The 280005-nt window shown below is 45.5% G+C and overlaps 2 protein-coding genes across 3 annotated transcripts; both read left to right on the top strand.

The window, feature by feature from the left end:
- Positions 1–42604: 42604 nt before the first annotated feature.
- ATCAY (ATCAY kinesin light chain interacting caytaxin) lies at positions 42605–204229 on the top strand. Its single transcript, XM_082257121.1, has 12 exons — positions 42605–42648; positions 46133–46197; positions 46279–46491; positions 51114–51299; positions 51390–51492; positions 63583–63714; positions 98765–98851; positions 125527–125625; positions 147606–147641; positions 168357–168422; positions 169660–169695; positions 203464–204229. The coding sequence occupies exons 2-12, from the start codon at positions 46155–46157 to the stop codon at positions 203495–203497; spliced, it is 1035 nt and encodes a 344-aa protein (XP_082113247.1). The 5' UTR covers positions 42605–42648; positions 46133–46154; the 3' UTR covers positions 203498–204229.
- A 44728-nt stretch (positions 204230–248957) lies between these two features.
- NMRK2 (nicotinamide riboside kinase 2) lies at positions 248958–268767 on the top strand (the record flags this gene model as incomplete). Of its 2 annotated transcripts, XM_082274043.1 has the most annotated exons (8): positions 248958–248986; positions 256557–256647; positions 256960–257008; positions 257140–257299; positions 259767–259838; positions 266507–266613; positions 268251–268336; positions 268438–268767. In XM_082274043.1, the coding sequence occupies 7 exons, from the start codon at positions 248958–248960 to the stop codon at positions 268334–268336; spliced, it is 594 nt and encodes a 197-aa protein (XP_082130169.1). In that variant the 3' UTR covers positions 268438–268767. The 2 variants fall into 2 exon arrangements, with proteins under 2 accessions (XP_082130169.1, XP_082130168.1); XM_082274042.1 differs by lacking the exon at positions 268438–268767 and having other exon boundaries at positions 268251–268385.
- Between the last annotated feature and the right edge of the window lie 11238 nt (positions 268768–280005).

Genomic DNA, 280005 nt, shown 5'->3' with positions numbered 1-280005 from the left:
TTCTTCATTGCAGCCGCAAGGTCTGTGGTGGTCTCTGGCACCCCCGCACCCGGAGGTTATTTCTACGATTGCCTGTTGTCCAGATCTTCCAGGTGTGATTGAAGCTGGACAACCGTATCAGAGAGAGTCTCATGATCCTTCCTTAGGTCTGTGTGCGCCAGGGCTAGCTCATCATGCCTAGTCTCCAACATGTCCGTCCTGCCTCCCAAAGCCGCTATCTCCGCGGTGAGGGTGTTCGTGGACTTGTGGAGTTCGGCCTGAAATTTTTGAGCAATGCGATCATACATGATGGCAAGACTGTCCTCCAGATCCGCTTTCGTAAGTTGTGGAGTGTGCTCACTGCGGTCCACGGAGACAGGAACAGGGGCGGCCTGGTTTGTAGTCTCCGCCGGAGCCTGCGGGCGCCATCTTGGGACATGGTCTTCTCCCTGACTCGGAGAAGATAGGTCGTCAGGGACCGCTGGACGGTCTTCTTCTTGCGTTTCTTGGGGGTAGGCATACACTAGAAGTCCCACGGGGGTGATCGGGTAGGAGAGGAATAGAATCTTCCAGCAGGAAAGCCCCGGGGAGTGATAAAAGGCTCAATCTAGCTCAGAGCGTCTCCTACATGCGACCGTCCGGATCCGCGGCTTGGACACGCCCCCCAAAATATATATATTTTTTATTATTGCAGTTGCCTGGCCTGCCAGTGAGTGTCAGGTCCACAGAGTGTACTGTGCCCACTGCAGTGCCCACCACTCATATATACGGTGGCACAGCACCTTGCAAATTAAAAAAAACATTTACTTTTTATAATTGCAGTTGCCTGGCCTGCCAGTGAGTGTCAGGTCCACAGAGTGTACTGTGCCCACCACTCATATATACGGTGGCAAAGCACCTTGCATATTAAAAAAATATATATTTTTTATAATTGCAGTTGCCTGGCCTGCCAGTGAGTGTCAGGTCCACAGAGTGTACTGTGCCCACTGCAGTGCCCACCACTCATATATACGGTGGCACAGCACCTTGCAAATTAAAAAAAAATAATTTTTATAATTGCAGTTGCCTGCCAGTGAGTGTCAGGTCCACAGACTGTACTGTACCCACTGCCCAACACTCAAATAGGGTGGCACAGCACCTTGCACGCATAATACCACTAATCTAAAAAAAAAAAATGACAAGCAGCGGCAGGCCATCCCACAGGGGCCGTAGTGGTCGTGGTGTTGTGATTTCCTTTGGCCCTAGAATAATGCCCAGTGTTCAGAAGCCACGTACCCTGAACTCGAAAAATTCTGAGGACATAGTTGACTGGCTTACATAGGACACCCAATCTTCTACAGCTTCCGCTCGGAACCTTGATGCACCATCCTCCTCCAGCTCAGCTTCGGGCACCTCTCAATTTACCACTCGCCCGCCCGCCGGCACCACCACCAACACTAGCACCACAGCCGCTTCACTTGATCTGTCAGAGGAGTTATTTACACATCAGTTATAAGAAATAAGTGATGCGCAACCATTAGTGCCAGAGGATGTAGATAACGGGGATATGTCTCAGTCAGGCAGCATTATACACATGGACGTACATTGTGATGATGATGATGTTGTACCCGCTGCTGCTGCCTTTGCTGAGTTGTCAAGTGAAGCGGCTGATGATGACGATGTGTCCGTGGATGTCACCTGGGTGTCTGCTCGAAGAGAAGAAGAAGAGGGGGAAAGTTCAGATGGGGAGACAGAGAGGAGGAGGAGATGAGTTGGAAGCAGGGGAAGGTCATCGCAAGGAGCTAGTGGCACAGTCAGACAGCATGTATCGGCACCCGTGGTCAGCCAGACAGCACGCCAATCAACGCAAGCTGTTGCCACCACCAGAATGCCGTCATTGCAAAGCTTAGCAGTGTGGCATTTTTTTGTGTGTCTGCCTCTGATAACAGCGATGCCATTTGCAACCTGTGCCAAAAGAAACTGAGTCGTGGGAAGTCCAACACCCACCTAGGTACAACTGCTTTGTGAAGGCACATGATCTCACATCACAAACGCCTATGGGATCAACACATGAGTACAAGCAGCACACAAACTCAAAGCCACCATCCTCCTCCTGGTCCAGCATCTTCAGCCACATCAACCACTGCTGTCCTCCTTGCCCCCTATCAACAACCCGCCACTCCGCCTCTCACCTTCAGCAGTTCCTGCTCATCTGCCCACAGTCAGGTGTCTGTCAAGGAAATGTTTGAGCGTAAGAAGCCAATGTCACAGAGTCACCCCCTTGCCCGGCGTCTGACAGCTGGCTTGACGGAACTCTTAGCCCGCCAGCTTTTACCATACAAGCTGGTGGAGTCTGAGGACTTCAAAAAATTTGTAGCTATTGGGACACCGCAGTGGAAGGTACCCGGCCAAAATTTTTTTTCACAAAAGGCAATCCCCAACCTGTACTTTATTGTGGAAAAGGAAGTCATGTCATGTCTGGCACACAGTGTTGGGGCAAGGGTCCATCTGACCACAGATACCTGGTCTGTAAAGCACGGTCAGGGCAGGTATATCACTTACACTGCGCATTGGGTAAACCTGCTGGCAGCTGCCAAGCATGGAATGCGTTGCTCTGCAGAGGAGTTGGTGACACCGCCACGACTTGCAGACAGGCCTGCTGCCACCTCCTCTACTCCTCCTACTCCATCCTCTTTGCTAACCTCCTCGGCTGAATCCTCTTCTGCTGTTGCATCTTGCTCCACACCAACTGCACCCCCCCCAGCTCCCCAGGGGCTATTCCACATGCCAGATACGACAGTGTCACGCTGTCTTGGGGTTGACTTGCCTGAAAGCAGAGAGTCACACCGGACCAGCACTCCTGTCTGCCCTGAACACACAGGTGGATCAGTGGCTGACCCCGCACCAACTGGAGATCGGCAAAGCGGTGTGTGACAACGGAAGCAATTTGTTGGCGGCATTGAATTTGGGCAATTTGACACATGTGCCGTGCATGGCACATGTGTTGAATCTGATTGTACAACGCTTTGTGCATAAGTACCCAGGCTTACAGGACGTCCTCAAGCAGGCCAGGAAGGTGTGTGGCCATTTCAGGCATTCCTACACGGCCATAGCGCACTTTTCAGATATTCAGCGGTGAAACAACATGCCAGTGAGGCGCTTGATTTGCGACAGCCCGACACGTTGGAATTCAACACTCCTAATGTTCGACCGACTGCTCCAACAAGAAAAAGCCGTCAACGAGTATTTGTATGACCAGGGTGCTAGGACAGCCTCTGCGGAGCTGGGTATTTTTTTGCCACGTTACTGGAAGCTCATGCGCAATGCCTGTAGGCTCATGCGTCCTTTTGAGGAGGTGACAAACCTAGTCAGTCGCACCGAAGGCACCATCAGCGACATCCCATTTGTTTTCTTCCTGGAGCGTGCCCTGCAAAGAGTGCTGGATTAGGCCATAGATGAGCGTGAAGAGGAAGAGTTGTGGTCACCATCACCACCAGAAACAGCCTTATCATCACTTGCTGGACCTGCGGCAATGCTGGAAGAGGAGTCTGAGGAAGAGGAGTCAGAGGAGGAATGTGGCTTTGAGGAGGAGGAACACCAACCACAGCAGGCATCACAGGGTGCTCATTGTCACCTATCTGGTACCCGTGGTGTTGTACGTGGCTGGGGGGAAGAACAGACCTTCAATGAGATCAGTGAGGACGAGGAATTGGACATGAATAGCTCGGCATCCAACCGGAAAGGATGCAGCAGTTACAAAAAAAGCTAAAAAGTATGCTTTACACAGCGTATAAGGGTGATGTCACAGCACAACGGAAATCTAACAGGGGAAGAGGTGAAAGTAAGTCTCCTCCTACCACGACCACGCCGGCAAGGACAGGACCCTTTACAGACGTGTTGTTGATGGAGGACATGTGGAGCTTTTTAAGTCCTACGCATCGCCACAGCCCTTCGGGGTCCACCCTCAGAGAACGACTCGACCGACAGGTAGCAGACTACCTTGCCTTAACTGCAGATATCGACACTCTGAGGAGCGATGAACCCCTTGACTACTGGGTGTGCAGGCTTGACCTGTGGCCTGAGCTATCCCAATTTGCGATAGAACTTCTGGCCTGCCCCGCTTCAAGTGTCCTGTCAGAAAGGACCTTCAGCGCAGCAGGAGGTATTGTCATTGAGAAGAGAAGTCGCCTAGGTCAAAAAAGTCTAGATTACCTCACCTTTATTAAGATTAATGAGGCATGGATCCCGAAGGGACTGACAGTGGGGGATGCATTTGACTAAAATAGGCCTGATGAGGTGCCTTGGGCTAAAAATGGTCCACAGGCTGCTGTATTTAATCTCTGCATGGCGGATGACTTACGTGACTTCTCCGCCACCAACTAGGGTTCAAGCCGCAATGTTTTAGTGCACTTTCTGCCTGGAAAACCTCAATTGTTCCGGCCTCTGGTGCCTAACTGTGGCTGCAAAAAACAAAACACAAAAAAAAGGCACATACATGTGTCAATTCCCCTTCGTGATCGTTACCTTGTTGTGGTGAAGGGGCTTGCGTATCACAATGAAGCGATCACCTCTAGGAGTGTGTTGGCAATGTTGGCACACCCCAGATGATAAGGTCGTTGCTTCATTGTGAACAGACCAAAAGCGATCGGCTGGATAATTTTTCATAGAAAAAACATTAATTTTCTTTATGATCATCTTAGGTGATCATTTAAGCCTACTAGGCCAACAATGGGCCCACACTGCAGAATCATTGTTTTCTGGGTCACTTAATTGTCACTGAACTACCTCAGCACGACCATAGGTTTTGAAAAACCGCCATCGCCTGCAATCTCCCAAATGTGCGCATGAGCACAGTCATCACTACAGCAAGATTGACCCATAGAGGAATAAAATTTATGTCATGAGTGTGTCAACTATTGGCAACTCTTTGCGGTTGTCTAAAATCTATTCGATACACGTCCCCTGATAGGGGACGTAACAGGGATTAAACTGATAAGAATAGTACTACTTAACACACCACTCATATAGGATGGCACAGTACATTGCACGGCGCACGCGCAGTGCCCAAAATTGGAAGTAAGAGGACAGACCAAACATCTTTTTCCATCTCCCGGTTCCTAAAATCTATTCCATACTCCGGCCCCTGATAGGGGACGTAACGTAACAGGGATTAAACTGATAAGAATAGTACTACTTAACACACCACTCATATAGGATGGCACAGTACATTGCACGGCGCACGCGCAGTGCCCAAAATTGGAAGTAAGAGGACAGACCAACCATCTTTTTCCATCTCCCGGTTCCTAAAATCTATTCAATACACGTCCCCTGATAGGGGACATAACAGGGATTAAACTGATAAGAATAGTACTACTTAACACACCACTCATATAGGATGGCACAGTACATTGCACGGTGCACGCGCAGTACCCAAAATTGGAAGTAAGAGGACAGACCAACCATCTTTTTCCATCTCCCGGTTCCTAAAATTTACTCCATACAGCGGCCCCTGATAAGGGACGTAACGTAACAGGGATTAAACTGATAAGAACAGATTTTTTTAATTTAAAAAAAAGAGGACAGCCTCTGCGGAGCTGGGTATTTTTTGGCCACGTTACTGAATGCTCATGCACAATGGCTGTAGGCTCATGCGTCCTTTTGTGGAGGTGACAAACCTGGTCAGTCAAACCCAAGGCAACATCATCGACCTCATCCCATATGCGTTTTTTCTGGAGCGTGCGAAGAGTGCTGGATCTGGCCGTAGATGAGCATGAAGAGGAAGAGTTGTGGTCCCCATCACCACCAGAAGCAGCCTTGTCGTTGTCGATTGCTGGATCTGTGGCAACGCAGAGAGAGGAGTCTGAAGAAGAGAAGTCAGAGGAGGAAGGTGGCTTTGAGGAGGTGGAAGACCAACCACAGCAGGCGTCCCAGGGGGCTTCTTGTCACCTTTCGGGGACCCTTGGTGTTGTACGTGGCTGGGTGGAGGAAGAGACCTTCAATGACGTCAGTGAGGACAAGGAACGGGACATGGCTAGCTTGGTATCCAACCTTGTGCAAATGGGGAGTTTGCGGTTGTGCAAATGGACTGACTGACTGTTAAACGGGGAGTTTGGTCTGTCAGAGTTTGGTCTGTCACTGTGAAGCAGGCATAACCTTTACACTACCTGATCGATACAACATCATACCTGATCGTATACACACACTGGATGTTTTAAAGCACGTTATTCCAAACAATTTAGGAATGTTAGGTGATTTATTCCCTTTATGGATTAAAACCAGACTCTGCGTCAACTACGTAATTTTCCATGGGAGTTTTGCCATGGATCCCCCTCCGGCATGCCACAGTCCAGGTGTTAGTCCCCTTGAAACAACTTTTCCATCACTATTGTGGCCAGAAAGAGTCCCTGTACGTTTTAAAATTCGCCTGCCTATTGAAGTCTATGGCGGTTCGCCCGTTCGCGAACATTTGCCGAGGTTCGCGAACGGCAAATTTTAGGTTTGCGACATCTCAAATTACTATCATCGAAGGAAAAATGAATTCCCAAGTTTATCAAGACATTTTGCATTAGAACTTAAGGCCATCTGTCTACCAGCTGGTAAATATGAGGGATGATATTAATAATGGAGCTATGGATGAGGCAGAATCCCTATGGGTAGAGCTTCAAAGGTAAGGCACGGTGGGGAAGGTAATATTGGGCGTATGCTATAGGCCCCCCAACCAGAGGGAGGAGGGCGAGGCGGACCTCATGTTACAGATAGGATTGGCAGCAAGGATGGGAAATGTCATTATAATGGGGGACTTTAATTATCCAGATATAGACTGGGCAGAAGGAACCGTGCACTCAGCCAAGGCTAGGCAGTTCCTAAATGTTTTGCAGGACAATTTCATGGGTCAGATGGTGAATGCACCGACAAGAAACAATGCGGTACTTGACCTACTGATTACCAACCATACAGACCTGCTCACGGATATAGAAATACGGGACAACTTAGGGAACAGTGACCATAGGTCAATTGGTTTCAGGATTAATTACAGTAATAGGAAACACAAGGGTAATATAAAGACACTGAATTTCAAAAGAGCCAATTTCCCTAAACTGCGCTCGCTGCTAGAAAATATCAAATGGGATAGAACCCTGGGAACAAAGAACACGGAGGAAAAATGGGAGTGCTTCAAGAGCATACTTAACAAGGGGATTGGCCAGTACATTCCAAAGGGAAATAAATTTAAAAGAGCAAAACTAAACCCTGGGTGGCTAAACTCCAACATAAAAATGTATATTAGTGCTAAAGAAAAGGCCTTCAAAAAATACTGAGAGAAAAAGACTGAGGGGTCATTGGCAGCATTTAAGCATTACAAAGAGTGTAATAAGAAATGTAAAGATGAAATCAGGGCGGCTAAAATAGAACACGAGAGACATATAGCGGAGGAGAGTAAAAAGAACCCCAAGAAGTTCTTTAAGTATATAAATAGTAGGAAAGCGAGGCCAGGACACATTGGCCCCATAAAAGATGATAAAGGAAATATGGCCACTGAGGACAGAGAAAAGGCAGAAGTGTTAAATAATTTCTTCTCTTCAGTCTTCACAAAAGAATCGGGGGGCTACACGAACCCAGCTTGTAAGGCCGAACTAAATGATACACCTCAGGAAGTGCCGCCATGGCTAACAGAAGATAGACTTAGAGCTTAACTAGAGAAACTTAACATAAATAAATCCCCAGGACCGGATGGCTTGCACCCGAGGGTTCTTAATGAGCTCAGCCTGGGATTGCCAGACCATTATTCTTGATCTTTAACCGCTTCCATACAGAGCAGTTTGACACCCTTCCTGCCCAGACCAATTTTCAGCTTTCAGCACTCTCACACTTTGAATGACAATTGCTCAGTCATGCTACACTATAACCAAACAAAATTTTTATCATTTTTTTCACACAAATAGAGCTTTCTTTTGGTGGTATTTGATCACAACTGGGGTTTTTTTTTTTCGTGATATATGCAAAAAAAGAGCAAAAATTTTGAAAAAAAAACACTTTTTTTTAGTTTCAATTATGAAATTTTGCAAAAAATAAATTTTTCTTCATACATTTGGGCCAAAATGTATACTGCTACATGTCTCTGGTAAAATTAACCCAAATTAGTGTATATTATTTAGTCTGTGTGAAAGTTATTGAGTCTAGAAGCTATGGTACCAATTACTGAAAATTGATCACACCAGATGTACTGACTGCCTATCTCCTTTCTTGAGGCCCTGAAATGTCAGGACAGTACAAATACCGACCAAATGACCCCTTTTTGTAAAGTAGACAGTCCAAGGTATTTAGTAAGAGGCATGGTGAGTTTTTTGAAGTTGTAATTTTTTCCCACAATTCTTGGGAAAATGAAGAAAAAAATTTTTTTTTCTTTTTTTTCCCACAAAGTTGTCAATTTATAAGCTATTTCTAACACATAGCATGTACACAGCAAAAATTACACCCAAAAATACATTCTGCTACTCCTTCCGAGTATGGCGATACCACATGTGTGAGACTTTTACACAGCCTGGCCACAAAAAGAGACTCCACGTCCAAGAAGCACATTCAGGCGTTCTAGGAGCATAAATACACATAAAACTTTCTTACTACCTATCACACTTTTCAAGGCCCTAGAGCACCAATACAATGGAAAAGTCCACAAAATGACCCCATTTTGGAAAGCAAACACTCCAACGTATATTCTATGAGGCATTATGGGTCGTTTGAACATATCATTTTTTTCCACAGGTTTTTGGAAAATGTGGGAAAAAAATGAAAACTTTTTTTTTTTACACAAAGTTGTCAATTTATAGGATATTCCTAACACATAGCATGTACACAGCAAAAATGACACCCCAAAATACATTCTGCCACTCCTCCTGAGTATGGCAATACCACATGTGTGAGACTTTTTCACAGCCTAGCCATATAGAGGGGCCGAACATCCAAGGAGCATCATCATGCATCCTAGCCACTTGCCTAGGCCTATTTTTGACATTTGGTGTTTACAAGCTAAAATCAGTTGTTTTGCTAGAAAACTGCTTAGAACCCCCAAACATTATATATTTTTTTTTAGCAGAGACCCTAGAGAATAAAATGGAGATTATTGCACTATTTTTTATCACACCGTATTTGCGTAGCGGTCTTCCAAACGCAATTTTTTTGGGAAAAATTCACTTTTTTTAATTAAAAAATAAGAAACCAGTAAAGTTAGCCCAATTTTTTTCCATAATGTGAAAGATAATGTTACGCCGAGTAAATAGATACCCAACATGTCATGTTTCAAAATTGCGCACGCTCACGGAATGGTGACAAACTTTGGTACTTAAAAATCCCCATAGGCGACAATTTAAAAATTTCTACAGGTTGCCATCTTTGAGTTACAGAGGAGGTCTAGGGCTCAAATTATTCCCCTTGCTCTAACGATCGCGGCGATACCTCACATGTGTGGTTTGAACACCGTTTACATATGTGGGTGGGGTTTCTGTATGCATTCGCTTCTGCGCGCGAGCTAACGGGGACAGGGCGCTTTAATTTTTTTTTTTTTTTTTTTACTATTTATTTTATTTATTATTTTTTATTTTTACACCGTTTAAAAAAAAAAAAAAAATTGATCATTTTTATTTCTATTAAAAGAAATGTAAATATTCCTCGTAATAGAAATAGGCACGACAGGACCTCTTTTTTGTGAGATCTGGGGTCAAAAAGTCCTCAGATCTCACAAGTACACTAAAAGATAGAAAAAAAAAAAAAAAAATAATAATTATAATATAAAATGAAAAAAAAAAAAAAAAGGACCTTTAAACCGGTTGCTAGGCAACAACATTTTCCGTAGCTCCGGTCCTCCAAGACCATAGAGTCAAGTGAGGGCAAGCTTGCCCTCACTCGACATCCTGTCTGTGAGGATTCGGGACCGGATCGTTTTCCCCGCTGCCGGCGGGTCCGGTAAGCGGGGAAAGGGACCGGAACGCGTCGGGAGGGGGGGGGGGCGCCTATTCCGCCATCCCGGAAGGGTGATCCCACGGCGAATCCGCCGCTGGGACCACCCTTATCGGAAAGCCAACCGTCCACCGTTTAAAAAAATACCAGGGTTATGGCAGCTATCTGCTACCATAACACCGGTATTTAGGTTTAAACGGACGACGTATATAAACCTTTTTGGACTTGGACATGGTGGCTGTATGAAGGGTGACAGGTACTCGGGTACTTTGTTGGGCAGGTGACAGGTACTCTGGTACTGATGAGCAGGTGGCAGGTACTCGGGTACTCCGATAGGCAGGTGACAGGTACTCGGGTACTCTGATGGGCAGGTGACAGGCAGGTGATAGGTACTGATGAGTAGTACTGATAGGTGATACTGTACTGATGGGTACTGATGATCAGTACTGATACGTGATAGGTACTGATGAGTACTGATGAGTAGTGATGGGTACTGATGAGCAGGCGGCAAGTACTTGGGTACTTCAGGCGTCAGGTACTCTGATGAGCAGGTGGAAGGTACTCGGGTACTCTGATGGGTAGGTGACAGGTACTCAGGTACTCTGATGACGGGTACTCCGTTGACAGGTACTCAAAGTACCCGAGTACCTGTCATCAGAGTACCCGAGTACCTGTCATCAGAGTACCCGAGTACCTGTCAGAGTACCCGAGTACCCGTCATCAGAGTACTCGAGTACCTGTCATCAGAGTTCCCGAGTACCTGTCATCAGAGTACCCGAGTACCCGTCATCAGAGTACCCGAGTACCCGTCATCAGAGTACCCGAGTACCTGTCATCAGAGTACCCGGGTACCTGTCATCAGAGTACCCGAGTACCTGTCATCAGAGTACCCGAGTACCCGTCATCAGAGTACCCGAGTACCCGTCAGAGTACCCGAGTACCTGTCATCAGAGTATCCGTCATCAGAGTACCCGAGTACCTGTCATCAGAGTACCCGAATACCTGTCACCAGCCCATCAGAGTACCCGAGTACCTGTCATCTGAGTACCTGATGACAGGTACTCGGGTACTTTGATGGGCTAGTGACAGGTGCTCTTTATTGGGGGGGGGGGCAATCAGTGTGTTTGGGGTGCACTGTACTTGGTAACTAGCTGTTACCACAATCTCCTCCTCACACAGGATCAGTGTGTGAGGAGGAGAACACGGTGACAGCTAGTTACCGTGTTCTCTGTTGACATTTGTGACCGGCTGTGATTCGACACAGCCGGTCACGTGGTAAAGAGCCAATTTCATTGGCTCTTTACCTAGATCGGGGATCGACTCTGTCCGAGGGACGAGCCTCGTCCCCGATCGCTGCTCTGCGCGCCCCCGGGGGCGCGCATTGCAGAGAGAACGAGCGGCTCGTGCTGGAGCCGCTCATGTGATCGGCTGTGATTGACACAGCCGATCACGTGGTAAACAGCCAATTTCTATTGGCTGTTTACCTTGATCAGTGATGGGCTATGTCCGAGGGACGAGCCTCATCCCTGATCGCGCCGCTGCGCGCCGCCGGGGGCGCGCAGTAGCAGCTAGAACGGGCCGACGTCATATGACGGCGGCCCGGATCTAGACAACCACTTTGCCGACGTCATTTTACATGACTCGGTAAGGAAGTGGTTAAGGATAGTTTACAGACGGGTATGGTGCCAGCTGATTGGAAAAAAGCCAACGTTGTACCAATATTTAAAAAGGGGCCGAGATATATCCCGGGTAACTATAGGCCGGTCAGCCTAACATCAGTAGTCTGCAAAATTTTGGAGGGGATGTTAAGGGACCACATACAAGACTTTAGTAATGAAAACGGTATTATAAGTAGTAATCAGCATGGATTCATGAAAAATCGTTCGTGCCAAACCAATCTATTAACCTTCTACGATGAAGTGAGCTGCCACCTAGATAAAGGTAAGCCTGTGGATGTGGTGTATCTGGACTTTGCAAAGGCCTTTGACACCGTTCCCCACAAACGATTACTGTACAAACTAAGGAAGGTAGGTATGGACCATAAGGTGAGTACCTGGATAGAGAACTGGCTCCAGGGGAGAGTACAGAGGGTGGTGATTAATGGGGAGTACTCAGATTGGGCGGGTGTGGAAAGTGGGGTCCCCCAGGGTTCTGTCCTGGGACCAATCCTGTTTAATTTATTCATAAATGATCTAGAGGAGGGGATATCTAGTACAATCTCAGTTTTTGCAGATGATACTAAACTAGGCATGCCAATATCTTCTATGCAGGATGTGGAAACCTTGCAAGCAGACCTGAACAAAATAACGGGGTGGGCAACTACATGGCAGATGAGGTTTAATGTTGAAAAATGTAAAGTAATGCACTTGGGGGCCAGAAACCAGAAAGCAAGCTACTCACTAGGGGGGGAACCTCTGGGTGAGTCTAGGATGGAAAAGGACTTGGGGGTACTGGTAGACAACAAGCTTGACAGTGGCATGCAATGCCAAGCTGCCGCAAGCAAAGCCAACAGAATACTGGGATGTATAAAAAAGAGGATTCACTCCAGAAATAAAGAGATTATTCTCCCACTCTACAAGACTCTGGTCTGGCCACATCTGGAGTATGCTGTCCAGTTCTGGGCACCGGTCCTCAGGAAGGATGTGCTGGAACTGGAGAAAGTCCAGAGAAGGGCAACAAAAATAATTAGGGGAATGGAGGACATCAGCTATGAGGAAAGACTACAAGCACTGAACCTTTTCTCTCTGGAGAAAAGACGATTGAGGGGGGATATGATATCAATGTACAAATACTGTACTGGTGACCCGAGCATAAGGAACAAACTATCCAGAGAGAGGAGATACAATAAGACACGTGGCCACTCACTAAAACTAGAGGAAAGGCGGTTTAACCTTAAAGTGCGTAAGGGGTTCTTCACTGTAAGAGCGGTAAGGATGTGGAATTCTCTTCCACAAGCAGTCGTATCAGCAGGGAGCATTGATAGTTTCAAAAAACTATTAGATGGACACCTTAAAGACCACAACATACAGGGGTATACAATGTACGGTTAAAAGCAAACACACACACGCATCATAGGTTGAACTGGATGGACTGATGTCTTTTTTCAACCTCACTAACTATGTAACTATGTAAAGCTGAAGCTCAACAGAAGATGAGTGTTGCAACAGGAAAATGACCCAAAGCATAGAAGTAAATCAACAACAGAATGGCTTAAACAGAAGAAAATATGCCTTCTGAAGTGGCCCAGTCAGAGTCCTGACCTCAACCTGATTGAGATGCTGTGGCATGACCTCAAGAAAGCGATTCACACCAGACATCACAAGAATATTGCTGAACTGAAACAGTTCTGTAAAGAGGAATGGTCAAGAATTACTCCAACCGTTGTGCAAGTCTGATTTGCAACTACAGGAAACGTTTGGTTGAAGTTATTGCTGCCAAAGGAGGTTCAACCAGTTATTAAATGTAAGGGTTCACATACTTTTTCCACCTGCACTGTGGTGTGTTCAATAAAAACATGCCAACATTTCATTCTTTGTGTGTTATTATTTTAAGCAGACTGTGATTGTCTATTGTTGTGACTTAGATGATGATCAGATCACATTTTATGACCAGTTTGTGCAGAAATCCATATCATTCCAAAGGGTTCACATACTTTTTCTTGCAGCTGTATGTTAATAATCTTAATTTAACCTTAATCAGCCTGGTTCCCTTAAGGCAGTGGTCCTCAACTCCGGTCCTCAGGGCCCACTAACAGGCCAGATTTTAAGTATTACCTTGGGGAGATGCAGACTAGAGTACTGCAATCACTGAGCAGCAAATTATATCACCTGGGATGTATTTCAGTTATCTTGCAAACCTGGCCTGTTAGTGGGCCCTGTAGGCCAGGGTTGAGGACCACTGCCTTAAGGTACAAGCCACTGATCTGGTCATGCTTGCTGGATACCGCCATGTGGTTTCCCTTACATAACACTGCAGCCACTAACAATCAGATTGGCTGCACCTGGGAATCAGGAAGCAACTGGTCTCACCATTTGCTAATCGCTGCAAGATGCACTCAGAGGAGGTTTTGTATTATGCACTATTTGTGACAGAAGACAGGGAATATTGCTGACAAGTAATGGAGAGAGTAAACATGAGGAGGGCAAGGTCAGGATTGAGACAGGAAACAAGGGGAGCAGGGTACAAGGATCAGGTACAAGAACAGGATCGGGCAGGGACATGGCTCACAGGAAGGACACTTAAGCACTGAACATCAGTTAAGGGCGGGATTATATATCTCCCAGCAGAGGCCTAACTAGAACCTTCAGGGCCCCAGAGCAAGAAACCATGACCCAGTCCCTGGGCTCTTGCCACTTGTCTCGGGGCCCTTCTCAGTGATCCAGGGCCCTTTACTCCCATCGCTGGGCCCTTTATTGTGGTCCCACAGCAGGACCCTTTCACATATCCTGCAGCGGGACCCCTTCCTGCATAGTTGCCAACCTTTCCCCAACATTTTCAGGGACACCTTTTTTTTGGTATATGTGCTCAGCCAGCCATTGTAGGCAGAAAATGTATCTTAAATAGGCCATTTAAAATGGTCGTGGTTCCCTTACATACCCTTACCTTACACATCTCTACACCCCCTGGAATGCCTCTTTACCCCTCAGCACGCCTCTATACCCCTACACATCCCTGTACCTCCCAAATAACCCCTGTACCCCTAGCACACCTCTGTACCCCCCCCCCCCACCACACATCACGCACCCCCCTCCACCCTACATACACACACATTTGCAGCTCCCAGCATCCTCTGTATTCCCCAGCACACCTCAACACCCCCCAGCACATGTATGTACTCTCCTTCACATCTCTGCGCCCCCCACACCTCGGTAAACAACCCCCCCGACAGACAGACACACCTCTGCACCCCCCAGCATTCTCTGTATCCCTCCAGCATACCATTGTATACCGCAGTAAGTGGACTTGGCAACCCGCACACCCCTATGGCCCCTTTCAAACGGGGCAGACCTGGCAGCAGGATCCGCTTGCTAGCAGGGGATCTCTCTGATGAACCCAACTGAGCAAACGGATTACAGGTCCATCTCCACTCCGCTGACGCAGAGCAGACACAACCTGCTGCTCTCTATGGGGTCCATTTCCTTCTGACTGTCACGGAACCCCATCCGTCTGTATTTAGTAGACCGCAGCATCTCCCCCTGCACCTCAGTTTACTTTAGCTGCAGTTCACTATGCAGTGGAGGGGGGCTATCAGCAGCTACACTCTCTTGTACACTGAAGCTTATACCTGCCTGGGTCAGAGGCCCCTCCCCTCTCCGCCGTATAGCGCAGTGATGGCGAACCTTGGTAATCCAGATGTTTTGGAACTACATTTCCCATGATGCTCAACTACACTGCAGAGTGCATGAGCATCATGGGAAATGTAGTTTCAAAACATCTATGGCCCCCTCTACAGTGGCAGAACACCAGGGCCCAGTCACAAGTGTGACTGCTGCAACCCTGGTAGTTCTGCCACTGCCTGCCAGCAGCCTAATTACTCAGAGAAGGTGGTGTAACAGATCCCCAATACTTGGACCAAGTATTTCTGTCTTAGGTCTCCAGAATCTCACATGATGCAGTGACCTGGCCCCTCAATCCCCCCCCCCCAAACATCAGCCTAAGCTTGAAGAAGGGTAAAACAAAAAGACACTTTATTCAACAACTCGCTTCCAATATATACAATCTCATGTGTTTGATTTCATTATCATATGCAAATGCAATTGCGTACAGAACATAGTCAACATACATTGGTCATCTGGAAAGAGACAATAGGTGAATGAGACTGCAACATTATCATAATTACTTCAACAAACAACAAGCCCCCAAAACAAAGCCAAATACGTTTTCCTAGAGGTGTACAGACAAAACCACCTCTAAACAGATGACAGCAGAAGACGTAGGCTCGCAGACTGCCTGTCTTCGTTTTCAAAACACCTTACTATAAATGTCAATACACATCCCCACAGTAGACAATAGCTGAGGTTGACGTCATTAGCATCTCTTTAGTCTCTCAATGTGTGGAGAAGTCCTCTGCTGCAACAGGCAGCTTTAGGCCTGTAACATTGATCCCAGTCTGAGTCTGTATCTTGGGGTGACATGGATTTGAGTCCAAAGCACCACTACTCCCATGGTCCTCCAGCATATACCCCCACACAGAGGTGCACTCCCCTATAAGCCAGGGCCCATAGTCCATGGGCAGGAGGCTGGCCTCCACACTCCTCCAGTAACCCGTGACGAACGTCCCAGCAAATGGGCGTTCTTCACATATCTCCCTCCTCCTGGGGAGACTATCCAGACCCGAGACCTCCAACTGTTTTGGGTCTGTGTTAGTCTGGTGTCTTTTGCCACGCTGTGCCATGCTCCAGAGGGCTTCCTGCCCTACGTCCCAATTAAAATATCTGGGTTCTGGGGGGGCGTGGCTTGCCGGCACCAGAGATGGCCGCTTAAGCCTTTTCTCTGTGAGGACAGCGGAGGATTATCAACGACGACGGACCCGCCAGCGCTCGTTCCACCGCTCAAACCGGCTCCAGAGCTTCCCGTGGTCTGCCTGCACATTATGTCCCGCAAGAGGAAGGATAACCATCGGCCGCAAAAGCTTACGGCCTTCTTCTCCAGGCCCCCGCAGCGAGCCGCTTCCCGCCAAGATGGCGCCGGCACTCCCGCGGCCTTCATCTCCTCACAACAATTGGAGGACATCCGGGATCCCTCAGAGGTAATGCCGCCCCAGACCTCCCCATCTTCCCCTACTGGACCTGGAGCATACTCCCCAGCCTCTTCCAGCCCTGCGAAAGCCCGCATGAGGCTGGAGCTGCAGCCCTCATGTCTCCCTCATAGCAGCCAGGACACTAACCTCCTCTCAGCCCCCTCCTTGCAGGCTTCATTTGCAGACTTCCCAACTACTGGCCAGCCTGTGGTAGACACTACTTTGAAGGACATGTTGCTATCCTTCCAATCTTCCCTATTTCAAAATCTGACCTCCCTGTTTGGCAAAATTGCATCTGATGTGCAGGGGATGGATCGCAGACTTACTTCTGTGGAATCACAGATGGCTGATTGTACTGATACCATTAATGACATCATAGACACCTGCGATGACAATAGGGATGAACAACAGTGGATTAAAGCTAAATTGGCTGACTTAGAGGACCGATCTAGACGCAACAATGTCAAGCTGCGCGGCATCCCTGAGTCTGTCCCTCAAAGTGAACTTCACAAATATGCTAGCTCCCTCATGGCGGCCATGTGTAACGATCCTGCGTTTTATGTATGATGTGGATTTTCAGCTGCAGAAATATTCCACTTCAGTAGTCATGTAGAGAAACGCTGAGACACCAATCCCAACTCCCAATGACTCATCATGTGTGGATGATCTCAATTCAGCAAGTAAATACACACACTCAATAAGATGTTTCCTAGAGTGACTTATGTATATAGTAACACAGTGATGATAGGCTGAAGAGATAGGTTGGGTAGAGATGGTAGATGACAGACACTTGAAAGGAAATGTTCTTGAAAGTAAGATAGTAGCAGATGGGATGCAGATAGGTTTAGCAATCATGTATGGTAGCAGATGACAGAGTAGCAGGTGGACATACAAGAGAGATCAACCCAGTGCAAGAACAGGTGGTAGTAGGCTCAAGAGCTAGCAATCTTAGATAATGCAGATGTAGTAATAGTCCTTAGTATGCAGAGCTAGATAGTGTAAGCTTTAGTATGAAGGTTATAGAGGTTTCCCCTGTGGGGTACTTATCACTAATAGCAATGTAGCAGAGGAGAGGTTCGGCAAGAGCGGATGATCCGGTAGCGGGATACAGGGATCAGCGCAGCGTGGTTCCGACAGCGAGGTATGCTTGCAAGCATGAGAGCTTCAAGACAGGTTAGCATCATGTGAGTGAGAGCCGGCGATCTAAATAGCCATCCAGTCCGGCGCTCAGTGATGACAGCATCAGTCTTAAAGGTGTATGCGCACCTTACCAAAAGAGAATGGTGGGGCGCATACACTTATGAAAGAGTAATTAGGGTACCCAAAGGTACCAGAACATTACAGTACCCCCCCTTAAGGCCGGCTCCTGAAGGCCTCTGGAGCTGGTTTGTCTGGGTACTTCGCATGAAAATTGCGGATTAATCTAGAGGCACGTATGTCAGAGGTGTTTAGCCAGGTGTCGTCTTGGGGCCCATAGTTCTTCCATCGAACCAAGTACTGAAGTCTTCCTCTGTGGATACGAGAATCCAGAATCTCTTTTATCTCATATTCTTCTCCACCTTCAACTTGTACAGGAGGAGGAGGTGGGATAGTAGGCCTTATTCCTTGGTCAGGAACATGGGGCTTCAGTAGCGACACATGAAAAATGGGATGTATTTTGAGGTCTATTGGCAATGTAAGCTGTACTGCAGCTTTTCCAATAAGTTTCTTGATTGGGAAAGGTCCCAAGAACAGAGGTCCAAGCTTTTTGCTAGGGATTTTCAGTCTTAAATTTTTTGTTGAGAGCCAAACGAGGTCCCCGATAGCGTACTGAGGAGAAGGTCTTCTGCGAAGATCATAGTACTTCTTTTGTTGACTATGAGCGTGTGCAATGGTAGTATTAAGCAAACCCAGAGAGTCCTTTATTTGGGTAAGATAGTCTGAGGCTACTGGGTTATTTGAAGGAAGGATGTGTGGTGGAAGAATAGAGGGATGAAACCCATAGTTCAAGTAGAACGGACTCTGCTTGGTTGTACTGTGGGTTGCGTTGTTGTAGGCAAATTCTGCCGTTTGTTTGGACGAAGGTAGTCTGCGAATAGCAATGAAATGTGCCATTTTTGTCAGATGGTCCACTGACACTAAGATGGTATTAAATCCTTTGGAAGGAGGCAATTCCACTATAAAGTCCAAGGACACAACTTCCCATGGAGTTTGGGGTATTGGTAGACTGCATAGTAGACCGGATGGTCTCGTAGTGTCAATTTTGGACCTGGCACAGACATTGCATGAAGAGACAAATTTTTGTATAGATGTTTTCATGTCAGGCCACCAGAATTGCCTGGTAATCAGATTAAGAATCTTTTTTTATACCCATATGTCCTGCCATAGGCACATCATGCGATAATTCCAAGATCTTGGTGCGTATGGTAGGTGGTATGTAAAGTTTGTCGTTGTAGTAGAGGAAGCCTTCTGCATCAGTATTTAGTTGTGGTGGGGGTGAATCCAAACTTATACCATGCAAAACCTCTTCCTTCAAGGAACGGACAACTCCAATAATGCGTTTGTGAGGTATTATAGGAACGGAAGGGATTTCAAAGTAGTTTTCTTCAGTTAAGGCCCGTACACACGTACCGATCGTCGGCATACAAACGTCGGTGGACGAAGGATCTGCCGATTGTACGCGTGTTAGTATGGTGCCTCCGACAGATGTCTGCGCACAATCCGCGGACAAAAGTCTTTCGTGCAAACATGAAAATATTTGTATGCCGACACCAGAACGGACGATTGTTCGCCTGTCAGTACACAATTCGGCCGACAGACCGCAGATTTGCAAGACTGGGCATGCTCAGAAAATAGAAAACACAGGGAAAGTTAACCATTACATGACATCACTTCTGCAGTCGGCGGACAAAATTCTTGTGCTGTCCTTGTGCTGTCTTTGCACTTTTCAGCAGACACCGACATCCCGGGGAGAAAAGAGGAACATTTGTAAGCCGACCATCGGTACGTGTGTACGGGGCTTCAGTCGTGATAGTGCATCCGCCTTTTTGTTCTTATCTGCAGGTGTGTAGGTCACTAGGAAGTTAAACCTTAGAAAGAATAGTGACCATCGTACCTGTCGGTGAGAGAGAGTTTTGTTAGTCTGAAGATATTGGAGATTTTTATGGTCCGTGTATATAAGTATTGGTAATTGGGTGCCTTCGAGTAGATGTCGCCAATTCTCCAGAGCCAATTTTATAGCAAGCAGTTCCTTTTCACCCACGGGGTAATTTATCTCTGGACTGCTTAGGGATTTAGAAAAAAAGGCGACTGGATGAAGTGGTGAAGTGTGAGTTGGTCGTTGGGAGAGTATTGCTCCTACTGCCATGTTTGACGCATCTACTTCCAGAATGTATTGGAGGGATGGGTCTGGATGGCGTAGTATGGGAGCAGAAGTAAACCTTGTCTTTAACAGGTGAAAAGCTTTATTTGCTTCATCTGACCATTTGAATGTTTTTTTAATGCTAGTGAGCTGTGTGAGGGGTCTCACAATGGCAGAGAAGTTTCTGATGAACTTCCTGTAGAAATTCGAAAATCCAAGGAATCGCTGTAGCGCCTTGCGTGTGGTTGGTGTAGGCCAATCCTGAATGCAGGATATCTTACTCATGTCCATCTCGATTCCTGTTTTGGATATGATGTAGCCTAGAAACAGTACCTCTTCTTTATGAAACAAGCATTTTTTCAGTTTCACATAAAGGTTGTGTGCAAGCAATCTCGATAATACTAGTCTTACATGTCTTATGTGTTCAGACAGGGATCGTGAATATATAAGTATATCGTCCAGATATACCACAACACAGACATCTAGTAAGTCTCTGAAAATATTGTTTATAAATCGTTGAAAAACTGCAGGGGCGTTGCATAGCCCGAATGGCATTACAAGATATTCGAACAATCCGTATCTGGTTCTGAATGCAGTCTTCCACTCGTGTCCATCACGGATTCGAATGAGATTGTTTGCTCCTTTCAGGTCCAATTTTGAAAAATAGGTAGCTCCACGCACCTGCTCAATGAGCTCAGGGATAAGCGGTAGAGGATAGCGATCTTTTATTGTAATAGCATTCAATTGCCTATAGTCGATGATAGGCCTGAGACTTGAGTCCTTATTGCGGAAAAAAGAGTCCTGCTGCTGTGGAAGAAGTGGAAGGTCTAATAAAACCTTTCTTCAAATTCTCATCCAAATAGTCTTTGAGATGGGAAAGTTCATCCTGTGAAAGAGGATAAACATGACCGAACGGCAATTTGCTATTTGGGAGTAGATCAATGCTACAATCATAGTCTCGATGGGGAGGTAGTGCTTGAGCATTTTTCTCAAGAAAAACCTCAGAGAGATCCTGATAACATAGTGGTGCAATCTCATCTGTCACCACAGACAGGATCTTCCCGAAAGACGGGAGGTTACACGTACCCTCGCAATAGCAAGAGAGGAAGGCCAGGGTCCGTTCCTTCCAATCTATGGTTGGTTGATGTGTGTGCAACCAGGGAAGTCCCAACACAATGGGAAAGTGGGGTGAAGGTATTAGATCGAAGGTAGTGGTCTCCATATGAGACCCGTTAGTAGTGACTAGGAGTGCCTGTGTCTGATCAGTGATCGGACCAGAGGATAAAGGAACACCGTTAATAAGACTCATTGAGACAGGTTTAAGTTAAGAAATAATAGGAACTTTATTTAAAGCAGCAAAACGTATGTCAATATAATTTCCACAAGATCCTGTGTTAATCATGGCCTTAGTAGTAATCCTGTTCTGGTCCCACTGTAATGTCAAGCAAACAGAAAGGTAAGGGTTAGTGATTGAAGTTGTCAATCCCCCTAGGAGGACATGTGAACACTCACCCTTCTTTTTGTAGACTAGGGGACAGACGTTTATCTTGTGATCCGGGGATGCACAGTACAAGCAGAGATTACCAGATCGTCTTTTGGCTCTTTCCATAGTTGATAGAGGTGGGCGTATGGTTCCTACCTCCATAGGAACGGGGTCAACGGCCGAAATCCGAGAAGAACTGGATAATGGCATTCCCATTTTCTCAGCCTTTCTTTCTCGTAGTCTTCTATCTATGGTGATACTGAGTTGTATCAATGCATCCAGGGTTTTTGGCAGATCCGCTCGGGCGAGCTCGTCTTTAACGGCCTCTGATAGGCCAAGCCTAAATTGGGTTTTCAGAGATGCATCATTCCATTCTGAATCAAGGGTCCATCTCTTGAATTCTGCGACAAAGTCTTCTACAGGTCTCCTACCTTGTTTCAAGGATCTTAGTTGAAGATCGGCAGTACTCTGCCTATTGGGATCATCATATAGGCTAGTGAGTTCTGCTAGGAACAAGGCATAGGAGTTGAGAAGCTGGTCGCTTTTCTCAAAAAGAGAGTCTGCCCAGGCCCGAGGATAGCCTGTTAGGTAAGAAATAATAGTACAAACCTTAATGTGATCAGTAAGGTAGGTACGGGGTTTTAGCAAGAAAAGTAACTCACATGCGTTTTTAAATTCGCGAAATCTTTTGCGATCGCCTGTAAATACCAAAGGAGGATTTATTTTGGGTTCAGGGGACTGAGCAGTGGTAAGTTGTGTCAGTCTAATTACCTGCTGCGACAGAGCCTGATTGTCTTCTTTTAATTCAGCAAGTGCGTGTATTAACGCAGTTACTTGCTGTTTTAATTGTGTCATCTGTGTTATTTCTGCTGAATCCATTTGTGGTTCATTCAATCTGTAACGCTCCTGCGTTTTATGTATGATGTGGATTTTCAGCTGCAGAAATATTCCACTTCAGTAGTCATGTAGAGAAACGCTGAGACACCAATCCCAACTCCCAATGACTCATCATGTGTGGATGATCTCAATTCAGCAAGTAAATACACACACTCAATAAGATGTTTCCTAGAGTGACTTATGTATATAGTAACACAGTGGTGATAGGCTGAAGAGATAGGTTGGGTAGAGATGGTAGATGACAGACACTTGAAAGGAAATGTTCTTGAAAGTAAGATAGTAGCAGATGGGATGCAGATAGGTTTAGCAATCATGTATGGTAGCAGATGACAGAGTAGCAGGTGGACATACAAGAGAGATCAACCCAGTGCAAGAACAGGTGGTAGTAGGCTCAAGAGCTAGCAATCTTAGATAATGCAGATGTAGTAATAGTCCTTAGTATGCAGAGCTAGATAGTGTAAGCTTTAGTATGAAGGTTATAGAGGTTTCCCCTGTGGGGTACTTATCACTAATAGCAATGTAGCAGAGGAGAGGTTCGGCAAGAGCGGATGATCCGGTAGCGGGATACAGGGATCAGCGCAGCGTGGTTCCGACAGCGAGGTATGCTTGCAAGCATGAGAGCTTCAAGACAGGTTAGCATCAAGGCACAAAGCAGTTTGAACGAACACATGTGAGTGAGAGCCGGCGATCTAAATAGCCATCCAGTCCGGCGCTCAGTGATGACAGCATCAGTCTTAAAGGTGTATGCGCACCTTACCAAAAGAGAATGGTGGGGCGCATACACTTATGAAAGAGTAATTAGGGTACCCAAAGGTACCAGAACATTACACCATGCTCCCTGACTGCTCTGCTATGGATCTCACTATAGATCGTATTCACAGGCTACTTAAGGCTTCTCATCTTGCTGACTCAGTACCACGAGACACGCTTATGAGGGTACATTTTTACCAAACTAAGGACCATCTCCTGGCTGCCTCACGACTTCAATGCACGCTCCCAGCTCCTTATGAGGGTATACAGTTATTTGCGGATCTTTCTAAATACACGCTCCAACTGAGGAGACAACTTAGCTCCATCACTAAAGCCTTGATGAATCACAACATCCCATATAAATGGCGGTATCCGGCAACTATTTTAGTCACAAAAAATGGGTCCCCCACACTATTTCCTCTATGCACAATGGCATGCGGCTGCTCAACTCATGGGGAATTATACCCACCCCTCCCAGGGATGAACCGATGCAGACTATGGCCGCGGGAACCAGGCAGTCCAGGTACCACCAAACTGGGAACTCTCACCAGCGCCCGTGAATGCCGTGCGCAGCGGGCCCCACAATGCATCGACTCTCTCCTCTGTTCTCCTCTCAGAGCTCTGCTGTAAGACTCTTTCCCCCAATTCACTGGTAGCACACCACGTCTGTGTCCCCTACCGGTGCCTTCCATTCTTCAGGTGGACTTTCAAACCTTGCAGCACCTCTGCCACCTTTCCACCTAACAGCAGCGGATACACGAGCGCCTGCTCTGTACCACATTTTTCTTCTCGTTTGAATTGCAGCTACAATTTTTCTTTTTGTTGTTTGTTTGTAGTTGTGGATACTGGTGTTCATTTTATTGTTCCAGATCTTCAGTTGACGACGCTTCTCCAGCCACTCAGGCCCTTGTCAGACCCGCAGCCATACGTACACTGCCTGCTCGTTTGGTGTCAAATCGTCTAAAGTGTGAGTACCTCTGCCACTAATCCCAGCTCCTCATATCCAGAACATGCCGCTCACAGTAATGTCCATTAACGCAAGGGGGTTAAACCACCCGGCCAAGCGGAAATCATTATGGTCTACTGCCAATGTCCACAAGAGTGACATTATATGTGTACAAGAGACCCATTTCTCTCAAACACCGCTACCTTACTGTCGACATAAAAGCTTTCCCTGTGTATTTCATTCATGCTACATGGCCAAAAAATGAGGTGTGATTATAGCCGTTAGGGACTCTGTCTCTTTCCACCAACTCGACTCACGGATGTAGAAGGCCGTTACCTTATCCTTGTTTGTTCCATAAACAATGTGCACTATACAATTCTCGATTTATTTGCGCCCAACCAGCGACAGATGCCTTTCATCTCCAAAGTCCTCAAAACTGCCACCAAGATTCAAAAAGGACATCTTATCGTGTGTGGTGACTTTAACACCATTCCTGACGCCTCTTTAGACTCCACTGCCCCTTCCAAACGCCATGGCTCCCGCTTGAAAACATTGATCCACTCCTATGACCTTCACGATGCGTGGAGATGTCAACATGCTGAAGAACGTGATTTCACATACTTCTCACCAAGCCATAACACATACGATAGCCTGGTCGGACCATGCCCCACTGACACTCACCCTGTCAGACAAATCACCCCAACAGTCTCACTTTGTGTGGCGTACTAATAACTTCCTGTTACAACATTCCCAAGTTGTAAAACACATCTCCGACCAACTCCGACAATTTTTTGTCACCAATCAGAATTTGGTGTCCGACCCGGCTGTGGTGTGGAATGCTCACAAAGCGTTTGTAAGAGTATTGTTGATTCAGGCGGGTTCTAGGGAGAAGAGAAAGAGATCTACCCGCATGGACTCTCTCCTTTCTTCTATAGCTGACCTAGATATGAAGAATGTGATATGAAGCTAATCCTGATCATGACAGTAAGATAAAACTCACTGCAATGAGACAGGAGCTGCGGTCTTTATTGTTGGTGGACTTTGAGCGGTTCCACCGCTGGTGTAAAGCTGTTTCTTACGCCACCTCCAATAAAACCTGGAAGAGCATGGCACAAAAAATTAAGGGACAAAGAGTAAAATCCAGAATCGAATATCTACACAACCCTTCCACCTCTAGGAAGGAATACAACCCACAAGACATAGCCGACGCATTTAGTGCCTATTATGAGAATCTATATAACATAAAATGCGACCAGGGGACGCACCAACCCTCTCCAGAGGAAATTGATGCGTTCCTGGCTGCTGTTTCTCTCCCCACCCTTTCCAGGGACCAATTGGACATCCTAAATGCCCCGTTTATGGAACAAGAAATTGTGGACATCATCTCCACTCTGGCTTCGAACAAGTCACCTGGGCCTGATGGATTGTCAGGTGAGTACTTCAAATGCTTCCAAACAATACTGGCACCTCATCTGTTACCTGTCTTCCTCCAAGCGGCCTCCTCCTCTAAATTTCCAACAGAAATGCTCCAAGCTTTGATCATCACGCTTCCAAAACCAGGGAAATCGCCCACCCTTCCACAAAATTTTAGGCTGATATTCCTCCTAAATCTTGACACCAAAAAATATACACCAAATTGGTTGCTAACAGAATCAAAAAAATTCTCCCCTCCATTGTCCACTTGGACCAATCTGGTTTTACTCCATTCCGCCAAGCCTCGGATGCTACCAGAAGGTTGATAGATATTATCCATCATGCTGAGGTCTCTCGAACGCCTTCTCTGCTTCTTTCCTTGGATGCAGAGAAGGCGTTTGACAGGATCTATTGGGACTATCTCAAAGCTGTTCTACTTAAGTTCGGGTTCCAAGGTAATATATTATCGGCGGTTCTTGCGCTTTATTCAACTCCCTCAGCTAAAGTATACACGTCCAGACCGTTTGGTATTACAAATGGCACTCGTCAGGGTTGTCCACTCTCCCCCTTGATCTTTAATCTCCTCATGGAACCTCTCGCAGCCCATATACTCTCCAATCCCCTCATCTCGGGTTTTCAACTCGGATCGGTAACCCACAAAATCAGTCTATTCGCGGACGACGTGATAGTGATGCTTACTAACCCCACATCTTCCCTACCTGAAATGTATCGAATATTGAAGTGGTTCAGCGACATATCATACTACAAAATGAACGTGACCAAATCCGTCATCCTTGACCTACATCTTGACTTGACGACTAAAACCATCCTCCAACAACAATTTCCCTTTTCATGGGCAGATCACTCCATACCGTACCTGGGTATACAGCTGACCAAATCGGTAAAATTCCTCTTCAAGACGAACTATGCCCCCTTCCTGTCTAAAATGCACTCTGACCTTCAAAAACTCCAAAGCCATGAATTCTCCTGGTCGGGTAGACTTGCGGCGTTTGAAATGATGATTCTTCCCCAACTCCTATATTTATTCCGCACGTTACCTATCCCTATCCCCAACTCATACTTCACATCCCTACAATCCACTCTACGAGCATATATGTGGCAGCATAAGAAGCCACATTTCGCACACTCGATCGTAACCAAAACATAGAATCGCGGGGGGGCGGGCTATGTAGATTTTCGCGATTATTACCTTGCCACGCTGACAACCCAACTTAAAGACTGGTACCGCTCTCCACACATCACTAGCTGGGGGCAGATCGAATCCTCTCAAACTCCTAACATACCCTTGCGGACCTGGATACTCAGCGCCCCCTATGGTCCAAAAATCCCAACATCCTTTTCTCCCCCGATGGTAGCATCATTAATAGCATGGCGTAAATTGCTGACTCTGACAGATACAACCCCTAACCTGATCTCACCACCGATACCTTTGGAAGCACTCACTCTACTGATCCCTGATATTTCCCTCACAGCTTGGACGACACGGGGCATACTGACAATACAACATCTATTCCATAATACGACGCTAAAACCCTTTCCGTCCCTTCAACAAACATACAATCTCCCTGCCTCTGAACTCTTTTCCTATATCAGACTTAAGCATCTTCTCTCTACAATCCCAATCCCATGTTACAGATTACCAAGCAATGTATGGTATTTCCTAATCAACCCCTCCGTTGCCTCAAGAGGCATATCACTGATATACCAGGCCATCCAAGACAAATCCACATTTACCAAGTTGCGTCCTCTTCTTCAATGGGAGGCGGATCTACACCACTCTTTCACTACAGCCCAATGGCAAACAGCACCGAGGCATGCATATAAACACACCAAATGCTCGGCTTTATGGGAATAAACAATTAAGATCACACTTCGCTGGCACCTGACGCCTACCAAATTAGCGAAGTTCTATAAGCTATCCTATCCACTATGTTGGAGGAACTGCGGACACCTAGGCGACATTTACCACATTTTATGGGACTGCCCGTTTCTCCGTACATACTGGCACGATGTCTTTCACACGATCACAGATATCACGAAATCCGTGGTAACACCTACCGCGGCTCTCGCCTTGCTTAATCTCACAATCAAAACGTTTCCACCAGCTCTTAGGCACACCGTCACCCACGTTCTCTTGGCAGCTAGACTGACCATTACAAGGAACTGGAAACAGACACAACCCCCCTCAATCCGAGAAGTTCTGGATATGGTGCACACTCACAGTATGTATGAACTGATGTTTGCCTCGAGTAGAGGGAACTATCAAAAGTCCCTCTCCTTGTGGCAACCCTGGTCACAATGGTACCACCCTTTCTCTACGCCTGTTCTACCCTGAATTTCAGTTTAGACCTTGTTGATGGCGAATTGACTCCTGCTGATGTTATTATGATGAACCCATGTTTTGCTGTGTATATCTTGTTGTTATTGACGCATATTCACTGCGGTTGGCTGTTCTGTATGTCATTCTTTACTTGGAACAATATTTTTTGCAATGTTTCTTGCAACCTTTTGTTTGTTGTACTTAAAATCTTCAATAAAAACCATTGAACAATAAAATATCTGGGTTCTTCCTGGGCAGGGCACCAGCTATAATCCACTCCAGAGGCATTCCATGGTTGCTGGAGGGGCAAAATCAGGGTGCAACAGAGGGGGCACCCAAGATATGAGACTACTATGTCCTGTATAAGCGGGACACAGAACCTTTAAGAGACTCGTTGGAAATCCAATGGGTCTCAAATGGTATGAAGGGAGCCACCACAGCCAAATACAATGCCAAAGAGTACAAGTGAAAGGGGTCATAGAAGACCTCTTAGAACGGCTGCAAAGAAGGGATGCTCAGACCAACTCAGTGAAATATAATGAAAAAACTTTATTATGGATCAGAATTGACACATGGTATAAAAATTACCCCATCTAGGGGAACATGTTGCAAAAATCAGCAGGTAAGTGAAAAAAATCAACAGAAAACATACATGACATAAAAACAAAGACACACACTAACAAGGCCGGCCTCACACACACTCCAGAAGGTCAAACCGGTGGGAACCTTGGCAAACCGCATATATTCCAATCGAAATTTGTGAACGCGGTGGGCTCAAGGATCCACTGGTTGGCAAGCCACAGTATAGAAATCAACAGATGTAATGATGAACCAGTATGGTGACATCAAATAACAAGGGAGCATGACCATCTAATATGTTACCGTTAGTGCAACTTGATTCTACACGGCTGATATGCTAATATCAAGAGAGTCCAATGCTGGACTGTGCAGTACATGGAAAATTCCAATGTTCGACTCAGTAGCAGGCTAGACCATGACACTATGGTGATGAATACCAATAACTCGGAATTTTCAAAGTAATTTTCACCATAAATGAGAGAGTGTCTAAAGGAGTGTCTGCATACCGGGTAGATAGGATTTGATATGGAAAGTCAGTCCTGTGGTGATCAAGAGCAAATATGCTTTTGGGGGGGATGGTACAAGTTCCTCTTGTATGTGGGGCAGCAATGTCAGGCCGACAATAGTTCCTCTGGGGCAGAACGTCACTTACAGTATATAAGGAATGGAGGTGCGGGAGCAGGGGAGAGACGCAGTGCAATCTGCATCCTGCGCAGGCTCACACCAAGGTTAGGCTGAATCTTATGGAAATAGCATTGACCATAGGCCAAATGATGGCCTTCTGCTGGTTGGTGTATATTTGCTGAGTGTCCACAGGCAACCTGGTGGTCACGGCCTTTTCTCTATCCCCAATTGGTATAAAATTTATGCTCACCGGGTTGTGCGGGGCCGGCGTGTGACGTCAACGCGTTTCGCGTGCGTGACGCACGCTTCGTCAGGACGTCCTGACGAAGCGTGCGTCACGCACGCGAAACGCGTTGTTGTTTTTAAGCGTTTCTCAATGGAAGAGCCACTGATGCGCTCCAGCGTCTATCCACGGTGCGGAAATCCTGTCTCCAATTTGGAACACGCTGTTTCCTCGTGGCTGGCCGGAGCAATACCTGCATGCCGGGCCCACATCTTAACGTTACTCGGGAAAACAAGCAGAAGTCCACCGATACAAGGTCCTAGTGCATGGTGAGCATAAATTTTATACCAATTGGGGATAGAGAAAAGGCCGTGACCACCAGGTTGCCTGTGGACACTCAGCAAATATACACCAACTAGCGGAAGGCCATCATTTGGCCTATGGTCAATGCTATTTCCATAAGATTCAGCCTAACCTTGGTGTGAGCCTGCGCAGGATGCACATTGCACTGCGTCTCTCCCCTGCTCCCGCACCTCCATTCCTTATATACTGTAAGTGACGTTCTGCCCCAGAGGAACTATTGTCGGCCTGACATTGCTGCCCCACATACAAGAGGAACTTGTACCATCCCCCCCAAAAGCATATTTGCTCTTGATCACCACAGGACTGACTTTCCATATCAAATCCCATCTACCCAGTATGCAGACACTCCTTTAGACACTCTCTCATTTATGGTGGAAATTACTTTGAAAATTCAGAGTTATTGGTATTCATCACCATAGTGTCATGGTCTAGCCTGCTACTGAGTCGAACATTGGAATTCTCCATGTACTGCACAGTCCAGCATTGGGCTCTCTTGATATTAGCATATCAGCCGTGTAGAATCAAGTTGCACTAACGGTAACATATTAGATGGTCATGCTCCCTTGTTATTTGATGTCACCATACTGGTTCATCATTACATCTGTTGATTTCTATACTGTGGCATGCCAACCAGTGGATCCTTGAGCCCACCGCGTTCACAAATTTCGATTGGAATATATGCGGTTTGCCAAGGTTCCCACCGGTTTGATCTTCTGGAGTGTGTGTGAGGCCGGCCTTGTGAGTGTGTGTCATTGTTTTTATGTCATGTATGTTTTCTGTTGATTTTTTTCACTTACCTGCTGATTTTTGCAACATGTTCCCCTAGATGGGGTAATTTTTATACCATGTGTCAATTCTGATCCATAATAAAGTTTTTTCATTATATTTCACTGAGTTGGTCTGAGCATCCCTTCTTTGCAGCCGTTCTAAGAGGTCTTCTATGACCCCTTTCACTTGTACTCTTTGGCAAAATCAGGGTGGCATGGGTGGGGATCTGGGCCGATTGCCCAGCATCTCTGTAATCCAGGGGTGGAGGCCACGGCCCCATCCACCTCTTCCATGCCAAAAGCTGCATGGACTGGTGGGCAGATACCAGTGGGGTCCTGCCCAGCTGCCAGCTCTTCTGCTGGGTAGGCAATCACCGCTCCGGCTAATGGTGGCTGGTCCTGGGTAGTGCTCACGACCATGCCCACCCCCAGTGCTGTTGGCTGCTTCTGGGACAACGAACCTACAATCGTCTCTCCTGCTAATGCTGGCTGGTCTTGGGTAGTGGGCACGACCATCTCCACCCCCAGTGCTGTTGTCTGCTGCTGGGACGAGGGACCTACAATCGCCTCTCCTGGTAACGCTGTGTCAGGACCCGGGCTTGAACCTGGGACTTCCATGGTGTCTGGCAATGAAGCTCCCTGGACAAATCCTTGAATGATCCTGCTGTGAATCTTTATTCACAAACACAAAAAATCCTGCGCTAATAGTGAATGAATGAATAATCAAATAGATTGATATTTGTGAAAGCAGCTGAAAACACTTCATCAATAGTAAAATCAATAGTATAAAGCAAAAAGTAGTGCAGCGCTATTAAATATGGTGTAACCCATATACTTAAAGGTGAAGTGTTAAATAAATGACATTAAGTACACGGTGAACAACAAAGTCCATAAGGTGATAAATTGTGATCCAAAAAATAAATAATAAAAGTCCCAGAGAGGTGATAATAGACCTGAAGACTTGAATCCAAAGATAAAGACAGGAGTGCACCCGTGGAATATAAATAGCAAAGTGGCAGCTTACCAGAAGCTTAGGCCTCCAACTTAATGGAACGGCCACATGCGCTAAATAATGAATCCAAATGGATCGCCTCCTTCAAAGAACAGGTATACAGATATATTCCTCTATATCATATAGGAACTCCAAACGTGATGTCCTGAGCATATAAAGGGAAATAAGCAGCACATAGCGTAATCCAGTTTGATTTCCACAAAGGTTTATTTAAATTGCACTTACATGGGTAACTTGTAAATAGGCACATGAGAATCATCCAAGGCCGATGCAAAGACCGTGGCGTCCCGCGTGTGTGTAAAGCCGGCGTCTAGGGGGCGTGACAGTTGTGCGTCCAGTACCGCCCTACTCAATGAGCTACCTGGAATGCTGGACAGCTCCCTGGACAAATCCTTGAATGATCCTGCTGTGAATCTTTATTGCCTTGAACCCTTTGATCCTCCCATGAACTTCCTGTTATAAGCCATGTCTTTGCAGTTCCTGGTTGCCAGAATATTGTGCCTTCAACAGCCGATATCTCGCTTGTCTCTCCTGCTACCGTCCTTATCTTTGCTATCATCCGTTATCGACACTTGGCTTGTTCCTCGACTACCCTTCTGCTTGATCCCAACCTGCAACTACTGGTTACGGACCTTTGGCTACTCCTTGACTACGCTTCAGCTTAATCCCTATCTGCTATTGGACTCTGAATTGCTCACCTCCTGGTGGGGCGATCTTGAGGACCGCGACCTGGTGCTAACACGCAGCAAAATCCATCTCCACCTTCAGGAGCGCTGGTGAAGACCGGTTAGTACTTAGACTCGGCACCTCAGGTAAGCCTGCGTCATCTGCCTGGGTGACCTGCCAGTGTTCCTATCCTGCTGGTTCCTGTGTGACCTGCGACTGCTATAGCTACTGGTCTTCGAGCCTAACCCCGGACCGTGACAAAATATTCTGGCCCAAAACATGGAGGCCGCTATAGCAAGCATCGGGACTCCTCTTAGGCAACAAATTGCTGAGCTGCAAGAATTTGGTGTTCCCTGCCAAGAAAAAGTTAATAAACTAGAAAGTCTATTGGAAAGACAACAGAAGGAGATTCATGCTCTGCAGAGACTACTACTGGACCGAGGTGATACCATCACACATATGCCTCAGTCTTTACCATCCAAGTTTAATGGAGACCACCATCATTACAGAGGTTTCCTAAATCAGTGTCGTTTATATTTCCAAACACACCCTGCTGCATTTCCTTCTGAGAAGAGGAAGGTAACCTTGATTCTCGAACTTCTGACTGGAGAAGCTCTAGCTTGGGCCTCCCCATATATTGAACAGGACAGTGCAATTTTAAAAAATCTGCAGACCTTTTTGACCGCAATGAATCAGGTTTTTGATGATCCCAACCGCTGTGCTACTGCTGAAGCAAAGCTGCATAGTCTGAGGCAGGGAAAAATGCTCTGTCGCTGAGTACACAGCAGAATTCAGATGTTGGGTTGCAGATACTACTTGGAACCCTGCTGCGCAAAAGAGTCAGTTCCGCCAAGGGCTTTCTGAACAGGTAAAGGATGAGCTCGCTAGAGTTGAGACTCCTGATGATCTTGATGCCTTCATCCAATTATGTATCAGAATTGATCAGAGACTTACAGAAAGGAGGAAGGAGAGGCTGGGAATGTTTTCAAGTAAGAGTGGAATGCGTTTCTCTGCTACTCCAATTGTTCAGCAGGATTTTAAAGTTGCTCCTAATTCTAACACTCCTGAGCCAATGCAGGTAGATGCAATTAAGAGATCCATTTCCATTTATGAGAAAGAAAGAAGACGTTCTGAGAACCTATGTCTTTACTGTGGAGATTCTGGTCATTATGCAATTAACTGCCCTAACAAGGTTAGAAGAACAATTGCATCGGTTGATGTGATCACGCCTGAACAAATAAACTCCATTAGCCAGTCCATCTCCCCATTGGTCCAGGAAGAAAATAAAGTAACTTCTTCACTACCTCATTTTGTCCTCCCTATTAAACTTATCTCTGAGGGCATTGAGATTCCTTGCTCTGCTATGCTGGACTCTGGTGCAGGGGGGAACTTTATGGACATAGACCTTGCCAAAAACAATAAGATTCAGACAAGAAATAAATTAACCCCAGTCGATATGGAGACAGTGGATGGTTCACCCTTAACTTCAGGACCTGTTACCCATGAAACAGTCCCTTTGGTTCTCCAATTTGATGCTGACCATCGTGAGACCATCAGTTTTCAGCTAATTATGTCACCTAAATTTCCTGTGATCTTGGGCATCCCTTGGTTTTCCAGCCATAATCCCTCAATCAATTAGGAAGCACGAGTTATAAATTTTACATCCCCCCTTGTGAGGAATACTGTAGAGAGCCTTGTCCAACTAGTTCTCCACAGATTAACGCAGTTGGATGTGGTTATAGCACAGTCATATCCAAAACTGCCTCCACAATACCATGAGTTTCAGGATGTCTGTGATAAGAAGAATGCCGACCATCGCCCATATGATTGCCCCATTGAGCTACTCCCAGGTGCAGAAATACCTTTCGGCCGCCTATTCAATTTATCAGAACCTAAATTAAAGGTGCTCAGGGAGTGGCTTGATGAGAATTTAGAGAAGGGGTTTATTAGACACTCAACATCCCCTGCTGGAGCAGCCTTGTTCTTTGTTGAAAAGAAAGACTCTACCTTACGTCCATACATTGATTACAGGCACATGAATAAAGTTACTATTAGAAACCGTTATCCTCTCCCGTTGATCTCTGAAATGTTGGAAAGACTTCGTTCTGACAAGATTTTCACAAAGCTTGACTTGCGGGGGGCTTATAACCTTGTTCGTATCCGCCAAGGAGATGAATGGAAAACCGCATTTAGAACCAGATACGGACATTTTGAGTCCTTGGTTATGCCTTTTGGTCTTTGTAATGCCCCTGCAACCTTTCAACACTTCATCAGCAATGTTTTTCGAGATCTGTTGGACCAATTTGTAGTTGCTTATTTGGATGACATCCTCATTTTTTCCAATAACCTAGAGGAGCATCGCAAGCATGTTTGCGCTGTCCTTGAAAGAATCGACTTTATATCAAATTGGAGAAATGTGAGTTTGAGCAAACCCAGATCCAGTTTCTGGGGTATATTATTTCACCAGATGGAGTAAGCATGGATCCTGAGAAGATTAGAGCAGTAGTAGATTGGCCTGTCCCTGGAAACGTTAAGGAAATTCAAAGATTCATCGGGTTTGCCAATTTCTACAGGAAATTCATAAGAAATTTCTCTAAGGTGCTAGCTCTGATTACACAGCTGACAAAGAAAGGGTGCCCTTTGTGTGGTCATCTAATGCTCAGGCTGCTTTTGCTAAGTTAAAGAATCTGTTCACTTCTGCACCAGTATTGGTACATCCAAATCCTGAGATACCTTTTGTAGTGGAAGTGGATGCTTCTGACTCTGCTGTGGCTGCTATCCTTTCTCAATGAAGCGGTGAAAAGATGCAGCTTCATCCTTGTGCTTGCTTTTCTCGTTTAATGTCTTCAGCCGAGAGGAATTATGACTTAGGTAATAAGGAGTTACTGGCAATTAAGGAAGCCTTTTCCGAATGGAGGCATTTCCTGGAAGGTACTAAGCATCCTGTGACTGTTCTCACTGATCACAGAAATCTAGAATTCATTTGTTCGGCCAAAAGATTGTCTTCTAGACAAGCACGTTGGTCGCTGTTCTTTTCTAGATTTAATTTTATTATCTCGTATAGACCTGGGTCAAGAAATGGTAAGGCTGATGCCTTATCACGGATGTTGTCGGGGCCTTCCCAGGAGAACTATGCTGAATGCACAATCCTGCCTCAAAAGAACTTCCTAGGTGTCACAAGTTCAAAGGCATTCTTGAGTCTTCTCAAAGAAGGTTACAAGAATGACTCACTCCTCAATAATCCTCCTATGGACATCAATCTTGAGTTCAAGAATGGCTTTTGCTTTAAAACGCATTGCCTCTATGTACCTGAGTCTGCTCGGGTTGAAGTCCCCCGGTTGAGTCATGACTCAAAACTTGCTGGACATTTTGGAGTTTCTAAAACAGAGGAACTTTTATCACGTTCCTTTTGGTGGCCTGGGTACAAGAAAGATGTTAAAAGGTCTGTAGCCTCGTGCCTGACCTGTGCACGCAATAAGACACCCCGAGCTTCTCCTTTGGGGTTGCTCCAACCACTCCCTATCCCATCAAGACCATGGGGGTCAATTTCTATGGACTTTGTGGTTGATTTACCCCCCTCAAAAGGAATGACCACTATCTTGGTGGTCGTTGACAGCCTCACCAAGATGGCTCACTTTATACCAGTTAAGGGGGTACCCTCTTCGGAACAGACTGCAGAGTTGATGGTTCGAGAAGTCTTCAGACTACATGGAATTCCTGAAGACGTTGTGTCAGATCGAGGAGTACAGTTTACTTCAAAGTTTTGGAAAAGCTTTTGCTCAGCTTTAGGAGTAGCAATCAACCTGTCTTCTGCTTTTCATCCTCAGTCTAATGGTTAGACTGAGAGGACCAATCAAACTTTAGAACAGTACCTTCAATGTTTTGTTAGTTATCTTCAGGATGACTGGGTGGACTATCTTCCCACAGCAGAGTTTTCTTATAACAATTCTAGACATAGCTCAACCTCTCAAAGCCCGTTTTTCTTAAACAATGGTTATCATCCAGTTTTTATTCCTGATCTCCCTATCTCAACTCCAATTCCTGCTGTAGCCAACAGATTAACTATGTTGCAATAGATTCAGGAGAAATTAATTGAGGCTTTGAAGGAGGCTCGAGAATGTTACAAGAAGGCTGCTGATAGACATCGCGGATCACTTCCTACCTTTCAAGTGGGTGACAAGGTTTGGTTATCAAACAAAAATTTGAAGGTCCATGTTCCATCTGCAAAGTTGGGACAAAAGTTTGTGGGACCTTTCCAGATTTCTGCTCAGGTCAACCCTGTCACTTTCCGTTTAAAACTTCCCGACAGTATGAGAATTCACCCGGTTTTTCACATATCACTGCTCAAGCCATTTAAGGAAAATCCCTTTCCTGGAAGAATTCTTCCGCCTCCTCCACCTGTTGAAGTACAGGGTGAAGAAGAATTTGTAGTGGAGAGAATTCTTGATTCCAGGATCTTTAGGAATAAATTACAGTATCTGGTTCAATGGGAAGGATATGGACCAGAAGAAAATTCCTGGGAGCCAGAAGAAAATGTTCACTCCCCTAGATTAACAAGGGAGTTCCACCAGAGGTTTCCTCTTAAACCTGGTCCTAAGACGTCCAGCGGATGTCCTGGGAGGAGGGGAGTACTGTCAGGAGGCGGGCTTGAACCTGGGACTTCCATGGTGTCTAGCAATGACTCTACTCACTGAGCTACCTGGAATGCTGGACAGCTCCCTGGACAAATCCTTGAATGATCCTGCTGTGAATCTTTATTGCTTTGAACTTTGAACCCTTTGCTCCTCCCATGAACTTCCTGTTATAAGCCATGTCTTTGCACTTCCTGGTTGCCAGAATATTGTGCCTTCAACAGCCGATATCTCGCTTGTCTCTCTTGCTACCGTCCGTATCTTTGCTACCATCCGTTATCGACACTTGGCTTGTTCCTCGACTACTCTTCTGCTTGATCCCAACCTGCAACTACTGGTTACCGACCTTTGGCTACTCCTTGACTACGCTTCAGCTTAATCCCTATCTGCTATTGGACTCTGACTCACCTCCTGGTGGGGCGATCTTGAGGACCGCGACCTGGTGCTAACACGCAGCAAAATCCATCTCCACCTTCAGGAGCGCTGGTGAAGACTGGTTAGTACTTTGGCTCCGCACCTCAGATGTGCCTGCGTCATCTGCCTGGGTGACCTGCCAGTGTTCCTATCCTGCTGGTTCCTGTGTGACCTGCGACTGCTATAGCTACTGGTCTTCGAGCCTGACCCCGGACCGTGACACGCTGGCTGGTGCTGGGTAGTGGCACCCCCAGTGATGTTGGCTGCTGCTGGGACGAGGGACCTACAATCGCCTCTCCCGCTATCGCTGGCTGGTCCTGGCTAGTGGGCACGACCATCTCCACCCCCAGTGCTGTTGGCTGCTGGTGGGACGAGGGACCTACAATCACCGCTCCAGCTAATGGTGGCTGGTCCTGTGTAGTGCGCACGACTATCTCCACCCCCAGTGCTGTTGGCTGCTGCTGGGACGAGGGACCTACAATCCCCTCTCCTGGTACCGCTAGCTGGTCCTGGGTAGTGGGCACGACCATCTCCACCCCCAGTGCTGTTGGCTGCTGGTTGGACGAGGGACCTACAATCGCCTCTGCCGCAGATGCTGGCTGGTCCTGGGTAGGTGGCACAACCATCTCCACCCCCAGTGCTGTTGGCTGCTGCTGGACCAAGTCTAGGAGGTGTTGGTAGCCCTGTTCCAACCCCCACTCGGTGATAACCAGGTAGATGAGGTCTAGTCTCAGCTCCAACAACAACTGGACTGGTAGCATCCTTCTCCGGTAATAATAAATAGCCCAGAACCGCGACATCGCAGGACTGCCAAAATCATCATCCTCCTCCATGGCCTTCCACAACAGGCCTGGGCCATCATAGCCCCCCCCCCCCCCCTGGTTGAATGCCTTCTGTCAACCAAGGGTCTCGTTGGACTGCGTACCACCATAGTGCCCGGTACGAGTCGCCCAGCATAATTTCTCTCTGGACCAGGCACTCAAGGTGCCTTTCCCACTGCATCAAGGGTTGTTCTCCCAGGATAAACATCCGTTGGCTCACTTGTTCCTGCCAGCGTTACACTGTACTTGGAAGCTTCTCTTTCTGCCAAAGCTGTGCTACCTTCATGGACTCCTCCCAGAGTTCTTGCATTACATATTTTCTCCAGTTCCCCTTGTCCTTGGCTGACATATGGCCCTGTTCCTTTGCCAGTATGTCTTGTAGTCTCCGCTGGAACTCCACCTCATATGGGGACACTGCCTGGGGGCTAGCTCACTCCATCTCCTGAGTTCCTCCTTAGACCAAGATGCTGCTGGGCTCCTCACTGCATTCCTGGTTTGGGATCTATTCAGAGAAGAATCCCACCGCTTGTCACCAGCGTAACAGATCCCCAATACTGGAACCAAGTATTTCTGTTTTAGGTCTCCAAAATCTCACGTGATGCAGTGACCTGGCCCCTCAATCCCCCCCCCCCCCCCAAACATCAGCCTAAGCTCGATGAAGGGTAAAACAAAAAGACACTTTATTCAACAACTCACTTCCAATATATACAGTCTCATGTGTTTGATTTCATTATCATATGCAAATGCAATTGCGTACAGAACATAGTCAACATACCTTGGTCATCTGGAAAGAGACAATAAGTGAATGAGACTGCAACATTATCATAATTAACTCAACAAACAACAAGCCCCCAAAACAAAGCCGAATACCTATTCCTAGAGGTGCAGTGGCGGCTGGTGCTCAAAATTTTTGGGGGGGCGCAAACAGAAAAATGTAATAGGCATTGCTTTGCGGCAAAAAACGCTGTAAAAAAATGCATGACTTTGAGGTCGCAAAAGTGTGAAAGGAGCCTTTAGTAATTAAGGTATAGTGTGCCCCCTTTCAATGCAGAGAGACCAGTGTGCCCCCTTTCAATGCAGAGAGACCAGTGTGCCCCCTTTCAATGCAGAGAGACCAGCGTGCCCCCTTTCAATGCAGAGAGACCAGCGTGCCGCCTTTCAATGCAGAGAGACCAGCGTGCCCCCTTCAATGCACAGTGACCAGCGTGCCCCCTTCAATGCACAGTGACCAGTGTGCCCCCTTCAAAACAGTGACCAGTGTACCCCCTTCAAAATAGTGACCAGCGTGCCCTCTTCAATGCAGTGACAAGCGTACCTGCCCCCTTTCAATGCAGTGACCAGCGTACATGCCCCCTTCAATGCAGTGACCAGCGTACATGCCCCCTTTCAATGTAGTGACCAGCGTACATGCCCCCTTTCAATGTAGTGACCAGCGTACATGCCCCCTTTCAATGTAGTGACCAGCGTACATGCCCCCTTTAATGCAGTGACCAGCGTACATGCCTCTTTCAATGCAGTGACCTGCGTACATGCCCCCTTCAATGCAGTGACCAGCGTACATGCCCCCTTTCAATGCAGTGACCAGCGTACATGCCCCCTTTCAATGCAGGGACCAGCGTACATGCCCCCTTTCAATGTAGTGACCAGCGTACATGCCCCCTTTCAATGCAGTGACCAGCGTACATGCCCCCTTTCAATGCAGTGACCAGCGTACATGCCCCCTTCAATGCAGAGACCAGCGTGCGTGCGTGCCCCCTTCAATGCATTGCCCCCCCCCAGACCAGTGCACTTACCTGGAGCCCTGGAGCAGCCGCGGCGGCGCCTTCTCCTCAGTGTCCCGGCGGCCGGCTTCTCTTCAATCCCCCAGCGTCTCCTCGAGTCCTCCTGCTCCCGCCTCCTCCTCGGCCAATGGCATGGGGTTTGCCTTGCGGCCAATCAGGAAGCGTGTATCGGACGCGCTCCCTGGTTGGCCAGGAGGAGGATCTGTGTGACAATTGCGAATTTTCATTCGCTATTGTCACACAATGGGTGGGCTCAGGACGCACTGCTCTGCGCCCCGGGTCCACCCTTTGCATCGCCCTATTAGAGCCTCTGGCTCTAATCAGGTGATGCAAAAAAAAAGCCCCATTGAACTCCATGCGTCCGGTGCCCCTGCATGCAGATTAGGGGGCCGGATGCATGGATGGGGGGGGGGCGGCGCCCCTGCGCCCCCAACGCACCGGCCGCCACTGTAGAGGTGTACAGACAAAACCACCTCTAAACAGATGACAGCAGAAGACGTAGGCTCGCAGAATGCCCGTCTTTGCTTTCAAAACACCTTACTATAAATGTCAATACACATCCCCACCGTAGACAATAGCTGAGGTTGACGTCATTAGCATCTCTTTAGTCTCTCAATGTGTGGAGAAGTCCTCTGCTGCAACAGGCACCTTTAGGCCTGTAACATTGATCCCAGTCTGAGTCTGTATCTTGGGGTGACATGGATTTGAGTCCAAAGCACCACTACTCCATGGTCCTCCAGCATATACCCCCACACAGAGGTGCACTCCCCTACAAGCCAGGGCCCATAGTCCGTGGGCAGGAGGCTGGCCTCCACACTCCTCCAGTAACCCATGACGAACATCCCAGCAAATGGGCGTTCGTCACAGTGGCTGCTGGGAGACTCTGGGAATAACAGTGCCACCAACAGTGACCCAGGTATTGACACAAGTGCTGACACTGCCATTGCTAACCTTCTAAAAATTCTGAATGCTTGGCTGTCCATTGCTTTAACCACTAGCCGACCGCCGCACAACTATTTACTGCGGCGGTCAGCCGCTCCTGGGCAAACCGACATAGGGCAACGTTGCTCGCCTAGGAGCCTGTAGGGGGCGAGTGCGCACCGCCGGACGCGCTCTTCTGCCACTGCTCGTTCACAGTGATCCCCGCGCTTGTGACCAGCGGCTCCGATGTCCGCCGGTCACTCGCGATCTTCCGTAGGAGAGGGAGAAAGGCAGACGGCTGATGTAAACACAGCCGTCTGTCATTCTCCCTGATGTAAGTGCAGAGACTATACAATCCTGCTATATAGGATTGTATGTCTCTGTGGTTACATCACAAGCCATGCCCCCCACACTTAAAATCACGCCCCTAGGGATACATTTAACCCACTGATCACCAATAAAGCTAACCCCTTCCCTGCCAGTGTCATTTTTACAGTAACAGTGCATATTTATAGCACTGCTTACTGTAGTAATGTCACTGGTACTCCCAAAAGTGTCAAAAATGTCAGTCAGGGGTCCGATCTGTCCGCTGCAATGTCGCAGTCCCGCAAAAAAAATCGCATTACTAGTTAAAAAAAACATTAAAAATGACATAAATCTTTCCCGTAGTTAGTAAACACAATAACTTTTGCGCCAAACCAATCCGAAAACACTTATTGCGATTTTTTTTTTACCAAAAATATGTAGCAAAAAACAAATTGGCCTAAAATGTTAAAAAATTTTGATTTTTACATTTTTTTGAGAATTTCATATAAAAAATGTGAAAAATATTGTTATTTTTTCAAAATTGTCGCTTTTTTTTTGTTTATAGCGCAAAAAATGAAAATCGCACAGGTGATCAAATACCACCAAAAGAAAGCTTTGTTTGTGGGAAGAAAAGGACGTCAATTTTATTTGGGTACAGCGTCGCACGTCCGCGCAATTGTCCGTTAAAGTCACGCAGTGCCGAATCGCAAAATAGGGCCTGGTCTTTGAGCAGCCAAATCCTACGGGGCTTAAGTGGTTAAAACATAGAAACATAGAAAAGTTAAAGCAGAAAAAAGACCAAGTGATCCATCAAATCTGCCCCCTTTTTTTTTTTTTAAGTACATTTTTTATTCTTTGGTGTTAACTTTTTAGTCAGAGTATGAATCTACGTTTGTCCAAGCATTCTGGCGTGTAACACATGCAGCAGCAAGTGAAGCCTCAACTCATGATCTGATGATTGGTTTCAGTTAGCTAACACAAACTGTTTTGAAGCAATTCGACCAGTTTGACCACCAGACAACTATCATTTTTAGGAGAAGCCTGCAATAGTAGCTTCCATGTTTTCTCAGTACAGGACTCATGTAAATACTCATTGATGTGTTGTATTTTATTCATGTACAACGGTCTTGGTAATATATTCTTTCAGATAAAATATTTGGGTTAAAAGAATGAAAATTATTGATTTAAAAAAAAAAAATCTTTTTAGTGTCTCAAAAGATTCTCAGCCATGTTAGGATTAATCCATATATATATTTTTTTTTTTTTCTTTAAGCCCTTTACTGCTTGATAGGAGCTATTCTATTTGCTATGATGCTGTCATCATAAGACCAATGGAGGCTGATCTGCTCCTGGAAAGGGAGGAGAGCGAGCTGATGTAGAATCTACCCCCTCCCCCTCCCGTTCTTTCTGTCTCCTCCATTGCACATCCACAATAGCTGATGTTTCAGCTTCTGAACCTGTATCAGTTGTGAGCTCTTTATTAACAATCTCCTACATCACTACAAGCATGACCACTGTATCTGGGATTACATCACACAGTACATTGCAGGAATGAAAAACCAAATCAACTTGACAAGCCTCTAAATGTGTAAAAATTTAGATTTTTCAAGGATTTAAACTAATGATTTTTAGTTATGTATACCAGGCAAAAGACGAGTGACCTAGAAGACCATTTTTCATTATAATTTCATTTCCACACTGCCGAATCTTCCCTTTGGAAAGGTATGTACATTAAAACGATGTTTCTCTAAATGTAGTGATTGAATGAATTATTGTTTGCAATCACCCTTTTAATTGTGTATTTGTGTTTATGTTTACAGTCATGCTTAATCACAGACCATCGGAGAATAACATTAGTTGTCTTATGCTACACATTCTACAATAAAACTGTATCAGTTACGTTTTTTTAATGTGCATTTTTGTGATTTTTTGAAGCTGACAAAAGATTGTCAGTGATTATTGTTCAGCAAAATGTTAATTGATATATTGTATGACAAGCCACACCTATATTTTTCTTTTTTAATATGCTTCATTATTTAAAAACATTGGTGAGCCCATTTTCTGTTTCTATCTTTCTGTCTCACTGGGGAATCATGTGACAACCTCTATCTCACTCTCGCTGATGGTGCGGTACCTACTCCCATTTTTCAGTGGCCACTGTCCACAATAGCTGAATATAAATTAGGACAGGGCCTTGTGTGTCAAACACCAGCCTGAGTGGCATCAAAAGTTTTGGATACACCAGGTTATCAAAATGGGAGGAAGACAGGGTCAAAATTAGCAATAATTATTCTCTAGCTGTTCTGTACTAGAACTACAAACATCAGCATGCAGCACTGAAAGCTGTTTTTTTTTTTCATAGACTTCTTCCCCCCACCCCCAAAAATGGCCTTTATGAGCAAATCACGTGCTGTATATATCTAGAGTATCAAAAATGATGGGTCCCTTTATATGTTATTGCAGTTATGTTAAAGGTATATGATACATTCGTCTTATCTAAAATGCTTTGCTGTTTTTAAAAAAATTGGGACACTTCCCAAAATGTAAGGAACGTATGTTCAGTTTGCATGTTAAAATTATATACAGTATGTAGTAATCTACAAAACTGGCACTGGTCCCCCCCCCCCCCCCCCACAATTTAGGCCCCATTATACAGCCAGATTTGGTGCTTCCTGATAGTACCAAGGCCAGGTTTGTTCCTTCCTGACAAGTGAATCTATCTATTGGGAAAAGCTGCAAAGTTGCAAGTGCAGAGGGCTTGAAATATCATCCTTATCTTTGCTGAATGCAAGCCGAAAAGAATGAAAATACTTTTTTAATTTTCCTATATACTGTCAGTGAATGTTTTACACTCCAGGGGAGGCATATTATCTGCCTTGCCTATGTGCAATGCAGTATCTGGCACTACTTGGCTACAACTCACAGACAACCAACTGTGTAATGTATGAAACAAGTGACAAAAACGTTATTATTTCTCACATTCCCCTTTTGTGTAATCTACACTCCACAAGACATATAAAGTTATCTTAGCCACACCAAAACAATGTTCTAGCTATGTGCTGACTTCATGCCACAGCCAGCAAACCATTTGATTTTTGGAACATGTAGCAGAAATATGCTACTGTCTTTTATATTTTCATGCATATTTTACCAGATATGAGAGGCATAAGACCTATTTTGGCTGCACAACATGGTTTATGACAAGTAGTAGGCATTGTTTCTATTACACACTGTTGTAAATATTTTGCAGGCCAAGAAGCTATCTTGGATACATGCAATTCACTTTTTGGCTATCTGGCTACAATCCAAAGACAAGTAGCAGGAAGTTGTGTCTTTCATCCTGTTGGAATAGACGCAGTGATGGTGAACCTTGGCACCCTAGATGTTTTGGGACTACATTTCCCATGATGCTCAACTACAGTGCAGAGTGCATGAGCATCATGTGAAATGTAGTTCCAAAACATCTGGGGTGCCAAGGTTGACCATCTACAGGCTAGGACAGTGATGGGAAACCTTGGCACTCCAGATGTTTTGGAACTACATTTTCCATGATGCTCCTCCACTCTGCAGTGTAGTTGAGCATCATGGGAAATGTAGTTCCAAAACATCTGGGGTGCCAAGGTTTGCCATCACTGTCCTAGCCTGTAGACGGTCAACCTTGGCACCCCAGATGTTTTGGAACTACATTTCACATGATGCTCATGCACTCTGCACTGTAGTTGAGCATCATGGGAAATGTAGTTCCAAAACATCTGGGGTGCCAAGGTTTGCCATCACTGGGCTAGGAGGACCATAAGACCTTTCACATGCAGTGCATTATACTGGCTACCTGGTATCAGGCACCAGGTAGTCAAAAGTGTATTTGGAAGCAGTAGCAAAGAGTTGCTTTTACTCTTCTTACCGCTGGAACATGCACTGCAGAACAAGAATAGAATACATTTCTTGTCTGCATCCAATGCATTATGATGGCTACTTAGCTACAGTCTACAGGGAGCAAACTATAGGTTTTAGAACAGGGAGCCTCTCTTTTCTCAGACTGTCAGAGCTTATTCTTCATGCCAGGAGGGAAAGAATACCTAATTTGTCAGCAAGCAATGCATTGTGCTGGCTATTTGGCCACAGCCTTAATACAGCTATGTGTCAGTTTTTAAACATGTTTTAGAAAATCACTTTCCTTTTTCATATTGTCAGAGCATAGTCTATACTTACTCATGACCTCTGCTGTCTGTGTTATTTACTCCTTACTTATTGCTGACCCCTGCACTTGGTCATACTTAGTTCTGACCTCTGCTCTGCTCTCTGTGCTTTACTGCTCTCTCAGTGTTACCCATTCCTGACCTCTGTTCTCTTTGCACTTCTTACACCTGATCCCTGCACTCTGTGCATTACTTACTTCTGATCTCTTTACTCTGTTAGTTACTAACTACAGACCACAAATCTCTGTGCTGCGCTTGTTTCCCTTCCGCATACCTGAGACATTATGTCTTAATGCCTTTTGTGGGGGTGGTTATAATGGGGTGTTATTTTGTGAGTGTAGTTAAAATCGGTGTGGACAGTCCCTGGATTTCATTTTTAAAATCTGGTAATCTCACTCCAGGCAGATTTCACCTCATTTGGGTTTCTTCGATTTGATAGTAAATGGGTACTATGCTCACTACCTTATTGCAACTCCTCATTCCTTGTACAACCAATGTTTGCAAGCATATTAAACAAAGAAAATTGGTCACTTTATACTAGAATATTCCTGTGAAAAACTTTTTTTCTCACAAAGCCATAGCTGATAAATGAATGAACCCATCCTTCACTACTGAGGCACCTAAGAAATCATTGGTTAACCAGATTGTCTTTTAATTAAGGAAAACTGAGAAACTATGAGAAAAGGAAGCATACCCTAAAATTGCATAATATTGGGGACCTATATGTAGTTCTACAGTTACGTTAAGGTTTGTCCCATCCATAAAGTTATAACTACTTCACTAAGTATATGGGAACTTCTTGGCAATATATTTTAGAATGTACAAATGTAACAAAAGCACACAGGAAACTGTCACTGTTCCAGTTCTTTATTTTACATATTTGTACTGTTATTTTTGTTTGAAACAATTTCTGTGACTGTGAACATATATGCACTTGTACACTTATGTACAATTGTTCAATAAACAGAGTTAGAAAAAGAAAAAAAAACAGAAATGTTCCTATTTACCAGGCCTCTTCCAGATGATACTGTAATGGACTCCTTTGGCGACACCATAGGGGAGGACATTAACTCTTGTAAGTATGAGTTAATATAAATGATTCCTCCCTTAAAAACTATATGAATATTTTATATCGATTTCTATATTTCTTGCTTAGCCACCTCAACTACGTGTGATTCCCATCACAAGAGAAAAACACTTGTGGCTCCAGACATTAACATCTCCTTGGATCAGAGCGAAGGTTCCTTGCATTCTGATGATTTCCTAGATGCACCTGATGACTTGGACATCAATATAGATGATATAGAGACCCCAGATGAAAGCGATTCTTTGGAGTATTTGGCCAATGGAAATGACTTGGAATGGGAAGGTAAATGCTGGACTATACACTATAATATATTTCATGCAATAAAGAGTAGAATTTTTCGTACAAATAACTTTAGTAACTCAGGTAAATAACTTTGATAGTTAAGTGTGGTGGAAGCTATAAAGTACTTTCAAGGCAGAAAAAACCTATCCTCAGGCTGTTTAAAAGTAGTGTAAAGTGAAGTATCTGTTAAAAATACATACTGTAGTTACATAGTTGGTAAGATTGAATAAGGACAATAGTCCATCCAGTTCAACCTATGCTTGTGTGTGTGTGTGTGTGTGTGTTCGTGTAGATAATTATTCCTCATATCCCTGTGTATTGTGTTCAATAAGATGCATGTCCAAGAGTCTTTTGAATCTATCAATACTTCCTGTTCACACTACTGATTGTGGAAGAGAGATCCACATCCTTACTGCCCTGACAGTGAAAAACCCCTTACGCAAATTAAGGTTAAACCACCTCTCTTCACTGTCACACAGTGTTGTTTGCATAACTCACCCTGTGATTCATGAAGATACCCAGTCAAGGTGATGTGACTGCTCTCTCCTCCCTTCTTTTTTGCATTTGTAACAAATTTGACTTTTCTTAGTTTCGAGCCACCACTTGGCCTGCACCTGGGACCTGAGTTCTTGTTCAGTGTGGTTCCTGTCCCACAGGTTTTCACATTATGGTAACGCATGGCAACATTTTGCTTGGGACCTTACATATGCACTTGGGAACTAGCGGACCTATTGATCCTAATGAAAAGGAAGATAATGAGATTTCCACGGCTTGTTTGAGACAGTCAGATGCTGCAGACCAGGATGGTGCTGTTGGCAGGGGACACAATAAAAAAAGCCATCACCACAGAGCTTTATAGCCTGGGGGTAGCAGCATGAGGCAGTGCCACCAGATATATTGGGATGGCTGCTTCCTGCTGTTCCCCCTAGCTGCTTCTTAGATTCTCCTCAACTTTTACTGGCACTTACTTCTCACTATGCTCCAGCTGTTGGAATTTAACTGCCTGTTTCACCCTGCAGCAAATTCAAAATAGTATGGTTAAATAATTCTCCTGGCTGATCATAGCCAGATTAGCAGAGGAGGATAAGGAAGAAGGCGCAGTAGCACTGGCAGACAACAGGCTGCTCGGCACCTAGGATGAGAAAGATAAGGAAGGCTTTGTCAACTGCTTTACTTCTTGTGTGCTGTGGCTGTATTGTGGACCAAGGCTTTGTCCTGTAGGACTTGCTTCCCCCATCTACCTCTACATGCAGCCCATCTGTATCTCACATTAGGCCTGCCTGCCATTTTGTTTTGAAGGTAATTGCATACTTTTATTGAAGCTGTGGTAATGTATGTTGCTTTGGTGCACAGCAGTGTACATGCGGCATACAAAGGAATGGTAAAAAAATGTTTTGTTGTTTTTTTTAAATCCTAGAACAAAAAAACAATGAACCACTAAGGCTCCATTCACACTACCGCAACTTGTCAGGCGACTTGTCAGCCTGACAAGTCGCGGTCCCTCGCGGTCCATTGACTGCTACAGGACCCATTCTAATAGGAGCGACACAAGTTGCTCCGACTTAGAAAAAGGGTCCTGTACTACTTCGGGGCGAAGTCGGAGCGACTTGCATAGACATTCATTATATGAAATCCGTGCAAGTCGCGCCAAAGTCGCGGTGCACGGGACTTCACAAGTCGCCCCTGAAGTAGTACAGAGTTGTGCCGCTGCAGTGTGAATGGGCTCTAAATGAAAGAAAAACAATTAAAAAAGTAAAACACACACACACAAAATGGGCTACAAGGAGTGGACCAGCAGCTAAACAGCAATAACAGTTGACAAAGCAAAAGGGTAGTCTTAAGAAGAACGATTGTCATACCTTCCAACTTATAATATATAAAGTGCCTTGCGAAAGTATTCGGCCCCCTTGAACTTTGCGACCTTTTGCCACATTTCAGGCTTCAAACATAAAGATATAAAACTGTAATTTCTTGTGAAGAATCAACAAGTGGGACACAATCATGAAGTGGAATGAAATGTATTGGATATTTCAAACTTTGTTAACAAATAAAAAACTGAAAAATTGGGCGTGCAAAATTATTCAGCCCCCTTAAGTTAATATTTTGTAGCGCCACCATTTGCTGCGATTACAGCTGTAAGTCGTTTAGGGTATGTCTCTATCAGTTTTGCACATCGAGAGACTGAAATTTTTGCCCATTCCTCCTTGCAAAACATCTTGAGCTCAGTGAGGTTGGATGGAGAGCGTTTGTGAACAGCAGTTTCTCGATTGGATTCAGGTCTGGACTTTGACTTGGCCATTCTAACACCTGGATATATTTATTTGTGAACCATTCCATTGTAGATTTTGCTTTATGTTTTGGTTCATTGTCTTGTTGGAAGACAAAGCTCCGTCCCAGTCTCAGGTCTTTTGCAGACTTCATCAGGTTTTCTTCCAGAATAGTCCTGTATTTGGCTCCATCCATCTTCCCATCAATTTTAACCATCTTCCCTGTCCCTGCTGAAGAAAAGCAGGCCCAAACCATGATGCTGCCACCACCATGTTTGACAGTGGGGATGGTGTGTTCAGGGTGATGAGCTGTTTTGCTTTTACGCCAAACATAACGTTTTGCATTGTTGCCAAAAAGTTTGATTTTGGTTTCATCTGACCAGAGCACCTTCTTCCACATGTTTGGTGTGTCTCCCAGGTAGCTTGTGGCAAACTTTAAATGACACTTTTTATGGATATCTTTAAGAAATGGCTTTCTTCTTGCCACTCTTCCATAAAGGCCAGATTTGTGCAGTATACGACTGATTGTTGTCCTATGGACAGAGTCTCCCACCTCAGCTGTAGATCTCTGCAGTTCATCCAGAGTGATCATGGGCCTCTTGGCTGCATCTCTGATCAGTCTTCTCCTTGTATGAGCTGAAAGTTTAGAGGGACGGCCAGGTCTTTGTAGATTTGCAGTGGTCTGATACTCCTTCCATTTCAATATTATCGCTTGCACAGTGCTCCTTGGGATGTTTAAAGCTTGGGAAATCTTTTTGTATCCAAATCCGGCTTTAAACTTCCCTACAACAGTATCTCAGACCTGCCTGGTGTGTTCCTTGTTCTTCATGATGCTCTCTGCGCTTTAAATGGACCTCTGAGACTATCACAGTGCAGGTGCATTTATACAGAGACCTGATTACACACAGGTGGATTCTATTTATCATCATTAGTCATTTAGGTCAACATTGGATCATTCAGAGATCCTCACTGAACTTCTGGAAAGAGTTTGCTGCACTGAAAGTAAAGGGGCTGAATAATTTTTCACGCCCAATTTTTCAGTTTTTTATTTGTTAACAAAGTTTGAAATATCCATACATTTCGTTCCACTTCATGATTTTGTCCCACTTGTTGTTGTACAGTTTTATATCTTTATGTTTGAAGCCTGAAATGTGGCAAAAAGTCGCAAAGTTCAAGGGGGCCGAATACTTTCGCAAGGCACTGTATATATTCCAAATAACACAACCATGCCACGGTCCTGGTTACAGGTACCACAAAAATTTAATTTGCAGAAAATGATTGGCTTATTTTAACTTCTATTGTTCATTTTGTTAATGGCTTTTCAAAATAACAAATGCAGTAATACAGAAATTGGATAAAGTTTAGTGCAGCATAACACTTGTGGTAGTAAAAAAAAAAAGCACATTTTGTTTGGAGATGTACACATGGACCAAACAAAAGGGGTTTGGGATCCAAAGAGGGACAGTCCCTCCAAGTGTGGGACTGTTGGGAGCTATGATGGTACTGTCCATAGTAATATGAACACAAGGGGACACAAAGATTTGAACTACTACACTCCAATCCACAGTAAATTAGTATAATATAGCACACAGTATAGCACAATATCTTTCCCTACACGGATTATTAAACTCTCACCAGCTCAAACCTACATACTGATTTGGCTGCTGGGTGAGCCCACCATTTTTTAGTAAGGAGGCTGGCACATACAAAATGATTGGCCATTCTAAGCCTGCTGACCCAAGTTTAAAGGCCAGGCTTTGCATTATGGATGTAAAAAATTTAGTCCACTGAATTTCTGCATAAATTCTCTGGTACCATTACCTGTAGAATTTGCTATGAACCACAGCATGTTCCTAGCTTTAGAGTGGAATATTTTTCTAGCTAGTTACCTAGCAATGCTGCATTGTGAAATGAAAGGCTAGTTTTGACAACATATTGGTGAGGGAATAATTGGTTATTTTGCTGTTAAATCAGGTTTTGGGAAATGATCCACTGATCCCCCTAGTTCGGATATGTCTTTAACCATTTTCTGAAAGAAAGTTTGGAGTTGCCACTGGTAAACGTTTTCTGAAATGGCTAGTAGCCTGGCTGTTATACTGACTCTCTGAGTCATTGTCCCTAAAGTCTAAACTAGTATGCAGATCAGGAAAATCGGAATGAAATCAAAACTTCTAATCATCATGCTTATTTTGGAAAGACGACCAGACTACTAGCATTTTCAGAAAGAAATCTCTCTCATTACAGGTTCATTGAAATCATTCCTGCTGCTACTACTACTAATAGTAACTATTTTTATTATTATTGCATTTGTGATGTTCACTAAAAATGACTATATTTATATATATATTTTTTCAGATGACACGCCTGTTGCAAGTGGCAAGAAAATACCCGGGTACAGCGCAGACCTGTTTGATGATGAAGAAGATGAAGGGGGGGAAGCTACAAATGGACGCTTGTGGAGAACAGTTGTTATTGGAGAGCAAGAGCATCGTATTGACCTACAAATGATAAAACCATATATGAAAGTGGTTACACATGGAGGTAAGGCTTTAACTGATAATACCAGTGTCTAATATTTGTACTATTTATAACCTTTTGTGGCTGAGTTTTTTTTTCCTCTCTTGTGTACAGGATACTATGGTGAAGGGCTAAATGCCATCATTGTATTTGCTGCTTGTTTTCTGCCAGACAGTGGCTGCCCTGATTACCATTATATCATGGAGAATCTATTTCTGTAAGTAAAGATTACATTTTCATAGTAACCACACTAAGACCTTCTTATAATGAACTATATATTATACATATTTGTCACTGCTTTTATATACCTGTATGTCTTAGATGTGGTGTTTGCATTTGTTTTCTTTTTCTAGGCTTTCATTTATTTACTTTAACCTGTTAATCCAACCAGTAAGTCTTTTATTTTTCAGTTACTTTAACAGACCAAGCTGTCTAGCAAAAGTGGAAGTTAGTGGGCTGAAACAAACAATTTATCACTTACAGGGGTGCTTACAATGGTCAGCTTTATTCATTTATGTAAAACGTTTACTCCTGATTCCAACCTCTATATAATTATTAAACAAATTGACTAGCATTGGCCCAAAGACAGAACCCATGGGCACACTACTGAAGAAGGGAGCTTGACTCCCGAAACGCGTTAGCGGTCATAATTTTCAGGACATGTTCTAACATACGTGTGACGGGAATTTGTAACACGATTTCCATTCTTCATGTTTGTGAGTATGCAGTCAGCATTTTATTAAATCATTTAAAACAGTACCACGGGTAATGCACTAGGTGTTTTTGCGTCTCCTTTTCCTTTCTTTAAAGTGGAGTTCCAACCAAAGGTGCAACTTCCGCTTTAAGCACTCCTCACCCATTACATGCCACATTTGGCATGCCATTTCTTTTGGGGGGGGGGGGGCAGGTATCTAGTTTTGACAGGTACCCAGCTCCCACTTCTGCTCGGGCCTCCTAGGCTACTCGAGCGAAAGTTGTCCTCTCCCTCCCTGCAATCTTCTGGGAAAGGTCACAGGTCCCAGAAGATTGCCACTGAGGAGGGGAGTGGCGAGAGAGAGGAGTGAGGCTTTGGGCAGCTGCATCGCTGAATCATGGGACAGGTGAGTGTGTGTTTATTAAAAGTCAGCAGCTACGCTTTTTGTAGCTGCTGACTTTAATAAACTTAAAAAATAGTGTAACTCCACTTTAAGTATCTCTAGTCTCTTTTTTATTTGGTTTTCAATCAACCACAAAGGTACCTTTGGTGAAACATCAATAATATTTCTGTTAAGACTATCAAATCTATTGTTTTCACCTGTAAAAACTGAATAGAAAAGATTTAAAACATCTGCCTTTTCCCTGTCATTTGTTACCAGCTTCCTGCGTTCATCCCTTATGGGGCTATCAGTTCTTTCATAACGTTTTTACTAGTGATCGACTGATATCGTTTTTTCGTTGCCGATACTGATATTTTGGTCATCGCATATCGGTATCAGCCAATATTGGCCGATATTTTAGTACATTTAAAATTTTGCAAAATAAGCACAAATTTCGACACAAATCTGTTACTGAACATTACAAACTTTATTGAATAACAAGTTTAACATTAAGGGCTCTTCTTCACACCTTAACTGCATGAGAACTGATAGGAAAACTTCAATTGCAGGGACATTTAGTTTCACATCATTCTGATTGTGCATTAATGCATAATAAACTGCTGCAGTAGTGCACTCAATCACTGCAATAATTTTAAATCACTACAGTCTGTTCAAAACTGCTAGAAAAAAAGCTAGGCAACACAACAGCTACACAGTGGATTGGACTGGAGTCAGTGGACTACCTCTGCAGCATGGCACTCACTGCAACTACTGCAGTCAGTGCTAAACTGCTAGAAAAAAAGCTAGACAACCGCAAGACAGTAGATTGGAGTCAGTGGACTACCTCTGCAGTAGGGCACTCACTGCAACTACTGCAGTCAGTGCAAAACTGCTAGAAAAAAGCTAGGCAACACAACACCTACACAGTGGATTGGACTGGAGTTAGTGGACTACCTCTGCAGTATGGCACTCACTGCAACAACTGCAGTCAGTGCTAAAGTGCTAGAAAAAAAAACTAGACAACAGCAAGACAGTGGATTGGAGTCAGTGGACTACCTCTGCAGCATGGCACTCACTGCAACTACTGCAGTCAGTGCAAAACTGCTAGAAAAAAAGCTAGGCAACACAACACCTACACAGTGGATTGGACTGGAGTTAGTGGACTACCTCTGCAGTATTGCACTCACTGAAACTACTGCAGTCAGTGCTAAACTGCTAGAAAAAAAACTAGACAACAGCAAGACAGTGGATTGGAGTCAGTGGACTACCTCTGCAGTAGGGCACTCACTGCAACTACTGCAGTCAGTGCAAAACTGCTAGAAAAAAAGCTAGACAACAGCAAGACAGTGGATTAGAGTCAGTGGACTACCTCTGCGGTAGGGCTCTCACTGCAACTACTGCAGTCAGTGCTAAACTGCTAGAAAAAAGCTAGGCAACAGCTACACAGTGGATTTGAGTGGACACTACTCTTTTTAATACTCCCAGTTAAGTAGAACCAGGGCTTTTTTTCAGCGGGAATGTGGGGGAACGCAGTTCCGGCACCTCCAGGACTGACTATATGTAATGGCAAAGGGTGCTGGGGTGTGCTGCAGGGTCTATTGATAATAACTGCTGGGGGATCTATTCTAACTGGAAGGGATATATTTTTGCAGGGGGGTCTGTTGTTACTGAGATCTATTGTTGCTGCTGTGGGGTCTATTGTTGCTGGGATGGGTCTTATGTTGCTGGGGGGTCAGTTGTTGCTGGGAGAGATCTACTGTTGAGGGAGGGGCCTATTGATGCTGACTGTAGGGAGATATGTTGTTGTTGCTGCTGGGAGTCTATTGTTGTTGAGGGGGAAATTTTGTTGCGGGTGGTCCATTGTTGTTAGAGGGATCTATTGTTGCTGGCTGCAGGGGATTTATTTTACTGCTTTTCTTGTTATCATTCCCAAATTCCATACACATTACTTAACACCACAAAATGATACTTGGTTCTGTATTGTCTTTAAGGGCAGTATTGGGAGGTGGGTAAGGGATGGAACCAAGGAACGGTGCTTGGAGGTGGGTAGAGGGTGGAGAAAAGAGGTACCTCTAAAAGAGGGAGTTCCTGCACCTATTCTCTGAGAAAAAAAGTGAGTAGAACAATATTATACTGCAGAAAGCAGAACATTTCAGCATGTTTGGGTGGCTGGCTAGCACCCTATTGTGGGTTGGTGGCTGACACCTGGCAGTGTAGGTTGCTTGCTGGCACTCTGTTGGGGGTTGGTGGCTGACGCCTGGCAGTGTGGGTTGCTTGCTGGCACCCTGTTGTGGGTTGGTGGCTGACACATGGCAGTGTGGGTGGCTTGCTTGCTGGCACCCTGTTGTGGGTGGCTGGCTTGCTGGAACACTGTGGTGGATGGCTGGCTTGCTGGAACACTGTGGTGGGTGGCTCAAGGGCTGGCTTGGGGTCACCCTGTTGTGTGGGTGACTGGCTTGGTGTCACTCACTCACCCTGGCCTGTTGTGGGTGGCTGCTGGCTTGCTAGAATACTATGTGGACACTGGTCACGGTGGCGGGTGGCTGGCTTGTGGCTGGATGCTGGCCGGCTGGTACCCTGTTCTGTTGTGGGTCGGCTGGCACCCTGTGGTGAATGGCAGAGGCCAGGGCCTCTGGGTGGATGGCTGGCACCGTGACCGGACGGGACTGTAGCTGGCTGCACACGAGGCTGTCCGAGGCATGGGAGGCGGTCTTAAGGCAGAGAATGCGTGCAGCTCCGGGTGAAATGGCGTCACGTATGGGCCGCGCAGGCGTGGGAAGCGGTGTTAGAAGGCAGAACGCGTGCGCGCAACGTATGCAATGACGTCACAAAAATATTGGCAATATCGGTAAATCCAAAGGCCGATTCTGATATATCGGGGAAAGTGCATATCGACCCTCGATATATCGGTGTTGCCGATAATCGGTCAATCTTTAGTTTTTACTATTGATAGATTTTAAAAATGTTAGAATTTGTTTTACTTGCTCTAGCAATGTGTTTATTTTTATTCTAATTTAGCCACCCTAATTGCTACCTTACATTTCTTGTTGCATTTCTTGTAAATCTGACCTCATGCACATTTTGCTAACTCTACTAGACTCCTTTCCTCCTGGCAGCAACATTTTGGCTGAAAAAATTCTTGATGCTTTTAATTGTGTGCAATGCATTTAGGCATGTCAATTGCTTGGGCATTAATTCATTTCATTGGCTAGAATAATTTGGCATTAATGAATTTCATTCTGGCCATTAAAATAAATTGGCACTCAAACGCTAAACACGCCTAGCTTCAATTTAGGCATGTTTAGGCGTGTTTACATGCATTTAACACGCACTGCTTCTGGACACAGTGGGTGTGGGATTTTTTTTCTGCCTCTACATGCCCCTGTCTCTGAATATAGGTTAACATGCAGGGGCGTTTAGCGGCATAAAAAAATGCCAGACCCCCCTGGGAGCAGCAGAAAAAATATCCAGTATCCACGAGACCCTAAAGGCCTGTTTTTTTTTATAAAATAGAATGTAACCCCAATTTTGCTCTTTTATGCTTGTTACCCAGCAGAATGCAATGGTTATTGCACTTGTTTATTTCATCTTTAAAATCCTCCAAATTTAATTGTGTGCTTTTATACAACTATTTGGTCCTATTTTTTGAAATTTAGAATTCTTGTCATACTAACATGCTTTGCTTTACTTAACTTAGGGCAAACGAGGTTACCCCATGGGGAGAGGCGGTATCTGGGGGCCCATTTTTAAAAAGGGCTTCCAGATTCTGATGAGTCACCCCCAGGGTTGTGGATAAGAGGTCCTTGTAATAATCAATATAGGGGCAAGGTACTTTTCTAAGGGGGCCCACCTGGGCACTTCCCAGCCACCCTCAGAGAGGAAGCCACATATTATTTCAGATGGCTTCAAGGTGGTGAGGTTCAAGACAGATGGTTTGAACAGAATCAGTGAAAGCTAGTGGCTGACTGGACACCAAGCTAGCAATCTGAGCTGGCAGCAAACAGTAACATAATCAGTTAATCAGGCAAGGGCAGTAGAATAATCAATTATCCAGGTAGGGGTCAGGACAGGAGGCAATTAGTTGTGTAGTACCTCTCCACTTTGTCCCCATTACCGTCAACCCACTGACTCTCTGCCCAAGAGATTGCCAATCACTTCAGAAACAGGATTTTTGAGGACATCCCCACTGTACAGATATCTTCCCCACTTGACATACCTTGTCTAACAGCACATTCAATACTTTCCTCTTTTGACCCTACTACTACTGAAGAGGTTACCAAACTTTGACCACATGGTGGTCCCTTTTTTTTTATTGCAAAGTTTGCTACAAATGTTTTACAGTATAGCGGTGTACAGAGAGTTAATCCCAAATTTCTAGTGTTAACATGTAGTCTCACCCCTTTGGCACCTCTTGGATTATATACATGTGAAAGCTATGGGGATTTAAACAGGAATAACTTATTTCTTATTGTGAGGGAACAACTTCTAACCTATGCTCTCTCGTTAATATATTCAATCTCTCCCTCTCCACTGGCACCTTTCCCTTACCTCTAAAAGCATGCACAGGTCACCCCTATACTTCAAAAGCCCACATTGGAACCCACCAACCTGAACAACCTAAAACTTGCACCCATTTACTTTGAGAATGCTTAGTCTACAACTGTCTGAGATTCTACCTCACTAAAAACAACCTTGTCTACCTCTTAAAATCTGGCTTTCGTTTGCAGCACTCCATGGAAATTACCCTACTAAAACTCACTAATGCATTACTAACACCAACTGTCACTACTTCATACTTTTACTACTCAACCTTTTTGTAGCCTTTGATACTGTTGACCACCTGCTCCTCCTCAATAAACTCCATTCCCTTGGCCTCCAAGATTCTGCTCTTGCCTGTTATCTACAACCCTGTCTCCTCCTCTCCACTTCTTCTTTCTATAGGGGTCCCCCAAGGCTCTGTTCTTGCACCCATTCTCTTCTGTATCTACACTTCCTCTCTTGGTCATGGCTCCTACTTCTTCCAATACTATCTTTACACCAATGACACCCAAATGTATCGCTCTACTCCTCACCTCACTCCTTAAGCCTCTTCTTGCATTACTAACTTACTAACTGACATATCAACATGGATGTCATAACACTTCCTCAAACTAAATCTTTCTAAAACCAAGCTTGTAATATTCCCAGGACAGGACTATTAAGTGTACTAATTAGTCCTTCTATGCAAGAAGATTAAGTGCATAGTGTCTCATAGTCTCATATTGTGATTGGTGCCAAAAGGCAAAAATACAAAGTGAAATAATGCACACTCTAAAATAAAAAAGTCCTAAATTCCAGTGTGAAAAAAAAAACAAAAAATGTTTGTGCTTCAATATAAAAGGCTAAAGATACACGTTACAAGGAGAAATAATTGTTGGAAACGTCACTTCATTGAGTAACCCTCCAATCCCAATACAATGAATAAATAAAATATAGGTAGAGTGAGGTCCAAACCATGAGGCTAGGGAAGCCTCAGCTCTTCCAGTAAAAGAGGGGTGGATTGTTAAGGAGGATCACTTAACTGGGTGAGTGTGAATTCAAATTGAAAAATACATATTAATTAATTTAATAACCATTTTATTAAACAGATAAAATTTGACACCATTAAAAAGCATTAGACTGGAGATAATACAGATCTCACGAAATACATAATGCAATCACTGTAGTCTCAACCAAGTAGGGACGGGTCTGACGCATTTCGCAATATAGCTTTTTCAAAGACCACTTGACATCCCAGGTGGACTATTACAAGGAAAAAATACAATAATTAGAACATAATAAATACAAAATTTATACATAATTTATAAACAGTGCATCATATTTATATTCACAACACATTTAAGAACAGTTTTCATGCTCACCAAGTTACATAGAATTATTTAGGGGAACTGTGAATTCTGGACACCGATCACCCAACCAATGCCGCAAGCAGCCCGAGAGAGCCACGTGAGGAGGCTAGAGCACCTGGATAGACCACAGGGGTCGATTGCCAGGGGCCAACCCTAGGAGGGGGTGTTGAATCCGGTACCCTCGGATTAGTCAATTGAGACTTGTAGGGAGCAGACAAAGAATATCAAGCAATACGCCCGGTACACCACATGATTTCCATAAAAGGCTAAAGATATGGAACCAAGAAATGCATTTATATTGTGTGTGCCTACTTGGGTTGTACCTACACAGAGGTGGTCCGACTCAGAGCACCCAGGGAGGCTTACAGGTAGTCTAGATAAGAATCTAAATCCGGCAAGCAGTATACCAGGTGTTCTTGCACAGCCTGCTGTGCTTCCAATTTGTTAGACAAGGCTTTCAGAGGTTTAGCAGTAGCTAAGAGGCACCAGGGAAGGGTGCAAACCGGCCACAAGCATCCTGCCACAGCCATGATGTAGACCATGCTCTCCTAGGTGGCTGTCAAAACTCCTTGGATTTTAGTCTAAAAGGTAGCTACTGGTTTTTTTTCAAGGATGTCCCCATAGGTGTTTAGGTTTGTCTGCAGGCTACCCCCAATCCATTCAATGGGTATTCACAGATGTGGAGGTAAATAGGTGCTGAGTAATGAGAAACTGGCAGGTGAGAGAGGCCAGGGGCACTGGGACAGCAGGGATGCAGCAGAGGCTGCAAGCACAGTGAGGTTGCGGCAGAACCTGAAGAGACTGCAAATGCAGGGGTGCTAGGCACAAGAGTCAGCAAAAGTCTTCTGTAGTTCAGGGAACAAAATAGAATCTATGCTTGATCGGTGACAGCGCATCCTGGAGGAGTTTAAAGGGTTAGTCCACTTTTACCAAAAACTGCCTATGCAGGTAGGGGCACCTGTAAATAAAATCAAACTGTGCAGCTTTGACCAAAGTTAAATAATTCCCTTGCTATAGGTGTAGGCTAGTCATGTACCACACGAAGGCTGACTGAAAATCACCCAGAGATATCATCATCCTATTGTGCCTAGTTGCTAGGATGTTGCTTAGACACTATATCAAACCCCTTTGCATGTGCTCTCTCTGAAACAGTGGAAATCGTGGCACGTGTGGAGGTCTGGAAGCTTGCTCCAGTAATGGTGGGGGCAGGGCTGCCAGAGGCGGCTCTAGGCTTTGTGAGGCTTTAGGCAGAATTTAGACACCCCCTTTGCAGAGGTTAAATAGGGTTGTAAACTCGTTTAACTTTTTTTTTTTTTTTTTACAACCTGAAAGACAAACCCATAATGAGCTAGTATGCATCGCATACTAGCTCATTATGAAATACTTACCTTACAACGAGCCCCCGCCGTGCTGCTCACTCACCTGTATGACGGGCGACATGTTCAGTCGCCCGTCTTCCGGGTTCGCGGCATCCGGCCATCGCGTGCGGGAGCCGACGGCCACGGCATGGGACTCTGAAGGAACGGCACCAGCGGCCGTTCCTTCAGAGCGCATGCGCCAGTGACGTCACTGGCTGCATGTAAGGTAAATATCTCCTAAACGGTACAAGTTTAGGAGATATTTACACTACCTATAGGTAAGCCTTATTATAGGCTTACCTATAGGGGAAAGAAGTTCTTCTTTAAGGAAGAACCCAGAGGCTGATTACTGCTGCTTGTGTGGGTGGGATGTGTACTGTGGCAATCACATGGGATGAATAGGAGAGGGATGGGACTGGGAACCATGGGGTTGGGGAGAAGGAGGAGGGAGTAAAAAGGGGGGAGTGTGAAGATGATGAGGGATGGGTAGAGGAAAACTAGAGTGAAACTGGGGGATCCTGGTCTGTATAGCAATAAAAAAGAAGGATTTGTACTCGCATGAGGGGGACGGACAGGGGGACAGACAGGGAGACAGGGTGACAGACAGGGGGACAGACGGGGGAAAGACAGGGGGACAGACAGACAGGGGGACAGACAGACAAACAGGGGGGGCAGACGGACAGGGGGGACAGACGGACAGGGGGGACAGACGGACAGGGGGGACAGACGGACAGGGGGGACAGACAGGGGGGACGGACAGACAGGGACAGGGGGACGGACGGACAGGGGGACGGCCAGTGGGACAGACAGACGGCCAGGGGGACAGAGAGGGAGACAGGGGGACAGACGGACAAGGGGACAGACAGACGGCCAGTGGGACAGACAGACGGCCAGGGGGACAGATAGGGAGACAGACGGACAAATAGGGGGACAGACGGACAGATAGGGGGACAGACGGACAGATAGGGGGACAGACGGACAGATAGGGAGACAGACGGACAGATAGGGAGACAGACGGACAGATAGGGGGACAGATGGACAGATAGGGGAACAGACTGACAAATAGGGGGACAGACTGACAGATAGGGAGACAGATGGACAGATAGGGGGACAGGCGAGACAGACGGACAAATAGGGGGACAGACGGACAAATAGGGGCACAGACGGACAGATAGGGGGACAGATGGACAGATAGGGGGACAGACGGACAGATAGGGGGACAGACGGACAGATAGGGAGACAGACGGACAAATAGGGAGACAGACGGACAAATAGGGGGACAGATGGACAGATCGGGAGACAGACAGACAAATAGGGGGACAGATGGACAGATAGGGGGACAGACGGACGGACAAATAGGGGGACAGACGGACAAATAGGGAGACAGACGGACAGATAGGGAGACAGACGGACAAATAGGGAGACAGACGGACAAATAGGAGGACAGACGGACAGATAGAGGGACAGACGGACAGATAGGGAGACAGACGGACAGATAGGGAGACAGATGGACAAATAGGGAGACAGACGGACAGATAGGGAGACAGACGGACAAATAGGGGGACAGATGGACAAATAGGGGGACAGACGGACAGATAGGGGGACAGACGGACAGATAGGGAGACAGACGGACAGATAGGGAGACAGACGGACAAATAGGGGGACAGACGGACAGATAGGGAGACAGACGGACAGATAGGGAGACAGACGGACAGATAGGGAGACAGACGGACAAATAGGGGGACAGACGGACAAATAGGGGGACAGACGGACAGATAGGGGAACAGACTGACAGATAGGGGGACAGACGGACAAATAGGGGGACAGACGGACAGATAGGGGGACAGATGGACAGATAGGGGGAGAGATGGACAGGGGGAGAGATGGACAAATAGGGGGACAGATGGACAGATATGGGGGACAGACGGACAGATAGGGGGACAGACGGACAGATAGGGGGACAGACGGACAGATAGGGGTACAGATGGATAGATAGGGGGACAGATGGATAGATAGGGGGACAGACGGAAAAGAGAAAGAAAGGAGGGGAGGGAGAAAGAAAGGAATGGAAAGAGATGGAGGAAGGGTGCCCCTTAGATCAGAGTACTCACTGGAAGGGATGGATGGATGGATGGATGAAAGGATCAGGTGCCAGCTTTCCTCTTCTTCTTCCTGGTTTTCAATCTTCCCGCCCACACATCATCTTCTGAGGAGAAAACTGTCGGGGAGTGTGGGGCAAGCACAGGTGGAGAGGTCGGGAGGAGGAGCAGAAGCAGGCAGCAGATCTCTCTCCTCCCCCGTCTGTGGTCTGTGAGGGAGGGGGAAGTGTCACCACCGCGACTTCAGTATTTGGCTGTGATCCGGAGATGTCAGTGAGCTCCCATTCATGAGCTGCTCCTGATCACAGCCCGGATTCTCCTGCTTACAGATCGGCCGGGACTCGGTCTCGGAGTCAGGATTGTGCTGATGGCAGGGAGATCCCTGCTGCCAGCCTCAGAGGCAACTCTTTAACTGGCAAATTAGGCGGCCGCGAGGCCCCTGTGAGTGCGAGGCCTGAGGCAACTGCCTAATTTGCCTAATTAGAGAGCCGCCTCTGCAGGGCAGTAATGGCTGGGAATATCTTAGGCTGGCCATACACTATACAATTTTCTTGTTCAACTTTCCTTTAGATTTACCAAAACCATGTAATATAGGGTCAAACCTAAACACTTTTAATTTGTATGCAGTCAGGCAGGCCCTTGCACTACATAGTTTAAGGTAAATCTAAAGGAAATTGAATAAGAAAATTGTATAGTGTATGGCCAGCCTTAGCAACAAGGCAGGATGAGATGTTATCATTTCTGGGAGTTTTTTGGTGAAGCTTCAGGTGGTACATAAAAGGCCTACACTTGTAATAGGTGTCCAATGTTAGTCAGATTTGCACAATTTGTTTTTATATACATGCACCCCCTCACCTGCATAGGCAGTTTTTGGTAAAGTTGAACTAACCCTTTAAATATAGAATTCATTTATATGACATGGCCAGGATACACTAGGTAAAACCAGAGATGTATAGTAACGAAGTAGAACTACTTAAGTACTGTACTTAAGTACCGAAATGCGGTATCTGTACTTTCCTAGAGTAGAATTTTTTTCTCCTACTTCTACTTTTACTTCACTACATTTTTTCGATGATTTCGATACTTCTACTCAAGTATTTTTTTTTTGTGCTGCATAGTTACTCGTTACTTTTAAAAAAATTACCACTGCCAGAACAGTAGATGGCAGGTTGCATAAAGCTCAAAAAAATGTGTATAATGTCATTTGTAAATCAGCGCATACGAAAATAAAGGCTGTGTATAATAAAAGCTGCTATACCAAATCTTTCCAATAAAAAGAAAATATGAAACAAACAAATAAATTGTGCTACAGCGCTTAAAGTGCATCAAGAAACTACTAACAAACACAGGTTAATCATTTGAATAAATCATTTGAAATAATAAAAACAATATGATGTTCAAACTTTTGACTTATTTCTTTAATAACTACATAACACAGTACTTGTACTTCTACTTTTAGTACTTGAGTAGAAATTTTTTTTCAAAACTACTGGTACTTTTTACTTTTAGTACTTAAGTAGCAAATTTTTTGAAAAAACTACTTGCAATACTTAAGTAAAAAAAAATGTTGAATACTTTAGTACTTCTACTTAAGTAACTTTTTCTGCGAGCACTTCCACTTCTACTCAAGTAATTTTTTGATCGAGCACTTGTACTTTTACTCAAGTAGAAATTTTGAGTACTTTATACAAGTCTGGGTAAAACCCAGAAGTTCTTGTGGCTGTGGGAAGTGGAAGAGGCACCTAAAAGTGAAAGGTAAGCATATGTTTTGTCCAAGGGTGCCAAAATTTTGTATTTATCCTTTCACATAACAAACGTGCAGTGGCAATAAAGTCAAAAGTCCTTTCTTCAGACTTTATCTAATTACATTTATTTGTTTTTGGCAGTTATGTTATTAGCAGTCTGGAGTTGCTGGTGGCAGAGGATTACATGATTATTTACTTAAATGGTGCCACACCTCGAAGAAGAATGCCTGGGTTAGGATGGCTGAAGAGATGCTACCAGATGATTGACAGGAGGTGAGTTGAGTTTGTAATTGAATTAAATGCATACATATATTGGAGCCATGCTTAGAGGGAACATAGATGATTTGTACATACAGTTTGTTCTTATTTACTATTGTTAAGAGTAAAAATAAATGTTAAAGTGGTTCTTAAAGCTAATTTTTTTTTTTTTGTTACCTTAATGCATTCTCTGTTCAGCATGGACTGGCTGAGATTTGAAACATCTATGGGCAGGCTGTTTGTTCCCAAGTTGATCCATTGATTGACTTGGGGACAACCAGCACGCCGGATTTTTACATGCGATAATTGCCATGAGCTATAGCCGCTAGCAATATTCACTGTGTTCTCCCGGCAGATACAGCTCCCCACATCCCCACTGCCTGTGGTTGCAGGAAATAAAACTGCATCATCTATTACCTGCCTTATACTTACCTGAACCTGATATTAATCCAATGCTGTGCCTGAGAACAGCAACTCTCTCCGCTCTCTCTCTCCTCTTTGGACAGAGGCAGCAGTGGAAGCCATTGGCTTCTGCTGCTGTCAATTACAGCCAGTGAGCAGAGTGCAGGGGATGGGGCCAATAGACACACAGAGCCTGGCTTGGGGTCGAGCCCGCATAGTACCTCCATAGCAGATGGCTTGCTATAGGGGCACTTGACAAGGGGGAGGAGCCCGGGGCGGGTCTCGAATGCAAACCCTATTAAAGTCAATGGTTTTTGGATGTTAAAAAACAACAAAGACCATGCTAAAATGCTAGCTCACCAAAAAAATAGTATGGGAGGCTGGGAACTGCCATGGGGGACATAATATATACCAAAGCAAAGCATTCTTTTTTAAATTCATTTAGCAGGGATTAGAGAATTTAGGAACACGTAAATTAATTGAAATTAAAATTGCAAAATTACATTAAATAACATGACTGGGTGATGCCTTTACTCTGCCTGTGAATTGGTACGTCCTACTGCAGCAACACTTTAAGACCCCATTCAGACTAGCGCGACTTGTCAGGCGACTTGTCAGCCTGACAAATCGTGCTCGGTCGCTCGCCATTGATTAGCACAGGACCCGTTCTAATTGGAGCGACACAAGTCGCTCCGACTTAGGAAAAGGGTCCTGTACTACTTTGGGGCGACCTGGGAGCGACTTGCATAGATTTCCATTATGTGAAGTCCCTGCAAGTTGCGCCGAAGTCGGATCGCGCCAGTCTGAATGGGCTGTAAAAAGAAAAAAGCGTGTTTACATTTCCAGGAAAATGACAGCTTCTGTTTGCATTGTTTGTAAACAAAGCAACTAGGGATCTCCTTTAGGCCCTTTTCACACTAGTGCGACTTGTCCCGCAATTTTGGACCTTCAAAATCCCATGACAAGTCGTTTTCCATTATTTTTAATGAGCCCCATTCATATCAGTGCGACTTGAAGTCGCACCGACTTCAAAGTAGTCCCTGCACTACTTTGGCACGATTTTGAGGCCAAAGACATTCAAGCCCAGCCAAAATCGCAGCAAAAGTTGTGGCAAAATCGCGGTAAATCGCGCGACTTTGAAGTCGCACAAGTGTGAAAGGGGCCTTATCTATACCAGAATCATATTCTAGAGGAGGGTCTGATATAGACGTCAATGGGGAACCCCCCCCCCCCCCCAAAAAATGTAAAAAAATGGTATCTCAGCTTCCCCTCCTTTCCAATTCATTTACCTAATTGGCATAAAAAATATAAGCACAGAGGCAATTAAAAGACTGGAGTACAATTTATTAACAATGTTTTAGAAGGCAGTTGCCACATTATTTTTGAGTTATGAGATAGCTAATGAATGCAACATTTTGTCAATAGCAAAGGTAAGTTCACCTATTTTTTAACTAGCTTTCCAGGCAAAGTAGCAGTGAGAGGGTTGAGACAAACCATTAAAAACTGACAGGGATGCTTGCAAGGATCAGCTTTTTTCATTTATGTAAAACCTTTATCCCAGAAGGAAAGCAAATGGTTGCTTTAACTGCTTATAAAGTGTTAGCTAAAATTTGACTTCAATTTGTTAGTCAGGCCCATCTAAATCTGCTAGTCTTCTACTACCCTCTCCGCAGACTGACAAAGCTGCTGTCTAAAGGTTTCTACTTTACTACTTCAGCCAGAATGCAGACACCCTAAGACAGGGAGTGTGTTACTGTCCAGATGACCAGGTAAATAAAAAGGGAAAAAACAAAAAAACGAATGCAGTGACCACTTTTATTTTTAATGATTTTTATTAAATAGTTTTCAACAATAATACAGTTTGCATTATAAAACATAGCTCACATATTGCCCTTGAGGCATTGATACATATACAGAGTGTAATCACACATAAAAAAGTTCTCTGAGGCTCATTATAACTTTCAACATTCAGAGCGTATAGAGCCAAAGCCTCAAGGTTCCTCAGGACAACCGTACCAAAGAGCCTAACTGTTAAAATGTCAGTAGTAATTCATATGACAGGGCAGAAGCACCTGAACTGTAAAAACTCACCTTCTATCACCCTGCCTTGCAGTCACCACTTTTAAAAGAGAAGTATGGCTTTGTTGTTTTTCCCCATTTATACTTACCTGGGTGGATGCAGCATCGGTCCATGCTGCATCTGTTCCCTGGCGCCACTACACTGAGAACCGAGCGATCGAAACACAGCCGATCGCTCGGTTCTGACAACTCCCCGAGCAGAGAGCTGCTGCCTGTCAGTCACAGCTCTCTGCTCTGCTTCCTCCTCACTCACTGGAGAGCTGGGCTGTGAAGGGGCGGGAAGCAGCCATATCAGGCTCTCAGCGGCTAGGGTGTCAGGTGTCGGTCCAGGCACCTGGTGGATCCTAACTTCCATTGTCGTGATGACGCGGTGCCTGGACTGACTTCTGTGACATCAGCAGAGAGCATACTTCATCCCGCTCTCTTCTGAAAACGGGTCACAGGAGTGCAAAGCGAATTGCACTCCTGTGATCCATAGGAGAAGTACAGCCAAAATAGCTTTGGCAATACTTCTCCTTTAAGGATTGTTTTTGGGCACAATACTGCTAAGTCCATCTTTTATCCTTGAAAAAACTGAGACAACAGAAAGATATAAAGTAGGCAACATATTTCCTGACAGACTCCATGGCAGCACACGTATGGGTAGGCTCCGCCTCCTCTCCTACCCTATAGGACCCCACTCCCATAAATCTTTGCTCCTTACCAGGAGCCGTGTTCCTTTTTCGTCCTCCTCCTGCGAGAAGGAAGTCTTACCTTATAGGACGTCTATCGGTTTCAGGCGAGCTGGTGGCGTGTGGACCTTGTTGATGTCAGATGCCTCCTGTTTTATGTCCAGCAATCTCGATATTTATCGGGTGGACCCGGGCAATATTATTTTAAAATGCTGAAGATGCCGTAAATCCTGAATGAGAGGTGGGCTGCATTGATGGCCAATACGTCCTTGCTATTGAGCGGATAGGCCCTGGTGCCCTGTCACACACGCATGAATTCATCCAGGCCTGAGACTGTTCGTTTATCGTCATGGTGGTAAAGTATAAAACTTTCTTTTGGTTTCATTGTATTTCCTGTTTGTGCGGTGGAGCGCTCCTGCGTTCCAGATCGTCGCTTAGGCTCCTCCCCCTGCCTCGCTGGACCTTCAATTGGTTGTCCAGGATGAGGCTTGGCCCTGGTATCGTCTGCGCATGCGCGCGCATCGCTCCCGATCTCCTATGACGATATTGCGTCGTTTGGGGCGTGGCTTTGCGGCGCCCGGGAGATTTAAGCAGCTGTCATTCCTGTTTACAATGGGATGTCTGCGGGCGTTGCGGTGGCTTCCCCGTGCTGTTTCTCTGCTCTTCAGCGGTGAGTCATGCTTTGATCCAGGTGCCATTTGGGGTAAAAGGGTTGGTGTGGAGACGAAAGTCAGTACATGTATGCTTACTTTCTTCCTGTGCAGGCTTTTGCTTCTATCTGCAAATGGATGCTTCACCACCCCCCGGTGGCCAGTCCCTGCGCAACAGGTGAGCTAGTTTTCTTAACCCTTACCTGCTTGCGTTGGCTGGTGGAATGGAGCCTAAGTGTGTTTTTCTTTCCCTATTTAGCCCTTTTAGGTCTGACCAACGCCCTATTTCTGGATCAAAGGATCGTTCTCCTTCAGCCCATCGGCATTCTTCATCAAAGTCTGGTCATAGGTCTAGCTCCAGGTCTAAACGACATGAGCACACTTCCAGTTCAGTCGCTCCGCGGCAATCCCGCCATTCTGACCGAAGTTCAGGGAAATCATGCTGGGGCTGTCGAGCCCATATCCCTGAGGATAGATCCCTATGTGATACCTGTTATTCCAGGGTTTTGAGGGAAAAGCAAGACACTGCACAACCAGTGGAGGCTATGGTCAGGCGGATTGTAAAAGAATCCCTTAGAGATTGGGATTCGAGCAGGCTTTCGGGTCACTCTTCAGAGGCTCCTGGTTTCCTCCCAAGGGATGAAGTGGAGCCAGGTACTTCACAACCAAGTCGTCTGTCAGAAGATTCTACAGACAGTGAAGATGATTTGGCAGACCAGAATGTAGGTTTTGAACTTGCTATGGTCCCACCGCTAGTTAAGGCGGTTAAGGAGGCATTAAAATGGGAAGATCCAGCTGAGTCCCCAGCTAAACAGAAGAAATACTTCAAACACCTCAAAAAAGAGCGTTCCCATTTTCCCCTCCTAGGGGAATTGGGAGAAATTATTACAGACGAGTGGCAGGGAGTTGAAAAGAGAAACTCTTTGTCATCTAAGGTCTCCAGAATGTATCCCTTTAAGGATGATAAGGTGAAACATCTAGACTCCGCTCCCACGGTGGATGCGGCCTTGATGAGGTTGGTGAAACACGTAACCTTACCATTGGAAGACTCAGTCTCATTCAAAGACGCTCTTGACAGGCGGATTGACACAGATCTTAAGAAGATTTATCTCTCCGCAGGTATGGCGTGTAAGCCGGCTCTGGCTTTGGCAGCCACATCCAAGGCAATGGAAGTCTGGGTAGACAGCGTGGAGGCTACACTTCAGACTGTCTCCGAAGAGGTGGCCAGGAGTTCAGCCATTCAGGAGTTGAGACTGGCAACGGCTTTCTTGGGTGAGGCATCCATTGATATAATCCGCTTGGCGGCGCGGGTCATGCTGTCCTCTGTCACGGCCAAACGCGCCTTGTGGTTGCGCCCCTGGTTGGCCGACCCTGCCTCTAAGCAGGCCTGGTGCAAAATTCCCTTTGAGGGTTCCTCCCTCTTTGGTAATAAACTGGACAGTGCTATTACCCGTGCCACTGGTGGTAAATCTGGTTTCCTTCCCCAGGATCGCCGGTTGATAGATCAGAGAAGACCTCAAAACAGACAAAATCCTGATCGTGCCAGAGAGGCCCGTTTTTACAGGCCCGGTCGTGAGTTCAGGAAGAACTGGAAGCGCCCTCAGTCTACAGGGCAGAAGTTCTCCAAAGGAAAATCTTCAGCAAGCCGAGAGGCGACGAAGTCTTTTTGACATCGAACCTGTCCAGACGGTGCGGGTAGGCGCACGCTTGCTTCAGTTTGCGCACGTCTGGGCAGCCTCGATCGAAGATCAATGGGCCGTCAGAACCGTATCACACGGACATGTGTGGATTTTCGACAGAAGCCCCATTCTTCGCTTCATTCCTACGGCCTTACCCCGTTCAGAAGAGAAGAAGTCAACTCTTCTTACATATGTAGAATCCCTGGTTGCCCAGGGTGCAGCAGTGCCTGTCCCAACCGAGGAACGGTTCCAAGGCATCTACTCTCCGCTCTTCATGGTCTTGAAGAAAAGCGGCTCTTGGAGGCCGGTTATAGACCTAACACACCTAAACACCTTCATCAAGAAAGAGAGGTTCAGGATGGAAACACTTTTTACAATTCGGCAAGTGGTACAGCCAGAGGATTGGATGATATCCATAGACTTGAAAGATGCCTACTTTCACGTCCCAGTCGCAGCAGAAATGCAAAAATTTCTCCGATTCGCAGTGGGTCAGGTGCATCTTCAATTTACCTGTCTCCCTTTCGGGCTTACCACATCACCTCGAATCTTTTCCAAAATCTTACTGGCTGTAGTAGCCCTGATCAGAGCAAAAGGGATTCGTCTTTACCATTACTTGGACGACTTGCTCCTTCTGTCAGAACATCAGGATCAAATTCTGCTTCACAGATCTCAAGTAATTTCCACCCTTCAAGAGTTCGGGTGGCTCCTGAATTTGGAAAAAAGTCATCTGGAACCCACGAAGTCGTTGGTCTTCCTAGGGGCCCTCTTCAACACTTCCAGAGGCACTATCTCCCTTCCATTAGAGAAGATTCCGACAATTCGCAACAGGATTCGTCCGGCGTTATCAGCCTCTCATCTCCGGGCATCCCAGTGCATGAAGATAATTGGGACCATGGTTTCCACGGCTCCCATGGTGAAGTGGGCACAGTGGAAGATGAGGCCCTTTCAGATGGGATTCCTCCAACAATGGAATTTCGAGAATCCAGAAGTCCTCATTCGGATAACTACGTCCATGAAGGACAGCCTAACCTGGTGGCTTCAGCGAAAGAATCTTTTAAACTGCCATTCAATCGTTCCAGCGTCCTGGTTGGTCATGACCTCGGACGCCAGCAGGACGGGATGGGGAGCGCATTGCCTGTCGGAGGTGGCCCAGGGCAGATGGGACTTCCCTACATACGGGGTGGTCTCGAATGTGCTGGAGCTTCGGGCAGCGTTCTGTGCTCTCCAGGCCTTTCAGCATCTGGCGACCGATGCCTCGGTCCTCCTAAGACTGGACAATACGACAGCCGTCGCCTACATCAAGAGACAAGGGGGCACCCGCAGTCCTTCTCTTCTGAAAGAAGTGAAACCTATTATGGATTGGGCTCAAAGACATCTGTCCAACTTGTCAGCCGCCTATCTTCCGGGTGCCCAGAACGTCCAGGCAGACTTCCTCTCGAGGTCTGCTCTGGACAACAACGAGTGGTCACTCCATCCAGAGACCTTCATATGGGTCATGTCTCTAGGTTACCATCCAGAGGTAGATCTGTTCGCATCTCCAAGCAATGCCAAACTGGAGAGATTCTACACGAGGTGGCGTTATCCCCAGGCCTACGGGGTAGACGCCCTGACGGATCATTGGAATTTTCAAACGGCCTATGCGTTTCCTCCAGTGCCAGTCATCTTCAAGTTTCTTCACAGACTCAGGACAGAGAGAGTGCAGATCATAGCGATTCTTCCCTTCTGGCCAAAGAGACCGTGGTTTCCTCTGTTGCTCCAGCTGAGCTGTCGGGACCCGATACCTCTGCCAGTCAGGCCGGACCTTCTGTCCCAAGGGCCTATTCTTCACCCCTGCCCAGCACAGCTTCATCTCATGGCATGGCTGTTGAGAGGGAAAGATTGAAAGCGCTCGGTTGTCCAAACGAGGCAATCGCTACAATGATGAGTGCCAGAAGACCCGGCACGAACAAGGTCTATGAAAAAATCTGGTCCAAGTTTAAGGATTATGTGGATAGCAGATCTAGCTCTGTCTCTGACCCAGGAATCCAGGATATTTTGGGCTTCCTCCAGTCCGGTCTGGACCTGTCATTGGCAGTAAGCTCCCTTCGGGTCCAAATTTCAGCCATTTCGGCCTTCACTGGGACTGCATGGGCGAAACACTCCCTGGTTCGCCAGTTCTTCAGAGGCGCTACTAGGTTAAGACCTCCTAGAAAGCCCAGGTTCCCTAAGTGGGATCTTCCTACGGTCTTGGAGTTTCTTTCCTCACTCACCTTGAATCAGAAGGATCCATTCTTCCTTAAAAACATCTCCATGAAAACAGCCTTTCTGGTGGCTATTACTTCGGCCAAACGGGTTTCTGAACTCGGTGCCTTGGGTTACAAGGAACCATTCCTTACGTTTTTCCCTGATCGGGTAGTATTGGTTCCGATGCTTGGCTCCAATCCGAAAGTAATGTCGGTATTCCATGTCAACCAGGAAATTGTCCTACCCACGTTCAAATCTCAAGATGAAAATTCTGTCCATCCTTTGGACGTGGGGGAAACTCTTCGGCTATATCTGGAGACTACAGCTCCTTTTCGCCAGTCAGACCATCTTTTTGTCCTCATCTGTGGAAAAAACAAGGGCAAACAAGCTTCCTCAAGATCTATAGCAAGTTGGATAGTTCAGACCATCCAGTGGGCATATAAAGCCAAGGGACTGGCTCCTCCAGAGGTGGTGACAGCTCATTCCACTAGAGGGATCTCTACGTCGTGGGCAGCTTCTCTTCATGTAGCTCCTGACGTGATTTGCAGAGCGGCTTCTTGGTCATCAATTCATACCTTTATGTCGCATTACTGTGTTGAACCGGCTTCTTTATCTTCGGTCAACTTTGGTTTAAAAGTCTTGTCTGTTGACGGTGCAAATTAAACCTTTTTCTGTTAAACCAGCAGTTACCCGCCCGGGTGTGTATGGCTAGTTATTTCCCATACGTGTGCTGCCATGGAGTCTGTCAGGAAAACGGAAAATTTATATCAATACTTACCGTAATTTTCCTTTCCTGATGGACTCCATGGCAGCAGGAGTCCCCTCCCATCTGCTGGAGTAGTTCTAGTTATGGAACACGGCTCCTGGTAAGGAGCAAAGATTTATGGGAGTGGGGTCCTATAGGGTAGGAGAGGAGGCGGAGCCTACCCATACGTGTGCTGCCATGGAGTCCATCAGGAAAGGAAAATTACGGTAAGTATTGATATAAATTTTCCGTTTTCCTGTATTGGCCAAACAATCCCCCTTCATCAGGCTGAAATGGGACACATTAAAAAACCATGATAAATATGGAAAGAATTAATCAAGAACATGATCCAAAAACATAAAATATTAAAAGAATTTAGGATTATGCAAAAAATAAAATAATAATAACAATAATGAATACATACTGTATGTATATAATTGAAATTAATAGGTATATATCACTACTGCATTTACAGTATACAGCATGAGTACAGAGAAATCCTCAGGATGTCCACCAGAGGGCACATGTAAGCCAAATATAAAGACACTGCCTATAATGGTTATTATGTAAAGCTGGATTAATTATTCAACGTAATACAAATGCATCTTAAAAAAAATAAAAAAGAAGTGCCATTACAATAAGCATGCCTGCTTCCTTAACCACTTTCATACAGAGCAGTTACACCCCCTTCCTGCCCAGACCAATTTTCAGCTTTCGGCGTTCTCACACTTTTTTTTTTTAATATCTTTTTTATTGGTATACTGAAAAACAAGAACAATAAAACAACAACAACAAGGTGGTGCAGAAGACTCAATGTACAGAGGCACATGTTGTTGCCCCCACAGGGCAAATGATAAAGCGGAAACAGGCACATTCGGTCCAAACATAATGGATAAGACCAACAGTACATACACAAAAAGGACAGCAAACCCCAGGCGACCAGGGCGACAGACTGGGGGCTACCAAACCACAATCATGCAAGCAAGGCAGCCGAGGAACCCTCCAGCCACCTCGTCCAAACTCGATCATGCTTTTTAGGGCAGCCTCTGTGAAAGTAGGTATCTCGGCGTTCTCACACATTGAATGATTATTACTCAGTCATACAACGCTGTACCCAATCAAATTTTTTATCTTTTTTTTTTTTTTACACAAATAGAGCTTTCTTTTGGTAGTATTTACTCACCACTGGGTTTTTTATTTTTTGCGATATAAGTGAAAAAAAGCGAAAATTTTGAAAAAAACACATTTTGTTTTAGTTTCTATTATAGAATTTTGCAAATAAGTATTTTTTTTTTCATAAATTTGGGCCAAAATTTATACTTCTACATATCTTTGGTAAAAATAATCCAAATTAGTGGTTATTATTTAGGCCCCTTTCACACATACGGTCCGTTCAGTTCATCAATTCAGTCACGTCAAATGTATCAGTTTTCCATCCGTTTTTCATCCATTTTTCATCCATTTTTCATCAGTTTTTCATCCTTTCTTTTCATCAGTTGTCATCCGTTTTTCGTCAGTTGTTAACCGTTTTTCATCCGTTGTCATCCGTTTTTCATCCGTTGTCATTCGTTTTTCATCCGTTGTCATCCGTTTTTCATCCGTTTTCATCTGTTGTCATCCGTTTCATCCGTTTTCATCCGTTGTCATCCATTTTTCATCCGTTGTCATCCGTTTTTCATCCGATTCGTTTTTTTTGACGAATGAAAAATAGGGCATTCATCCGTTCAAAAAAACAGACATTGACAGAAGCGGATGGAAACGGATGTTAACGGATGATCATCCATTGTCATTCGTTTTTACATAGAGATACATTGATGTCCGTTTTTCATCCGTCATCCGTCAACGGATGGATGAAAAACGGACAGCATGTGTGAAAGGGGCCTTATTCTGTGTGAAAGTTATAGAGTCTACAAGCTATGGTGCCAATCATTGAAAATTTATCACACCTGATGTACCGACGGCCTATCTCATTTCTTGAGGCCCTGAAATGTCAGGACAGTATAAATACCCCCCATTGGCTCTTTACCTAGATCGGGGATGGGCTCTGTCCATCGGATGAGCCTCGTCTCCAATCGCCGCGCGCATTGCAGAGAGAACGAGCGGCTCGTGCTGGAGCCGCTCATGTGATCGGCTGTGATTGACACAGCCGATCACATGGTAAATAGCCAATTTTCATTGGCTGTTTACCTTGATCGGGGATGGGCTATGTCCGGGGGACGAGCCTCATCCCTGATCACCGCGCTGCGCGCCCCCGGGGGCGTGCAGTAGCGGCGAGATCGGACCACCGTCATATGACGTCCACCCGGTTCGGCAAAAGCTTCCTGCCGCCGTCATTTTATAATGGCACGGTATGGAAGTGGTAAACCAAGAAAAAAATTAACTGAAAAAATCTCCCAGTTCACCTAATCCTTTGAAAGGGTTCCAACCTTCTTGTGCAGTGTTTCTTGTCTTAGCTTGAAGTTTTAATACCTCACTCCTATGCTTCTCAATCCCATCATAATATTCTGGAATGTCTACACTGGTATTGTGTATATAAGTACAACATTCATAATTCTCAGTGACCTCACATAAACCAGTAATCACAGATCCCATACTTTCAAGAGATTTTAAGACCAATTCCTTCCTAACTGCTCTCAACTCTGCATTCAATAGGCTGGAGCACCCCAATAGATACGCCCCGTTGTGTGATGTTGGGGAAACCAGTCAGGGACCAGCATTGCTGGAGCAGAGTGACGCCCCTAGCAGCCAGGGGAAGAACTCCTCCAGTGAGGCCGGGAGAAAGGGAAAGGAAAGACAGGTGCTGGTGGTAGGGGACTCAATTATTAGAAGGACAGACAGTGTAATCTGTGACAAAGACCGTGTGTGCCGAACAGTCTGTTGTTTGCCGGGCGCTCGGGTTCGGCACATTGCGGATCGGATGGACAGATTATTGGGTGGGGCTGGGGAAGACCCAGCTGTCATGGTACACGTGGGTACCAATGACATAGGCAGAGGAAGACGGAGAGTCCTAAACGATTTCAGGGACTTAGGCGCTAAGTTGAGGACTAGGACCTCCAAGGTAGTATTTTCCGAAATACTACCTGTACCTCGAGCCACACCAGAGAGGCAGAGGGAGATTAGGGAAGTTAACGAGTGGCTGAGGAGCTGGTGTAGTAAGGAGGGTTTCGGGTTCCTGGAGAACTGGGCCGACTTCTCAGTCGGTCACCGGCTCTTTGGTAGGGACGGATTGCACCTAAATGGGGTGGGTGCAGCCGTACTGGGTGCGAGGATGGCCAAAAAGTTAGAGGGGCTTTTAAACTAGGGAATGGGGGGGAGGGTACAGATGTAGAATTAGCCAGTGGAAAGCAAGTTTCAGAGGGCAGAAATGGGGGCATTAGCGGTAGGGTGTTCGGAGCTCCTATACCCAGGGTGGGTATGGGGAAAATTCAAGAGAGCAGCCTAAAAACATCAAATGAGGATATTTGTAACCGATCAAAATTAAGAGGTTTGTATACCAATGCCAGAAGCCTGGCCAACAAGATGGGAGAGCTGGAGCTACTGATGTTTGAGGAGGACTTAGATTTTGTGGGGATAACTGAGACTTGGTTTGACAGCTCTCATGACTGGATGGCGACCATTCAGGGGTATTCCCTTTATCGCAGAGATAGAGAGGGTAAAAAAGGGGGAGGGGTATGTCTGTATATTAAGAACAGCATACAGGTAAATATGAGGGATGATATTAATAATGGAGCTAAGGACGAGGCAGAATCCCTATGGGTAGAGCTTCAAAGGGATGGCACGGCGGGGAAGGTAATATTGGGCGTATGCTATAGGCCCCCCAACCAGAGGGAGGAGGGTGAGGCGGACCTCCTTTTACAGATAGGATTGGCAGCAAGGATGGGAAATGTCATTATAATGGGGGACTTTAATTATCCAGATATAGACTGGGCAGAAGGAACCGCGCACTCAGCCAAGGCTAGGCAGTTCCTAAATGTTTTGCAGGACAATTTCATGGGTCAGATGGTGAATGCACCGACAAGAAACAATGCGGTACTTGACCTACTGATTACCAACGATACAGACCTGATCACGGATATAGAAATACGGGACAACTTGGGAAACAGTGACCATAGGTCAATAAGTTTCAGTATTAATTACAGTAATAGGAAGCAGAGGGGTAATATAAGGACACTGAATTTCAAAAGAACCAATTTCCCTAAACTGCGCTCACTGCTAGAAAATATCAATTGGGATAGAACCCTGGGAACAAAGAACACGGAGGAAAAATGGGAGTGCTTCAAGAGTATACTAAACAGGGGGATTGACCAGTGCATTCCAAAGGGAAATAAATTTAAAAGAGCAAAAATAAACCCTGGATGGCTAAACTCCAACATAAAAATGCATATTAGTGCTAAGGAAAAGGCCTTCAAAAAATACAAGACTGAGGGCTCATTGGCAGCATTTAAGCACTACAAAGAGTGTAATAAGAAATGTAAAGACGAAATCAGGGCGGCTAAAATAGAACACGAGAGACATATAGCGGAGGAGAGCAAAAAGAACCCCAAGAAGTTTTTTAAGTATATAAACAGTAAGAAAGCGAGGCCAGAACACATTGGCCCCATAAAAGATGATAAAGGAAATATGGCCACTGAGGACAGAGAAAAGGCGGAAGTGTTAAATCATTTCTTCTCTTCAGTCTTCACAAAGGAATCGGGGGGCTACACAAACCCAGCTTGTAAGGCCGAACTAAATAATACACCTCAGGAAGTGCCACCATGGCTAACAGAAGATAGACTTAGAGCCAAACTAGAGAAACTTAACATAAATAAATCCCCGGGACCGGATGGCTTGCACCCGAGGGTTCTTAATGAGCTCAGCCAGGTGATCGCCAGACCATTATTCTTGATCTTTAAGGATAGTTTACAGACGGGTATGGTGCCAGCTGATTGGAAAAAAGCCAACGTGGTACCAATATTTAAGAAGGGGCCGAGATATATCCTAACATATAGCCTAACATCTGTAGTCTGCAAAATTTTGGAGGGGATGTTAAGGGACCACATACAAGACTTTAGTAATGAAAACGGTATTATAAGTAGTAATCAGCATGGATTCATGAAAAATCGTTCGTGCCAAACCAATCTATTAACCTTCTACGATGAAGTGAGCAGCCACCTAGATAAAGGTAAGCCTGTGGATGTGGTGTATCTGGACTTTGCAAAGGCCTTTGACACCGTTCCCCACAAACGATTACTGTACAAACTAAGGAAGGTAGGTATGGATCAGAAGGTGAGTAACTGGATAGAGAACTGGCTCCAGGGGAGAGTACAGAGGGTGGTGATTAATGGGGAGTACTCGGATTGGGCGGGTGTGGAAAGTGGGGTCCCCCAGGGTTCTGTCCTGGGACCAATCCTGTTTAATTTGTTCATAAATGATCTAGAGGAGGGGATATCTAGCACAATCTCAGTATTTGCAGATGATACTAAACTAGGCATGCCAATATCTTCTATGCAGGATGTGGAAACCTTGCAAGCAGACCTGAACAAAATAACGGGGTGGGCAACTACATGGCAGATGAGGTTTAATGTTGATAAATGTAAAGTAATGCACTTGGGGGCCAGAAACCAGAAAGCAAGCTACTCACTAGGGGGGGAACCTCTGGGTGAGTCTAGGATGGAAAAGGACTTGGGGGTACTGGTAGACAACAAGCTTCGCAGTGGCATGCAATGCCAAGCCGCCGCAAGCAAAGCCAACAGAATACTGGGATGTATAAAAAAGGGGATTCACTCCAGAAATAAAGAGATTATTCTCCCACTCTACAAGACTCTGGTCCGGCCACATCTGGAGTATGCTGTCCAGTTCTGGGCACCGGTCCTCAGGAAGGATGTGCTGGAACTGGAGAAAGTCCAGAGAAGGGCAACAAAAATAATTAGGGGAATGGAGGACATCAGCTATGAGGAAAGACTACAAGCCCTGAACCTTTTCTCTCTGGAGAAAAGACGATTGAGGGGGGATATGATATCAATGTACAAATACTGTACTGGTGACCCGAGCATAAGGAACAAACTATTCAGAGAAAGGAGATACAATAAGACACGTGGCCACTCACTAAAACTAGAGGAAAGGCGGTTTAACCTTAAAGTGCGTAAGGGGTTCTTCACTGTAAGAACGGTAAGGATGTGGAATTCTCTTCCACAAGCAGTCATATCAGCAGGGAGCATTGATAGTTTCAAAAAACTATTAGATGGACACCTTAAAGACCACAACATACAGGGGTATACAATGTACGGTTAAAAGCAAACACACACACGCATCATAGGTTGAACTGGATGGACTGATGTCTTTTTTCAACCTCACTAACTATGTAACTATGTAACTATATCTTTCTGTGTTTCATTTAAAATGTGATCCATAAGATTAGCAAAAGTGTTGAGGTGATTCATTACTCAGATTCCCCATCCGGTCCAAGCTGTAAACCATGACCAGGCTTTGTCAGAAGTGCTAAATAATTCTCTCCTTTCTCTATACTTCACAATATACTTTGGGTGCTTAGCAGTTTGGAGAGTATGTAGGGGGTCATCTATAGTTAATGCTTTTACCTTGGAGGCAATGTGGCCAAATAATACCATCCTCTCACCCCCTCAGGGACCCATGGCTAGCAAATGGTCCCACAACATAGAAAAAACAAGATCTTTGTAAGATCTTACTGTAAAATCTTTTTCTTTAAAGTCGATTAACAGACGCAGCCTCCATTTTCATTAGCCATTTGGTTATGCTGCCCCCTACAGGAGTAGTTCTAGGCAGGAAAAATATAAATCTCCATGCCCACGGGGCTGACCCACAGGCATAACCCACACACCCACTGCTCAGCAAACCAGTTTAGTTGTAAGCAGTGAATAATAGACAAAAAAACATCCCCATATCAGAGAGGCGGGTGCTGCGTCTGTCAATGGCCTTCAGAGAAACAGATTTTACGGTAAGTGTAGTAAATTTTATGGTCATCTATATATATATAGACATATATATAAGTACGGTGTGTGTATATATATATATATATATATATATATATATATATATATATGTGTGTATATATTGTATATATTATAATATGTGCATACATATAGTGTGTGATGGGTTCACATACTCAGGCATATGGGACAGGCTAGTGACAAGTTTATTTAACACATCAAAAAGTAAGTAAGGTAAGGCCACATTGGTATTTGGGAATAGATATTTATCTAATTAGGCATTTCAAAGGGGACTTGTTGACCAGAACAGAGACTGACCAAACCAGGTTGATCTTTACATATCAAAGGGGCAGATAATGACACTGTGCTATGTTAATTTTAATAAAAGACCACCTCAACCTTTGAGAGCCAACCTAATTAGTAGTCAAAGAATGCAAATTAGGAAATTTCCTGAAGGGCTTTATGACTGCAGTTGTCCATAGCCAAATGGGCATTATCCACCCAGAAAGACAAAAGCACATCAAAGGCCTAATACAACTGGCCAATCAAATTGCTTATCCTGGTCACCAATGAGGAAAAAAAGGTATATTAGAATTGGGTTGTTTTGGCTAAGTTATGACAGGAGAAGCTGGGTTCTCTGAAGGTGAAAGAAATGTACTGTCATCCATCTTGTATGTACCTCTGTTGACTTTTGTGAAGTCTTAATAAACGCATCTCTCTGGGAGAACTGGGTTGTTGCAAGAATAACTTGCATTATAGTAATAATTAATACTACCACTACTATTATATCACTACAGTAAGATCTTACAAAAATCTTGTTTTCTCTATCGCCCATTTACGGACGCAGCCTCCAACTTCATTAGCCATTGGGACGTCCCAAAGCAGTGTAGGCATGAGGGGTGGGAAGAATTCAACCAGATAGTAACGTAAACTCCAAAGGCTAAACTTAGCCAACTGGGTAATTTTAAGCTCAACCAAAACAACAGGATGTGAACTGAGGGACCCTGCGCTTATGGATTTAAGTGAAAGAGTGCTCACTCAGTGCTAAAAATAAATAAATAAATTAAGTGTTTTTAGTAAAGCTGCTAGCTGCAAAAAAAGTGCAAGTGCTCTTTGGAAATGTGGATATGTGAATGCAGCGCTGCTTAAAAATAACAATATGAATAAATAAAAATGTGTAAAAAACTGATGATCATATACTCATAATTATCATAAAATTATACAAACATATATTTCTAAAATCAAATGAATAGGATTAAATAAATATCTTTTGTGCTTGAAATAAAGTCCATTAATAAATCCTTCCGGAGTGGTGTGTCCTTCCCCAATAATTATAAAGTGCTTGAGTGCTTGATCTGTGCTTTACATGGGGTTTCCCCCTTCAGATGTCTACTTACCACTAAGTAGATATAAGCAGGCATGAATGATTAGACTTTGCACTCCGCATCTCCAATAAGAGAAGGAAAGAATGTTGCTGGAAGATCAAGGTTCATTCCCCGTGTCCTGTGGAAATATTCTGCTTAGCAGTAAAAATTGTGAAGCCAATCACATAGCATGTTTCTTGTTCAACGGATACCAAGTAGAACCTGAGTTCCGTGGGGAGCAGACCTTAACCAGGAGTGCGTGTGATCCTTTCCCTGTCAACCTTCTTGCTGTTCTCCTTCGTTTGACATGTGCTCACAACAGGTCTGCTCCCCACGGAACTCAGGTTCTACTTGGTATCCGTTGAACAAGAAACATGCTATGTGATTGGCTTCACAATTTTTACTGCTAAGCAGAATATTTCCACAGGACACGGGGAATGAACCTTGATCTTCCAGCAACATTCTTTCCTTCTCTTATTGGAGATGCGGAGTGCAAAGTCTAATCATTCATGCCTGCTTATATCTACTTAGTGGTAAGTAGACATCTGAAGGGGGAAACCCCATGTAAAGCACAGATCAAGCACTCAAGCACTTTATAATTATTGGGGAAGGACACACCACTCCGGAAGGATTTATTAATGGACTTTATTTCAAGCACAAAAGATATTTATTTAATCCTATTCATTTGATTTTAGAAATATATGTTTGTATAATTTTATGATAATTATGAGTATATGATCATCAGTTTTTTACACATTTTTATTTATTCATATTGTTATTTTTAAGCAGCGCTGCATTCACATATCCACATTTCCAAAACAACAGGAGCTCACCCAGGCAAAAAAAACCCCTAAGAGAAACAAAACATACTCTTATGAAACAGCAGCCTGCAAAACCTTGCGGCCAAAAGAGACATCCAAAGATGGCAACAAATCCAGCTTGTAGAATTTAGTATACACAGAGGACCAAGTCACTGGCTTACAAACTTGTGCAACAGAGGCCTGATGGCAAAAAGCCCAAGAGGCACTCAGCGTTCTAGTTGAATGCATCTTTACAGGGAAAGGAGGAACCTGACCCTTGATTGAATAAGCCTGAACAAACATCTGCCTGATCCATCAGACGCAGCAAAAACCTTTTTGAGGTCCATCCGTAAGGACAAAGAGAGAGTCCGACTTCCTAAAGGACTCAGTAACCATCAGATAAACCCTTATCGCCTGAACCACATCCAAAGAGTGCAAGGCAATCTCCTTGGGATGCGTAGGCTTAGGACATAAGGAAGGCAACACAATGTCTTCATTGAGATGAAAATCCGACACCACCTTAGGGAGCAAGGATGGATTAGGTCAGATAACCACTTTATCTCTGCGGACCGCCAAATAAGGCGAATGACAGGACAACGCCGCCAATTCAGATACTCTACGAGCAGAAGTAATAGCCACAAGAAAGGCAACCTTCTGTGACAAGGAAAGCAGAGAGATCTCCCTAATATTCTTAGAATGAGGTTTTTGAATAACAGACAAAACCAGATTGAGATCCCACAGAGGCAATGGGGATCTCCTTGGAGGAGCCAAATGACGCACCCCCTGAATAAAAGTGCGAATCAAGCTATTAGTAGCCAATGGATGTTGGAAGTAAATAGTCAAATCCGAGACTTGGCCCTTGATAGTGCCCAAAGCCAACCGCTACTCAACCCCTTTCTGCAAAAAGGCCAAAACCTGAGCTCTAGAAAACAAGCAAGGGTGCAGCTGCAGTGTTTCACACCATGAAATGTACGATTTCCACGTATGATGATAGATCTTCCTGGATATTGATTTTCTGGCCTTCAAAAGGGTAGGAATCATTGAGTCAGAAAGGCCTCTATCTGTCAACACCTTGCTTTCAACAGCCAAGCCGTTAAAGCCAGCGACTGTAAAGCAGGATGAAAGATCGGTCTCTGAGACAGCGGATCTTCCCGCAGAGGAAGTCTCCATGGAGGATCTACGACCATTTTTACCAGGTCTGCGTACCAAGACCGCCGAGGCCAGTCTGATACTACCAGAACGACCGGAATGCCTTCCACCGCCACCTGACGAAGAAACCTTGGCAGGAGCACGAGCGGAGGGAAGGCATAAATCAGCCGATACTGGCTCCAAGGAGCCACAAGAGTGTCTGTGGCATCAGGAGCCCGAGACCTGGCCACAAACTGCTGAACTTTTATTTTGAGGCAAGAAGCAAACAGATCCACTTCCGGAGTCCCCCACCGGACACACAGGAGATGAAACACCTCTGGATGAAGGGACCATTCCCCTTGATCCAGCACCTGGCAACTCAGGTAACCCGCTTGCCAATTCTCCACACCTGGGATGTGGACTGCGGAAAGAGCCTGGACATTGTCTTCTACCTATACCAGAATCTCGGCCACCTCCTCAGCCACCAGGACACTCTTGGTGCCCCCTTGATGATTGATGTATGCCACAGCCGTGACATTGTCTGACTGAAGCCGGCTCATCCAGTGGAACAGGCAAAGCTTGATTGCTCTTAGCTCCAGAATATTGATCGGCAAGGAAGACACTTCTGTTGCCCAAGTCCCCTGGGCACAGAGCTTCCCCAGCACTCAGCCACAGCCTGACAGGCTGGCATCTGTGGTGACCTCCGTCCAGACCAGTGGCAGGAAGGACTTGCCCTGACACAAAGCAGGAGACTGGATCCACCGGGATAGAGCTGACTTTGTGAGATGGCTCAAACAAATTTTTCTGGTTCAATGACCAAGGGTCCCTGTTCCATTTTGCCAGAATCTCTTTCTGCAGAGGCCTCGAGTGAGATTGAGCAAACGGGACTGCTTCAAAGGTTAATACCATCAGGCCCAGGGCCCTCATGCAAGCCTGCAGGGAGGACTGATTGGTTTCCATCAGCAACCTAATTGCCCCCTGCAACTTCTGAAGCTTTTCCAAGGGGAGAAAGACCCTCACTAGAGCAGAATTGAGAGTCAGCCCCAGATAAGTGACCCGTACGGATGGCGACAGAGCAGATTTCTTGAAATTGATCGTCCACACTAATTCTTGAAGGGTCTGAACTGTAATTGAGATGTTACCCAACAGATCTGAATGAGAGTCTGCTCGCAACAGGAGATCTTCCAGATATCCCACAATTGAGATTTCTCTCTGATGTAACAAGGCCAACACCGGGGCCACGACCTTGGTAAAAACTCTGGGAGCGGAGGCGAGACCAAAGGATAACGCCACAAATTGAAAATTCTCCTCTGCCACCGCAAAGCAGAGGAATCGCTGATGTCCCTCGAATGTGGGGACGTGTAGATACACATCTTTGATATCGATGGAGGCCAGAAAATCCCCCTGATCGAAGGATGCCACCAACGACCAAATGTACTCCATTCGAAACTTCTGCACCCGCACAAAGCGGTTCAGAGCCTTGAGCTCCAGGATCAGATGCACCTTGCCCTCCTTTCTGGGTACCGTGAACAGGTTTGAACAGAAACCTTGAGAGCATTGCTGCGGAGGAACCAGCACAATCACTCCTTGAGCCAGGAGATCCTGTACAGCTTCCGGAAGATCTTTCAAACGCTCTGAAGACAGGTGAAGATTTGACTGAAAAAACCTGTCCCCCGGCCGGGACCAAAATTCGATCTTGTACCCGAAATAAATCAATTTGTGAACCCATTTGTCTTGAATGACGGAAGTCCAGGGTTCCTTAAAGAAGCACAGATGTCCCCCCACCCCAGAACCGGTGAGGGCACCCCTTCATGCTAAAGAGGACTTGTCCGCAGAACCAGACTGACTGGTTTTGGACTTGCCCCAGTGCTTCTTAGTCCCTCCAAAACCTCTAAACGGCTTACCTTTCTCTTGCGCCCCGGAGGCACGAAAAAACCACCTATGAGCAGTAAAGGAAGGACCCCGCTTAGCAGGGGGTGTTTTACCTTTGGAGGATGGAGGAATAAGAGTACTCTTTCCCGCCAGTCAGACCCTTGATTTACTCATCCAGTGAGTCGCCAAACGCTCTCCCAGAAAAGGGAGATCTGTCAGGGCTTTTTTAGAAGCCTTGTTAGCCGACCAGCTCTTCAGCCAAACCATGCGCCTTAGGGCAATCCCCACAGCCGAAACTCTGGCCACCGACGGAGCTGCATTCAGGGACGCATCACACAGGAACACCAGGGCCTGGGCCATCTGGTCCAAAAGTTCCATCAGCTCTGGGGGAACTACATCAGGGTCCAAGCTCCCTTTCAGAACCTTATTCATTCCATAACTAAAAAGTGTGTAAAGGGTGCGCTGATAAATAAATGTAAGCTGCAACCAAAGATCCAAATATTGGAAATATGAAGTGTAAAATAAAAGTCTGGTGCGCTAAATAATGAAGTTTCACTCTCAAATGTGTGAAGATATGAACAATAGTAAACCAAATCACTAGACAATGTTAACAAAGTACTCAAATGTCTACAATGAATACCACCGGAGGTGAAAACTGTGTATATTAATATGCATTTACAGTACATAAATATCCCAGGACAATTGGAAATGTGCAAAATTTCCCAAAGGGGTGTGCAAAAGTTCCAGATGCAAATATCTAAAGTCCAAAACTTAAATGGTGACAAAAGCATGTGAAGAATCCAAATGATAGGGTGCAGATAAAATTAGGAGTGATGCTTCAAACGACAACCACATGTCAGATATTATTATCTGATATCCCACCACCTGTTCAGGTTTGCTTCTCACCAGCAGATAGTCAGGGCGGAAAGACAGTCACCTCAAGAGTAGACTCCTGGTGTCAGAAAGAGAGATATATAATATATCTTCCCACACCTCCTGAAGGAGGTAGATGGGCCTCTTACCAGATTGCGAAAGATCTTAGGCCTGTGTTAATTCCCATCCAGGGACTCTCTCCTTCCTTCACTTTGGGTCGCTGTTAGCTCAATTCTCGTCAGGAGGCAATCACGATGATATTACAGCCCTTCAGTTGCTAACCTCCCAATAGATAATGAATTTCCCCTCCATCCAGCTGGGAGTTATGACGACACACAGCACTCAAACTTCGTGCAGTCACAACTAATTTTATGGCACGTGAAGCTCATATTTAAGGCATATTTGTTGAGCAGGAAAGACTGCTCCAAACCGGTTTATAATTCATCAGTCAATAGCACATATCAGACAGAATAGTACATAAAAGGGCCTTTGCTTTCGCCATGCATTTGTGTCAATATGAGGTGTTTTGTGTCTGAGATGGTGTTTGTGGACAAGGGCTGTTCCTCCTCTACTCAGCTGTCAAGTGTTAATGCAAGCAATTGTCAAATGTGTTTAGGTGGTGTCCGTAATTTCCATGCGCAGACTTAACTTTGTCAAGTGTCCCAATGAATGAATGAACAGGTGTTTACATGTCGTCTAAATGCAAAACATAGCTGTCTGCTGACCAAGGTGGATGAATGGTTGTCAGTCTTAGCTCGTTAATATGTAAATGCAAGGGCCCACATTTCATCACAGGATGGGCATAAACTGAAATATATATCTGAAATATCAGGCATATTAATACAATCTTTCAACCCAACCTTTGATCCCAGCTTATTCATAACGGTGGGATCACTTAGAGTCTCTGAATAGCACAAAACAGGTGACATTATTCCAAGGTGTATGTAGGCTGGTGACTTGGTTGTGTGCACATAGGGATATAACTTCTTAGAATTCTATCAAATCAAAACAGACATGTTCAATGGGGAGGGCCATAGCTTGCAAGAGTCCATGGCCTGAAAAATCCAACTCCATTATTATGGCAATGAAGTCACTACAAAATAGACCATGGCAGCACATACCACCTGTTGACGATGGCATGTGATTTTTCAACATGTCCTAAGGCCTTTTCCAGGAAAGGGCAAAAAATAAACCTCCCGTTTTAATGAGAGGAAAAAAATTCCCTTTCAACCCTCGTTCAGAGCGGTTAGACCAAGTCCCTGGCGGCTATAACGAAAAAACAATGTCCTTTGTGTCCAATCGGCTTGACTTTGACTGTAAAGTGGAGACATGAATGTCTCGTGTCTCTCTCTTTTCCTGGGGTGAGCAAGGGCAAAATGAGGAGAGGTTCTCGGGTGGTGAGCACATGTTGCAAGTAACCAGACAGTGGCTACTAGTGCTCAGCTTGCTACAAAGCGTACCACTGTCGCACGAATGCGAAGTCTTCCAGGAGTAGGGGTGTCCGCTGGCATTGTACCAATGCGTCTGTCTAAATCCAGCTGGAATTCGTCTGGTGCTTGTCGTCACAATCTCCAATGATTCGGCTGGTGCTCGTCACAATCTCCGGTAAGTTGTCGTGGGGTCCAGGGGTGGGGCTTCCGTCTGTCGCGATGCGTGGATCCAAACCGGGGAGTCGTCTGTCAGTACCGCTGTTCTGGTCACTGCTTGAACCGTTGCAGGAGGTCCGTAGGGTCAGTCTAGCGACGTCAGCTTATGGAGGGGCCTTCACCAGGATTCTGTCACCAGGCTTGAATGGGTGGGTTGGTGCACCTGTTGGCAAAGGAAACGAGAGCGAGATATCATCATAATCACTGTTTAATTTTTCAATTACCACATATTCCTCTTGCAAAATCTCTAGATATGAGAATAAATGGACTCATGGGGTTGAGACGGGTCTGAAGTCATTCTGACTTTAGCAAGAATAGCAGGTAAGTACAGAGACAAAAATACAAGTTTTACAAGAATGGCAGGAGTATTTTTTCGCCACTGGGCTTCTGGCCTATAGACAGGCAGCAAAAATAAATGCTAGTGAAACTACTCGCAGCACTGAGGTTTAGGGCCTACAGGAAGGCAGGTAACAGGAAGGATACTTAATGGCACTGTTTTGGGAGAACACAGCATGTCTACACATGCAACAATGGTGAGGGCCCTTGGAGGGGTTGAACTGCCTTGTATTCCTCCAAAGGTGGAGATGGGTTAAATTGCAGTCCTCTGACTCACCCAAGCAGGCAGCTACCTAGAACTGAGTATCCCTTGCATGGCTAAGATGCTGTGATCACTGAACAACAGGGAGTGAAACTCAAGCTGTCTTGTGTACATGGACACATAGAGACACACAAAACAGCTAGAAGTCAGTACTCATGCAAACATAAATCCATACGGTTTTGCACAATTGCTTGGTGACACCTGAACAGGAAATTGAAACCAAATGGCCTTGGAGACACAAAATCTGACTTCAAGAGCCATTCATATGCAAAACCTGGGCAATGAGTCACTTTTTGGATGAAAAGAGATCAACTAATTGAATTCACCGCAGGAGGTTACCTTTAAAATTTTATCAAAGTAGTAACGCTGGCATAAATTCATTTTAATTCTTAGCATACTATCAACAAGCCAACCACTTCCATCCTATTTTTTTTTTTTTTTTGAATGACAGCTTTCTATTCTACTATTTAACAATACAGATTTCACATACTGCACATCTGATAACGTGCTGTGACATATAAATGACAATCAGCTCACTAGTTTCCAGAGTTACATATGGTATATGTACACAAATCTGTAAAATTTCATTTGTATCCAAGATTATAATATAAGAGTAGTACTACAGTATCTGCCTGAGCACATTATCCCATACCAATAATCTTGTCAAGAGAAAAGGTAGTAAAAGCATAAGTGCATAAATTCAAAAATTAGTGTTTAGCACCAGAATACAAAAGTATGTACCAATATACCAAAGGAAAACTCTAAAAAAAAAAGACCAGAGATGCTTAATTATCTAAAGTATAGCACCTCATTTATGCCAGAGCTCATATATGTCAAATTAGAACACATCAAATATCTGACACCCAATAAATAAAAACTTTCTAACACCCATAAAAACAGTCTAATCAATCAGAAAAAAATCTATTTGGAAACAATACTCCCATGAGGTTGGTTGTTGTTGAAGGCTGTGCTTGGTCGTTCTGAAAATCTCAAATTCCACTTATCTGAGGAATAAGCATCAGAAAGGTTTAGTAACAAAACATTTTACTTTTCCTCCTAAAAATAAACCAACGGTTAGAGGAATTGAGCATACAGTAAGCATATCAAACATTTCCCTTCCTAACAGTGCACTTCTCTAATACCAAAAATTGTTGACGTCAAAGTAATTATTACCACGTGGATTTCTATATTTTTTTGTTATTATTATGGTATACCATAAACTTAAAGAAAAAAATTATTATTGTTCACCATGGTTGAAAAAAAAATGAGCAGCTCAAAACATTAGTAATTTCTCATTTGAATATAAGAACCCATACGTCACCCATTCTTTAGCAATTCGGAACATTCCTTAAAACTTGTTTTCTCTACAAGGCAAAACTGATCGTTAATTTGTATGACAATACAGCTGTTTACAGTTCTTCTTGCTATTACCTGTGTCACAGACCGAAAGAGGTGGGGGAGAGGGGAGGGGGGGTTTGTTTGCTAAAAAAGGCACTAGAAAATATATTTTTGTGTTTTTTTTTTTTTTTGAAAGGTCAGTGATAAAGAAAGAAAGGTCGGTGACACAAAACCGTAATGATAAAAGTTCAAAATTGCTTATGATTTTTTTTCAGGATAGAAATACAATTTTTAGTCCTTAAGGTCACACTTTACACACCAAATATATATTTCCTTGCTTCTAAAAGCTGCCATGACAAGTGTAGTACGGATTTGTTACCTTTCCTGTGGCAAAATCACATCACTTTAAAACATAAACACAAAACAAATTATTATGCAACCAACATTCATTCAATGTTATGAAATGCTTTGCTGATACAGCACCTATAGGGACAGTGTTAAAACGAACACAACATAACGATTCATGGATCTAAGGTTGCCCATACACTATACAATTTTCATACAATCTTCCTAAACGTAAATTTCATCATTTTCTCTGAATTCTCCTTACCTTGAAAATTTCCCATTATCTTAAGCTCAGAATACAAAGTGAGATCAGCTGAGTTTGAAGGTTTATATATATCTATATAGGGGTAGTGACGTCAGTGTTTATACTTTATTGGAAAAACCTAGTTTCCCAACTTATGTGGTTTCCTGCGTCTAAATAATCAGATTTATATATATATATCCAATTTATGGTTTGGTGTTAACTATCCTTTGGTGGGCAAGTTCTATACCTTCAGGATCAGCTTAATAACACATACAATCTCCACATACATCTATACAATGGCATGCAATCTTATATAACGACTAACTACACTTAAGTGTCTATACAAATATATACAAGGTTTTGGAGGGGGAATTCACCATCACACACAGTACTGCTTTGTAACCGGGTTCCAAACCCCATTTTATCTTTGGCGCTTCAGGCGCTGGAGTATCAAACCCCATCTTTGGGAATTTCAGATTCCCGGGAGGTGCTAAAATTTGCGGTTAACTGGGTACCGTTTATCTGCTCTGACAGTATAGGGTAGTAATAATAATAATAGAAAATATAATCACTTACCCCATACTGTGTTTTTGGCAGATCCCACTTCTGACACCAAAACTGTTAGCTCAATTCTCGTCAGGAGGCAATCACGATGATATTACAGCCCTTCAGTTGCTAACCTCCCAATAGATAATGAATTTCCCCTCCATCCAGCTGGGAGTTATGACGACACACAGCACTCAAACTTCGTGCAGTCACAACTAATTTTATGGCACGTGAAGCTCATATTTAAGGCATATTTGTTGAGCAGGAAAGACTGCTCCAAACCGGTTTATAATTCATCAGTCAATAGCACATATCAGACAGAATAGTACATAAAAGGGCCTTTGCTTTCGCCATGCATTTGTGTCAATATGAGGTGTTTTGTGTCTGAGATGGTGTTTGTGGACAAGGGCTGTTCCTCCTCTACTCAGCTGTCAAGTGTTAATGCAAGCAATTGTCAAATGTGTTTAGGTGGTGTCCGTAATTTCCATGCGCAGACTTAACTTTGTCAAGTGTCCCAATGAATGAATGAACAGGTGTTTACATGTCGTCTAAATGCAAAACATAGCTGTCTGCTGACCAAGGTGGATGAATGGTTGTCAGTCTTAGCTCGTTAATATGTAAATGCAAGGGCCCACATTTCATCACAGGATGGGCATAAACTGAAATATATATCTGAAATATCATAAGGCATATTAATTCAATCTTTCAGTCGCCTCTTGGGTAAATATGCTGGAGATCTCCTGTGATCTTATGCCATTTCCTGGTCCCCAATGGTTCTCACATATATGGAACAGAAAGGTGGCCAATAGTGCGTTATCCCAAAAAAATTGTATTAAATAAAATGATTAGAGTATCCAGTGAGAAACCCCAGCTGGCATTGCTTGTAGATCACCAGGATAATCCCCCTGAACACTAGCTAGCAAAGTGAGTAAAGAGAAATAAAACAAAATATTCTGAAAAGAATAAAAAAATGTGACCGAAGTCCCAGCAGGAAACCTAGGTCCTACTCCTTCTCTAAGCAGAAACAAACTGGTTTGCTGAGCAGAGGTTGTGTGGGTTATGCCTGTGTGTACAGCCCCGTGGGTGTGGAGATTTAAATTTGGGAAGTGTTGCCAATACTCTAAATGTGGTATGATAAAGAGGATGGTTACCATTAGTCATTGAAAGAAGAGTTTTGAGAATGACAGCATTTGTATGAATAATAGGTGTTGCATCTGTAGCTAAACCAGTAAAATTACAAATTGACTTACTATACATATGTTGATTCTCATCTGAGCAATTTCCTATTTTAACATACCAATCAAGGTTGTATAGTTGTTTGATGACATGGAAAGGTACTGACTGACTTTTAGGATTTTCTGACACAGTGGTGACACTCACATATGGTGTTCCGTTTAGCATTTGGGTAATATTCAATGCAACTGCTATTAAGGGAATTCTAATTGCACCAGGATGCAACAAGCTACACACCCAAAATGTATCATAACCTGATGCTTGAGCATATTTGTATTTTAGTCGCAACAAGTACATTTTCTCATTCCCTCGTTCTCCTGGCGTATAAATCCTCTTTTTAAGTATATGATATGGATCCTGTTTCAGGGAACATATAAATGGAAGGTCCTCTGGATGATAATAGCATGTAGTTATTATCCATATTGGGAGAAACACAGTCAAACAAATTAATCCTATCAACAGGAAGAACTTCCAAGATGTCTGGGGGTTAATTATTGATATCTTGATCTGAGTCTATGTCTAAGTCAGTCACAGTTTGTTTCTTTTCCCTGGACTGTAGTTTGGGAGACTTTATCACCTGTTTTGCTCCCTACCTCTTGTTCAGTATCACCTGTGTCTTCTTCTATGCCTTTGGCCTTGTCTGTGTCTTTGTCCAGTGTCCTAGGATCCTCTGGAATCCTCCTCACTATTGATGCATGGATCCAGGCTTGAGAATAGGCTGTCAGCACCACTGTTCTGGTGACTGCTGTTACCATCATTGGCTCCCCGTATGGTGGATTAGTAGTTTTTATGCCTGTGGAGCTCCTTCACTACTACTCGAACCCCTGGTGCAAATCGATGTGTTGGCTCCTGGGAAAAGACAGAGACACATCACCGTAGATGCTATTCAATATCTTAATAAGGTTCATACTCCACCTGAATCAACTCTAAATCACCAGGCATTATGACAGTGGAACCAGTGGTCCATGGTGTGGGAAAAGGTCTTCCCATTAAAATTTTAATGGTGACAACCTGGATGTTTTATTAGGAGTCATCCTTATCTTAGCTAGTACAGCAGGTAAGTATGTCTCCCATTTTACAAATGTTCCACCTGTGGCTTTCCTCAAATTTTCTTTTATTGTCCTGTTCAATCTCTCTACCATCCCTGAACTCTGAGGAGGATAAGGGATGTGAAATTTCCACTCAATTGCCATCAGCCTTGAGACTGTCTGTGTTACCTTGAAGTGAAAGCTGGACCTTTGTCTGAATCTATGGTCCTAGTACAACACCATCTAGGAATAATTTCCTTATACATAAACTTGGCTACCGTTCTGGCGTCTTCCTTCTGTGTCACTGTTACTTGAAAATCTGTCTATGATGACTTACAAAAATGTATCTACCCTCCCTTTAGGCATGTGTGGGAAGTCTACCTATATGTTCTGGAATGGGCCCTGTGGAGGTGATAAATGTTCATGTTGACCATGTCTATTTCCAGTGGTGTTATTCCTAAGGTGATGCATCTTGCTAACTGATCACGAACTCTAGCATTAAGATTTTGTATGCAAAATCTCTTCTCGAGTTCCTGCAACGTAAACTAATATCCTCTTTGTCCTTTACCATGAAAATTAGCAATATATATAGCAATCAGTATTGGAGCACTATGTTGAGGTATGCCTATTATCTCCCCTTTTGGCATACGGCCTAGTGGGTCCAAACCTTCCTTTCTCCAATATTCAATATCAGCCTGTGTAGCAGCGATTTGAAGTTCCTGTAAGAGCTGATATTCTGGAATTGTGGGGGGAGGGGGGGAGGGGTATAACATAGCCATAGAAACACTTGCTTGGGGGTCCTGATGGCAGTTGAGCAGTTTTTTAGCTTCCCTGTCTGCCAACGCATTACCACCCTCAGAACGACAAAGCTTTGCATCAAAAATGTGACCATTAAGCCCCTTATAAATTTAAATCCAGCAGTCATTGGTAAGACAGATAGAAAGAGAGAATAGGGGGGTCTTGGAACCATGTGGACATTTGTAGAAGAAATGGGGTAACTCCTTCTTAGCAGCTCCATTGTGGCTTGTTGTGATCCCTTTTCAGTGGGTACTTAACCTGGTGCTCATGTGGTTCTTGTAGAGTGTTGTGTGAGTTTTACTGGTGTATAACCTGTCCCATGTACTGCAGCAACCTGCATGTCTCCCTGTTGTGTTGGCCGTTGAGCCCAATTTCTAACTTGATGCTGTACATTAGGGCAGTGACGACTCCATTGACCATACAATGCATGTGATATGCCTTTACCATCAGCAGTGAGTATAACGCCTGGGGCAAGTTTCCATGCATGGTGCAAAAATCTCTGTGTCAGCCTCCTTTACCCCTACCAAGTGTGTCTATTTTAACCACTTGCCGCCTGCCCTATAGCGTATTGACGGTTGTGGTTGTATTATCCTGACTGGCCGTCATATGACGTCAGGCAGGTTAAAGCGCTCTGCGCTCCCCCGGGGGGCGTGCAGAGCTGCAATCGGTGCTGCCGTTTGTCACTCTGACACACCACATCTCCGATCTCCCTAAAGAGCCTACTAACGTAGGCTCTTTACCATGTGGCCAGCTGTGTCCAATCACAGCATTGATTACCAGTGCAGACCCTTGGGGGTGCCACTAGGGCCACCAGGGATGTCCACCCATGGCCACCAGGGATGGCAATCAGGGCTCAGGGATCCTTTCAGTGCCCTCCCCATCAGAGCTGCCCATGATTGCCATATATCAGTTCCACCCACCAGTGCCCATCATTGCAATCTATCAGTGCTGCCCACCAGTGCCAATTATTGCCCACCAGTGCCGCCTATCAGTGCCCATCAGTGCCACCTATCAGTGCCCATCAGTGCTGCATATTAGTGCCACCCCATCAGTGCCACCTCATCAGTGCCTGTCAGTACAGCCTCATTAGTTCTCATCAATGCAGGAAAAAAAATTATCTATTTACAAAATTTTATAACATAAACAACATTTTTTTTTTTTTTCAAACTTTTCAGTCTTTTTTTTATTTGTATAGCAAAAAAGAAAAAAAACTCTTTTAATGGGAAAAAATGACATAAATCTGGTTTAGGTACAGTGTTGCATGACCGCACAATTGTCATTCAAAATGTAACAGCGCTAAAAGCCGAAAATGGGCCTGGGCAGGAAGGGGATGTAACTGCCCTGTATGGAAGTGGTTAAAATTGCCTCTCTGACCATTTCTCCACTGTCCCCCATACATGGCATCTGAAAGTTGGGAACCCTGGACTTTGTGTGGTTTTGGAAAGTTGAAGCAGCCAGCTGTGTCTTTTTCCATGATAAGTTTGTCAAGCTGATCAGCAGTTTTGTCACCCCAAGCATCAACAAGTTGTCTAATAGTAAGAGCAGTTTCAGGTCTTAAACTGTGCATGATCGTTTGAGTGTAAATCTGCTTTCAGGCGTGTGTATGGTGAGGCCAGCTTCCTCTTTACAAACTTTTCAAAAGCATCTTATAAATATTGAGCAATCTTACTTCTTTGTGTGCATTAAATTGCTCCAGATAACGACTTTTTATCTTTCCATAACCTTTTCATTAGTTTTTCTAATTCTTCCCACATAGCTTTAACTATTGCAAGATGAAGTAAGGGATAATTGGTTGCTTTAGCTGATGAGTCCTATGGTTTATCCACGGTTTTAATATTTTTCCAATCCCAGCCAACATCCAGATCATGTCAAAGTATGCCATTAATGATCAATGATAACAATATATGGGAATGAAGCATGGCGTGATCAGCCGTATCTGCAATGCTCTTCCTCCACCCTAAGACCCTAACACCCTCTCAGCTCTGTGAGACCTCTCTGACAGGACTGTACTTCAATTTTTTAAACTTTTTTAATGTCTGCGTGTTTTAGCTGCACTAACTGCTGTCCGCTGCTGAACTTTAGGTAACTCCTCAGTATAACTGATAGACACATCAGATTCACGTTCAACAGCAGCTACTTCACTATCGCTAATCTTGTCCTGACTTTGAACTTGGGTATGGTGCGTAGCACGTCTAGGAGTGTAACATGCTGTGATCTTATCCAAATCATTCCTCAATTCCTCTCTTAGTTGACTAAAAGCATTGGCTATTTTCTGCAACATAGGTGAATCCATAGTGCGCGGAGTAAGAGCTGGGGCTGTGGCAACCTCTGAATGCAACAGGGGACGTGGGGGGATGGGGGGGGGGGTTTAACATCCTTTTTCATTATTTCAGTGGTATCCATCACACGTTCAGAATTAACCTGGGAAGAGTCAGGTGACTGGACTGGATCTGGATAGGCTGTCTGTCTTATAGGTGCTACAGAAACCTCAGGCTGGACAGCTTGTGCCTCACTAGGGGCTGCCGGAGCTGGTTTTACTGTCGCTGATATACCTTATACGATCTCATGATTTCATCCAAATCATTTACCTTTGAAAGATTAGGATACACCGGGGTGTATGGGGGCGGCTGTTTAAAGGGGTTAGTGGGACTCAACATGGACATGGAAACTGGGGGAAACAGGAGGAGCACTCGGTGAAGGCTCATACCCTGGAGCATAGGTGAAACAATTCTCTCCTCACCCCTCTCATGTACTCCATATCCCAAGTTGGACCAGGCCCAAAGAAAGGAAATGCCTGCTTTTTCCCAAAACATAAACCTTTGATCATGTTCATGTGAAACTCGTCATTAGATCCATCATGGGGAAATAAGTTGGAAGACCCCCATACTCTCACTCCACCCCGCCAGCATGTCCGCCCACGGATTAATGTAATAATAATCATAGAGGGATACACGTACAACAAAGTCCTTGCATGTTTCATTTCTAGCGGGCAACACTGTTTGTGGTGATTTAGAGAGTGATGTTGCCTTAATCAATCTACTCAACAACTTATGCTCTTGTTTGTTCATTCTTAACATTACACACTGCATCTTGAGGGCCTCCAGAGACTTATAACATAACTACTTAGCAATTCTATGTGAATGCATAACATAAGCACTTATAACTGTAAAATATCAAAGCAAATCATGTACATGAAATTGCATTCTCTGAGCATGTTGAAGAGAGTTCCCTAACCTACACTGAAACTAAGTTTTATCCTCCCTTTTAGTCTTATTTCCTACCTACCAAAACCTGTACCCATGAGCTCCTTTGCTTCCAGTGGTACTACTTGTGTGCACAAATTTCCTGAATGTTCTGTCAGCTCTGTCAGTGGCCATGCCCCACCCCAAAATACTCCAGCAAAACTAACTTTAAGTAACAATTTTCTGAGCATTATTTACTTCTGACAGCTTGGAAGGATTTCCTCTCACTTCCTGTTTTGGTATGGGACAGAAAGTGAAGGAAAACCTCTTTAATGGGACACGGATGGTGTAAAAAAAAAAAAAAACTGACAGTGGTTAAGAGCCGGTTCACACTACTCCGACTTGTCAGGCGACTTTGAGTCGTGATAGTGTGAAGAGACTCTAAAAGTCTCTAAAAGTCTCACACTACTCCGACTTGTCGGGCGACTTTGAGTCGTGGTAGTGTGAACCGACTCTAAAAGTCTCCCTTACTTTATCCAAAATAAAATGTTTTGCCTTTTAGTTCTACTGTAATTATTTCTTTCATTTATTGTTATTCTTTTTTAAATAAACAGCTATTCTTTATGTTTCAATGTCTTTTTTTTATTTGATTTAGGCCCCTTTCACACAGGCGGACCGTTCAGAACCACCTGTTCGTTTTTTTTGGCAGATCTGAACGGTCCCCCCATGCATCCCTATTGGGCATCGGATGTCAGCGGAGACATGTCCGCTGACATCCAATCCGATTCGATCCGTCAAATCTGGACGGATGGAAACCCTATTTTCCATCCGTCCAGCGGATCGGTCCGTTCCCATCCGATTCCCCCATAGAGATGTATGGGGAACTGACAGCTGTGTCTCCGCACACAGTGCAGAGAACAGCTGTCATCCCCCTGCTCAGCGGGGATCAGCAGGGGATCAGTGGATTGATCCGCTGATCCCCCACTGAGATAAACCGAGTCCGTCCGACGGACGGGCTGTGTGAAAGACCCCTTATTCTTTCCATATATACTTATGTGTCTTGATTCAGCCCAGATGAAGTGGGGTTGTTTGGCCCCCAAAAAGTGTTGCCTACCCTATATCTTCCTGTTGTCTAAATGTTATCATCAGTAGCAGATGCTGGACTCTTAAAACAGAACTTTACCCATAACAACATGATAAAAAATAATGTTCTTTAGCAAGGAACATACATTCCACAATAATGATTATGCTACCAAAATTAGTGTGTGCTGTAAATTGCCTCCAACATTGCTCCTGTCTCTTCTTGCTGGAAGTTGCCATTTTGCTGAAGACCAGATCCCCTGAGCAGAAGTAAATGATAAAGTGGAACCAAACCCATCAATTTAATGGTTTCAAAAAATAGTTACATTCCTGGAATGCCAGGATTGCTAACTGTCACATTTGCTTGTTTCTTCAACCAAACTGTCAAACCATCAAATTGCTGGTGTCATAAATTATCACATGTGCAGCACCATGGCAGTTGCAGATCAAACCGAAGCAGCTTCCTTGGCTGTAAAGGATAGGCGGGTTTAGTTTCGCTTTAATGCTGTCAGCAAATTGGCCTCTACAGATTTGGCAGTGGCTAAAAATAGCGAGCAACTGAGCATGTGCAGAGCAGGATGAGACAGTGTAGGCACTTATTTTGATTGTTTTACATAGCTACACTTTGAAAAGGGGCCAACCTGAAGTAATTTAGCCTGATTTAAAGTAGAACTATTGGCAAAACCTTATTTTTGTTTTCATTTTGGATAGAGCAAAGGAGGGTTATAACCCCTATCAGATTTTTATTTTTTACCATCTGTGTCCCATTATAGAGATTTTCCTCCACTTCCTTTCCCATAGCCAAACAGAAAGTGAGAGGAAATCCCTGTAAATTAAGGAAATTCCTTGGGGACCCCCAGGTCAACTGAACTGGTGTCCCCATTGGAAGATTTCCCCTCTATTACTTTTCTGGGGACAACCCAAAATTTGGGATTTTCTTTTACTTTCGCTTTCAGTGCTAATGGTAAACAGGATAAATAGAGAGGGTGAGTTTACCTAACGGGGGGCACAGACACCAATACATACTGACAGGGGTTCTAATCCTTCTCCACTACATTCAAAACTTTTGCCTTTAGTCATACTTTAATTTTCTGACTAAAGTTAAACTTTAAGACAACTGGCCGGCCCTTTTTTTTTGTCTATCTTCATTATCATATGGAAGCTAATGTTTTTATGTCACTGGATCAAGCGCACCGCAGACATGTAGTCCTGCAAGCATGAACAGGGGCATTATATGTATCTCTTTTATGGCCCCTATGGGTACCTTTGCTGATGACCAAGAAGGATGGGGAAGGATATATTGTATGCAGTGGCAAAACACTGCCACGCTGTTTTGCAGCTGGTTGCCTGGGGGACAAGGTGTTGCAGCTACCCCAGGACCCTGACAAAGGTCACATAGTGAACATATTCACATTTATTGCTACAGTTTGCATAACTTGATTGGAGTCAGAGATGGCTCAAAGCAACATTTTAATTAAGTAAATGTTATAAATGACATAACAGGTAATACTGTATATGCATTTTGTTACTAAAACTCTTCAATTTTGATTTTGTGGATAACAAGCGGTCAGACTAAAACATTTTTTTTTCTTTACAGGCTGAGAAAAAATCTAAAATCTTTAATTATCGTCCACCCATCCTGGTTTATAAGGACAGTGTTGGCAATTTCCAGACCATTTATAAGGTTAGCAGCTCACAATGCCTTGCAGTGGTACTTTCTTGCTACCCATATAGATCTTGCTGTGCTTTATAACTGCCTAACCCATTTACAGATCTGTTAGACAAAGTGACAAAACTAATATTTTATTTTATAGGGTATGTGTGATTCCTTTGAAACCAAATAGCCATAAATATTTCCTTTAAGTCAATTGCTTTATTGTACAGTATGTATTTATTTAGAATTTGTTATACTTACATTCAAATATTTTCTATTAAATGTGGTTAAAGGAGATGTACAGACAAAGCTCATTTGGCTGTGCATCTCCTATGGTTCACAGGAGTGCAGTTTGTTCTGCACTCCTGTGATCCATTTTCATCGGAGAGCGGGCTGAAGCCTGCCCTCTGCTGATGTCACAGAAGTCGGTGCAGGCACTGCGTCATCATGACAATGGAAGTAGGGATCTGCCAGGTGCTTGGACTGACACCCGGCTCAGCCTCTCAGCAAACCACTGAGAGCCTGAGCCAGTTGCTTCCTGCCCCTCCACAGCCCAGCGCTCCAGTGAGCATGGAGGGGACAGACTTTGCTCGGGGAGCTGTCAGAACCGAGCAATCAGCGGTGTTTGATCGCTTGGTTCTCAGTGTAGAGGTGCCGGGGGACAGATGCAGCATGATGCCGATGCTGCATCCACCTAGGTAAGTATAAATCTAAAGAAAAAAAATAAACCCATACATCTCTTTTAAATATTGTTTCTTGGGCTATGGCTACACAGGTGTTTTAAATATCTTGCTACAGAGAAATTTAAGGTATACCTGTGTAGTAGTGCTGTTGTGTAACTCAAATAAATAAATAGAAAACCTTCATATACAGAATCCCACACCCACAGTTCATCCAAGGGAAAGCAAAAAAAAAAAAAACAAACCCTCCAGCAGAGGAAATATATTTTTTTTCCCAAACCCCCAAGAGGTGCCATTTCATGCCACACATGCATCTGGCCACCATGCTGGTAAAATGTTGTTTTAATCATATAGGACTTGTACCTTTCCCTTCTTTTTAATAGGAACCAGTGCTGGCTCACCTTGGTTTTTTCTTGGCCCAAAATTCCGGACTTCCATTTTACAGCACACACTCACTGTTTCTCTTTTGGACGATCTTACAGTGAGGGAAAAAAGTATTTTATCCCCTGCTGATTTTGTACGTGTACCAACGGACAAAGAAATGATCAGTGTATAATTTTAATGGTAAGTTTATTAGAACAGTGAGAGACAGAATAACAACAAAAAAAAATCCAGAATAATGCATTTCAAAAAATTTCTAAATTGATTTGCATTTTAACCACTTAAGCCTCGGAGGATTTGGCTGCTCAAAGACCAGAGAACTTTTTTCAACTTGCCACTGCGTGATTTTAACTGACAATTGCTTGGTCATGCAATGCTGTATCTAAACAAAATTTATGTCCTTTTTTTCCCACAAACAGAGCTTTCTTTTGGTGGTGTTTGATCACCTCCGCACATTTTATTTTTTGCGATATTAATAAAAAAAGAGCAAAAATTTTGAGAAAAAATTACATTTTCAACTTTGTCTTTTAAAAAACATCCAATATACTCAATTTATGTCATATATTTTGGCCAAAATGTATTTAGCTACATGTCTTTGACAAAAAAAATCTCAATGAGCATATTTTTATTGGTTTGCGCAAACGTTATAGCGTCTACAAACTATGGTGTAAATACTGGAATTTAGGCAGCTTTAATTTCTGACTGCCTATCTCATTTCATGAAGTGCTAAAATGGCAGGGCAGTACAAAACCCCCCAAAATTACCACTTTTTGGAAAGTAGGCATCCTAAGGAATGTCCTGAGAGGCATGTTGAGCTCATTGAATATTTAATTTTTTTGTCACAGGTGTTTGAAAAATGACTAAAAAAAAATTTTTTATTTTTTTTACACAAAGTTGTCATTGAAATGATATATTGCTCGCACATGCCATGGGTATATGTGTAATTACACCCCAAAATATATTCTGCTGCTTCTCCTGAGTACAGGAATACCACATATGAGAGACTTGTTGGGAGCCTAGCTGTGTACGGGACCCCGAAACCAATCCCCACCATCAGAATTTCAAAGGGCGTACATTTTTCATTGCATTTTCTCACTACCTATAACGATTTAGGAGGCCCTGAAATGTCAAGATACCACAAAACCCCCCAAATGACCCCATTTTGGAAAGTAGACACCCCAAGCTATTTGCTAAGAGGTATGGTGAGTCCATGGAATATTTTATATTTTGCCACAAGTTTTGGGAAAATTACAGTTTTTTTTTTTTTTTTTTTTTTAATTTTTTAACACAAAGTTGTCAGTAAAAGATAAATTTCTCACACATGACATGGGTATATGTGGAATGACACCTCAAAATACATTCTGCTGCTTTTCCTGAGTATGGGGATACCACATGTGTGAGACTTTTTGGGAGCCTAGCTGTGTACGGGACCCAGAAAATCAATCACCATCTTCAGGTTTTCTAATGGCGTAAATTTTTGATTTTATTCCTCACTACCCATCACAGATTCGGAGGCCCTGAAATTTAAGATAGCACAAACCCCCCCCCCCAAATGACCCCATTTTGGAAAGTAGACACCCCAAGCTATTTGCTGAGAGGCATGGTGAGTCCATGGAATATTTTATATTTTGCCACAAGTTTCGGGGAAATTAAATTTTTTTATTTATTTATTTTTAACACAAAGTTGTCACTAAAAGATAAATTGCTCAAACATGCCATGGGTATATGTGGAATGACACCCCAAAATACATTCTGCTGCTTCTCCTGAGTACAGGGATACCACATGTGTGAGACTTTTTGTGAGCCTAGCTGTGTACAGGACCCTGAAAAGCAATCACCACTTTCAGGTTTTCTAATGGTGTAAATTGTGCATTTCCCCTCCGCACTACCTGTCACAGTTTCGGAGGCCCTAAAATTCCAAGATAGCACAAAACCACCCCACATGACCCCATTTTGAAAAGTAGACACCCAAAGCTATTTGCTGAGAGGCATATTGAGTCCATGGAGTATTTTATATTTTGCCCTGAGTTTCGGGAAGGTGACAATTTGTTTTTTTTTTTTTTACACAAAGTTGTCACTAAATTATATATTGCTCACACATGCCATGGGTATATGTGAAATTACACCCCAAAATACATTCTGCTGCTTCTCTTGAGTACAGGGATACCCCATGTGTAAGACTTTTTTGCAGTCTAGCTGAGTACAGGACCCCGAAATTCAGTCACCACTTTCAGGCTTTCCAAGGGCGTAAATTGTTGATTTCACTCCTGACTACCTATCACAGTTTCGGAGGCCATGAAATGCCAAGACAGCACAAACCCCCCCCCCACCCCCAAATGACCCCTTTTCAGAAAGTAGACACCCTAAGCTATTTGCAGAGAGGCATGTTGAGTGTTTTGCAGATCTCACTTTCTGTCACAAAGTTTTGGAAATTGAAAAAAGAGGAAGAAAAAAGCATTTTCCTGTTTTTTCTTCATTTTCCCAAAAAAATGAGAGCTGCAAAATACTCACCATGCCTCTCAGCAAATAGCTTGGAGTGTCTACTTTGCAAAATGGGGTCATTTGTGAAATCAACAATTTACGCCCTTAGAAAACCTGAAGGTGGGGATTGGTTTTCGGGGTCCTGTACGCGGCTAGACTGCCAAAAAAGTCTCACACATGGGGCATTCCTGTACTCAGGAGAAGCAGCTGAATGTATTTTGGGGTGTCGGAACTGGCGGCGCTGTCCTGTCTTTCTCCCTATCTGGTGGTTCACAAGGACAAGGTGGTACTTCGGCTGGATCAGTCTTTCCTGCCGAAGGTGATTTCCAATTTTCACTTGAATGAGGACATCGTGTTACCTTCCTTGTGCTCTAAGCCTACACATCCTAAGGAATTTGCTCTGCATACCCTGGATGTTGTTCGGGCGATTAGGGTGTATTTGGCGTCTACCGAGTCTTTTCGCAATTCTGACTCTCTCTTTGTGCTCACGGAGGGCCCGAAGAAAGAGCTGCCTGCGTCTGCTGTGACTATTTCCAGATGGATCAGACAGACAGTGGTGCAGGCTTATTCCATTAATGGTCAGGATCCAACTTTGCCTGTCAAGGCGCACTCTACTTGGGCGCTTAGTGCTTCCTGGGCTTTTCGCCATCAGGCGTCTGTGCTTCAGGTGTGCAAGGCGGCGAAGGGGTCGTCTGTTCACACCTTTACCAAATTTTATAAGGTGGATGTGATGGCATCTGCGGTTGCCTACTTTGGCCGCAAGGTTTTGCAGGCTGTGGTTTAGGGGGCCCTTTGGCCTTTCTTGAGGGTGTTTTTTCTGTTTTATTTAGGCGGACCTCATCTGGCTGTTCTGATGAGTCCTGTGTTGCCTGGTTGGCCATGTTGGACTGTTTTTTCTTTCTTCTGCTGTTCCCACCCCTCATTTGGGTACTGCTTTGGGACATCCCTACTGATATGCATCAGAGGACTGCGTCCGTCAATGAACGATAGAGAAAACTGGAATTTTAACTTAAAGTAAATTCCTTTTCTCTTAGGTTCATTGACGGACGCAGTACCCGTCCCTCTAATTTTTTTGAGTGGGTTGGTGTACTTTTCTCTGAAACTGCTTTAATACAAAACTGACATCCTATGCAGGAAGAGAGAGGGTATACCCCCAGGGACTTGCCCATAGGGGTAGCCAGAAATTCTTCCTGCCTAGTGTCCTACTCCTGTAGGGGCGGTATTACCCTACTGATATGCGTCCGTCAATGAACCTAAGAGAAAAGGATTTTACGGTAAATCAAAAATCCAGTTTCCCTAATTACATGCTTTTTAAGTGTGCTAATGTCTTTAGCAAAATATCTGTGTTTTTGGGGATACCCAAATCATATTATATAATGGTGTCTCGCTTAACGTGTTTTCTACTTTTACCCAACTTTACCCCTGTGAATTAAATGTCCAGTTAGTGATTCTAGTTAGTAGGACTGCTTTATAATATCTTTTAAAATCTGGGAGCGCTAAAACGTATCTTTACTTATCACTGCATATTTTATTCTTGGTTTTTTATGGTGCCAAATAGTGATGGGCCGAACACTCCCCTGTTCGGTTCGTACCAGGACATCTCGAACAGGAAAAAAGTTCTGGCGAAAGTCTATTGGACATGAACATGAAAAATCAAAAGTCCTCATTTTAATGGCTTATTTGCAAATTATTGCCATAAAAAATTGTATGGGAACCCAGGTACTGCCCTGGGGGACATGTATCATGTTTTTTTTTTAAACAATTGTTTTTACAGGAGCAGTGATTTTAATAATGCTTAAAGTGAAACAAAAAGAAATAAAAAAATTCGTGCCTGGGGGGTCCCCTTAATGTGCCTGCAAAGTGGCACATTTGTACGATGTATGGATATTGCTGTAACTAGGGCTGCAACTAACGATTATTTTCATAATCGATAAGTTGCCGATTATTGTTTCGATTAATCGATTAATCAATCTTTTTACTTTCTGAATTTTTTTTTTCTAACAGGGAACATCACAACATAACTGCTAAAGTAAACTCCTCATTCATTACTGACAATGCAGTGAGGGGGCTGGCCCTAAATGTGAGAGGGGACCCTACTGGAGGGTGGGAGGGAGGGAGTTAGTTTGGAGACCAGGTGTTAGAGCAGGGATCCTCAAACTACGGCCCTCCAGCTGTTGCGGAACTACACATCCCATGAGGCATTGAAAGACTCTGACATTCACAGACATGACTAGGCATGATGGGAATTGTAGTTCCTGAAGAACTAGAGGGCCAAAGTTTGAAGACCCCCTGCGTTAGAGGGAGTAGGTTGGGAGGAAGGGAGTTTGGAAGAGGCATGTGGAAGAGGAACCAGACCAGAGGGGGTTGCGATAGAAAGGGAGTTTGTTTGGACAAGGGACCGGACCCAAAAGGGGGAAAGTGGGCTGGGGCAAAGGGCCGGACCAAAGTGGGCTGGAGGAGCCAGGCCGCAGTGTGAGAGGGAGAGGTGGCAGCTCTGGACCGGAGTTTGGAAGGAAGAGGTCTGTGTATTCCTCCCACTGACACCATTGATGGGGCACTGTTTCCCCCGGCAACACCAGTGATGGGTCACTGTTCCCCCCCAGGCAATACCAGTGATGGGGCACTGTTTACCCCCCCACATCAACACCGGTGATGGGGAACTGTCCCCCCCACGTCAACACCGATGATGGGGCACTGTTCCCCCCCCACGTCAACACCGGTGATGGGGCACTGTTCCCCCCCGCACGTCAACACTGGTGATGGGGCACTGTTCCCCCCCACGTCAACACTGGTGATGGGGCACTGTTCCCCCCCCCATGTCAACACCGGTGATGGGGCACTGTCCCCCCCATGTCAACACCAGTGATGGGGCACTGTTCCCCCCGCATGTCAACACTGGTGATGGGGCACTGTTCCCCCCCCCCCCACGTCAACACTGGTGATGGGGCACTGTTCCCTCCACGTCAACACCGGTGATGGGGCACTGTTATCCCCCCCCCCCCCGGCAACACCAGAGAGGGGCACTGTTTGGGAATAAAATCATTGAAAATAACAGGGCACATAATGCTCCCAGTACTTTTATACCAAAACTTTTTTTTTTTTTAATTAAATAATAAACGCTTATCCAGATAAAATAGTTAATATTCCTTATAAAGGGCAAAATTATAATAGAAAAACAAGTGAATAAAACCGTCCGTGTCAGCCAGAGATATAAAATAGGTAGCATAGCATGACCCACTATATGTGCTATGTGTTATACGGACGTTTTTATTCACTTATTTTTCTATTATAATATTGCACTTTATAAGGAATATTAACTATTTTATCGGGATAAGTACCGGTATATATTCTGTTTTTTGGCGCGCTGCATTGATTCTTGCATGGACACTGTACAGCTATAGCGCTGTAAGGGGCAGCTCGGCACTCACGTGATCGGCTGCTGCTTTTCTCCTCTCTCTCCTCCCTCGATCTGATGTCAGCAAGAAGACGGAGAGGAAAGGAGGAGAGAGGGGGCGGTCACGTAAGCGCCGAGCTCTGAGACACAGTGAGTGCAGCTGGCGGCTTTACAGAGGAGACGGCGCTGACAGGCGGGGAAAGTCCAGAACGCAGCGCAACTAATCAACGGAGCAACTAATCGATAATGACAATCGTTGACAATGACTTTCATTATCGATTATTATCGATTTCGTCGATTAGTTGTTACAGCCCTAGCTGTAACAATACTGACATTTCTAAAGGAAAAAATGTCATTTAAACTTTCTCGCCGCTTTAATGTATTGTTGGCTCCCGGCAATACAGATAAAAAAACATGAAAAAAATGGCGTATTGTCCCCCCCCCCAGTCCATACTAGGCCCTTCAAAAAAAAATTTGAAGTTCCCCCCAAAATCCGTACCAGACCCTTATTTGAGCATGCAGCCTGGCAGGCAGGGATAGATGGGGAACAAGCGAGCACCCCCCCCCCCCCTGAACCATACCAGGCTGCTTGCCCTCAACATGGGGAGGGAGCTTTAGGGTGCCCCCCAAAGCACCTTGCCCATATGTTGATAACCCTGGGCTGTGGTTGTGGGGGTCTGCGGGTGGGGCACTTATCAGAATCTGTAAGCCCCCTTTAACAAGGCCCCCAGATCCCACCCCCCCCATGTGAATGGGTATTGGGTACATCGTACCGCTACCCATTTACCAAAAAAGTGTAAAAAAAGTAATAAAACCACATAAGACAGTTTTTGACAAGTCCTTTTTAAAAAGAAAAAAAAATAGTGCCCCTCAATGTAAATCCATTGTCAATCACGATGCCCGCGGACCCGAAAAATAGAAAAAAAATTAAAAAACGCTTTGCCTCTTCTGAGGCTACCCGCCGTATGCCGCGCTTCAGCTTTGACAGCTGTTTTGTAGGCAAGGGGCGGGGCCACCCAGTTATGTCACTCGGTGGCACTCCCCCCTTCTGACTTCACATGACGTCATCACACTATCCACTAACTACCTGCCTAATCTCTATTGTCGCACACTATACACGGCTGCCGTGTAAGCAGCAGCCTTATATAGTGTGCGGGGTGGACTTAGCCCTTGAGCCATGATTGGCTAAAGGCACCCTGCAATCGCGCAGGGCATTATGGGGCGCTCATCGGCGGGAAAACTTGCCGCCGAGCGCCCCGGTTGTTCGTGCATTCGACGAACACCCGAAGTTCGAGTCAAACTTAAGTTTGATTCGAACATCAAGCCCATCCCTAGTGCCAAATGAACCCACATATCATCTTCTTCAATGTATTAAAATAACTCTTTGGTATGTGTATATATGTATCGGAAGCATTTGACATTTATAGAGTACTTTCGGTAGGATTCCCGTTTTAATCATATTAATACGCCCTATCCAGGAGAGTGGTCTATTGGGGATTTTCCTTAGTTCTTCTATAATTTAATTTATTAACAATAATTTGTTTGGTATAAATGCTTCCATTTTGCTGCTAATTTTATCCCTAGGTATCTTAATTTTTCCTGCCATTTAAATGAGAATTCTTCCTGTAGACCTTTCCTTCTTTCTTATTTATGTTTAGGATTTCTGATTTCAAGGGATTTATTTTAAAATGTGATAAGTCTCTGTAGTATTTCAGAAGTTTCATTATATTAGGTAAGGTTATTCTGGGGCTAGAAACATAAAACAAAATATCATCCGCACATGCTGCCACGTAATGTTCTACATCCCCAATTTTCAGTCCCTTTATATCTATGCAGTTCCTAATAGTAGCCAGTAGAGGTTCAAGTGTTAGAATGAACAATATGGGTGATAAAGGACAGCCCTGTCTCGTGCCATTTTTTAGCTCAAAAGCTTGGGACGGTGTCCCATTTATTGTGACTGATGCCCTTGGTTGTCTATATAGCAGTTTGATCCATTTAATCATTCTTGGTCCAATACCTAACTCATCCAGTGTTGCTAACATGAATACCCAGTCCACCCTGTTGAATGCTTTTTCTGCATCTACTGACAGGAGCAAGGCTGGGTACCCATCTTTTTAAATTTTTTTGTAGGAGTAACAATTTTCTTACCACAATGTCTCTTCCTTCCCTCCCTGGTACAAACTCTACTTGATCTGTATGTATCCATTCCGGCATTAAACCCTTCAGTCTAGTGGCTAATATTTTTGCGTATATTTTTATATCTATGTTTAATAGAGACATTTGGTCTACATCTAGAGCACTGCGTGATATCCTTATCTTCTTTTGGTATTACTGTAATATGAGTCAACAATGATTTTTTTTCTTATTTCACTTCCATAGTCCAGGGAGTTTCAATACTTACATAGTTTAGGAACTAGTATTTCTTTACATTTTTCATAATAGTCGAAAGGCCATCCAGCCCTGGGCTCTTTCCTATAGCCATCTCTTTTAAAGCCTCGAAAGTTTTTTCTTGGGTCATAGCTCTTTCTAGTTCTATCAATTTTCCATCCTTTAATTTGGGTAGCTTAGCTTCTTTTAAATATTTGTATCCTTTCCTTTCTCTCTAAATCATATAACTGTTTCCCAGGGGATCTTACTGCATACAATGCACTGTAAAACTTCTGAAATACATCTGCAATATCTTTTGTTGAATGTGCTAGTTCTCCTATCCTGTTTTATAATTCTTTCTATAAAACCCACAGATTTTTTCTTCCTTAATATGCTTGCCAAGTATTTCCCTGGTTTATTTCCCCAATTGGTATCTTACTCTACTTACTTTATTAAAAGTTATCCTTGTTTCCTGTTCCCTTAATGTAATTTGTCTCTTTTAACGCTAACTGGTGTTGTGTATCTTTTCCTTTTTTGTGCCTTTGTTCTAACTCATGTAGTTCCTTTAGTATTTTGTTAATGTTGTTCAGTCTCTTTCTTTTTTTGGGTCCCTATTGATAATAAAACACCCCTAATGTAGTCCTTATGGGCTTCCCATTCCGTAGCATGTGATACTTCCTGTGTCAAATTTATCCTAAAATAAAGCTCTAGTTCTGGGGTCCTCAAACTTTTTAAACAGGGGGCCAGTTCACTGTCCCTCAGACACTGTTGGGGGCCAGACTATAGTTTGAAAAAAAATATAAACAAATTCCTATGCACATATACCTACTCGCTATGTTATTTACACCAGATATGCACATTAAATACCTGCTTGCTCTGGTAAACAATTAATTTCCCCTGGGGGACTTGTACCTTCTTGGCCTCAGGAACTAAAGTGCAAGCAGTGCAGACAAGTCCCTGTATGAACCCCTCAGAGCTGAAGACCTGACCCCCCCAACTAGTGAATGACTACAAGTCCCAGCATGAACCCGTGAGATCTAAGGGGTCACATTCTTAGATCTCAGGGGCTCATGCTGGGACTTATAGTCCTTCACTAGTTGGGGGGGCTGTCATGTCCTCAGCTTTGAGGGGTTCATGTTCTTTGCACCTTCTGGCTCCTCCTTGTCCCCGGACTCCCGCTGGGGGTGAGTCACCGCAAAAGACCTCTGACACCGCCACTACACTGCGCCACTGCTCCCTCCTTCACATTCTCCACTGTTTACGGCCACTCGCCATGAGGGTATGCTGATCCTCCAACTGTTTCTGACGGGCACCTCCTGGAGCTACTAGCAGGTGCTTCCTGTAGGCACCATGTTCAGGCTCTGCTCCAGTGTCTACCCTATCCTAAGGTATTCCCAGAAGATCAGTATTCTGACAGAGTGGAAAGTGAAGTGAGACTATTCAAAATATATTGTAAGAATTTTAGGTCAGGCAAATAAATTAGTATATAGGAGAGGATCTAGAAGTATCTCTGGTGGTAAAAGCTCTTTGTGAAAATGCAAAGCATATAGTAGATTAAGCTGGCCATACATTTTTTTTATTTTGATTAGCCAGTAAGCTGATCGAAAAAACTGAACATCTACACAAGCAAGGTTGATAGAGGAAATCCTCCGCAATGTGTTATTGTATTCTGACAGTGGGGACAGCTGTCAGATTGCACTCATCAGCTCTGCCACTAATAGAAAAAAAAAGTTGCAACAAGTCCATTCATGTAAAGTTGATTATTAGTTTGATTTCTCATGAATAGGTACAGCCATAGATGGATCAAAAGTCGGCCAGTCCCTGCTTTTCTGGCTGAATTTTGATCCAACTATGTATATCCAGCTTTAGTTTGAGTTAACATATTTTGGTCAAGACATTAATCAGTATATACAAGATACAGTATATAGATATAGCGTAGCACAACTTTCACAGAATACCCCAAATCATAATAAGCCACATAATAAATGGTTATGATTATCCAAATTGATATATAGAGTCCACAGAAAATAGAGTGCTTCCAATCATCACTGACAAATGTGAAATTTGTCTTCTTCTATATATGGATCATCAACTGTGACATGTGTGCATTCCTAAACATGGTAAGATTGAATGCTCACCTCCTGCTTTCACCGCTAGATATAAAAAGAGGTCAAGTGTGATTTTATTCGCCCACCCTCTGGGCTGATGCGGGGAACTGGAAACTCAAACTCAACTTCTCTCCACCTCATACATCCCTCAAGTAAATGTAAGGCATATAAAAGTACTACTTTTCCCAGTTTGGCAGCTTCTGTGTTTGATTGCTGAAACCGGAAGCAGGAAGCAGGACTTGTGTGTGTGCGTGCGTGCGTGCAGAGAGAGGAGGAGGAGGAGAAGGTGCTGCGGGGGAGCCGGTGCGGGAGATCTTGGGGAACCGAGGGGTCCGATGACTGAAGGGGAGGATCATCTGAGCGGCGGCAGCAGCGGCAGAGGAGGACTAAGAGGGATTGAAGGACTGAGTACCCCCCCACCCCTCAGAAGAGCTGCGGCGTCCGGGCTAGAACCCCCCTCCCCCCCTGTAAGAAAGCGGGCGGCGAGCGGACCGATAACCCCCCCTCCCTTGTTGCGGCGGCGGCGGCGTCTGGTGCTAAGACCCCCCCCCCCTTGTTGCGGGCGGCGTGCGGGAACCCCCCCTCCCCACAGAGAGGAGCAGAGGTGACTAGCTGACAGGGATTGATCGAGGGAGGCGGGGTGCTGAGAGGAGACTGACCGACTCACCGTCAGGAACTGCTAGTGACAGGCTTAAAGGGACACACACTAGGTAAGTAAGACTGGTGACTTAGATTGAACAGTGACTGAGGGTGTAGTGTAGTACCTGAGTATCTGTGAGTACCTAGTGCTACCTGAGTATCTGTGAGTACCTAGTGCTACCTGAGTATCTGTGAGTACCTAGTGCTACCTGAGTATCTGTGAGTACCTAGTGCTACCTGAGTATCTGTGAGTACCTAGTGCTACCTGAGTATCTGTGAGTACCTAGTGCTACCGCTACCTGAGTATCTGTGAGTACCTAGTGCTACCTGAGTGTCTGTGAGTTCCTAGTGCTACCTGAGTGTCTGTGAGTACCTAGTGCTACCTGAGTGTACTGTGAGTGGGTGCGTCTGACCGGGCTGTGCGACTGAGGGTTGTGCGTCTGACCGGGCTGTGCGACTGAGGGTTGTGCGTCTGACCGGGCTGTGCGACTGAGTGTTGTGCGTCTGACCGGGCTGTGCAACTGAGGGTTGTGCGTCTGACCGGGCTGTGCGACTGAGTGTTGTGCGTCTGACCGGGCTGTGCGACTGAGTGTTGTGCGTCTGACCGGGCTGTGCGACTGAGTGTTGTGCGTCTGACCGGGCTGTGCGACTGAGGGTTGTGCGTCTGACCGGGCTGTGCGACTCAGTGTTGTGCGTCTGACCGGGCTGTGCGACTGAGTGTTGTGCGTCTGACCGGGCTGTGCGACTGAGTGTTGTGCGTCTGACCGGGCTGTGCGACTGAGTGTTGTGCGTCTGACCGGGCTGTGCGACTCAGTGTTGTGCGTCTGACCGGGCTGTGCGACTGAGTGTTGTGCGTCTGACCGGGCTGTGCGACTGAGTGTTGTGCGTCTGACCGGGCTGTGCGACTGAGTGTTGGGCGTCTGACCGGGCTGTGCGACTGAGTGTTGGGCGTCTGACCGGGCTGTGCGACTGAGTGTTGTGCGTCTGACCGGGCTGTGCGACTGAGTGTTGTGCGTCTGACCGGGCTGTGCGACTGAGTGTTGTGCGTCTGACCGGGCTGTGCGACTGAGTGTTGTGCGTCTGACCGGGCTGTGCGACTGAGTGTTGTGCGTCTGACCGGGCTGTGCGGCTGTGAGTGTTGTGCGACTGACCGGGCTGTGAGATTGTGAGTGTTGTGCAACTGAGTGTCAAGTGAGTGGAGCGGAATACCAGAGGGTGAGAAGGTAGCGTTAGGAAGCCAGGAAATAGCCACATAGGATAGACTTAAATCGCTGAATCCCCATTAGATTAGATTAGTAGGTACAATGCCCGGCGGGTGTGGAGATGCGACTCGGTGTACATCTTGTGATATGTATGCGTTCCTCAGACATGTGATCGAGGGCGAATACAAATGTGCAAAATGTAAGCACGTTGCTTCCCTGGAAGCTCAGGTCCTGAATCTAGGGAAGCAGCTGGCAACACTGAGACGAATGTCCATACCGGAGGAGAGCCAGGATCGTACCAGTCAGGTGCAGACAGGGGTCTGCACAGAGGTGGGCGGAGTACCGGAGGTGCAGGCATCAGAGCAGAGTAGAGGGGTGACAGATAGGAGGGGTAGAAGGGGACAAGGCAAGGAGGCTGATCCTGGGCTGGAGCACCCCAATAGATACGCCCCGTTGTGTGATGTTGGGGAAACCAGTCAGGGACCAGCATTGCTGGAGCAGAGTGACGCCCCTAGCTGCCAGGGGAAGAACTCCTCCAGTGAGGCCGGGAGAAAGGGAAAGGAAAGACAGGTGCTGGTGGTAGGGGACTCAATTATTAGAAGGACAGACAGTGTAATCTGTGACAAAGACCGTGTGCGCCGAACAGTCTGTTGTTTGCCGGGCGCTCGGGTTCGGCACATCGCGGATCGGGTGAACAGATTATTGGGTGGGGCTGGGGAAGACCCAGCTGTCATGGTACACGTGGGTACAAATGACATAGGCAGAGGAGGATGGAGAGTCCTAAACGATTTCAGGGACTTAGTTGAGGACTAGGACCTCCAACGTAGTATTTTCCGAAATACTACCTGTACCTCGAGCCACACCAGAGAGGCAGCGGGAGATTAGGGAAGTTAACGAGTGGCTGAGGAGCTGATGTAGTAAGGAGGGTTTCGGGTTCCTGGAGAACTGGGCCGACTTCTCAGTCGGCCACCGGCTCTTTGGTAGGGACGGATTGCACCTAAATGGGGAGGGTGCAGCCGTACTGGGTGCAAGGATGGCCAAAAAGTTAGAGGGGCTTTTAAACTAGGGAATGGGGGGGAGGGTACAGATGTAGAATTAGCCAGTGGAAAGCAAGTTTCAGAGGGCAGAAATGGGGGCATTAGCGGTAGGGTGTTCGGAGCTCCTAAACCCAGGGTGGGTACGGGGAAAAATCAAGAGAGCAGCCTAAAAACATCAAACGAGGATATATGTAACCGGTCAAAATTAAGAGGTTTGTATACCAATGCCAGAAGCTTGGCCAACAAGATGGGAGAGCTGGAGCTGCTGATGTTTGAGGAGGATTTTGTGGGGATAACTGAGACTTGGTTTGACAGCTCTCATGACTGGATGGCGACCATTCAGGGGTATTCCCTTTATCGCAGGGATAGAGAGGGTAAAAAAGGGGGAGGGGTATGTCTGCATATTAAGAACAGTATACAGGTAAATATGAGGGATGATATTAATAATGGAGCTATGGATGAGGCAGAATCCCTATGGGTAGAGCTTCAAAGGGAAGGCACGGTGGGGAAGGTAATATTGGGCGTATGCTATAGGCCCCCCAACCAGAGGGAGGAGGGTGAGGCGGACCTCATGTTACAGATAGGATTGGCAGCAAGGATGGGAAATGTCATTATAATGGGGGACTTTAATTATCCGGATATAGACTGGGCAGAAGGAACCGCGCACTCAGCCAAGGCTAGGCAGTTCCTAAATGTTTTGCAGGACAATTTCATGAGTCAGATGGTGAATGCACCGACAAGAAACAATGCGGTACTTGACCTACTGATTACCAACAATACAGACCTGCTCACGGATATAGAAATACAGGACAACTTAGGGAACAGTGACCATAGGTCAATTGGTTTTAGTATTAATTACAGTAATAGGAAACACAAGGGTAATATAAGGACACTGAATTTCAAAAGAGCAAATTTCCCTAAACTGCGCTCGCTGCTAGAAAATATCAAATGGGATAGAACCCTGGGAACAAAGAACACGGAGGAAAAATGGGAGTGCTTCAAGAGCATACTTAACAAGGGGGTGGGCCAGTGCATTCCACAGGGAAATAAATTTAAAAGAGCAAAACTAAACCCTGGGTGGCTAAACTCCAACATAAAAATGTATATTAGAGCTAAAGAAAAGGCCTTCAAAAAATACAAGACTGAGGGGTCATTGGCAGCATTTAAGCACTACAAAGAGTGTAATAAGAAATGTAAAGATGAAACCAAGGCGGCTAAAATAGAACACGAGAGACATATAACGGAGGAGAGTAAAAAGAACCCCAAGAAGTTCTTTAAGTATATAAACAGTAGGAAAGCGAGGCCAGAGCACATTGGCCCCATAAAAGATGATAAAGGAAAAATGGCCACTGAGGACAGAGAAAAGGCGGAAGTGTTAAATAATTTCTTCTCTTCAGTCTTCACAAAGGAATCGGGGGGCTACACGAACCTTGCTTGTAAGGCCGAACTAAATAATACACCTCAGGAAGTGCCGCCATGGCTAACAGAGGATAGACTTAGAGCTAAACTAGAGAAACTTAACATAAATAAATCCCCGGGACCGGATGGCTTTCACCCGAGGGTTCTTAATGAGCTCAGCCAGGTGATTGCAAGATCATTATTCTTGATCTTTAAGGATAGTTTACAGACGGGTATGGTGCCAGCTGATTGGAAAAAAGCCAACGTGGTACCAATATTTAAAAAGGGGCCGAAATATATCCCGGGTAACTATAGGCCGGTCAGCCTAACATCAGTAGTCTGCAAAATTTTGGAGGGGATGTTAAGGGACCACATACAAGATTTTAGTAATGAAAATGGTGTTATAAGTAGTAATCAGCACGGATTCATGAAATATCGTTCGTGCCAAACCAATCTATTAACCTTCTACGATGAAGTGAGCTGCCACCTAGATAAAGGAAAGCCTGTGGATGTGGTGTATCTGGACTTTGCAAAGGCCTTTGACACCGTTCCCCACAAACGCTTACTGTACAAACTAAGGAAGGTAGGTATGGACCATAAGGTGAGTACCTGGATAGAGAACTGGCTCCAGGGGAGAGTACAGAGGGTGGTGATTAATGGGGAGTACTCGGATTGGGCGGGTGTGGAAAGTGGGGTCCCCCAGGGTTCTGTCCTGGGACCAATCCTGTTTAATTTATTTATAAATGATCTGGAGGAGGGGATATCGAGTACAATCTCAGTATTTGCGGATGATACTAAATTAGGCATGCCAATATCTTCTATGCAGGATGTGGAAACCTTGCAAGCGGACCTGAACAAAATAACGGGGTGGGCAACTACATGGCAGATGAGATTTAATGTTGAAAAATGTAAAGTAATGCACTTGGGGGCCAGAAACCACAAAGCAAGCTACTCACTAGGGGGGAACCTCTGGGTGAGTCTAGGATGGAAAAGGACTTGGGGGTACTGGTAGACAACAGGCTTGGCAGTGGCATGCAATGCCAAGCCGCCGCAAGCAAAGCCAACAGAATACTGGGATGTATAAAAAAGGGGATTCACTCCAGAAATAAAGAGATTATTCTCCCGCTCTACAAGACTCCGGTCCGGCCACATCTGGAGTATGCTGTCCAGTTCTGGGCACCGGTCCTCAGGAAGGATGTGCTGGAACTGGAGAAAGTCCAGAGAAGGGCAACAAAAATAATTAGGGGAATGGAGGACATCAGCTATGAGGAAAGACTACAAGCACTGAACCTATTCTCTCTGGAGAAGAGACGATTGAGAGGGGATATGATATCAATGTACAAATACTGTACGGGCGACCCGAGCATAAGGAACAAACTATTCAGAGAAAGGAGATACAATAAGACACGTGGCCACTCACTAAAACTTGAGGAAAGGCGGTTTAACCTTAAAGTGCGTAAGGGGTTCTTCACTGTAAGACCGGTAAGGATGTGGAATTCTCTTCCACAAGCAGTCGTATCAGCAGGGAGCATTGACACCTTAAAGACCACAACATACAGGGGTATACAATGTACGGTTAAAAGCAAACACACACACACACATCATAGGTTGAACTGGATGGACTGATGTCTTTTTTCAACCTCACTAACTATGTAACTATACTTTACTAATACTAATAGTCCTCTTTTGTCTTTTATATGCATTACATTTTCCTGAGTGATGTATGAGGTGGATGAGTTTGAGTTTCCTTGTGGGATGCACTTTTACAACCACTATTAATCCAAATGCCAAACATCTATCAGCAGTGTCTCGGCACTTTAAAGATATACATTGGGGGAGACCTGAAAGGGTTCCGATTTTATGGAATAGAAGAAACCTGTTAGAGGTGGCAACCTTCAAAGAAAACTGATAAAAAGAGAGGCATGTTGGATTAGACACCTGTATGCTGCAGCTAATAAATCAGAGATGGGATATTAGTTTATTGCTGAGATAAATGGTATCCTTGTGCACACACCGTGTCTCTCTTTTAAGGTTAAAAATTGCTATGACCAGGAAACACATTGTACAGAAACATCTTAGCGTGGATTTCAAGACGTAATTTTTGTGAGTTTTGTGATTCCAAGGACGTTTGCTGATTTATGAAAATACGAGTATTGGTGCACGGCAATCAGGAGCCGCCGGTGAGCACCGTCCATTTGCACAGAAGATTAGGGATGCCGGGGGGTTGAGCAGCAGTGAGAGCATTTGGATAAGATCAGCCTTGATTTTCGGTAGGAGTTTAAAATCTGATTTATGTGGAGAGATGGGGCAGTTTGATTGTACATGATCAGGTTTTTTTCTCGATTTACGAATGAGGGTGGTATAGGCTTCATTAAAGTCAGGTAATGGAGTGTTATGAGTAAGAATAGTGTTATAAAGGTTAATGAGAATTGGGGATACTTCCGTAGATAAGAGTTAAGTTGTTCCCTCTGCTCAGAAGTGGTTGTAAAGTCAGAAGGTTTTTAATCTTAATACATTCTATCCATTAAGAAAAAACTGTGTGCAGCGGCTCGATGTCTGAATGGACACAGGGAGGTGTGGCTCAGCTCGGTGCCCCCATAGCAAGCTGCTTGCTGTGGGGACACTCAACAGGAGGGAGGGGCCAGGAGTACCAAATTGGCATACGAGAAGAGGAGGATCCTGGCTGCTTTGTGGAAAACCAACTACACAGGGCAGGTAACTATGACGTTTGTTATTTTTACCAAAAAAAAAAATGAAACATTACAATCACTTTTAATTAGGTAAAGTTAACTTGGTCCAACAAAAGTTGGTTGGGAAGGTTGAGCTAAGTAAAGTGTCTTATAACATTGTTTAAAGTGAAGATGGAGCTCATTTGTGTGGTGCTTATTTTAGGTCCCTGGATCTGTTAGTTTTAGAATATGGCCTTCCCAATCATGGGGTCTACTTTAGTTTGGCAAGATGAGGACCTACTTTGTTTCCCCATTTATAGAATTTATTGTTGGTGTATAGTAACTGTTTGTTTTGTTTGAATGGCCACAAAAGCATTCAAAGGACCACTGCCTCCTGCCACCATTTTTGTAGCAGGTGTATTTTTGAACAGGTGCTGTCTGTATGTTTTTGGGACATCAGCTTACAAACTGAAATATTTTATGCAAGTGTCCCTCTTGTAGTTAGTTGTTTAGGCCACAACATGGCCTCTAAGAAAAGGAAGGGCATGTCATGATGAAGTATATGGTCATTTAGATAGTTAACCCAATAAAGCTGGAGAGAAGGTTTAAAATGCTAAGATTTAGCAAGGTGTGAGGGGAACTTCTAGGGGTTGAGTTTGACTGTAGTGTGTTTATGGACAAGATAATTGAACAATGGTCAGAGAAGGGAATATGAGCCTTATTCATTTTAAGGAAATTAGGAAATTTTCGAGTCTGGAGAAAGTTGCATGAGCGTGGTGTGAAACAATCTTCAGACATCAACCAAAGTCACAAGGAGACATCAAAAGTCCTCATTAGAGTCAGTTTGGGTGGAATAATCAAATAAAGGGTAAAGCACAACACTGATATCTCCAGCTATCACCAAATTATTATATGCCTTATCCTGGGTACACATGGGCTGAAAATTGGGCAAAAACTGTAAGTTTGGCAGGTAACAGTCGATTTTTGGCCCGTGTGTAGAGATCCCTGTCCATCAGAAGCATCTGATCGACAATCCATCCAATCAGCGCTTTAGCTGAAGCAGATAAGTAAGATGGGTAAAAAAGGGAGAGGAAGCTGTGTTGGGTGTAAACATATTTCAAAGAGAAACAATATTGCTTCCAATCGAAGCAAAAGCTGTACCTACTTTCAGGATCGTGATTTAATAAGAGTGTAACAATCCTACAGGCTCACCTGAGTCAGAGGACTGCTGGCCGGAGGTATGATTGGAGCCCAGTGGCAAGGACCGCAGGCCGATAGTAGGTGCAGGAAGTCTGGCAGAGGCTTAGTCAGATAATTCGGGTTGGCTACGGTGGTAGCAGTGCTGGATGCCGGATGGACACCAGGTAGTACTCTGCTGAGGACACGGGTTCACCTGAGGTGCGGAAACTAAGTGATAGCTGGTTTTCACTAGAGCCCCTGATGGTGGGGATAGACTGCGCTGCAAGCTAACACCAGGACGCGGTCCTCAGGATCACCCAGCCAGGCAGAGTGCAGGTTTGGTCCGAAGGCGGAGGAGCAGACAAGGGATAACCAGAGAGAAGTCAGACGATCCAAAGGTCGGGGCGGGCAGCAGTAAGCGTGGTCAGACAATCCGGATCAGCAACAGAGGTAGCAGTTCAGTAGGTAGGGACAAAGCAGAAGAGTAGTCGGTAGTCAATTCCTGGTCAGCGTTGGATTTGTGGTAGTAGATAGAGCAGCAGATGAGGAGAAGCTTGATCAGGGCTCAGGAGCTCAATAATCAGCAAGCTTGAGTGCACGGGGCTGGACTTATATAGGGAAGTACCAGGTGTCAGGAATCAAGGGTGATGAGCAAGGCTTGGCAAGACTAAGGTTGAATAATAGGCTTCAGGGAGGAATGCTCAGGGAGGAAAGTCCAGAGAGGACGGTAGCCTAGTAAGCAGGGCTACCGCCTGGGATGTGGCTGGTCACGGGTTCGAATCCCGACAGTACTCCCCCCCCTTCCAAGGTGACCTCTGGGCACCGCAGGGGCAGGCTTACTGGGGTGCCGTTGGTGGAACTCTCTTACCAGTCTGGGGGCGTGGACGTTTTCTTCTGGTTCCCAGGAGTTATCCTTGGGAGGGTAGCCCTCCCAACCAATTAGATATTGCAGTCTTCCCCGGTGGATCCTGGAGTCGAGGATGTTTGCTACAGTGTATTCTTCTTCACCCTGTACCCTCATGGGTGGTGGAGGGGGCGAGTTGCGGCCTGTGAAGGTGTTCTCCATGTATGGCTTGAGGAGGGAGCAATGGAAGACAGGGTGCACCCAATAAAGTCCGGAAGATCGAGCCGGAACGTGACCTCATTAATTTGAGCGGGGATCCGGAACGGACCTTTGTATTTTTGGGCCAACTTTTTGGAGGGGATTTTCAATCTGAGGTTCCTGGTGGACAGCCACACCTTGTCTCCCACATGGAAACCCGGGGTGGGTTTGCGGCGTCTGTCTGCTCCCTGTTTAAAGCGCCTCTGGGCGAGCTGGAGGTTGTTTATAATGTTCTTTTGTGCCTCCTGTAGGGTTGTTAGGCGTTCTGCCACTGCTGGGAGGGTGGAGGCGACAGGTAGGTGCGGAATGAACACCGGGTGCGAGCCTGTGTTAGCAAAGAAGGGGCTGTGCTTGGTTGAGATGTGCTCAGCATTGTTGTAGGCAAACTCTGCCGTGGAGAGATGGTCAAGCCAGTCATCCTGCAGGTGGGAGCTGAAACAGCGTAGGTACTGCTCTAGGGTCTGATTAGTTCTCTCAGTCTGCCCGTTTGACTGGGGGTGGAAAGCGGAGGACAGGTTCACCTTAACCCCGAGCGCCAAGCAGAAGTTCTTCCAGAACTTAGAGGCAAATTGTACGCCTCGGTCGGAGACCACATTGTCCGGGATCCCATGCAGCCTGAAGACCTCTCTGAGAATAAGATCGGCCGTCTGTTTGGCGGTGGGTAGGCCTTTGTAGGGGATAAAATGGGCCATCTTGGTGAGGCGGTCGACTACGACCAGGATGGTGTTCATCCCTTTTGAAGGAGGAAGGTCTACCACAAAGTCCATGGAGATCGAGCCCCAGGGGCGGGAGGGAATGGGGAGAGGTTGTAACAGACCCACGGGAGAGGAACGAGGAGTCTTATTGCGGGCACAGACCGTGCACGAGGAGATGTACCTCTTTATGTCCTTCTTGTATGTTGGCCACCAGAAGGAGCGGGAGAGAAGCTCCTGGGTCTTTCTTGTGCCTAGATGACCGGCCAGTTTGGAGTCATGGTTGAGTCTGAGTACTTCGAGCCGTGCGATTTCTGGTACATATAACTGTAGGTCCTGATGAAACCAATTCTTATTCTCAAGGCAGACATTCCTTGTGGGGTGGGTGAGGAAAGGGTCATTTTCGTATCCTTCTTTGATTGTGCCCAGGAGTTCTTTAGAGTAGGTGGCCCCTACGACCCTTCTCTCAGGTAGGATGTTGTTTTGTCCCTTTTTACTCTGCGAGGGCTCGGAAAACATTCTGGAAAGGGCGTCAGCCTTACCGTTCTTTGATCCGGGGCGATAGGTGATGAGAAAGTTGAAGCGGGAAAAGAATAGGCTCCATCTGGCCTGTCTGGCTGAGAGTCTCTTAGCGCTGCGGATGAACTCGAGGTTCTTGTGGTCAGTTAGTACGATTATGGGGTTGGTGGCTCCCTCCAGCAGGTGGCTCCACTCGGAGAAGGCATCCTTGATTGCCAGTAGTTCCTTGTTCCCAATGTCATAATTCCTCTCGGAGGGGGACATCTGGCGGGAGAAATATGCGCACGGGTGTAGTAGCATCTTCTCCCCTGACCGTTGTGACAGAACAGCCCCCACCGCGGAGTCAGATGCATCCACTTCAACTGTAAATGGCAGCTCGGGGTTCGGGTGGATTAGGATTGGAGCAGAAGTGAAGAGGAGTTTCAACTTGGTGAAGGCCTCCTGTGCCTCGGGTGTCCAGGAGAAGGGGACTGCTTTCTTGGTGAGTTGGGTGATTGGTGCTATGACCTTGGAGAAGTTCCGGATAAACTTCCGATAAAAGTTGGCAAAGCCAATGAATCTTTGTATCTCCTTCTCGTTTCTCGGAATGGGCCAGTTCATCACGGCTTGGACCTTCCCCGGGTCCATGCTTAGGCCCTCTGGGGAGATGATGTATCCGAGGAACTGAGTGGTGGTTCGCTCAAACTCACATTTCTCTAGCTTGGTATAGAGAGAGTTCTGTCGGAGTCTCTGCAGTACCCTGCGGACGTGTTCGCGGTGCTGCTCGAGGTCTTCAGAGAAGATCAAGATGTCGTCCAGGTAAACGACTACAAACAGATCGAGCATGTCCCTGAGGACATCGTTAATGAAGTGCTGGAAGGTGGCGGGAGCATTGCAGAGTCCAAAAGGCATGACTAGGTACTCGAAGTGACCATAACGTGTCCGAAAGGCGGTCTTCCATTCATCCCAAGGGCGGATTCGGACGAGATTGTAGGCCCCTCGAAGGTCAAGTTTGGTGAAAATCTTCGCTGCCCGGAGTCTCTCGAGGAGTTCTGAAATCAGTGGGAGTGGGTACCAGTTCTTTACAGTTATGTCGTTAAGCTTCCTGTAGTCAATGCAGGGACGCAGGGAGGAGTCTTTTTTCTCTACGAAGAAAAAGGGGGCTCCCGCAGGGGAGGTGGAGGGCCGGATAAACCCCTTCCTTAGGTCCTCGTCCAGGTACTCTTTCAAGGCCCTGAGTTCAGGCTCCGAGAGGGGGTAGATACTGCCGAAGGGTATTTCGGCCCCGGGCAACAGTTCTATAGGGCAGTCATAGGGTCGGTGTGGTGGCAGCTTGTCTGCGTTTTTCTTGTCGCAGACATCCTGGAACTCGCGGTATTGAGGGGGTAGCAGATCCTTGACGGACAGTTCAGATATGGTGGTGTCTTCGGGTGGAAGGACAGGTTTGTGGGAGCAATTTAGCGAGCAGAACTCGGACGGGAACCGTATGCAGCGGGTTTCCCAGTCCACCGAGGGGTTGTGGGTGGCCAACCATGGGATGCCCAAGATCACCGGAAACTTCGGGGAGGCGATCAGCGAGAAGTGGATCTTCTCCTGGTGATCAGGTTCTATAAGGAGTTGTAGTTCCATGGTCTCATGAGTCGCCGGCCCCGAGGAGAGTGGGGATCCGTCAACGGTTTCCAGGTCAACAGGGGCTGCCTTGATTGTCAGTGGAATGTTCTTTTCGCGGGCGAAGGTTAGGTCCATGAAGTTGCCTCCCGCCCCGGAGTCTAACATCGCAGAACAGGGGAGTTGTCGCCCCTCAATGTCGATGAGGATGGGGACGATGAAATGGGATCCATGAGCCGCTGTGTTGTTATCTTCAGGGGCTGCTGCCGGGGTTGGAGTCTGTGATTGCTCCTTTAGCTCCGTGATGGCAATAGTTTTTCGGATCTTATTGGGACATTTGATGGCAAAATGACCCGGCTCTCCACAGTAGAGGCAGAGGTTTTCGGCCAGCCGTCTCTCCTTTTCAGCTGTGGATAGAGACCTCCGTAGTGCGTCGACCTGCATAGGTTCAGTTTCTGACTGAGGGTCGCGCTGGGCAGTAGAGGAGAAGGAGTAAGTGGGTCTGTGGTCCGAGGACCAGAGTCTTTCCTTCTTCCCCTCGGAGAGTCTTTGATCTATCCGGATGCATAACTGAATAAAGTCATCCAGATCGTCCAGGGCCTCAACTCTGGCGAGTTTGTCTTTTATTGCTTCAGAGAGGCCTCGCCGGAATTGGCTCCTTTGTGCTGCTGGGTTCCAGATGGTGTCCGTGACCCAACGGCGAAATTCGGCGGTATATTCGGCGACGGAGCGTCTCCCTTGTCGCAGACTATGTAGTCGCGCCTCGGCTGTCGCACAGCGGTTGGGATCATCGAAGACTAGGCTCATGGCGGTGATGAAGTTGTTTAGGTTGTCCAGGAGCAGATTGTTAGACTCCACGTATGGCGACGCCCATGCTAATGCTTCATCCGTCAAGAGATTGATCATGAATAACACCTTCTTTTTATCGGTGGTGAAGAGGGCCGGGTTCATCTGAAAATAGATGCGGCATTGGTTCAGAAATCCCCGATACTGGCGTCTGTCACCGCCAAATTTTGATGGGAGTGGCATGCGGGTGTCTGCGGCCGCGCCGCGGACGTCTAGGAGTTGCCTCTGTAGTTCAATAATCTCCCTCTGTTGGCTTTTGACTACGTCTTGGAGCTGGGCAAATTTCTCCTGATACGTAGTACCAAATTCTTGAAGTTCAGTGACCTGTTTACACAGAGTGGCCATTGCGGACTCCATAGTTAGGCTGATTATTCTGTAACAATCCTACAGGCTCACCTGAGTCAGAGAAATGCTGGCCGGAGGTATGATTGGAGCCCAGTGGCAAGGACCGCAGGCCGATAGTAGGTGCAGGAAGTCTGGCAGAGGCTTGGTCAGATAATCCGGGTTGGCTACGGTGGTAGCAGTGCTGGATGCCGGATGGACACCAGGTAGTACTCTGCTGAGGACACGGGTTCACCTGAGGTGCGGAAACTAAGTGATAGCTGGTTTTCACTAGAGCCCCTGATGGTGGGGATAGACTGCGCTGCAAGCTAACACCAGGACGCGGTCCTCAGGATCACCCAGCCAGGCAGAGTGCAGGTTTGGTCCGAAGGCGGAGGAGCAGACAAGGGATAACCAGAGAGAAGTCAGACGAGCCAAAGGTCGGGGCGGGCAGCAGTAAGCGTGGTCAGACAATCCGGATCAGCAACAGAGGTAGCAGTTCAGTAGGTAGGGACAAAGCAGAAGAGTAGTCGGTAGTCAATTCCTGGTCAGCGTTGGATTTGTGGTAGTAGACAGAGCAGCAGATGAGGAGAAGCTTGATCAGGGCTCATGAGCTCAATAATCAGCAAGCTTGAGTGCACGGGGCTGGACTTATATAGGGAAGTACCAGGTGTCAGGAATAAAGGGTGATGAGCAAGGCTTGGCAAGACTAAGGTTGAATAATAGGCTTCAGGGAGGAATGTTCAGGGAGGAAAGTCCAGAGAGGACGGTAGCCTAGTAAGCAGGGCTACCGCCTGGGATGTGGCTGGTCACGGGTTAGAATCCCGACAAAGAGATAACTAATGTGTTACCAATTATCCTTTAACTCATTTTTCCAATTTTCTTTTTTTTTTTTTTAACCTTTTGTATGCACTAATGTATGCACTAAGTATCTTGGGCATACCATGTACACCTTGTGCTGTCCCTGCTGTGTCACAGTGTGTATCTTAGCTTATAAATTATGTTACATTGTATTTTGCTTGTAATTTTTACCATCAATTGAAAAGAGAAGTTTGGCTTAAAAAAAAGCAAAACAATCATACTCACCTAGATGGCTGCAGCACCGATCCAAGCTGCAGCTGTCCCCCCGCTATAAGACTCAGAACTGAGTGATCAAAGACTCAGTTGTCTTCAGCCTGCTGGGAACCTGTCAGTCACCAACTCTCTGCTCCCCCAACAGCACACAATGGAGCACTGGGCTGTGAAGGGGGCGGGAGCAGCTGATTGAGAGGCTGAGTCAGCGGCCAGTTCAGGCATCTGGGTGGATCCTGGCTTTAAAGTCCGGATCTTTCCCAAACCTGGCCTGGCTAAGTTACATCAGCAAACAGTGGGATTTAGACCACTGTCAGCTGAAAATGGGTCACAGGAGTGCAGAACAAACAGCACTCCTGTGATCCATAGAAGCATAGCTAAAATAACTTTGGCTATACTTCTTCTTTAAGGACTTATCACAGTAAAATATTTTCTAAAACAATGAATTCACATCTGTATGAAACCGTAAAATAACTTTAAACTATGATAATGCTCAATACACCATGTAATGCCTTGATGTTCATTTTGAGTAGCACCCCAGTGCTGAGAACGTGAATCAGGCCTGAACCCCCCCAAATCCTTCCAAATCAGTTTTGTTGCTAATATTTGCAATACTGATATGCATGTATAGTCATTCAGAATTAAATAATATTTTTAGCCTCAATAATGACTAAATCAGCAGAAAGAGATGAGTGCATTTAAATGGTGGTTTCTTTACACTGTCTTATCTGATCTCAACCATTTTATCCTACAAGCTGTTGACCTTTTTCCGGTTACATAACATTAAACACATATCTGGAAAACAACTACTTTGTGCAGAGCTTTGAACATACAAGCATTAGATGAGACAATTGGACAAAGATACACCACTTTAAAACACATGTCTAAAAAAAATAATCCTTAGAAAGCATAAGCTTTTTTGCCACACTCTTTCTAGGAAAAAAATTCCTTTTGTGTTTATTTTTTTTTTTGTCTAGTTACTATGATTTATTATTGCTCATACATCTTTCTTTTCTTTTGCCACCTATTCAGTGTGAAATTTATCAACAAGATACAGTATGTGCATAGCCTAGAAGAACTGGAGCAAATCATCCCTATGGAAAATGTACATATTCCTGAATGCGTATTTCAGTAAGTTAAAAACAGATGATCGTTATCATAATTGTGTTGTCTATTTATTTGTAAATGCCATTAATTTTGTGACCTACATATTACAAGACTTCTAAAACATGAAGAGCAACCAAGCAACACTGTAGCTGCAATGACTCATCATTAACGCTTTTAAAATGTCCAGTCTAATGCCCATACTAAAGCTCATTAACGCCTATACTATCGCTATAGGAGCGTTTGTTAAATGTTAGAAATTTAGTCAAGTGTGAACAAGCCCTTAGAGGCTCCACTCACATACTGCATTAGAAGAAATAGTGGCGGTCAATTCTTTCATATGATGAATCTCTTTAACCTTGGCATACCACAGGGCAAGAGATTGTGGAAGAGTCTGCCTCCACAGCACGGATATACGGGCCTTAGCCGCATTAAGTAATTGTAGGGTCAGAGATTTTTTATACTTCCGCAAGGGTCTCCCCGTCAGGTGGAGCAGACATGCCGCAGGGTTGTTACGCATGTCTACAGCTGTCAATTGCTGAATAGTATCTGTCACCTCCCTCCAGAAGGACCAGAAAATATGAAACATGGTGCCCATGTCAGAATCACAGCGCCAGCACCTGTCCGAAACCGAAGCATCAAATTTATGTAGCAGATAGGGGACCCTGTACCAACTGGTGAGAATTTTATAGCCCACCTCCTGGTACTGATTGGCGATAGAGGATTTGTGAGCTATAAGGAGTATCTTTTCCAGCTGTGGAGCAGTGAAAGTCATGCCTAGATCAGATTCCCAACATTTTATTAATGGGAGGTCTTCATTCCTTGTCAAAGCTAGCAAGTAAGAGTACATGAGGGATAGCGTATGTCTAAGAGGCTCACCCATCAGGTAGAGTCCCTCAGGCGAGGAGCGTAGCCCAGTTTCAGGAAGGTCTAAAGAAAGTCGAAGTTGGTTTACTTGTAGTGGGTCGAGAGGAGGGTCCGAGAGTCGGGACAGATCTGTCGGAGAGGGTAAGTCCCCCCTCATCCAGAAGTCACCCAAGAGGGATCTCCCCTAAAGCCCAATCTCCGCAGGCCCCCACGTGGCAATGCCAATCAAGCACTCTGGAAAGGTGTACCGCATGGTAGTAACGAAGCAAGTCAGGAAGACCCACACCCCCCCTCGCTTTAGGCAGGGACAGAAGTTGCAGCTTTATACTCTGGACCTTATGGGACCAGACAAAGGCCCGAAATAGGGACTGTAGCTGCTTGAGAAATGGGAGCGGAAGACAGATCGGAATGGCCTGGAGGACATATAGCAACCTGGGCAGCACGTTCATTTTAAGGGCACTGCACCTCCCGAACCACAACAAGGTCAGTGAGTGCCACTTCTGCAGGTCCGATTTCAGAAACTGGAGGAGGGCAGGAAGTTTGCTTGATATAGGTTAGCCGTGTCGGGAGTGAGATGTACACCCAGGTATTTAATGGATGAGTCCGTCCACTGGAACGGGAAGGAGGCACATAGATGAGCGGCCGTCCGGGCTGGAAGCGAGACGTTAAGAGCCGACGACTTAGGAAAATTTATTTTGTAATTGGACAGCTCACCGTATGATTTAAGGGCACATAAAATGTTGGGAAGGGAGATTTGCGGATTAGTGACACTAAAAATCAAATTGTCGCGAAAGCTGCGACCTTATGGTGACCTGAGGATTTTTCAATGCCTGATATGTCCGGATCCCTTCTGATGGAGCAAAGAAAGGGTTCCAAGGTCAAAACAAAGATGAGGGGGGACAGAGGCCAGCCCTGTCACGTCCCGTTCAAAGGGGAAAGAAGTCCGACCTTCAGTCTTTGACCCGCATTGCCACCGTGGGTGTTAAATACAGGGCCATAATCTAACGGAGCATATGAGGGCCAAGACCTATGTGCGAGAGAGTGGCGCGCATGAAGTGCCAGGCCAACCTGTCAAAGGCCTTTTCAGCATCCGTGGAGAGTAGCAGTAAAGGGTGCCCTTTGGCGCGGGATGTATGGATCAGGTTGATAATCCGGATCGTATTGTCCCGGGCATCCCTCGATGGTATGAGTCCCGCCTGATCCAGGTGGCTCAAGCAGGTGAGGTGAGGTAAGAGCCTGTTCGCCAGGATGTTAGCATAAAGCTTCAAGTCCACATTCAACAACGCGAAAGGACGGTAGTTCCCACACTGTGCCGGGTCCTTCCCTTCTTTGTGGCTGAGTGTGATGTAGGCCCTAAGCGAGTCAACAGGTAAGCCACCACCTTCACGCAGGGCGTTATAAGTCGAGAGGAAGTGTGGGGCAAGAGTCGGGGCATAGGCCTTGTAATAGGCTACAGTGAACCCGTCAGGGCCCGGAGCTTTATGAGGTTTGGTCTGGGCCAGTGCTACGTCAAACTCTTCGGCAGTAAGGTCAGTCTCCAAAGATTGGCTCATTTCCACAGGAAGAGTGGGCATGCCAGATTCCCGGACGTAACCCTCGGTGGCCAAGAGTTGGGTCGCCAAAGACTCAGGGGACGCATCAGGGTGGAGATTATGCAGAGCCCTGTAAAACGCACTGAACTCCGATGCAATGGCCGCAGAGGTGTGAACTCTGTGCCCGCTCTGAGTGTCGATGTAGGGGACAAAGGTGCGTGTTCTCGGGCCCCGTAGAGCCCTGGTCAGCATGGACCCTGGCTTTTTGGAGAACTTATAGATGTGGCGTCTAGCCCATGCCAGTCTCTGTGAGGCCTTTCCAAAAGAGGAGGGCATTTAACTCCTCCTTAACTTTTTGCAGGGCTAACAGGTGAGTCTGCGCCAGGGATTGCTTATGTAAAGCGCTGAGGGAGTGCACCTGCTCTAAAAGGTCATCAACCTGTTTAATCCTGTCCCGTTTCAGCCAGGCTCCAGCCCGTATCAAGACGCCCCACACCTTGCACTTATGCGCCTCCCAGACTGACGCAGAGCTGGGGGTAGAATCTACATTTTCACTGAAAAATTCGGCCAGAGTCTGTGACAGCTCCGCCTGCACTTCCGGGTTCTGCAAAAGGGACTCGTTCAGCCTCCAGGTCGCAGGTTTGGAATGGAGAGTAGAACGTGTAGTCTCGGACTGTGGGGTGTGTGATTCTCCAATGGTTGACCAAGTTTAGAAGCAACAATTCCGCCTTCAGTTTCTTTAGGTATGAGTAAGAGATATGCAATCCACCGCGAGACACGGCCAACTCCGGTTCCGGGGCAAAATTGAAATCCCCCCTATTAGGAGGAGACCCTCACGGAATTCCAAGAGAACAGGGAACCAGTGACCTCAGGAAAGGCAACTGGTCCGAGTTCGGGAAATATGTATTAACCATCGTGACCGTTGTAGTGCCAAACTTCCCTTTCAGAAGGAGATATCTACCCATGGGGTCCACCTTTTCCCTTCAATGAAAGTCCATGGGACCTGTCTAGCCAGAATACTAACCCCTTTAGATTTCGATAGAGGCAAAGGGGCATGATAGGCCAAGGGGTAGTCTCGATTGCACAATTTAGGGACCTTGCCAAGTTTGAAGTGCATTCCTGAAGGAACACCACCTGTGACCGCAGGCGTTTGAGGTCAGATAGCAGTCTGGACTGCTTCTCAGGAGTTGCCAGGCCCCGCACGTTCAATGAAGTGACTTGGACCTTGGACCCAATCTGAAGGGCCATGGCCGCCATGGAAGCACGCAGCTCCCAGGCAGAGGGGGAGGTTGAGGGAGGGGGAGGAAATGAGGAGGAAAGTAAAACCTTGGACAGAGGGGTGGATGTAGTATACTTGGATTTTGCAAAAGCGTTTGACACAGTTCCCCACACACAGCTAATGTGTAAGGTAAAGTCTACTGGCTACTGGCTTGGAAAGATCAGTTTGTAAATGGATAGAAAATTGGCTAAAAGATAGAATTCAGAGAGTAGTGGTTAATGATTCTTACTCTGAATGGTCTAAGGTTATCAGTGGTGTACCCCAAGGTTCAGTGTTGGGACCCTTACTTTTTAATATCTTTATAAATTATAGAGGGTCTGGGATTAAAAGTACCATATATACAGTAAATAAAGAGGAAAAGCAAGCTTTACAGCAGACATTTAACTGTGATCACTTACCATCCTCCATGTTCTCCAACAACACCGTGGCTGAGTCCAGGGCACCCTCCCTTCCATTGCTCACCGGTCTACTGCCGTAGATAGCGTCCATTTGGTCGAACCACTTCCATCTTCTTCTGTTTGAACCACTCCGGCTGTTGTGGTCCTTTATGGTTCTGTAGTTGATTTTTTCATTTTTTTAATTTGTCCCTGCACTGCTTAGAGCTGCGGCGGTAGCCGTGTGTGGCCAGCAGCTGAGCGAGTTCCTGGAAAACCTTCTCATTGCTGGTCGCCCCATCCAGCTCTCGCTGTATCCGCTCCTCGGCTACCAATGAGAGGAACGTCTGCACCTCATCTACTGACTAATTTTCAGACATATTATGCAGCGATTCTCAAGCAGTCTGCAGTCTGTAAAAAAAATGTCCCACAATTCTGTCTCTTCACTGCAGCCTTGCTCCCCCACTGGGCTCAGTTCTGGTCTGGCAGCGAATCTGTTGGCAATCTGGAGGTTAGACACAAGCCATGGCAGCAGTGAACATTTTTATAAATGCAAATAGTTTTATCACAATCCTATAGGCTCTCTCACTACTCACAGGTTTAGCCCTCTTTAGCCCTGAAGACGACAGTACAGTGTGACAGTGGAGTACAGTAGAGTGTGACAGTGGAGTACAGTATGACAGTACAGTGTGACAGTGGAGTGTGACAGTGGAGTACAGTATGACAGTACAGTGTGACAGTGGAGTACAGTATGACAGTACAGTGTGACAGTAGAGTGTGACTGTGGAGTACAGTGTGACAGTACAGTGTGACAGTGGAGTACAGACAGTACAGTGTGACAGTGGAGTACAGACAGTACAGTGTAACAGTAGAGTGTGACAGTGGAGTACAGTGTGACAGTAGAGTGTGACAGTGGAGTACAGTAGAGTGTGACAGTGGAGTACAACAGTACAGTGTGACAGTAGAGTGTGACAGTCGAGTACAGACAGTACAGTGTGACAGTAGAGGGTGACAGTGGAGTACAGTAGAGTGTGACAGTGGAGTACAACAGTACAGTGTGACAGTAGAGTGTGACAGTGGAGTACAGTGTGACAGTAGAGTGGCGCTTTATTTTGAGTGTACATTCAACATCTAGCAGAAACAATCACTTCTATGGCATTGTGGAGAGCCTAAACTGGCTCTTCACAATGCAGCACCCGATAGCCGATTAAAAAATTGGCTCATGTGAGGACACCATTCCTGGGCAGTCAGCAGCTACAGTATTTTGTAGCTGCTGACTTTTAATTTTTCCGAATGAGCCTGGACCTCTTTAGCTGCACTACACTGCAGACAGGTCATTGGGGGGTTAACACATCCCTGCACATTTCTCACTGCAAAACTACTCATAATCCTATGGGCTCTCACTACTCACACTGGCGCTTCTCACTGCAGTGGTGTCGCATAAACAATGACAGTGATGATTATTGACCAATCACTGCCTTGTAGTGAGGACCAATCAGGCTGCATGGGAGGGATTGTGGAATTTGGTATCGGTACGGAACGCTTGGAACCACAATCGAGGTGGTACTGATTATGCGAGCCGTACTGTTCGGTTCCATGTAGTGGAAAAGCGCCGCCGCACCGTACCGAACCGTTCCAACACCATACCATGCGGTGCTAATACATACTAGGTGGAGTAGAACTGGGGGAATAGCGGAGAAGGATCTGGGTGTTCTGGTAGATCATAAACTTAATAATAGCATGCAATGCCAAGCTGTGGTTTCCAAAGCAAGCAAAGTCCTTTCTTGTATTAACAGAGGCATGGGCTCCAGAGAGATATCATTTTGCCCCTGTACAAATCATTAGTAAGACCTCATCTGGAATATGCAGTTCAGTTTTGGGCACCAGTTCTTAAAAAAGGATATCGGGGAACTGGAGAAAGTGCAGAGAAGGGCAACCAAACTGATAAGAGGCGTGGATGAGCTCAGCTATGAGAAAAGATTAGAGGAACTGAATTTATTCTTTCTTGAGAAGAGGAGATTAAGGGTGGGATATGATCAGCATGTATAAATACATAAGGGGTCCATATAGTGAACTTGGTGTTGAGTTGTTCACTTTAAGGTCAACACAGAGGAAAAAGGGGGCACTCTTTAGGTCTAGAGGAAAACAGATTTCGTCTCCAAATATGGAAAGGTTTCTTCATCATAAGAGCTGTGAAAATGTGGAATAGAGGTGGTTTTGGCCAGCTCACTAGATTGCTTTAAAAAAGGCCTGGATTCTTTCATGGGGTACAACATTTTTTTTAGGTAACGTTGATCCAGGGAATATCTGATTGCCTCTCGGGGAATCAGGAAGGAATTTTTCCCCCGGCTGTAGCAAATTGGATCATGCTTTGCTGGGTTTTTTTCGCCTTCCTCTGGATCAACTGCGGGTATAGGATTGTGTATATGGGATTGTATGGTTGGGTTTGCAATACTGTTTTTTTTTTTTTTGTTGAACCAGATGGGCTTGTGTCTTTTTTCAACCTGACTAACTATGTAACTATGAAAGGGTGGGGGGGGGGGGAATAAACTGAACTGAGAGAGGGTGGGTAGAGAAGGCACAGAGGAAACGGCAAAGAATAGGAGAACTGCAATGAGCGAATCAGGTCAGGGAGATAACAAGGTCAGCTACAAACGGTTATATGGAACCAAGCGCAACTAGGCGCAACCTACTTGGGGAAGAGGTAGGAGAGACTCTGCAAAAGCAGTGGGAGACACACCGCTGGGGTGCCAGCCCAAATGAAAATAAGTGCCTGCATGGGAAAATACATGGGGGGAACTCTGTCACAGTCGGTAGGGGATCGGTTACCAGAGACCAGGCGGTACGCGACCCTGAGACCCCACCACGGAAAAAGCCGCGGCATGGAGCCCGGCATGGCACCCCACCCCCACGGCCCCAGGGCACCCGGATGTACCCACCCAGTCCATCACTGTAACAAGAGGTCAACCCCCTTCAAAACTAGAACCCATTACTCACCGGGGGCGTTGAAGGGGAGATAAACACCTGCCCCCCCCCCGCCTTCCAAGATGCACCCTACTTAAATCAGAGGCATAACAAAATACAGAAGCAACATTTCCGTGAAGAGCAGATATGAACCATAACATGACCGATTATGAATAGCATGAGAGACATATAAAGGATATGGTGTGGTACCCGAGGGCACCTGCAAATATAGCCCCCCCCCAGATGCCGAATCAGTTGTGATGGTTCAGGAGAGGTCGGAGCTTCGCTGGTGGGTCTTCGCATGGCGGAGCGGCATCTGCGGCGTTTGGGACGTTGCAGTCTCGGTGAAGCTGGGCGAGAAGGAACAGTGGTCAATTGGAGATTCAGCCAGTCTGGCACGGAGACTGGGCGGACGCCCAAGAATGCAAATAGTTCAGGAAGCTGTTCAGGCCAGCGTAGGGTGAAAGAGTCCACAGTTTTCTGGACCACCAAATGGAAGGGGTGACCCCAGTGATACGTAGCTCCAATGCTCCTCACGACATGCAGAAGGGGTCGCAGAGAGGCCCGCATCCACAATGTCAAGCGGGAGAGGTCAGGGAACAGCCGGACAGTCACTCCGTCAAGGAGGTCCAACGGACCCCTGGACCAGGCCCTCCGCAAAATCTCCTCTTTGACTGTATAGAAGTGCACCCTGGCGAGGATGTCACGGGGGGAGTCAGGGTTCGCAGTGCGGGGTCCCTGTACCCGATGTACTCTGTCCAGCCCAATTTCTGCCGTCGGCGGTTTATCCAACAAGCGGTTGAAGATGGCCGTGACCGTGGCCTTTAAGTCGCCACTAGAGGTTGCCTCCGGGATCCCTCTCAACCTGATGTTGTTGCGACGGTTGCGGTTCTCACGATAATCTAGTTGGAGCTGGAGCAGGGCCATGCGGCAGTTGTGCAGTGCCTGGGAGTCCTCCAGGGCCCGTACTCGGGTATCTAGGGCATTGGTAACAGTTTCTACCTTAACCACCCTGACATCTACATAGTCTATCTGCTGCTTCAAATCATTAATTCCATTAGAAAGCGTACTCACAATTGACGCCGCCATTTCTGTTTTGTGGGGATGAGGGAGAGCAGGGTCCTTCAGTTTGAAGCTGTGGGCTGTTCCTGGCCAGAAGGGGGAGCCGACATGCCCTGGGAGTCAGCCAGCTGGACTTCTGGGGATGGGATAGGAGAGTCCAAATGCTCTGGATCTTGTGCTGTGGAGGGGACAGGAGCAGGCACCTGTCTGGCAGCTTTCTTAGAGGAGGCAGAGCTGGCCGAGGCCAGTTGGGTCAGCGCCATGTTGGATTCGGTGGCCGGGAGCGGAGTAGAGGAATTCCTCAAGAAATATGCGGCTATATCTTTACCTTGACTGGCCGCTGGAGTCCCCGGAGCCCTGCCGCTCAGTGGCATGTGAGGATGCGGCACTGTGAGCGACTTAGGCGACTGAATCACCCGGTGTCGGCGCAGAGCTCCCTGGAATGCGGCTTCACAGCGCCATAGCCAAACCATGCCCCCCCCCCCAGCAGATTTTTATCTTGAAAGAGGAATTAGAGTATATTATTTGAGAAACAATAGCCACAAATATTGTACAGTTTCTGGACAGTGTGTAAGCAGCTTGGTATGTTTGCAGTGTAGGAGAGAGACGTGGCAGAATAGAGCCACCATCAGTCCTCAAAGTGCTGTGCTTTGGGATCCCACTGCAATGTTGACAGTAGATCATAACCATGTTACCCTTGTATCAAAGTAGCCAACTAATAGTGGTCTCTCTTTGATGCCACAAATCCTGTGGTCTTTGTGCTAGCTTTTAAGCTTAAAGGACCCAATTCACCAAATTGCCAGAAGTAGAAAACACTGAGTCCTCAACACACCCATGTACAATTACCAGGGTTTTAGAGTTGTGAACTGTCTCTCTTGAAGACTGTTCCATTTTCTCCTTCTGCTTACTGCCAGCACCCGAATCCTTCTTCCTCTCATATTCCCCCTCTGCATTTCTGTTGCCTGTGTCTTACAAGGGTAGAGGCAAAAGGCATAAGATTGTGCTGGCTCTGAGACAGCAGCAACTTTTCCTCTCTCACTTGCTCATGTGCCTCTGGGGCCAGGTCTGTCAAGCCACTGTGTGTGTGTTCCAGCAGGAACATAGTTTTGTCACTAATCCACCTTGTTGTGGCCCACCATTTTGGTTGCCTTCTCAAAAGGTGACAAGAAATGCTGCACACATCCTGTATGATGAATCACTGACATGGTGAAAAGAACTCCAACTCCCTAGAAGCCTGTCCTCGAACCGTAATTGCACAGGTACTTATTGATGACATGCTGATGCTAGTGTAGTTTCTGCCAAATAACCAACATTGATTTCCAATGCATGGGGGTGTCACAGATGAGGCATTGGCAGTCAGTTTGTGTTGGCACTGCATTTCTGCAAGGGGTTGGAGTTGAGGTGTGATCACCTAAAGTGACCACAAATTCTTCTAGCCAGATGATGGATCTCCTAGGAACTAGGGATGATTATCGAGGAAGTGATTTATTACTAGGTTGAGGACATGTACCAGGCAAGTTATGTGTGTCAATTTTCCCTGGGGAAGGGTGAACAGCAGGTTAGTACCATTGTCACACATGACCTTGCTTGGCTGTAGATGGCCTGGGGTCAGCTACTTTTCAACCTGGGCCCGAGGAGCTGTCAGTATCTAGGCACACAAGATGCAAAATAGTGTTTCAGCATTGCATATGCTCTGGAATGCTCAAAAATGGACTACTGGTTTCAAGAAATCAAAGGATGAGGGTCTTTCAAGATGTCAAAGAGGAAGTGGTACAGGTGATTGCAGTCACCAATGTAGTGTGCTCTGTTTTGCATCTTTCACAACTGCCAGTAAATTGATCTAGAGTGCCATAAAGCTTATATAAGCATCCTTGCCTATGCTTGCTGGACCACACACTTGTTGGTGGAGTGTAGGAATGGCATTCTGGGCAAAATATTGGCAGCTAGTTACCTGCCACTGGGGTTCCTCAGAGAAGGAACAAGAGGAAGGCTTTTATAAGCCACTCAGCTACCTCCTGCACAACCGGTGCCTATGTAGCAGTCACTCTGAGAGGGAAAAGGCAGGCGTGCCTTGTTCCTGGGTGGCGTGGCCTGACTACTGCTTTGTTTCTGATTGCCCCCTACTACTGCATTCAGAAGTTCTACTTCTCTCTTTAGGCCTGCCTGACATTTTTCATAAAAGGGGTGTGCGTAAATTTTATGTCAGCAATTGGGGGAATAAATATGTGGTGCTTTACCACACAGGTAGAGGTGAAACAGAGGGAACTTTTGCCTTTGTCGCCAACATATGTACAGTATCTCACAAAAGTGAGTACACCCCTCACAGTTTTGTAAATATTTTATTATATCTTTTCATGTGACAACACTGAAGAAATTACACTTTGCTACAATGTAAAGTAGTGAGTGTACAGCTTGAATAACCATGTAAATTTGCTATCTCCTCAAAATAACTCAAAACACATTATTGTCTAAACCGCTGGCAACAAAAGTGAGTACACCCCTAAGTGGAAATGTTCGAATTGGGCCACCATTATTTTCCAGCACTGCCTTAACCCTCTTGGGGATGGAGTTCACTAGAGATTCATAAGTTGCCCCTGGAGTCCTCTTCCACTCCTCCATGATGACATCACAGAGCTGGTGGATGTTAGAAACCTTGTGCTCCCCCACCTTCAATTTGAGGATGCCCCACATATGGAGATATGCTTGGCCAGTCCATCACCTTTACCCTCAGCTTCTTTAGCAAGGCAGTGGTCGTCTTGGAGGTGTGTTTTGGGTCCTTATTATGTTGAAATACTGCCCTGCGGCCCAGTTTCCAAAGGGAGGGGATCTTGCTCTGCTTCAGAATATCACAGTACATGTTGGCATTCATGGTTCCCTCAATGAACTGTAGCTCCCCAGTGCCGGCAGCACTAATGCAGCCCCAGACCATGACACTCCCACCACCATGCTTGACTGTAGCCAAGACACACTTGTCTTTGTACTCCTCACCTGGTTGCCACCACACATGCTTGACACCATCTAAACAAAATAAGTTTATCTTGGTCTCATCAGAGCACAGGACATGGTTCCAGTAATCCATGCCCTTAGTTTGCTTGTCTTCAGCAAACTGTTTGGGGGCTTTCTTGTGCATCATCTTTAGAAGAGGCTTCCTTCTGGGACGACAGCCATGCAGATCAATTTGATGCAGTGTGCTGCATATGGTCTAAGCACTGACAGGATGACCCCCCACCCCTTCAACCTCTGCAGCAATGCTGGCAGCACTCATACATCTATTTTCCAAAGACAACCTCCGAATATGATGCTGAGCACATGCACGCAATTTCTTTGGTCGACCATGGTGAGGCCTGTGGAACCTCTCCTATTAAACCACTGTATGGTCTTGGCCACCATGCTGCAGCTCAGTTTCAGGGTCTTGGCAATCTTCTTATAGCCTAGGCCATCTTTATGTAGAGCAACAATTCTTTTTTTCAGATCCTCAGAGAGTTCTTTTTCCATAGGTGTCATGTTGAACTTCCAGTGACCAGTATGAGAGAGTGAGAGTGATAACACCAAATTTAACACACCCGCTTCCCATTCACACCTGAGACCTTGTAACACTAACGAGTCACATGACATCGGAGAGGGAAAATGGCTAATTGGGCCTAATTTGAACATTTTCACTTAGGGGTGCACTCAGTTTTGTTGCCAGTGGTTTAGACATTAATGGCTGTGTGTTGAGTTATTTTGAGGGGAAAGCAAATTTACACTATTATACAAGCTGTACACTCACTACTTTACATTGTAGCAAAGTGTCATTTCTTCAGTATTGTCACATGAAAAGATATAAAAAAATACTTACAAAAATGGGAGGGGTGTACTCACTTTTGTGAGATACTGTATGCTGCAGACCCAAAATAAAAGAAAAAGGCTCTAGCAGAAAAAAAAAAAACACCTAAACCTCAAATTTTGCAGAGAGACTGAAATTTTTGCCCATTCCTCCTTGCAAAACAGCTCAAGCTAAGTGAGGTTGGATGGAGAGCGTTTGTGAACAGCAGTTTTCAGTTCTTTCCACAGATTCTCGATTGGATTCAGGTCTGGACTTTGGCTTGGCCATTCTAACACCTGGATATATTTATTTGTGAACCATTCCATTGTAGATTTTGCTTTATGTTTTGGATCATTGTCTTGTTGGAAGACAAATCTCCGTCCCAGTCTCAGGTCTTTTGCAGACTCCATCAGGTTTTCTTCCAGAATGGTCCTGTATTTGGCTCCATCCATCTTCCCATCAATTTTAACCATCTTCCCTGTCCCTGCTGAAGAAAAGCAGGCCCAAACCATGATGCTGCCACCACCATGTTTGACAGTGGGGATGGTGTGTTCAGGGTGATGAGCTGTGTTTCTTTTACGCCAAACATAACGTTTTGCATTGTTGCCAAAAAGTTCTATTTTGGTTTCATCTGACCAGAGCACCTTCTTCCACATGTTTGGTGTGTCTCCCAGGTGGCTTGTGGCAAACTTTAAACAACACTTTTTATAGATATCTTTAAGAAATGGCTTTCTTCTTGCCACTCTTCCATAAAGGCCAGATTTGTGCAGTATACGACTGATTGTTGTCCTATGGACAGAGTCTCCCACCTCAGCTGTAGATCTCTGCAGTTCATCCAGAGTGATCATGGGCCTCTTGGCTGCATCTCTGATCAGTCTTCTCCTTGTATGAGCTGAAAGTTTAGAGGGACGGCCAGGTCTTCGTAGATTTGCAGTGGTCTGACACTCCTTCCATTTCAATATTATCGCTTGCACAGTGCTCCTTGGGATGTTTAAAGCTTGGGAAATATTTTTTTATCCAAATCCGGCTTTAAACTTCTTCACAAAAGTATCTCGGACCTGCCTGGTGTGTTCCTTGTTCTTCATGATGCTCTCTGCGCTTTAAACGGACCTCTGAGACTATCACAGTGCAGGTGCATTTATACGGAGACTTGATTACACACAGGTGGATTCTATTTATCATCATTAGTCATTTAGGTCAACATTGGATTATTCAGAGATCCTCACTGAACTTCTGGAGAGAGTTTGCTGAACTGAAAGTAAAGGGGCTGAATAATTTAGCATGCCCAATTTTTCAGTTTTTTATTTGTTAACAAAGTTTGAAATATCCAATAAATTTCGTTCCACTTCATGATTGTGTCCTACTTGTTGTTGATCCTTCACAAAAAATTACAGTTTTATATCTTTGTTTGAAGCCTGAAATGTGGCAAAAGGTCACAAAGTTCAAGGGTGCCGAATACTTTCGCAAGGCACTGTATATATGTAGGGGGGAAAAAAAGACTATGAAGAGGACAGCAGCTAAACAAAAGGATGTCCTTAGAAGTACTGTTGGGTCTTTATAACTGTAAACACAGGAAGCAGGGTAGGGGGGATTACATAATATGTAGCCCACCACACTGCGATCCAGCATAATTTAGCACAACATAGCAATGTATAGCAGAGACTATCAGCTCCCCTTTAATTACTCCAACATTCACTAACATATGGCTGCTGGAAATCCACCCTTTTATAGTAGGAAGGCTGGAACATTACAAAGTCTCCTATTATTGGCCCTTCTAAGCCAGCTGACATAAGTTCAGAGGCATTATGATCACAAAACTCAGAGTGCCAAATTCCTTAATTAAGACCAGCGATCATCAAACATGCAATATTCATTTTGAACTCATGGTGCCGCTAAACCCAAAGCGCATCCCTACCACTGACTAAAAGTAATCCCTTTTCTTTATCATATATTACGGGACACAGAGCAGCTATAATAATTACTATGTGGGTTATGCCCCACCTATATGGACACTGGCAGATCAATCAAAAAGGAAGTCCTCCCCTATATAACCCTTTCTACACAGGAAGTAGTTCAGTTTTTTGCCAGTGCCTGTAAGGTGTTGGTCAGTGTCACCGATGATACTTGTGCTCTTGGAGCATACTTAGAGGTCTGGACGGTCCTAAATCGTATCCATTTGAAAAAACTGTCAGCCAAAATGGATGGTACCTGAGTCGCATTGGATAGGAGAGAAGATTCCTCGAGGTTTGCCTGTAATGCAGCCTTACGGTGCTGGACCGTGCAAAATGGAACCCTGTGCAGTGTTTGTTCTGACCAAGCTGTTTTCCTGAAGGGTGCTATACAGGTCCAGGGGAGTCGACCTCAGATTAAGGGGGACCCAGTCCCTGAAGGTCTTTTATGACTGAGCCCGCCGTGATGGGTGAAGATTGGACTCCTATTAGCTCAGGGTCCTGCAGCAGAAAGGGTAAGTCTGCATTTTGCAGTTTCTCTAAGAAAAGAGGTCTGTCTGGTCTTTCTCCTAGTGCCTACTGGGGGCAGTGTAATGTTCATACCCTGTGCACTTCTCAGGAGTATTGGACTTCAGTGTCTCCTCCAGCCACTAGAGGGTGAAGGTTCCCATAGTATGGCTTACTCCTGTATAGAAAGGAAATAGAGGGGCGGCTATTCTTGGTGGACCATGTGGGCTGAAGGATCAGCAAGGCCTCTGAGATGTAACTTCAGCCCATGACTACATAATGAAATGTGGGTACTTTCTATTAAAGAGCTAGGTGACCAGACACGGCATGGTTATATACTGCAGAAAGGTATTTTTGTATAGTTAAAGCTCGATCCGGGAGGCTAGTACAACTGTTGATAAACCCCTGTATGGGTATCAGTGCACTTTAAGGAGTTGTGTCTCCAGAATAGTGTGCATTTGGTCTGCAGGTGCTTATTTTCAGGCTGTTTTGAAGCAGCATTGAGGCTGCATTGGATGGCTATGTTCTTGGCTAATCCTGCAAGATTAGTTGGGGCCAAGTTCAGTTGAGCAGGTGCAGCATAGTAAACATGTTTGCATAAACACATGCCTGTTTGCCTACATAAACACATGCTTGCATGGGCACGTTGCATAAATGCATGTTTTTCATAAACACAGGTTGCATAAGCGCTTGCTTGCATAAACGCATGCTTACTTACATGTTTGCTTTAACTCATATTGCATAAATGCATAAACACGTGTTTTCATGTTTGCGTGAACGCGTATTTGCATAAGTGCGTGTTTGCATAAATACATGTTTGGATAGACGCGTGTTTGCATGGGCATGTGTTTTCATGTTTGCATGAGCACGTGTTTGCATAAATGCATGCTTACATGCTTCCATAAATGCATGCTTTCATAAACGTATATTGCATAAACGCATGCCTGCATATTTTCATTTGAACTGCATACATGTATGCTTAATTGCCTTGAACTGCATACAAGTATCCATGAACAGTAAGAATACTTATATACCTCCATATTGGCATACCTAGGTGCCTACATAACGACATACCTGGGTACCTGCATACTTACATACCTATGGTGTTGCATAGCAGTAGACCAATGTTGTTTTAGGCCTGCATCCTTGGGAGACTGCATATTAGGTGTTGGGTAATATAGTTGCTACATTTTTTACCTTTTATACCAGCTAAAACTTCATTTGTGGCTTGGCCCTTCGAGCTAGCCACAGCTCCTGAGGGTTTGCAAAGCTCCAAGCCCCAGTACCTGACTTGCTAAAGTTGCAGGGGTGGTCAATCTCAGTATACCCTAATAATCCTTGCTCAGGAAGCAGTCAGTTTCAGGTTTTCTTTCTATACAATTTTCTCCTGCAGAAATGTATCTAGGTTAAAGCACGTTCCCTACAGACAGTCCTATTCCAAGTTTTTTTTTTTTTTTGTAGAGAATTATTCCCTCTATCTGGAACATGAAGGATCCAAGCATTGGATTGCCAGAGGGCTCTGTTCCCGAAGTGTTGTAGAGCTAAAATTGGTAGTTGATGGGTCAGAATCTGGAGAGGGGTTGGAAGATAACCAGTGAGGCAAGTTGCTCCAGTTGGTTTGAAGGTGGCTACAGTTCTGTGGACTTGGTTTCAGTAGATATCTTGAAACTTTTGGCCAGTACACCTTGCTCTGGATTATTGGACGAACCAGTTGTAGGTTCAACCTGACAATGCCTCTACAGTGGCATATAATCAACCACCAGGGCAGCACAAGGAGTTGTGCAACTGTGGAAGAGAGTGTATGTGAAATACCGCGCCTGCCCTTATGATTGTAAAAAAATGTTTTTTAAATTTTAAACTTCGGGTAATTTCCCCGTCAATTTAAGTGTATGCTTAAATTCGGAAATGAAGTGTAGTGAGGCGCTACTACCCTTGCTATGTACTAATTGATAAGTAATTTTTAGGTGTAACCCAGGGATAAAAATCAATATTCAATATTAAAACTCCAATCATGCCTTTTCAAGTGCAATCAAATATTTTTGTGTACACTGTATTCTGAGATGGAGTATAGTGTAGCACTATTATCCTTAATGAACACAAGTATAATGGGTATTGAACCATGGATATTAAAATAAATATTTTTTTATAGTGCAATTGTGCAATTCCAAGTGCAATCAAAAAAATGTGCAAATAATGCAAACTGTGTAAATCCCAAAATGCATATAGATGTACAACAGAATTATTTTGCTATTAATTTTGCTGTCAATTTAACCACTTGCCGACCGCCGCACAACTATCTACGTCGGCGGTCAGCCCCTCACAGGCAAACTAACGTAGGGCTACGTCGCTTGCTTGTGAGGGTCTAGGGAGCGAGCGCGCGCCCCCGGAGGCGCGCTCCCGGAGGCGCGCTCCCGCGTGGTCACGGACCCCCCCGCGCGTGTGACCAGCGGACCCGATGTCCGCCGGCCACTCGGCGATCGGCGGGGGAGAGGGAGAATGTCAGGCAGCTTGTGTAAACAAGCCACCTGTCATTCTCCTCGCTGTAAAGACACTGATCACATGGATCTACTATGTAGATCCATTGATCAGTGTCCTTACAGCTCAAGCCACAGCCAATCACAGTAGAAAGCACGCCCCTAGGGACACACACAGCCCCTCCCTCCCAAATAAAGTTAACCCCTTCACTACCAGTGTATTTTTACAGTAACAGTGCATATGTATAGCACTGATTACTGTAGAAATGTCACTGGTAACCCCAAAAGTGTCAAAAATGTCAGTCAAGGGTCTGATCTGTCCGCCGTAATGTCGCAGTACCGCAAAAAAAATCGCAGATCCCCCAGGGTTCTGTCCTGGGACCAATCCTGTTTAATTTATTCATAAATGATCTAGAGGAGGGGATATCTAGTACAATCTCAGTATTTGCAGATGATACTAAATTAGGCATGCCAATATCTTCTATGCAGGATGTGGAAATATTGCAAGCAGACCTGAACAAAATAACGGGGTGGGCAACTACATGGCAGATGAGATTTAATGTAGAAAAATGTAAAGTAATGCACTTGGGGGCCAGTAACCAGAAAGCAAGCTACTCACTTGGGGGGGAACCTCTGGGTGAGTCTAGGATGGAAAGGGACCTGGGGGTACTGGTAGACAACAGGCTTGGCAGTGGCATGCAATGCCAAGCCGCTGCAAGCAAAGCCAACAGAATACTGGGTTGTATAAAAAAGGGGATTCACTCCAGAAATAAAGAGATTATTCTTCCTCTCTACAAAACTCTGGTCCGGCCACATCTGGAGTATGCTGTCCAGTTCTGGGCACCGGTCCTCAGGAAGGATGTGCTGGAACTGGAGAAAGTCCAGAGAAGGGCAACAAAAATAATTAGGGGAATGGAGGACATCAGCTATGAGGAAAGACTACAAGCACTGAACTTATTCTCTCTGGAGAAGAGACGATTGAGGGGGGATATGATATCAATGTACAAATACTGTACTGGCGACCCTAGCATAAGGAACAAACTATTCAGAGTAAGGGAATACAATAAGACACGTGGCCACTCACTAAAACTTGAGGAAAGGCGGTTTAACCTTAAAGTGCGTAAGGGGTTCTTCACTGTAAGAGCGGTAAGGATGTGGAATTCTCTTCCGCAAGCAGTCGTATCAGCGGGGAGCCTTGATAGTTTCAAAAAACTATTGGATGGACACCTTAAAGACCACAACATACAGGGGTATACAATGTACGGTTAAAAGCAAACACACACACACATCATAGGTTGAACTGGATGGACTTGTGTCTTTTTTCAGCCTCACTAACTATGTAACTATGTAAGATCGCCGCCATTACGCGTTAAAAAAAAAAACAACAAAAATTACAAAAATCTTTCCCTTTGTTAGTAAACGCGATAACTTTTGCGCAAACCAATCAAAATACGCTTTTTGCGATTTTTTTTTACCAAACATAGGTAGCATAAAACAAATTGGCTGAAAATGTTAAAAAATTTAGATTTTTACATTTTTTTGGGGGGGAATTTCATATAAAAAATGTGAAAAATATTGCTATTTTTGCAAAATTGACGCTCTTTTTTTTGTTTATAGCGCGTAATCAAAAAATCGCACAGGTGATCAAATACCACCAAAAGAAAGCTCTGTTTGTGGGAAAAAAAGGATGCCAAATTCGTTTAGGTACGGCGTCGCACGACCGCGCAATTGTCCGTTAAAGTCACGCAGTGCCGAATCGCAAAATACCCCCTGGTCGGAATGGGGGTAAAATCTTCCGGGGCTTAAGTGGTTAAGTGTATGCTTAAATTCGGAAATTAAGTGTAGTGAGGCGCTACTACCCTTGCTATGTACTAATTGATAAATAATTTTTAGGTGTAACCCAGGGATAAAAATCAATATTCAATATTAAAACTGCAATTGTGCCTTTTCAAGTGCAATCAAATATATTTGTGTACACTGTATTCTGAGATGGAGCATAGTGTAGCACTATTATCCTTAATGAACACAAGTATAATGGGTATTAAACCATGGATATTAAAATAAATAATTTTTAATAGTGCAACGGTGCAATTCCAAGTGCAATCAAAAAAATGTGCAAATAATGCAAACTGTGTAAATCCCAAAATGCATATAGATGTACAACAGAATTATTTTGCTATATTCAACAACTGACAATGGATGTTATAATAAATAATTTCTAAAGTGCAATTGTGCAATTCCCAGTGCAATCAAAAAAATTGTGCAAATGATGCAAAATGTGTAGATCCCAAAGAGCATGTAGATGTGCAACAAAAATGTTTTGCTTTACTCAACAACTCATTTAAAGTGATTAAGTGCAAACAGGATTATAAAATATGGTGCGTGGTTCGTGAATATAAAATGACAATGTATTATGCTCGGGTGACAGAGTGCAATATATTTATGAGTAGATACTCAGTGGATTTAAATAGATATAATAAAAGAAAAAATTGAAAAAATAAAAGTAGATGGATAAGAATATTTTTACGAGTGCAATATGATGTAGCTCAAAAAGTCCATTAATGTGAGGACCAATATATGAAATGAATAAAACAAGTAAAAATGTAACCGCGCTTAGAACTAAAAAAGAGCAGCAGCTTTACAGTGAGACAACACCAAGCACAAATATATATAGAAAAAAAGCTGCGCTAATGAGAACCAATTGTAAATGATTGATAATGTGCAATACACCAATCTCAATAATGTTATTGTGAGTAATAAAAAATGCATAAAACACCTGAAATGCCAATATTGCATCAAATGATAAGTAAAAAAAACACCAAAAAATGCTTCTTGAATTACAAGGACACTACTTGTGACCACTAAAAATCACAAAAACATAAATATAAGCGAAAAATAGTCCATAAGTAAATATGACATGTAATAAAGTCCCAAAGATGAAAAATCCAAAATTAAGGAAGTACAGTGGGTACGGAAAGTATTCAGACCCCCTTACATTTTTCACTCTTTGTTATATTGCAGCCATTTGCTAAAATCATTTAAGTTCATTCTTCTTCCTCATGAATGTACACATAGCACCCCATACTGACAGAAAAACACAGAATTGTTGACATTGTTGCAGATTTATTAAAAAAGAAAAACTGAAATATCACATGGTCCTAAGTATTCAGACCCTTTGCTGTGACACTCATATATTTAACTCAGGTGCTTTCCATTTCTTCTGATCATCCTTGAGATGGTTCTACGCCTTCATTTGAGTCCAGCTGTGTTTGATTATACTGATTGGACTCCATTAGGAAAGCCACACACCTGTCTATATAAGACCTTCCAGATCACAATGCATGTCAGAGCAAATGAGAATCATGAGTTCAAAGGAACTGCCTGAAGAGCTCAGAGACAGAATTGTGGCAAGGCACAGATCTAGCCAAGGTTACAAAAAGATTTCTGCTGCACTTAAGGTTCCTAAGAGCACAGTGGCCTCCATAATCCTCAAATGGAAGACGTTTGGGACGACCAGAACCCTTCCTAGAGCTGGTCGTCTGGCCAAACTGAGCTATCGGGGGAGAAGAGCCTTGGTGAGAGAGGTAAAGAAGAACCCAAAGATCACTGTGGCTGAGCTCCAGAGATGCAGTCAGGAGATGGGAGAAAGTTGTAGAAAGTCAACCATCACTGCAGCCCTCCACCAGTCGGGGCTTTATGGCAGAGTGGCACGACGGAAGCCTCTCCTCAGTGTAAGACACATGAAAGCCCGCATGGAGTTTGCTAAAAAAACACCTGAAGGACTCCAAGATGGTGAGAAATAAGATTCTCTGGTCTGATGAGACCAAAATAGAATTTTTTGGCCTTAATTCTAAGCGGTATGTGTGGAGAAAACCAGGCACTGCTCATCACCTGTCCAATACAGTCCCAACAGTGAAGCATGGTGGTGGCAGCATCATGCTGTGGGGGTGTTTTTCAGCTGCAGGGACAGGACGACTGGTTGCAATCAAGGGAAAGATGAATGCGGCCAAGTACAGGGATATCCTGGACAAAAACCTTCTCCAGAGTGCTCTGGACCTCAGACTGGGCCGAAGGTTTACCTTCCAACAAGACAATGACCCTAAGCACACAGCTAAAATAACGAAGGAGTGGCTTCACAACAACTCTGTGACTGTTCTTGAATGGCCCAGCCAGAGCCCTGACTTAAACCCAATTGAGCATCTCTGGAGAGACCTAAAAATGGCTGTCCACCAACGTTTACCATCCAACCTGACAGAACTGGAGAGGATCTGCAAGGAGGAATGGCAGAGGATCCCCAAATCCAGGTGTGAAAGACTTGTTGCATCTTTCCCAAAAAGACTCCTGGCTGTATTAGATCAAAAGGGGGCTTCTACTAAATACCGAGCAAAGGGTCTGAATACTTAGGACCATGTGATATTTCAGTTTTTCTTTTTTAATACATCTGCAACAATGTCAACAATTCTGTGTTTTTCTGTCAGTATGGGGTGCTATGTGTACATTCATGAGGAAGAAGAATGAACTTAAATGATTTTAGCAAATGGCTGCAATATAACAAAGAGTGAAAAAATTAAGGGGGTCTGAATACTTTCCGTACCCACTGTAAGTAAAGTGAATGAAGGTATGAAGCCAATATCTGTCACCACGGTGCTCCAACAAAAGTGACATGCATTTCTCCTTACCAGATTCTGGTATAAATACAGCCTGTATATATGGTTTCTCACAGCGCCACTCTAAAATAGGGAAATCCTTACTTCAGCGAGCCCCCATGAATATGGCCAGAGAAGGATGGGACTGTTCCTGATATTATTCACAAGTGGGAACTCCGGGGCACCATACAAGGAATGCACAATGTGTGTCAAGTGTTGTCCATTGTCTCTCTGTTGCAGACAAAGCCAACCTGGTCAGTGTGGAAAGGATAGTTTGGAGTATGGTTGCAACGATTTTAGAGTATAGCTTAATGTCTTCATTTAGTAGTGAGATTGGTCTATAGCTGCTAGGGTTAATATCATCCTTACCTGTTTCAAAATAATGGAGATGTGAGCTGAGAGGGCTTGTATTGAGCAGAACTGCACTAGTCATAAATTGCACTGCATCTACTGAATATGCACTTTGACAATCTAATTAGCATGCTTGTTCTATGTCACGGCTTACCTCTCTAAAAGTATGTATTATTTCTGTATGTTTTGTGCTATAGGTATGATGAAGAAAGAATCAAAGCCAAGAGAGCAAGGTATATTTACGTACACACCTGTTAGTAAGCATTAAGATAAACTATGAAAAACTGCTATCATTCAAAACTTTTTTTTTGCATATAAGAGTATTCAAAAGTGCTTAAATTGATAAACATCTGGATAATAATAAATTTGTGTTTTTACTGGCTGGTGTACATAGAGAACTCACAACCCAATGTCTATATAATATGCACACTAGACCAATATCATGAGAAAGTCATTTAACCACCTGGTCTGTGCTACAAGGCATAAGTACTAACATTAGTTAAGAGTTAGCATAAAATGTAATGAAATTTACAGATTTTTTAAAAATGTTTTAGGCAAATCAAAGTCCTAAAATTCTGAGTCATTGTAAATGTCCTTATTTTTTCTTAATTACAAAAAAAAAAAACAGATACTGTTCCATTAAAGCATGTTTTACAGCACAGTGCTTGTGCTGTGTCATTTGCCCCCCTGTAACACCTAAAAACCTGGCTGATCTTGCCAGTTTCTGTCCTCCCCTCTGTAAACTGACCACAGTATATCATGGCCGCTGAGCCCTGACACCGTGGTCAGTGTTCTTGCCTCGGTCATCCGCACCCCTGCACTGTCCTCTGTTCTCCTCTTCCCCCTCCCCTCCCTGCCTGTCTGTCCGTGTCAGCACCCCCCCTCCACTCCTGCCGCTCTCATATTTATCATAAAATAATCCTATCCCCTCCGTAATATAACACTAAGTGCTCCTGTGCCTGTGTTATAGAAAAAAATATGCCGTTCTGTACCTTTTTAGAGCAGCTCCCAGCAATCACGTGACCGCTCGGCTCTCTCTCTCCTCTTTTCCCCGGCTGATGTCAGTGGCAGTGCCCTGGCCCACCCACTGGAGCTGTCAGCCAGGCAGAGAAGAGAGCCGAGGGGTCAGCTGAGCGCCGGGAGCCGCTCTGATATAAGTACTGATCTGCATATTTTTTTCTATAAGACAGGCACAGGGGCACTTAGTGTTATATTACAGAGTGGATTAGATGATTTTCTAGTAGGGGCCTAACAACCAGTTTAAGAATAGTTTGCACTATTTTTCAGATATTGGTGGCTCTTTCACAAGAAACTTTCTGACTACATGAGCAGTGTCAGAATGTTACTTACCATCACAATAAACATTATGCACCATCACTAGGGAATTTAAGATTGGTCTCAAATTTTCATACAATGTTTAAATGAATCTCAGTGTCAACATATACTGTATGTAAGAAAAGCATAAAATCAAACTGTGAAATATTCAATTTACATCAGCAATATACAGTACTGTATATTCCTATAACCACAATGATGGTTTTCTCATGTAATCTATTGCTTGGAATTATAACCCCGTAGTACCTTGATACTTTAAAGTAATGTAGCCTGGTCGCAAGGCTAGTGTTGTTCAGACTGTCGTTCTGTTATTAAAGTTTTGCAAGAGTATTGACTCTTGAATTATGGGAGATATAGTTCCAGGAGGAGCCAGGACCATAGACTGCACATGTAATAGGACTCTTCTCCCAGGGAGCAATATGACTCGTGGAGCCTGCTGGGAGTGTCTTTATAAAGGGGGGCAGGATCAACTTTTGCTCTCTTGCCTCGAGGACAGCGTGCTGTGAGGAAGGGGAAGAGCTGCTGCGGATCACAGAGGAGTAGGCTGGAGGCCTGTCAGTGGACACCGGAGTTGGAGCAAGCGGTGTGAGCGGAAGAATCTCGGTAGTGTGACCGAGCTGAAGGACGCCCTGAGAGGCTGTGAGAGGCGCTAAGCAGAGTGGGACCTGGTTGGAGCGCAGAACAGAGTTCATGGTATTGGGTAAGAGAAATCCAGTATCAACACTTGTCATACACCTAGACTGAGCCAGGGCAGGACTGCTAAAAGGTTATAGCAGTGGGCCATACGGAATTCAACAGTTGCCACAGGACACTGTAGTCACACATAGTGCATGGTGGGTGGAAAAAGGCCTTAAGCTCTTCTTACAGTACTAGGCTGGCTGCCTGTTGTGAAGCATCAGGATCTATTCTCTCATTCATCTGTATGGATTACAATGATTAACTACCTTGGGGATTACAGTTATCAATCACCTTTACTGTGGATTACAATTATTTTCTTTGGATTGGCTGAGCATTACTTACTGGAGAAGACTAGTGAGGCCTCACTCATCCCGTAGACTCTTGCAATCTAGCATAAAGGGGGCCCCCAATAGTATACAGAGTGCACTCTGATAGTTAGTTGGTGCAGAACTGTTGATATACTATATTGCTAAAGAGTTATTAATGATACAATTATACTTTGGGTACTGTTAATATTAATTTGTGTTCACTCTCTATTTACTTTAAACACAGTGTACTTACAGTATTATAGGGTATTAATCCTCTAGCATATATAGATACACCCATATGTATATATGTGGGGATTGTACCTTTGATCCTGAGTGCTGAACCCTGCATAAGTCACAGGTTGGGGATTCAGGATCTATACTGCCTTTAACGTTCTTATGTTATTGGTCATTGACCTTGTTTGTGCATTTCTAAAAACGCAAATCAAAGATCTGTAAATGTGATTCTTTATTGCAACCCTTTTCTTGTGGTCTTGATCATTTATAGTGACAGAACCAATAGTGTCAGTTGGGTTGGAGGTCGTTCAGGGCAACCGAAGTGAAGAGAATATACCTGCATTAAGCCACTCCCCTGGGAGCCGGGCTACATTTGGGGGCTCGTCTGGGATATCCAGTACCACTTAAGCCCTGAATGTCCCTCCCAGAGGACCAGTAGCGGGAGAAGCCATGAATTCTGCTCTTGCCCGGTCCTGGGTACTGTCTCAAGGAGCCAGTTTGGACCGAAGTGTGGTTCTGGAAGTCGCAGGGAATGAGCATATGGAAACTGAAATTAGACGATGGGTGCGGGCCCTAGCTCCAGGACAAGCAGCCTATATCCTGGATGCTCGGGCTGTTTATGGCTTAGGCATAGTTCAAGCATTGGTGGAATGGAGGAAAGATGTGCCTGATGTATTCCAGACAGAAAGGGTGATGCTGGACGAGAATGTTCTGACCAAAGTTTACTTTTCCTTAAAAAAGAAAGAGGACCATGAAGGAAAATCTCCCTCGCCTCCAGGCAGCCCCCGCCCGGGGCCCAGCTCCATGAGCAACGAAGGAGACAAAGCCTCTATACTTCCTGCCCCCTTCTACGCTGACATGAGTCGTTTGGTGGACAGTCTGGTCCTAAATGGGGCAAGTGGGGCTGGCCAAGATTACTGCAAGCTGCGTTTCTTTTCTAGGCAGTCATCCACCCCCACAGGAGAAGAGGACTTTGAGAGTTGGATGGCTCAGATCACTCAGGCTGTGGATGAGTGGAGTGTAGCTGAGTCTGTGAAGAGGTTAAGTGAGAGCTTGAGGGGCCCTGCAGCAGAAGTGATCCGGAACCTGCGGATGGGGAACAAGAACTACACGGCTGATGATTACTTAAAGGCCCTCTTTGATGTATTTGGGCGTGTGGAGAAACTACGGACCTGCTTTATAAGTTTAACCACACTCATCAACATAAAGGAGAGAAGTTATCAGAATACATCTCCCGAGTAGATAAAATGTTGCATCAGATTCTCCTGAGGAAAGGTGTTGACCCGAAAGATGCTGACCGGGTATGATTAGACCGGATATTACAAGGGGCTTGGCCCAATCACCCGATTGTTCTAAATCTACTTCTGAAAGGAGTCAGGGATACCCCTACTTACCCAGAACTCATGTGGGATGTTCGGGAGGAAGAATCATTGCTAGAAGAGAAAAAGCCATGGGGCGAAGGAGCCGTTGAACAACGAATCCAGAAGGGAGAGAGCTACCGCCCGGCTAGTACGAGTGGAAAATAGCCTCTCAGAAGATGAGAGTGAAGCTGAAATGGAGCTGAACCACCAAGAGAAAGCTACAGATAGGAGGAAAGTTAAGGAAGGTTCACCATCAGCTGATTTGATGCTCCAGGTAGCTCAAGCACAGACCCAAATGTGCCAGGCCCTTATGCAGGTCATGGAAGCCCAAGGGAAAGTTCCTGAGACGTGAAAACAATTAAAAGTGTCAAATCTTTTCTCCCCTCGGGGTCGAGGACGTTTCACTTGTGGAGAAAAGGGGCACTTCAGGGCCCAATGTCCAAAATGGGGACTCAGTCCTGAAATAATGGAGGAATTGCTAAAGGCCATACAGAAATTCTTCCTTAATAAGAAGGCAGAAAACTTCAGGGGACCTCAGTGAAGGAGCCAATTGAGAGTCCCGCTAAAAGCCTGAGCTCCAGCAGTCATGAGGATGGTCACGATGACAGTGGGATGAGGTGTGCCTCCCTACCCTTCCCTAATGCCTCTATAACTCTGTGGGGATCCCCTGAATCTGGTAGAGAGACACAGGGGGTTGGTACCTCCACTCCACTTCCACAGAGAGAATTAAGAACTCCAAGAACCAAGTCCGTCAAGGTACAGACTATTGAACTCCCTGAAGGCCCCAAGCCTCGGAGGGCGAGAGACTTCAGTGCCAAGGACTGCCGGAAATTGTTCCAGCCCACCAAAGAAGTTGTACCCAAAAAGTTGGTGGGGCCGTCTCCTGTGGTGCCACTCCAAGTGGAAGGTATTTATACTAAGGCCTTATTGGACACAGGTGCCCAAGTAAAGTTGCTCTATAAGGATTTTTACCACGAGCATCTGAAGCACATCCCTTTATGCAAATTGGAAGAATTAGAGATCTGGGGTTTGGGGACTCAAAAATTCCCCTATGACGGATATATCCCTGTGAAGATAGCTTTTCAACCAGCAGCAGGGGCGGAAATGGAAGTGTTCGACACTCTGGCTGTAGTGTGCCCCCGACCCCCGGGTGCCAAACAGAATTCTTTAACTATTGGCACCAACACGGATCTGTTTTGAAGGATGCTTACCCCTTTGGCGATTAAAGGGTCAACGGAGGAAGAGGGGCATCCTAGGTTGAGATCAGCCTTCCAGCGAGTGTTGCAGGAGTAGAAGACCCCTGTTGAAGAAGTGGGGAAGCTCTGGAGGTTGGGCACCAAAGAGCGGGTGTTGCAACCTGGGGAGAGAACCTGCATGAAGGCTGTAGTGAAGCTGTCATGGGACCAGCCAGGCCCCTTTGTGATGGTAGAAGGGGATTTGTTCACAGAAGACAGCGGGATTGAACTAGTGTCGGAAGTGGTCCCGACCAGGGTCCTTCAGAGAAATGGTGGGAAGATTCCTGTAAGTGTCCGGAATATTATGACCCAGCCTGTACGCTTGAAGCATAGGATGGTGTTGGGACATGTGAGTGCTGCCTCTCTATTGACCCTTCAGGGTTGAAGAAAGAAAAGGACAAGGAAAAAGGGTTTAGAAGATACTTCTCCTAGCCGCCCAGCCATCCCTTTCAAGTGGGGGGAGCGGGTGAAGACACAATTGTCCCGATGGGAGAAGCTGTTTTCCAAAAAATTATTACGATGTGGGCTGTACTAAAAGTGCCCAACATCGTATACGCCTCGCGAGGACAGACCCTTTAGGGAGAGGGCTCGGAGGATACCACAGAGTGACCTGGAAGACCTTCGAGAACAATTGGCCGAGCTGAAGAAGTCAGGTGTCCTATGGGAGTCCCGTAGCCCTTACGCCTCGCCCATAGTGGTGGTGCATAAAAAGAATGGGACCATCAGGATGTGCATCGACTATCGCACCCTCAACCGTCGGACTATTCCAGATCAATACACCACCCCTCGCATAGAAGATGCTCTACAGTGTTTGTCCGGGGCTTAATGGTTTAGTGTATTGGACTTAAAGAGTGGGTATTACCAAATACCCATGCATCCTGAGGACAGAGAGAAGACCACACCCCATCAGCCCATTGGGTTTTTATGAGTTCAACCGCATGCCACAGGGGTTAGCAGGTGCCCCAGCAACTTTCCAGCGACTCATGGAGAACAATGTGGGGGATATGCACCTGATCGAAGTCCTAGTATACCTGGACGACATTATTGTTTTTGGAAAGTCTTTGGAAGAACACAAGGCCCCTTTAGAGAAGGTATTCCAGAGACTCTATGAAGAAGGGCTGAAATTATCCCTGGAGAAATGCCAGTTTTACCAGACATCTGTTACCTATTTGGGCCATGTGGTGTCTGCAGCAGGGGTGTCCACTGATCCGAAGAAGTTGGAAGCTGTCATTACTTGGCCAAGACTGACAAATGTGACTGAACTGAGATCCTTCTTAGGCTTCTGCTCCTATTACAGAAGGTTCGTGAAAAGCTTCTCTCAGATAGCTGGACCCTTGAATGAGCTGCTGAAGAGGGAAACTGAGGAAGAGAGTTTTTCACCTCGGAAGAATGAGATGTCAAGGAAAGGACCCAGAGGGTCCAAGAATCCATTCAAGCCCAGTGGGATACCAAGTGTGAACAGGCGTAGAGATGGCTTGGGGGGAGTGCTGTATCAGGAAGCTGAAGGGAGGCTGCGTCCTATTGCTTATATTAGTCGCAGTTTGTCTCCATCCGAGAAGAATTATCCCATGCACAAGTTGGAGTTCCTGGCCCTTGAGATGTCAAGGAAAGGACCCAGAGGGTCCAAGAATCCATTCAAGCCCAGTTGGATACCAAGTGTGAACAGGCCTTCTGGAAGTTGAAGGAGAGCCTCACTAAGGCTCCTGTCTTGGCCTATGCAGACCCGGCGAAACCCTATGAGCTACATGTGGACGCAAGTAGAGATGGCTTGGGGGGAGTGCTGTATAAGTGTAACGCTCCGGCGTTTATTTGTGTGGTGTGGATTTGCACCTCTGAGGGAGTGCAAGCCACCTGCCAAGGGGTAGATTATCATCTGAAAGGAGCCATGGGAGCTGAGGTACCTGGGGTTTTCCCTTCAGGGGTGCCCAGATGCTATTGTGACCTGACCCAAGTAAGGAATGAAGAACTTCCCCAACTATATAAAGAGGATGTGAGAAAAGCTCAGAGAGAAGATCCTCTAGGAGCAGTAGTACAGAGGGCTTTGAAGACAAAAATCTTAAACTCTTGGTGGAAAGTTCTATAGTAGGGACTAAAGTGGTCCATTGGGACTGGGAAAGGATTAAATTGAAGGATGGGATAGTTTACCGAGTAAAAACTGCGGAAGGTCTGGATGGAGTGTGTCAGCTGTTACCCGAGAAATACTGGCTGACTGTCTTGGCAGCGCTACATGATTCCCATGGTCATTTGGGGCCTGATCGGACTTTCCAGTTAGTAAGAGATAGATTCTACTGGCCATTCATGAGAAAAGAAGTGGAGGCTTACTGTAACTCCTGTATACGCTGCATTCAAAGGAAGACATTACCTCACAGAGTGGCTACTATGGGTCACCTACAGAGTCATGGTCCCATGACTTCCTGTGTCTCGAATCAGATTTGGGTGGGCATGGTAACATCCTGGTAGTGACCGACCATTTTACCCAATATGCTCAGGCTTTTCCTACTCGAGACCAGAAGGCTAGCACCGTGGCAAAGGTGTTAGTTGAGAAGTTTTTCGTTCACTATGGCTTACCACAAAGGCTGCACTCCGACCAGGGTCGAGATTTCAAGAGTAAACTGATCCAAAGACTGTGTGGATTGTTGGATATACAAAAGTCCAGGACCACTCCCTATGATCCTCAGGGAGATCCTCAGCTGAGAGATTTAACCGAACACTTTTAAATATGTTGGGAACATTACCTCATGTACTGGTACACGCTTATAATAGTACCGTCAACGACTCTATGGGGTTTTCCCCTTACTTTTTAATGTTTGGAAGAGAGGCCCGATTACCCATAGACTTGGCTTTTGGTACTTTAGTGGATCAAACTTCACAAGCCTCTTATAAGAACTACTGTATGTTGACCGACTTAGGCGAAATTAGAAGTTGGCTCATGAGAAAGCTATGTAAACCTCTGCTAATCAAGAGCAACGAAATAAGAAAAACTTTGACTTAAAGGTGAGGGTGCAAGACTTACAACCAGGTGACAAAGTACTGTTGAGAAATTTGGGAGTGCCGGGAAAGCATAAACTAGCTGACCACTGGCGCCCACAACCTTTTATCATTCATAAGAAGGTTCCTGGACTGCCAGTCTATCAAACCCATCCGGGGGGGAAAAGTGGGGCCTCTTAACCGCTTGCCGACTGCTCACAGTATATTTACTGCGGCAGTCAGCCCCTCGCAGGCAGAGCGACGTAGGTCTACGTCGCTAGCCTGTGAGGCTCTGGGGAGCGAGCGCGCGCCCGCGGAGGCGCGCTCCTGCTCCCACGCGGTCACGGACCCCCCCGCGCGTGTGACCGGCGGACCCGATGTCCGCCGGTCACTCGCGATCGTCGGGGGAGAGGGAGAAAGTCAGGCGGCTTGTGTAAACAAGCTGCCTGTCATTCTCCTCGGTGTAAAAACACTGATCACACGGTTCTACAATGTAGAACCGTTGATCAGTGTCCCTACAGCTCAACAGACAGCCAATCACCGTAAGAATCACGCCCCTAGGGACACACACAGCCCCTCCCTCTCAAATAAAGTTAACCCCTTCACTACCAGTGTATTTTTACAGTAACAGTGCATATGTATAGCACTGATTACTGTAGAAATGTCACTGGTAACCCCAAAAGTGTAAAAAATGTCAGTCAAGGGTCCGATCTGTCCGCCGCAATGTCGCAGTACCGCAAAAAAAATCGCAGATCGCCGCCATTACGCGTTAAAAAAAAAAACAACAAAAATGACAAAAATCTTTCCCTTTGTTAGTAAACGCGATAACTTTTGTGCAAACCAATAAAAATACGCTTTTTGCGATTTTTTTTTTTACCAAACATATGTAGCATAAAACAAATTGGCCGAAAATGTTAAAAAATTTTGATTTTTACATTTTTTTGGGGGGAATTTCATATAAAAAAATGTGAAAAATATTGTTATTTTTGCAAAATTGACGCTCTTTTTTTGTTTATAGCGCGTGATCAAAAAATCGCACAGGTGGTCAAATACCACCAAAAGAAAGCTCTGTTTGTGGGAAAAAAAGGACGTAAAATTCGTTTAGGTACACCGTCGCACGACCGCGCAATTGTCCATTAAAGTCACACAGTGACGAATCGCAAAATACCCCCTGGTCGTTTAGCAGCCAAATCCTCCGGGGCTTAAGTGGTTAAAGCATGGCATAGAAACCATCTGTTGCCTATTACTGAATCAGTCAGAACATCGACTGAATGGACCGAGGAAGAGGATACTCCCAGAACCCCTAGGTTGAGGCCCCGGCCTTCACAGAAGCCAAGAGCTGTTAGTGTGTTGGAAGAAGAGGGGGAAAGTGAAGGTGAAAGTGTCATCTTTGATTGGTGGTGGCCATCTTTTGAGGAACATTCTTCTTGTGAGCAGTCTCCATCCATTACTGATTGGCCCTCCATCCCTCTTCCTAAACGAGGAATTAGTCCAGGGCCCAGCCCGCCTATAAACAATGTGGGGCCAAGACAAATGGAGGAAGAGACCATACTGATCCCTGAGGGTCAGTCATGTAACGAGAGTCTCTGTGGATTCCCCTTCCTTAGAATTGGAAGAATCCGTTGTTGAGAATCCAAGTTTCTCTCCCATGGAATCGTTTGAAGATCTGTATGGGAGTCAAAGTTTGGAGATGTCTGTACCTCTGTATGAAACGGGCCTTTCTGATGACAACCAGGTAGCATCAATAAGTTCTGAGCTACAAGTAGAAGAGGACATTCCTGAAAGTGACAGTGGAATATCTTCTAGACTACGAAGGGAAATACACCCTCCTAAAAGACTGACTTATAGTACTTTGGGGGAAAGTTCTAAAGAACAGATCTCAACAGCACAACGGTCTATGCCATCGGCTGTCTCTTCTATTGACAGCTCTCAGGAAGAAAGTTCTATTCCACCCACTGACACTATTAAGTTGGCCACTGATTTTCTGTTAGCCCTTTGTGAGAGTGACCCCAATTTATCTGATGACATGTACAACACATTGTTAGACAGTGCCTTTATTAATACATTTTCAGTTGTTATGAATGCTACTTTAGATGGTTGATTAAAACTCTTAACATAGACTAATTCTTGTCTACTATAAGGAGAGACTTCATTATCTTTGGGGGACCAAAGATGTTCAAGTGGGGGGAGGATGTAGCCTGGTCGCAAGGCTAGTGTTGTTCAGACTGTTGTTCTGTTATTAAAGTTTTGCAAGAGTATTGACTCTTGAATTATGAGAGATATAGTTCCAGGAGGAGCCAGGACCATAGACTGCTCATGTAAAAGGACTCTTCTCTCAGGGAGCAATGTGACTCGCAGAGCCTTCTGGGAGTGTCTTTATAAAGGGGGGCAGGATCAACTTTTGCTCTCTTGCCTCGAGGGCAGCGTGCTGTGAGGAAGGGGAAGAGCTGCTGCAGATCACAGAGGAGTAGGCCGGAGGCCTGGCAGTGGACACCGGAGTGGGAGCAAGCGGTGTGAGCGGAAGAATCTCGGTAGTGTGACCGTGTGGAAGGACGCCCTGAGAGGCTGTGAGAGTCGCTAAGCAGAGTGGGACCTGGTTGGAGCGCAGAACAGAGTTCATGGTATTGGGTAAGAGAAATCCAGTATCAACACTTGACATACACCTAGACTGAGCCAGGGCAGGACTGCTGAACTGTTATAGCAGTGGGCCATATGGAATTTAACAGTCGCCACAGTACTAGGCTGGTTGCCTGTTGTGAAGCATCAGGATCTATTCTCTCATTCACCTGTTTGGATTACAATTATTAACTACCTTGGGGATTACATTTACCAATCACCTTTACTGTGGATTACAATTACTTTCTTTGGATTGGCTGAGGATTCCTTGCCGGTGAAGAATAGTGAGGCCTCACTCATCTTAGAGACTTGCAATCTAGCGTAAAGGGGGCCCCCGTTAGTATACAGAGTGCACTCTGATAGGTAGTTGGTGCAGATATACTATATTGCTAAAGAGTTATTAATGATACAATTTTTTCTTTGGGTACTGTCATATTAATTTGTGGTCACTCTCTGTTTACTTTAAACACAGTGTACTTACAGTATTATAGGGTATTAATCCTCTAGCATATATAGGTATACCTATATGTATATATGTGGGGATTGTACCTTTGATCCTGAGTGCTGAACCCTGCATAAGTCACAGGTTGGGGATTCAGGATCTATACTGCCTTTAACGTTCCTTTGTCATTGGTCATTGACCTTGTTTGTGCATTTCTAAAAACGCAAATCAAAGATCAGTAAATTTGATTCTTTATTGCAACCCTTTTCTTGTGGTCTTGATCATTTATAATGACAGAACCAATAGTGTCAGTTGGGTTGGAGGTCGTTCAGGGCAACCGAAGTGAAGAGGATATACCAGTATTAAGCCACTCCCCTGGGAGCAGGGCTACAGTAAAATGAAGTAGGCCTGTAGGTTGGAAGCAGAAATGTCATAAAAATTTTCATACATTGCACTCTGAAAGGAAACCTGGTCAAGAGAAATATTGAGGCTGTCTTTACTGAACTTAAAGCAGTATTAAAATCTCCCCTTTTCATCTTAAATATGTTAAATTTCACAAATAATACATTACTTTGTTAAGTATTTCTGGGAAGTTTATAGTGAGAACGTAACATGATGATTCTACTTGGCACTATATGCCCCATCATCCCCCTTCTCCTAGACCCAGCCTCGGGAGCCATAGCCATTTTAGTACATTGGAGGAGGAGCCAGGTCTTGGCTTTTTTTGCTTCAGGGCTGCCAGTGAGTGTACACAGCCATCATATGACCGTATGGCTGTACTCAAAGTCAAGAGTGTGCTCGTAAATGGTGGCTCCTGGGACTCTGCATGGCAGTGGAGCCATCCTAATGACAAGAAAAGAAAATAGAACCAAAGGCAAAACTTTTCTTCTCATGTTGTATAGAGTGGGGGGGGGGGTAAAAACCCTGTTCAGTATTTTTTGCCATATATGTCTCATTTGGGGAGATTTTCCTTCACTTGCTATCCCATAGCCAAAACAGGTAGTGAGAGGCAAACTCTCCAAAGTGAGGGAGTCCCTGGTTGTCATCGGGGTCACCAGAACTAGTGTCTCATTGTGCACAGGCACCAGTTAAAACTTGATGAATGTTGTATTCCCTCTCTAATTTATCTAAAGCTTTGAAAAAAAATGTAATGTATACTTGAAAGGATAAGTTCACCTTTCTGAACATGTTACAGCCATATTAAGGGTGTAACATGTAATATGTTCAGCATCAGACCTTGTAACAGCGAGCCAGAGATCTCTTCCCTGTACTCGCTGCAACAATTCAAAGAAAGCACGGCTGGCGGGGCTCCACCCACATGGCCGCATCATTGGTTCACTGATCCCTGTAAGTCAATGAACTTTGCAGCTGTTGGCTTGTAGTTCTCAGTGAGCTCATTGAGCGCTGCAGTGTTTCATTGATTCTTCCTGTCAGTATAAAACTGCCTGCCCGTGCTATGTACAGGCAGACAGCTTACACTAATATTCTGTAGGAGACCTGCATAACATCAGCGATCTGCTTATCGCTGGCGCAATGCTTTCCAGGCTCCTAAAGCATTTTTTTTCTTAATTAAAGTTAACTTATCCTTAATTAATACTTTAACTTCTGAAAATGTGTGTCACATTGACCTTAACTGACTTTTAAACTTCCTCATAAAGGGAGCCTGTAATTACAGGATTTTGTAAGTTTCAAGCAGTTTTTGCATTTTTATGGCAAAGCAAGACCCACCTTAACCACTTAAGCCCAGGAGGATTTGGCTGCTAAACGACCAGGGGGTATTTTGCGATTCGGCACTGCGTGACTTTAACGGACAATTGCGCGGTCGTGCGACGCTGTATCTAAACGAATTTGGTGTCCTTTTTTTCCCACAAACAGAGCTTTCTTTTGGTGGTAATTCACATGTGGTTATAAGCAAATAAATCAAACAGTGCAAAAATGTCCAATTCCAATAAACATTAAAATAAATACAGTCCCAGAATCATAATTTGTGCCATAGGTGATAAATTTTTTCATCCAAATTATAAGTGATTAAGGGTGCTTGAAAGCTCCACTCAAAAAGTGCTCCACGTGACTGGTGACACACTAGCAGCTCACCTCAAGGATAGGCTCTCACTGAGCCAAAACACGCATGTAAGGGATATAATACAGCAGCCTGGTACTCCTAGCTCGATCTCCTGTTCATCTTTCCAGATTATACCAGTAACGATATAGGGGATACAAAAAGACAAGGGATCTAGTGCTCTCTGCTTTAATGGGTTTATTGAGGCAATAAGTGATAAGAAGTGCACTTACATTGGCTGGCACTCATAGCAGTGCGGACTGTCTGCACATCAGAACATTCTCTACTAGTGTTCCTCCAGGTATCAGCGTGATGACGCATAGGCTCCTCCCCCGTACGCGTTACGTATTAACTTAATAAGACTGTATCGCGTTTACTAACAAAGGGAAAGATTTTTGTCATTTTTGTTGTTTTTTATTTTAACGCGTAATGGCGGCGATCTGCGATTTTTTTTTGCGGTACTGCAACATTGCGGCGGACAGATCGGACCCTTGACTGACATTTTTGACACTTTTGGAGTTACCAGTGACATTTCTACAGTAATCAGTGCTATACATATGCACTGTTACTGTAAAAATACACTGGCAGTGAAGGGGTTAACTTTTTTTGAAAAGGAGGGGCTATGTGTGTCCCTAGGTGCGTGCTTTCTACTGTGATTGGCTGTGGCTTCAGATGTATGAAGAGTGATCAACAGTTCTACATAGTAGAACCGTATGATCATCCTTCATACACAGGGGAGAATGACAGGCAGCTTGTTTACACAAGCCGCCTACTTTCTCCCTCTCCCCCGCCGATCGCAGAGTGACCGGCGGACATCGGTTCCGCCGGTCACACGCGCGGGGGGGTCCGTGACCACGCGGGAGCAGGAGCGCGCCTCCGGGGGCGCGCGCTCGCTCCCTAGACCCTCACAAGCTAGTGACATAGCCCTACGTCACTTTGCCTGTGAGGGACTGACTGCCGACGTAGATCGGCGTTAGGCAGTCGGCAAGTGGCTAAAGGAGAAGTACAGCAAAAGCTCTTTTGCCTGTACTTCCCCTGTGGATCACAGGAGTGCAGTTCGTTCTGCTGTCAGCTGACATCACAGAGCCACTCTAGGTTGGGGCAAGATGGTGACAATGAATTTGAGATCTGCCCACACGCCTGAACCGGCACACGGCTCAGCCTCTCAGCGAGCCGCTGAGAGCCTGAGCCGGCCACCCCCACCTCTTCCAGAGTGCTGCACTCCAGTGGGCAAGGGGAGAGGGGGGGCAGAGCAGAGAGCTGGTGACTGCCAGTCACGGCTCTCTGCTCTTCCCCCCCCCCTCGTTCACTGGAGCGCAAGGCTGTGAAGGGGATGGGGGTGGCTGGCTAAAGGAACCTTGAGAACCAAGCGATCAGTGGTGTTTGATCGCTCGGTTCTCAGTCTTAGAGTTGGCGGGGGAAAGATGCAGCAGTAGACCGATGCTGTATCCACCTAGGTAAGTATAATTAGAAAAACCAACCCATACTTCTCTTTTAAGCAGGTCCAGTGCAGGTCAGAAGGTGGCCAATTGTAGGTCAAATTCACCTGTCTATGAACCATGATTTAAACACCTTTGAAGAACGTTATATTATTAGTTTTAAATGACAGTCAGATAAGGTCTTCAATCCTCATTCCATTTAGGGGTTTACATTTAATATATGTGAGAGTTTACTGTATCCTACCTAAAGCGGTTGTTCACTCTGGGGAAAAAAAATTATAAGAGTGTACCTGTGAAAACTAGGAACCTGCTTCTCCACCCCCCATATGAGAGAGGAAGGGGCAGAGGACTTGAAACTGAATTTTCCCTTTTGGGTGAAGGTCCGCTTTAAATACGCCATCTGTGGTCAAAATTTAAAAAAACATATATTTATTTCTACATTGCATTTCAATAGGCTACTTATATTAGTCTGAATGATCTTGAACTTTGTAAATTTACTCTGTGATGATCCCCACACATTTACTTCCTTAAATTCTGTGACTCATATTCACTATGCCATACTGTTAATCACTGCTGTGTCACACATTTCACAGAGTGTGCCTTCTGCACAGGTACTAACAGGAGTTTCAGGAGGTGGAGTCAGTACAGAAATCACTGCTTGCAGGCAGCAAGGTACCATGGGATATGTAGTCCCTAGAAATGGAAAGTAGGCTAGAGAGGAGAAGCTGCAATGCATGCAAGGAATCCAGGAAGTTGTAGAAAGAGATGGCTAGCAGACAGGCAGAATTCACAACATGTGAAACCTGAATGGGATGGCAACTCTAATACTGTAAATATTAACTATATGTGCTAAAAATACTGCTAATGTGCAAACATGACGGGTGATTAACCAATATATTGTTTAAAGATCACACACATCGTAAATGCAGCATAAAAAAACTGTACATACTGTAAATCAGGGGTCTTCAAACTTTGGCCCATCAGTTGTTCAGGAACTACAATTCCCATTGTGCCTAGTCATGTCTGTGAATGTCAGAGTTTTACAATGCCTCATGGGATGTGTAGTTCCGCAACAGCTGGAGGGCTGTAGTTTGAGGATCCCTGCTGTAAATCATCGTTCAAACACATATACAGTATCTCACAAAAGTGACTACACCCCACACATTATCGTAAATACTTTATTATATCTTTTCATGTGACAACACTGAAGAAATTACACTTGCTACAATGTAAAGAAGTGAGTGTACAGCTTGTATAACAGTGTAAATTTGCTGTCCCCTTTAAAATAACTCAACAGACAGCCATTAATGTCTAAACCGCTGGCAACAAAAGTGAGTACACCCCTACGTGAAAATGTCCACATTGGGCCCAAATAGCCATTTTCCCTACCCGGTGTCATGTGACTCGTTAGTGTTACAAGATGTAAATGGGGAGCCGGTGTGTTAAATTTGGTGTTATCGTTCTCTCTCTCATACTGGTCAATGGAAGTTCAACATGGCACCTCATGGCAAAGAACTCTCTGAGGATCTGAAAAAAAGAATTGTTGCTCTACATAAAGATGGCCTAGGCTATAAGAATTTTCTCAAGACCCTGAAACTTAGCTGCAGCACGGTGGCCAAGACCATACAGCGGTTTAACAAGACAGGTTTCACTCAGAACAGGCCTCGCCATGGTCGACCAAAGAAGTTGAGTGCACGTGCTCAGCGTCATATCCAGAGGTTGTCTTTGGGAAATAGACGTATGAGTGCTGCCAGCATTGCTGCAGAGGTTGAAGGAGTGGGGGGGGTCAGCCTGTCAGTGCTCAGACTATACGCCGCACACTGCATCAAATTGGTCTGCATGACTGTCGTCCCAGAAGGAAGCCTCTTCAAAAGATGATGCACAACAAAGCCCGCAAACAATTTGCTGAAGACAAGCAGACTAAGGACATGGATTACTGGAACCATGTCCTGTGGTCTGCTGAGACCAAGATAAACTTATTTGGTTCAGATGGTGTCAAGCCTATGTGGTGGGAACCAGGTCAGGAGTACAAAGACAAGTGTGTCTTGTCTACAGTCAAGCATGGTGGTGGGAGTTTCATGGTCTGGGGCTGCATGAGTGCTGCTGGCACAGGGGAGCTATAGTTCATTGAGGGAACCATGAATGCCAAAATGTACTGTGCCATACTAAAGCAGAGCATGATCTGCTCCCTTCGGAGACTGGGCTGCAGGGCAGTATTCCAACATGATAACGACCTCAAAAACACCTCCAAGATGACCACTGCCTTGCTAAAGAAGCTGAGGGTAAAGGTGATGGACTGGCCAAGCATGCCTCCAGACCTAAACCCTATTGAGCATCTGTGCGGCATCCTCAAATTGAAGGTGGAGGAGCGCAAGGTCTCTAACATTCACCAGCTCCGTGATGTCATCATGGAGGAGTTAAAGAGGACTCCAATGGTAACCTGTGAAGCTCTGGTGAACTCCATGCCCAAGAGGGTTAAGGCTGTGCTGAAAAATAATGGTGGCCACACAAAATATTGACACTTTGGGCCCAATTTAAACATTTTTACTTAGGGGTGTAATCACTTTTGTTGCCAGCAGTTTAGACATTAATGGCTGTGTGTTGAGTTATTTTGAGGTGACAGCAAATTTACACTGTTATATAAACTGTACACTCACTACTTTACATTGTAGCAAGTGTTGTCACATGAAAAGATATAATAAAATATTTACATAAATGTGAGGGGTGAACTCACTTTTGTGAGATACTGTAGTGCCACATAATATAATTCCACATCCAGTAGTGCTGTGCTGTGCTTGTGCAAGCTCCACCACAAAAACAAGATTTGTGCCACACATCACATTTGTGGGGTTAAAGTGCTCACTATGTGACCCCAGTATCTGCCCACATTTATCAGATATTTTTGACCTCTTACATAAGCAAGCAGGTCAAATAGCATTCTGTAACACTCCTTAGTTGTATGCTCCAAATACCGCAGTTAATCTCAGCAAATCCTTAATTCTATACATAAAATTGTAGAATAAATCACCTGTAATACAATCAGGATGCACCGCTTCACCAATATCAAACTTGGTGTGGCGTGCCTCCAAAGAAATGAAGTGACGTCAACCAGAAGTGTAATGAGTGCACTGGCTTTTCCTGTATTTTAAAACAAACAGGTGCTGCGCCAGAAAATGAATATGTAAAAAAAAAAAAAATGTATGTATAATGACAATATGTGTAAATAATAAGCAAACTCAATGACCTTAAATCATAAGTGCTTCCCAATATCACACAAAAAAATCAGAAAATAAATAGGTGTCAATAAATCAATGTGTGCATACACTCAAAATCATAAAATTAAATGTCCATAAATAGGTGCATTCCAATCCTCAAAGTAATGGCCACCACAGACGTGATTAATATATGATATTGTGCTTCACTCCACCGCCACCAGAGATCAAAGCCTCTCACCTTAAGATTTGACCCAGAACACTGAGTCAAAAACAGCTTTTTTACCCCTCTGGGGTCACAGGCAGATGTCCCCAAATGGTAAAGAAGGTCTCAGACGGATGCACAGGGACAAGGTTACAGCGATGGTGCCGCATTCACACAGGGCACATAGAGATCACCACATAGGCAAAGAAGCAAAAAGAAATCTAATGCTCTCCGTGCGGATAAGCTTCTAACAGCCGTTTATTAAAATCAATATACTCACAGCCACTTGGAGTCATGCTTGTAAAAATTAGATTGCACAGCATGACATATTTATTTTCTGGCGCAGCACCTGTTTGTTTTGAATTACTTATATTGTGGAAGTGGATAACACTATCTGGTGGTGGCTGCCGGATATTTTTTTCAAAAAATCTTTTTCTATTTATTTCACATAACTGCGCTGATAGCTTTTTTGCACATTTTTTCCTGTATTTTGTCTTTTAATAAAACAGCTCTCTTTTTCTCCCCTATTTTTTTGGCGTCGCTCCTCGCATAATGATGATGTTAACACTTGTGCAACCTATAGGATTGTGGATTTGCAGAGGTCAATTGTGGTATTTGGAGTATACAACTAAGGAGCGTTACAGACGCTATTTGACCTACTCACTTATGTAAGAGATCAAAAATATCTGGTGAGTGCGGGCAGATACTAAGTCACCCAGGGATTAACCCTACAAATGTGAGATGTGGCATGAATCCTGCATTTGTGGGGGAACGTGCATGGAGGATTTCTTGTGTTTTCTGGACTTTCTTTGTAGAAGCACAGCACTATTGGATGTGGACTTTTTTTATTTAGTACTATATGTGTTTGAAATGACGATTTATGTGACATTTTTACATTGCATCCGTGATATGTGGGACCTTTTCACAATATATGGGGTAATCACTTGTAATTTTGCACATTTGCATTTATAGATTATTTATATACAGTAAAACTTTGGATTGCAAGCATAATTTGTTCCGGAAACATGCTTGTAATCAGTGGCGGCCCGTCCATTGGGGGTGCAGGGGCACCGCCCTCCCATCCATGCGTCTGGCCCCCTAATTTACATGCATGGTGCTGGACGCATGGATTCCAATAGGGGACTTTTTTTATTTGAAGCATGTGATTAGAGCCAGAGGCTCTAATAGGTTTCAAAAAAGGGTGGGCTCGGGGCGCAGAGCACTGCGCCCTGAGCCCACCCAGTTGTGGGACAATAGCGAATGAATATTCGCTATTGTCACACTGACTCTCCTCCCAGCCATCAGAAAGAGGGTTGTGAGACCCCTTTCCCGAATGGCCAAAAGGAGAAGTGATCTTACTGGCCAGTGGCCAGGAAGAGGCAGAAGACACACGGCTGGAGGAGAAGGACACCGGCTCAGCCATCCAGCCCTCCCCGGGTCAGACAGGAGGAAGGAGGAGGTAGGGAGGCAGACCATTGGGGGGGGGGGGAATGTGTCGCCTGCCAACTGACTGACTGACTGACTGACCGACCGTCTGGGAGGTGGGATGCGCATTGGCTTGAGCCCCCCCAAATTACCGAGTACCAGCCTCCACTGCTTGTAATCCAAAGCACTTGTTTATCAAAGCGAATTTCCCCATAAGAAATAATGGAAACTCAGATGATTCATTCCACAACCAAAAAGAAGTGTCAATAGGGAATGCATAAACCAAAATCCAGTAGTACAGTTTTACCCCAGATGCCTGCATACTTATGGCGCTTTTCCACTGCATGGAACCGTACCGGTTCAGCACGCTTTTGTGCTTTTCCACTGCGGTACCGCATGGTATAGGGTCGGAACGGTTCGGTACGGTACGGTATAGGTTTGCTTTTCCACTGCATGGAACCGAACGGTACGGTACGGTACGGCTCTGAAAAAACAGTACCTACTCGATTGTGGTTCCAACAGGTACCAAACTGGTACCATATCCCACAATCCTTTGCATGCAGTCACTACTAGCCACTGATTGGTCAGAGAATCCCACCCACCCCATTGTTATCCCACCCACTTAACTTTAGTACTACTTTAGTGGAAAAGCAAACCTGTACCGTACCGAACCGTTCCGACACTATACCATGCGGTACCGCAGTGGAAAAGCAAACCGGCCAAGCAGGGCCGAGTAGAGCCGAGCCGGTACTAGCCGGTACTTGCAGTGGAAAAGTGCCATTAGATGTGCCTGTTTTAATCATCAACCATGTGAGTTACTAAATGTTGTACCTTCATTAAATGTAACCATATTGCTCCACTTAGAGGCGCCTTTCTTCTCTTTCAGTTGCTACTCGTATTGCAAGACATCGCTCGTTTATCAAGTTAAAATATATTTTAAAATTTTGCTTGTCTTTAAAAACACTTGCAGACCAAGTTACTTGCAATCCAAGGTTTTACTGTATTTCACAGTATTTATAGAACATATAATTTTTATATTTATTTTAGCACTGTCATTTTACTCATGTTTCACTAATGTGATACTTTAGGCATCTCACAGCAGCTATTTTATATACATACAAATTTTCTGAGGAAGCTCAGGAGATTATTTTATTTTTTAGAATTTGCAACATGAAAGATTGGGATTTTTTCGTTAAGTTTTATATTGGGTTGTCAAAAATAACTATTGTTTGTATTGCTATTACAATGCTGATGTTATAAAATGAAATTGTATGCTGTGACCATAACTTTGCTTTAAGTCACTTGTTCTCAAATTGATCAGCATTTATATTTCTTTCTACTTTTAATAATCAAATTAGGTAACATCTTGCTAGACTCATTATAGGTTATATAAAAAAAAAAAAAATAATAATTTTTACCCTTTAAATTGTAGTGTGCACGTTGAAAAAGCGTCAGGAGAAACAGAAAATTTCCCAATGTACCATGCAACCACAACCAAGTATGTGTCTATATTGTGATATTTTGTATGGACCTGTTTTTGGAAATCCGAACAAACTGATGTATTTTTATTTTTAGTAAATTTCAAAATGCAGATGTATCTAAATGTATGATTAAAAAAGGTTCTATATACATTTTCATCATGTGCTGCAGATCACTCATTTCTGTAACTTAAATATTATGCAGAAATCAATCAAGATTTCATGGCAATTATGCATTAAACTAAGTTTTAATTAAGCTATATTAAATATATCCAGAATTTGCAATAGAGTAGGCAGATTTGATTAAACATTTCTAAGATACGTTCCAGTCTGCCTGTCTAATTATTGAACTGGTTAAAGGGTGATATTGGGACATCTCCTTGGTTCGGAAAAATGCTGCATGTGGAGCCAATGCCTCATCCTGGGGTATACACTACACCCATTATGGTCACAGAATGGGCTAGCAAATCAACCTGCTATTTTGATTTAGATGCCACATCATCAATGGCATAATTGCCCATGTTTGGACTTAAAGTATTATTGAAATAGAAAATATATATATGTTCAAATATGAGAAAATTGTAACATGAAAGTATTAGAAACACTGTCAGATTGTTCTTGTCTGTATTTCTGCTGATGCAATTCGCTCTCTTTTTTTTTTGTCCTGGTGACCATTGTCACAATTACAGAAAGTGATTAGAAACCCCACATGTTAAAGCTGTCACCAGCACAGGATAAGAACTCAAATCTTTGAATAGGGACAGCTCTCAAAGGAGAGATCCCAACTCACTTCTAGAGGATTTTCACTGACTATTGTTTCTCCAGAAATGGAAAAAAAGGAAAATCTCTCCACAAGGACCCCAAAAGCAAAAAAAAAAAAAGTCAGGTGCTTTAATCCATCGCCACTCTAACCAAAAACAAATTGCCTAGAAATACGCTTCAAGTTTTCTCCTGAGATTTAGTTATTGAGGATATCTTCCTGTACCAATAGACATAATAGTCCTCTTTATCTGTGGGTAACTGAGGGTAGCTTAGAGATCAGAGTCTTGCCCTCCTAGAGTATATAGCAAGACAGTTAACAGTTATTGCTCTCTGACAATCAGATTTACAATGTTTTATGCACTTTAATATTTTACTGCAAATGATGCAAATAGGAATGTAACAGATAAAATGCTAGCCCATTCTTTATGCTACAGCCCTTATACACCATTTAACGCTCTGTCTGATATTAAGCTTCTATTTTTTATTGCATTCCAGGGACGAAGAAAGGGAGGAAAAGATTGAAACGACAAGGTATTGACATAATTTATAATATAAAAAAATAAATTTTATGCTCCATGTGCACATAGATTGTTTGCAGAAGATACTAGTACATTTATATTGACATGATTAGTACAGTTTATTTTGCTTGCCAGGCAAAAGAACATTTGTTCATTTAGCCCTCCTTCACATTGAATGCGGATTTGAAATTGTGCAACTTTATCTCAAATTGCACAATTTCAAAGCCCCATGTCAGTGTGACTTCAGGTGTGACATCTGTGTGGCTTCGTGCACCAAAAGTAGTGCAGGAACTACATTTTCAAATCAATGCAGCACCGCAAAGTCTGTGCTGTATTGATTTAGGCATGGCCATTGCCGACATGATGGGTGTGACTTTTTATGCGATTTGACCTGTCGAATTGCATGAAAAGTCACTCCAATATGAACGAGGGCTTAAATTGGTTGTAAACCCTTGAATATTCCCACTGAGGGGACTAGCCTCTGGTGATACACAGAGATTAAACAAATCCTCCTACATAAGTTGTGCCGGTTCCCTGTCTTCCCTATAGACTTCGAAATAACACAGATAAAAGGCTTTTTCTTAGCTCCAGGAAACAGGGAAAGCAGGGATCTGACTGCACAGAATAGTGAGGCATGCTCTATGTAATCTAAGACCTGAATGGAGGGAAAGGACACAACCCCATCTACAAAGTCTCTTAACCACTTACCAACCGCTCGCCGTCGATTTCCGTCGGTCCTTTGCAGATAGCTGCCATACCCTGGTATTTTTTTGAACAGGGGGCGATCGGCTTTCAGATAAGGGTGGTCCCAGCGGCAGATTCACAGCGGGATCACCCTTACGGTGCAGCGGAAAAGGTGCCCCCCTCCCGCCGCGTGCCGGCTGTTTTCCCCGCTTACCGGACCCCCTGGTAGCGGGGAAAACGATACGGTCCCGGATCCTCAGAGACAGGAAGTCGAGGGAGGGCAAGTTGGCCCCCACTCGACTCTATGGTCTTGGAGGACCAGCGCAACGTCAAAGGGGCGTGGTGATTGAGTAGGATGTGTGAGGAGTGAGCTCTCTTGAACCACGAGGGGAATCCCTACCAAAATGGTCTCTCTGCCATAAGCCTGCCCGGAGTCTGGACCTGAAGATTGCACCCGAGGATTGTTATCAGTCCACCAGTCCACTTGAGCCTGCTCTGCTCCGTCTGCATGCATGCCAGGCTTGCCTGAGCCTGCTTTTGTTTGCCTGACTGAGTCAGCCGCAAGCCGTGAACCATTTGAGCGCCCCCTAAGTCAGAGTCAGCTGTGAGCTCTTTGGAGCCCTTCGGAGCCCCCTCTGTTTGCCTCCTATCTTCCCCCTGCTGAATAGTACAACTGCGCCGTCAAAACCTGAACCTTGTCAATCCTGGTATGCCACGCAGGAAGAGAGATCCACCACAGCCCCAGAAATTATCAGGCTTCTTTCTGCCAGTGACCCGAGCCTTGCCAAGGGTGGCCGGTACCTCGTCGAAGGAATCGGTGGCGCTGCCCCCACCCCGTCACTGCAGCCACAACAGCTGCAGCCGTGGCTAGAGGAGCAGGTTTGAGCCTCGCCGCCAGGCTACATAATTGGGCAGGATTTACACATGAGGACTCTAACACTGGATCCATATAGTCAATCCTTGGCTAGCTCCTTAGCTAGTCAGCCCGCCAGTCAGTCCCTAGTGGAAGTAGAGGGAAGGGGAGACAAACAAGCGGCTACTTCTCCCTCCGCAATGGCAGCGGCTACAAAAGTCAAAACGGGGGCAAAAGAGATGAATATAACGCCTATACCTGACATTCGATGTCCTGGCAGGCCTGGACCATAGAAGGAACTCCCTACGTGATACGTGGAAGCCAGGCGCAGGTGAGCCAGGCACAGGGGTGACTTCCTTGTACTCTGTATCTTATACTGCACTTGATACTAATGATCCTATGGACCCCATGGACAATTTTCCTACTTCTGGTCAGCCATTGTCAGATATTGTGCTTAAAGATATGCTTATCTCTCTTCATTCATCAATACACAGAGATGTCGTTTCTGCCATGACAAAAAGTCAAGTTTAAGCGCAGGCTTTGGGGGAGAGGGTCAACCATGTTGAGCAAGCAATGGGGTTTTATTCCTCATCATTTAATACTCTAGTTTATGCCCACTCTGCTATTAAGAAGGAAGTGTTATGGTTAAAAGATAAAGGCTCTAATACTATGATTTCATCTCTATCTGACGGACTCTCCACCAGTGGGGTATCAATAAAGATCCACCAATGGGGGACCCAGAGGAGCCTAGGCCGCAGATAATCCATTCTGAATGGCAGACTGTAACACATAAGCATTCTAATTCAAAAGGCAAACACAAGCAAAGTATTCCTCAAATCAAAAAATAAACACTGTTTACTCACTATAATAGGATCCCCCTTTTTAAGGGACTGATGGAATTCAGTTCCTTTCTCTCCCTCAGTAGAATTAGGCAGTTATCACTGCCTTTGGAACCCTTTTGTGTCCTACTTTTCTTTTTATTTATATATTTTTTTTTTTGCCTTTTTTTTTTATACCTTCTTCCCCTTTTTTTGGGGGGGGGGGTATACCAGCATCTACAATGCACTATATTTGACATTAATGGATAGTTTGTCTAGAGTTATAGCCAGCTTACTAGACAACCTTTGGCATTTTGAGATAGCTATCCAATTTCGTACATGGCTTAAACTAGCTCTATTTGGAAAATTTGCAATAAAATCTCTATCCATTTTAGGGTCGCAAATAATGGGCGTTGTAATATTTTGTATTACAATATCTATCCATTATGACTATAAGATGTCTATCTCTCAATGCTATGGGTTTAAACCACCCCGCAAAAAGGTTTTCAATGTGGAAAGAGGCTGAAAAGGTCAGAGCTGATATTCTCAGCATACAAGAGACACACTTTTTAGCCTCTAAAGAGCCATACACACTATAAGATTTTCTGAAGACTTTTTCCTTCAGATTTACCTTTTCTCTGTAGTTCAAGGGCCTGCCAGATTGCATACAAATTGAAAGTGTTTAGGTTTGACCTCATATTATATGGTTTTGGTAAATCTAAAGGAAAAGGTCTTCAGAAAATCTTATAGTGTGTATGGCCCATTACCCTCCTAAGTGTTCTCATCAGAAATATCCTAATATCTTTTTCGCTAATGCTCCAGAAAAAGAGCGTGGGCTGCTTTTAGCTTTCAGAGATACTATAAGATTCCAGCTTAAAAAAGTCTATTATAGATGAAGATGGTCGATATATTATTGTCCTTTGCAATATTAATGAACAGCCTTACACTTTGGTAGCTATTTATGCTCCCAATAGGCACCAGCTACGTTTTTTTCACAGACTGTTAAAGAAAGTAACCACCAATATATATGGACATCTTATTATTGGCGGAGACTTTAATTTGACAGCCAGCCCGGCATTGGACTCTTCATCTAAGAGTATGACTAAAAATCCATCTCTAAATAAACTGTTGCATGATGAAAGTCTCTATGATGTATGGAGGTGCCAGCACGCCAATGAAAGAAATTATACTTTTTTTTCTGCCAGTCATTGCACATATTCTCGCATAGATTTATGTTTAACAGTCCAATGGTTGTTGCAAAAAGTTCTCGTCCACTATACACAACATTACATGGTCGGACCTTTCTGCTATATCCTTGGTTTTGGATGAAGGGGCTGCCTCTTCTCTTAAAACTATTTGGCGGTGCAATCTTAATTTAATTCAGGATTCTACAATATCTAAAGGGATCTCCCAAAATCTCAGAGATTTCTTGTTATATAATACAAACTCAGTCGCTAATCCGTATACCCTGTGGAATGCCCACAAGGCATACATTAGGGGAATATTTATTCAGCAAGGCGCTAGGTAAAAAAAAAATGTCAACTCTCGATTAGACACTTTGATAGATCAGATAAATGCCCTAGATACTCTTAATAAAGCTACACCAACTTTAAGCACCGCAAATTCCCTACAGCGACTTAGATATGAACTGCGGTTCCTATTAATCCAGAAATATGATATATATTTTAGACGTATCTAAAAAGGTGCGTACAAGAGCAAAAGCCCATATAAGCACTAGCAGCGCTAAACACAGCCCGTCTAACAAAGGCAACGAATATACATAGCTATATTATATTTAGCAAGTGGATCCAAAAAACATATATACTGTTCATCAAAGTCCATAAAGTTCATACGGTGGAGTCATGCAGAAACAGGGGTGCCTGTGAAATCCGGTGACCTGATATCACTAAAAGGAATCAGTGCTGTGTGTACACAGAGAATCTTCTTTGCTGTTCCCACAGCAGCCACCAAAAATCCTTCACCACACCGCTGTGCTCCCCCCTATGAAGTGAACACGTACCCTTAACACTTGGGTGAAGCGCTTTATTCAACCAGTGATCCTCCACTCTACAATGGTGATCCACCTTTGTTCTCAACTCCAGCTGGTATATGATGATCAGCACCTCCTCCTCTCCTCTCACATGTAAAGAGAACGACAGGGACCCATAGTAGTATTAAAATCACACTCACATGGGATGAAATATAGTTAGGCAGAAAAAGTAACCGAAGGCAATATCCCTATCCTACCACTGTCAACGTTGTCTCCACTGAGCCGCACGGTACGGGTTATCCTGCCACTGACTTCCCAATAAGCGCCTGGACTCAGATAGCGCGACGTGGGGATTCCAGATGCTCCTCGGGGTTACCAGAAAGGCCGTGTGCTCACGCCCTGGCACGTTTCGTCGGCACGGACTTCTACTGAGAGCGTGAGCACGCAGCATCATTACCTCATCTATATACTCGCTGGGGAAAAGTACTAGGCAGGTGTAATCGCTCAAGCAATTAGCGCCGGCCGGAAGTCACCCTCCGCCAGCCTCCATGACCGCCCATCCGAACGCTGGAGACACCGGAACTACCGCAACAGACCCCGCCCCTCGACGGAAACAGGAAGTGCAGCCATCGGCCTCCATGACCGCCCATCGGAACGCTGGAGACGCCGGAACCACCACACTCAATCCCGCCCCTCCACGGAAACAGGAAGTACAGCTGCAGCCGGCTTCATGACCGTCCCTGCGGACAGTGGAGACATCATCTTTACATACTCCGTCCCAGCCACCATTCTTTGCATATTTATACAAAAATAAATGCAACCACTATAATAAATTATAACCACTATGCAAATGCTAATAGAGCCGGCAAGATGCTAGCTAGTAAATTTAAAAACACACGGACGAAAACTAAGATACCATACTTAGTGCATCCCACTTCTCAACATAAAATTGTAAACCCCCAAGAGATTCCGGATCAATTTGCAGATTTTTATAGCAAATTATATAACCTTAAAGATGACCTACTTACTCCACAACCCACCATAGATAATATAAATTTGTTTTTGTCAGATCTACCTTATTTAACAGAAGAACATCTCAACACTCTGAACGCTTCATTCAGTGTTGGAAATAGAGAAGGTATCAATTCCCTCTCAAAGGGGAAATCCCCTGGACCGGACGGCCTGCCGGCCAGTGTTAATTTCGTAGACTAAAACCGACTAAAACGTTTTCGTCGACTAAATGAACACAATTTTAGTCGACTAAAATACGACTAAAACTAAAACAATTTCAGATGACTAAAATAGGACTAAAACTAAAATGGCATTTTAGTCTTAAGACTAAAATACGACTAAAGCTAAAATGGCATTTTAGTCATAAGACTATAACTAAAACTAAATAAAAAATTGACATCATCAAAATTAACACTCCTCTGCTGGCCATTTCTATATCGGCAACACAATTCCATCCAGAGCATGTAATAATAGCACCTTAAAGTTTAAACATGTATTGCACCACCGCATACGCATAAGTAAGGAGCATCTACTAAGCTGCTGAAAACTAAACAATTAAGAAAAAGTAGCGCAAACTTGTCAAGAAGCAAGTGCCAAAAAAATACTGTGCCCACTGCACAAAAGTCCGAAATGCAATAGATGTCACATAGGCAGCAGGAAAAAGTTCAGAAATGACTCAAACAGTCCATAATCCTTCACTCTATCTCCTGGGATGATAATGTACAAAGACGTGTTTCTCAAAAGGATCACCACCACCACCGTGCTCCAAGGGGGGAGGAGAATTGCCCACTCACCAGATGCTGTGGCCCAACCCACTTTCGTGTTTGAGCATTCAGGCTTATAATGATGGTCACTGGTCCAGAGTATCCACAACAGGAATCGCACCAGCGCAGTCAAAAAAAGCTCAGCAGCATATGGGGAGGAGAGAACATAATCCCAATAGCGTGATACCGTTTGAAAGGGTTTTATTAAATAAAATAAAACATAAGGTAACACACTCACATGTCTTGTATGTCATCCAACGCAAAAAAACAGTCACGAATAGGGGAGGGATGCCCTTCGGGAGATGATGTCCAGGCTCCACGCCGTGGACGCCGCGCCTTCTGGGTAATCCGAACTCCTCTTACACAGCCTGGTTACATCGCCTGGTCACGTGACCAGGCGATGTAACCAGGCTGTGTAAGAGGAGTTCGGATTACCCAGAAGGCGCGGCGTCCACGGCGTGGAGCCTGGACATCATCTCCCGAAGGGCATCCCTCCCCTATTCGTGACTGTTTTTTTGCGTTGGATGACATACAAGACATGTGAGTGTGTTACCTTATGTTTTATTTTATTTAATAAAACCCTTTCAAACGGTATCACGCTATTGGGATTATGTTCTCTCCTCCCCATATGCTGCTGAGCTTTTTTTGACTGCGCTGGTGCGATTCCTGTTGTGGATACTCTGGACCAGTGACCATCATTATAAGCCTGAATGCTCAAACACGCAAGTGGGTTGGGCCACAGCATCTGGTGAGTGGGCAATTCTCCTCCCCCCTTGGAGCACGGTGGTGGTGGTGATCCTTTTGAGAAACACGTCTTTGTACATTATCATCCCAGGAGATAGAGTGAAGGATTATGGACTGTTTGAGTCATTTCTGAACTTTTTCCTGCTGCCTATGTGACATCTATTGCATTTCGGACTTTTGTGCAGTGGGCACAGTATTTTTTTGGCACTTGCTTCTTGACAAGTTTGCGCTACTATATATATATAGGGATATTGCTGAGTATCTATCTATTATATATCTTTCTCCATATGTTTTAGTTAAGTAGCTGCATAGCCAATTTATTTATTGGTGAGTGGTCCTCATTTGAAGCGCTTGGGATAGCTTATACCTTTATTTGGTTTTCGTTGGGCATTTAAGCTGTCATATTATACAATTAAGAAAAAGGCTTTTCTTATATTTTTCCCTAATATTTAATGTTGGTAATATATTCAGGTAATATGTGCAATGACATTACAGCCAATGGAGTTTACAGCAGTGTTAATTTCGTCAACGAAAACGTTTTCGTCACCGCTTTCGTCACCGGCATTTTTTAACTGACAAAAACGAGATGCAAAGTATAGCACATTTTCATCAAATGACGACAACTATGATGAAAATCAAATCCGTTTTCGTTAACGAACGAAAACTAAACGAGAATGTGAGGCAGGGACGTTTACCAAACTTCCGGTTTTCACGGAGCTCCGACTGTGTGGCGTCTGGCGTGGCGTGCCCCGTGACGTCCGACGTGAGGAGTGGACTACTACAAGAGAGTCGACTCGAGACCAGTCACCTGACCTCACCAGAGCACTGCAGCTGCAGCACTACAGCCAGACGCGCCAGACCCGACTCATCACACGGCACTGGCACCCGGCCACTACCACATCCAGAGCAGAGCACCCACTGTGAGTTAACAGCCAGGCCAGCTATTACTGCCTCCCTGAGTCCCCTCAGACCACTCACCAGTCACCACTGGCATCCGATTCCGCCATCCATCCAGGACTGTGTGCGTGCATATAGGCCGCTGAGGCCTGCCCGGCCCATCCTGTTCAACAACTTCAGTTCAGAGTCAGACCAGAGACCACGCTTGAACCTGAGACCCCCATCCAGCACTCTGAGCAGCACTGTGTGCACTCACTGCACTGACTGCAGGCAGCAGCATTACAGGCCTCCTCTCTGACCTGACCATGACCATTTAGATGACTAAAATGTAGGACGTTTTAGTCGACTAAAATGTAAGATGTTTTAGTCGACTAAAATGTACTGGAGTTTTAGTCGACTAAATACGACTAAAACTAAAACACTTGCAGAAGACTAAAATTGGACTAAAACTAAAATGCCGTTTTAGTCCTAAGACTAAAACTAAATTAAAATTTGCTGCCAAAATTAACACTGCTGCCGGCTGAATATTATAAAGCTTTTTTTTCAATATTAGCCCCATATTTTTCTGATATTTGCATGAATGCGGCTTCAGGCTCTCCCTTTCCCTCTGAGATGTTGGGAGCTTATATAGTAGCGATCCCTAAACTGGGAAAAGAAGCTAATACTCCAGCAAACTTTAGGCCGATTTCTCTTTTAAATACTGATATAAAAATACACGCTAAAATTTTAGCAAACCGTTTGGCTAATATAGCTCCATATCTCATTAAGAAGGACCAAATGGGGTTTATGAGGGGTAGGCAGCCCTTGGTTGCTACCAGAGGCATATTGAATACCATATATTATGTGGAGACCTCTCGAACACCTTCTCTGCTTTTGTCTTTTGAGGCAGAGAAGGCGTTCGATAGGATCCATTGGGGGTATATGCAGCAGGTGCTGAAGAGATTAGGATTTGGAGGTCTTATCTTATCGGCTATATAAGCTTTGTATTCTTGTCCCTCGGCCCGAGTTCATATTTCTAGCTTATTATCGAATTCCTTTATTATCACTAACGGTACACGCCAAGGCTGTCCCTTGTCCCCAATTATGTTCAATCTACTTATCGAGCCATTGGCAGAGAAGATCAGATCGCACCCCCCAAATATCAGGGTTTTGTTTTTCAGAGAAAGTGCACGTTTTCAATTTGTTTGCGGATGATGTTATTTTGTCCCTTACAAATCCTATAGTGTCGCTTCCATGAGGTATTGGAAGAATTCAGTAGAGTATCTTATTATAGGTTTAATCATTCTAAGTCCTTAATCTTAAATTTAGGTACTCCTCCTGCAGACTGTAGGGTTCTACAATCACAGCTTCAGTTTAGTTGGAGCGATACGTGTATTTCATATTTGGGACTTACATTGACTAGCCCTTTTTCTTCTCTAATTGGTTCCAACTATGGACCATTTACAACTCAGCAACTGGCTACTGTGGCCCGCCATGAATTGACGTGGTCTGGTAGGCTTGCAGCTCTTAAAATGATAGTTCTTCCCCAAATTTTGTATTTGCTTAGAGTATTACCACTATCAGTTCCAGTCTCCTATATTAGGAAACTTACCCAAATGTTAAAGAACTTTGTTTGGGAAGGTAAAAAATCCAGATGCTCTCATTTTACTTTAGTAAAACATAACTTGTAGGCGGAATGGGGTATATTGATATACAAGATTATTATTGGGCTACTAAGTTGGACCAATTGAAATATTGGTTCCACTGAACAGATGGCCCCAAATGGCTTGATATAGAGACTCAAATGTCCCCCACTCGGAATCTTCAACTACTGTTGCTGACCGACGCTTGGAGACCTTGGGACACTAAACCATTGTCCCCCTTGATTAGGACCTCTCTTTTAGCGTGGAGAAAGCTAATCAGTCAACCATGTATACATCCAGCTCTTCCAATGCCTCAAATAGCTTTTCAGGTCTTTGACAGCATGATTCCCATGCTGTACACCAAACCACTAGCGTTGTGTGGAGTCACCACTAGGGATGATCGAACGGTTCGGGTCGACCATCGGTTCGACCCGAACATTGACTGTTCGAAATTCGACCGAATTCCGAACTTTTTGCGTAAAAAGTTCGGAATTCGTCAACCAGAACCGCCCAAAATGCAATGGGACAGGATCTGGGCTTTAAAAGCCCGTGATTGGACCAGAAACATCAGTAAAAGCCAATTGAGGGGGCAGGAGGATGCTAGGAATGTGATTGGAGTGACTAGGGGGTCCAGAGGCCAATCAGTAGTGAATACGCCCCCCAGTATATAACATAGCCCAGCCAAATCTCTAGCACTGTAATACAGGGGCTGTGGAAGAGAGTGGAAGCAGTTCTGTTACTCCTGCTGCAAAAGTGTCATTTAGCAATTATTAGTGTGAGGAAATGGATATCTAGTGTAGTTAGGGTACTATATACCACTATAGTTAGATTCAATAATCTAGTTTCTGTAGGGAAAGTGTTAAGTGTCAGGGTGGCCGTAGAGTAGTGTAGGGTGAACTGACTCTGACTGCTATGCCAGGGTGACAGAACTCTTCCATGTCAGGGTGACAGCCATAAGAAAAAGATAATTTGTCTTAGAATTATTAGTAGAGCAGGGATGGGGCTCCGCTCCTTGTATGCCAGAGTGACCGAATTCATCCATGTCAGGGTGACCGCCATAAGAAAAAGATAATTTGTCTTAGAATTATTAGTAGAGCAGGGATGGGGTTCCGCTCCTGTCACACCTGGGCGTTTTTGTTTCAGGCGTTTATTGGGCCTTTTTGTGGACGTCTTTGGAGGCAGGCATGACATCTGAACTTCTGTGTAGGGGTATATATACACATACACACACACACATATATGTATATATACACATACACACATATAGGTGTGAAAGTAGCGGAACCCCATCCCTGCGCTAATGAAATTATTTGCAGGGATTGTGTTCTGCTCCTATCACACCTATATGTGTGTATGTGGATATATACATATATGTGTGTGTATATATACCCCTATACAGAAGTTCAGATGTTATGCCTGCCTCCAAAGACGCCCAAAAAATGCCCAATAAACGCCTGCAAAAACACACCTGGGTGTTTTATTGCAGGTGTTTATTGGGCATTTTTTGGGCGTCATTGGAGGCAGGCATAACATCTGAACTTCTGTGTAGGGGTATATATACACACACACATATATGTATATTGTGACAGGAAGTCAGGTAAATCTGGGAATGTAGTCACTGAGAGGAGACACATTCCCACCTGCTTTGAAAGTTCACTGATACTATAGGGTGTTGGCTGCAGAGAGAGCCAGCAGGAAGTTGAAAACCATTCAGCTGTTCAGAATGAGGAGATCAAGGACTCTATAATTTGTCCAGAGAAAATCTATTGAGTGCTGCCTCCTGTCGCTGTGTGAGCTGGGAAGAGGAGGACAGACATATGTGTACCTCCCGACGCCGTGTGGGCATGGGAGAAGGACTGCTGCCGCCTGTCGCCGTGTGGGCTGGGAGAGGGGGACAGTCGGATGTGTGCCTCCCGACAAGCTGGTGAGCATGGGAGAAGACCCCCTACAGCGATGTGAAGCTAAGGAGGGTAACCACGAGTGAAGACGTCTAAAAGGTGAGAAGACAAAGTGTTCCATGGGAAGAGTGTGAAGAGTAAAGGGGCCTGTTAAATGAACTATGTTCAATGTGAAGAATCTGAAGAGTAAAGGATCCTGTTATAAATGAACATGTGCTGTGTGAAAGAAAACAAAGGGACATGTTCAATGGACAATGTTTGTGCTGTGTGAAAAGCAAACAAATGGACATTTGAGTGTCTGCTGTAGGATCAGCAGTGTCGGCCCAACAGTAGGTTGGAAAGACTTCTTAGGTAGGTTCCAGCTGTGAGAAGGTAGCCGCCCACAGAGGCAAGGATTTATTTTGTGTTTTATTTTATTTTGGATGTTTTGCTGCATACAGCCTGGTGAAGAAAACACCATTTAATAAACCACACTGTTTGTTTGCAAGCACTTGTCGGCTATCTCTCTGTGAAAACGCACCCCCAAAGGGGTCATCCACGCCTACCACCGAGCTAATCCCTTACATATGGTGGAGGTATGCAGTGGGCATAAGCAGAGATCCCTGCAAGGAAGTGCAAATGTTTGATGAACTTTATCTGGTGCATGAGATTGCACAATCTATGTGTGCAGGAGAGAAGATCCTGACAGAAAAAAAAAAAAGTGTTTTAAAGAGACAGCGGTCTCAAAATTATTTGATGAACTTTGTTGTGTCTGGTGCAAGTGACTGCACAAACTGTGTGTGCAGGAAAAGAGATCTTGCAAGAGAGAGAGAAAAACTACATGTGTTAAAGAGACAGTGGTCTGAAAAATTTTTGCTGGACTGTGAAAAATTTGTTTGTGGAGTTATTGAAGATGGGGCGTTCAAAACGCCTGAAGAATGCAAAGATAGATGAAATGAGAGACCGGATTCTATGGATGGAGGGGATGTTGCCGTCTGAACCAGCCCCATCCATGCCTAAAGAGAGTCTACTAAAGAGGAAGGTTGTTGTCCCTAGCAACACTGATGAAACTGCTATGGAGACGCAGTGTGCTCAGATGAAAAGTAAACTCAAAATGGAGGAGATGTTGAAACATCTGATTATATCAAATGCAGCTCAACAGCAAGCAAATGCAGCTCAACAGCAGGCAAATGCGGATTTTCAGCAGAGCTTTGCAGCTCAACAAAAGGCTCATCAAGAGAGCATGGCAGGCTGGAAACAGAGACGCCAGCAGCCAATGGAGGCCATCGGTTTGGAGGAAACTGAGTATGTGTGCAGGGCTGAGTTGGATGCCTTGCAACGGAAAATGGAAAAAAAGGAACAAGCCTTGGAATTGCTTAAAATGGAGCATAGAAACTTGCAGGAAATGAATGAACTACTCAAGTCTCATGTGTTACAGTGGGAAGAATCCACTGCTCTTCTTTTGGTCGAGTTGCAAAAACGCAGAGAGACTATAATGGAGAAAGATACCATCCTCATGGAAAAGGAAAGTGAAATTCAGACTTTGCAGAAGCAAAGTATGGCTGATATGTTGGAGTTGCGTAATCAGCTGGAAAAAAGTCTTCAGTCTTTGGGAGCTACAAAAATAGACCTGCAGGAGTCGCAGGAACAGAATGTTGCTCTGAAAGCGACATTGTCTCTCAGCGACAAAGAGAAAAGTGAAAGAGAGGCTAAATTACTGAGTACTGTGTATGAGCTCACTACTTTGAGCAATGTGGTAGATGAATGGCGTGCGGACTGTGAAAGTTGGAAAGGGGAAGCCCAACGTGTCCAGCAGTAGTTAAAGGAGAAAGAAGCCTGTGTGGCAGAATTACATTCTTATTCCCAGATGCTAGCCAATGAGGTGAAGGCTCTTATGCAGGGAAAAGGAGATTGTGAACATAAGAGGGAAAAAGTAGAGGCACAGCTTCTGGAATCGCAAGTCAAGGTGTCAGAAGGTGACCGATTGTGTGCTAAGCTGTCAGAGAAGGCAAACCGACTGCAGGTTGAGTTGGACAATGTTACAAATCAGCTTTCTCAAGCAGACAGAAAATCTAGAGAAATTGCGGAAGATTTTTCTATCTTGGAATCGCAGCTGCAAGACACGCAGGAACTCTTACAGGAAGAGAGGTGTCAAAGGCTGAGTTTTAGCACAAAGCTCAAACAAATGGAAGATGAGAAAAATGGCTTCCTGGAACAATTAAAAGAGGAGGCGGAAGCAAAGAAAAACCTATCAGAGCAAGTCGCAACATTGCAAGCTCAGATAGCGGTTATGAAAAAACGCATGGAAGAAAGCGTTGGTTCATTACAGTGTGTTGAAGATGTGAAAAAGAAGTTTGGTCAGATGCTTGGTGAAGAGAAGAATGTGTCTGCAAAATATGCAGAAGAACGCGCACGTGCAGAAACGGAGGCGCGTGATAACGAGAGCAAAGCCCTGTTCTTGGCTCGCTCTTTGGAGGAAGCTCTAGAGTGTAAGGCTGAACTAGAAAGTGTTAAACAGCTGCGTACAGAAATGGAAGAATTGGTCAGCTCCAAGGATGATGTTGTGAAAAGCGTTCAGGAGCTAGAAAAGTCTAAGCGAGCCTTAGAACAGCAACTAGAAGAGATGAAGATTCCGTTGCAGGAACTGGAAGAGGAATTCCAGGCAACAGAGGATCTGTCCCAAAGAGGGGATAGTGTGCCTGATGCAGTTTTTAAAAGGATCAGTGTTTTGGGGTCTGTCCTGAGTGAGCCTCAGAAATGTGACGACATGTGGCTTGAATCACCCCTTTGGAATAAACCGTTCCTTCAAAAACTTCAAGCATTGGAAAATGTATCATTAGAACTTCAGCAAACAAAGGAGCTGAGTAAGAAATGTGATGATTTCTCAGTTCAGGCTGAAAACCTAGTGGAGAAAACTAAGGCTGTTGGTGAAAACGTGAAGCAAATGAATAAGTGCCTTTCAGGGAGTGTTTCCAAAATGGAACTGGTGAAAGACGGGTGGCAGAAGTTTGATCGTGATCTTGAGATGCATTCCATGTGGAATTCAGATAGAGAAAAGGAACTAGGTGACCTTGAGCGGTCAAATAGTTCAGCAGAAAGTGCATTGAAGAAACCTGTAAAAGAATGTGTTGCAGTTCCATGCTTCTTCACTGATGCAGAGAGGAGGTCTATAATGGATACCACCCAGATCGCTGGGTTCAACTGTGTTGTTGCCTTTAACCCCGATGTTGGTGGAAGGAAAGTTGATGATGTTCTGGTTGGCTACTTCTGTGAAGAGTTTGGCAAGAAATATAAACTGAATATCAAATCAAATAGTAGGCCTTTACTGCGACTCGCTCAGGAGGGCGAAAAGTTTAAGAAGTTGATGAGTGCAAATGCTTCAGATCTGCCTATGAATATGAAATGTTTGGTGAATGATATTGATATCTCTGGGAAAAGGAACAGGGGTCACTTTGAAGAAATGTGTGACAGCCTGTTGTCTCAATTGGAAAATCCTCTGCACAGCATCTTAGAGCAAGCAAAGCTCAAGAAGGAAGATCATTCCCTTTTACAACAAAAAGTCAATGATTGTGTACAGATGTATGGAGAGGCAACTCAAGTCACAGAGGGATGTCAAGAGTCCCTACTTGGAACAAAGCTTAGTGAAGCAAAGGTTCTCAAAGTTTTGTGGAAAACATTTATGGATTGCAGAGAGAGGCGTCTTAAGAATGTTGAAGACATTAAGACTAGCCCAATTGAGTTGCCTATGGATCACGGTCCTCCATGGTGGATTGGACAGACGGTTATGAGGGACAAGCTGTCTGACATTTATGAGAAAGCTGTCAATGAAGATGACAGAAACGAGAAGGAGCAAAATGATGCCAAAAATGCAGTTGAAGAATGTGTATATGAGATGAGAGACAAACTGTGTGGCATTTATGAGAAATCTGTCAATGAAGATGACAAAACAGTTTCATCCGGAAGCTTGAGGATAATAGGAGGCTTATCAGTGAGTCAGCAGTGCCTGACACATGCGTGCCTGGAAATATGTGTCCCAACCCTAGGGTTGAAACAAGAGGGGGGGGTATGTGACAGGAAGTCAGGTAAATCTGGGAATGTAGTCACTGAGAGGAGACACATTCCCACCTGCTTTGAAAGTTCACTGATACTATAGGGTGTTGGCTGCAGAGAGAGCCAGCAGGAAGTTGAAAACCATTCAGCTGTTCAGAATGAGGAGATCAAGGACTCTATAATTTGTCCAGAGAAAATCTATTGAGTGCTGCCTCCTGTCGCTGTGTGAGCTGGGAAGAGGAGGACAGACATATGTGTACCTCCCGACGCCGTGTGGGCATGGGAGAAGGACTGCTGCCGCCTGTCGCCGTGTGGGCTGGGAGAGGGGGACAGTCGGATGTGTGCCTCCCGACAAGCTGGTGAGCATGGGAGAAGACCCCCTACAGCGATGTGAAGCTAAGGAGGGTAACCACGAGTGAAGACGTCTAAAAGGTGAGAAGACAAAGTGTTCCATGGGAAGAGTGTGAAGAGTAAAGGGGCCTGTTAAATGAACTATGTTCAATGTGAAGAATCTGAAGAGTAAAGGATCCTGTTATAAATGAACATGTGCTGTGTGAAAGAAAACAAAGGGACATGTTCAATGGACAATGTTTGTGCTGTGTGAAAAGCAAACAAATGGACATTTGAGTGTCTGCTGTAGGATCAGCAGTGTCGGCCCAACAGTAGGTTGGAAAGACTTCTTAGGTAGGTTCCAGCTGTGAGAAGGTAGCCGCCCACAGAGGCAAGGATTTATTTTGTGTTTTATTTTATTTTGGATGTTTTGCTGCATACAGCCTGGTGAAGAAAACACCATTTAATAAACCACACTGTTTGTTTGCAAGCACTTGTCGGCTATCTCTCTGTGAAAACGCACCCCCAAAGGGGTCATCCACGCCTACCACCGAGCTAATCCCTTACAATATATACACATACACACATATAGGTGTGAAAGTAGCGGAACACCATCCCTGCGCTAATGAAATTATTTGCAGGGATGGGGTTCCACTCCTATTACATTTATATGTGTGTATGTGTATATATATACATATATGTGTGTGTGTGTTTATATACCCCTATACAGAAGTTCAGATGTTATGCCTGCCTCCAAAGACGCCCAAAAAATGCCCAATAAACGCCTGCAACAACACACCTGGGCATTTTTGTTGCAGGCGTTTATTGGGCATTTTTTGGGCGTCTTTGGAGGCAGGCATAACATCTGATCTTCTGTGTAGGGGTATATATACACACACACATATATGTATATATACACAGTGGCGTAGCGTGGGTTGTCAGCACCCGGGGCAAGGCAAGTAATTTGCGCCCCCTAACCTGCGGGATTTTAGCACTTGAGTCTCTTCCACTAGATTAGTTAAAGAAACCCTTGTCCCCTAAGCACTTTAGAGCAGGCCAGGGTACCCATAGATCACCTTTTAGAGCAGGGTCCCCATAGATCCCCCTTTAGAGAATAGTCCACATATATTCTATGGGGACATTTCTCTAAAGTGGGGAATCTATGGGGACCCTGCTCTAAAAGGGGATCTATGGGGACCCTGGCCTGCTCTAAAGGGGATCTATGGGGGCCCTGGCCTGCTCTAAAGGGGATCTATGGGGATCCTGCTCTAAAGGGGGGAATCTATGGCATAGATCCCCTTTAGAGCAGGGTCCCTATAGATCCCCCTTTAGAGCAGGCCTGGGCGGGTCCCCCATAGATCCTCCTTTACAGCAGGCCAGGGTGAGGTGAGGTCCCCCATATAGATTCCCTCTTACAGCAGGCCAGGGTGAGGTCCCCCATATAGATCCCCCCTTACAGCAGGCTAGGGTGAGGTCCCCCATATAGATCCCCCCTTACAGCAGGCCAGGGTGAGGTGAGGTCCCGTCCCCCATATAGATCACCCCCTTTACAGTAGGCCAGGGTGAGGGGGATCTATATGGGGGACCCCAGACCTCACCTCACCCTGGCCTGCTGTAAGGGGGGAGATCTATATGGGGGACGGGACCCCACCTCACCCTGGCCTGCTGTAAGGGGGGATCTGTATGGGAGACCTCACCTCACCCTGGCCTGCTGTAAGGGGGAATCTATATGGGGGACGGGACCTCACCTCACCCTGGCCTGCTGTAAGGGGGGATCTATATGGGGGACCTCACCCTGGCTTGCTGTAAGGGGGGATCTATATGGGGTCCCCCATATAGATCCCCCCTTACAGCAGGCCAGGGTGAGGTCTCCCATATAGATCCCAGGTCCCCCATATAGATCCCCCCTTACAGCAGGCCAGGGTGAGGTGAGGTCCCCCATATAGATCCCCCTTACAGCAGGCCAGGGTGAGGTCCCCCATATAGATCCCAGGTCCCCCATATAGATCCCCCCTTACAGCAGGCCAGGGTGAGGTGAGGTCCCGTCCCCCAAATAGATCTCCCCCTTACAGCAGGCCAGGGTGAGGTGAGGTCCTCCATATAGACCCCCCCCTTACAGCAGGCCAGGGTTAGGTGAGGTCCAGACCCTGGCCTGCTGTAAGGGGGGGCTCTATATGGGGGACCCCAGACCTAACCTCACCCTGGCCTGCTGTAAGGGGGGATCTATATGGGGGACCTCACCTCACTCTGGCCTACTGTAAGGAGGGATCTATATGGGGGATCAGGTCCCCCATATAGATCCCCCTTACAGCAGGCCAGGGTGAGGTGAGGTCCTGTCCTCCATTTAGATCTCCCCACTTACAGCAGGCCAGGTTCCCCATAAAATAGATCCCCTTTAAATAGTCTTCTCACTCAGTAGTCAGTCAGACAGTCACTAGTACAGCCAGTAGTACTCCTACCTTTTTTTCACCGGTGTCCCGACTCCCGACCACAGTCCCTCGGCTCTCCGCACCCACTGCATGCCTGGCCTGTCTCCCCCCACCACTCCACAGTGGGCGACGCTGGCTGGATTAGATTCGGGAGCTGAGCGGCCGAGCTGCCAATCCGAAGCCAGCCAGGAGTGAGAGTGAGCCAGAGGCACTGCAGAGAGCAGACTCTGCGGGCGGCGGCGGCCAGCCTATGACATAGTGAGTGACATGACACTGCGGAGCGGATGCGCCCCCCCCCCCAGATGTTGCGCCCGGTGCAGCCGCCCCCCCCCTGCACCCCCCACGCTCCGCCACTGTATATACACACATATAGGCTTGTGACGGTATCAGATTTTCATGCTGCGATTAATTGATTAAGGTTTTGCCACGGTATACGGTATTATCACGGTATTCTATTATTAAATTCAAATTATTACATTTCCACCTCACTTCAATTTCATTGCTGAATTTAGGGGCTTTGGTTCACTTATGCACATTATTATATAGTCAGTCAGTACAGACTCTGTGAACCAGGCCTAAAATAGGTCATCAAACAGTGTCTGGCCTAACTGGTGATAACTGGTCCTGGCGCTCGGCTCCGATCCGATGGCCTGGTCATTAAGAGGGCAAATCCTTGTGGTCAAGAAGTGGTTAAACCTGAAGGAGGTGTTGTTTATAAATTACTTTACTATTGTTTTAGGCCTGGTTCACATGTATGCGGTTTGGTGGTTCACATGTATGCGGGTTGGCGGTTCACATGTATGCGGGTTGGCGGCCCACATTTGCACAGGCATAGCAGCCCATTGATTTGAACGGGCTGCTATGCCCTCATTTTCCGCAGAAAAAAGGTGCATGCAGCATTTTTTTAAAATTCAGTGGCCTTGAAATCCATCCTGCTTTTGCACCATGCGACTAACCTGCAGTTCCTGCTCTGGCAAGCTTTCTGCATTTTTTTGTATACGTGGGCACGGCATTTAAAAACAGTTTGCGTGTGCAGCAACGGCAGGTAAGTCGCATGGTGCAAAAGAAGGATGGATTTCATGGCCACTGCATTTTTTTAAATTCTGCATGCACCTTTTTTCAGCTGAAAACGCAGGCATAGCAGCTCAAGCCCATTCACATCAATGGGCTGCTATGCCTGTGCAAATGTGGGCCCCCAACCCGCATACATGTAAACCAGGCCTAAAGCAATAGTAAAGTCATTAATTGGTTAAACCTGCAGGAGGACCGGTGTTTTTATCTATTAATGACTTTACTATTGCTTTAGGCCTGGTTCACATGTATGTGGGTTGGGGGCCCACATTTGCACAGGCATAGCAGCCCATTGATGTGAATGGGCTTGAGCTGCTATGCCTGCGTTTTCAGCTGAAAAAAGGTGCATGCAGAATTTAAAAAAATGCAGTGGCCATGAAATCCATCCTTCTTTTGCACCATGCGACTTACCTGCCGTTGCTGCACACGCAAACTGTTTTTAAATGCCGTGCCCACGTATACAAAAAATGCAGAAAGCTTGCCAGAGCAGGAACTGCAGGTTAGTCGCATGGTGCAAAAGCAGGATGGATTTCAAGGCCACTGAATTTTAAAAAAATGCTGCATGCACCTTTTTTCTGCGGAAAATGAGGGCATAGCAGCCCGTTCAAATCAATGGGCTGCTATGCCTGTGCAAATGTGGGCCGCCAACCCGCATACATGTGAACCACCAACCCACATACATGTGAACCGCCAACCCGCATACATGTGAACCAGGCCTAAAGCAATAGTAAAGTCATTAATAGATAAAAACACCGGTCCTCCTGCAGGTTTAACCACTTCTGGATCGCAAGGATTTGCCCCTTTAAAGACCAGGCCATCGGATCAGAGCGCCAGGACCAGTCATCACCAGGTAGGCCAGACACTGCTTGATGGCTATATAATAATGTAATGTGGGCTGCTATGCGTGTGTGTGTATATATATATATATATATATATATATATATATATATATATATATACATATTAGAGCTGCACGATTCTGGCCAAAATGAGAATCACGATTTTTTAGCTTGGAATAAAGATCACGATTCTCTGTGTAACAAAAAAAAAAATTGGGATAACTTTACTGTTACGTTTTTTTTTTTTTTTTATTCATTAAAGTCTATTAATTGCGTTTGAAAGACTGCTGTGCAAATACAGTGTGACATAAAATATTACAACAATCACCATTTTTTTCTGTAGGGTCTCTGCTAAAAAAAATATATAAAATGTTTGGGGGTTCTAAGTACTTTTCTAGCAAAAAAAAACTGATTTTAACTTGCAAGCAACAAGTGTCAGAAAAAGGTCCAGTCTTTAAGAGGTTAAACTTCCTTTCTCCCTGGCAGAGGGAAGGAAAAGATACAATGTAATCATTTTTGTTTATAGTTACTGGGAGACTTAATGTTGAAAGGTGTTAGCTGTGTGAGTGAATGAGTCATCCAGCTCACTGAAATGTATCAATTCACAAGTCAGACCCAGGAGCAGAGAAACTCGGTATTTTAAAAATGCCACAATAACAATACCGTGGCTATGCAATACCGCGATATATCGAATTACCGAAAACCGGCATATGTCTACACACATATAGGTGTGATAGGAGCGGAACCCCATCCCTGCAAATAATTTCATTAGCACAGGGATGGGGTTCCGCTACTTTCACACCTATATGTGTGTATGTGTATATATATATTTATGTGTGTGTGTATATATACCCCTATACAGAAGTTCAGATGTCATGCCTGCCTCCAAAGACGCCCAAAAAATGCCCAATAAACACCTGAAACAAAAACGCCCAGGTGTGAAAGTAGCGGAACCCTATCCCTGCGCTAATAAAAATTCTAAGAAAAATTATGTTTTTTTCTGGTTCTGGACATGCTACAGAGCTGAAACTTCACAGGTACACTTTTTAGAATAAATCCAAAGAAATCTCATTTTTTTTTTTTCAATAATTTTTTCAATAATTGGCTCTCTATCAAAAACGACAATTTTTAAGAACTTTTTTTTTGTGTGATTAATAGTCTCTGGGGCATGACCCAGAACCCTAGGCACTTTTTAGGGGCATTTATTGGGTTTTAGGGCTTCAAAATGGTGTTTTTTGATTACCGAAGTTCGGATCCCATTGATTTCAATGGGGTTCTGGAATCCGGACCCGAACTTTCGGAAGTTCGGGTGTTCTGGTCGAACCGAACTTTTCAAAAGTTTGATCATCCCTAGTCACCACGATACAGCACCTTTTGGATGGATCAGTTGTTGTGCCGTGGTTGACTTTACAATCCACTTTTAAGTTACCTAATTCGGCCCAATATACCTATATTAGGATCAACCACTTTTTTTCTAAATATCTCTTCCCTAACCTAGCTCTCCCTATGGAGGCTAGGACATTTTTTTGGCATCCAACCTCATCCTAAAGGCATATCAATCTTCTATGGCCTCTTGCAAGGCAAACAAAAGCCGTTTAACTCCCGAAGTATAACACTATAGGAAACTGACCTCCAGACACAATACTCTACAGAACAATGGCAAGCAGCCTTTAAGTCTATCCGTGTTTACTCACATTGTGTTAATCATTGGGAAATGATGTTTAAAATAACCCATAGGTGGTACTATACCCCGGGGAGCATTGCTAAATTTGCCCCTGGTACTTCCTCTGATTGTTGGCGCAAATGTGGTGGAAAAGGGACATTACTGCATATATTGTGGGATTGTCCCAATGTTATAAGCTATTGGAAGGGTATCTACAGTGCCTTGCGAAAGCATTCGGCCCCCTTGAACTTTGCGACCTTTTGCCACATTTCAGGCTTCAAACATAAAGATATAAAACTGTAATTTTTTGTGGAGAATCAACAACAAGTGGGACACAATCATGAAGTGGAATGAAATTTATTGGATATTTCAAACTTTTTTAACCACTTTACCACAGGAGGATTTTGCTGTCCTACGTCCAGGCCACTTTTTGCGATTCGGCACTGTGCAACTTTAACTGACAATTGCGTGGTCATGCAACGCCGTACCCAAACGAAATTTACGTCCTTTTTTTCCCACAAACAGAGCTTTCTTTTGGTGGTATTTGATCACCTGTGTGATTTTAATTTTTTGCGATATTAATAAAGGAATGCGACAATTTTGAAAAAATAACAATATTTTTCTACTTTGACAGTTAAAAAATATCCAATATATTCAATTTTTGTCATATATTTAGGCCAAAATGTATTTAGCTACATGTCTTTGACAAAAAAGTTCTCAATGAGCGTATTTTTAACCGCTTTAAGACCGGAAGATTTTACCCCATTCCTAACCAGGCCATATTTTGCGATTCCGCACTGCCTTAGTTTAACGGACAATTGCGCAGTCGAGCAATGCTGTACCCAAATTAAATTTATGTCCCTTTTTTCCCCCACAAATAGAGCTTTCTTTTGGTGGTATTTAATCCCCTGTGCGATTTTTACTTTTTGCGCTATAAACAAAAAAAAGAGCGACAATTTTGAAAAAATAACAATATTTTTCACATTTTTTTATATGAAATTCCCCCAAAAAAATGTAAAAATCAAAATTTTTTAACATTTTAGGCCAATTTGTTTTCTGCTACATATTTTTGGTAAAAAAAAAAAATCACAATAAGCGTGTTTTGATTGGTTTGCGCAAAAGTTATCGCAGCTACTAACTACGGGAAATTTATGTCATTTTTATTGTTTTTTTTTTTTTAACTAGTAATGGCGGCGATCTGCGATTTGATTTGTTTTGCGGAACTGCGACATTGCAGCGGACAGATCGGACCCTTGACTGACATTTTTGACACTTTTGGGGGTACCAGTGACATTACTACAGTAATCAGTGCTATAAATATGCACTGTTACTGTAAAAATGACACTGGCAGGGAAGGGGGTTAACTTTATTGGAGAGGGAGGGGTTAATGTATGCCTGGTGCTTACTAACGTGTGTGGGGAGAGGGGACTGTGTGACACAGGCCCTAAGGGAAGAAGAGTGGACTCCGTGGCAATACACACCGGTCCCGGGCAGAGACTCAGAGAGAAGAAGCGGAGAACCAGAGGATGCCGAGGGGGCCAGAGGAAAAAGAAAAAGGGAGCATTAGGCCTAGGCATCTTCAATCTCAGCGACACCAAGTTTTCGGAAGAGGAACTTAAGGTGTTGAAACTGGGACTTAAGTTTGCCCCCAACAAGCACCTTAACAAATTTGAAGTTTTTATTGATTTGCAGAAGTTTTTACGTAAGATTAATATTAAAAAGCATTATTTTAATAAGGGAGATTTTTTTATGTATAATCTTTATTTCAATTTTCAAAATGCAAACACACAAAAAGAAAGGGACATACAGGTCAGAAACAGTGCATACAATAGACAACACGCGGGGGGGGGGGGGGGTATTATCCCCCAGAGTCAATGTAGGTAATGATAACAATGACCATGGACATCCGAGAACAGAAAAACCTCGTGCACAGTAGCAAGGAAGTATGGGCAAGGGCCATAGCCCAAACATGCAACAACTAAACATATCAATCTCCATGATACATGCTCTACGCTCCAGGGGTAAGGCAGGTGAAGTCAGAAAAACCAGGGCCAGTAATAAAGAGGCGGCCGCCTGAGGGGGGAGAGCAAAGGGAAGAGGAGACAGAGGGGGGCAGGGGGGGGGGGGACAGGAGGAAAGTATAGGAAAGAAGGGAGAATGAGTCCATGGGTCACGAGGCAAAAACACAGTAAACAGGCATGACTAGAATGCAACAGCGTCACAATGTGTGCCGGGCTGCATCGGGTCAGTGGTAAGGGAGTGCCATGGGTCAGGGGCTGCGGCCAGCACGGAGGCAGGGCTACCCGAGCTGGAGGATGCATAGTCAATCCATACCGCCCACTTCATATAGAATTTGTCGTACCGGTCTTTGCAGCGGGCCATCCACTCCTCAGCCGCCATGACATTGTTCAGTAACTTTATCCAGGCCGCCCTGTCTGGCACCCTCGTCTGCTTCCAGAAAATCGGGACCAGGCGACGAGCAGCGTTCAGCAGGTGCGGCAAAACACTCTTCCTATAGCAGCTAAGAGGGATGGACGGCACGTGCAGCAGAAAGTGTCGTGGGTCATCTGGGATGTCCACATCCAAGATCACCAGAACCTGTGCCCGGATGTCAGTCCAGAAAGGCCGCAGGAGCGGGCACTCCCACCAAATGTGTAGGAATGTACCCCGTTCCCCGCAGCCCCTCTAACACCGGTCCGAGGCACCCGGGAAGATCCGTGCGAGCCTGGAGGGTACCCTGTACCACCTTGTCATTAGTTTATATCCATTTTCTTGCATCTTAGTATCAACCTTACTAGAGTGGGTCAGGTGGTACATATGGGTTAGCTGCTGCTCGGAAAAGGTACATTGCAGGTACCTCTCCCATTCCCGTACGAACAAAGGCTTTGACTCCAGGTCCACAGGGCAGAGAAGTTGGTACAGGAGCGCAATGGAGTGGCAGATCGGGTCCTTGGAGATGCAGAGCTTCTCAAACGGGGACATCAGTGTTGGAGAGCGAATCACTCCCATCTTTGGAAGAAGGAAGTGTGTCAGCTGATGGTAACGCCAGGAGTCCATCGGGAATCTCCCGTAACGTTCCCTGAGCTCCGATAGGGGTAATATCCTCCCCTCTTGTGCGAAGCGTCCACAGCGCGTCTCCCCACCGGCCGCCCACGTTCCAAAGAAGGAAACACCCTCCCCTGGAAGGAACCACGGGTAACCCCCGAGCGGTGCCAGCGGAGAGATCGCCACCGACAGCTGTAGTTTGGCATTAACTGCATCCCAGACCTGCAGGGCGTGGGTCGTGGATGGGGAAACCCATGTGGAGAGGCCCCTGTGTGCTCCAGGGAGCCAAGGGGCGTGAGCTAGGTTCCTGCCTGCCATGTATTTTTCCATAGGGACCCATAATTTGTCCCGGACATGGTGGTGCCAGTCCAGGATCCTCTGCAAGGCTATAGCTTCATAGTATCTCCGTACCACGGGGATCCCCAAGCCACCCGCACACTTGGAACGCTGCAGGAGGCGAAGAGCCAGGCGGGGACGTTTGCCATTCCACACAAAACGTGTAAATAGGCTGTTGAGGCTTGAAAAGAAAGACCCTGGCAGGCGCACAGGAAGCATCTGTAAATAAAAGAGAATGCGTGGCAGGATGTTCATTTTGAGCACATTCACCCTCCCAATCCATGTCAGAGTTAGTTTGGTCCAGTCAGTCAGGTCCCGCCGAATTACGGTCAACAGGGATGCGTAGTTGAGCCCGAACACGTCCGCGGAGCAATCAGGCAGGTAAACCCCCAAGTATTTGAGTTTGGAATGGCACCAAGTGAACGGGAGAGAGGATTGCAAGGCTGCAGCTGTGTCCCGTGGGACGGAGAGGGGCAGAATCTCCGACTTGTCGAAGTTAATTTTAAAATTGGATAGCGTATTAAAGGACCGAAGCTCGGACATCAGGACCGGAAGCGATGTCTGAGGTTTGGATATGTAAAAGAGGACATCGTCCGCATATGCAGACAGTTTGTGTTCCGTGGGGCCCACCGTGACCCCCCCAATGTCCGGGTTCGCCCTGACTCTCGCCAAAAAAGGTTCCAGGGTCAGGGCGAAGAGCAACGGTGAGAGAGGACAGCCCTGGCGCGTACCATTGCGGATCGGAAAGGGGAGGGACAGGTGTCCACCCACCTTCACCCTAGCCTCCGGTGATGCGTATAGCGCCGCCACCCAGCCCGTCATTCGGGGACCCAGACCCAGCTGCTCCAGAACCAGAGCTCCAGAGCATGTACAGCCAGTCCACCCTGTCAAATGCCTTCTCGGCGTCCGTGGACAGCAGAAGACAGGGCAGATGATGGGGGTGGGACCCAGCCCAGTGTATGAGTTGAAGAGCCCTGTTGGCGTTATCACGGGCCTCCCGACCCGCAATAAACCCCGTCTGGTCGGGGTGGATCACTGAGGGTAGCAGGGGCTTCAGACGGTCGGCCAAGATCCTAGCCAGGATCTTGACATCCGTGTTGATCAGCGAAATAGGTCGGTAGCTACTGGGCAATGTGAGGTCCTTACCGTCTTTGGGGAGGACGGTGATGTGCGCCAGAAGGGCATCTCTAGTGGCCGGGGAGCCTAGCGCCAGGGCGTTAAAGTACTTACACATAGGGGACAACAGGGAGGAGCTAGTAAGCATTGGTATAGCCGCCAGGGCCTGGGCTCTTGCCCTTCGGCAAGGCGTTGAGGGCCAATTCGAGCTCTTGTTCCGAAATGGGCCGTTCGAGGGTCGTAGCTGAACGGGTGGTCAGATGGGGAACATCGGCCTCCGCGAGGTATTGCCGGATCCTATCACTCCTTGCCTCCTCTGCAGCCTTAGAGAGGGTGGGCGAAAGGTTATAGAGCCGGGTATAATATTCCCGCAACGCGTCCGCAATCTGAGATGGAATTTGGGTGACCTGGCCCTGAGGATTCTGCAATTTGGGAATATGGGTGGAGGCCCGTTGCCTACGGAGTGCTCTAGCCAGCAAGCGCCCGCACTTGTTGCCAAACTCGTAAAACTTATGGGATATGTACCGGAGGCGGCTACGTATCTGCGCCTCCAAGAGCGCGGACAGCTCCTCTCGAAGGCCCTGCAATTTTTGAAGGGCACCAGGCTCCCGTGATCGCTTATGAGAAAGTTCGGCCTCCCGGATCTGCTCCAAAAGTCGATTAAGGTCCGCCAGCCGGGCCCTTCCGCAAGTGCGCCCCCTGCGAGATCAATTCTCCCCGCACGACTGCCTTATGTCCCTCCCAGATCGCCGACGGGGTAACATCCTCGCTGTCGTTTTCACGGAAATAATTGGAAATTGTGTCAGTCACTGATTCACTACTGCGTCATCTAAGAGGTTCTCGTTCAGGCACCATGTCCAGTCACATTCCCCACTGTGAAGGAAGTCCAGCTGTACGGACACTGGGGCATGATCCGAGAGAGTATGGACAGAAATGTCCGCTCCCGTCAGAGAGTCCAGTCTAGTTTGATCGATTAAAAGCATGTCAATACGGGTGTAGGAGTCGTGAGTTGCTGAGTAGTAGCTATAGTCACGCCGGGAAGGGTGGAGAAGTCGCCAGCAGTCCACTAGGCCGTGCGTCTGCAGTAGCCGGAGGAGTCGACGGTGCGCCGCAAACGAGTGTGCTGATCTTCCCGTGGACGTATCAGCACGAGGGTCCAGGCAGAAGTTAAAATCCCCCCCCCAAGACTAACTAGCCCTCTCGAAATGTGGCCAGAGAGTCCAGGGTCGACTCGAGAAAGGACAGCTGTCCCGAGGCCAAGGTCAGAGGGCGTCCATACAGGGTCCCCTTCAGGAAAATGTCCCGACCCTGTGCATCCGAGAGGGAGTCCGTTGGGATAAAAGGGAAGTCTCTGTGGAGCGCAATGGCGACTCCCGCAGATTTCGGTCTTGGAGAGTGACTGTGGAACCATTGGTTATACAAGTGAGTGGGCAGTCTGGGTATGGATTGGGGGGCAAAGTGCGTCTCCTGCAAGAAGACCACCTGCGCGCCTAGTCTACGCAGTTCAAGCCACAACTTACCTCTCTTAAATTGGGAGCTCAGTCCTCGGATGTTATACGTCAAAATCTTTAATGGAGCCATTCAGAAGGTGCCAGAACCAAGGACCCGAGAGCCCAGCGCTGGAGCAGGAGAGAGACCCGGCTGCACCGCCAGCCACCCGACAGCAGACCCTGTAAAATAGAAACCAACAGCATGTGACCCACAGACTCAAAAGACAGGGGGAAGGAGGGGGGAGACAAAACATAAACAGTACAACCCAACAATGACAGTGCTGGGGCGAGGGCACCCCGGAGAAGCCGGGGACCACCCACCACCCCAGAAAAAACCCGGAGGGGGTGTGGTGGAAAAGGTCCCAGCTCCGACTGCCAACAGCATGTGCCCCAAAAAAGCAGGGCCAAACTCGTGCTCGTCGGAGCGCCAGAACACAAGAAAAACCTGTGCATGAAAAAGGGGGGAAAATGGTAGGGCAGGAGGAGCGAGTTCGTAAGGGGAGAACAAGTACGGTCCACCAGGTCCGACCGGAGCCAAACAGAGAAAGGGATTAGGCTGCAAACGACAGTCCACAATTGAAGAAGGGGGGTCCCGCCAACATGAGCACTCAGGGCCTACCGGCAGGGGCTTACCGCCACAGCCCCACCAGCAATGCCAGCGCAACAGGGTTAGGTCCGGAGGCAGGACCCTGTGACCAGGGCAACTTGCAAAGTTCCTTATGCGGCCGCAAAAGGAGGGAGAGCACACAGTTCCGCTAAGCCCTCAAGGCCTCAGGGATCCGAGCTGGGAGGCCGGTTGCGGGAACGGTTACGGTTGCGGCCTCGCCGGCGCGCCGAGCGCCAAGGTGGCGTGCGGGCCGGCAAGGGTAGATCAGGTGCGGTGCGCCAATCCGGAATATCCACTGGAGGGAGGTCAAGTTGGGCAAGAAAGTGCGGCAGGTCGTCCCGGTTCCTCAGGACATGCTGTTTACCGTTCTTAGTGACCGAGAGGCTGAAGGGGAAGCCCCAACGGTAAGTCAGGTCAGCTTCCCTAATCGTCTCCAGTAAGGGCTTCAGGGCCCTGCGCTGCATTAAAGTGCGGCGGGAAACATCCGGGTACAAGGACATCATCAAAGTCAATGGTAGGGACCCCTCGCATGTGATACATTATGCGATCCTTCACCGTGTATTTGTGGAGCTTGCCAATAATGTCCCGAGGCCTATCCGGATCATCGGAGGGAGGGCGCAGCGCCCTATGTGCCCGGTCGATTTCAATGTGGTCCGGGGCGTCCCGGCCTAGAATTTGCTTGAATACTCCCTGGAGAGTAGGGACAATGTCTCTCACTGCAGTGACTTCGGGTAGGCCCCTGATGCGGATGTTCCCTCTGCGGCTCCTATTCTCCACATCATCAAGTTGGTCTAGAAGGGAGTCGATACGTCTGTCTTGGAGCTTGCAGTGATCCGAGAGAGCCTGCATCGCAGGGATGATGTCATCCAGCTTAGTCTCTATAGTCTCCACTCTGTGGCCTAGGTGTGTGGCATCCGCTTTCACAGCCTCTATCTCCTGGCGCAGGGCCTTCTCAGCCCGGTCAGCCAGCCTGTCCAGGTCAGCGGCTGTGGGGAGAGAGAGAATGTGGGCCCGCAAGTCCATGGTGTCCGCCAAGGATGCTGCAGCCACCGGGTCGGCCCGATCGGGGACAGAGCTGGTGGAAGCTGGGGAAGGCGGCGCCGTGGGATCCAGGCGCGGGGAGAGAATGGGGGAGAGCGCGCTCACCACAGGCTCCCGGAGGTCCGCCGCCATCTTGGATGCTGTAGGCCCGGACCGGCAATTGCCGGAAAAGAAGTCACCGATGAAGTTTGAGCGTGGCCGGGGTGTCCGCGGAGGCTGCGGGGACGGTCGCCGCTTGGGAGGCATCCGGGAAGGAACAAGGTGGGTGTCTCTGTGGCTATTATGAGCGGTATTACGGGCGAAGTGCCGGGAGCTCTCCTTCTGTGTGTCCTCACACCACCATGGCGAGAACACGCCCCTCAATAAGGGAGATTTTAACCAAACTAATAATGGAAGATACAAATACACAGAATTAAGGAACAAATCCATCTTTAATCCCAAAACAAGGAATCCCCATTTTAGCGAGGTTTTTAAAGCACTGGTAGAACAAGAGATTGAACTACTGAATACAAAGGCCGGAAAAAAGCAAAAAGATATTGACCTTGGGATTAAGATGTTAGAGAACAAGAAGAATGTAGTGATCAGACCGGCTGACAAGGGGGGCGGCCTGGTCATTCTTAACAAAAAAGATTATCTTGATGAATTCAACAGGCTTGTTGGGGATCAGGATACCTATGAAAAACTGAAAGGAAATCCGACAAACAAAAATAAAGCTAAATTGAAAAGAATGATCAAGAGAGCCCTCAATGATGAGTTAATCACCAAGAAAGAAGCTAGATATTTGGTCCTGGATGCCCCCCGAACACCTGTCATCTACCAGATACCCAAGGTCCACAAAAACAAGGACAAACCCCCTGGGCGACCCATCGTCAGTGGGATTAAGTCCATTTTTAGTAGATTAGGGGAGTATTTGGATTGTTTCCTACAGCCCCTGGCTAAAACTTTTCCGGCCTACTTACAGGACAGTAAGGAGGTCATACGAGTACTGGAACAAATTGGCACCAACAAACAACAGATTTTGGCGAGTGTGGATGTAGATTCCTTATATACCAACATACACCAGTCACATGCATTGGAGGCAGTTAGATGGGCCCTGGCAAGGTCTAACATGCAAAATGAGCAGATTGACTTTCTTCTACAAGCTTTGGAGTTGGCCATAAGTGAGAACTTCTTCTGGCACAGTGGTAATTTCTACAGACAGAAAAAGGGCGTTGCCATGGGCGCGAAATATGCCCCTTCTGTAGCGAACATTTTTCTCAGCAAATGGGAGGAAGAAGTGATCTATAGTAAAGAGAGGCCATAATTACGTCTATAAAAGCGCTATATAGATGATATCCTGATTGTGTGGGAGGGTAGCCCAGAATCCTTTCAGGATTTTATGGAAGAAATAAAAATCAATGATTATTCCATCTCTTTTTCTGACTCATGGAGTAAAGACACCATTAATTTCTTTGATTTGGCCATCTATAAAAAAGAGAAGAAATTATGTACAAGGACCTATTTTAAAGAAGTCGACCGGAATGGGTATATCCCAAAACATAGTTGCCACCATCCGAGGTGGCTCAATGCGGTACCAAAAAGCCAACTGATTAGGATCAGGCGAAACTGTGATGATGAAAATGATTACAATGATCAAGCAGATACCATCATCAGAAGATTTGAAGAAAAGGGGTATAATACACAGTCCTTATTAAGAACAAAAGAAGAAGTTCGCCAACTTGAGAGGAAGGAAATGACTAAAACGCGTACGAAAGTCAGGACTTATATACACACACAGGTGTGAGCGGGGGCTGAGTGCGTACAGGTGTGAGTGGGGGCTGAGTGCGTACAGGTGTGAGAGGGAGCTGAGTGCATACAGGTGTGAGCGGGGGCTGAGTGCGTACAGGTGTGAGAGGGAGCTGAGTGCGTACAGGTGTGAGCGGGGGCTGAGTGCGTACGGGTGTGAGCGGGGGCTGAGTGCGTACGGGTGTGAGCGGGGGCTGAGTGCGTAAGGGTGTGAGCGGGGGCTGAGTGCGTACGGGTGTGAGCGGGGGCTGAGTGCGTACAGGTGTGAGCGGGGGCTGAGTGCGTACAGGTGTGAGCGGGGGCTGAGTGCGTACAGGTGTGAGGGGGGGCTGAGTGCGTACAGGTGTGAGGGGGGGCTGAGTGCGTACAGGTGTGAGCGGGGGCTGAGTGCATACAGGTGTGAGGGGGGCTGAGTGAGTACAGGTGTGAGCGGGGGCTGAGTGCGTACAGGTGTGAGCGGGGGCTGAGTGCGTACAGGTGCTGGATTGGGATGTCTTTTGGGGCAAAATATAATTCTTTAATGCTAAATCTTGAAAGCACTGATGACTTGGAATACACTTTTCATTTTCATATATTAAAGAGGAAGTAAAGTCCAAAAAAAAATCCGAGAAAAAAAAAGCCCTGTAAAGAGAAAGGCATAATGAGCTAGTATGCATCGCATACTAGCTCATTATGTAGTACTTACCTTAAAACGAAGCCCCCGCCGTGCCGCCACCTCAGCGACAGGACGGCGACATGTCCTGCCGTCCCGCTTCCGGGTTCGCGTCCTCCGGCCATCTGATTGGCCGGAGGCGCGATTACATCACTCCCGCGCATGCGCGCGGGAGCCGCCGTTCACGGCACTGAGCTCTGAAGGAACGGCACGGGTGGCCGTTCCCTCAGAGCGCCTGCGCCGATGACGTCATCGGCAGTTTGCGCTGTAAATATCTCCTAAACGGTGCAAGTTTGGGAGATATTTATAGCACCTATAGGTAAGCCTTAATATAGGCTTACCTATAGGTAAAAGTTATACAAGAGGGTTTACAACCTCTTTAAGTTGTAAGATTGATAAAATAAAAGTGTGTGCAGTGAAGGACTCAGTGGGCTAGCTAGTTGGTGGATTCGGTGGGATGGCCCGGGGGGAGGGGGGGGCCCAGGTCTAAATCGGTGTAAGGGGCCCCACAATTTCTGATGGCTGCCCTGTCAGTAGGGTTATACTCCGGAATTTTTTCCTGTGAGATTTTCAAGCAATTATGCCGGGGCTGGATCCCTATATCCAGTGGTCACCCAAGTCTGGCCAGTGAGCGCATACAGGCCCTAGCTCTGGGCTGGGTCGGCCGTGACGTAGTCCCACTGGACGGGGATGGCCCCGCGAATTAAACGTTTCGCCAGGACGCACACGACAGGGTCTAGGCTTATGTCGCAGCGTTCCTATTTGGCCGACAGCCCCCCCACTTCGGTGGCATGGGGTCCTGTCAGGAGATGGCGCCCGCCTGTGTTTCTGGTATGGTAAGTAAACGTTCCCCCCCTTCCCTGGCGGATTTTGGGGTGGACGTGGGCCCCCTCCCTGGGATGGTTGGACCTTCACGCTCCAGGGTTTCCCTCTATTGTGCTGTTACCAACCCCCCTCCCCCCCACCACGTGGGGGACTGTTTGAGCCTACCTAGGGCTGGGACCTCTTTTGCAGACCGCATTGGGGGGCCGGGGAGTGCGCCATCTGCGGCGCTCGACCGATCGTACGGGGGGGGCTTGGTGGGGTTTTCTGCTGCTGGAGGTGTAGATGGGCTGTTGGGGGGTCCTCCTGTGGGTCTCGATTACCGCCTTAGCGCGCAGGGCCACCATTTTGTTGTAGCCTCTGTCTGCTTCTATGACGGCGGCCATCTTGGTACACTCATTTCCGGCCATTTTGCGGTGGATTTTTTCCTGTGAAGGCCGGTGGTAGTGCCTGGAGGCGTTGTTTTGGGGGGAGGAGCCCCTCCCCTCACCCGGGCAGTTACCTGACTCATTTCCCTTCCTTCAGCCACCGCTGAGGCCCTCCTTATCTGATTGCTATACTGGGGACAGTGAATCATGAGGGTAGTCTCTCCCTCTCTGTGGGGGTTCATTAGCGCACACCTGACCTCCGGGGGTAAACATCCCTTGTAATAGAAATAGGTATGACAGGTTCTCTTTATTGTGAGATCTGGGGTCAAAAAGACCCTAGATCTCACAACTACACTAAAAAATAAAAAAATAAATAAATTGTTGAAAAAAATCGGCCCTTTAAAACGGTTGCTAGGCAACAATGTTTGACGTCGCTCCAGTCCTCCAAGACCATAGAGTTGAGTGGGGGCCAGCTTGCCCTCACTTGACTTCCTGTCTCTGAGGATCTGGGACCGGATCGTTTTCCCCGCTGCCGGCGGGTCCAGTAAGTGGGGGAAAAAAGGCTGGGGGGGGGGGGGCAACTATTCCACTGCACCGTAAGGGTGATCCCGTGATGAATCCGCCGCTGGTACTACCCATATCTGAAAGCCGACCACCTGCCGTTTAAAAAAAATGCCAGGGTTATTGCACCTATCTGCTGCCATAACCCCAGTATTTAGCATTAAACGAGCGACGTAAAAAGTCGCTGGGCAGTCTGTAAGTGGTTAAGACATGCACACACTATAGAAGGATATGCTTTGTTCATTTTTCAATTCAAAGATTTACAACCACTTTAATGTTAAAGCTGAATATTAATTTAAGTGTTTTTCTGTTCCAGTTTTCCACAATCTGATGATTCAGTTTGTAAATGAATCCTTCCAGAGACTTCAATACAACTCAGCATGAAATAAACCTTTGTAAAAGATTCCTGCTGCATCTTCCAGTCTGAACCTCCATTTTAAAGGCAACACCGAGCCTTAAACCTTCTTATTGTCCAAGATCTTACTTTGGTGCACTGTTTGTTTTGTGAATAATTTGCTCCCATCATGAAAATACATAATCATTTCTCTCTTCACTGATAAAAAAAAGAAAAGCTTTTCAAGGGGTACTTATTTACAACATTATGTGTAATTTAAAATTCTATATGAGAGAAATGATAGCCATCTGCATCCTTTGAGAGCTGTACATGCAGGCAGGATCTGACTGGTAGAGGATCTTTCTTGTAAAATACACTTTCAAATACATACCCAAGCTATAGAAAAAGCTAGAGAATGACATAGTATAACAACATCATTGTTATTTATATTACCGTTAGAAATACTGAAGAGAGAAAAAATGGTTATTAAAAAATTTCAATTATCATGAAAATGTTCAAAATGGTAACATAGCCCAGGGCTTTTAGTTACTACAAAGTTTAAATTATCTTAACCATCACAATCCCAAAGGGGGAACAGCCTGAGGGGAGGATGGTCTCATCCCACACTTGTGAAGAAAAAAGGAACAAAGTAAGGTATAAGTTTTATCTTGAACTAAAGACAGGTAAACAATCATACAATGGAAAAAAGTTGTGTGAGCAGAGCAAACAGGAGTGAAAAGTAAAGCAGACTACATACCAGTGGCAGAACTAACAAGGTCACAAGGGTCGCACTTGCAACCGGGCCCTGGCATTGCGCCACTGTCGGGGGGGGCCCAACGGGGTTGCTTGCCGCAGGACTCTGAGCGGAGAGTGTCTCCCTCATGCAGCTTAGAGTCTCCACTTACAGTTCCCCCCTCCTCCCTCCCTCCCTCGCATGGATGAGAGAGGAGAGTGCTGGTCTACTCCCACCCCTCTCCTCCTGTGTGCTAAGCAGCTCATACTGCCCATGGTGCACACAGGAGGAGAGGGGCGTGAGGAGAAGGAGCAGACCGGCTCTCTCCTCCCCATCCATGCGAAGAAGGGGGGAAACTGTCAGTGCAGGCTCTGAGCTGTATGAGAGAGACGCTGGGGAGGCACTGTTAGGCTGCACTGATGGGCTGCCATTGCACTGATGGGCACTAAAAGGTGGCACTGATAAGTGGCAATGATAGGCAGCATTGATGAGCACTGATAGGTGGCACTGAAGAGCACTGATAGGTGGCATCCATGAGCACTGATTGGTTGCACTAATAATCAGGGCACTGATTATCAGTGTAAACAATGTACTGATAGTCTTGCCAGTTAAGGGCTCTCCTTTCCTCACACAGTGTGTTTACATGTGATCAGCTGATTATATGGTAAAGGGCCACTGTGATTGGCCCTTTACCGTGATCTGTGATCCGAAGGGCACACAGTGCCCTAGATGCACGCTCCAGGGGGCATGCGGGAGGCAGGGTTCTGGGAGGATGTCCATGGATGCCCTCCCAAAATTTGAAGTCCGGGGCTTGGATGGAAAGGGGGGGAGTTCAGGGGACCCCTTCATGGTTTCTTGCACCAGGGCTCTAGTTACGCCTCTGCTACATGCACAAAGCTACAACAATAAAAGGCAACTTTGAGCAATGCTATCCATAAAAACAAGTGTAATCATGGGTTAATGCAAGGTTTGGGTAACTTAAAACTGCTTACAACGATACTGGATGATGAGATACAAGATTCAGCAGCATAGGTGTGCGCAGCCTATTGCAATAGGGTGTGCACCCCAAAGATTAAACACACATTTGTGTGTGTGTGTATATATACAGTATATATATATATATATATATATATATATATATATATATATATATATATCTATATATTAAAAAAATCGATCTAACGCCTTCAAAGACACAGGAGCTCTGCTACAGGGAGCACAGCCTCTCCTCACTACTTTGTGTATGGAGGACACTGGGCATCCCCCACTAAGGTAAGCTACTGATTATATTGTGCTCAGCACAGCTTACCTTCTCCTGGCAGGATGAAGTCTGTTCCACACCCAGCAGGCTGTGTTTACTTTTCCCTCTCCTGCCCGCTCCAGCTGTTGGTACCTCCTGTTGTAAAGTCAAGTAAGGCAAGCTAAGAAAGGGGGTGGGTACAGCACCATTTCCTATGGCTAAGAAGGCAGCAGAGAGGCAAAGTAACTGTAGCTTTACAGACACTACACTGTTAGCAACCCTGGTGATTAGGGTGTGGCTAGGCACACCCAGCACACACCCTGCGCACACCTACGTTCAGCATGATATCCACCAAATGCAGGATTTGCAATATTTAGGATTCAGAATACCAATGCAAGCTATAAAACACCAGGAAATAGAAGTCAAGATGCAAAACTTTGATAAAGGGTACTGCATTCAAAATGTCTTGTAGACTGATTTTTATGAGTTTAGGAGAAAGTTGTTTTATCCTGCTAACCATAATTTCAATCTGGTGCATCAGTGTCATTGGTGGTTCAGTTGAACCTTTGATTGAATTGATATCAACTATAGGTGGCATAAGGTTACCACCATTCCTGCGCTACTGAGATTTAAATCTATTACTTTTTTGTTTTAGATTGATTTCATTTTTGTTACATTCAAAATGCATAGGCACATGAATAAGGGAGAGTATGGCTAATTATGCATGTAGTAGGTTGCAGGCAGACACATTTTGTTAGCCAACGTAAACAGATTCTTAAAACCACATTACCAACAGCCAATGACAATGAGAAACAACAAGCTGTTTAACAGCAATGATAAATATAATGTAGGAATAAAACAGCATTACCGCTAAAATATGCAGTATATCATAAAATGTAGTTTCCTTTTGTAAAAGGTGGGTTTAGGAGTACATTACAGCTTTGAGGCCAGGATAATACATCAAACACTTACATCTTGGTTTTGATTGAAGCTGACGTACTACAATATTTGAAAGACTCCACAGCTTACCACAGCATTCAAATATCTGTCTTGCACTATAAGTTGCTGTTGTGTCACCTGGATCCTTGTAAGAATACATTTATTCCTATGAAAGAGCCAGTAGAGGGTAAGTTACAGGTTCTGGAGGGATTAGGAAGCTGGTGTATGTGATTGAAACAACTGAATTCCCACTGTAAAACTAAGGGTCCTTTCACACGGGCGTTCCGTATGTCCGTTTTTCATCCCATTTTTTTGCGAATGAAAGACTGACATAATGCATGTCAATGGGATTGCGGATGTCAGCGGATGGTCCTTTGAGTCCTTTGGTCAATTTGAGTCCTTTCCTATCATTTCCATTTTTTGGAACGGAAGAGAACCCTATTTTTCTTCCGTTTAAAAAACAGAACGGACGCAAAAACGGATGTCAGCAGTATCATCCACTGACATCCGCAATCCCATTGACATGCGTTATCTCCGAGTGTCATCCGTGTCCGTAAAAAAAAAAAAGTGCCGGAGCGGATCAAAAAATGGTTCGCTCCGTGTCAAAGGACCCTAAGACATTAGTTCTACATGTCAAATTCAGGTATGTGCATGCAAATGTCTGCCTGTCTATGCACAAGACTGGCAGCAGTATTCCTTTACACCTTTACTGCAGCATGTTGCAGTTTTGATCCCACTAGTTCAGATTTTTTGTATGTAAAAGATAAGAAAAAGCAGGTGTCATATCTCACTGAGTGTTCATTCTATTTACAACTAATTTTTTATTATTTTTTCAAGTCTGTGCAATGATAAGTAAAAATGCAGCTATAAAAAATATTTTTTTTAAAAAATCATTAGGACAGAATAAAACTATTAGCATTGTTTTGAAATGCTAAAAAAAAAAAAATGAATAGCAATTAAAAAATGTTTTAGGAATAATATATTTATCCCTGCTTATTTCAGATTTAAAATGTATAGTGTGCATACCTTGACCCTTTAATATTTGAGTTCCATATTTGTGTAATAGTGTTTAAAGAAGAAGTTAGGGAAATATGAAATACAAACTCACCTGTATAAACAATAACTCACCCTAGCTCCACCGCACTGTGGGAAGATAAAGAGCTAAGTGTCGGTGCTCAGGCTGAACGTCCAAACCAAATGTTATATGAATAAAGCTGGCACACGAAAAGGCTTCTTCCAAGTAAAATTCTTTATTCTAACATGGATAGTGGTGACAACATGACAAAACTGACGCGTTTTGGCTTTACGCCTTCTTCAAAGCCGAAACGCGTCAGAATTTGTCATGTTGTCACCGCTATCTATGTTGGAATAAAGAATTTTACTTGGAAGAATCCTTTTCGTGTGCCGGCTTTATTCATATAACAAACTCACCTGTATGCAGTCAACTGACCAAACATTGGAAAGATGTCTTTACTCTTGGTTTTACTCCTGTTGGTCATCAAATGACTTTCTGTTTTCACCGTTGTTTAGTAAAAATGGTTTTAACTAGTTTCCGAGTCAATATACACTATGTATGGATTGAAGACAAAGACTGGTTGAGCTCACCCAGGACTCTGAGACAGAATGCCCGGGAAAAGTGGACTGTCTCTTCCACAAAGTTCAATTGAAATTATGGGCTGCCCTGGACTTGAGTGATGCTGTATTTATCTATTTTATCATCTGTAATACATCTTTAAACCAAGCTAAGTAAATTCCATTTTATTATTATACTACTTTTGCGTTGTTTGAATTATTGCACCACATCAACAAATTTGAAAGTTTAAACATAGGAACCAGTTAACAAACAAACAAATACAAATTAATAAAGATTAACACTTTATTACTGTAGAAAGTTTTCCAGGCATTGAGCCTGAGGTGGGTCTGCCATTGTTACCGGTTACCTCTCCAACCCATGTGAGCTGTGACTCCAGGTGTGAGAACTGAGACAAGGACCATTCCGGCATCTTTGGTTTGTGTTGTTTTATTGAGTTTAGGGGATGGGAGAAGGGAATGAGTGGGATACTCCTTTGGCTCAACTAGGTACAATTTTGGGACTCCCTATAGAAAAAATGCCTGTTAGCGCAGCCGACGCTAGCCAACGCTTTCTGACGCTTGAATACACTGTAACACTTCAAGCTGTGCTGGAACCTCGACTTAATTTCAGAAGATCCAGGACTGTGGAACACTTGACTTCTGACACTGCTTTGCTCAAAAGTCACTAAAACAGCTCCCTCCAGCCTTGCGCTAGCTTGAGGTAGCTCTTTGTAAATTCCTGTGCTGCTGCAACTCTCCACTGGCACACTCCACACTGTGCACTAACTCTTCAGGGCCCAAATTGCAGGCGCCCCCTTTACACTTTACTCACTTTCTCTCCTGCTGGACTTTCTTTATCTTTACACATGATCTACACAATTGACCCAATCTTTATTGCTGCGCCACTCAACACTAACCACTCGATATCTTGGTTTTCTCTCGAGGCTATTCTCCTTTCAAGCACATTCACTTTTATTTCACGGTGCCATTTTAACCAATGGCCTATCTTGTCCTACTCTTCTCACCTGTATCTATTCATTGGGTTTGAGAACTATACTTGAGTACTTGCTTTCTTTCCATTTCACTTTTCATTCTCACCACAATCACCCTGTTTGGTTCTTGGCTCCTTTGGCTCTCACCACCAGCCTACTCCAATTATTATTATACTTTTTTACAACACCCATATATATATATATAGATAGATATATATTATCCTCGTACCCTTACAGATTTTTACCGCCATGCTCTATGGAGGCTGCATGTGATCCTGTTATGGAGCCAGTCACATTACACATTACCTCGTTCTTGTACCTGCCTGGTGCATGCAGGCCTCGCTCCCTCAGTTCCCGGCTGGGACCCATTCCCGGACACCATAACACCTCACTGTAAGCTATACCTCCCATACTATGTGTGAGGTTTATGTTTGTATTGTTTATACTGTTACTTATCATGTGTATTATTTTCTTTAGACGCTTGTATCATGCCTGCTCCTGATGAAGTGACCATGTCACGAAACGCGCTGAGCTCCACACAGGCTATTTTATCTATTACAAGTTACTGTTATATTATGTTTCTAAGACCTCTGTTTACATTTTTCAACATTCTGTATGTACCAGGAGAATATCGCATTACGATGTATTTCTGTCTTAAACCATTAAGCCCATTTTTGCTTCACTCATGTATACTCCATTACCATGGGTTACTTGGTTCTATTGAGCAATTTGGTTGTACCTTAATTTTGGTCCATAGACAGTTCAATAAAGCGACGTTTTTACCATTTCCCTCTGGTCCTTGCTATATTACATATGTTATTTATTCATGATAGGCCACACCTCATATATAGTCCCAACTGGCTTGTTGCCCCCCCTTTTTTCGCTTTATGCAACATGGATGGAGACTCTGTTGGTCAGGAGTCTCATATAAAGTCCCAATTTTCCCCTTCCCCCTCTAACTTCAGGGTCCTCTGACCAGGCACCCCCTTTACAGCTAGCTGACACTTGGATCCCAGAACCTTCTCCGGAGTGGTCCCCTCTGACACTAGGCAGACCCCCAGGGGCAATCCACAGTACTCACGACCTGTGTAGGCTTTCCTGGGACTGGACCCCTCTCTCTCTCCGCTGGTTCTCGGCACACCGGATCCCCTGCAGCTCAACTCAGCACCCTCTGGATTTTCAGGCAGCACCCAGAGACATCCGCTTCCTCTGACAGGAGGAGAAGCAGCCGTTCTCTCCCTCCTGGGATTCTGCTCCCGCCAAAGACGCTAAGTCATGCACTCCCCTCGAATTTATACCCACTTCCAGAATACTCTGCGCAGAATCTGCCTTCTGGGGTAGTTATAAGCCTGAATGTGTCCCTGATTGGGTTTCCTCCACTGCCCTATGAGAAGCCTCTCACAGAGCCAGTGGGGAGAATCCCCTCTCAGCAGACACACCTGGAACTTAAGCCATGACACCCTGACCAAAAAGAAATCATGGCCCTGCTGTTAAGCAGACATGGCCCACTATGCATTTACCTAGCACCTACCTGTAGGGTTCTACATTACATTGCCGAGTCAAGATCACTTTAAGAAAATTACGGTTGAATGAATGTTTTCATTTTATAGAATACAAACAGCAGCAGCTTTGGCAACTGCTAGTGAAACCAGCAGGGAAACGTAACCACTTAAGCCACGGAAGATTTTACCCCCTTCCTGACCAGGGCCTATTTTGCGATTCGGCACTGCGTGACTTTAACGGACAATTGCGCAGTCGTGCGACGCTGTATCTAAACGAATTTGACGTCCTTTTTTCCCCACAAACAGAGCTTTCTTTTGGTGGTATTTGATCACCTGTGCGATTTTTTGATCATGCGCTATAAACAAAAAAAGAGCGTAAATTTTTCAATTTTTTTTATATGAAATCCCCCCCAAAAAATGTAAAAATCAAAATTTTTTAACATTTTAGGCCAATTTGTTTTATGTTACATATATACTTGGTAAAAAAAATAGCAAAAAGCGTATTTTGATTGGTTTGCGCAAAAGTTATTGCGATTACTAACTAAGTAATGGCGGCGATCTGCGTTTTTTTTTTTTTTGCAGGACTGCGACATTGCGGCGGACAGATCGGACCCTTGACTGACATTTTTGACACTTTTGGGGTTACCAGTGAAATTACTACAGTAATCAGTGCTATACATATGCACTGTTACTGTAAAAATGACACTGGCAGTGAATGGGTTAACTTTTTTTGAGAGGGAGGGGTTAAGTGTGTCCCTAGGGGCGTTAGTCTAACTGTGATTGGATGTGGCTACTGGTGTAAGAACAGAGATCAACGGTCCTACATAGCAGAACCGTATGATCTCCATTCTTACACAGGGGAGAATGACAGGCGGCTTTGTTTACATTAGCCGCCTGCCTTTCTCCTGGTGTAACGGACAATTGCGAGTGCCTGGTGGACATCTGGTCCGCCGGGCACACGCGCGGAGGGGTCCGTGACCGAGCGGGAGCATGCCTCCGGCGGCGCGCGCTCGCTCCCTAGAGCCTCACAGGCTATCGACGTAATACTACGTCGCTTTGCCTGTGAGGGGCTGACCGCCGCAGTAAATAGTCGTGCGGCGGTCGGCAAGTGGTTAAATGAGTTAGATAATGGAAGCCAAAGGTGGACAGCTAGAGAGGGCAGAATCCAAAATATCAGAGAATTGGTAGAAATGGGAACACAAATATTTGGGGACAGGCTAGTTCTGCCACCCAGCTATAGGACCTACCAGGGTTGTGGCCAAACTCTTTATCTTATGAGGTGAAACTCAGGGTGAAACTCAATGTGCTTATCCATATTCGGTTGCCTCCAGTTAATGGCAAATAACTTTGTCAACCTGGGCTTGTTGGTGTACAGTAGGTAGGGTAAACATCTTCAAAATACAAGAATTCAGCTAAGAGGATGCGGGAAGGCACAAGGTACAGGCAAGGATGAGACTAAAAACAGCCCTGGAGCTGAACAGCCAGGGTTTTTTTTTCTTGTAGAATAGATGCAGGAACTCAATCATGCCCCTCGCCCCCACCTTTCCACGGGGATGTGGGGGAGGGTTGCGCACACCACAGCAAATCAGTGTTGGAGGGTTTTAAAGGGGCATTATATACCAGGAGTGTGCAACATACAGTGTGCAGAATTAAGGAGGGTACTACCTGCAGAGTGTAGGGTTCAGGAGGGTACTACCTACAGAGTGTAAGGTTCAGGAGGGTGCTACCTACAGAGTGTAGGGTTCAGGAGGATGCTACTTACAGAGTGCAGGGTTCAGGAGGGTGCTACCTACAGAGTGCAGGGTTCAAGAGACTGCTACATACAGAGTGCAGGGTTCAGGAGTGCACTTTGTACAGAGTACAGGGTTCATGAGGGTGATAGTGTGCAGGGTTCAGGAATGTGCTACGTGTAGAGTGCAGGGTTCAGGAGAGTGCTAAGTACAGAGTGCAGGGTTCCGTAGGGTGCTACGTACAGAGTGCAGGGTTCAGGAGGGTGCTGCGTACAGAGTGCAGGGTTAAAGAGGGTGCTACGTACAGAGAGCAGGGTTCAGGAGGGCGCTACGTACAGAGTGCAGGGTTCAGGAGTGTGCTACATACAAAGTGCAGGGTGCTACATACAGTGTGCAGAGTTCAGGAGTGCACTTTGTACAGAGTACAGGATTTAGGAGGGTGCTATGTACAGAGTTCAGGGTTCCGAAGGTTGCTACACACAGTGGGCAGAGATCAGGAGTGTGCTTTGCAAAGAGTACAGGGTTCATGAGGGTGCTACATACAGTGTGTAGGGTTTAGGAATGTGCTATGTGTAGAGTGCAGGGTCCTGGAGGTTGCTACCTACAGAGTGCAGGGTCCAGGAGGGTGCTATGTACAGAGTGCAAGGTTCATGAGGGTGCTACGTACAGAGTGCAAGGTTCAGGAGAGTGCTACGTACAGAATGCAAGGTTCAGGAGGGTGTTACTTACAGAGTGCAAGGTTCAGGAGGGTGCTACGTACATCGCGCAGGGTTCAGGAGGGTGCTACGTACAGCGTGCAGGGCTCAGGAGGGTGCTACGTACAGCATGCAGAGCTCAGGAGGGTGCTATGTATAGCGTGCAGGGTTCAGGGGGGTGCTACGTACAGCGTGCAGGGTTCAGGGGGGTGCTACGTACAGTGTGCAGAGTTCAGGAGTGCGCTTTGTACAGAGTGCATGGTTCAGGATGACGCTATCTGTAGAGTGCAGGGTTCAGGAAGGTTCTACGTACAGAGTGCAAGGTTCAGGAGGATACTACGTACAGAGTGGAGGGTTCAGGAGGGGGCTACGTACAGAGTGCAGGGTTCAGGAGGGTGCTGTGTACAGAGTGCAGGAGGGTGCTACATACAGAGTGCAGGGTTCAGGAGGGTGCTACGTACAGAGTACAGAGTACAGGATGGTGCCACATACAGGGTGCATAGTTCCTTCTAAAACAAGTCCCCCCCCCCCCCCCATCACCTCTCTCTATATAAATCCTTTTCCCCTCCCAGGCCCCCATCCCCCTTTCTGTACAAATGCCACCATTAATGCTTTTTTTTTTTTTTTTTAATGCCCCTCAAATCTCTTCTCGCATCTCCCAACACAGACCTCAGATACAGCGTGGCTCTTCCTCCCAGACTCCTCCTCATGATCTGTCATAAGAGACGTCAAAGCGGAGGAGGAGCCTTGTGAAAGAGTCTCCAACTCTAGTGCGGCAGGGCAGGTGGCGGTGAGAATGACAATCGCAGCGGGGCAACGGCTCAGCAACAGCTACGCCCAGGGAGGATTCATTGCAGTGGCCAGGATAGAAGCTCTGTCACTTCTAAATACAGAAGTCGGGCTTCTACCAGAGAGGAATACTAGAAAAAGCACACTTTGAGACTGAGACCTAAACTGCTTCAGATAGGCCTGAAAGAATAAAGGACAGAGTCAAATGACACAAAAGTACATGGGGTATGGAACACAGTACAAAAGGAAGGGAATACATTAAAGAAAATAAAAAAGGGAAAACAAACTGGATTACAAGGTTTTTTGTTTTTAATTCTTGGCTAACGCAGTGAGCTAGCAATACCTGCTGGTAAAGTGCATTTTTAAAATACCCACACGCCCTGTGCTACTTAGAGAGACTTAGGTGAAGACAGGAAAGAGACATAGATTGATAAACAGACTAACAGCAGATGGAATGAAAATGATAGAGGACAGAATACAATACAAAACAGAATAAACTTTGTTAAAGCAGAACTTTACCCATAACAACTTCTTGCTGGAGGCTGCTATTTTGCTGAAGCCCAGAGCGCCCAAACAGCAGTAAATCATAAAACGGAACCAAACCCATTGATTTAATGGTTTCAAAAAACAGTTACATTCCTGGAATGCCGGGATTGTGAACTGTCACATTTGCTTGTGCCCTCAACCAAACTGTCAAACCATCAAATGGCTGGTGTCATAACTGATCCCATGTGCAGCACCATGGCAGTTGCCATTTAAACAGCAGCGTCCTTGGCTGTAAAGGAAAGGAGGGTTTAATTCTGCTTTAAGGATGTCAGCAGATCGGCCTCTACAAACTCAGTGTCTAAAAATGCCTGAAACGGGAGAGCAACTGCATACCTCCCAACTTTTGAACTTCAGAATGAGGGACACTTGAGGGAGAAAGTGACCGACGACGCCAGTGGCGGCTGGTGCTCAAAATTTTTTTTTGGGGGGGGGGGGCGCAAACAGAAAAATGTAATATGCATTGCTTTGCGGCAAAAAACGCTGTAAAAAATTGTGTGACTTTGAGGTCACAAAAATGTGAAAGGGGCCTTCATTAATCAAGGTATAGTGTGCCCCCTTCAATGCAGAGTGACCAGCGTGCCCCCTTTAAATGCAGATTGACCAGCGTGCCCCCTTTCAATGCAGAGTGACCACAGCGTGCCCCCTTTCAATGCAGAGTGACTACAGCGTGCCCCCTTTCAATGCAGAGTGACCAGCGTGCCCCCTTTCAATGCAGAGTGACCACAGCGTGCCCCCTTCAATGCAGAATGACCACAGCGTGCCCCCTTCAATGCAGAGTGACCACAGCATGCCCCCTTTCAATGCAGAGTGACCACAGCGTGCCTCCTTTCAATGCAAAGTGACCACAGCGTGCCCCCTTCAATGCAGAGTGACCAGCGTGCCCCCTTTCAATGCAGAGTGACCAGCGTGCCCCCTTTCAATGCAGAGTGACCACAGCGTGCCCCCTTCAATGCAGAGTGACCACAGCGTGCCCCCTTTCAATGCAGAGTGACCACAGCGTGCCCCCTTCAATGCAGAGTGACCACAGCGTGCCCCCTTCAATGCAGAGTGACCACATCGTGCCCCCTTCAATGCAGAGAGACCAGTGCACTTACCTGCAGCGGCGGCTTCTCCTCAGTCCCCCGCGTCTCCTTGAGTCCTCCCGCCTCCTCCTTGGCCAATGGCATGGGTTCGACTTTCGGCCAATCAGGAAGCGGGTCTCAGACCTGCTTCCTGATAGGCCAGAAGGAGGATTCGTGCGACAATAGCGAATTTTCATTCGCTATTGTCACACAAATGGGTGGGCTAGGGTGCAGTGGTTTTACCCACCCGGGTCCACCCTTTTCTGAAGCCTTTTAGAGCCTCTGGCTCTAATCAGGTGATTCAGAAAAAAAAAACCCCATTGAACTCCATGCGTCCGGCGCCCCGCATGTAGATTAGGGAGCCGGACGCATGGATAGTGGGGGCGGCGCCCCCAACGCACCGGCCGCCACTGGACGACATGCTATGTACAGAGTACAGGGTTCTGGTATGTACAGAGTACAGGAGAGTGCTAGGCACACGCGCGGAGGGGTCCGTGACCGAGCGGGAGCATGCCTCCGGCGGCGCGCGCTCGCTCCCTAGAGCCTCACAGGCTATCGACGTAATACTACGTCGCTTTGCCTGTGAGGGGCTGACCGCCGCAGTAAATAGTCGTGCGGCGGTCGGCAAGTGGTTAAATGAGTTAGATAATGGAAGCCAAAGGTGGACAGCTAGAGAGGGCAGAATCCAAAATATCAGAGAATTGGTAGAAATGGGAACACAAATATTTGGGGACAGGCTAGTTCTGCCACCCAGCTATAGGACCTACCAGGGTTGTGGCCAAACTCTTTATCTTATGAGGTGAAACTCAGGGTGAAACTCAATGTGCTCATCCATATTCGGTTGCCTCCAGTTAATGGCAAATAACTTTGTCAACCTGGGCTTGTTGGTGTACAGTAGGTAGGGTAAACAACTTCAAAATACAAGAATTCAGCTAAGAGGATGCGGGAAGGCACAAGGTACAGGCAAGGATGAGGCTAAAAGCAGCCCTGGAGCTGAACAGCCAGGGTTTTTTTTTCTTGTAGAATAGATGCAGGAACTCAATCATGCCCCTCGCCCCCACCTTTCCACGGGGATGTGGGGGAGGGTTGCGCACACCACAGCAAATCAGTGTTGGAGGGTTTTAAAGGGGCATTATATACCAGGAGTGTGCAACATACAGTGTGCAGAATTAAGGAGGGTACTACCTGCAGAGTGTAGGGTTCAGGAGGGTACTACCTACAGAGTGTAAGGTTCAGGAGGGTGCTACCTACAGAGTGTAGGGTTCAGGAGGATGCTACTTACAGAGTGCAGGGTTCAGGAGGGTGCTACCTACAGAGTGCAGGGTTCAAGAGACTGCTACATACAGAGTGCAGGGTTCAGGAGTGCACTTTGTACAGAGTACAGGGTTCATGAGGGTGATAGTGTGCAGGTTTCAGGAATGTGCTACGTGTAGAGTGCAGGGTTCAGGAGAGTGCTAAGTACAGAGTGCAGGGTTCCGTAGGGTGCTACGTACAGAGTGCAGGGTTCAGGAGGGTGCTGCGTACAGAGTGCAGGGTTAAAGAGGGTGCTACGTACAGAGAGCAGGGTTCAGGAGGGCGCTACGTACAGAGTGCAGGGTTCAGGAGTGTGCTACATACAAAGTGCAGGGTGCTACATACAGTGTGCAGAGTTCAGGAGTGCACTTTGTACAGAGTACAGGATTTAGGAGGGTGCTATGTACAGAGTTCAGGGTTCCGAAGGTTGCTACACACAGTGGGCAGAGATCAGGAGTGTGCTTTGCAAAGAGTACAGGGTTCATGAGGGTGCTACATACAGTGTGTAGGCTTTAGGTGTAGGCTTTCTGTACAAATGCCACCATTAATGCTTTTTTTTTTTTTTTTTAATGCCCCTCAAATCTCTTCTCGCATCTCCCAACACAGACCTCAGATACAGCGTGGCTCTTCCTCCCAGGCTCCTCCTCATGATCTGTCATAAGAGACGTCAAAGCGGAGGAGGAGCCTTGTGAAAGAGTCTCCGACTCTAGTGCGGCAGGGCAGGTGGCAGTGAGAATGACAATCGCAGCGGGGCAACGGCTCAGCAACAGCTACGCCCGGGGAGGATTCATTGCAGTGGCCAGGATAGAAGCTCTGTCACTTCTAAATACAGAAGTCGGGCTTCTACCAGAGAGGAATACTAGAAAAAGCACACTTTGAGACTGAGACCTAAACTGCTTCAGATAGGCCTGAAAGAATAAAGGACAGAGTCAAATGACACAAAAGTACATGGGGTATGGAACACAGTACAAAAGGAAGGGAATACATTAAAGAAAATAAAAAAGGGAAAACAAACTGGATTACAAGGTTTTTTGTTTTTAATTCTTGGCTAACGCAGTGAGCTAGCAATACCTGCTGGTAAAGTGCATTTTTAAAATACCCACACGCCCTGTGCTACTTAGAGAGACTTAGGTGAAGACAGGAAAGAGACATAGATTGATAAACAGACTAACAGCAGATGGAATGAAAATGATAGAGGACATAATTCAATACAAAACAGAATAAACTTTGTTAAAGCAGAACTTTACCCATAACAACTTCTTGCTGGAGGCTGCTATTTTGCTGAAGCCCAGAGCGCCCAAACAGCAGTAAATCATAAAACGGAACCAAACCCATTGATTTAATGGTTTCAAAAAACAGTTACATTCCTGGAATGCCGGGATTGTGAACTGTCACATTTGCTTGTGCCCTCAACCAAACTGTCAAACCATCAAATGGCTGGTGTCATAACTGATCCCATGTGCAGCACCATGGCAGTTGCCATTTAAACAGCAGCGTCCTTGGCTGTAAAGGAAAGGAGGGTTTAATTCTGCTTTAAGGATGTCAGCAGATCGGCCTCTACAAACTCAGTGTCTAAAAATGCCTGAAATGGGAGAGCAACTGCATACCTCCCAACTTTTGAACTTCAGAATGAGGGACACTTGAGGGAGAAAGTGACCGACGACGCCAGTGGCGGCTGGTGCTCAAAATTTTTTTTTTGGGGGGGGGGGGGCGCAAACAGAAAAATGTAATATGCATTGCTTTGCGGCAAAAAACGCTGTAAAAAATTGTGTGACTTTGAGGTCACAAAAATGTGAAAGGGGCCTTCATTAATCAAGGTATAGTGTGCCCCCTTCAATGCAGAGTGACCAGCGTGCCCCCTTTAAATGCAGATTGACCAGCGTGCCCCCTTTCAATGCAGAGTGACCACAGCGTGCCCCCTTTCAATGCAGAGTGACTACAGCGTGCCCCCTTTCAATGCGAAGTGACCAGCGTGCCCCCTTTCAATGCAGAGTGACCACAGCGTGCCCCCTTCAATGCAGAATGACCACAGCGTGCCCCCTTCAATGCAGAGTGACCACAGCATGCCCCCTTTCAATGCAGAGTGACCACAGCGTGCCTCCTTTCAATGCAAAGTGACCACAGCGTGCCCCCTTCAATGCAGAGTGACCAGCGTGCCCCCTTTCAATGCAGAGTGACCAGCGTGCCCCCTTTCAATGCAGAGTGACCACAGCGTGCCCCCTTTCAATGCAGAGTGACCACAGCGTGCCCCCTTCAATGCAGAGTGACCACAGCGTGCCCCCTTCAATGCAGAGTGACCACATCGTGCCCCCTTCAATGCAGAGAGACCAGTGCACTTACCTGCAGCGGCGGCTTCTCCTCAGTCCCCCGCGTCTCCTTGAGTCCTCCCGCCTCCTCCTTGGCCAATGGCATGGGTTCGACTTTCGGCCAATCAGGAAGCGGGTCTCAGACCTGCTTCCTGATAGGCCAGAAGGAGGATTCGTGCGACAATAGCGAATTTTCATTCGCTATTGTCACACAAATGGGTGGGCTAGGGTGCAGTGGTTTTCCCCCCCCCGGGTCCACCCTTTTCTGAAGCCTTTTAGAGCCTCTGGCTCTAATCAGGTGATTCAGAAAAAAAAAACCCCATTGAACTCCATGCGTCCGGCTCCCCGCATGTAGATTAGGGAGCCGGACGCATGGATAGTGGGGGCGGCGCCCCCAACGCACCGGCCGCCACTGGACGACATGCTATGTACAGAGTACAGGGTTCTGGTATGTACAGAGTACAGGAGAGTGCTAGGCACAACTCAGCTATAACTTCTGCATCCCCCCCTACACACAGCCCTCTCTCCTCTGCCCTCATCACCTTTCTGTAACTGACTCTTCTATCCACTGCAGCCACAGTTTCCTTTACCCTTTGGCCCCATGCACACTGGACGTTTTTGGAGCTGCTGTTAGCAGTGTCAGACGTTTTTTTTTGCAGCTGCAGAATGCCCATCCATGTTATTCTATGGACTCATGCACACATAGAGCTTTTAGGAGCTCCAAGTGGCATAGGCGTTTTACAGCTCCAAAAAAAAACCAGGACCTGTGCGTTCTGGAGCTGCAGCGTCAAGCTGTAAAAACGTCTGACGCTGCTAAAGGCTGAATAACATTGCTTAACGTGCGTTAAGCCACGTTATACGTTTTTTTTCTTCCATTCAAAATCAATGGTTCCCTATGGGAGCCTATTGATTTGAATGCAAGGCGCACCACAAGTCGGATCAGGATGATCCGACTTGCGGTGCGACTTCCGCTGTGAGAATCTTGAGGGGGAACTCCACGCCAAAATGGGGAAAAAAACGGCGTGGGGTTCCCCCCCAGGTTCCAAACCAGGCCCTTCGGGTCTGGTATGGAATTTGAGGGTAGCCCCACACCGCTCTTCTGCCCTCCGCTCTTCTGTTCTTTTGCCTCCTCTGGTCTTCTTCTTCCTCCGGTCCTCCTCTGATGCTGTCCCCGGTGATTATGCCGGTCTCCGGTCTCTGCAGCTTATTATATAGCCATTAGGGGGCGTGGCCTCCCTGTGATGTCATCGGGAGGCCCGCCCCCTTATGTCACTGACGACGTTGGTGTTATGTCGTCGGTGACATAAGGGGGTGGGGCATCCCGGTGATGTCACCGGGAGGCCACGCCCCTAATGGCTATATAATAAGCTGCAGAGACCGGCATAATCACCGGGGACAGCGTCGGAGGAGGACCAGAGGAAGAAGAATTCCAGAGGGGAGGCAAAAGAACAGAAGAGCGGAGGGCAGAAGAGCGGAGGGGAGAAGACCGGAGCGGAGAAGACCGGATAAAGATTTTTAATAAACTTCAAAACGTCTCCTGTCATTATTTACATACACTGCATTTTATGGGGTGAATGGGTAGGGGTACAATGTACCCCATACCCATTCACATAGGGAGGGGGGCCGGCATCTGGGGGGCCACCCTTGTTAAAGGGGCTTCCAGATTCCGATGAGCCCCCTGCCTGCAGACCCCCACAACCACCGGCCAGGGTTGTGGGAATGAGGCCCTTGTCCTCATCAACATGGGGGCAAGGTGCTTTGAGGTGGGGGGTGCAGAGCCTCCCCTGCCCCAAAGCACCCACACCCCCCCATGTTGAGGGCGTGTGGCCTGGTATGGTCCGGGGGGGTGGGGCCGCTCACTCGTCCCCTTTCCTGGCCTGCCGGGCTGCATGGTCGGATAAGGGTCAGGTATGGATTTTGGGGGGGACCCCGCGCCGTTTTTTCGGTGTGGGGCTACCCTCAAACTCCATACCAGACCCGAAGGGCCTGGTGTGGAACCTGGGGGGGAACCCCACGCCGTTTTTTTCCCCATTTTGGCGTGGAGTTCCCCCTCAAGATTCTCACAGCGCAAGTCGCACCGCAAGTCGGATCATCCTGATCCGACTTGTGGTGTGCCTTCCATTCAAATCAATAGGCTCCCATAGGGAACCATTGATTTTGAATGGAGGCAGAAAAAACGCTGCTAAAAGCTACGTGGCCAAACGTGCAATAACGCAAATGGAAAAAGCTACTGAAAGCACGTTTTTGCAGCTGCTTTTTCCTGGCGTTAGAAGTGGCTCTGCAGCTCGTTTTTTCTGACGCCCAGTGTGCATGAGGCCTTTCAGTGCACTAAGTACACACTCATTTTTGGCTCCTGAATTCCTCCAGCAGGTAGGAGATAAGGATTAGGGTGCAGCTCACCCCTTTCCTCCCCTTGAACACGCTGCAGTCAGCCAGTCCAGCACTTGTCCCGACTCTAGTGCAGAGCAGGGAAGCTGATGAAAGAGCCGTGAGAGAGATGTTACTTTCATTTTCAACTAGTGAAGTGTAAGGCTAAGAAGGAGGGAAATAGACAACTGATCCTGACCCTTTGCAACTTTGTCCCAGCGCTCTTTTCTTATACACTGGTTGCCTGAAAAAAGGGGTGGGTCTGGGTAGCAGTCCTGCCCATACCCGACATCACAGCTTGGATTTGACAGCTGAAGTCTGTTATCGTGGCTGCACAGCGCACACCTCGCTGGCTTGTCCGCCAATCCCACCCTATGCTGGATGTTCACACTGCTGCAGGTCCTATTGAGGTAAAAGTTATAATCAACAGGATTAACTGGACAGTGGGACACAGGTCTGACTGCCGGAAAGTCCCACCCAATCTGGGACTGTTGGGATGTATGCAACTGAGCATGTGCAGAGCAGGGTGAAACATGGATTACAGTATAGGCACTTATTTTTAATGTTTTAACAGCTTGCCGACCGCCGCACGACTGTTTACTGCGGCAGTCAGCACCCTACAGGTAAAACGACGTAGGGCTACATCGCTCGCCCACGAGCTTCTAGGGGGCGAGCGCGCGCCGCCGGAGGCGTGCTCCCGCCCCCGCTCGTTCACTAACATCCCCACGTGAGTGACTGGCGGCTCCGAAGTCCGCCGGTCACTCGCGATCTCCCGCTGGAGAGGGAGAAAGGCAGGCGGCTAATGTAAACAAAGCCGCCTGTCATTCTCCCTGGTGTAACAGCAGAGATCATACAATCCTGCTATGTAGGATCGTATGTCTCTGTGGTTACATCACAAGCCACGCCCCCCCCACAGTTAGAATCACGCCCCTAGGGATACATTTAACCCACTGATCACCAATAAAGTTAACCCCTTCCCTGCCAGTGTCATTTTTACAGTAACAGTGCATATTTATAGCACTAATTACTGTAGTAATGTCACTGGTACCCCCAAAAGTGTCAAACATGTCAGTCAAGGGTCTGATCTGTCCGCCGCAATGTCGCAGTCCTGCAAAAAAAAAATCACAGATCGCCGCCATTACTAGTAAAAAAAAAACAATAAAAATGACATAAATCTTTCCCGTAGATAGTAGACACAATAACTTATGCGCAAACCAATCAAAATACGCTTATTGCGATTTTTTTTACCAAACATATGTAGCAGAAAACAAATTGGCCTAAAATGTTAAAAAAATTAGATTTTTACATTTTTTGGGGGGGGGGGGGGGGATTTCATGTAAAAAAAAATGCGCTTTTAATGACGGGCTTTCAACAGCCAATCAACAAGCGTTTAACTGGTGTGCCTTAAGCCATCCCAGCCATGACTACAAATGTATTAGTAGCTGTGATTGGTCATCTGAAGCATGTGACCCATGTCTTTATAAGTTCGAGAGACACAGCGCGGTGCGTCATTCTGCTGTAGTGTAGGGAGAGAGCACACATCATACGTGCTGGCTGCTGCTGATTAGGGACAGACAGTGAAAAATTGTGCCCGAAAAGAATGCAGGGACAGGTCGGAGTGTAGGCAGGGAAAGATATTTGTGCATTTTAGGGACAGGCTGAAGAGATTAGGCAGGGACAGAACAATCGTCCGTTAGCGATCTACATTGATTTTGCTGTGTGGGGGGGTGGTGCAGTGAACAATCTTTTTGCCCTCACTTGAGCCCACTGAGGAGGAGGAGGGAGAAAAAAAAATATTTTTATCAGTCTGTTGTGTGCAGCGTTCAGCTATATTTTACTACAGATTGCTGTTCTAATCTGCTATTTAAAAATTACAAAGTTAAAGGGGAATTTTTTTTTTTCCCCTTCATAGCCTGCTGCTGAGCTGACCGTGACATAAAACATAAGACACTGCTGTGTTCACATGTGCTATTGAGTGATTTTCAATTTTATATACTTTTTTCTATTCCACTATTCAATATACACCCTTTTGGGTTAAAAAAAATTAAATTGTGGCATAGTCTGTACTAATCTGCTATTTAAAAATGACAAGGTTAAAGGGGAATTTTTTTTTTTCCCTTCATAGCCTGCTGCTGAGCTGACCATGACATAAAACATAAGACACTGCTGTGTTCACATGTGCTATTGAAAAATCACCAATTTTATATACTTTTTTCTATTCCACTATTCAATATACACCCTTTTGGGTTAAAAAAAAAAATTAAATTGTGGCATAGTCTGTACTAATCTGCTATTTAAAAATTACAAAGTTAAAAGAGGAATTTTTTTTTTTTCCCTTCATAGCCTGGTGCTGAGCTGACCGTGACATAAAACATAAGACACTGCTGTGTTCACATGTGCTATTGAAAAATCACCAATTTGATATAATTTATTTCTATTCCGCTATTCAATCTACACCCTTTTGGGGTAAAAAAAATTAAATTGCGGCATAGTCTGTATCAGTACGTGTGAGATACACCTTTCAAATTTTTGGGGCGCATCTTCCACCGCAGAGGATTGCAGGGTGCTTCAGTTTGCCTCCTGTTCCGAACTCCTCCTACTCCTCATCCTGCCTTTAGGGTACAAAAAATTGTAATCGGGGCCTAGTCTGGGTTTGTACATGTGAGATACACTTTTTTATATCATATTTTCTATTCCGCTATTCAATCTACACCCTTTTGGGGTAAAAAAATGTAATTGCAGCATAGTCTGTATCGGTACGTGTGAGATACACCTTTCCATTTTTTTGGGCGCATCTTACACCGCCGAGGATTGCAGGGTGCCTCAGTTTGCCTCCTGCCTGTTCCGAACTCCTCCTACTCCTCATCCTGCCTTTAGGGTCCAAAAAATTGTAATCGGGGCCTAGTCTGGGTTTGTATGTGTGAGATACACCTTTTTATATCATATTTTCTATTCCGCTATTCAATCTACATCCTTTGGGGTAAAAAGAATTAAATTGCGGCATAGTCTGTATCGGTACGTGTGAGATACACCTTCCAAATTTTTGGGGCGCATCTTCCACCGCCGAGGATTGCAGGGTGCTTCAGTTTGCCTCCTGTTCTGAACTCCTCCTGTTAAGTTCATGTTAGGTTCAAATGTTAAGTTTGAGCCATGAAATAATCTACGCCAATCAGGTTTGCATTTGTCTCCATATGTTTACTCAGAATATTCGCCATACAGCGGGTCCACATCTACCAACAGAAATGTGACCCAGATTATACTTTGGTTACAGCTTTTATAGTCATAAATGGGCACAAGCCCAAGTTACAGATTACACAAAGTTTCACAATATTACACAAGATTTCACAACACAGTCTAATTACACATACGGTCAGCTTGACCCAACAAGGGCGTAGTGACAGGTTAGTCTGACAATTAAAAAAGATTGATTATGTTAGGGAAAATAACATTTTACAGTAATAAGGGCTTATTTTCATAAACATCTCTTTCCGGGAACTTTATCATTTTTGGAAGAACATTTCATATCCTCTGGGACAACGTGAGACACAGTATTTCAAACATACCAACTAGAATTCTAAGCATTTAAGAAGAATATATTTTTTTAGTATATTAAAGGGGACTCTGACTATATAACGATATGCTCTTCGTATATTTTCAAATCTTGACATTCCCTCCTGTGGTTAGAATTCTTTGGTATTCATCTAACTTGAATTTCAAACTTCTTCTGTGTCGTTACATTGAACTCCAGGTATGCGGGTAACCATCTCATGGGCCGTCTTTATGCGAGACCTCGAGAGCTCAAAAGAACCAGTATTAGTACAATCATCACAAGTATTTGAAGTCATTTTCAAGCAGCATTTGCATAGCATTGGTACACATTTGATAATGAGGAGTATCAACACTATAATTCCAACAATATATAGGATACCATGCAATATACCTGCGAACCACCCTCCAATACCAGTAAACCAGTTGACAGGTTTTAGCCAAGAGAGTCAACTTTCCCAGCAAGTGGTTTCAGTATGTTCCTTACGAAAGTAAAGCTTTAATTGCTGCGCCCTTTATACATGTGAAATGATTGCATCTTCAGCTTTCGTATCATTTCCTATGTAATTGCAGCATGAGGTTCCCACTACGGTACACATTCCTCCCTGACAAGCAGTAAGGTAATCCAACACCAGCCGGTGTTGCAAAACCTCCTTTTTAATCATTTTTAATTCAGTGGTCATTAATATGAAATTTCTGTCATACAGAGCAGTTATGTTAAACCATTAAATCAGCTAAATCTATAATAAACCTGAAGGCTTTTTAATACAACCCAAGGTATAGAAAATATTGGTCTTATCTCACTATCATGGGACTCAATATCAGTATCATCATCATTTCTTTCTGGGCCTTCATTCTGGGTTGGAATAGGTGTTAGTATTTCAAGATTAGTCTCTTCGTCAGTGTCATCTTCCACTTGTCCGGGGTTAGCCTGTACTGGAATGTCCTGTTCAGTAAGGGCTCTTTTGAAGAAATGGTCAGGGATTTTATGCAATTGTGTCTCTTTAAACTCATTGTCACTCATGTACCATGTAGCAGGCACATTAATAACTTCTAATTATTCTGGCGTGCATGTTGGCGATGTGTGAAATCATGCAATTCCTGATATCGATCTGTACTCCACATAAAATCTTTACCATCAAACCAATACCTGACATCCGCATTATCCATTCACTGAGAGTCTCCAATCACTCGATCAGTATTTTTGAAACCTTTCTCAAGTAGTTCTGGCGGATAAATGCGGGTAAAGTTAATACACACTGCTGGTATTCTCATTGGGGCATTGGTAAATAGTAGTAGTGAAATGGCCTTGTCAACCATATTAGCACTGATATCACCAAAGTGAGCACCGTCTTCTATCTCAGCTAGGGTACTGGGTATACCTAGTAAGGGCAAAGTCTTATGCGAGATAGGTGAGTGTGTGCATATCCAACATTTAGTGATTTCCATCTTCTTGGCAGCTTGCAACTGCATGGCCATAAAGGAATTTATAGAAGGGTTCTCCCAGTTTAGCATGTAAGTCTCTCTTCAGCCTTTGCTCAACTCCAGACTCTGGGGCAATGTGTAACTTTTTAGTCATTACAGTAGCATTGAGGAAAAAGGTATCATGCGTCTCACCTTTTTTTATCATGTGAGTCCATTCATACATCATGACTGTGATCCACACCAAAGCTTCTCCACTCAGGATAATTCCTCAGAGAGACAGATCGGCTCTAGGCATTATAAGATACATTCTTCCGTATTCGTAGTCTTCTGGCTCGAGCCTGAGTCAATGATGGAGATGACCTAGGAGGTAAAGGTACAGAAAAGTCCTTGCCAGCAGTACACTGGCTTGTATGTTTGTTCAAAGCTACTGCTTCCTTACAATAGGAACCATGCACCCAATACTTGTAGTCTTTTAGCGTTACAGCTGTGGGAGACACAAGAATAATCTGGAACGGTCCTTTCCACTTAGGGGACAGAGTAGTCTTGGGGGTGTGATTCTTGATGTACACCCACTCTCCAGAATTTAGTCCATGGGTCTTTTCACTTAGGTCCACTGGTTGTCCTGCTTTGGCAAAAGTTTCAGAAAACACGTTTGTGTTAAAGTCTTAAAGTCACTGTTTCTGTTGTTACAGAAGCTGTAGGAAGTCTTTTAGGAGGGCGCCCAAACAATACATCTTCTCCTTTGGGGTAGTCCTGATAGTTGCTAGGGCTATAGGCAATGCTTCTACCCATGTGCTCTTTCCATTAGTAGTCATCTTGGCCAGATACCTCTTTAGGGTTTGATTACTGCGTTCCACCATCCCACTAACCTGTGGTCTATATGTGGTGTGTAACTGTTGTTTCAGACCTAAGATATCTACAACCTCTGCTATTAGTTTGTTATCAAAGTGTGTACCTCTGTCTGAAGAGATCACAGCTCCCATCCCAAACCTGGGAATCAATTCTCTAGTAAGACACTTAACTACTGTTCTGGCATCATTCTTCGCAAACTAAAAGATACTTAAATCGGCCACAAGGGGGCATATCTGAGAAGTCAATCTACACAATTTTGAAACGGCTCCTCAGTATGCGGAATGTGTTTCATAGGGGTAGGCACTGGTTTACCCATGTTATGCATTTGACCTATTTCTTTTTTCCTTCCCGTGCTGCTAGACATGGGATTCCCCCACAATCAGACATTTTAAAATAGCAAGTTAAACAAGGCGTCAATTTTTAGGCGTACTCTGGTGGCCACCATTTAGAGGGATCCTCTTTATATGCTTTTTTGTAATTTTGCACCACTTTACATGATGTTTGAGGGCGTCTGGATCACCACTCACCATCATCTTAACGATGGGTGCACCTGAATGCAATTTAGCAACATTTAAGCCTTTTTTCTTTGCTATTTTTAATAACTTTTTGCTTTAGTTTTTTTTTTAAGCCCTAAGTCATTCATAATGGGAAAAACATTCTTATCACTTAAATTTCCCATTTTATTATTTCTCGTTACCACTTTAAGAAATTACAATATTTGGAGATTCCGGGATCAAGAACTCAGTTTCTTTATCACAACGGCTGTGCACTAATCAGCCAGGTACTTTATCATTACGACATGTCTTAATCTGTTCTATACTCGTTTGAACGTCTTCTAAAACGAGTGAATATAGGCTAGTCTTTCTCTGACTCCCTAATCCAAAGAACACTCAGCAGGTCATACAGACACTGGGGTTTAAGGCAATACCTGCCCTAATACCTCCACATTTGTCTTTCAACACCACACACACACAATCCAGAAAATAGTAGTATCTCTGCTTAAATCGTCCCTTATATATATATTGTCATTTCTTGTAATAAGGAGAATTAAAGAAATATATTTTTTTTTTAGAAAATAATATTTTTCATACACAGTATTTCCTATTGGTACCATTTAACAATCTCAGTAACCATACACAGACAGAATGCAATTAAATTCAAAGGAAACGTGTTACCTATCGTAGCCGCACTTCCCCCAACCGGCACACCACCACACATCAGAAAAGACAGTTTTTCAATATGAGAAATAAAAATATTTTTCTCACCTGAGGCTGTCCCTCCTGTTGTGGGGTGCTCATCGGCGGTTTGAGATACAGTCAGAAAGACACGGTTCGAGGGTCACCAAATGTTAAGTTCATGTTAGGTTCAAATGTTAAGTTTGAGCCATGAAATAATCTACGCCAATCAGGTTTGCATTTGTCTCCATATGTTTATTCAGAATATACGCCATACAGCGGGTCCACATCTTCCAACAGAAATGTGACCCAGATTATACTTTGGTTACAGCTTTTATTGTCATAAATGGGCACAAGTCCAAGTTACAGATTACACAAAGTTTCACAATATTACACAAGATTTCACAACACAGTCTAATTACACATACGGTCAGCTTGACCCAACAAGGGCGTAGTGACAGGTTAGTCTGACAATTAAAAAAGATTGATTATGTTAGGGAAAATAACATTTTACGGTAATAAGGGCTTATTTTCATAAACATCTCTTTCCGGGAACTTTATCATTTTTGAAAGAACATTTCATATTCTCTGGGACAACGTGAGACACAGTATTTAAAACATACCAACTAGAATTCTAAGCATTTAAGAAGAATATATTTTTTTTGTATATTAAAGGGGACTCTGACTATATAACGATATGCTCTTCATATATTTTCAAATCTTGACACTCCTACTCCTCATCCTGCCTTTAGGGTACAAAAAATTGTAATCGGAGCCTAGTCTGGGTTTGTACGTGTGAGATACACCTTTTTATATCATATTTTCTATTCCGCTAACCCTTTGGGGTAAAAAGAATTAAATTGCGGCATAGTCTGTATCGGTACGTGTGAGATACACCTTCCAAATTTTTGGGGCGCATCTTCCACCACCGAGGATTGCAGGGTGCTTCAGTTTGCCTCCTGTTCCGAACTCCTCCTACTCCTCATCCTGCCTTTAGGGTACAAAAAATTGTAATCGGGGCCTAGTCATATTTTCTATTCCGCTATTCAATCTACACCCTTTGGGGTAAAAAGAATTAAATTGCGGCATAGTCTGTATCGGTACGTGTGAGATACACCTTTCCAATTTTTTTGGCGCATCTTACACCGCTGAGGATTGCAAGGTGCTTCAGTTTGCCTCCTGCCTGTTCCGAACTCCTCCTACTCCTCATCCTCATCCTGCCTTTAGTGTATATAAAATTGTAATCGGGGCCTAGTCTGAGTTTGTACGTGTGAAATACACCTTTTTATATCATATTTTCTATTCCGCTATTCAATCTACACCCTTTGGGGTAAAAAGAATTAAATTGCGGCATAGTCTGTATCGGTACGTGTGAGATACACCTTTCCAACTTTTTGGGCGCATCTTACACCGCCGAGGATTGCATGGTGCTTCAGTCTGCCTCCTGTTCCGAACTCCTCCTACTCCTCATCCTCATCCTGCCTTTAGGGTACAAAAAATTGTAATCGGGGCCTAGTCTGTGTTTGTACGTGTGAGATACACCTTTTTAAATTTGTTTGGCACATCGCCTTCCATCGCCGAGGATTGCAGGGCGCTTCAGTTTGCCTCCTGTTCCGAACTCCTCCTACTCCTCTTCCTCATCCTGCCTTTAGGGTACAAAAAAATTGTAATCGGGGCCTAGTCTGTGTTTGTACGTGTGAGATACACCGTTTTATACAATTTTTCCTATTCCGCTATTCAATATACACCCTTTTGGAGTGTAAAAAATTAAATTACGGCATAGTCTGTATCGGTATGTGTGAGATACACCTTTTAAATTTGTTTGGCGCATCTCCTTCCACCGCCGAGGATTGCAGGGCGCTTTAGTTTGCCTCCTGTTTCGAACTCCTCCTACTCCTCTTCCTCATCCTCATCCTCCCTTTAGGGTACAAAAAATTGTAATCGGGGCCTAGTCTGTGTTTGTACGTGTGAGATACACCGTTTTATAAAATTTTTTCTATTCCGCTATTCAATATACACCCTTTTGGGGTGAAAAAAATTAAATTACGGCATAGTCTGTATCGGTACGTGTAAGATAGACCTTTTAAATTTGTTTGGCGCATCTCCTTCCACCGCCAAGGATTGCAGGGCGCTTCAGTTTGTCTCCTGTTCCAACTCCTCCTACTCCTCTTCCTCATCCTCCCTTTAGGGTACAAAAAATTGTAATCGGGACCTTGTCTGTGTTTGTACGTGTGAGATACACCGTTGTATATCCTTTTTTCTATTCCGCTATTCAATATACACCCTTTTGGGGTGAAAAAAATTAAATTGCGGCATACTTTGCATATTTGACTGTGAGATACACCCGTTGTATTTGTATACTGTTTTTCTATTCCGCTATTTAATAAACACCCTTTTGGGGTAAAAAAAATTAAATTGCGGCATAGTTTTGCATATTTGACTGTGAGATACACCCGTGCGATACTGTTGTTGTTTTGTTCCGCTATTCAATAAACACCTTTCTAGGGCAAGATCATAAATTACAGAAATATGAGGAGACCGTCAAATAGGGGCCGTGGCCTGGGTCGTGGTGCTGCTGGTAGAGCTCCTGTTGCAAGGAGAGGACGTGGTCGATCTGTGCCAGCTACACGCACAAGTGAAATACCTTCCTCAAGTGTGAGTAGGCGACAGAACCTGCAGCAGTATTTGGTAGGGCATCATGCGCCTCTACGAGTGTTGAGGCCAGAACAAGTAGAGGCGATAGAAGATTGGTTTGCTGCTGACAGTGCCTCCAGTTCCTTCACATTGTCTCCCACCCAGTCTACTGCAGAAAGTTCAGAGTTGGCACCTGCAGCCGATGTCCAACCGTCTTTCACCTCACCCCCTTGCAAATCAGGCAAGCAGTCTGAGCCCCAAGTCATGCAGCAGTCTCTTCTTCTTTTTGATGACTCTGTCAGCAGAGTTTCCCAGGGCCCTTTTCCACCTAGCCCTGCCCCAGAAGTGGAAGAGATTGAGTGCAGTGATGCACAACCACTTATTTCTCAAGATGAGTACATGGAAGGACCATCGCAGTACGTCTCCGATGATGACGAAACGCAGGTGCCAACTGCTGCAGCACTCAGAATTGTGGAGACCGACAAGGAGGGCAGGGGTGAAGACTGGGTGGAATATGATGTGGAGGACGATGAGGTCCTCGACCCCACATGGAATGAAGGTCATGCAGGTGACCTGAGTAGTTTGGAGGAAGAGGCGGTGGTCGCACAGAGCCACCAGCACAGCAGAAGAGGGAGCAGGGTGCAGAAGCGGAGCCCTAGACACTACGCCTGCTACTGCCCAATGCAGCAAGGGACCGAGCGCACCAAAACCAGCTCAAAGGAGTTCTCTAGCGTGGAAGTTCTTTGTGCTGATGACAGGACATGAGTGGTTTGCATCCTGTGCAATCAGAGCCTGCAGCGAGGCATAAACTTTCTCAACCTGAGCACAACCTGCATGATGATCAGGCGTCTAAGTGCAAAGCTCGAGCTGCAGTGGAGTAGACACCTTCAAAATCAAGAAAGGTCTCTGGCTCCTCCTGCTTCCTCTTCTGCTGCAGTCTCGGCCTCTGCATCCACCTCTGTAGTGATACCGGCACCTGCCACCCAACAAACAGACGATCTGTCAGCAACACCACCACCTGGGTCACCAACCATCTCCACAATGTCCCGTGGAAGCGTTCAGCTTTCCATCTCCCAAACACTTCAGGAGGAAGAGGAAGTACCCCCCTACCCACCCGTGATCCCTGGCCCTGAATGCCAGCATTTCAAAATTCTTGGCCTTTGAAATGCTGTCATTCCGTCTGGTGGAGACGCACAGTTTTAAAAGCCTTATGTCGGTGGCTGTCCCACAGTACGTCGTGCCCAGCCGCCACTACTTTTCCAGGCAAGCCATCCCTTCCCTGCACAACCAAGTGGGGGAAAAAAATCAGGTGTGCACTGCGCAACGCCATCTGTGGCAAGGTCCACCTAACTACCGATACGTGGACCAGTAAGCACGGTCAGGGGCATTATATCTCCCTAACGGCACACTGGGTAAATGCAGTGGTGGATGGGCCTGAGGCGGATAGCAATTTGGCGCATGTCCTCCCACCACCGAGGATTGCAGGACGCTTCAGTTTGCCTCCTGTTCCTAACTCCTCCTACTCCGCTTCCTCATCCTCTACCACCTCCTCATCCGGTCAGCGTAACACCTTCACCACCAACTTCAGCACAGCCAGGGGTAAACGACAGCAGGCAGTTTTAAAACTTGCCTGTTTGGGGGAAAAACCACACACCGCGCAGGTGTTGTGGAGGAGCATGGAACAGCAGACCGATGAGTGGTTGCTGCCAGCGAGCCTCAAGCCCGGCCTGGTGGTGTGCGATAATGGGCGAAATCTCATAGCAGCTCTGGGCCTAGCCGGTTTGATGCACATCCCTTGCCTGGCGCATGTGATGAATTTGGTGGTGCAGAGGTTCCTTAAAAATTACCCCGATATGTCAGAGCTGCTGCAGAAAGTGCGGGCCATATGTGCGCACTTTCGGCGTTCTCACCCTGCTGCTGCTCAAATGTCAGCGCTGCAGCGTAACTTCGGCCTTCCCGCTCACCGCCTCATATGTGACGTGCCCACAAGGTGGAACTCCACCTTGCACATGCTGGAAAGACTGTGCGAGCAGCAGCAGGCCATAATGGAGTTTCAGCTGCAGCACGCACGCGTGAGTCGCTCTGCGGAACAGCACCACTTCACCACCAATAACTGGGCCTCCATGCGAGACCTGTTGCGCTGTTTTGAGTACTCCACCAACATGGCCAGTGCCGATGACGCCGTTGTCAGCTTAACTATCCCACTTCTATGCCTTCTTCAAAAAACGATTCGGGCGATGATGGAAGAGGATGTGGCACAGGAGGAGGAGGAGGAGGAAGAGGGATCATTTCCAAGGCTTTCATGGCAGTCATTCACAAGTGGCTCCGAGGGTGGGTTCCTGCACCCACAAACGCCAGGTACACAATTGTCCAGCAGGGGCACAGTTCTGGAGGATGAGGAGGAGGAGATGGAGGAGGAGATGGAACCATGTTCACAGCAGGGTGGCACCCAGGCCAGCTCATGGTCATCACTGGTGCGTGGCTGGGGGGATACTCAGGACACAGACGATACACCTCACACAGAGGACAGCCTTTCGTTGCCTCTGGGCAGCCTGGCACACATGAGCGATTACATGCTGTAGTGTCTCCACAACGACCGCTGAGTTGCCCACATTCTTACTTGTGCTGATTACTGGGTGGCCACGCTGCTGGATCCCCGTTACAAGGACAACGTACCGTCCTTAATTCACTCACTGGAGCGTGATCGCAAGATGCGCGAGTACAAGCGCACGCTGGTAGACGTGATGCTGCTGGCATTCCCACCTGACAGCGGGGCCACAGTGGAAGCACAAGGCCAAGGCAGAGGAGGAGGAGGAGGAGGAGGAGGGGGTCGCCAACGCAACCAGGGCACCGCCAGCACCTCAGAAGGCAGGGTTAGCATGGCCGAAATGTGGAAAAGCTTTGTCAGCACGCCACAACAAACAGCAGCACCAGCAGCTCACATGGAACGTCTTAGCAGGAGGCAGCATTTCACCAACATGGTGGAGCAGTATGTGTGCACACGCCTACATGTAGTGAATGACGGGTCTGCCCCCTTCAACTTCTGGGTCTCCAAATTGGGCACATGGCCTGAGCTTGCCCTTTACGCCTTGGAGGTGCTGGCGTGCCCTGCAGCCAGTGTATTATCTGAACGTGTAATTAGCACGGCTGGGGGCGTTATCACAGACAAGCACAGCCGCCTGTCCAGAGACAATGTGGACAAGCTCACGTTCATTAAAATGAACCAGGCATGGATCCCACAGGACTTTTCCTTACCTTGTTCAGAATAGAGATGGATACCGACCTTACCCAGCCATTGTTATATTTTTGATCTTTCTCACTCTTTTGGGGTGTACCCTAATTTAAAATGACTGAAAAAAAGCAGTGTTGGCTACCTCGTCCCCCTCCACCGCCGCTTCTACCTACACCGCCACATCCACCGCCACCTCAACCTCCCTCCTACTCCATATGGGCCTCGTCCATCACAGATGAAGAAAATAGTTTTATTTTTCTGTTTTTTTTTTGTTGTTTTAAGTTATTTCCCTATCCACATTTGTTTGCAGAGCACTTGCCATGCTCTTAACTACATTTTGCTGCCATTTGCAGCACTCTAGCCCTTTCCATTGGTGTTTTAGAGCCATTTTAGTGCCTGAAAGTTCGGGTCCCCATTGACTTCAATGGGGTTCGGTGTCCGGGTAAAGTTCGGAAAAAGTCTGGGACACGGACCCGGACTTTTTTTTTCAAGTTCGGCCAAACCCGCCGAACACGGACATCCAGGTGTCCGCTCAACTCTACTCAAGATCAAATCTGCCCAGTGGAACACTTTTATATACACTTTTCTGGCTTTACACTGAAATGCTATCACAAATGCAGATGTTAAAGCGGAGTTCAGGCCTCAAATACCTTTCTTAACTAAAAAATACCCCTATAATACTAATCCATCGCCCTGCAATATCGCTCCGATCTCCAACGTCACTTCTGGTAGTCTGGCGGCTCCCTGAGGAAGTCACGTGATGTGACGTAACGCGTAGGAGGAGCCGCCAGACTACCGGAAGTGACGTTGGAGATCGGAGCGATATTGCTCCCCACGCTGCATTTACACATTATTTGCGAACAAATGATCTACAAATTGTAAGTGCAACTATGTTTTTAACAATAAACCTGGTTTGATATACTGCACCATGATTGCCCTCTATTTTCACTGAGCCCAAGGTCACGATAAGGAGTTAAGGACGCCATAAAGTTTAACACCCCAAAAGCTGACAGGACAGGACAGGAAATACCCGGAGGTCGGAACAGGATATCGGAATAAGCAAAAGCCTACATGTTACCCGGAGGCTAAGCTTTATATACAGGCGCAATATACACCTTATTGAGGTGAGAATATAGAACACCTAGATGTGACACCTGGTGGAGGCAGCAAGTCACAACACCCTTATTTTGCATGAGAGCACGTTTATTTTCCTTTGAAGATATTGAAGGGAATTGCACCTGATTCTGGATTTTTATATGGACACTATGAACACTGCACTTTATTTATTTTAGATTGAAGAGAAAAAGCACATAGCACCTTTAGTCTTTTTTGAAGTTCTATTTATATATTTATATTTTGTCAACGGCATATTTATTTATTGACATCTTTAAGAAATCTAAGTACTCAGCACTTTTGTCATATAGAAGATATATTGATATGTTTTATTTATATTTTAATTTATTTATATGATGGAATTAATTTGATCACCACGTTATAATTCAGTGACAACACATTTTCACCACAAGAACACGCTTTTATTACTGCATTATATATTTATATTTTTTTAAGCTATATTTCCACTTCTGAAGCGCACTACCCACCCAAATTGTACATTTTTTTTCCCTAATACGTTTTTGTACATTACGGTTTAGCCAGCCAGGTTTGACTTTGGCTCTTCTAAATTTATTTCCCATAGGAATGCACTGTGAGATGCTTTTTTTTAATATGTTCCTAAAGCATTCCCATTTTTCCTCCTTGGTCAGTGTTCCTAGGGTTTGGTCCCAGTTTATTTTCTCTATCATTGAGCACAGTTTGGGAAAGTTTGCACTTCTGAAGTTTAGGGTTCTTATGCTTCCCTCTTGCCTTGCTATATTGTGATTTACGCTAAATGTGATCATCCTGTGATCGCTAGAACCCAAGTTGTCCCGGACTCCTACATCTGAGATTAGATCTGGGTCATTAGTTACATAGTTACATAGTTTGTGAGGTTGAAAAAAGACATCCGTCCATCCAGTTCAACCTATGATGTGTGTGTGTGTTTGCTGTTAACTGTACATTGTATACCCCTTTATGTTGTTGTCTTTAGGGTGCCCATCTAAAAGTTTTTTGAAACTATCGATGCTCCCTGCTGATACCACTGAAACCAATCAATATACATTTATTGGGATTTTTTTTACCAAAAATATGTGTCAGAATACATATTGGCCTAAACTGATGAAATTTTTTTTTTTTATTGGATATGTTTTATAGCAGAAAATAAATGTTTTTGAGAATTGTTGCCCTTTTTTTGTTATAAACGCAAAAAATAAAAATTGCAGAGGTGATTAAATACCACCAAAAAAAAGCTCTATTGTGGGGAATGAAAGAACATCAAGTTTATTTGGGTACAGCGTTGCACGACTGCGCAATTGTCAGTTAAATTAACCATTTAAGCCCTAGGCCTGTTTTTCACACTCGGTATTTACAAGTTAAAATCATTTTTTTTTGCTAGAAAACTACTTAGAACCCCCAAACATGATATATATTTTTTTTCAGAGACCCTAGAGAAAAAAAAGGAGATTATTGCAATATTTTTTATCACACCGTATTTGCGCAGCGGTCTTCGAAAATTCACTTTTTTTAATTAAAAAATAAGAAACCAGTAATTTTTTTTATAATGAAAAAAATAAGAAACCAGCCCAATATTTTCCCATAATGTGAAAGATAATGTTACGCCGAGTAAATAGATACCCAACATGTCATGCTTCAAAATTGCGCACGCTCACGGAATGGCGACAAACTTTGGTACTTAAAAATCACCATAGGCGACAATTTCAAAATTTCTACAAGTTGTTATCTTACAGATACAGAGGAGATCTAGGGCTCAAATTATTGCTCTCGCTCTAACGATCGCGGTGATACCTCACATGTGTGGTTTGAACACAGTTTACATATGTAGGTGGGGTTTCTGTATGCGTTCGCTTCTGCACGCGAGCTAACGGGGACAGGGCGCTTTAATTTTTTTTTTACTATTTATTTTATTTATTATTTTCACACCTTTTTAAAAAAAAAAAAATTGATCATTTTTATTCCTATTACAAGGAATATAAACATTCCTTGTAATAGAAATAGGCACAACAGGACCTCTTTTTTGTGAGATCTGGGCTCAAAAAGTCCTCAGATCTCACAAGTACACTAAAAGATGAAAAAAAAAAAAAAAAGGGACCTTTAAACCCTTAAGACCTTTAAAAGCTTGCCCTCACTCGACATCCTGTCTGTGAGGATCCGGGACCGGATCGTTTTCCCCGCTGCCGGCGGGTCCAGTGGGGAATCGGTGAAAAGTACGGGGACGCGGCGGCGGGGGGGCACCTCTTCCGCCGCCCCAGAAGGGTGATCCCGCAGTGAATCCGCCACTGGGACCACCCTTATCTGAAAGCCGATATTGAATTGAATACTCACCTTTCTGTAATTTTCCTTTACTGGTGCCTATCCATGGCAGCATACATATGGTTGGTTGCTCCGCCCTCAACCAACCCACAGGACCTCTTTAACTCTACAAAAGTCAGAACTGCCCCCCCTCACGCCATTCTTGTAACTAGACTCAAAAATGCAGATTACGTAAAGGGAGGGCGTATGCTGCCATGGATAGGCACCAGGAAAGGAAAATTACGGAAAGGTGAGTATTCAATTTTCCATTTTCCTGGTGCCTCCATGGCAGCATACATATGGTAAATAACTCGCTCATAGGGAGGGATACTGCATAGAAATATAGTTTATTAAGGTTCACAAAACCGCCAATTGCAATGCTTTCTTCCCAGAATCACAGGAAGTTAGAGCAGCTGGGTGCAGACAATAATGGACCATGAAGGTATTAAATGAGGACCAACTGGCTGCATGACAAATTGTTTCCGGAGAGACCTGAGCTAGAGCTGCCCAAGAAGAGGCTATCCCCCGCGTTGAGTGAGCACTGATTGCTTTAGGCACTGGAAGACCGCTAGCCCAATAAGCCCTTTGAATCAGACGTACAATCCAGCTTGCGATTGTTCTTTTTGAAGCTGCCAAGCCTTTCCTACCTCTGTTTGGAATGATAAATAGGCGTTGGTCCTTACGGAAAGACTGCGTTAAATCGATGTACCGTCGTAGAGTTCTTGCAACATACAGTTCATGCAATTTTTTTTTTTTTAATTCTTTATTTAGTAAGACAGGAAGGCATACAAGAAGGCAACAATAGGTGTGAAAAAGTAACAGTAGTCCATCATCACAGTACAAACAATGAATCCAAAATCAAGAAGTTTTCAAAAACATGACAGCATATGAAATCGTGGAGAGGAGATAGACCACCATGGGACCCCAACGGTTGGAGGCACTATGACTTAAGATAGAGAAGGAGGACCAGCGACATATCTAGGGAGATCCCCCCACCCACCGGCATCCATCTCAGGGCTGGCTTCAGGGAATTGGGAGAGACACCCTCAGAGTCCCAGGCCACCACGATAATCACCAAGGGGTCTCGCGTGTGTATGCTCTCTAGGGAGGAGAGCATGATGCAGGCCTAGGAAACAGGCTGAACATAGTATAAAGAAACCAGTAAGCTAGTGTCAAACTCCTAGGTCTAGTAGACGAGGGGTATGGAGTAGAAGGAAAAAACAGGCGTGGAGCCGGAAGAAAGAAAAAGATAGGTAAGGGAAGACAGTAGAAGGGGGAGGGGGAGGAATAGGGGAGGAGGTGGGGGGGGAGGGGGGAAGGCCCACCCCACAGCCGCGGTCTCCTTTAGGCAATTAGATCTTTGTATTCTGTCGTAAATGTGAATTCATGCCAGTAATACCAGCGTTTCAGAAACTTGTCCTGGTACCATGCTCAGTGGCAACCAGGTCTTCCATTTCATTTAGGCAGGTAACCTTACGGAGCCACATAGCCACCGTAGGGGGCTGAGTCTGTTTCCAAAGCGGGGGGATGCAGCTCTTTGCCGCCGTAAGCAAAAGCGGCAGTATTTCCGATAAGATGCCATCGGAAAGTCATGATGGTGGAGGAGAAAGAGGGCTGGATCCAGCGTAAGGGTATAGTCAGTGAATTTTTGGGCAATGCGAAGAACAGATGCCCAGAAATGCTGTAAACTAGTGCAAGACCAGAATACGTGCAGATACTGTAGGACCCCACTGCCTCACCGCATCTCCAGCAGACCTCCGGAAAAGCCGGAAACATCCGATGGAGTTTAGTCGGTGTGTAATGCCAGCGGTTCAGACATTTGTAGCCAACCTCCTGGTATCGAGAACAACGGGAGGTCTTGTACGTGAAAAAGAGCATCCTTTCAACCTGGTGATCCGTAAAGGCCAGATTCAAGTCTCTTTCCCAGAGCGCGATGTACGGGGGTCGGAAAGACTCATCAGGTGTGACCAAAGTACGGTATACTAGAGAGATCGTGTGTCGCAGAGGTGAAGGATCAGAGCACAGATCCTCAAAATATATGAGCCGTCTAGTGAACAGGGATGCCGAAGGTAACGTCTGTAAGAAGTGAGCAAGCTGAATCCGTTGCCAAAAGGACAAAACGGCAAAGGCCGCGCTAGAATTCATAAGAGATCGGGAGATCCAGGCCCCAGCTCTCACGAAATGCCGGGCCTGATGACATCTGGCAGCTTTCAGAGAGCGGAAACCCGGTTGGTCGACTCCCGGCAAAAAGTCCAGGTTGTCAATCACTGGGAGGAGAGGCGACGGAAAGGTAGCAAGGGGACCATCATGACACAAACGTCTTCCCACAGCCAATGTGGAGCCTATGGTCGAACCGACAGATCCCTGGGTACCGGGGCGGAACCCCACAGAGAGGACTCAAGGGGGGACCCCACGGAGTGACGCTCAAGTCTGACCCACTGCTTTAGGGAGCCATGGCGATACCAGTCAATTATGCGAGACAGATGACATGCTTCGTAGTAGAGGACAGCGTCGGGCAGTGCCATGCCGCCACTTAGTTTAGGCAACCGCAGAACCCGCAGAGCTAGGCGCGGAGGACCCCTAATCCAGAGGAACTCCCGGAACACCTGATTCACATTCTTAAGGAAGGAGGACGGAACAGTTACAGGCAGGGCTTGAAGCACATACAGGAGGCGAGGCATCACGTTCATCTTGATAATGTTGCAACGTCCAAGCCATGAGAACATTCCCTGACGCCACCCCTCCAGATCCTTCTTTATACGAGTCAATAAAGGCGGGAAGTTATATTCAAAAATCTTTTCCGAGCAGCTCGGAGAGAAATCCCCAGGTAGCGGATATGGGACTGGCCCCATTTGAAGGGAAAATCAGCCCTAAGAAGGGATGATAGAGATGCGGGCAGGCCCACCGTAAGTGTTTCTGATTTCGTTTGATTTATTTTGTAGAGCAACAATGATTCATAGACGCGGAATTCTTTCAAGAGATTAGGGAGAGAGGTGAGAGGTTTAGTCAAGAAAAAGAGAAGGTCGTCCGCATACGCCGCCACCTTAGGGGACTCCCCCGCCGCAACCGACAATCCAGCGATGTCCACATTGGCCCGCACCGTCCTCAAAAAGGGTTCTAGTGTGAGAACAAAGATCAGCGGGGAAAGGGGGCATCCCTGACGAGTACCATTCCTAATATCCAGGGGGTCTGAGAGAGACCCATCGACCTTCACCTTTGCTGACGGCCTGGAGTATATAGCTCTGATCCAAGAGAGCAGGCGGCTCCCCAGCCCCACGTGCTCCATTGTCGCAAAAAAAAGTCCCAATTCATCCGATCGAATGCCTTTTCGGTGTCCGTCGAGAGAACCAACATTGGGATGCAACGGGCACAGGCAAAATGGACTAGATCAATCGCCTTGGTGGTGTTGTCACGGGCCTCATGAGAAGCGATAAAACCCACCTGATCATCATGGATCAGGTGCGGTAGCAGAGGGGCCAGTCTAGAAGCCAGGATTTTGGTAAACAGTTTCAAATCGATGTTGAAAAGAGAAATCCGCCTGTAGCTCGCACACGACAAGGGATCCTTACCTTCTTTGACAATTACCGTAATGTGAGCGCAAAGTGAGTCAGCTGGGAAGTCAGCCGATTCCCCAGCTGCATTGTACGTGGAAAGAAAATGCGGGGAGAGGAGGTCCACGAAACTCTTGTAGTAAGCAAGGGTGTAACCATCGAGACCAGGTGCTTTACCCATCTGCATGTTCTTCAGGGCCGCAAAGAATTCTGCGGGCGCAAAGGTTCATCTAGTTCCTTGACGTCTTCCGCAGAAAGGGAGGGAAGGCCGGAAGCCGAAAGGTATGAGCGGATAGCGAGTACCCTGGCGTCCTGAGACGCCTGCGTGGAATCTGAGGACAAATTGTACAAGGAAGAGTAGTAGAGACGAAAAGCCTCAGCTATTTCCTCTGTAGAATGTACCTTATGACCCGCTGAGGCGGAGATTTCAGGAATGAACGCCTGAGACCTTTGCTGACGAAGAGCTCTGGCAAGAAATTTCCCACACGTATCCCCATGCTCATAAAAGGCGCGACGGCACTTAGCCAAAGCCGCCTTTGCCTGAAAAAGAACCAAGGCACGAAGTTGATCCCAAAGAATTGTAAGTTCCTGAAGGGCGGTGTGCGCCTGCGACCGTTTATGCACCACCTCTAACCTGCCAATTTTAGTTAAGAGATCTGAAATTTGAGTAAGCCGTTCCTTCTTCCTCCAAGAGCCAAGCTTAATCAGAACCCCACGCATATAACTCTTATGGGCTTCCCAGATCATCAGGGGCGGCCCCTCAGGTGTGACATTGCAGGCGAAGTGGTCAATTTTTTCTAAAACCCTTTGAGAGTATGTGGCTCTGGGCCGTACGGCACAGCAGGGAGTGCTGGATACCATAGAAATCCCTTGACTATTCTGCGGTGCTCAACTAAAGTCTACTCCAATGCAGGTCCCTGTGAAAATGATTAAATTTCATGGGGACCTGCATGGGGGTGGAATTTGCCCGACCACTGCAGGACACAGGAACTGCAGAGCCCCGCTCTGCAAATACTGTTAAATAGCTAAGAGTCCAGAAATTTCTGCAGTACTCACCAATCCTCAGACCGCAGTAGCGCCCAAGGGCCACACACTCCCAAGGGGCCCCCTAAAAAACGGACCATAAAATTTCAGTTTAGCGACCCCAAAATTGTAGGGTGGTATAGGAAGACCTTTCCTACCTCTGTGCCAAATTTGGGCCCCTGGACTCATTCGGGGGCCCGATCTGTGGCCCCTCAAATTCCTTATCGCAGCTACACCATAGATTAACATAGCAGGCCAGGCTAGCCTAAATGTAGGGCCCTGTGGTAGCCGTGGATTAAAACTATTGATTGCTTTGGGGAATACAGTTCATCCTCTCTACCCTTTTTGGATTACAAATACTTTCCTTGGTTTGTTGGGAATTCCTTGCCGGTGAAGACAAGTGAGGCCTCACTTTTCAGGAGACTATTGCAGTTCATCATAAAGGGGGCCCCTTTTAGTACACAGAGTGCACTCTGATAGTTGTTCCAATATTGATACATTGCTTACCTTGTATTCAAGTTACCAAGTGTAGTCATTCTTATCTGTGGTCACTTACTTCAGCTTATTTTAAGTATTGTTTATCTTTACTGAGCGCAATCCTCTAGCATACATACACATTTGTTTGTGTATATTTATGTGTGGCCTGCATTCTGGATCCTGAGTGCTGAACTAAAAGGCCTAAATCCTTGGTTGGGAATTCAGGATATATCCCTCTAGCAACATCTGTGTTATTTCTGATTCTGTTGGCATATTCCTGTTCTACACATAAAAATCAAAAGCAGTAAATTGTTTATTCACTGCAACACTTGTGGTCTCAGTTATTCACAATGACCGAACTAATGGTGTCAGATGGGTTGGAGCAGGCTCAGGGCATAAGAAGTGAAGAGGACACCCATGCAACAAGCCACCCCAAGGGGGCAGGGCTACAATAGGTAATGCAAAACCCCACTTCACGGATAACTAAGACTATAGGGATTAATATGGTACACAGCACTCCCCACCTTGTGGTATTGACTGGCAGCCATATGCTCCTAAATGACCCCATTTGACAAAGACATTTCGGGCTAATTACCTAAACATTTTTGGGATGGTAATGTTAAACTTCCCCTACCTCCACGCCAAATTTGGAAACCCCGGACATGTTTGGGGCCCGAGCTGTGGCCCTGCAACTGTGCCCACTCCAAGCTTGCCATACTGCACCAAGCTGACCTAGCCCCAGGGGCTAGGGGTACCAAATTTGGGACAGGGATACTAGAGGCCCTCAGAGGTAGACCTCCCCTATCTCTGTGCCAAATTTGGAGTCCCTGCACTGTTCACAATTGTGTTTTTTTTTTGGAGAGGAACTATAAATCCCAGCATGTCCTTTCAGGCTCAGCTACATCCTGCCCGTGTCTCTGTGCGCTGTTCACAATTGTGTTTTTTTTTTTTTAGAGGAACTATAAATCCCAGCATGTGCTTTCAGGCTCAGCTTCACAATTTTTTTTTTTTGGTAGAAGAACTATAAATCCCAGCATGTCCTTTCAGCTCAGCTACATCCTGTCTGTGTCTCTGCGCTGTTCATAATTGTTTTTTTATTTTTGGAGAGGAACTATAAATCCCAGCATGTACTTTCAGGCTCAGTTTGACAATTTTTCTTTTTTTTTCAGGAACTATAAATCCCAGCATTCCTCTTTTATGCTTGGCTCTGCTAACTCCTGGCTGTGTCTCTGCCCATTCAAACAGCGCATAGGGACGCTCACAATTGTACAAGTACTGTGGGGGGATAGCACTGTGCACGGGTTTATATTTGCCAAAAGCTCCAACTGTCAGGCACTGTCTTCGGGCGCATGCGCAGTAGTATTGAATTGTGCTGCTGAGAACTCCAACTCTCATGCACGGAGTTGGAGTTTTCTGTGAATGGGCATTGACATTTGCGCATGTACAGTAGCGGCAACTTGCCGAGATCTCCGACTGGAAGCGATGTGGGTTGGAGATCTCGGCAAGATGGAACATTTTCGGCAGGACATCGGTGTTGTGATGAAACTGCTTTCCCCTGGCTCTGGGATCAAAACTCCACCTCTCCCTAGATTTTTTTTTATTGGATAGGTTTTATAGCAGAGTAAAAAATATATATATATTTTTTTCAAAATGTTCTGTTTTTTTTCACCTAATAAAAAATAGCGGTGATCAAATACTACCAAAAGAAAGCTTTATTTGTGTGAAAAAAATGTTGTTTGGGTACAGTGTTTCATGACTGTATTACCAGTTAAAATAGCACAGCTGTAAATAGCAAAAAATGGCCTGGTCATAAAAGGGGTAAAACCTTCCGGGGCTGAGGTGGTTAAAACAGGCAATAAAGGCTAGGTTCATACTATTGTGAGTGCAAGAATGCATGTAAGTTGCATGAGTTCCCGCACTTACAGCCAAAACGTGCTGCTCTTAGCAGAAGCACAATAATGAATGGTACCCTACGCATCTGAAAATGCAGCACTCATGTGATTCTGTGCAGCTGCCCTGTGGTGTGTTTTAGGGACAATTTCCCTGTGTTTCCTGCAAGTACAGCAACAGTCTTTCTAATGAATACAGGACCTGCGATAGTGTAAACCTAGCCTAAGTCCCGGTTCACACATATGCAATGTCAGACACCGCACGTGATTCGCAGCGCACTGCTCTGCAAATCACATATGATGTTTGTGTGATGCGAATTCAGCCATACAGTTTGTATGGCTGAATTTGCATCGCATTCGGACCAAACTCGCACAGGACCCTTTTTTTTGGTCCGCACCAGAATCGTATCGCATGGGTGTTCACACCTATGTGATCCAATTCATGTCGGAACTGACAGTTCACACTGCGATATGCGAACAGATCTGGGGGTGTTGTTAACTTTGTACTGACACTCCCAATTGTATTGACACTCCCAACGTTTCACATATGGCAGTGTGAACTGCAGTGGCGGCCGGCCCATAGGGGGCGCAGGGGCGCCGCCCCCCCCCCCCCCCAAAAAAAAAGATTAAAAAAAAAAAAAAAAAATTGGTGCCCACAAGGGGTGCCCGCCTCATTGGTGCCTATTGGGGGTGGGGTTTTCCACCCGCAGAGGCGCCGAGAGGCGGCCTTCTGGGGAGTAACTGTAGCGCAGAGCACTGTGCTACACCCACCCCCCCTTTGGAGCCCGCTCCATTGGTGCCTATGGGGGGGTGGGGTTTTCCACCCGCAGAGGCGCCAAATGGCAGCCTTCTGGGGCGTAACTGTAGCGCAGAGCACAGCGCTACACCACCCCCCTTTTGTGATGTCTTGGATCATGATTGGTCCAGACTCCAGCCTGGACCAATCATGATTAAGGACATCCATGCTGACCTCGTTGGGGGCGGTGCCGGTGCGTGCATCAGTCACTCACCGTCACCGCTGGTCAGCTTCCCGCCGCCGCAGAAGAGGAGTCGCGAGGAGGGGAGAAGCCGCCGCCGGGAGCCGAGCAGAAGAGGACGGACGTCGGAGTCGCAAGGAGGGGGAGAAGCCGCCGCCGGGAGCTGAGGCCAGGTAAGTGTCTCAGCCAGGGAAGTGCTGACTCGTCATCTGTGCCATGCCTATTCCATCACCTGTACCATCTGTGCCATGCCTATTCCATCACCTGTACCATCTGTGCCATGCCTATTCCATCACCTGTGCCATGCATATACCATCATCTGTGCCATGCCTATTCTATCACCTGTGCCATGCCTATTCCATCACCTGTGCCATGCATATACCATCATCTGTGCCATGCCTATTCTATCACCTGTGCCATGCCTGTACCATCTGTGCCATGCCTATTCCATCACCTGTGCCATGCCTATACCATCATCTGTGCCATGCCTATTCCATCACCTGTGCCATGCCTATACCATCTGTGCCATGCCTATTCCATCACCTGTGCCATGCCTGTACCATCTGTGCCCTGCCTATTCCATCACCTGTGTCATGCATATACCATCATCTGTGCCATGCCTATTCTATCACCTGTGCCATGCCTGTACCATCTGTGCCATGCCTATTCCATCACCTGTGCCATGACCTTACCATCACTTGTGCCATGCCTATTCCATCACCTGTGCCATGCCTGTACCATCTGTGCCATGCATATTCCATCACCTGTGCCATGCCTATACCATCTGTGCCATGCCTATTCCATCACCTGTGCAATGCCTGTACCATCTGTGCCCTGCCTATACCATCACCTGTGCCATGCCTGTACCATCTGTGCCATGCCTATTCCATCACCTGTGCCATGCCTATACCATCATCTGTGCCATGCCTATACCATCATCTGTGCCATGCCTATACCATCTGTGCCATGCCTATTCCATCACCTGTGCCATGACCTTACCATCACCTGTGCCATGCCTATTCCATCACCTGTGCCATGCCTATACCATCTATGCAATGCCTATTCCATCACCTGTGCCATGCCTGTACCATCACCTGTGCCATGCCTGTACCATCACCTGTGCATTGCCTATTCCATCACCTGTGCCATGCCTATACCATCACCTGTGCCATGCCTATTCCATCACCTGTGCCATGCCTATTCCATCACCTGTGCCATGCCTATTCCATCACCTGTGCCATGCCTATACCATCATCTGTGCCATGTCTATTCCATCACCTGTGCCATGCCTATACCATCACCTGTGCCATGCCTATTCCATCACCTGTGCCATGCCTATTCCATCACCTGTGCCATGCCTATACCATCATCTGTGCCATGTCTATTCCATCACCAGTGCCATGCCAATACCATCTGTGCCATGCCTATACCATTACCTGTGCCATGCCTGTACCATCACCTGTGCAATGCCTATTCCATCACTTGTGCCATGCCTATTCCATCACCTGTGCCATGCCTATACCATCACCTGTGCCATGCCTATTCCATCACCTGTGCCATGCCTATTCCATCATCTGTGCCATGCCTATACCATCATCTGTGCCATGTCTATTCCATCACCTGTGCCATGCCAATACCATCTGTGCCATGCCTATACCATCACCTGTGCCATGCCTGTACCATCACCTGTGCAATGCCTATTCCATCACTTGTGCCATGCCTATTCCATCACCTGTGCCATGCCTATACCATCACCTGTGCCATGCCTATTCCATCACCTGTGCCATGCCTATTCCATCACCTGTGCCATGCCTATACCATCATCTGTGCCATGCCTATACCATCACCTGTGCCATGCCTATTCCATCACCTGTGCCATGCCTATACCATCTGTGCCATGCCTATTCCATCACCTGTGCCATGCCTATACCATCACCTGTGCCATGCCTATTCCATCACCTGTGCCATGCCTATTCCATCACCTGTGCCATGCCTATACCATCATCTGTGCCATGTCTATTCCATCACCTGTGCCATGCCTATACCATCACCTGTGCCATGCCTATTCCATCACCTGTGCCATGCCTATTCCATCACCTGTGCCATGCCTATTCCATCACCTGTGCCATGCCTATACCATCATCTGTGCCATGTCTATTCCATCACCTGTGCCATGCCAATACCATCACCTGTGCCATGCCTGTACCATCACCTGTGCAATGCCTATTCCATCACTTGTGCCATGCCTATTCCATCACCTGTGCCATGCCTATACCATCACCTGTGCCATGTCTATTCCATCACCTGTGCCATGCCTATTCCATCACCTGTGCCATGCCTATTCCATCACCTGTGCCATGCCTATACCATCATCTGTGCCATGCCTATACCATCATCTGTGCCATGCCTATTCCATCACCTGTGCCATGCCTATTCCATCACCTGTGCCATGCCTATACCATCTGTGCCATGCCTATTCCATCACCTGTGCCATGCCTATACCATCTGTGCCATGCCTATTCCATCACCTGTGCCATGCATATACCATCATCTGTGCCATGCCTATTCTATCACCTGTGCCATGCCTGTACCATCTGTGCCATGCCTATTCCATCACCTGTGCCATGACCTTACCATCACCTGTGCCATGCCTATACCATCTGTGCCATGCCTGTACCATGACCTCAAAGTCACACCATTTTTTACCGCGTTTTTTGCCGCGAAGCAATACCTATTACATTATACTTTTTGCACCCCCCCAAAAATTTTGAGTACCAGCCGCCACTGGTGAACTGCCTGCGAATTGAATGCGATGTAAGAACCCACAGTAGATTCGCAGGGTTCCCACATTGCATAAACGTGTGAACTGGCAACTGGCCTCTGAAAAGTGTCCCACCTTGACCTGCTCTTCTGAGGGTGATCTCAGTGGAAATGAGCCCTGCTAATGTTTAATTACCAGTTTATTCTGTCAGTGTATCCATTTGCATGGTCTGTATAGCATTAGCATCTCATCAAAACGAAGGGCAGGTTCACATCTTCTGGTGTATCTCGTGGAAGTGCTATTTCTGCTCCACACCTCCTGCTCTCTCCCCTCTCTACATCACTTTTCAAGTCACTGTAAATATTATCAACACAGCATGCTCCACGTCATTCACTTCAATGGAGCTTCTGGAAATCTGCGACCCCCAGCTCCTACCTCAGCCTCCATCTTTCCTCAGTTCCTTACACACGGTGGTATGGAATACCAGTGATAAATTTGCACTCCTCGCTATTACTAATTTAGGAAAAGGGCTCATTGCCCGCCACTATATATATATACCCGCAGCGTGACTGTGACACACGCACAGCAGGTGGCCGACACTAGGCATCTGCGCAGTAAGCCTCAGGCGCTGCCTTCTTGGCATTGGTTGCCGCCAATTCTAGGACGGTGACATCAGACATGAGTGGATATAAATATCAGTGGCCCGCCTTAACAGATTACTGACTGAAAGGGTTTCAGAAGACGAGTCTGTACGGACCAACAAGATGAAGCGGATAATTATCGGTATTGGCGGGTAAGTGTAGCAACCTGCATCTTTCTCGAGGTGGAGGAGTACATATGTATGCTTATCTATTCTCTCCGCTAGCCTAGGTTCCTCTGTATGGGCACGGTGGTTCTAAGCTTCCCGCTGTGTCTGGGAATGAATGGGCTTCTCTTCTGAAACCGGGTTTTGTCGCTGTGGGATGAGGAGCGCTCAGCTGCTGGGAAACTTCCCGCCCAAATAGCACCGTGCCCTCAGATCACCCTCATCCCGCCAACCTCAGGGTTTTTTCTTTTTACTAGCAAAACACGTCAGAGATATATATTATATATATTTTTTTTTTTAAGTAGCAAGTGATAGCTTTAACGCCCATTGACAGGGACAGAACAAGCACTGCCTTTAGAGGTGTACAGCAAATAATATAATTGCATACTAGCACATTATGAAAGACTTGCCTTTATGGGCCATACACACTAAGATTTTCTGAAGACTTTTTCCTTTGCCCGCATTCACACTGCAGCAGCACGACTCTACTACCTCGGGGGCGACTTGTGAAGTCCCGTGCACCGCGACTTGCAGAGACTTCATATAATGAACGTCTATGCAAGTTGCTCCAGGTCGCCCCGAAGTAGTACAGGACCCTTTTTCTAAGTCGGATCGACTTGTGTCACTCCTATTAGAACGGGTCCTGTAGCAGTCAATGGACTGCGACTTATCAGGCTGAAAAGTCACTTGATAAGTCGCGGCAGTGTGAATGGAGCCTTAGGCTTACCAAAACCAGATAATATGAGGTCAATCCTAAACACTTTCAATTTGTATGCAATCTGGCAGGCCCTTGCACTACATAGAAAAGGTAAATCTGAAGGAAAAAGTCTTCAGAAAATCTTAGTGTGTATGGCCCTTTAGAACGATGCCCCCACACGGTCGCCCAGACACCGTTAAGGGGGCTATGTTCCCTTGGTTTCTCTTCCGGGATTGGCGACTCCGGCGCTGTGAGTGGCCGAAACCGCAATGACGTCACTCCTGTTCACTTTGCGGCAAGGAGCTCTGAAGGTGCCTTCAGAGCGCATGTGCCGCTGGTGTCAGCGGCTGCATGCAAGGTGAATATCTCCTAAACCGTGCAGGTTTATTATTCACCTTTATTATAGGCTTACCTGTAGGTAAAAGTTAAAAAGCGGAATATATTACCTCTTTAACTTTTTTGTCAGACATCTAAATATTTAACCACTTTAGCCCCGGAGGATTTGGCTGCTCAATGACCAGGCCCTATTTTGCAATTTGGCACTGCCTGACTTTAACTGACAATTGCGCAGTCGTGCGACGCTGTACCCAAACGAAAGTGATGTCCTTCCCCCCCCCCCCCCCCCCACAAACCGCTTTCTTTTGGTGGTATTTGATCACCTGTGCGTTTTTTTTTTTTTTCTCACGCTATTAACAAAAAAAGAGCGACAGTTTTGAAAAAATAACTATTTTTCCCTTTTTTTTTTTTTTTATGAAATTCTCAAAAAAAAATGTAAATTAAAATTTTTCACATTTTAGGCCAATTTGTTTTCTGCTTCATATTTTTGGTAAAAAAAAATCGCAATAAGCGTATTTTAATTGGCTTGTGCAAAAGTTATTGCATTTACTAACTACGGGAGAGATTTATTTTTTTTTACTAGTAATGCAATTTTTTTTTTTTTTTGTGGGACCGTGACATTGCGGCGGACAGATCAGACCCCTAACTGACACTTCTGACACTTTTGGGGTACCAGTGACATTACTACAGTAATCAGTGCTATACATATGCACTGTAATAATGCCACTGGCAGGGAAGGGGTTAACTGTACTGGTGATCAAGGGGTTAAGTGTGTCCCTAGGGGTGTGATTCTAACTGTCAGGGTGCGTGGCTTGTGATGTAATCATAGAGACATGCGATCCTATATAGCAGGATCGCAAAGCCTCTGTGATTACTTCAGGGAGGATGACAGACGGCTGTGTTTACATCAGCAGTCTGTGTTTCTCTGTTGCGGGAGATTGCGAGTGGCCGGTGGCCATCGGAGCCCTCGGTCACACATGCTGGCTCCCCAGCACGCGCTTGTCCCCTAGAGTCTCCAGCGGCAGCGACGTAGTACTACGTCACTTTGCCCAGGAGCACCCGCCTGCGGCAGTAAAACTGCGGTGGATGGGGCTGAAGTGGTTAAGGTAAAAAGTGCAGCACTAAAACAAATATATCAACATGAAAATCTCAAAATGGGTACTAATATCCATAGGTAAAGTTGATCCAGGGAATATCCGATCGGGGATCAGGAAGGAATTTTTTTTCCTCTGCTGTAGCAAATTGGATCATGCTTTGCTGGGGTTTTTCACCTTCCTCTGGATCAACTGCGGGTATAGGATTGTGTATATGGGATTGTATGGTTGGGTTTTCTTTACTGTTTTTTATTGGTTGAGCCAGATGTAAATATCTAATAAGACAAAGTGCAAAGGTGCCAATATTGAATGATGATGACAGTAAAGTCCATATAATAATGATAGTCCACAAAAATATGAAGTTAAAAAAGAAACAGATTCCGGTGCAGACATTGTGATATAAGTTGATCACACTTACAGTGAAGACGATCAAGTAAGGCCTATTAAAATAGCAGGGACGCCGATTAGCATTTCTTCAACCATTTTTTGGAGCGCCGGTGGGCAACAAACCGGCGTCCCTGCTATTTTAATAGTGTTGTTTTATAATATTTTTATTATAGTTTAATAAATTTGATATACTACAGTATGAGAGGCATCTGTTTTTCCTTTCCCATACGAATTCTAATCACAAGGGTCCAATAAATTGGTGATTCGACTCCTGTACCTGATATAAGGATCAGGGAGTGGTATCTCTTATTTGCCTTGTATGACGGCCTGTAATGGGGCTCGTTTATTTCTGATGAGTAGGATGTGTGCCTAAGGCTTCATGTACATGGAATGTTTGAAAACCTCTCCTGAACGCTGGAACTTGACAGCTAGTAACCGACGGTTAGAAACATCTGTTTTTGCCGCGTTTAGCGGTGTTTGCGTTTAGAAGCGTTTTTACATTGTAAAATGGTCAAAAATGTATCTCCATTGAAACCACCTATAAATGAAACGCCTATAAATGCAAGTTACCGTGTTTAGACGTGTTTACACGCTGTTACAAGCATTTGGCGTTTCAAATGCCAATAAACTTGTATCTGAATGCATTTTTTTGCTTTAAAAAAAAAAAATGCCACTTAACTCTGCCTTTTAACGTCTCAGTGTACATGGACAGATAAGATGACATAGAAGAGTTCAGGTCTGCTGAAAAAAAAACGCCCAACTGCTCCTAAACGTTTGTTTATCAGCAGCAATGTACATGAGGCTTTAATGTTGGTGACAGAAGACACAGGATTATTCACTCATTTATGGTGGCATTTATAAGAAGATTTACATTTGGCTGGAGACATCTGGTGGTTGTTTAATGGACATTGCACCTATACATGTTTTTCCTAATTTAAAGTGTTACTGCACCTGCTTACGCACTTTGATTTGTAGATTTGCACATTAATTTCTTGGGAGTGTGGTTATTAATTTATTTACTAATATAAGGCATTACAATTACATAAAGTAAAAGTTTACCAGTATTGTGCTTTATATTTAAAATGATGATGTCCATGAAAAAAAGCCTTCAGTACTATTTTTTAATGTAAGTTTTATATTCCCCCCCCTCATAGTTAAAACACCCCTCTTATTCTACACACACACACACACACATTAGGGATGCACCGAAATGAAAATTCTGGGCCGAAACAGAAATCGAAAATTCAGGATGCCCTTGGTTGAAAACCAAAAATGACTTTTTTTTTTTTTTTTTTCTCCAAATGATTTTAAAAATAGTAGGTGAGGTTAATTACCAATGGTATTTGTATTATGCAGCATGAGGGGGTTAATGTATTGCCACTGGTCACTGATGCATTAGTGACCGACCAGTGGCAGTTAATTAACCCCTTTGTGCTGCATTAGTGGCACCAGTGGCAGTATTAACACTGGTTGCACTGACACTGATACTCCATGTCAGAGAGAAAATCATTGATAATTTAGATGTGGCACAATGATATCCAGAAAAAACAAGCCACTAGTGACTCGAGAGAACATGCTGGAACTTGTAGTCCTGTAGCCATGGGAAACTGATGTTGAAGGCTACTGTCCCTATAATCACATTATCCCTCAGAGGGTAGCAGGGGAGAGAGAGGAGCCATTCTCGCATAGGTGCAGAGGAGAACGAGGAAGATCCTCCTCCGCTCTGCATTCTGGAGCTGGAGGATGTTGGAGACCTTGCGCTCCTCCACCTTCCATTTGAGGATGCCCCACAGATGCTCAATACGGTTTAGGTCTGGAGACATGCTTGCCCAGTCTATCACCTTTACCCTCAGCTTCTTTAGCAAGGCAGTGGTTGTCTTGAAGGTGTGTTTGGGGTCATTATGTTGAATACTGCCCTGTGGCCCAGTCTCCGAAGGGAGGGGGATCATGCTCTGCTTCAGTATGTCACAGTGCATGTTGGCATTCATGGTCCCCCCCCCCCCCCATGGACTGTAGATCCCCAGTGTCAGCAGCACTCATGCAGCCCTAGACCATGAAAACTCCCACCACCATGCTTGACTGTAGGCAAGACACACTTGTCTTTGTACTCCTCACCTGGTTTCCGCCACACACGCTTGACACCATCTGAACCAAATAAGTTTATCTTGGTCTCATCAGACCAAAGGACATGGTTCCAGTAATCCAAGTCCTTAGTCTGCTTGTCTTCAGCAAATTGTTTGCAGGTTTTCTTGTGCATCGTCTTTAGAAGAGGCTTCCTTCTAGGACGACAGCCATGCAGAACAATTCGATGTAGTGTGCGGCGTATGGTCTGAGCACTGACAGGCTGACCCCCTTATCCTCTGCAGCAATGCTGGCAGCACTCATACGTCTATTTCCCAAAGACAACCTATGGATATGATGCTGAGCATGTGCACTAAACTCCTTTGGTCGACCATGGCGAGGCCTGTTCTGAGTGGAACCTGTCCTGTTAAACCGCTGTACGGTCTTGACCACCACGTGATGGCGAACCTTGGCACCCCAGATGTTTTGTAACTCATTTCCCATGATGCTCAACTACACTGTAGTGTAGTTCCAAAACATCTGGGGTGCCAAGGTTCACCATCACTGGCCTAGGCCATCTTTATGTAGAGCAACAATTCTTTTTTTTTTTTTTTTCCTCAGAGTTCTTTGCCATGAGGTGCCATGTTGAACTTCCAATGACCAGTATGAGTGAGAGCGATAACACCAAATTTAACACACCTTTGTTCCCCATTCACACCTGAGACCTTGTAACACTAACGAATCAAATGACACCGGGGAGGGAAAATGGCTAATTGGGCCCAATTTGGACATTTCCACTTAGGGGTGTAGTCTCTTTTGTTGCTTTGAGTTATTTTGAGGGGACAGTAAATTTACACTGTTAGTCTCCATTCACGCTAGTACGACTTGTCAGGTGACTTGGTCAGCCTGACAAGTCACTCACCGTCGCGTCCCATAGTGTAGTACAGGAACGGTTCTAATAGGAGCGACACAAGTCGCTCTGACTTAGAAAAAGGGTCCTGTACTACTTCGGGGCAACCTGGAGCGACTTGCATAGACATTCATTTTATGAAGGTCATGCCGAAGTCGCGGTGCACGCGACTTCACAGGTCGCCCCGAAAATCGTGCCACTTCAGTGTGAACCGGCACTTGTACAAGCTGTACGCTCACTACTTTACATTGTAGCAAAATGTCATTTTTTCAGTGTTGTCACATGAGAAGCTATAATAAAATATTTACAAAAAAAGCTTGAATAAAGCTACCTGCCTATGACAAGAGTCTGTCATGCATATTATATTGCCCTATGGGAAGGGCTGTGGGTGTCAATACAAAGTTAAAGTGGAGTTCCACCCTAATTTAATACTTACCTCCATCTTCTCGCTCCGGGTCACCTGAAAAAAATGGATAATCTCATATTTTTTTTTTTACTTACCTCGTAGCGAAGAAAATATACTTACCTTACTTCCTCCTTCCTCGGCCGCGGCCCGTCGTCCCTTCCTGGCTCTGCAATGATTCCTGGGAGCTGAACGTCATCGCTCCCAGGAATCATTGCGCCTGCACCGGCCTTGACGTCCGTTCCGGGTCGCGCGCGTCATCCCCTTCTAAACAGCTTCTGGGCATGCCCAGAAGCTGTGGAGGGATGACGCGCGCGCCGGGGAAGTGACGGCGGGGCTGGCGCAGGGCATCGTGGGAGCGAAGAAGGCGGAAGACGCCGAAGGGGATCTCGCTGGCTTCAAGCTGCCCACATCTGAGATGGCAGCGCTGGACAAGACGTTTTCAAGGTAAGTATTTGTCCTAACAGGTAAGTGCAACCCGGGACAGATCAGAGGCTAGCCATTGTGAAATGTACTAGCCCTGACTGTCCCGGGGGTATTTAAAAAAAAAAAAAAAATCCAGGGTGGAACTCCGCTTTTATGACGTCCCAAATCAGATTGCAGTGCAAACTGTGAAATTGTGCAGGAATCAGAACGGATAGGTGTGAACACTGAACACCCATGCAATCCGATTCCAGTGCGGACCAAAAAAGGGTCCTGCACCATTTTGGTCCGAATGCAGTGCGAATTCCACGATTCAAACTGTATGGCTGAATTCGCATCGCACAGACATTGCATGTGATCTGAACAGCAATGCAGTGCGAATCATATGCAATGTCTGACATCTCAATAGTGTAAATCCCGCCTCAGGGTATGTTCACACCAGCTGCTGTGGTAAGCAGAAGCGGCAGAATCACAGCAGCAGTATCACGGTGCATCAAACTGTTGATGAACTTCGACATGCCACACAGTGACATTTCATTACGTTCTATTGGCCTCTGCCGGGTGCATGGCGGTGGATTGCCTCACAGTGCGCTGAAAAAAAAGTACAGTATGCTGTACTGTTTTTCAGTGGGATGATGGGAACCAACCAGGTAGGAGAAAGGGCATTTTGCCTTGTCTTCTGGTGTGAGTGCAGTGGAATAACCACCCAACTCCGTCCCACTGCACCGTGTGTTTAGAAAAGCAATCAACCTCTACACATGTAAAAGCAATCAAACAGCTGCACTGCTCAAGGTAAGCTTACGATATGCAATGTAGCAATTCGAGTGCCAAGTGAAAGCCCACCTCGCAACCAAGAATAAGTTGTCACATAGGATGGCTGCACACCAGAGTAGGAAAGTCCAAATTTTTTACTTTATTTGAAGTAAAATTCATATCATGCAACTCTATGACACTGTTCATGGTATGGAATTTACTTCAAATAAAGTTGGAATGTTTTAGACTTTGCTAGCCTACGCTGGTGTGCAGCCATCATATTCGTTTTACATGTCAATGCAGCATATTTAAAAAAAAAAAGGCAAAAATGCAGGACAAGCGCAAGTAAAAATGAAGTATGTGGAGCTGCGCACTGGACATTAAGATTTCAGTGTATTTGAGACCTAAAAAAAGGGTAACTCCTTTTTACATTTTTGAGAACCGAATTATTAATCTTCTTTAAATTGTTTACTTTTTATTTTACTTTTTTCTAGTGTGACCAATGGTGGAAAGACGACTCTGACGAAAAGGCTAGTTGGTAGCTTGCCTAACTGTTGTGTGGTCCACCAGGATGACTTCTTCAAGGTAAGTATTGCCTGTGAATCTTTCCTGATGTCTGTAGTGCAGTTGATGGCTGCCTGCCAATATTCCTCTATACTTGATATAGTATACTAGCTGTGGTACAGTTACAGTGCCTATAAGCTGAGTCCTTTTCTAAAGGTTTTCCTTCTGTTGCATGTCTTCTCTGAATCCGACACTTTCCTTTTTTGGGATTAGTTTGTCGATAATGGGGCAAACCTATAATTTTGACAGGGCTTTTTCTATCAATGTTCTCTTCCATTGTGTGTGTTGGAGCTGCATTTTTTGCAGCATTGTTTATTGCTCACTATGTTTCAGCCACCAGATGAGATAGAAGTTGGTGACGATGGCTTTAAACAATGGGATGGTAAGAACGGTGTTCGCTGTAGGAAGCAGTAATGTACACTTTATTTTTTTTTTTTTTTTTTCTTTTTATCTATATACTTAAAAACACATTGTACATTTTTTTGCTTTTCTGACTGACTTTTCAATCTGCAGTGATCACGTCCATAGACATGGAGGCCATGGTTAATACAGTATCAGCCTGGGTTGAAAATCCTGTGAAGTTTGCTCGGTCTCATGGAATATCCCTTTCAGCATCTTCTAACTCTGACGTTCAGATACTGATTCTGGAAGGATTCTTGATTTTTAATCACAAGTAAATTTTGTTTTGGTTCTTCATGAATCTTCTGAAAACTGTAAAAATTGGCGTGTTAACTGACACCTGCATCTGTAACGTAGTGGTTAGTGCCATTGGTTTATTTTATAGCCATAGCTCACCTCATGTAAAATAGTAATAAATGCACTCACATTAATTGTGCATTTATTACAGGTTTGCCTTAAAGCCCACAAAGTATTGCTGCAACGCTTTTACATTGTTTCCCTCCAGGTTTGTACAGAGTGGCGAATCTTCAGTTATGGGGCTGGAGGAAGTAAACAATTGACTACAAGTGCGGTGACTGCATTTGTGCTCCACTGCAGTTTACAAGTCCACCTGCTGTGGCGGCAGATGGGACTTGTCCTTCTATTTACAGGTCCCTGTAAATGGATGACATGGTTGTGTGGATGGAGCTACTGAAGCCATGCCGAATCCAAACCAAAACAGAAGGCTACAGGGAAAAGTACCCTTTGATTCAGGGTGGGGGGGGGGCTGGCCCAAACAAGCCATTTCCTTTACTAATTGCTGGGGTTGCTGTTAGTGCTGTATAAACTGCATGTAGCATCATGAATACAGCACTGTTATGGTAATGAGACTTCCTGTCTGCTGGCGGAAAAAAGTCTGACTGAATACTGCTCAGCCATTCACAGAAAGCCTTTTTTGTTTTATGAATAAATGCAAGGCTTCCTCTGGGTGAGGTGGAAATCTTTAACATTTGCCTGCCTCTCAAACTTAAGGCCCGTACACACGTACCGATTGTCGGCTGTAAATATTCGGCCAACGTCCGATCGGCCGATTGTCGGCTTGTTAGTATGATGCTTCCGACAACCAACTGCGACTTTTTGGTCGAACAAAATCTGGTGTGCATGCTATAAAATTTTTGTAGGCCAACAAAGAACGGCCGATTGTTCGTCAGTCAGTACAGATTTCGGCCGACAAAAAGCAGATGAGCAAGACTGGGCATGCTCAGAAGAAAAAACACACGGAAAGTTAACCATCACATGACATCACTTCTGCATTCGGTTGTTGTTGGCTGACAAAATTCGTGTGCAGTCTTTAGCACTTTTCAACCTACACGACAGCACCGGACAAAAGACGGCCGAACGGTCGGCCGACAATCGGTGCGTGTGTACGGGGCTTGAGCCAATCAGAGGTTGCCTTGTATTCACTAATAAAATACAAAGCTTCCTGTGAATGGCTAAGCAGTGCTCAGCCTGAGTTTGCAGTGCTGCATACAGTTTATACAGAACTGACTCCGGCCAAAGCAATTAGTGAAGGAAATAGTTTGTTTGGGCCAACTTAACCCAAACGGAAAATTTAAAGTAGAATAAAACCTGGGGCTAGGCTCAATAGCTGAACTAAGCCTTTTAACATCTGCCTCTGCAATGCACATTATAGTGAGTGTTCACATGGTATACTACTAGCTGGGGGATTGAAACTTAAGATGTCTTCCTGCTGAAAGCCTTGAGTGTATTGAACACCTGCTTTCTATATACAGTAAAACCTTGGTTTGAGAGTAACTTGGTTTAAGAGCGCTTTGCAAGACAAGCAAAATTTTCAAATAAATTTTGACTTGGTTTACAAGCGATGTCTTGATATACAAGTAGCTTCAAGTCACAGCTGAGTATAAAAGAGAAGAGAGGCGCCTCTAAGTGTAGCAATATGGTTACATTTAATGAAGGTACAACATTTAGCAACTCACATGGTTGATGATTGGAACAGGCACATCTAAGTATGCAGGCATCCAGGCTAAAGCTGTCCACATAGACCATCCTCTGCACCGCCATCTACGTCATCCCTTCCATGCTGCCCCTCGCTTTTAGATCCCTTTACTGCAGGGTGGTCTTCCCGGTCAGGATTACAGACTGGCAGCCGGCGGTGCAGAAGATAGTCCATGTGGACAGCTTTACCCCGGATGCCTGCATACTTAGATGTGCCTGTTTTATTCATCAACCATGTGAGTTGCTAAATGTTGTACCTTCATTAAATGGAACCATATTGCTACACTTAGAGGCGCCTTTCTTCTCTTTGATACTCCTGTAGCTCCTACTGGATTTTGCTTCTTATCCCCTTGTGGAAGGGGCTATTTGTGGATGGACATTTTATGGTTATATAACCTATCGCAATGCTATAATCTTTTTATATGGACTATAAACTGAAGGACTTATGAATAAATGGTTGTGGAACGAATCATCTGAGTTTCCATTATTTCTTATGGGGAAATTTGCTTTGATATAAGAGTGCTTTGGATTACAAGCATGCTTCCGGAACGAATTATGCTCGCAATCCAAGGTTTTACTGTACAGTCTTTACTGCAAGATCCTACAAGTAAACCAGTTTCAGTATCTCTAAATGAGAATATCTCTAAATGAGAATAACTGCAATCTGTTGCCAATGGTGTCAACTGGATTCCATTATCTTAATCTGTGCTTGTGTGCTATTTAAATTAATTTTGTCTTTTTTACAGGTTGTTAGCAAACATGTGCACTGAACGCTACTACTTAACCATTCCATACGATGAGTGCAAGATGAGGCGCAGGTATGTGTAAATCTACGTAGAACCATCTTTAACCTCCCTAACGGTATTTCTGAGTGTGGCTCAGGGTTAATATAGTGTACCAAAAGCAGTAACCCCAAACCACACTCAGGATTACCCCAGAATCGTACTCCCCTTCCCCTACGATCCCCCGCCGTCCTCCCACTGTCCTCTGCTCGGCAGATGCCGACACCTGCCTTCCGGTTCCCTTCCCTGCGAGCGTTGCGGCATCGGCCGAGCACACAGCGGGAGGATGGCTGGAGGACAGCGGGGGATCGCAGGGGAAGGTGAGTTTTAAAACGTAAAACAGATTTCCATGCAAAACAATGTACTGCTTTTAGCACAGAAATTCTGACCCAATCAGGCTACCAAAGAATAAGGTTTAACAGATCTCCAATTTTTAGGATCATGTTCTATAAGAAATGCTGTGTGGTGTTTTTTTTTTTTTTTTTTTTAATGTAGGCAGTGTAGATTATAAAGATTATAAGCTATAGTGACGTTTGTTTCCATACTTAGTAGCCTAAAAAGCATAGTTACTCCATATTGACTGCTACAAGCTGAACAGCAGGCAGATGGATAAATACACATACAATGCACACATGGGAGAAGTTTATCTGCCAGAGGATTTGTATTTCTGTCCATCTAATCCTTAGAGTTGCAGAGGAATGTGGTAGGCACTGCTTATAACTAATGCAGTAGTGTCACTCCGTCTCCAGTCTGTGTCTGGACTATGAAGAAGAAACCCCAAACTGAGATCATATCTCTGCTCTCTTGCATCAGCAAGCCCTTGTCGACACATTTACATGCAGCACACATCATTGGTTCCCAACCCTATTGCTACTCTCCTAGGCTTAGTGCTGCTGTATAAGGGATAACAAGGGGTAGTCACCAAGTCAAAATCGGGTACTTGTAGCTTTACATAAAGCTGACATTGCTTTTTTTTCCCCACACATGAGTATTTGGACTAATGGGCAGATGCGTACATTAGTTTTAGGTGCTACAATAGTTCACAGAATCGTAAACCTCTTGGTAGAGCTAGGTACAGTCACTACAGCCTAATTGTAAGCAAAAGTTGAACATTCCTTGTTTTGAAAGAGAACTTTCCTGAAGAACATGGCAGCAACCATTGACACTTGCTAATTAATTGCCTGTCTGTTGTGCTGACCCTCTTGCTTTAAGGCAGAAACCCAGAAAATGTGTGCAAATATGGACCTGTGACTTCCCTGACCTGCATGCTTGTCCTTGGTTAGTAGCTTAAAGAATTCAAGTCGGTGGGTCAGAATAACAGCCAAGCAACTAATATTTTCAGAAGGTGGTCAGCAGTGGCTGCCTGTTTCTTGGGAAAGTAAAGGATAAGTTCACCTTTTTGGAACATGTTCCACTCATATTTATTTATGTAACCCGTTCCGGGTCCTGTGACCTTTTCCACTGATCTCTCCCGCTCTAACAGCGGGTGGGGGATCATCTCACTTTTTGAAAAGAGCGCACCCACACGGCTGCATCATTTATTCAGTTCCCTTTAAATGAACTACAACTACAGTCAGCCATTGCGGCTGACGGCTTGTAGTTCTCAAACTGAGAAGGTGCCGTTGAATGCCTTTGCAATTCATTGATTGCGCCTGCTCTTAAGTACCTGTGCCTGCCTGTACGAGGTATGGACAGACAGCTATTTTGAGAGTCTGCAGGAACCCTGCATTGAACCCATCTGCTGATCGTGGGTGCAAAGCTCTGCAGGCTCCCTAGAGAAAAAGTGCAATTTTTTCTTTCTTTTGTTTATCGACAGACACAGCTGCAGAATCTTCTTAACCATGAGGTTATGCTGCCTCCTACAGGAGTAGGACACTAGGCAGGAAAAAGCTTTACCATGCGTATGGGGCAGTCCCAGTGGATATACTCCTAAACTCGGCTATAGGTATTCAGTTTTTTTGTTCTGCCTAGTCAGGAGTAAAACCTTGTACACACGATCAGAACGATCTGTCGTCTGTTTTTTGTTGCATGCTAGTCTGTCGAAAGTAAGGTTACTTTCATACGAAAATTCCTGTACGACAGAATTCAACTTCAGAAGTGATGTCGCGTTTGTTTTGTGTTTGTTTTGTATGTGTTCTTTCGTTTCTGAGCATGCGTAGTCTTGCTCTTACGATTTTTTTCAGACAAACTGTACTAATTAAAAAAAAAATCGGACGTTGTGTTGACGTACGATAAAAATTTTATAGCCTGCACATCAAGTTTTTGTCGTCCGAAAATCCGTAATCTGCTGTCGAAAGCACTATACTAACAATCCGAAAATCGGCAGATCGTTCGTCGGACAAAATTTTCCTTCAGATTTTCGTATCGTGTGTACGTATGTATGTGTGTATCTGCCTCTGACATGCCTTAAGGACCTAGTTCTTTGCTGGGATCTCTGGTCCTAGCATTTTTTCCTTTTTAAATGGAATATTTTCCTCTATTTTCTGATCCAGTGAGAACTACAATCAACTGCTGGACTGGATATTCTAGATTCTTAAGGTCTCCCCAGTCCGGCCACCGAGGGCCTTCGGGCCTTAGCTCTGCCACGACATAGCCCCACTGGACGGGGGCTGGCCTGCGAGTTAAACGTCTCGTGAGTGCATATACGACCTTTTCTCAGCCTGAGTTGCAGCGTGCCTCTTGGCCCGCAGCACTCCCATTCAGATTGTGCAGTGCCCACCTGGTTCCATGGTGTGGTAAGTAGTGTCCCCCGCCTCTCCCCTGGTGGTCTTTTGGGCTGGACAGTCGGGACCCCTGCGTCCCCCCCCCCCCCCCGTGTTTTTCAAATGGAGTCCATTCATGTGGTGGTGGCATCCCCACGTCAAAGGACGCTTGCCTTCATATTCAAATATATGTTGGTTGTCAGCATTTTCTCTGCTTTGCTGTGGGCAAGGTGCATTTTTAATTCATGGCATTACCCTTTGGTCTCGCCCCAGCTCCCCTGGGTATTCACAAAAGTGTTGGCATTGCAGCGGGGGAATACGGTACTGGGTACCTGGATGTTCTTCTGCGAGCAGAGTCTCCGACTGCGCTAAAGGACAACCTAGAAATTACTGTGCGGACTCTGCAGGAGTTTGGTTGGAAATTGAGCTTCCAAAAATCTCCTCTGGTTCCATCCACAGAGTTGGGACTATCTGGGTCTGACTCTGGACTCTGCTTGAGCCAGGGGATTTCTTCCAGGGGTAAAAAATCCAAAAGCTGCAGGATGCGATTTGGCTTATTGTTCAGCAGTCGGTCATCTTTCAGGACTTGCATGCGGGTGCTGGGCTTGATGGTTTTTTTTTTTTTTTTTTTTTTTTGAGGCAGTTCAGTTTGCACAGTTCCACTAGAGACCTCTTCAAAGATTCTTGCCAAGCGGGACAAGAATCCAGTCTCTAGACATTCTGATCCTGTTTAGCTGGGTTACAAGAGGGCGATTCGGCAGGGCAAATACTTCCTTCCTCTGTACTGGACAGTGGTTTCCACGGTTGCCAGCCTGTCCAGGTGGGGAGGCTGGACTCTGGAGGAGTCAAGACTACCAGTCAAGGATTCAATCGGACAATGCCGTGGCGTATGTCAATCACCAAGGGGGAACAAGAAGTGTCCTGGTGGCTCAGGAGGTAGCTGGCATTCTAAGGTTCAGCTGTGTCTCCGGTGGGGAACTCCCAAGGTGGACCTGTTGGCCTCATCTCAACAGGAAGGTACAGAGAATTGTGGGAAGATCCCAGGATCCTCTGGCCGATGCCACAGACTCACTGGTGGCTCCTTGGGGCTAGTATCATCTGGTATACACCTTTCCCCCACTAAAACTTCTGCTGAGTCTTCTGCGAAGGATCCGGTCATCCTAGTGGCTCCAGAAGGGCCAATGTTCCATCCTGGAAAAATAGGGGGGTATTTCTGCGCTAATAATTGATATAAATGTGAAGAAAATAGGTGAGAAAAAATTAATGAAAAAAAGCAGCTAACACAAAATCCACACAGTGATCAAAAAGTGCAGCGCTATTTATAAATAATAATAAATACAATGACAAAGGTTCATTCAAAAAGACATTTTGAAAAAACATGAAGTATAGAGTGACTAAAATTCCCAAAAGTCCAAAAAGAAGCAAATCCAAGAAGGTAATTGTGATAACAGTCCTTCCTTCCTGTGACACCCAGGGAATGTGTAGAGTGGGGACACCACAGTGCACTAGTGTGGGAAGCAGCTTGCCAAAAAGCCATGGCTACTCAAATGAATGAGAGCCTCGCCAGATAAAGCATATCACATAGATCTTAGGAACTCAAGAAACCATGGGTAGCGCCGTGGAATAGTAAATTCCTCAAGGAAGCTCCATAGTGGTCAGATGGTTGTATGGAAAAAATGTACAAAAGACCATAGCGTAATCCCATAAATAACAATGGTGAAGTTAATTTAAGAGAACTACTCGCATAGATGTAGTACAAGCAAGCGCATATAGAATAGTGGCTGGGGATTCAATCACGGCGTCCCGCATGTATCCAGTCAGCATAGACAATAGCTGGCTCAGAGAAGGGGCGTGTGGACATTGCGCTACATGCGGGACGCCGTGATTGAATCCCTAGCCACCATTCTATATGTGCTTGCTTGTACTACATCAATGTTCCATCCTGCTTTAGTCGCTGGCTTTAACGGCTTGGCTGTTGAAAGCCGGGTGCTGAAGGATAGGGGGTTGTCTGAATCTGTGATTTCTCATGCTGTTAAAGGCTAGAAAATCTACCTCTAGGAAGATTTTACCATTGCGCCTGGAAGACGTACATTGTGTGGTGAGTCTCTTGAGGGTCATCCCCCGTTCCCTTTTGGTGGCTCGGATTTTGGCATTCCTCCAAGGTGTTGAGCAGCGTCTGGCCTTGGGTACCGTCAAGGGCCAGGTTTTCGGCCTTGGCAGTCTTTCACCGTCCTTTGGCTACGCATCCCCCAGTACAGTCTCCGTTGCCTTTCAAAAATATTTGCGAGCTTTCTCTGCTTACTTTGTCCCAGAAGGTAGCCTTTATGGTGGCTATTACTTCTGCACGCAGGGTATCACAGCTGGCGGCATTGTCTTGTCGTTACCTGGTGGCTCACAGAGATAAAGTGGTGCTTCACCCTTGTCAGTCTTTCCTTCCTAAGGTTGTTTCTGGTTTCCACCTGAATGAAGACATTGTGTCGCCTTCCCTGTGTTCTAAGCCTAAACATCCTAGGGGGGGATTGCCTTGCACACTCTGGATGTGGGTCAGGCGCTCAGGGTGTACCTTGGGGCAACCGACTCATTTAGGAAATCAGCCTTCATGTTTGTCCTTTATGGATGGACCTCGCAAAGGGTTGGTCGCGTCTGCCATGACCATTTCCAGATGGACAAATACAGACGGTGGTGCAGGCCTATTCAAGGGTCAGGTTTCTCCATTCCCTGTTAAGGCACTTTCTACGTGGACGCTTGGTGCCTCTTGAGCTTTCCGCCATCAGATGTCAGTGATACAGGTTTTGAAGGTGGCCACCTGGTCGTCTGTGCACACTTTCACAAAATTTTATAAAGTGGTGTACTGGCATGTGCGAATGCTGCTTTTGGCCGCAAGGTTTTTCAGGTCGCTGTTTAGAGGACCTGGTTCTCTTTGAGGGTGTATTGTGTTTAGGTGAGCTCCATGTTACCTGGTTGGCTAGGGTTAACCTTTTGGGATTTTTTTTTTTTTTTCCACCCTTCATGTTTAACTCTCTGCTTTGGGATGTCCCAATGGTTAAGAAGATTCTTGAGCTGTGTGTCAACGAATGAAAGAAAATGGGATTTTTGTCTTACCGTAAAATCATTTTCTCATTGACGGACACAGCACCCACCCCTCTATTGAGTTGGGTTATTTTTCTTCTGACACTGCTTGCAACAAAACTGAATGCCTATAGCAGAGTGTGGGAGTATATCCTCTGGGACTGCCCCATAGGAGTAGTAAAGCTTTTTCCTGCCTAGTGTCCTACTCCTGTAGGGGACAGCGTAACCCAATGGTTAGGATTCTGGCGCTGTGTCCATCAATGAACATGAGAAGGATTTTACGGTAAGACAAAAATCCAATTTTTTTTTTTTTTTTTACCTGCAAAACGATGTGCAATTCTCTTTTATGGAAACGTGAACTTATCCTTTTAACACAACTATTGCACATGGATCTATACATTAAAATGTGTTAGTATTACACACATCTTAAGGCTTGGTGTTATACATTGAGTCCAGTGCTGAATGTTTGTCTGTAATGTGGGATCTGTTATCAGGCTGTCAAGTTTGCTTTTGTATCCGTTTTTAAAAAAAAAACTATTAAATAGAATAAAAAAAAAAAAACTATTGTACACAGATACTAGTCAGTAGCAGCTGCAGTGTTTCTGTATAAACTGAATATTGATATGACAGTGGTGCATGCTGTAAACTGTCTTTTGATTAGACCCCAGGTATCTACAAATCTTGGTAATTCTGGCTCTTAAAGACTACTGAAAGCTTCTGATATATGAAAGAAGGCATCTAGCAGTGCCTGCACATACTACCAGAAAGATTTTACGTTGGTTCCTCTAAATGTGTGGTTCTGAATAGGCATACATGTGTAGGGGTGGGGCATAGCTGAAAGTTGTCAGAGTTTAGTGGAAAGTGCTTTGCTTGGCTAGAACTGCTTAAATGAAGCCAAGTATCTTTTTATAGCTGTAGAGTTCTCTTTTGCAGTGGTCGCAACTACACTGTTCCAGACCCACCAGGACTGTTTGATGGACATGTTTGGCCAATGTATTTAAAACACCGACGTGAAATGGAAGAAAGTGGTGTAAGCATTGGTAAGTGTGCTAATTTTAGGTATTATTTTGCTATATTATGCCATGTTGGCTTCCTTCCAGTCTTCATTGCTGTGTGCATGTGCAGAGGAACACAAAAGTGAGTTTTCTACTTTCTTCTACATTCTATTACTTACTCCTGGCTCTGAAAAAGGACTTTTTTTTTTTTTTCTTTTTTTTTTTTTTTTTTTTAAAGCTTGTAGACAAATGGCTAAAGATGCCAGTTGTTAAAATCTGACTAAGGCTGGCCATACACTATACAATTTTCTTGTTCAACTTTGCTTTAGATTTACCAAAACCACGTGATATAGGGTCAAACCTAAACACTTTCAATTTGTATGCAATCTGGCAGGCCCTTGCACTACATAGTTTAAGGTAAATCTAAAGGAAATTGAATAAGAAAATTGTATAGTGTATGGCCAGCTTAAGGCTCATCAGGAGAATGGTAGTTACATAAAGAATTTAATAATGTTAGAAAACCTGGTCAGATTGCTATGTATCATCTGAGAAGCGAAACTAAACCCTCCCATCCTTTGCAAATCAAGCAGAGACCAAGATGTCCGCTTCCTTGGCTGTAGTTGCCATGGTGCTGCACGTGATCAGCTATGATCACTACTTTTGGGAAACCTTTAAATCAGTGAGTTAATTTCTGCTTTAAAGTGTCTACACTTTGACATACTGACTGCCCTCTCTACCAATTTTCTAAGTAGGGAAACTAAGCAACAGTCTTCCTCTGAGGTTTTTCTGCAAGGGGAGTCTAGCAGCACCTTCTGTTTAGACATGAGGTTGTCACCTGATCTGGTTAAATTGCATCTTATGTGAGAAGCCTATTAAAAGATGGGTTTATACTCCCCTGGCCCACTACCCATTCCTGAAATCTTCAGTTTGTTCAAAAGCTATGGCTGCCTACCAAATCTTCAAATGCCACTTGCAGAAGTGTTGCAAGCATGAGTCTCCTAGTGCACACTCTGGCTTAATACCCTGCATCACTACTGTATTCCCTTCTGACAACCAATTTATATTAAAGTTGCCCATCTTCTCACATACCTTCCATTCTTTTCAAACTATTATATTTTTAGGATAGCTGCATGGTAATAAACATTACGTGACTATACTTAACATTGTAATTTTTTTTAGCCAGGAATTGTGGTCAGATGACTGACCTGTGCTTAAAGTGGAACTTTATGTTCTTTAGCAAGAAACATACATTCCACATTAATAATTATGCTACCAAAATTAGTGTGTGCTGCAGATTGCCTCCAAAATTGCTGTTTATTCTGGCTGGAGGCTGCCATTTTGCTGATGCCTAATGCCCATTACGGCGGTAAATCTTTAGGCTGTCAGCTGATCGGCCTCTATAAATTTGGCATTGCCTAAAGATAGAGCCACTGAGCATGTTCAGAGCAGGGTAAGACAATATACTACTGGATTTTAAACAGTATAGGCGCTATGTTTTACATAGCTATGCCTGCAAAAGGGGCCAGCCTAAAGTGATATAGCAGAACTTTTATGACTAAAGTTCTACTTTAAATTGTTTGAACAATGCAGAATCAAAGGTGTGCGACCTTTTTAGATTACCACTTTATGCTATGACTTTTGCTGATCCCTCATAACTTAACTTTTTTGCATTCTTGTTTCAGTGTCCATAGATGGTTTTCTGTCAAAGGATGACATATTCAGCAGAGTGTATACAGATATACTGAACAGATTTTTAAACACTTCCTAAGTAAGCCAGAATTTTGTTAGTTTGTTTTTTTTTTTTTTTTTTTTTGGATCTAAAAACCTTTTTGTCTAAAGATTTGTAACCTATATTTTTCTTTTAATCAGCTGGAAAGAATTTACACCACCGGTCTTCTAGAAATCTGGAATGATTGTGACGTGGCCTACTGGAGAGCGAATTTTGTATATATATTTTTTAAGTTATTTGCATTCTATTAACTTTTACATGTTCAAATGTTTTTATACCAAAGTGAGACATTCCCAGTACCTTGTTCTGGAAAGATACTGTGTTTTTATACTGTTAAACAATTCTGCTGTACAATTGTTTGTGTTGTCTTTTTGGCTTTTACCTGTGTTTTGGCTAAGGGCTCTGCCTTTTTTTTCCACTCTGTATAAATGGCATTGCAACACAAACGGGTGCTGTTATGTTTTGATAAAACAACAAATGTTAAAATAAAATGGAGAGCTTTGTTTTACAAAATTTCAAGTTCAACTTGTGACTGATGCCTGCTACTGTACCATACATTGCCTGTGATCTTTCAATAGCAAAGCGCTTCTCTTAAAGCTAAAACCTCACCAACTAGCAATCTTGCAGAAAAATAAGATATGGATAGGTGTGGTTCTACATGTGTAAATGACTATAACCCCCAGTTCACACTCATATTGCATGTGATTTGCACATGAAACGCACCACATTCCTGTGCATATCACATGCAATTTTGTGCCGAGCGATCTGAGTCGATTTGTTTTGAATGGCTCAAATCGCACTGCATCTGCATGAAAAAGGTGCAGGCAGCTTTTTTGCTTGGACTGGAACTGGATCTCGAACGCTTTGTGTTTTGCAAGTTGCTTTTGGGGTGTCGTTGGCTCTTAATTTACACCCGCAGCAGATGGCAATCACACTGTTCATGCTATGTAGTGTGTGGAAAACGCACAGGAATCACTTCATTTCCTGCTCTGTGTGAACCAGGACTAAAGGAATTTTCTGGTTGCTTTACATCTGTTTACAATTATTTCACTGGAAAATAGTGAAGGAACATAAGTTTTTTTTTTTTTTTTTTTTTTTTTTTTTTTTTTTGTGGAATATTGATATCAAAGAAGCAAAACATTTGGGTCAGACAAGCACCGTTAGAAACCAGTGACAAGTATAATTTGACTTCCCTTTGGTTTTTATACATGCTTGTGTACTTGCTTAGGGGGGAAATAAGCAGAAAGCATATGTTCCACACTGTACACAAGTAAATATAAAATGTGTTTTGTAGTAGGTTTTCCAGGCATTGGGTCTGCCATTGTCACCGGTTACCTCCCCAGCCCATGTGAGCTGTAGCCATGGGTGTGAGAACGGAAGCATTGACAACTCCGGCATCTTGGTTTTGTGGTTTTTATTGTATTTAAGGGATGGGACAAGGGAATAAGTGGGATACTCCTTTGGCTCAACTAATTACACTTGGGACTTTAATCCAGAAAAAAATGCCTATTGACACTTCCTTGATGCCAGCTAACGCTCACTGACACTGAACTCTCTAACTTGCTAGACGTGCTGAATCCCCAACTTAAAGTCCAGAAGATCCAGGACTGTGAACTGTAGAACTACTGACACTGTTGTATGGCAACATCACTGAAAACTCCCTTCCCGCCTTGCTCTGGCTTGAGATAGTATGCTGTAGAATTCTGTAAGCTGTAACTTCCAACTGACACACTTTGTACAATTCAGAGCCCAACTGCAGGTGCCCCCTTTAACCTTGAACTCTTTGGGGTTCTGACTATGTACCCCCCTCTGTAACTTCAGGGTCCTCAACCTAGGTACCCCCTTTACAGCTAGCTGACGCTGGATCTCAGAACCTCTTCCGAAGTGGTCCCCTCTGACTTCAGGCAGACCCCCGGGGCAATCCTCAGTACTTGTGACCTGTGTAGGCTTTCCTGTCACTGGACCCCTGTCGCTCTCCGCAGGTTCTCGGCACACCGGATCCCCTCAGCTCAACTCAGCACTCTCTCTGGACTCCCAGGTGACACACGAGACATCTGCTTCCTCAGACAGGAGGAGAGACAGTTCTTCTCTCCCTCCTGGGACCCTGCTCCCACCAAAGACACTGTGCCATGCACTTCCCCCAAACTTGTACCCACTCCCAGAATCCTTTGCAGCATAATCTGCCTTCTGGGGTAGTTACAAGCTTGGATGTGTCCCCTGTTTGAGCTTCCTCCACTGCCCTATGAGGAACGTCTCACAGGAGCCAGTGGGGAGACTTGCCCTTCAGCAGGCACATCTGGAAACCATGACACCCTAACTGAATAAATCACAGCCCTGCTGTTAGGCAGACAAGGCCAATTATACATTTACCTAGCACCTACCTGTATGGTGCTACACCCACCCCACTCCAAAATAAGTTGGGTCCCTCTGACTCTGAGGCAGCCGCCTCCTATCAAAAAATCAGGAGTATCCCACAAACCTGGAGAAAGGGAAAAACAAATTTACAAATTAGCGAGGAAAAATAGATCTTTACAATCTGCTGTACATGTATGATACACAGTTTAAGGTGCATGATAACTGATGCACCCCCACCAAATAAACTCATTTGGTGGGGAACAAGAAAAATATAATGCAAACATGCTGACTGTCTATCTCTAAGGTGATCCCACCTAAATAGAGAAAAGGAAGCAAAAGTTAGTCAACTGCATTCACATATGAAAATACAAGCCTAACTATCTGAACAGTTTAGTGGAAAGACCCTCCTTCATTAGATGCAAGGGTGACCTTTCCACTCCCTCCCTGACTGCCTCTGCTAACCAGTGTCTTGACACACTGGGGTCCTCCTTTAACTTGGAAAAGCTTGTCCCCACTAGCTGTCTAGATGGAGTCCTTTTTGTTAACGTGAAGTGCAGTGCCCTCTACTGTCCTTCCAAGCTCTTCAATGAGGAAACAGGGCAGGCCACAGTCTCTCATGGCCTACAGTCCTTCTCAGTCAGGGAAACATCACAGGGGTCCAGCAGGGCACCCCACACCAAAGTTCTTTGAACTCTGTAGCAACTTCTTCATCTGTACAGACTGTGGATGAAGTCCCTCACAGCCATTTGTAATCCACAACAGGTCCTAGCCTGATGGCCTAGGGGACCCAGCACACAAAATAACTTTCCAGAAGACTCGGACCCGATGGTCCAAAAAGGTCTGACATCACAATCACTTGGCTTTCTAAAAGGACCCTGGCCCAAGGGGTCTGCTTCAACTTGAACAGGTGTAACTTGAATTCAGCATTATGTCATTTAAACATTTCCTTGGTCATTTGTGGTAGCCAGCCGGCCACACAATTTTTTCTTTCTGTGGTTGCTCTTGAAACTCCTTCATTTTTTTTTTTTTTTTTTTTTTTTTTTTTTTTTTTTTAATGAAACACTGACATTTTTTTCAGATATAGTACTCTGGATGAGGCACTTGAACATACTCTCCGTTCTCATTTTTGACCCGGATGTCTTGAACCGTCTGGGCGGCGGATCTCCACCCATCTATGTAGATGGAGCGCCTGTAATACCACTGAGCTTTGACCTTGTTGAATTTGTCTTTCAATCCCTCCTCAGGGGAGTCTAAGGTTTAGGGAAAAAGAAATGGTCCCAAATAAGTTAATCGCACCAAAAGTCTCTATTTTTCCACCATAATTATAACCTCCCTTGGTGCATAAGGGTAATCATAACCATACTCCAATGCAACCTTTTTCTGCATCCTGGATAGCTGGGGGAGGGTCCTCCGGTTACCTCTCCCTGGTGGAGAAAAAGGGGTGCATATTCTCTGAATAATTTCCTCTTATGCTGTATTCTGGTCCCTGGCCCTAGCAATGTTCCCGGGTGGGGTGAGGTCTGGGACCCTTGTAACATAGGCGTCGCAGAACCCCAATTTCTGGGCCAGTTCCCCCCTTTCAATGGCTTCCTTAGTCTCCTGGTCTAAGGGTGCAGTTACTTCAGGACCTGGGGAGCTGCTACCAGTCTCTGATTCCCATTCTGTCTCGTCGATTGATCCCCAATCATCCTTGCCTTCTTCTAAAGACCCGTACTTCATGTAGGATGGGGAATCAACTCTGACAGGGCATCTCTCGACCTCACTGCTGGTGTTGGAAGAGGACACCTGAGTGGCTTCTGTCTTTACAGTCTGTGGGACACTAATAGCAGCGGATCCCGTTATGGCCCTGGCTGCAGACATCTCTGGGCATTCTCCTGTAGTTTGCGTGGACACAGATCTCCTCCCTATGGAGCTCTGCGACCGAACTCACTTCCTGCAGACTGTAGCCCCACCGACTGCTGGCAGGGCCTCCAGCTGCATCATCAGCCTGAACATACCCCATCCTGTTCTGCGGAGGAACTTGGACTCGTTCCCCGTCACCTCCTGAGTGAGGCCTGTCTCCTACATAACAGTAAGTCTTGGGATGGCCCTCACCCTTCTCTGCCCTGAGCAGCAAATCACTGCATTGCCCACATTGAACCCACGCCTGCACTTTTAGAGTAACAGTGGCACATTGAGGACATACCACTCCCAGAAACTCTCGGCCTCCTCAGGTGCATAACGTAAGACTGCTGTCCGGCACCATCCGGATACCGGTATCCCAAACGAGAGGGGATTCGGGCTGGTGGATCTGCTTACGGCTCTGCTCCACAGGGTTTTCGCCCATGGTGGCAGTAATAGGGGGAACACTCTTCGCTCCTCTCGTGAACGACATGCTGCTTCCTCCTACACGTGTCTCCCGCACGGCCGCACATGGAGGGGATATTAATAGGCTCTCCTAGGTCACCCCTGATTGGCCGGATGTTGATGCTCTCTCCACCCATTCGCCATATTGGGCAGTTACTCCTCCCTCTGGACAGTTCTGCACGTGGCGCGCTTTCCTGCGCGGTACTGTAACTCTTCCCCTCATGCTGCTGCACTGCAAACACTTGGGAAGTAGCTGCAAAGCGGAGTGTCACTTGCTAGACTTGCATCCACCCACCTTAATTGCACTAGGGTCTCCACTACGCTTTTCCTGACTGAAGCCAGCTGTCGCTGCTTGCTCGGCAAGAGTAGCATCCCGCTGCCGACTACACGGTCGATACTCCTCTTCCTCGCCACACACGTGCAATCCTCATCTTCCATACTGGCTCCGGGACTAGCCCCACTGCCCTTCTTGGCATGGCTGACTACAATCCCCACAGTATGCGTGCAGAAACTATACAGAATAAATGTCCCGCTGTCATGCACGGTCAACATCCTTCTACATAGCGTGCACCACCACCAGGCCCCTGGCACCTCTCTTCCAGTGCCCCTGGCCGACATTTTCACTGTCCACACCAGGACTTCTTACTGTCAAGCAGTTGCAGCATTCATGCATCCGGACACATTTGCTTCCTGCTCTCCATTTTCTGATGATAGACTACATCTCATAATCCATATGAAACGTCTTGGTTACTTTAAAGTCTCTCTTGGAGCATTTACGTTGCCACAAGCATCCCTCCATATGGGCTTCCAGCTTCAACCCACTCTCCCTGCCTCCCGCAGGTGCAGTCTCACACCCGGCCTGTCGCTAGAATAGCAGTTCTGGACACAAAAAAATAGATTTTTTTTTGGACTTTTTCTTGTGCCGTTGCCAAGGGCAACTGGCCCAGTAACTAATGAGAAAATCCCGGACGAGCCCCCAAATGTAACAGGTTTTCTAGGGATTGGGCCTGATGTGGGTCTGTCATTGTCACCGGTTACCTCCCCAGCCCATGTGAGCTGTAGCCCTGGGTGTGAGAACTGAAGCATTGACAACCCTGGCATCTTGGTTTTGTGGTTTTTATTGTATTTAAGGGATGGGAGAAGGGAATAAGTGGGATACTCCTTTGGCTCAACTAATTACACTTGGGACTTAATCCAGAAAAATGCCTGTTGACACTTCCTTGACGCAAGCCAACGCTCACTGACACTGAGAACACTCTGTAACTTGCTAGAAGTGCTGAATCCCTGACTTAAAGTCCAGAAGATCCAGGACTGTGAACTGTAGAACTACTGACACTGTTGTATGGCAAAGTCACTGAATACTCCCCTCCCGCCTTGCACTGGCTTGAGGTAGTATGTTGTAGAATTCTGTAAGCTGTAACTTCCAACTGACACACTTTGTACTCCCTCCTGGGACTTTGCTCCCGCCAAAGACACCGTGCCACGCACTTCCCCCAAACTTATACCCACTCCCAGAATCCTTTGCAGCATAATCTGCCTTCTGGGGTAGTTACAAGCTTGGATGTGTCCCCTGATTGGGCTTCCTCCACTGCCCTATGAGGAACCTCTCACAGGAGCCAGTGGGGAGACTTCCCCTTCAGCAGGCACATCTGGAAACCATGACACCCTAACTGAATAAATCACAGCCCTGCTGTTAGGCAGACAAGGTCCACTATACATTTACCTAGCACCTACCTGTAGGGTGCTACATGTTTAAAATGCAAGTAAAGTGTCTCTCAAACTGTTTTTTCTAGTTATCCCTGTCTCTCTCTCCAAATGCCCAACTGTAACAAGAAAGAATTGTCTGTCAAAAGATCATGGTCCAGTGAGGAAATGACTGCTAAAAACCAATTACATACCATACATATGTATCAACTGCATATGCTTCCCAAATAAAAAAAAAAATAAAAAAAGTGAGTCTATGTTCAAAAACAGTGATCAAAAATATCTTTCTCTTACGTCCTCTGACAGTTGCCGCCCACTTATACAGTCTTCACGATTGGGTATTGGCCCTCTCCGCAGGAGCAAGCTAGGCAGTAATTTTGTTAATACAAACAAACTTTAACATATAGACACACCTACAGGGGGCTGTCTCTGTGGCCAATATCACACAGCCAGTACCACTCTAATCCAGTTTTTTGTGCCTAGTGTCAGGAGTAGGCTAGGTTTTCCCTGCTGGGACCTAGTGTCTCAGTTTTTTCTTTTCTTTCTGAAAAGTGTTTTTTCTTTTAAGAATAGCTTTTATTTTTCTCACCTGCGAATTTGGAGGTCTACAAGCGTCAGCAGAGCATTGGTTATTATAGAAACTTATGGAGTCCCAGCCTGCCATTGAGCGTCGCAGGTTATTGCTACGCCCAGGCCTTGCTATGACAGTTCCACTGGGGTTGGGGACGAGCCTGCAAAGTTCCTATTTTCGCTGGGATGTCTCAACTTCGGAAACGCCCGGGTGTTGCTAGCATCCTTCCTGGCTGACGGCACCCACACTCAGGGTGGGAGGTCTCCCATATCAGAGCGGTGCCCACGTTTCTCTGGACCTGTGAGTACTACTACCCCCTCTGTCCCTGGGACCATGTTGTGAGGGGGTGTTATGGGGCGTACATGTCGGTGTTCTGTAATATCCCCCTCCTGGCTGTGGGATACGGCCCCCTGTGTTTTCCCTTCCCTGTCCCTGCGGGGGCGCTCTCGTGGTACTGACCGCCATGTGGGGGGTGCTCTGTGCAGTTCCAGGTGGGGGCCAGTGCAGGCGTTTGTACGGTCGCCATTTTGGGGGAGGGCAGGCTGTTTTGGCCTCATAGTGAGGGCAGCAGCCATTTTCTTTCATAATTTTGGCGCCGGTTGGGCACCATCTTAAGTGTAGTGATTTTACTGTTTTCTCTGGCCTGTATTCCTGCTAGCATTCATTTTTCAGGGTGACTTTAGCTGGGGAAGGGGTCTCCACCTGTAGTGCAGTTTGTGGTGGGGGTCCGCGGGAACCGCCGTTTTAAAGGGCCAGCGTTATTATTTTTTCACTTTGCTATTATGGAGTCCCAGGATAGCAAATTCCCCACAGACCTGGTTGGTGGTTCAGGTACTCCTGAATCCACTTTCATAGCCTCTTTATCTGCTGCACTTGCAACTTTAGCGTCAAAAGTGGATCTGCTGATGTCAGACCGGGTTGCAAAGAAACAGCCTATGTCCTCTCAATAATGAAAAGAAATGGCTGCACTCCAGATGAGGTCAAAATCCAGATTTATTACTGGACATCCCAGTGTGACAAAAGGTGGCAAGGTAGACGCGTTTCACACACTAATATGTGTGCTTAATCGAGTAATGATTAACCACTTTACCACTAGAGCATTTTGCTGTCTTACGTCTGAGCCACTTTTTGCGATTCGGCACTGTGCGACTTTAACTGACAATTGCGCGGTCGTGCGACGCCATACTCAAACGAAATTTACGTCCTTTTTTTTCCCACAAACAGAGCTTTCTTTTGGTGGTGTTTGATCAACTGTGTGATTTTTACTTTTTGCGCTATAAACAAAAAAAAGGCGTGAATTTTGAAAAAACAACAATATTTTTCACATTTTTTTATATGAAATTCCCCAAAAAAATGTAAAAATCAAAATTTTTTTACATTTTTGGCCAATTTGTTTTCTGCTACATATGTTTGGTAAAAAAAATTCACAATAAGCGTATTGGTTTGCGCAAAAGTTATTGCGTTTACTAACTAAGGGAAAGATTTCTGTCATTTTCGGTGTTTTTTTTTTTAACGAGTAATGGCGGCGATCTGCGGTTTTTTTTGCGGGACTGCGACATTGCGGCGGACAGATCGGACCCTTGACTGACATTTTTGACACTTTTGGGGTTACCAGTGACATAACTGCAGTAATCAGTGCTATATATATATATATATATATATATATATATGCACTGTTACTGTAAAAATGACACTGGCAGGGAAGGGGTTAATTTTATTGGAGAGGGAGGGGTTAATGTATGCCTGGTGCTTACTGACGTGTGTGGGGGGGGGGGGAGGTGACTGTGTGAGCCAGGGACAGATCAGAGTGTTCAGCTATGCTGAACACTCCGATCTGTCACTCCCTGTCACTTGGGAGATCCACCCGCTTGTGTTTACACAGGCAGGCGGATCTCCACACTAGATCGCGGCTGCTCCTCCCCTGGCCCGACTCCCGCTGTGACTGAATACAGCGGGAGCGAGCCTCCGGCGGCGCGCGAGCGCCGCCCACAAGGGGGAGTGTCTGACGACGTAGGTCTACGTCGTCAGACGATAACGAGCCACTTTGCCGCAGTAGTACTACGGTACTCAGTGGCAAAGTGGTTAAGCACACATATTAGTGTGTCTACCTTGCCACCTTTTGCCACATTGGGATGTCCAGTAATAAATCTGGATTTTGACCTCATCTGGAGTGCAGCCATTTCTTTTCATTATTGATTATCCACGGAGGCGAGCCGGGGCATGCACCGCTGTTGGTCATCAAGCTTCTGAACACCTTGAGCAGTGAGTCTCTTTTCTTTGCTATGCCCTCTCAGTCTTCTGACTCGGAGACTGAATTGGTTGCCATGGACAACGTTCCCCCTGAGGGGTCCCTGTCCTCTTAGTCGGATGTGGAGGAGGAGGACTTGTCCTCTGTGACAGCAAAAGACCGCGCTGCAGTGGACGCACTTATCAGTTCCGTGTTAAGGAGACTTCTCAATCTTGATGATGAGCCCCCCCTGTCGGTTAAGCGGGTTTCCTTCGGGACCCGCAAGGCCCAGAAGTTGGGTCAGGTTTGTCCCGAGGAGTTTCACAAAACAGTGAACGACCAATGGCGTCGCATTAGGCATACGCTGGTGGTGCTTAAGAGATTTAAAGCGGAGTTCCGGCCTCAAAATCGAAAAAATTGATTTTGGGCCATCCGCTTGCTGAGGGTCACCTGAAAAAGTAATGGATGCTCCCGAATTTTTTTATTTTTTTTTGTTCACTTACCTTGTTTTTGAAGAAAATATACTCACCTTCCTTCCACTTCCTCCCTCTGCGGCCGCGGCCCACACTGTCACTTCTGGCTTGCGATGACTCCTGGGAGCTGAACGTCATCGCTCCCAGCAGTCAATGCGCCTGCACCGGCCCCCCTCGTCACTTCCGGTGCAGGCGCGGCATTCCCTGCTAAACAGCTTCTGGGAATGCCTTTGCCTAATGGGCGGGGTTTCACCGCCGTGACTTGGTGTGGGGCAAGTCCCTCTTGCTCTGGGGGAGCTGTTGGACCAGCTGGCGCAGGGGCTGCAATTTGTTTGCGATGCCGCGCTGGTCGAGGCTCCCTTTTATGGGTCACCTTGTCGTTTTCGGTGGTGGTTGTCCAGCGTCTACTTGACCGTAGTGTTGGTCTGCGGATCAAACTTCTAAGATGGTCTTAATGGCTCTCCCTGTTCAGGGGGATCGCCTGTTTGGTGCTGCCCTGGATGACATTATATATGGGTCTCACGGAGGAAAGAGTGTTTTCTTCCACAGGCTGACAAGGGTAAAGGCCTTGGTCGCAGTCGGGGTTCTTCACTTTCGGCTCGCAAACAGTTTCTTCGTCCCACGGGGACAGTCGTGGCGAAGTCCTTCCAGACTTCCGTGTGTGGTTCCAAACGACCGTGGTCTGGAAAACATGAGATTGTTTTTTTCTGGACCTGCAGACTAGGCCTACTCGGCCTGAAGGTGCTTCCTCACACATCTGGGGGGTGGGGGGGAGGTCCTTGCTGGTCGAGGACGTGCGACTGGCCCGAATCCCAGGCTGCTGAGTTCAGGAGGTCATGCGGTCCAGTTGCAAGATCAAGTTCCGATCCGGTTATTTCCAGTAAGGTTTATTCCCTTCTAATGTACGGCTGTCCCCGGATCGCTTTCAGGCGCTCTGTGGGGCAGTTCAGGCTCTGGTTCAACGAGCTGGACCTTTGATGGTTCCATGCAGATCAAAAATTCAAGTTGGTATCGGTCCACACGGTGGTGGCTTCCCTGCATCAGGGGGATTCTTGTCCTCCATAGACATCAAGCTGCCTACCTTCACATCCTGTTATGTTCAGTTTTTTGCCATGGAGAAGGATCTCTATCGGTTTGTGACGTTGCCCTTGGGTTTGCTTATGCTACTAGGGTCTTCACAAGATGTGGCTCCGGTCCTGGCGCTGTTGCGGCAGCAGGGCGTATCGGTCCGGGGTTCCTGGCCGATCTGCTTCTCCGTGTGGAGTCTCCTACGGTGCTGACAAACGAATTTGGAAGTTACCACGCGAACTCTGGAAGAGTTCAGGTGGGTTCTGAACCTTCAGAAGTCATCCCTGGTCCCTTCCATGAGACTGGACTTTCTGTGCCTGACTTTGGACTCAGGGTGTTTTCTCCCTCCTGGGAAAATACTCTTGGAACTTCAGACTGCGGTTCATGTCCAGCATATTATCATCCCTTCGGACTTGTATGCGAGTTCTGGGACTTATGGTGCCGTCTTTCGAGGCGGTCCCTTTCACTCAATCCTTCTCAGGGATCCCCCAGAAGGCGATCCTTCTTGAATGGGACTAGAATCCAAACTCTCTGGACTTTCAGATCCGGCTGAGCTGGCTGACCAGGGAGTCTTGAGCTGGAATCCTTCCTCCCCTTTTTCCTGAACACTTATCACCACGGATGCAAGCCTGTCTGGGTGGGAAGGAGTCCTCGGCAGGTTCTCTGCTTCGGGAGTATGGTACCTGGAGGATCCAGGATACCGATTAAATTTCCTGGGGCTGAGAGCGATCCGGCTTTGCCTGGTTCACTGGATCGGGTTCCTGCAGCTGCCCGGTGCACGTTTAATCGCCTTCGCCATGACCGTGTCTTATGTCATTCACAAAGGGGGCACCAAGTGTCCTTGTGGCCTTGGATGTGTCAATTCTTCGTTGGGCAGTGGGCCTTGTTCCAGCTCTTCCGCTGTTCCCTTTTCAGGTGTGGAAACCTTGGCTGGCGGATTGCCTCAGTCGACAGGCCTTGGATG

Source organism: Pelophylax lessonae, assembly GCF_965119305.1.
Source record: "Pelophylax lessonae genome assembly, chromosome: 1".
Classification (NCBI taxonomy): domain Eukaryota; kingdom Metazoa; phylum Chordata; class Amphibia; order Anura; family Ranidae; genus Pelophylax; species Pelophylax lessonae.
The sequence above is the reverse complement of the archived record's forward strand: the minus strand, read 5'-3'. Positions and strand labels throughout refer to the sequence as shown.

What these genes read in the sequence shown, in the direction of transcription:
- ATCAY (XM_082257121.1), top strand. Translation starts at nt 46,155, where the DNA reads ATGGACTCCTTTGGCGACACCATAGGGGAGGACATTAACTCTT. An exon ending in ATCATGGAGAATCTATTTCT is followed by an intron (nt 51,493 to 63,582) that starts GTAAGTAAAGAT and finishes TGTTTTTGGCAG; the next exon opens with TTATGTTATTAGCAGTCTGG. An exon ending in GAAAAGATTGAAACGACAAG is followed by an intron (nt 169,696 to 203,463) that starts GTATTGACATAA and finishes TTTCTGTTCCAG; the next exon opens with TTTTCCACAATCTGATGATT.